Genomic DNA, 243793 nt, shown 5'->3' with positions numbered 1-243793 from the left:
AGAATCCCAAACAGTTCTTTCAATATGCTGCAAGTAAAAGAAAAACTGTACACGGCAGAATGATTTTAAGGAACGCCAATGGTAGGGAGGTCAATGAATCAGTCGATATAGTGGAATTGCTGAGTGAGCAATTTGCAAGAGTATATCATCCAAGTGGTGACATTGAAGGAACCATTAGTTTATGTGGGAATTGTGGTGCATGAAGTGGAGGTGAATAGTCTATTAAAGAACCTTAATGTGAATACATCTGTGGGATTGGATGGTATATCAGCACGGGTCTTACGTGAAGCGGCTAAAGAATTGTCAGTGCCCTTGACCTTATTGTTTAATCTGAGTCTCGGGTCTGGTTTAGTCCCGGAGGGGTGGAAAAAGGGGAAAATAGTTCCACTGCATAAAGGAGGATCCAAGACTACTGTTGCAAATTACTGACCAATCTGCATATCAGGAGTCCTTGTCAAGTCTTGGAGAAAGCAGTCAAGGGAAAAATACAGGAATGGATTGATGAAAATGAGATACTGTACGGGGGACAGCATGGTTTTGTAAAGGATAAATCATGCCTCAGTAACTTGCTCACGTTTTATAACACAGTGATGGCTGAACTGGATAAGGGTAATGGGTTTACAGTGATACTACTGGACCTAACTTTTGACAGGATATCACATGGAAGTCTAATCCGTAAACTGCAACATATGGGAATGGATATAGGGTTGGTGAGATGGATAGGTGGGTGGTTGATGGAGAGATACCAGAGAGTAGTTTACTCAGGAGTAGAGTCCAAAGACGGCCCGTAAGTAGTGGTGTGCCACAGGGTTCTAAGGATCTGAGAGGAACGGTTCATTTGTTCGCTGATGATGCTAAGTTCGGTAGGGCAATAGTGAATGCAGACGATGTCAAAATTTTGCAGGATGGTTTGGATAGATTGGAGGTATGGGCTAAGGAGAATGGATGTCAATTTAATGTGGCAAATTGTAAGATTGTGCATTTTGGGGTGAAAAGATTAGCAGTAGTATATCACATTGGTGGAACTGTACTCCAGAAGATTGATGAGGCCAGGGATTTGGGAGTATTGGTGAATAGGGAGTTGAAGTTTAGGGGGGGCACATCATAAAAGTGGCTACATCAGCTCATCAAATCACTTGGTTGCTGAAAAATACTTTAACAAACAGACACAAACAGGTTATTGTTCCTCTGTATCGAGCCTTGATAAGAACTCATCTTGATTACTGTGCCCAGATATGGTTACCCAGGTTTCTTCTTAATGGGGAGGAGGTTGAGAGGATCCAGAGGCGAGTGACTAAGATGATAGCAGGTCTATGGAATGAACCTTATGAAAACAGGTTGAAGATTTGTGAGTTGCAGAAATTAGTTGATAGGCGGAAACGGGGAAATATGATTGAGATATTCAAATTGCTGAAGGATTTCTATAGGATTAATTCAGAGGATATTTTTGAGAATAGGACTGGTGTTGGGAGGACTAGGGAGCATACATGGAAGCTGGGCAAGAGTCTTGTTAGTAAGGGTGTTAGAGCTGGGTTTTTACTTTTAGAGTGGTGAATGAGTGGAATAAACTGCCGGAGTCTGTTGTGAGTGCTATGACAGTGAATGAGCAAGGCAAAGTATGATAGATACTGATGAATGTGGAATAGTTGTGATGGACATGATGTTTAGTGCCTCCCTCGATGCGTCTAAGGACCCCTTGGAGTCGCCTAATAATAATAATAATAATTATTATTATTATTATTAAAAATTAAATTTTTCAAATTCATATGTTCTCTTGTTATATGGCACCAAATCTTATCAGAAATTAATGTCATAAGTAATTTGATGCAAAAACCGAACGTAATTATGTCTACAATAATGAAAATGTTGATAGACCTAAAAAAGTATTCAAAGGATTGTAGATTGCAAATAGAGTGGATTGTGATCGAATTTTTCCTTGTATGCCAATAGTCAGACCTCGGGAAACAAAACGATTACTCTCGTATGAAAGTGAAGATGAAGTTATTGCAGGGGCATCTGGTGTACTAGAGGAGGAAGACTGTTTGCTTTTCTCCGACCGTCTGTTCTTTGGGTGTTGAGTACATCCCTTATAATTGGCTGGGTGAAGGCCATTGCAGTTGGCACATTTAGCTGGGGTGGTTTTCGGTTTGGTGCAGGTGTTGGCAGGATAGTTCATCCCCACATAAGGCATCAGAACTCTGCCCGGCACAGTTTCTGAGCATGGTCAAATTTCTGGCATCTGTGGCACTGTCCTGTTGCAACCCTTTTCCTAAGAGGTTCAGAACTAATCCACAGATCGATGTCAAGTCATAGATGTTTTGTAGGCCTGATGGATTTCGACCAAGACCAGAGGCATCAGGGTCTTGTCAGCTCTGATCATTCTGCTGACCTTGATGGGGTGGTAGGTCTTGATAGCAGAGATCAGCAGCGATTTCATCTAGTAATATGTCCTCAGAAACACCTCGAAGAATCACCTTCAGGTTTTTTTCCGAGATGAGAGAGAAGTTGTGATATTGTGCACTGTTTGAGTCTAACTCTCTGGTCAATCTTCTGTAGTCCATTACTGTGGAGCAGGGCTGGATATTTATACCATCATCCACATTTTTGGCTGTTTTGTATGATATTTGCAAGTCGAACATGGTGGACCTTATGGACATCCATCTGCGCTTTTTCCACAATCCGTGATGGGGCTATCTTCATCCATTCCGTTGTCCATGGGTGGCTCTGTGGTTGTTGTCTTGTGCGCACGCACTTCTTCAAAGTCTGGGGAGGGGGGGGGGAATTACCAAATCCAGCTTCTCCTCCATCTGGGTAGTGTTTTCGCCCTCCTCAACTTTTCCTGACAAGGAGTAAAAATTAACTATACCCGGCCATTCGTGTTCGAATTTTCTTACTATCTTTTTGAGAATGCTTAACGCCCGCCATTTGTTGAGCGATTCGATATAGTTGTCATCTTCCTCATGGTGATGATAGCACTACTACTTATTTAAACTAACAATGCCGATTCTAACGACGGTATGTAATGGAAGCAAAAATTGGGCTTACCTGAAAACCCACGATAGAACCCAGTAAATCTTAGAGTATAATCGATCTTCAGTCGACTACTCAAATTCATCAAAAATCACAGTCTTCAATCCTAAAAACTCAATCAAAATCCTACAATTACTTTGCTATCTCAATCTAATCGACTACAATCTAATTCAGATAACATAACATATCATTTCTAGCTAGATGGGTGAAGCAAAAATTGTTTTTCATATTCCCCTTTGTCTGTAATGAAAGAAATTTGAATGGAGTGTTTGTGAGCTATATGGTCGCCCATTGAGGGCAATAAAATTAGTTGTGTTCAGCTGAACTTAAGATAGACTTTGGTCTTTTATATTTGTTGATTTCTGCTTCATTATATTCCGAGGCTTCCTTGATTAACAGGTTAGGATGAGTGTTATGATGATTTTGTCTTGGTAAAGAACTTCTCAGCTAGATTTAGGAGAAGGGAAGAGATATAAGGGATATTAACTTCTCTATGGATCTGGGTGTTTCTTATAAACCATGGGGTATCCAGAATCATCCTCAGGCACTTCTTCTGTAATCTCTGAAGTTTCAGAATGCTAGTATTCGCGGTGGGGCTCCATGCAGGGGATGCGTAAGTGATAACCGATCGAATATCCATCTTGTAAATTGTTCATTTTGTTGCGTGTCCAGTTTACTTTGTCTGTTGATCATAAGGTAGAGCTGTGCTAAGACTTTGGACGTCTTCGAGGTAATATAACTTATATGTTTGCTGAATAAGAGTTTACTATCAAGAATCACTCCAAGATATTTAACTTCAGTCTGCCATGGAATCTTTACTCCCAATAAATAAATGTCCTCCATGCTATGGATTTTCTTTCTAGTAAACAGTATGGCAGCGCTTTTCTGGGGATTAACTTGGATCCTCCCGTCTGCCATCCACTTTTCTAAAATGTGTATGCTGGTTTGAAGTCTTCTAGTTGCCAGTTGTGGGCTCAGAGATCTTGCCATCAGTGCAGTATCATCTGCATATAATGCAGTGAATGTTGTACTTGGGTTCCGAGAAATGTCCGCTATGTAGATTGAGAACAGGAGAGGGGCCAGAAGAGATCCCTGAGGTACTCCTGCCGAAATCCTGCGTCTGGTCGAAACCGTTTCGCCGACCCTGACCTGCATATATCTGTCTTTTAGGTAAGAGTGGATTATTATTATAATTATGGCTATTTTGCCTGTTTCAGTTTAGGAGTGACCCTGTTTAAATGTCATTGGCTATTTGTGTTGCGGCTACAACCAGAAAAAGGTATGTGTAAATTTCTCTTCCTTATGCTACATATACTTTTTGGTAAATTTACATCTACAATGCCCTAAGAATCCGTGAGTAAATAGCCAATGACATTTAAACAGGGGCACTCCTAAACTGAAGCAGGCAAAATAGCCGTAATTATAATAGTTTATTAAGAGGAGTAACATGGGAGTTTTCCCAGAAATAATATACAAGAGTGTATTATTTTTATTAACTTGATTGTCAAGTTAAATTTTATCAGTTTGTAGAGCAGGCCTTGATGCCATACTTTGTGAATTGCCTTCTCTGCGTCGATGAAGATGGTAGCTGTATTCAGTTTCTAGTTATAACCTTTAGTAATGATTTCTACCAGCCGGTGTACTTGTTCAGCTGTACTATGGGCCTTACTGAAGCCGAACTGTTCGTTAGGCGAAATTCTTAACTTATCTGTTTCTGCTTGGAATCATGAGAGGATCACTTTCTCTGTCTCCTTTCCGAGGCTGGACAATAGGCTTATGGGTCTGTAGCTTTCGAGAAGGTGAGGATGTTTTCCTGGCTTCTTCAATGGCATGATGGTGGCTGTTTTCCATGTAGTAGGGAAATGCTGGAATCTAAAGATGGCATTTGTAATGTTGACGAGATGTACTATGGCCTTTCTTGGGAGTAGTTTTACTATTCTGTTAGTTATGCCATCAAGTCCTGGAGATTTTTTACTGTTTAGATGGGAGATGATATTTATCATTTCTGCCGGATTTGTGGGAGTGATATGTTCGGAGTTAACCATGTTCTGTCTTAAGGTTGTCCTGACATGACGATGAATCTTGTACATAAGGTTGATATTTAGATTTGTATAAGATGAATTGCACTGAGATTCAAGGTTATCTTCTAGTACTTCAGCTTTCTCTTCATCTTTGTAAACTGTCCCTTTCTTGGTTTTTATAGGGGGTACGAGTTGATTTTTGGTGCGGATCGCTCTTAAGAATTTAGTCAATTCGGTTTCCCATTGATGGTTTCTGTGTTTTTGAAGAGCTTCTCGGACCTGCTTGTTTAGATTGTTCAATATTGTTTTGTCCTGTGGGACTCTGGTAGTGTGGTATCTCTTTCTGGCTCTATTTTTTGCTCTGATTAGCTCCATGATTTCTTCAGGGATACGGTTGGTTGGGTGAAAGACAGTGGATTGTCTGACTGATTCTATTGCTTTCTGAATTTGTAGAGTTAGGTTGTTTACTGCTGAGTCTATCTCTTCCTTTTTACTGATGTTGGGCACTGGACCAATATGATCTGGAAGAACCTTGGCTAACTTGTCCCATGGTATTAATGTGTACAGAGGAGAGAATTGATCAGATGAACCTAGATTAAGCACTATGGGACTATGGTCAGAAGATAATTCGTTGACTGATTCCAATTTGAATTGGTATCTTAAATTTTTAAAGATGATAATGTCCAGCATATTCGAGCCACCCGAAGGGTTGAAGTGGGTGTGCTAGGGGCCGGCCACAACAACAGAGTTGAGCATTGCATAGTTGAAAAGTGTGTGGCCTTTGGTGTTAGTTGAAGAGCTGTACCAAGCTGTGTGTTTTGATTTGAGGTCTCCTAGTATTATTATGGAGTCATTTGGACCAAGTATGTAGTCCAGATCTGTTGTCAGCAGAGGAATGCTTGGAGGGTTATAAGCAACATAGATCTTGAGACTCCCAGCATTGAAAGTATGTACCTCCACACCGGTCACCTCCAGGTTTACTGTTTGGCGCTTGTCTATTGTATTATGATTCAAATAACTCTTAATAAATATATGGCTGTGCCTCTTGTGCCAATTCTGTCGTTTCTGTTCATAGTGTATCCACGGATTTTTGGGTTATTAGCTGGTCTTAGGTGTGTTTCACCAATCAAGATGATATCAGCACTGAAGTGAGTTGAAAATTTTTGAAGTTCCAAAATCTTGTTCATCAATCCATTTGCATTCCATGCGATTATCTTAAGAGCTTTTGGTTTGAATTTTTTACTCATGACAGATGGGTGTTATAATGTTTTGAGTGCCTTGCAGGAATCTCTTTGTGGAAGTTGTTGAGGGGCATGTCTTGCTGAATTCTTGCAGCATAGTGGCAAGTGAGGCTGTTAAAACGGATGTTATTTTGGAGCTTTCTAGCTCGACAGATGTAGGAGGCATAGTTCTTGCAGCCCTTGGCATATGTTTTGGTCATGGTTGTTCCTTCTTGTGAGGTAGAAGGAAAGGTGTTTCGGACTGGAAGACGATCTGTTTGGTTGCTTAAAACGTTGTTACGTGGAGGAGCAAGATTGACTTTTGTTGATCCTCGATTTTTTGAATTGGAAAGGCATCCCTTGTAGTTAGTGGAGTGAGGTACTCTGCAGTTGGCACAGCATGCTGGAGTTGTGTGAGGTTTGGTGCTAGTGATGGTCTGGTGTCACTCGCCGCACTTCAAGCACCTGAAGGCTACCTTACATAATTTTTGGCATGTCCAAACCTTTGACATCTGTTACACTGACCTGCAGATGCTCTTTTCCTAAGAGGTCAGTTGAAATTTTGAGACCGCATGCTACAGTCAGTTTATAGATCGGCTTTTGTGTGTTGTTTATTTCCACCAGCACCAAAGGCATTGGTCTTTTATCTGATCTGAGCATTCTGCTAACTTTAACTGGGGACAGGCCCTGTCTGGAGACATCAGTGAACACATCTTAAGGAGTGATACCTTCAGTTATCCCATGTAGAACAAACTTCAGGTTCTTTTCGCTGGGTAAAGTGAAGGTGCGATATGGGACATTAACATTGTCCACAAAGCTGGTCATCTGTCTGTAATCCGAGACAGTAGTTGGTTGTATTTAAACTCCCTCATCTGAGTTTTTAGCCAGAAAACTGATGTTTGCTGGCAAAGATGTTTTGTTTTCTGAGGGCTGATGAGACAGGGATCCATTTTTCCTTATCCCTTAATATTACTGGTGGTATCTTTTCTTTATGACCATTCCCAGTTGTTTTGGGTTCTTCCACATTGGTGGAGATTTTCCTTCCTTTTTTGACCAAATGGAACTCTGTATCTGTTTCCAAGGTATGATAACTGCTGTCTTGGGATGTAGCATCTTCCATACTTGGGGTGTGTACTAAATCTGATTGCGTCAGAGTTATGGGCTCCTCACTCATATCAACCATATTTTCCTCTGTGACTGCTGGGGGGAGGATGTGTCAAAGAGCTTGACTTTTCCCCAATTATCACTCAGCAGCTTTCCTAGTCTGAGGAATTCCTTGTCTACTTCCTCGAATTTGGCCTCATTCAGAAGTTTGCCATGACAGTAATTTAGAAATGTGTTAAGACACAGATGGAGAAAGAGTAGAGATTGCTCAGGCGTTCTGGGCAGGTAAAGATAATCCTGTGGACTTTTGAGGGTCCACTATCAAATCCTGTAGACACACTAAGGTGTCTACCAGCAATAAGATGTCACAATATAAAATACAACAATGGCGATACTAGCGGCAGTAGGCCTAGCGTATCGCCCTTGTAAATTCAATTGACTTACCTGAATAAACCACTATGAGAATAATGTGCCTGTTTATGGCAGCAAGCATTAACTGCTATTACTAATGAATAAGCATAAATCTCTAAAAACATATCAGTCAAATTCACAATTCACCATTGATACCCTTAACGCAAAGTTCGTATACCGTATTTTCCGTATTCAAGCAGCAAAAAGATGTTCTCCTTATTATTAGAACACTTTTGAGTAATTTAACTATAGAAAGCATTTTTCACTTATTTATAAAGTAAATTATTATTATTATTATTATTATTATTATTATTATTATTATTATTATTATTATTATTGTTATTATTATTATTATTATTATTATTATTATTATTATTATTATTATTATTATTATTATTATTATTATTATTATTATTATTATTATTATTATTATTATTATTATTATTATTATTATTATTATTATTATTATTATTATTATTATTATTATTATTATTATTATTATTATTATTATTGCATTACATCTCCCAAGGTACTCTAATCCACTCCGATACACACACATCTGACCGTCTCACCTATCACACATAACTACTATCAACGCCATCTATCGCCCATCACGGATTGCACTCGTAATTAACGATTCGACGTATTTGTCTAAAAAGAAAAAATATTTGTCTAAAATTTTGCATTTTACTCCTACTTCATCCCCCCGCCCCATAGAACTGTAATTACCGAGCATTTCCAAAAATCTATTACACACTTGATGCTGTGCAACTTTAAACAAATGGCAAATTGAATGAGTAAATGTGTGGATCTCTAATTAATTAAATTTATCTTTCAGGTTATTTAAAAGAAAGTGCATTCTTTGCATACAAAAATGGCACCAAAATGCTGAGCTGAGATGAATATTTTTCATTTTAAAGTCAACTTGACTTAAAATTACAAAAAATAATTCATACGTTTTCAATTGAGGCAGAAATCACTTTAAAACGTTTGCCATTATTCTTCCCTTGTTCCGCGTACACACCAACTAGCCCTACAACAGTATTAATAAACACCATAGAGACAGTTAAAACCGGCAGTAGTCAACCAAAATAGTGAACTAAAACCGAAAATAGCAAACCGAAACTAAAACTATTGTGAACTGAAACAAAAACCAAACACTTGAATGAACTTCGGCTTATTCGGATTAATTTGTTTGTTACTGTATATTTTCCGCTATATTTACGAGCTTCTGATATTTTTGAATAATATATTAGATGACTCTTTGCAGTGGAATCACTTGCATTTTAGCATGTTATACTACTGATCGGAGGTAAAGATCTTGTGAGAATGACGTTACAATTTGTTTTATACAGAAAAATAAACAAAAAAAAAACAAACTAATACTTTGATTTCCAATAAAGGGGGGGGGGGGTAGAAAAGGACTTGTAGCTGTTAAAAGGGCATTTGAGGAATTGTTGATTCAGATTTGTATCCACTTTATAATGAATAGAAGCTTATTTTCAATGAGGTCGCTTCAAATTTTTTTCAGATTATTGAAGGAGAAAACGAAGTTTGCTGATAGTATTTTAAATTGTTTAGTTTTATGTGATGTTAAAGAAATGTACAGTGTAGTGAAAATCAGTAGCAAATTAATCAGTTGTAATTTTAAAATTCGTTATAAAGGCAGAATTAAACTTTCACTAGCACATTGAATTAATTCCACTTAAACATACTGACTTAAATATATTAAAAATAGCTATTTGAATTTTGTAATGAGAAGCTTTATTTACTGCAATTATATGCTTCCTTTCTTTAGATTTTAAAATTTTCTTTACTTTTTTTTTTTTTTTCAGACTCAAGAATTGTCATTGACTGAAGAAAATCAAGAAATAATGCAAATATTAAATTTATTATTTTTCGGATTTTTTCTTTTTTGTTGTATGCCAGATACCGCGCGCGTTTTAGCGATGATCGAAGAAATTCCTAGAGATCGAAATATCCAGTTGAAAACAACAGATCCTTTCTTGCACCAAACTTCCATGTCCGATTTAGTCATATATAAAAAGGTAATCCGGAGGTTGCATTTATATCGTTTTATTTTATAAATAATTTTCTTGTAGTTTGCTAACGCTGTGATTAATAAATAATCTGTTACGTTGTAATGAACTGTGTGCGTGAATTGAATTTAGTTGTTTGGTAAAGTAAGCGAGTTAGTTGTAGGATTTGAATACTCTGATACCCGAGGTATAGATATTAGCATAAATAATTTTAAAATTATATTTAATTTCTAATTTTATTGCATATACCAAAGCACATATTATTTATTTATTTCAGCTCTGTTTTGAGCAAGTTTGCAATGAATACAATAAAACAATAAAAATAATCAGGCGTAAGTGGAGAAAACTCACTGGTTTCAGACATCTGCGATATCACGTGACCCACGTACCTGTGTTGTTTGACTGTTATCACACAACACTCTACGGAAGTGGCGTTTTGGTTTTTACCTGTTATTGTTATGGTGGTGGTGTTGATTCAACTAATTTCACGCTTTCTAATTTGCATTGATCTCTTTGTATCCAGAAAAAATCCAGAATGTTTTTTCTTTTTTGTAAAAAATAGTGTTTTGCGGTTGCTTTTTTCTTTGCTTATATGACTTTACTTCTTAGTTTATATGACGTCGTTCCAGCTTTTGGATGTCACGTTAGTGACGTTTTATTACGTAATATCAGACAATATTCTCAGTTATCGGAGATTAGTGCGTTTCCTAGACATGTATCAATAATAATAATAATCATAAATATAAAGTAATCACAAAATATGCCTTTTCTTGAATCCAAAAGTACTTTTGTAGGTCCTTTTTAATAGAATACAGATTAGAGCAACAAATGCCAATAGTACTCAGGTAAACTCGATGATAACAGGACTTTTACTTTCTTATTTAAGCTTACTGATATCGATTTCATCATGAAGTAATAACTTCGAAAATGTAGAATCTTCAGTCCCATAAATGCGTAAGTACTTAATATGCATTTGTTTTCCCCAATGCTATTTGTGCTTTATTACAGCGTCGTTGTAATATTTATTCATGTCATTTAAATTAAACGGCTGCATAAGTTCAAATTTCTGTCACAGAAAATATATATGAGGGAATCCTGATATATTTTTTCATAATATATACTTAAATACCTTAATACATACTACAAACAATAAATAATACATACTACCAATCTCATTAAACTGAGATTGGTAGTATGTATTATTTCAGACACCATTTTTATGCAGTAAATTTAATAGCTTTAATGTTTTATAGCTTTTAACAGCTTACACTGAGTTGGGTAATATTTTATATTTTAGGACATTAATAAAATAAAGATGTTACATCTGTTATTTTAAAAGTAATTTTTATTAATAATCGCTATTGTATTATGTTCATAACTTCTTAAAAATGAAGAATATTCCAATTTGAAAATAATTGGACTGTGAAGTTTAATAGACATTTGAGATTATGTAAGTGATAAATGTTATTGCAAATTATTATATTATTTGAAATCCATAGTGCATTTATTTTATTTTAATAAAAAATTAGGTCTAAATATATTCATTTGCTAATACACTTTAGGCAAATAAGATATGTACTACTATAAATATTTGTGCAAATTACTGGATGAAACGAAAGGAATACAATGAAAATGTTCCTGAGATGGGGGAAGAGTTTTGAAAGTTTAAATAGGGCGAACTAGTAATATTTAATACGTGGCCCAAGATAAACTTGTTTTTTGGAAGGCAGCGACATGTTTGGAGTGTTCTCCATCTTTGCCACGAATTTCCCAGTATTGTACTACCTCACTCGGTTTCTAACAAATTATCTGACATTCATAATAAAAATAGTTTTGTGGTCCTTTTTGTGTACTTATTGAGCTGAATGTGTTAAGGGATGTGATGATATGAAATTTTTATGTATGCATTTATTTATTATATGTTTATTTATTAATTTTTTTTAAATACATATTTTGCTTTTTCTTATAGATGAAACTTGAACAACAGAAGTCTTTAAAATTGATTTGTACTTTCTGCAAATTCGGAGTGCTAAGTCTTCGCTTCGTTTTCAACAAAACGATTAATGAGACAAAATTAAATGAAGCATTATATATTTGGTGTAGGTTGCTGAACTTAGGATCAAATAATGTCTGTAGTGGAATGATACATTTATTTAAGGTAAAACGCACACAAAGTTAGTGCACAGTTTTTCTGAAATTTTTAAAATTACAGATAGCAAATATTATTGATCCAGAGCAGGGCCAGCCTTCTCTGTAAAGGGACCCGGGTGCAAGAAACCTTTTGGGGCCCTAAAATATTTTTTAAAGGTAAAAATTAAAGGATTCGAAATAAACGTATCGTAAAACCTCTTACTTGCAAATGATTTTGGCACAGGAAAAAAAAAAAACATTCGAAATATAACAGGTTAACATAACGTTTACTGAACACAAAACAAAAGTATTAAATAATTAAAATAAATAAATATTTAACACAAACAAAAGTAAGTTGGCTCACCAACTAGCGCACAAAAACTATTTACAATTAATTATTGTTTAAAGTAATAAAAAAATGAATTTAAGCACATAAAAAAAATAAATAGGTTTACTATTTAGGAGCCTAGTTTTACTAACACGTATATTGCTTAATATGTATTTAATTAAATATGCGATTTTTTTGCTATGTCATTAATCATTTCCGAAAAATTACAATTTTTGGCAATTTCCTTTTCGATGCTTAATATAGCAAGTGCATTTAAGCGTTCTTCGCACATACTTGACCGAAGATAATTCTTTATCAATTTTAATTTGCTAAAAGAACGCTCTGCACTTGCTATAGTAACTGGTAACGTAAAGAAAATTTTCAATACAGTTAGCACATTTGGAAATAGTTTATTATAACTATTATTTAATATATATTGCAATATGTCTTACATTTTTTTTAGTCCAAGATCAATTCTCGTAACAAATCAATTTCCTGAATTAAGTCTTCATTTACATCTTTACTATAATATTTTACAAAATCCCTTGAGCGGTTTTCTAGTTCATTTTTTTCTAATGTTTTTATATCAGTGATTAATTTAAAATAAGAAATAGCATTGGGTATATTTTTAAATCTCTCATCTATTTGTACAATAACAGTATCAATCGCAACGTTGAAAAAGTGACATCTAAATTCCTCTACCAGGTTTAGTAAAACTTCATCTGCAAGTTCCGAAAATAATCTTTTTCTTTTTCGAATTCTTTTTTCAGGGGAAGTCTTCGGAAATATTCAAGTTTCGTGCTATCATTTTTGCGTCGTCTAAAAATGTGTTAAATTTTGATCTTAAATTTTGGATTTCATTTTTAATTTTATTCACTAAATTAATAGTGATATTAATAGCCTCAAGCAAAACCATATGCTGCACTGGCAAACACTAAAAACTAGATGTGTGGGAGTCTGTCTCCCCAGTTCAAATGCAGAGCAACAATAAAAATCAACAGAAAGTGTTAAAATTCGTAAACGTATTAAAGCTAGGAAATATATAGTGAATATTGTTATGGCACTTTCAGATATTGAATTTTGTTGAAGAGAATTAGCATTTCAATTCAGAAATTGTCTGCTGACTTTTATCTTTGACTCGCTCGATCTTTTGTTAATACCGCACCAATCATACGCACATATCTTTACTGGCCTAGTACCATGGCTGTCTGTTCATTAGTCATTCGTGAAGGATTGTTCATTAAGTATCTCAAGTCTTGTAAATTACTGCTAATTTTTTCTTGAAATAATGGGAAAGCAGATGGTGCTATTTGGGTAGGATGCACACAAGAAAACTGCTCTCTAGGCAGGAAATAGCAATTGCAATATATAAGCGGGGATTTTACGAAAAAAACTGAAAACTTTAGTTTTTCAGTTTTTTTCGTAAAATTTTATTTATTAGATATAAATAAAATTTTATATAAAATTTTATATAAATTTATTTATATTAGATATAAATAAAATTTTATAAAAAAAATTTTCGTAAAATTTTTAACTTATTAGATATAAAAGGAAATTTGCTTTTATATCTAATAAGTTAAACATATTAATTGACAATAAATACTTCCAATCCATATTTTAATGACTTACGATTTAATAAAATACAAATACAAATACACTTTAGAAAACGGATACGTTCTTTACGAAACATGAAAAGATATATCAAATGATGGTAAAGGAGTCACGCTACGTAGGTCTGGATGCCTGACGAATAATGCAACAACTGCTGGACAAAACTTGTACATCAGTATATCGCGGAGATATATTGATGGCTTGGAAATAGGATGTTTGTTTCTAATTTTCTTATTACTTATTATTATGAAACAGTTGGTAGAGTTTAATTAATTATTGCATTTTTATTTGGTATAGCTGTACTTAATAAAATCGTATTATGTTAAGATATATGTCAGCGAAGATGTTTGAAATGTATTTTTTTATTTAATTATTTTTTAAGACGAGCCCTGGGTTGCGTGCCGGAAAAAGGTCATTGGCGTGCCACGTTTGGAAGGCATGTTAAGGGTTGTCCACTCCTGCTCTGGACTAACCATATATAAAGAATATAATAAATATTTTTTCAACGGTTTCGATAACGAGCCAAATGATATAAATGTGTAACAGATTAGGAAAAAACTAATGATGAATCAGGCATTTTAGGGTAAAAACGAAATCATGTTTGTTAATTTTTATACACTGCATTAAGCAAAAACCCTAATATAATAGAGAAACACAGAGATATTATTATTACCGGGGGCCCTAAAATCCTGTCGATGAAATCCCTTTAGTTATAAGCAAAATTAGAAGAAGAAAAAATAAATAAATAAATACGTTTCCGCAAATGTGTTTCCGACTGTGCCCACTCCATCGTGGGGCCCGGGTGTATTGCACCCATGCACCCCCCGAGATGGCCGGCCCTGATCCAGAGTTACGATTATACTTTATTTATATCTTTTGTTACCATTGAAAATGTTTTTGCGTTGTTCTCGCAAACGACAACGTGATTGGAATGCTGAAATTCTTACCTCTTATCTACGTATGCACCTGCTAAGAATCCTTATACAAATAAATCATGTGTACTTTTGTTTACGTTTGTTTCATGGCTCTTTTTTTTATTCTTGAAGCATTCGCCTAATACTTTTTTCTTCATGTTCAGAACATGCTACAAGACATATTAAAACGCTCACTTCTCTCGCCAGAGGAAATATGTGGGATTTTACTAGGAGATGAATGTTATGAAATTTCAAATCCTGTTGTGAATTGGACAGTGCCCTTACCTCCAATTCCCAAACCGCCTGTAGTGCCCATTGCTCCTCCAAAGGTAAGACATGATTGGTTTTATAAACTTCGCTTAAATACTTTTCTTTTCAATTTGCATTTTTTTTTTTTTTAAGAAATTAGCCGTCATTTAGCGTAGTGCTTCCCAAACTTTTGGATGTAAAGCCCCCCCCCCCTTTGGAAAAATTAAAATATTTCACGGCCCCCGTCGAAAAAAAAAAATTGTATTACAGACATACATTTATTACACATATTTATATTCAATACAGAACATACACAGCGAATATTGCAAAAATCAAATGCAAATATTACATTTTAGCATCTTTCATACACATTTGACATGGCACACTTAGTCTTAAAATATTTTAAATTTGTTTTCATTATTTCACGGTCACCCTCCCCTCAACATAACTAACGGCCCCCAGTTTGGGTAGCGCTAGTCTAGTGCATCGGTTCCCAACCGGTGGTACGCGTACCCGCCAGGAGTACGTGCTGGACCGTTCAGGAGTACACGAAAAATAATCAGTAATGGCTGAAAAACAAGTAAAGTAAACAAAATGCAAAACGTTAGTTATGGAACAATAAATGTTAAGTTTGAATCACCGCTAATGGAGGCGCTTCAAAACTAGCTCACATTAGCGAATGGTGATTGGTGAGGGCGTGGCTATGAACCCCTTCCCCAAACCACTCTTCTACCAATCATTACGTGCAGTTCATGCGTCATTTTTGTCACCCATTCTCCTTTCCAGAACAATTGCATGTTACTAAGAAATGACCTTCGCGATAACGAATCTTCTACTGACTTCCATTTGCGACGTTTCTAGAACTTCTCCAAAAATATAAATAGTCTGTAGCCAGACTGTTTCATCAGGTCAGTTATTGACTGAGTATAAGTAAGTGCGTTGTCTTTAATTGTGATTCTTTTCAAGTAGTTTTTATTATTTAATGTTTAACGTAGTTTCAGTTATTATTGTCAGTGATTTTTAAGCGTGTCAGTTATGGATCAGTGGTTGAAAACAGGAATGGTTAAGAAAAACCAATACTTGATGTGGATTATAACCCGTCGTCAAGTGTTTCTCAACACTCCGCAGCTAAGAGTATACCCACACCGGGAGATAGTACAAAGGCACGTGCCTCAAGTACTACACAAGAAAAGGAAATACTGTGGAGAGCATATTAAATGTGGGTTTTCATTTGCAGGGGATGATGATTGTCCTAACCCTGTGTGTTGTTGTGTGTGTGGAAGTATTATTCAACGGTTGCATGAAACCGTCTCTACTCATGCGACGTTTAGAAACTACTTTTAAAAACAAGGGGTACAATTATAGAAATGGGTTTAAAAGGGATACACACGTTGAAAAACGTTGGGAACCACTGGTCTAGTGCGTTCTCTTTGGCCTCCGCAGCTCAATCGGCTTCGACAATGTCCTATGGCTGGATAGACCTAGGTTCGGATTCCCTGTAGGATACGAACAACCTTTATCAGCACTTTGTCAATTGAAGGTGAGTTAGCCGATCTTATTCCTATCTGAAACTTGGGTTTTTCGTTTTTATCATAAAAACGCAAACTGGCCAGAAGAACACATGGAATGTACACACAGAAATGCACACTACACCATAAGAACGCACACAATTTACAGAGAGAAAAAAAAAAAAAAAAAGATACTGTTGTTGGTGATGAGTAGTAGATGGTGGTAGTCTCGTGCGTAGGTGAAAAATTAAGTGGTAGGAGACAGTGGCGCATCGGAATTTAATCTGGGGGGGGGGAGTTGAGTAGACGATCTGAGAATATACACTACGCATCGCATACGACCTATGACTGAGCATCAGCAGTGATCGCTAATTCATAAGTAGTATAGAAATAGAAGACACGACACAACATAAATTTAAAAAATGAATTTTAATTAGAAAAAGATTTGTGGAAAATTTCGAGTTTTTTTCCTTTTTCTTTGGGGGGGACCAGCAGGGCCGACGGAAGTGGGCATGCGGGCGCCGTCGCCAGGGAGCGGTTCATAAGTTAATTTTTAAGAAACAAAATTTTTATCATAAAAACAAAAAATTCTTAGAATGATCAACACTAAAATATATAAGGCCGGATACACCGAATAAAATTTATTAGGTTTGTTATTTTTTTTTTCTAATTAGTAATAAAATAAATTTGTAAATCCTTGCTTAAATTCGAACACTTCTGCCTTCCTTTTTTTAAAGTCGAATTACCACACGCTAATTTTTGGTTTTCGTTTTAGTCATGAAACTAGAGCAATAATAATAATAATTTAAAAAAAACGCCAATCGCTTCTTTTCCTCTGAGAAAAATTAGTAAGACTTTCACATCATCATCAGTCATCACTATTTATAAACAAATTCAAACCGTTTCAGATTATAAGTGCGAGATCAAAAATTGCATTATTGCATAAAAGAATTAAAGAGTACATTAAAATTTGCGTGATTTTAATTAAGTGAACTGCGGGTCGCGATCAATGTTTTTTTAAAAAAACGAAATGAAAATATCAGTGTATCTCATAGATTTTGTAGCTTTAACACATTCCGCCCGGGGGGAGTGTCATATCCCCTACATTTTCCTTCCAGAGAAAACTTACTTGACTGCATATTTTACATCTCTTCCGCTCAACGCAGAAGGGATGTAAAATAATATATATAATAAGTTATTATGCATTATGTTTTTCATTCTCCCCGATGTAGGAGCTGACCCTAGAGATAGTGCAATACCACGGCAACTCGGGGAAAAGGTGGAGAAAGCTACACGCATTACGCCGCTTTCCAAAAAATCGGTTTAATATCTTGGAGACAAATTAGGCTCCTGTCAAACATTAGCGGATATCAACATAAACAATTTTGGCTTCTCCACTGTTTAGTTAATATAAGGGTGTACTATTTGTTCTTGTCCGCTTAATATCTTATATGACTCGAGTTATTAAACTAAGGCGAGTTGCTTGTATCTTGCTCCACCTTTTCCGTGATTCGCCTAGTTTTTTACAACTTCAGTTCCCAAAGCGTCTCGCTTCTCGGACTGTATATTGTGTATGTGTGTCTGTGCTGGGTCAAGATGTAAAATGTGTTTATTGTGAGTCCAAGTCAAAAAAGTTTGAAAAACTCTGCTGTAGGACATCTGGAATACATATTACAAATGGTCTACAATTTACTTTTTTCCTTATGGAAAAAAAAACGATAGAAATACTCGTATTTTATTGCCCTAAGCTTTAGATTGATATACCGTAGCGCTTACTCTACGTAGAGATAGCAGAAATATTTTATACTAATCTTGAAATTTGAATAATGATTCAAAGCGCCTGATAACAGGATTATCACATCCTTAGTCATGAAGTGTGATAGCAAAATTAGCGCAGATTGCACCGAATACCTCATGTGATCCCTAAAGATAGTTTTGGTTTCGAAACCATTTACTGTTGCTAGCATATCATTTTGGTTTCTTTGCAGAAAGTGAGAGGAGGTTCGTTTTTGAATTAGAAACTTTTTTCGGTTTGTATATTTATTCGTTCTATTAAATATTAAATAAGTATTTCGAAGTGTAACATAGTTTTAGCCAATTTACCATATTGTGTTATAATTATATATAACTGTGAATATTATATTTTCTTATTTTATATATTGTATGCAAAAAAAAAAAAAAATGAACAGTAAATTCAACAAACGATTAGCCACTTTTCTTTGACGTACCGCTTCATGAGTCAAAGCAATATATAATGTATAGAGTACGTAAGCCTATTAGTAAAGAACTTATGTACAACCATAAGTGAGAAAATAATTGCAGACAACTGTAACATAAAAAAAAAGTGCATTTCGTAGTAGCATATTTTTAAGAAAAATTATTCATTATCACAACGGTGGAACCAAAACTTTTATAAATGTATTCGTGATAGAATTTTGTTATACCTATGCTACTAAGATAGTCCAAATGAAACATTTCCACAAATTTGAATAATGATTCAAAGTGACAAATTATTATTATTTCAAGTTGTTTTGCCAATAAAAAGAAAATTTTAACATATCTTTCATCAATCTGTCTTGAACCTATCTGGGACTTGAGTAAGAAAAAAATGACAATTAATGTACAGCATTGTACGCATTGACCAAATACAGGAGCATATTATAGAAGCATATACAGTTTTTGCTTGCAGAGTGGTATATGAGATGAATAGGTTGCCAGAGGTTACTCTGCATTGTGCCATAGTGCTGTTAGTGAATGAGATTAAAGAGAGGCATGATAGCCATTGTGAACTGTTACTGTGGGCAAGGCCATATTAATAGGCCCACAACTCTACAACGGGAGGAAGCCCCCCCCCCCCCTGAGGTTGTAGAGTCCAATTGTCCCATATAAGTATCTAAGCCAGGAACAAATAAAACTTATGAATTTACATTTATATATTTTAATCCAAAATGTTGGATTAAATTCTTTAATCCAACATTTTGACTGATAAACATTCAACATCAACTTGGTCTAAATTTGATCTAAATTTATTTGTAGGGATAAATATGTTACATGAAGCTACAGAGGCAGTACAAAATTTCAGAGACAAGTTTTCAAAAGTAAAAGAAACTACTAGCTTAGACTTTCAGACAAGAAAGTTCTTTGATGTGCTAAATGAAGATCAATTGGCTGACCCAGAAAGCTATTTTAATATTAATGTATTTATGCAAACATGCGTAGTAGATGTTCAGTAGTAGTGGAGACAGAGAGTTGTACAGTAGGTATCCTCTCGCGATGAGTCTTCGGACTCCTTGGAGGTGTCACGAATAATAATAATAATAATAATGAATGTTGCCATGTACCAATGTCTGTTGTTGAGGTGGGTAAAGAAAAGAAAAAAACAGACTCTTATTACCTATAGAAATTTTGTTGGCTCTCAATTTCCTCCTTGGCCAGAAATCAAACCTATATACTGTATATATATCCATATATACATAATTTTTTTAAGTGCACCCTACCCACAAAGGTTGTATGCCTAGAGTACATTAGTACTGTGTGTTTTGTCCCTTTACAGCAAGAGAGACCAAACATGCAACTTTTTTCAAGGCCCTTCAAGCTTTTCAGTAAACAGGGTTACTCTTCCCAAGTAGATGCTAAGTTTTTATGGTGTTAAGGAGACCACAGATATCATATGTTTGTGCCAGGAAAGGCCAGAAACCATTAGCCAGGAAGAGAAATTTGGATCAAATCTGATCAAAGGTTAGTGATGCACAATCTGTTTTATAAGAAATAAGACAGACTACATACTGACAGCATTTACAAAGTTGCCTTTACCCCATCGAAGAGTGACAAGGTAGTCGATGTTCAAGGGCTTACTTGCTTGAATAATCAAGATATTAAGTAAAAAAACTGTTAACACTTAATGAGAAAATAATATATTTATTAAAACACTAATATTTTGCTGGTTTTCTACCCAGCATCATCAGGGTGCAATGATAATTGCAATAAGTACACAGTAGTAAATTAAGTTAGTGTATACTTCACATAGGATCAAATGGCAAAAATCATCTATATTACATAGACGTCATTATAAGTCTGAGAGACTGTTCTTAGCATCAGCTGTGAAACACTCTCCCGAACTCAACAAGTATGGTTGCATTAATTTACCAAAGATCTTGGAGACTATAATTTTAAAACCTAATAGCCAGACTTCTAAATTAACTCTGTAGTTAGCCAATCCATAGAGGTGCCAAGTAAGGACATTAAGTGTCAGTTATAATTTAAATTGTTGCCACAGTTACTTAGTTTAATGCTGCTTGCCTATTGTAGTTATCATTGTGCTCTGATGATGCTGGGCAGAAAACCAGCAAAATATTAGTGTTTTAATAAATATTTTTTCCCTCTTGGTGTTGTTTATACCATTAAGCATTATTATGAGTAATGAATGACAGCTAAGCCTTTCTTTATGTATCATCATACTTCCTTATCACTTCTTGTCAATGTCCTTAATCATAGCAGCAGTATGCAGTGTGCTCTTTGCAGATCTTACAGTGTATCCTTTGGTAGTTTGATAACCCTTAGGTTGGTAATTCCTCTGTAGTACTATTGAAAAAGACCCAAGTTTGATCCTCATAGTGATGAGAGAAATCTTTATACATATGAGTTTTTTTTTTTAAACTAAAGTTGAGTTAGCCAATCACTTATGGGTAGGATATTTTTCCTGAGTTTTTCATCCTGCATACAAGTCAAAATCCCCCCTCCTCTGAATTACTAAAAACAAAACCACCCTTTAACAAATCCTTGCTGCCCTCTATAAACCATCATCATCACCTATTTCTGTACACATGTTCTTACCAATTTCTACAAAATTTTAACCAAAATTAGTCTGTTGCATGATCTTTTATGAAGTCACAATATTATTATTACGGGTATCTCTATGGAGTCATTATTATTATTATTATACGGGTATCTCTATGGAGTCAGTAGACTCATTGCGGGAGACCCAAACCAGCAAAACAATATCTGTCATATCTCTTCTTGAATTCATTTACAGATGAAGAACTCACAACTAAGTCAGGCAATGAATTCCACTCATTCACCACCCTCCAGGTAAAAAACCTTGTTCTCACACCCTTGTTAACCACACTCTTCTTTAATTTCCAGGGATGACCTCTTGTTCTTCCATCACTATCACACAGCTGAAACATTTCCCCTGCATCAATCCTATAAAAAACCTTCAGTAATTTAAATGTTTCTATCATATCCCCTCTTCTCCGCCTATCAACCACTTGTTTCTTCTTAGGAAGTTGCCAGATATTACTAAACAACTAGGAGCTCTGTCAATTCCTTCACACATTCTCTCAAAAGATGGGTGAATTCTACAAAATTTTAACCAAAATTAGTCTGTTGAATGATTTATGAAGTCAAAATAATACACACTTGTTTCTCCTTAGGAAATTGACCAGTTGCCAGATATTCACTAAACAACTAGGAAAGCAGCTCTGTCAGTTCCTTCACACATTATCTCAAAAGATGTGGTGAATTCTTATCCAGTTACCATTTTATTGACATTCAGAATATACATCAATATTGTTATTATTATTATGATGATGATTTTAACAACTCTATTGAATCCAAAGACTCATCAAAAAGGCACTTGGTATCACACAATTAATTCTGTCTACACTATTTTATCCTCCATCTGCAAACTATTCCATCTCTGAGAAAAAGTCCTGTTACTTCTGTATAAGATTGACTAAACCACTTTCAATTGAAAAAGTCCATCTGAAGATTGCTCTTGTCATGTTGAGAACTGAACTCTGCTCTTTCAGTTGAAGGACACATTGTTTGACCTATTATTATTATTGGTGTCAGTTACTGCACTGTGCAGGCACTAATCTCGAATTTGTATATAGTCTATAAATAAAGTGCTAAAACAGAACCTAATTAAATTAAAGATACCAAAAAATTTTATTCTTGGTTTAATCCTTTATCCAATTTTGCATGTGAAGTATATCTTTACAACTGGGCTGCTTGTGTATTATTATTATTATTATTGTTGTTCCGGGAAACTCCAAGGAGTCGACAGACTAATCGAGGGAGGCCCTAACATCATGTCTGGAACAACTATTCAACATTCACACAGTATCTATCATATCTTGCCTTGAACTCATTCACGGTCGTAGCACCCACAACAGACTCTGGAAGCTTATTCCACTCATTCACCACTCTCCAAGTAAAGAACCTAGCTCTAACACCCTTGTCAACCACGCTCTTGCCCAGCTTCCATGCATGGCCCCTAGTCCTCCCTCCTCCCACCACCAGTCATATTTTCAAAAATATCTTCTGGATCAATCTTATAAAAACCCTTCAGTAATTTGAATGTCTCAATCATATCACCCCTCCTTCGCCTATCGTCCAATTTCTGCAACCCACAAATCCTCAACCTATTCTCATAAGGTTCATTCCACAGTCCTGCTATCATCTTGGTCACTCGTCTTTGGACCCTCTCCCCTTCCTCCCCATCACGAAGAAACCCTGGTGCCCATAACTGGGCACAGAAGTCCAGATGGGGTCTTATCAAGGCTCGATACAGAGGAACAACAACTTGTTTGTCTCTGCATGTTAAAGTATTTTTCATAAGCCAAGTGATTTGGTGAGCTGTTTTAGTCACTTTTGCAATGTGCCCCCTAAACTTCAACTCCCTATCCACCAGCACTCCCAAATCCCTGGCCTCATCAATCTCCTGGAGTACGGTTCCACCAATGCGATATACCGCTGCTGTTCTTTTCACCCCAAAGTGCATAACCTTACACTTTACCACATTAAACTGACATCCATTTTTCCTAGCCCAGTCTTCCAAACTATCCAAATCATCCTGTAAAATTTTGACATCCTGTGCACTCACAATTGCTCTACACAACTTTGCATCATCAGCAAACAAGTGAACACTTCCTCTCAAATCCTTTCCAATATCATTGATGAACAAATTGAAAAGCAGTGGTCCAAGAACAGAGCCCTGCAGCACTCCACTAGTCACAAGATGTCTTTTTGACTCCACTCCTGAATAAACCACTCTCTGGTATCTCTCCTTCAACCACCCTCCTATCCATCTTACTAACCCTATATCTATCCCCATCTGCTCCAGTTTACTGATTAGGGTTCCATGTGGTATCCTGTCAAAGGCCTTGGCAAGGTCCAGTAGTATCACTGTAAACCCATTACCCTTATCCAGTTCAGCCGTCACTGTGTTATAAAACGTGAGCAAGTTACTGAGGCATGATCTACCCTTCACAAAACCATGTTGTCCCCCATAGAATATCCCATTTTCATCTATCCAATCCTGTATTCTTTTCTTCTTGACTAATTTCTCTAAGACCTTGACAATGATTCCTGATATGCTAATCGGTCGGTAATTTACAACAGCAGTCTTGGAACCACCTTTATGCAGTGGAACTATTTTCACCTCCTTACCCGCTCGGGACTAACCCGGACCCGAGACTCAAATTAAACAAAATGGTCGAGGGTACTGACAATTCTTTAGCTGCTTCTCGTACTACACGAGATGGTATACCATCCAATCCCACAGATGTATTGACATTGAGGTTATGCAATAGACTACTCACCTCCACTTCATTCACCACAATTCCCGTATAATCTACTGGTTTATTCGTTTCTGCAATGTCACCACCTGGATGATATATTCTTGCAAAGTGCTCACTCAGTAACTTAGCTATCTCAACTGATTCAGTTACCTCCCTACCATCGGCATTCTTTAAAATCATTCTGCCATTTACATTTTTCCTTTTACTTGCTACATATCTAAAAAACTGTTTAGGATTCTCTTTAGCCTGCATGGCCAATGTTCTTTCGTAATCCTTTTTTGCTTTTCTTACCACACTCGTCACTCTTCTGGCCTGCGCTTTATACCGTTCATGTGCCTGCCGGTCATCTTTCTCCTTAAATTCCCTCCATAGTTGTTTCTTTTTTTGCAGCTCAAGCTTAATGGTGTTATTCATCCATTTAACCCCTACTTGATTTATTATTCGGACTCTAGGTATACAGTCAGCCATTGCTTCATGCAAGCACTTCCTAACTACCTCCCATGCACTATCAACTTCTGGTCCTTGCAGTTGTACATGCCATGGCACTGAGCCAATCAAACTCCTAAGCTTGTCATACTTTCCCGCCCGATAATTCCACATATACCCTGTCTTAATTGAAAATTCTACACCTTTAGCCACCTCCCAAGTCAAGACCCTATGATCACTCTCACCGATTGGTGGCAATGTGGTCATATTTGTTACAGCCAAATCCTCAGATGTAATTACTAGGTCAAGCACTCTCTGACCCCTAGTATTTTCCATTACATGCTGTCGCAGATAGTTATCCCTTTAATAACCGCATAAAATCCAATTCCTTCCTCCCGTGTGTCCTCTCCTCACTCCAATCAATGTGACCATAGTTGAAATCTCCCATAATAATCACCCTCCTTCCACTCATTTCTTCTATTTGTTTGTGCATACTGTCACCACCATCTTTTCCATCACCTGGTCTATAGCAGCACCTAATTGTATATTTAGTTCTGCTAGCCACAATCTCACACCAAATGGCCTCAAATGTGCTCTTTTCTCTATCCTGCAATTCAACTTCTATTCTCCTTGGCTGTAGCTCATCAGCTATCATCAACAATACTCCTCACCCCATTTTATTCTCTCTGTCATTCCTGAACACACTATACCCATCACATTCAATCCCACCAGGTATATCATCTACAGTCAGCCATGTTTCACTAATACCAATAACCTGTGGTCTGGAAGTGCCAACCATGGCCAAAAACTCTTCCTTCTTGTTCCTAATACTCCTAGTATTAGTGTACATGAATTTAAGACCCCCATTAGTCCCAACCCTACCTTGATGCCTTATATTAACTATCCCACTCTGGTTTGTTGTCCTTATTTGCTCTAGCATATTATATTCATTCTTACATTCAACTGCCTCTAAGGACTGTATATCTACTCCCCCCCTTAACAAATCTAGTTTCCCTGAATTTGCACATCCACTACAATCAGCAACACTCTCTGAAGTCTTCTTACACCATAACCATTCAAATGCAGGCCATCCATCTTATATAGATCCTTTCACCCATCAAACTCACTCCACACATCCACAAATTCCACACCACTCGTCATACATAACCCACGCATAAAGTCATTCGCAATTATGGCCCTCCTTTTAAACATTTCACTGTCATACCGTGGCAAAAGACTAATCATTCTAACTCTCTCACTCTTTTCTTTTGCTACCTCAAACAATTCATTCAGGTCTTCTATCATTTCCATTTTATCTCCTTTCAAATCATTCGTACCTGCCACAACAATCATTTCTTTCACCCTTTCCTTTTGCTCTCTAATAGACTCAGTTACATCCTTTATGGTCGCACCAGGTTGGTACGATTTTGTCAAATCCTCTACTAACACACCTCGTGAGACTGGATGTAGTCGGTGTTCTCACTAAAGCCAAACCTCCAAAATCCAACTTATCCAAAAACGAATATACAGCCCTACAAGAATTAAAAAACAACAAAAAAATAGTAATCACCAAAGCTGATAAGGGAAGCGCCACTGTGGTACTCAATCAAAAAGACTACAAACGTAAGCTAAATTCCTTAATACGAGACCGTACTACTTACCTCCCCATTGAATATAATCCGACCAGCTCTCAGATTAGAACTATCCACAGACTCCTTAAGAAAGTCACTTCTTGGCCTGTGGAAGTCACCAACAAGCTTAAACCTTATAACTCTAGACCCCCCCGATTATATGGACTCCCAAAAATACATAAACAAAATGTGCCATTACGTCCCATAGTGGATGGCATTGATTCCCCCACATATAAATTAGCCAAACATTTAGCCAAAACGCTCACACACTACACTGGCAACACACCATCACACATAAAAAACTCGGCCCACTTTAAAGCCAGTATAGAAAACCTCACACTCCAACACACTGACATAATGGTCAGTTTTGACGTCTCCTCCCTATTCACTAATGTCCCACTCAAAGAAACCCTTGAGCTCATCCAAGCCAAGTTTCCTCCCGATATCTCAGCCCTATTTCAGTTCACAATGAACTCAGGCTATTTCGTTTGGCAAGGAAAGTTCTACAAACAGATAGAGGGGACAGCCATGGGTTCACCACTTTCCCCACCCTTGGCCAATTTCTTTATGGAGACATTTGAAGAAAAAGCCTTAAACTCCGCCCCACAAAAACCCACTATTTGGCTTCGTTATGTGGATGATGTGTTTGCTATTTGGCCACATGGCTCAGACTCACTCCACTCCTTCCTAACACACTTAAACAACCAACATCCCAGAGTCCAGTTCACCTTAGAAAAAGAGGAAAACAACACCCTCCCCTTCCTAGACACTTTAATCACCCGCCAGCTTGATGGATCTTTGGTTTTCTCTGTTTACAGAAAACCCACCCACACTGGCAGATACATTCACCAGCAATCCCACCCCCCCCCTCACAACAATATGGGGTGATAAAAACACTATATAACAGGGCAAAATTAATCTGCTCAGATGACAAGGCCCTGACTATGGAACTAAACCACATCCTCAACACTTTCTTAGCCAATGGCTATAACCCCAAAAAAATCCAAAAAATACTAAAACCTGAAAACCACAACCCCCCTCCCCCCCTCAACAATAAAGACTACACCAAGTCTATCACTATCCCCTACATCCAGGGCACCTCTGAAAAAATAACTAATATCCTCAAGAAATATGACCTTACTTCCTGTTACAGACCATATAAAAAGTTGGCATCCCTTATCCGCTCTACCAAAGACCAACCACTTCCCCTAGACCTACCTGGTGTATACCAGGTCCCTTGCAGCTGCAAATTGTCCTACTTTGGCCAAACAGGCAGAACAACAAATATCAGGATTTCAGAACACCAAGACTACATCCGGTTTCACCAGTACAGCCGCTCTGGGCTGGCAGACCATGCCTTAGATACCCACCATAAAATTCGTTGGAAGAAGACAAAAATAATCCATCGCAGCAAGTTTAAATACGAAAGATTATTCAAAGAATCTTCAGCAGCTCTAAAAAACGTTCCTAACCTCAACAAATTTGGGTGCATGAAACTGCCCCAAATTTGGGAGACTTTCATTATGAGAACTTCAGCCCAACGGCCAAGACTACCAAATTAGCCCGCAAGAGGGCACCATTAGGACTTTAGGAACAAAATTAGTGTCTTAATTTCTTCCTCATTTGCTTTGTTAGTTCCTGTAGTGCACATACCATATCTTTATGTTCCTGAAGATGACAATGTGACATTGTCGAAATATAGAAGTGATTCATTAAAGTTGTTAATTCCGTAAATTAATTACCAGTTAACACACCTCGTACTAACGAGTCTCCATACAGCACTCTATCCTTCATTTTGTTCATGTTCACATTCATACGCCTATTTTTCCTGTCATACCTTTTATTACTGGGTGGTTCATTCAGTCGACTTTTGTTCATGCACTCTAGCTGCTGTTTTGCCCTTTCTATCGCACCATTCAACAACGCGATCTCACTCAATGCATCTATCTCATCTTTTTTATTCTCTGAGAAACCATTAATACTATCATTCACACTTTCTACATTCACACTCTCATAAGTCTCATGTACAACCTTGCCGTTTCTTGTCATATCGCTATTTTCTTCATTCTGAGGTTTGACAAAATTATCACACTCATGATCCGAAATACACTTCAATTCCTCATTCTCCCTACATTTTCTACACACATTCAATCCTTTATTATCATCTATCCACACTCCGACCGCACTTCGCAAAGCGTACATTTCACAGCTAGTACACTGACTCATTTCTTTTATACTACCGTTCTTTGATAAAGATGGCGAACCATCATTACTGGCCGCCATTTTCCTTCGTACAGGTGCCATAATTATTGCAACGTGTTTTATCAAATAATAAGTTATAACACACCAAAAACACACAAATAGACGCACTAAAATATGCAAGGCAAACAAAACCACGCAATATTAAGTAATTTTATCAACGATAATTGAAAATAATACTTATCTTATCAGGAGCTTGCACGAACACTACACACTACGATATAACCTCGAACCCACGTTCTCGAACCCGTATAGAGGCTAATGGCTTCACATCAATTGCCTTAGTATCCCATAATGCAAAGCACGGCACCCCCCCCCCCCTTCAGATGTGTATAATACTATGCATAATACAGCATTATGCATATGAGATACTAAGGCAATTAATGTGAAGTCATTAGCCTCTATATACAAGTAGTCCAGTTGTGAAGATACTTTATGTGCAAACATTGTTTGCTTACACTTGGATAAAGGATTAAACCAAGAATAATTCTTGGCATCTTTAATTCATAATATAATAAAGTGAAAAAAAACTTTCAAGAACCTATTTAATGAACAAGACTGGACCATTTATGGACTCTTGAGCAGGTGTTCATGTTGTTTTTTTTTTATTAATATTATGCAATCTTGCTGACACTGCTGATCATTTTCTATTCAAACTCTTAAAACTTTAGCAACAATTTAAAGTTGCTAAAGCAGTGACCTTTGCTTCATTAATAATCATTTGAACAGATAATTATTATCCACTTTTTACATAGAAATAATTGCTAAATGAAGCTTTCCAAGCTCTCCAGGCTTTTTTTTTTTTTTACTGAATCATACATCTTTCTAATTAGAGTGTGTGTGATGAGTGTAATGTCACAGATGTGTGGTGATAATAATCTTTTAATACCAAATGTAATATCATTTAATAATATTATTAATACCATTTAATAGTTATGATTATGACGATGTGTTTTTTTTCTGACACAAAGTGACTGACTTTTTTTTTTCGTTTGCCTTATTTTAGCCAGGATCACCAGTGACACATGTTCTCCATCTTTCTGATATTCATCTTGATCCATTATATAAAGAAGGATGTGCTGCACGCTGCAATGAACCTCTCTGCTGTCGTGCTACAAATGGGCTAGCAACTAATGGATCTGATCGTGCTGGAAAATGGGGAAATTATCAAAATTGTGACATGCCACTTCGAACTATTGATAACATGCTGCAACACATAAACCAAACTCACAAGGTATGTATCTGTGTAAAAGTGTAAACAAAATCCTTTGTTTACACTTTTTTTTTTTTTTTTGTTACTCCCACCCATGAAAGGTTGCAAACATATGGTACATTTGGACCGCGTTATGCATCATTTGACCAAGTGCCAAATTGATGTTTTTAAGATTAGTTTGACATCTGATGTATAATGATGTACCCTACCTATAAAAAATTCGAGACTGGCAGGAGTCTGTATTTTCACAGTTTTCTTTCAAAGAGCTAAATATCAAATGGAATACATTCCTAAGAAAATTTTACAAAACACGATTTTTTTCTAAAAAACATCAATTTGGCACTTGATCAAGTGATGCATAACATGGTCCATTTGTACCACAGGTAGATTAAAGTATCATTTTGATATATTTTATATTCAATAATAAATTCAAAATTAGACTTTCAGATAGCACTCTCAGTGGCTACGTCATTGCAAAAAAGAAAAAAAGGTTCCTGTGTTTTTAACTTAGGCAATTTTGTATTTCCATCTTTAATGATCTATATAAAATATATAACGGGAAGGTGTGGGTGTGGTGTCAACAGTATGAAGCCATGACCCCCGTCATGCCAGGTCAGCTCTGTGATGGTTTGGGAAGCCTTCTCATGTGACAATTAGATCCCTTAGTGGGCCACAACCACCCAGGCATGGGTCAAGGATAGTCATCTTTGTTTAGGACCATCCAATGGCCCCAAGGTCCTTGGATTTCAATCTGATTGAATCTCTTTTGGATGCAGTAGAGCAAGACATCAGATCCCAGTATCCAGGATTAATGTCTAAGGCACAGTTGTGGATAGTGCTGCAACAGCTATGGCTGAAATTACCTCCAGCAACATCTGGCATCTGGTGGAGTCAATGCCTCACAGAGAGTGTACTCTCTCTGAGACATTGACTCCACCAGAGAGAGAGTACAAGCTGTTATTCATGCTCGAGGAGGAGGACCGATACTCTATTAGGTAGGTATCTCTAATGTTTTGTCCATTATGCCAGTTCAACATTGTGAAATGCCAATCAGTATATTTTAGTTTGAAGAGAGTGCAGAAAGCACATAATAGCAAAAGGATTTATTATTATTATTATTATTATTATTATTATTATTATTATTATTATTACATGACATCTCCAGGGGGGTCCAAAGACTCATCAAGGGAGGGAACCTACTCCACCAACTACAACGAACTGCAACTACTTTTGCATCTACAGCAACGCCATCTACCGCTGACCACCATCAGTAGTATTTTCACAGACAATCACAAACATCCATACCCACAGCTGGATTCGAACCCGCAGCCTTTTGGCTGGAGAGCAGATATGCTAACCATGCAGCCAACCAGACCAGCTCAGAAACTGTCGATCATCACACCTCAGGTTTTTAGTGATGTAGTTAGTGAGCTGAAGTTCAGATAACTCACTGCAAAAAGTGGTATAAATTATTCAGAGAACAGTAGCAATTCTGAGGACACTGATGTGCTAGAATCCAATATTTTGCCTTATTAAAGACCTTGATTTGGCTATCAGGACGTCTTGTGTCCATTTTGGAGAAGCAGGGAATGAGGAAACAATGGATAAGGTACAGAGAAGAGTAACTAAAGATAATATCAAGACTTTGCGCCATTGAGCATATGATTACAAATTCTGGGAATATAAGCTACAAACTTTGTTAGATAATCAGAAGTGTGGTCATATGATAGAGACATAAACTGATGGAAGGATTTTATTAACATTAGACCTTCATGCAGTCAAGCTCATCGCAAGAGATCAAAGAACCTGCACCATATCCTCTTGCTCACATCCTCTTACACAACTTCAGAGATGGCTAGTTGTCCTGCTCATGTCTCCCTCCATAGCATCCATAATGCAATGGGAAGAACAATGGTATGTTGCACCCTTTGATTGGAAAAGGCCTAAGTTCGATTCTTGTCATGGCAAGAGGAATCTTTATATGAGTGTTGTTCAGTTGAAGGTGAGTTAGCCAATCTCGTATCGAGGTAGCAGGTTTTTTCTCCTGGAAACTTGGGTTTTTCATTCTGCATAAAGACAAATCAGCCTTCAGGACACACACAAAAAATACTAGTGGTGATGGTAGTGGGCAGTAGATGGCATCGGTGTAGATGATGGAGACAGGTAGAAGTGGTGGAGATGGAGAGTTGTAGAGTAGGTGCCTTTCCTCAATGAGTCTTTGGACTCCTTGGAAGTGCCACGAAATAATAATAACTCCTTGCCAACTTATATGTCTTAGACATATCTTCTCCTGTCCACCCCCCCCCTCCTCTTTTTCACAAGGCTCTGCAAAGAGCATTTCCTCAATGTCTTCATACCCCACATTTTACAGACCAGAAACCACCTTACTCAGTCGTCTCTGAATCCTTTCTAATATATCCTATCTCCATGAAAACTAGGTGATCAAACTTATAATAATCCATATGCAGTTTTATCAAGGATTTATACAATAGAATCATTACTTTATTTCTACATGGAAAAGGTCCTCCTCATGATTGCCATAATCTTATGTGGTCTTTAAAATTTTAGCACATACTGTGACCCATTAATTCTGTTCTCTGTGGATCACCACTTCCATACCTCTCATTTCCTCCACCTTTTCAGAATTGCTCCATCACTTTGTACACTTCACATCCCATCCATGCCTACTGAATTTAAAAACCTTTTACTTTGGCATTGAACTGGCAGCTCTGCCCACTTATCCACTTGTGGATAAGGAGTGTAATAATCATGCCTAACACACTATATATTCGAGGTTATTATTATTATTATTCAGGCCTCCATGGAGTCAAAAGACTCATCGTGAGAAGTCCCTTCTAGAAACACCAGTCTATCAAGACTCATCGAGGGTGGTCCCTCCTAGGAAACACAAAGTTTATCATTCCACTCCTTAAATGCATTGACCGTTCTCGCCCTCACCACTCCATCAGGCAATGCATTCCATGGTTCAACCACCCTCCATACAAAGAAACCACCCCTCACCCTTTTTCTCACTGTTTCCTTTCATAACTTCCAGGGATGGCCCCTTGTCATGACTCCTTCCCACTGTTCAACTAATGAATGTTAATTCCGTTAAACCCTGTAACTACCTCTCAACAGTTTAAATGTTGAGAGGTGGTTACAGGGAATGATTGAGACTATGATAAAAGTCTCAATCATATCACCTCTCCTTCTTCTATCCACCAAACTCTGCAGTCCACACTCCCTCAGCCGATCCTCATAACTAACATTGTACAGTCCTGACACCATTTTTGTTATCCGCCTTTGTACCCTTTCCACAGTTAATTTATCCCCTTCAAATCCTGGGGACCAGATCTGAGAACAGTAGTCTAAATGTGGTCTGACAACGGAACGATAACCATTTTATCTCTGCAAGTCAGTGTCCTTCTCATTATTGCAGCAATCCTCTGTGTTACCTTCACTACCTTTTGCAATATGTCCCCTAAATTTCAGGTTTCTATCAATCATCAACCCCAGATCTTTTGTCTCCCCTACTTCCTCTAGTTTAACTCCTCCCATAGAGTATGCAGCGTTCCATTGATGTGTCCCAAACCTCAAGACCTTGCATTTTGCTGTATTAAACTGACATCCCCATTCATTTGCCCATCTGTCTAGCTTATTCAAATCCTCTTGCAGGGCTACACCACTATTACTAATAACCCTTCCCAGCTCATATCATCTGCAAACAACTGAATATCCCCTTGCAATCCACGGACAATGTCATTGATATAAAGGTTAAACAATATAGGTCCCATTACTGAGCCCTGTGGAAACCCACTTGTAAGCTTCTGCCTCTTTGATATTGCTCCACCATACACAACTCTCTGATACCTATTGGACAGCCAATCCTGAATCCAGTTGACCAATCTGACATCCAGACCCATGTGCTGCAACTTGAATATCAGCTTATCATGTGGCACCCTGTCAAATGCCTTTGCTAAGTCTAGGAAAATGGCAGTATATGCCTTTCCCTCATCATAGCACACCATTGAGGTGTGCTAGATGTGCATTGCACACTTGGGAAATTCATGAAGAAACAATTTTTGAGCAGTTATTAATTTTAAATAAATGGTTCTGTACTGTTACAAATATCAAGACATTCACAGTGTGACGATAAATCAGATAAGGTGAGTATTGCTGACAAAGCACGTGTTGGCTAGTCACATATGAAGTGAGAGAAATGGTCCATATGCAGAGTATGCAACAAGGGATTGCCATGCATGTTTAATAGCTAAATTCCAAGCAGCACATAGACAAGCATGTGTGTACTGAGTGAAATTTGAGTGAGAATTAAAGGTGTGTGTGCAGGCTTTCAGCAGCATGCATAGCATAATTCTATTACCAGCAGCCAAGGAGTCTTCTGTAAGTTAATTGTTTCTTGTGGTTTTCTGTTAGATAACTAAGTACTTTTTTTTAAAAAAATGACATTTATTTTATCCTTCTCAATAACAGGAAAAAGTGTTGAAGATATTATGAATACAAGGTCAAGTTAAAAATATACACATATTTATATGGTAAACCACACCCACCTTTTCCCAATATATAGGGCTTATAAAGACAAAAAAGTGAATATATAAGACATTTTTGTACTGCAAAATATGAAGTGAAATGGATTAAGCCTGTTCAATCAGTTTTCCTCTAAAAATGTTTTATTAAACAAAGAAAGAATAGATACATTAATTGACATGCAATATAAAGTTGATGTAAGCTGTCCTTTTAAGCAAGTAAAAAAGAAGAAAATTTTGACACACATTAAGATTATTATATAAATGTAATGATTTTTTAAAAAATGTTTCCTTTCCACAGCACAACACCCTTGTCAATATCCATCTTATGTCATTGCATAGTTCTCATTCTCCCTAACTTTGCATCTTTTGCAAACAGCTATGTATCTCTGATTAAACCAGTCCCAATATCATTAACATGCAAGTTAAACAATAATGGCCTGAAAACACATCCCTGTGACATACCACCAATGACTTTTCTCTTTCAGGATCAGCAAATTTGCTTAACTTGCTAATATATATATATATATATATATATATATATATATATATATATATATATATATATATATATATATATATATATATATATCACCTATCCAACTCACTAATCTAGTATCTAATACCATCCAAGTATCTAATCTAAGTATACCATCACACATACATTCATAACTTTGTTGCAATACATAATGAGATTGGTAAAACATAACCTTCCTTTGGCAAACATTTCTTCTTCTGCAGCTTCTCCCACTTAAGTGGGGTCACTGTTGATAATGAGTCTCCTCCACACCTTCCTGTCTTCGGCTGTCACCACATCCAAGTTCTTCATCCTCAAGTCCTCTTCTACCAGCTCCCTCCATCTCTTCTTTGGCCGCCCACGCTTCTGCCTTCCTTGCACATCCATCTGCATGACCCTTCTTCCCACATATTCGTCCTCCCTCCTCATCACATGACCAAACCATCTCAACCTTGCCTCCTGTATTTTCGCTCCTAAGTTCGTAACTTTCACTGTTCCCCTGACAGTCATTTCTCAGATGATCCTTTCTGGTCACACCGCACATCCACCTAAGCATTCTCATCTCTGCTACTTCCATCCTGCTGATGTTTTTTTTCCTCAGCGCCACAGTTTCTATAGCATACATCATAGCTGACCTCACTACTGTCCTATAGATTTTGCCTTTCAGATTGATCGTCACTCTCTTATCGCATAACACTCCAGCCATCTCCCTCCAGTTCCTCCAACCCGCTTGTATCCTGCATCCCACTTCCTTCTCAGCTCCTCCATCTTCTTCCACTGTTGAACCTAAGTATCTAAAGTCTCTCACCTTCCATGACATTTCCTTCCAGCTCCAGATCTGTCTCCTGTCCGCTGCCCACTGTGCAACACATATACTCTGTCTTACTTCTGCTCAGTCTCATACCTCTCTCTTCCAGTACTTTTCTCCATCTTTCCAGTTTAGTTCCTGCTTCTTCTCTTGAATCTGCACACAGCAAGATGTCATCTTCATACAACATTGTCCAAGGCGCATCTTCTCTCACCTCCTCTGTTACCACCTCCATCACAATATTAAACAGAAATGGACTTAATGCTGACCCTTGATGCAAGCCAACTGTTACTTGAAAACTTTGTCTGTCCCAGACAGGTCTGAACACTTTTCTTCACATTTCTGTACAGCAAGATGTCATCTGCATACAACATTGTCCAAGGCGCATCTTCTCTCACCTCCTCTGTTACCACCTCCATCACAATATTAAACAGAAATGGACTTAATGCTGACCCTTGATGCAAGCCAACTGTTACTTGAAAACTTTGTCTGTCCCAGACAGGTCTGAACACTTTTCTTCACATTTCTGTACATTTCCTGCAACAACCTGACATATTTCTCCAGCACCTTCTTCTCCCTTAGACACCTCCAGACTTCTTGCCTTGGCACTCTATCGTATGCTTTCTCCAGATCAATAAATGCCAGATGTAGCTCCCTTTGTTTCTCTCGATACTTTTCCATCATCTGCCGTAACCCAAAGATAGCATCTGTTGTTGATCTACTAGGCATGAAGCCAAATTGTTCCTTTGCAATCTCCACCTCCTTCCTCAATCTACCATCAAGAACCCTTTCTAGGATTTTCATTGTGTGGGACATCAACTTTATTCCTCTGTAATTTTTACAGTCTTGTGCATCCCCTTTACCCTTGTAGATGGGGACAAGAGTACTCTCCCTCCATTCCTCGGGTATATTTTCCTGTTGGCAAACTTTCATGAACAGGTCCCACAGCAGGTCAATTCCCTCTTCCTCCAGTGCCTTCCATGCCTCCACTGGAATTCTGTCGGGGTCCACCGATTTTTTCCATTCCTCATCCTCTTCATGGCCTCCGTCACTTCCACTCTACTGATGTTCTGCACCATCCCCTCAGAAGGCTGCCCATCTCCTCTGTGAGTCCTTGCATTTTCCTCATTCAAAAGTCTCTCAAAGTACATTTTCCATCTGTTTCTTATGTCCACATCCCTCCATAATACTCTTCCTTCAGCGTCTTTGATCTGCCTCACATGTAAGATGTCCTTTGCTGCTTTATTTCTACATTTTGCTAGTTGGTAAATTTTTCTCTGTCCTTCGTTTGTTTCTAATTGATCATACAGATCTTGATATGCCATGGCCTTCGCCTGTGCCACAACTCTCTTGGCTTCTTGCTTTCTCTCTCTGCACACCTCTCTGTCCTCTTCCACGCTTGACTCATACCACTCCTGCTTTGCCTTCCTCTTAGCTGTCACTGCCACTTGTACATTATTATTCCACCACCAACCCTCCTTCTGCTCTCTAATCTTTCCAGATGTCTCACCAAGCACCTTAATTGCACAGCTCAGGATTCCTTTTGAATTATGTTTTCACCAATCTTGTACACTTTCCAGTCCATCCGAAATCCTCTCTAACACCCTCTCCCTAAAACGATTCCTCACACTCTCCTCTTTTAAGCGAAACCACTTAATTGTCTTCATCCCATGGCATCCAGAGGTTCTTATCTTCGATCTTATTTTAAAGTCTGCGCACAGCAGTCGGTGTTGCTGTGCTACTTGATCTGTTGGAATTACTTTACAATTTGTCACAACCTTAAGATGTTCTCTTCTAGTCAAAAATGTAGTCAATTTGTGAACTGCTATTACCACTCCTAAATGTTATCAAATATTCTTCCCTCTTATAGAAAAACGAGTTCACAATTGCCAGATCAAACGCTACTGCAAAGTCCACAACCCTCTCTCCTTCCTGGTTCATCATTCCCACTCCGTGGCCACCATGCACCCTTTCACAGTCTCTATTCTGTCTTCCTATGTGTCCGTTCAAGTCTCCTCCGACAATCACCATCTCATTTTCTTCCAATTCCCTCATTTCTTTATCTAACACGTTCCAGAACTCATCTTTCTCCTCTGCTGTACAACCAACGTGCGGGGCATATACACATAATATGACCACCCGCTCTTCTCCAAGACCCAATTTCATTCACATGATCCTTTCATTCCTTCTACCCACTTCCAGTACTTCACCCTTCATTCTGCCACAGACCACAATTCCTACACCATTTCTTCCCTCGTTATTCGCTCCAGAGCAGAATAACTCTAGACACTCAGATTGCCAATAATTTGTAGCCTTGTTCTTCTGACCACCTTTTTGAAGCAGAACAGTTTTACACTCTTTCCACTCCTTTGAGACTTCCCATTACAATCAAACAGGTATATGCTGCTATCGACTCTGTGGAACATTTGTTTAAGACATGGTGATATACCTTTGAACTTTTGCTTATTGACATTATGTTTACTTTCTTCATATACCTTCTGGTCACTCCATCTGTCCATCCTCTCCAGTTCCTTCTACACCTGATTTCTCATGATATCACATTAATGAGGTGAAATATCCTAAGTAAATACTCATTGGATATCTGCACTATATCCTCTTGGTAGTAACCAATCTATCATTTTCATCAATTGATATCAACATACTATAACCATAATCATTTTATAGAATAAAAGCAGTTTCCATATTTCATTATATGGCAGGGAGTGGAGATGATAAGGTATTGTTCCTGTAAATTTTGAGTAAGGGTGTGAGAACTAGTTTTTTTTTTTTTTTTGATTGGTGAGCGAGTGAATGGATTTCCAGTAGGAGTAGGGAGTACTCTACTTAGTAATTTACTTACTTATTACAATAAAATGACAGCTGCATTGAATGAAGAAGATGGATTCACAGTAGTATACTTATATTTTACAAAGGCTTTTGATAGATTATGTTATGATAAGTTGATAGTCAAACTAGAGTGGTTGGGGGGTTGGATATTAGACTAGTGCATTGGATTGGAGATTGACTATCTGATAGATATTAGCAAGTTGTGTATGTGGAAGTAATATCCTGGAAGGGGAAAGTCACTAGTGGTATGCTTCAGGGATTTGTTTTAGGATTTGAAACAGTTTAAACCATTGCTGTTTAAACTGTTGTTTGTTAATGATAATGAAGGACTTGAATGGGGATATTCAGTTGTTTGCTGATGATGCAAAGTTGGGACAAACTAAAGGAATAGAGCAGATATTGTGGCCTTAGAAGATGACTTGAATAGGCTGATTGAATGGGCGGTACAGGAGTGAGAATGGAAGTTCAATGTTGTGAAATGTATTTTAAAATTTGGAAAACAAAGATGTTTGTTGATTTTATTCTTGTAGGGATATATTGTTGGAGGTGGAAGAAATAAGGGATCTTGGGGTGATGGTAGATGAGCATTTAAAATTTAAGAGGACACATGGTCAAAATTGTGAGGAGAACACGACGAATTCTGGCAATGATGCAGGTGACACTGACTTGTAGAAGTAAGGAGATTCTGGTTCCTTCCATTTTATAAGACTCTGATTAACCCATATGGACTACTGTGCAGAGATTTGGTCACTTGGTTTTCAAAGGATGAAGAGATGTTGGAGAGGATCCAGAGGCAACTGACTAAAATAGTTTCTGATCTCTGGAATGTTGAATATGAAGAAAAGTTGAGAAGATGCAATTTATAGTCTTGTTGATAGGAGAAAGAGGAGTGATAGAGATATATACAAGTTGGTAAGGCATTGTTATAGGATTAACATTGAAGAGATTTTTCATAAAATGGAAGGAGATCAAGGAAGAACATGAGGTCATCCCTGGAAACTGTATAAGAAGAGTGTGAGAAGCAGGTTTTTTGCATGGAGTGTTGTGAATGATTGAAATGCATTGCCTGAGAGAATGGTGTCAGCAGAGAATTTGAATGTGTTTAAGGCATGGTATGATGAGCTGTGTGTGTATGACAAAAGGGACTTCCTAGATGAGTCCTTAATTCCATGGGGTTTTAGCAGGGCTGTACTTATGCACAGGCAAATGAAACTCTACCTGGGCCCCCAAAAAATTAGTATCCCAGAAATTAGATTTAAAATTGAAGAATTAAAGTATAAATAATTAAAACTGAACATAAAAAATTATTCTTTTCTGTTAAATTTCCTATATCACTATAATATATATATATATGTATGTTAAAGATACAAAGAAATTTTATACTTGGTTTTAATCTTTATCCCAAGGAAGCAAAACAATGTCTTACGTGAAAGGCAAGTGATATGAAGTTATTAGCCTCTATATACAAGTAACTTAGACGTGAACATATTTCACGCGCAAAACATTGTTTTGCTTCCTTGTGATAAGGATTAAAATCAAGTATAAAATTTCTTGGTATCTTTAATGTATAATAAACCCAAGGTAAAAAACTTTCTATATATATAGCTCAGAAAAAGGTGATGTTGTTGCTTCAAGTCAATATCTAAATATATCATATTCCCTTTTTTTTAAAACAAGAATGCAAATACTATTGATTTTCATATATTTTTTGTGTCCGTGACACAAAAAATATATGAAATAAATGCTGTTAATTGTCTGTTCTTAAAAGGGCAAAAAATAATTTACGAAACTCTTTGTTTCAGGATAAAATGTAAAATTTATCACTATTATTTATTGAAAATGATGTTGTGAATAATTTGAATTATGATGATATTATTGATACATTTGCAAAAGAGAAGTCTAGGAAAAAACATTTATAGTGTCTTTACTTAGTGGTCTGCACAGTTAGCCTAGTGGCTTTGTGCTTCGCAACCATATGACTGTGGAAGGAGCGTCCCAGGTTCGATTCCCGTCAAAGATGTGAGGAATTTGTGGATCTTCCTCAGTCATAGCCAAGTTAGCTGGTCTTGGGTGCAGGCAGTAGAGTTTTTTCTGCCAGTTTATCTGCCGTTTTTCATCCCGCAAGCAGGCAAACCTGCCCCGTGAACATATGCTACTACAGCCAAAAATATATCCCCCCCCCCAGTGGCAGGCTAGGCAACAGGTCAGTTGGGAGTGGTACTAACAAGAAGTCGCTTCTAAGTAACATGCGGACCCTGCATAGGAAGCGGGAATAACTCATAGTGAAAGAACAAGTGTCTTTACTTAGCACGAGTTTAATATTTGTGTTTGATATGTATTGTTGTCTTTACTTAGGGTAAGTTTTTTAATAATGGGTTATGAGGGTTATTAGTAATAGTCAGTGGTGAGCTATAAAGGGCTCACGCAAGCCCTTTGTTAAATTTTTCTCAAATTTGCGAGCCCCTTGTTCTTCTTGTTTAATAATCTTGTAGAACTAGAAAATACCACCGTGGAATGTATACATGCTACTATAATTGCTACTTTAAATTCATATGGGTTTCTGATAATTATATAAAAAATCATTTCATTGTATTTTGTTCTGATGGAGCTAGTGCAACGTTAGGAAACAAATCAAGTGTTGCAATCAAACTTCTGCAAAAATTTCCCAACGTTGTGATTTGGCATTGCGCTCATCATTTACACTTGTTATTAAACGATTTGATAAAAAACATTAAAGAAATAAATCATTTTGAAATATTTATGGATAAATTATATGCTTTTTATCATCAATCACCAAAAAATCAACGAGAATTAAATACGATTGCAAGAGACCTTGGTATCGAAATTTTAAACATCAGCCGTGTGTTTAGACCATGATGGGCAGCTTGCAGTTTACGAACAGCTCGTGCTTTGGGGAGAAATTACCCAGCTTTATGCAAGCATTTTGCATCGAACAATAAATATAAGGGCTTTTTAAACCGACTTCTCAATTTGGAATTTTTAAAAGATCTAGCATTAATGATTGATATCCTACAGGAATTATCATATCTGTCAGAAGCTCTACAAAGTCGCAATGTAAGTATTATAAGGGCTAAGTTAGAACTAGAAACCCCCCCCCCTTTTTTTTTTTTTTTCTTGAAATTAACATAACACCACTGGTAATAGTGCAGTTGTGGTAGTCATGCAAGAAGATTTGAATAAGCTAGACAGATGGGGATGTTGGTTTAATGTAGCAAAATGTAAGGTCTTGAGGTTTGGAACACATCGATGGGACGCTGCATACTCTATTGGAGGAGATATACTGGAGGAAGTAAGGGAGACAAGAGATCTGGGGGGGGGGGTTGATGATTGATAGAAACCTTAAATTCAAGGGACATATTGCAAAGGTGGTGAAGGTAACACAAAGGATTGCTGCAATAATGAGAAGGACGCTGACCTGCAGAGATAAAAGAGTTATCATTCCATTGTATAAGACCCTGATTATACCACACTTAGACTATTGTTCTCAGATTTGGTCCCCAGGATTTCAAGGGGATAAATTAACTGTGGAAAGGGTACAGAGCCAGATGACAAAGACAGTTTCAGGACTGTACAATGTTAGTTATGAGGATCGGCTGAGGGAATGTGGACTGCGGAGTTTGGTGGATAGAGGTGATATGATTGAAACTTTTAAAACTGTTGAGAGGTGGTTACAGGGTTGATACTGGGGAGTTATTTCCCTTCGTTGAGCAGTGGGTTGGAGTGATGACAAGGGGCCATCCCTGAAAGTTACGAAAGGAAACTGTGAGCAAGAGGTTGAGGAGTGGTTTCTTTGCATGGAGGGTGGTTGAACCATGGAATGCATTGCCTGATAGAGTGGTAAGAATGAGAAGAGTCAATGAGTTTAGGGAGTGGTATGATAGACTTTGTTTCCTAGGAGGGACCTCCCACGTTGAGTCTTGATAGACTTGTGTTTCCTAGGAAGCACCTCCCGTGATGAGTCTTTTGACTCCTTGGAGACCTAAATAATAATAATAAAATGTAATAAAAGTTTTTTGTATATGTTGATTGTTTTTATTTGTCTTTATTCATTTTGTAAGGAGGGGGGGGACCCTGGAGCACTGTAGTGCATTGGGAAAAGTGTAAGCATGGACCTGGGTCTTAGGATAATAATTATAAATATGTAAGTGATGTGTGTGATATGTAGGTTGAATGGACCTTGCTCAATGAAGCAATGACTCCTTGGAGATATATGTATTGCAAAAAATTATTTTGTAATATTTTATGTTTAATGAAACATATTTTCCAAACATGATGGGAATTTAAATTTCTTAGCCACATCCATCAACATTTGTATAATAACAGATTAAGAGTTTAAGTCATAAATGGGTTGTTGTGTATGTTTTTTATTTGGATTAAATATAATTTTGTCATATATAACTTACATTTACTGTGCAGTTTGAGAGATAAATAAATATAATACCATACTGTTTATAATATTCTTAAGAGAAGGTTTTTTTTTTGCAAAGGAATTCTTGCTTTTTAAATCTTAAATGACCCTCTCATGATTCAATGATTCAATATATGATTTATCTTTTTCCTATTCTTTTTTTTAAGTTAGATTACATACTTCTAACTGGAGATATTCCTCCACATAACGTTTGGAGTTCAACTCAGCAAGAATACCTGTATGTGATAAATGAAATATTTGGCTTATTAGAGAAATATTTTCCTGGAATTCCAGTTTTTGCAAGTTTAGGTAATCATGATAGTGTTCCAGTTAACAGGTAAGGGCAGTAGACCTTTTACAAAAATAACTTTTTCCATCTCAAGAAAGATAAGTTCTGATTATTTTTGCTTTGTCTCAGATCCCAAAACAATGGAAATAAAATAAGATAGTATATCAATACATGAAGGTGATTTTTTAATTGGTGAATGAGTGAATGGAAAGGATTTCCAATAGATTTCATAAATCTGCAGTCTATATGTGTACTGTGGCTGGGTTCAGTGTTAGATAATATGGGAAACCCTTTGGAAATCAAACAGAGCATTTTTAAACCACTCATTCCTCTGAATATAAAAAGGGTGACAGTTTCGGTGGGCAATGAAAATCACTTATCACTAAAAGACATTCATAAATATCTACACTATCATGGTATTCAACTTCAAGGTGTTTCAAAAGGGAGTATATAACTTTGAATCACAACAGAAGGTAAATAGCTATAGATGAACAATTTTCATGACAGTGCAAATGTAGCATAACACTTGCTTAAAGTTTCAACACAGACAGTTAAAGTTCGATGTGGCTACCTCCAGTAATTTTACAGCTGTCCTATCTGTAATCAATTTCCTGCCACATGCAGCTGAGCATATCTAGCATAACTTCAGGATTGATGGCAATAATTCTGGAACACAGCTCATCCAAATTAGCTGGTAGTGGTAATACAAACACTCGATCTTTCTCAAAACTCCACAAGAATAAATTAATGGTGTAAGGTCAGGGGAATGCAGTGGCCATGCTACAGGCAGCCCCCCCCCCCACACACACACCAAATGTCTACCCCTCTCCATCTGACTGAAAAACAGGTGTCGAGGTATGACCTTACGTACCTTACTGTGTACCTTGTCTTGCTGGAAATGTAAACATCTGTTGTGGTATCATTGTCTTATTGTGGTATTAGGTACCCTTGTAGCATGTCCAGATACACACCACCAGTAACGGTAGACTTCAAAAAAAAAAAGAAGGTCCACATACACTTTCTTCTTGCTTATGGTGCAAAAAATGTTAGCCTTTGGGGTGCCATGAACATGTTCTATGCTGGTGTGTGGATTTTCAATTCCCCAAATTATACAGTTGTGAGTGTTTACTTGCCCACTCTTGTGAAAAGTGCACCCGTCACTGAAAATGATCATGTCCAAAAAAGTTATTTTGTTCTGTCCTGATAATTTCTGTACAGAAATCCTGGTGTATCTTTTTATCGTCTTTCTTCAAGTGTTGTAAGGGAGTAAAAACCTTAAATATAGATGCTGTCATAAAACACACCACACAGTCACATGTGGAATTCCAATTTGATGAGACGCCCATCTGGTTGATTTTCCAGGGCTTCTCTGGAAACTTTTCCGAACTTCTTCCACAGCAGCATGCGGCCTTCCCATTGACCTGTTTCCACAAAATTCTTGTGCCGCATGTAGATCATGCGCCTACTAGGAGGCTCTTTGTTCTATTGTATATGGAAATTCTTCTGAATTTGTGTTGCAGACTTTGTTTTCTCAAACCAAAACACACAACATGCTTGCTTTGCACTGTTGTGAATTGCCATTTTCAAATGGTGTGTCATATCACACCATCTAGTGTTGATAATAAAGTTATGTGACCAAAAATCGATGTGTTTCAGTATGTTATGACCCTTAGCTTTTGTGCATCTTCCGAGTTATTGTCTGTTCTCCTGCAAAGATGTATACACCTTGTACTATAGCTTGAAGAGCAGTGGTGCTATCCACTCAGCTAACTAGATTAGCCCTTAGTTAGTAGCCCATAATGGCTATTATAATACTTGTGATTAGCAAATTTGAACAAATATATGGTCTAATTTTTTATGAACTAAAAATTCATAAAAAATTAGACTTTTGCAATAGCATTCTATATAGAGATATCATTCATGTTCATATTGAAATGAGAGCCATTTTGTGATATTTTTAACCTATATATTTTTTGTAACAGATAGTTTTGTATCAATTTTATTGTTTAAATAAAACAAATACATCATAATTGGTTGATTTTGCTTTATTATTTTTTCAGCTGTGCCCAGGCTGTACAAGTTGCTTAGAAATGTCTAGTTGTTCAGAAACCACACAATTCGTTAAATCCAGATTTTGAGAAGTTAGAACAGGTTGAAAGTGAATTTAACTATACAAATGATGATGATACTCAATCTAATTTGACTGATCAGATTGGAATTCATTCTTTTAAAGATTATTGTTGTTGTTTTTTTAAGAAATTCAGATTTTTTTTATTATTTTATGCTAGAAATACAGTGAATTACATTACTTCCAACCATCTTAGGATTTGATCAAAGTTAAATGGTGAGAATATTCAGATGGTATGGTATGATGGTAAAGAAAAGAAAACTAAGTCTACAGCAGACAATCTTGGATTCATTTTGCTTTTCCTAACTAGTAAATGTTCTTGAGTAAGTGGAGTTTTCTTTTTTCACCCACATTTTCCTTTTCTGTCAGGAGAAAAGGTACCTGTCTCCCTAAACCTCTTTAAAATTGCATTAACAATATCCAAACCAACACCACACTCATTGACCTTTGAGTCATGGATGTGTGCTGAGAAAGAGTACATACTTTTGAACACTTTCTTGGAGATGTATCCATTTTATAGCTACACAAAATGAATAAAACACTATTAATAAACATTGTAGAGACAGTTAAAACATGCAGCACTCAACCAAAATATGAACTAAAACTAAAATAGTGAATTAAAACCAAAAATAGTAAACCAAAATTATTGTGAAAACAAAAACTTGACAAAAGTTCAGATTAATTTGTTTGCTACTTTATGTACCTCCTGCAATGAGACTTTTACTCCATTGAGGTCTGATGTTAATAATAATAATTATATTGTAAAGAATAAAAGAGTATTTCTTAACTGATGCTGATTCTAAAAATAGTCTCTCAGATCATTAGAAGTTTTTTCACTTGGTTAGACTATAAATTATATATTTAGTTTAATCCTTTATCCAAGTGTAAGCAAACAAAGTTTGTGCCTGAAGTATCTTCAGGTCTTGGGTAACTCCTGGTAAAGATGTATAAGTTCTCATAACTTGCCTTAGTATCGCCCATAATGCAAAGCACATCTCATTGTGGACATGTATAATGCTATGCATTAAAGAAAGGGCCACAACCCAGACCGGTTTCGACCTTTATTAAGATCTCATCAGTGGGAGCCAGACCCAGTGGTGGTGATACCAAGGTGGAAGTAATAGAGAAGTCATATTTACCTATACAAGTTGCCAAAAGGTGTCAGACTTTATTATTAAATTACTCTGGATTAGAGAAAGATGTTGGAAGTTTTTAATGGAATATATAATTTATAGTCTAACCAAGTGAAAAAACTTCCATCATCTTTCTCTAATCCAGAGTAATTTAATAATAAGGTGTGGCACCTTTTGGCAACTCGTATAGATAAATATGACTTCTCCATTACTTCCACCTTGGTATCACCACCACTAGGTCTGGCTCCCACTGATGAGACCTCAATAAAGGTCGAAAACTGGTCTGGGTAGTGGCCCTTCCTTTAATGCATAGCATTATACATGTCCACAATGAGATGTGCTTTGCATTATGGGAGATACTATGGCAGTGATGAGAACTTATACCACCTTTACCACGAGTTGCCCCAGTCCTGAAGATACTTCAGGTGAAACTTTGTTTGCTTACACTTGGATAAAGGATTAAACTAAAAATATATAATTTATAGTCTCTCAGACCTGTAGCAACTTCTATGCAACACTATTGTCCTCTTCCATTTACTTCTATGTGATTGGGTGTCCAGAATATGTCTGAATATCTCATCACACCAGTCCTGACTTCCATACTGATGACAGTGAATGTAGTTTTTATGCTCAAGGTTAGTCTACTGGTCTTTTCAAAGTAGGTCAAGTAGCAGACGCATAGAACCTAATTTTCATAATTACAGCGCTGTAATTCTACATAGACCCTTTTCTTAACTGAAAATTCGACACATTTAACCACCTCCCAGGTCAAGACCTATAATCAGTCTCCAGTTGGTGGGAGTGTGATCATAGACAAATTCTCTGATTGTTTGCTAGTTCTAGCACTTTCCATTCCCTGGTACCGTGCATCATATGCTGCTTAGGTAATTATTCCTTAGTAACTGTATAAACTGCATAAATTTCATTTCTTTTTGCCTTTTCTGGCAGGTCATTTCATTTATTCACTGCTCTCCAAGCACATAATCAAGTTTCTGCATCTCACATCCTAATCATACATTTAACCAACTTCCATGAATGACTCCTTGTTCACTACCATCCTGTCATGTATTGAAAAATTTCTTCTGCCTCCATCTTCTATAAACCTCTTTACTAATGTATATTTCTATAACATCCCCCCTCTCTTTTTTATCTGCAATTTAAATTTTGTAGCTAAGAAACTTTCAACCTGCTATAGTGAGCATTCCAAAGATCTTGGTCAACTACAGACGTCTAGGATTGCACTCCCTCATCATCAGGATTCCACTCCCTTATCATCCGTCATCATGAGTACTAGATTTTTTATTATTATTATTATTATTATCCAGGCCTCCATGGAGTCAAAAGACTCATCGTGGGAGGTCCCCCCCCCCCTAAGAAACACAAAGTCTATCATACCACTCCTTAAACTCATTGACCATTCTCACTCTCACCACTCCATCAGGCAATGCATTCCATGGTTCAGCACTCTGAAATTCCTGGTATAGTTCACCCACCGATTAGAGGTCCCTCGACACTTCTGCGCATGTCAGAAAAAGGAGAATCCATTCCGATTTTAGGGTAATCAAACTGTCTTCTGGGATGTGTTTGTTTATTATTACAGGTTGGAAAATTTAGCTTTTCTTTTATGAACATTGTAGTTTTTAAAGTGTAACTATTTTGCTTGTATAACAGTTGGAAAAATGTACGTAGAGTATTAACAAAATTAAAAAAAGGTATAGCATAAAACAAAAATTTAACTAAGTTTATTTTTAAGAAAGTTTTCTATAAAATAAAAATAATTATACAGAAAAACAGAAATTTTTTCAAATGAACTTATACAGTTGAGAGAACTGAGACACTTTAATGTTCTAAACCAATTAATTATTTATGACTTGTTGTGACTCTTTTAACAAACTCATGCAAAAAAAGGTTGGAAAAAAATACCATTATCAAATCCTTTTAATCTTCATAGTCATCTGAATCGGTGTCCAAATCGCCATCATTTTCACTTAAACTGATCACCAAAGGTTCGAATAATTCTTCGATAATTCCGTCTCTGTCCCAATACATATTTTCCAATGAGGTGACATGAAAGCAATAGTTTCCCCAGTTTTGAACTGTAGAACTGTAATACTTTCAATTGCCTGTTCTGAAAGCTTAAAAAGTTTCAACATGTCAATATCTCCAGTCGCGTTGCGATGGCTAATGAAACTTTTCACTTCTGTCCAAATATACTCAGCATTAATATTGCAATGATATGGTGGTAGCCTCAAAGCTAGAAATCCATGCTCTTTGAGCATCGTGTCGAATTTAAATAGTTTAGTGTGGTCGAGTTTCTTTTGACCAAATTAAGCAATTCAATTTTTTGCATATCTGAGGAATGAGAAATGTTATTTGCAGAGAACCAATCCATAAGAACTTGCTTCTTATTAGACCAATTTGGAACTTTGTTTAATCGAATAGAGTGATATGAAGCGTTATCAATTATAACAACAGCATTTTTAGGAAGGTTTGGAATCAGTTTTTCTTCTGCCCACTTTTCGAAGATCGTAGAATTCATTTGCCTATGGTAATTGGCTTTGTATAGTAAGTTTAAATTCGGTAAAAAAAATCATTTCTTCACCCGCACACAAAATTATTATGCGCGGCGAGGCATTTCCGGTTTGTAGCACTCCACATTCTTCTTTAGACTGCCAACATTTTCCATAAGTTAAATTACTATCAATCCAAGTTTCATCTAGATACAGAATCGGTCTTTTCTCTTTCCTGAAACGTCTTATTGCTCTCAAATACTGCGTTCTAGATAAAACAATGTCACTTCGCTCCATGATAAGTTTCCTTTTATTCTGGGACTTTTTAAAACAAAATCAGATTTCATAGTATTTTCTTTAAAGTTTCTCTTTTCCAAGGAAAATTAATTTTTTCTTTAAGTACAGGAATCAATTTCGGAACAGTTGGCACTCTTTTCTCGACCACGTAAAATTCGTGAATAGTTCTTATAACGTCTACATCAAAATCATTCAAAGCTACAGTTTCGATGGTTTTCTTTACTCTGGCACTTTTTTTTAGGAGATTTAAATTTTGGCTTACCTTCGCCTTTTGATTCCCTACGAATTCTTTTAACAGTCGACCCCGATACGCCCGCAATTGCACTTGCACGTTTTATGACTTGAGAAAGGGGAACAAGGAGACGATTCTTTTTCGCAGAATGTCAGAACATTATTCAATATTCTTTTGCAAGAGCTACTGAAACGTTTAACAACAGAACTTGTTGAACTTGTTACTGGATCCATCATACAAATTAATAATTAAAAAATAATGCAAAAAAGCGACAACAAAAATCAAGCTAGTACTAGTACAGCGACAGACAAGAAAGCACGTGATTTCGCATGTTAGCAACCAATTCGTACATCCTTCATTTCTTTCTCTCCTTCAGTATGAATCGACTATTCTTGGCAAAATGCCAAGGAGAGATCTACAAACAGTGGGCTAACTATATCTTCCATCACATGCTGCCTCAGGTAATTATTCTTTAGAAAGCCCAAGCAACTAAATCTGTGCACAGTGGTCCAGATGTAGTTCTATTATAAAAGGAATAATAACCTTTTTATTATTATAAAAACTGTTGAAAAGCACACTGTTATCAGTGTGCTTTTCAACATCCTTTGCTATAATATAACTATAGAAAACATTTAAATAAAAGAGACAAAGAAAGAAAAATGAAACAACAACAATAATTATTATTGTTATTGTTTCATTTTTATTATCCCCAGATCTCCATGGAGATGAAGACTCATTGTGGGAAAGCCCCCCCTTCATATACACAGCTCATTATACTGTGCTTTAAATGCATTTACATTCTCTTCAGACACCACTCTCAGGTGTGGTGTCTGCAGAGAATGTGAATGCATTTAAGGCACAGTATGATGAGCAAAGTATCATACACATATTCCAATCATTCACCATTCTTCATGCAGCTTCCAGGGATGACCTCTTGTTTTCCTCTCATCTCTATGAAAAACTTCTTACATTAATTTGCTAGGAACCCCTTTCCAACATATGCCTATATCATATCACCTCTTCTCCTCCTATCCACTAGACTCTGTAAATTGTATCTTCTCAACCTTTCTTCATACTCAACATCTCAGAGACCACAAACCACCTTACCCAATTGTTTCTGGACACTTTCCAATACCTTTTCATCCTGAAAACGAGGTGACTAAATCTGTGCATAGTATCTATATGTGGACTAATCAAGGCCTTATACAACAGAACTAGAATCTTCTTACACCTACAAGTCAGTGTCCTCCACATCATTTGTCAGAATTCATTGTGTTGGCCTCACAGTTTTAGAAATGTGTACTTTAAATTTTAGATCCCTATCCACTATCACACCCAGATCTCTTATTTCCCTCCACTTCCTCCAGTATCTTCCTCCACCAAGTGGGGAAGATACTGGAGGAAGTAGAGGGAAATAATACATCCCGTCTTTCTTCTCCAAATTTTAAAAGCTTACACTTTGTAATACTGAACTGCTACTCCTACTCTTATGCCCACTTACTCAGTCTATTTGAATTTACTTGTAAAGCTAGTACATCTGCTCTACTTCTCATAGTTCTTCCTGACTTGTTATTATATGCAAACAACTGAATTTGTCCATTCAAATCTTCCCCAGTATCATTAACATAGAGATTAAAAGGCAGTGACCCATTTTCCTCTTCTGGGATATTGCTCCCCCATATACAACTTGCTCTTGCTAATACCTATGAAAAAGCCAATCTCTAATCTGATGCACTAATCTAATATCCAACCCCATCGATTCTAGTTTAACTCTCAACTTAATGTATGGCAGTCTATTAAAAGCCATTGTAAACTTCAAGTACACTACTGTGTATCCATCTCCCTTGTTCAATGCACCTGCCGCTTTCTTGTAATAAGTAAAGAGATTACTAAAGTATGACCTCCCTTTAGCAAATCCATGCTGTCTATGAAAGAGAATACTACTGTTGTCAACCTAGTTCTGAATCTGATTCTCATTAACCCCTCCAACACTTTAGCCACAACATCTGACACACAAATTAGCCGTAAATTCTGTCACCTCTGCAGCAGTTATCATTTTACTGTTTTCTTCAATCATTGTCATCCTTCCATAAGTATTCTTTTTTCTTCTGGCTATGTATCAAAAGAACTCCCTAGGATTTTTCTTTGCTTCATTAGCTAATCACTATTCATGCTGCACCTTTGCTTCCCTTATCAACAGAGTCACTCCCCCTCTCTCCTTGCCAATTATTCATACTCCTCATATGAAGGCAATGTAAGAGGAGTAATTATGATCACTCCTCTTACATTGCCTTCATATTCTTCTGTAATTGCATGCTTAATATCTGCATTCTTCCATTTCACACCTACGTTATTTAACCTTCTGACTCTTGGAATACATTTAGACTTTGCTTCTACTAGGTAAGTCTTGAATATCACCTAAGCAGCATTTATCTTTTCACCTAACTCTTCATCCCATGCTACAGCTGTAAGCTATCTTTTGAGCTTTTCATAATCACTAACTTTATAGTTCCATACTTATATCCTTTCCTGACTTGTTGCCAGGAAAGCCAGAGGTAGACATTGACATTCTCTGATGAGATAATCAGATCCAATATCTCAGTCCTCATCTACCCTCCGTTACATACTGCTTGAGGTAGTTGTCCCTTAAAAACTTGAGAAATTCATTTTCTTTACTTCCAGATGCTATCTTATCATTCCATTGTATAATGCCATAAATAAAATCACCCATAATGATCACCCTTTTCCTATTTGCTTGGCTAATTTGCTTATACATTTAATGGTCACAATCCTCCACATTACCAGGTCAATAGCAACATCCAACTAAGTATTTCATTCTATTCACCTCTATCTCACACAATAATGACTCAAAACCACTGCCATTGTTTCCTCCATATGCACAACTTGTTTTCTGTCATCAAGAATACTCTCCGTCCTTTTTTTTTTTTTTTTTGTTACTGTTTCTGTTTTCACAAAAAAAGATTATACACCTCCATATCTATTCCTGTTAGGATGTCATCCTTGTTCAACCATGTCTCACTTATTCCAACAATTTTTGGGTGAATGAACTCAATTAATGCAACAATTTTGTTCCCCCTGTTTCTGATACTTCAAGCATCTATATACAAACATAACAGTTCATTTCTGGATCAATAAGTTTCACTGATACCACTTATTAGATGTGACTTCTCCATGCCTTCCTCACGCCATTCCTCTCTCTCTCTCTCTCTCTCTCTCTCTCTCTCTCTCTCTCTCTCTCTCTCTCTCTCATTACCCATCCCAGCACTCCTCTTCAAATCCAACTGTTCCTCCCACACACACACACATCTTAGGCCATTCTTCTACTTGTACTTTCACTACCTTTCTCACGCTGTGTTCCTCTGTCCACTGAGTCCCATTTTTGTCTTGCATACTTGTTCTCTCATTCTCTGCACCCATGCTACCCACTTCTTAATTCATAAACACCACATGAATCCCTCTTTCCTGACTCTTATGCTCTTCCACATTGCTTCTTACTTACCCAGATCCATTCTCTGCACTCATTATCTCCCTTTAAGCAGCGTCCTCTCTAAATGACTCACACCAAAAACCATTAAAATGCAATCCATGTCACTCTTATAAAATTCCATTTGTCCTTTAAACTCATCCCAAGCATTCACAAACTGCACTCCTTTCAGTTCACACATTTCTACTAACATATCATTTATGAGGCAGAGAGCAAGGATTATCTTTTATTATCACACTATCATCTTTTATTCTTCTTAACAAACTTCTGATATCTAGTCTTACATTCTCCTTGTTCCTAGTCATCATTTGTACCACTACTAACTTTTGCTCACTTATATCTCATATTCATTGCCTCAATCACTCTACTCTCAAGATACAATCTCTGTTTTGGATGATCAGTATAAGCAATAATAATGTTAATAATGTTACATTATTACTAAGCATTATTTAAGTTTTGTTATTTTGTTTGGTAATACTGTATAGTATAGTGCATTGCCTGATAGGGTAGTGAGAGCACGAACAGTGAATGAGTTTAAGAAATGGTATAATAGACTTTGTGTTGTTTAAGATGGGCCTCTCATGATGAGTCTCATGACTCCATGGAGGTCTTGAATAATAATAATAATATTTTTCATGTCTCCAATATAAAAATAACAAATTATTCATCGGATCTGTTAAATTTAAAACTTTGCTGTTATTATTTTTGGCATCACTGTACCTCTATAGAGTGAAGAAACCATCGCAGGAGGTTTGCTCCAGGTTCACAAAGTCAATTATACCACTAAAAAAACATTCACACTTTCAGTATACTCAATACCCCTAGCTCTCTCTCTCTCTCTCAGGCAATGCATTCCTCATGTTCAGTATCATGCACAAAATCTACTTTTCCCTTTCTCATCCCTTCTTGTCCTTGATCTTTCCCTTCATGCTTAGGAAAATTTTGAATGTGTTTGTTTCACAACTTTTATAATTATGCACAGCTAAATGTCAGTGATGCATAGCAGAATAATGGAAGCTCAGACATTGTGAATTTTGATCTGCATGACTTCATTAGTTGTCATGTATGATGTATTCATTAGTGAGATTTTTGTAGATGAAAAGTGAAAGTAATGACTGAGTATCATACATCAAAAGTATTTTGGAACCAAAAAAAGGAAACATTGGCAGGCATATGGATCATGTTAGTACTTTTGATATTTGTATTTTTGATATTTGTCATTTTTGTATGCTTCTTTGGTTGTGGTGCCTGAGGGTGTTGGTCTGTTCAGCGAAGCTGGTGGGCTGGTGGTGTCTTTTTGGATATATCTTGTCATCTTTTTGTCTTTCGGAAACAGTCATTAAAGCTTTTCCATATATATATATATATATATATATATATATATATATATATATTTTCATTTCTTAGTTTTCATTTTGTCTTAGTTTTAAATCACACAAGCTTGTTTGCTGTTAGCCCTGCTCACCATTTTACTGTTAATTGCACTCTGTTTTTCAACATCATTACTGCATGTTTTTATTATCAACAAAACTCTTTTCCTCGCTATCACTTCCACACACTTTCTGAACATTCACACAATCTTCCTTTCAGTTATGTTTCTAACTACCATTTCAGTTATGACTCCACCCACATTCATTCCTTTCTCTTATTCAGTCTCTCCACAGATATATCTGAGGCACCTTCACACACATAAATACATTTATGGCACCATACCATTTTTGAAAAATCCATGCCATTCACTTTACTTCTCTTCTGTGCTGACTTACACAACAATCTATTTTTCACCACCATATTGTATCAGAGTACTGTGGAATTTTGAATTTAACAATTCAAAAATATTGACAAGAAACAATGAAATAAAAATAATACTGCCTTAGAAATTCAATAATACACCACGTTCCACACTTAAATATCACATAGTAACACTCCATCTACAAATTAGACAATATTGCCAAACATTAAATATAAAATTTACTTATTTTTTTGCAGCTTACATGATAACTGATGTAAAGCACTCGCTACCTAGCAGCCGGTTTTTCATAATATGCAGGAATTAGAGGCAAATAATGATGACAGGAAGTTTGCCTAATCTCTGATCTTTGGGTGATGATGATGGAAAAATTAGTGAAAATGGTAGTAATGAAATTGTGGTGGAAGAAACTAAATTAGAGTTCATTTTAAGGCTAGAAATCTGGGAGGATGGAGCAGGAATTTAAAGTTTAGAAGATATATTGCAAAACATAGAAAAACAGCAGTCGGATGTTGAAAAAAATTGCTGAGGAATATGAAATAATCATGTTCTTTTTTTTTTTTTTTTTTATAAGACTATAGTATAACTACATCTGCATTACCGATGTGCACAGATTTAGTCACTTCGGTTTTGTGAATACAAAGTAATAGAAAAGATTCAGAGGGAAGATACCAGTATTATGACAGGACTATGGAATGTCCTTAAGAAGACAGATTGAAGGTTTGAGCTAAAAATTTTGTTGATTGAGAGAAAAATGGAAATAAGTCAGAAATATATAAGTTACTAAGGGAATTTTATAAGATAGATGCAGAAGCTGAGTGAGGATGCAGTCAGCAAGAATATGAGTACTGCACTACTAGATTTTTTTTTCTGGGGTGCAGTTGAAAAAAAGTGGAATGTGTTGATGGAGGAATTTGTGAATATATGGTAAATAAGTTCATGGAGAGATATGATAGGAACTGTTCATGAATAATAGCTAATGTGGGCTTCCTATGATGAGCCCTAGGAATCCATGGAGTTCGGCAAAACTATATTACAGTTGAGTAAAGGAAATATGGAGTAAAACAATTCAAAAATATTTTAAAGAAAACAACTAATAAATATATTGTAACACTTACCATCTGTAAGCATAAATATAACAGACTTCATTCCTTGTTGACCTAGTCTTTTCTGTGACAAAGGTATCATGTCTTCTCGCACCAGCCGGAGTGCAGATGATGTGGCTGTGCCACCAGCTAAAAAGAGATATTAATTTTATAAATACTGAAGTAATGAGGAAAACAGCATTATAGGCCTAAATTTTTTAAAAAGAGAGTAATAAATATCTTTTATTAATAATAATTTTATATTGCCTCATCTTTCGCTTACATATTTAGTTTATGGCCTGTCATGGCCAAGTAACTTGGCTTTGTAGAACTTAATATCATAATATCATAAAAGTACCTAATCTATTTATATATTATACTTTAATCTTTATATCAATGACATTGTCAGTGGGATAGTCAGTTGTTTGCAGATGATGTGAAGCTGGGAAGTGATCAGTAATAGTGCAGATGTGATAGCCCTGCAAGAGGATTTGAATAAGCTAGATAGATGGGCAAATGAATGGGGGGTTTCAGTTTAATGCAGCAAAATGTAAGGCTTTGAGGTTTGGGACACATCGATGGGACACTGCATACTCTATTAGAGGAGCTATACTGGCGGAAGTAGGGGAGACAAGAGATCTGGGGCTGATGATTGATAGAAACCTGAAATTTAGGGGACATATTGCAAAGGTGGTGAAGGTAACACAGAGGATTGCTGCAATAATGAGAAGGACACTGAACAGCAGAGATAAAAGAGTTATCATTCCATTGTATAAGACTCTGATCAGACTGCACTTAGACTACTGTTTACAGATTTGGTCCCCAGGATTTGAAGGGGATAAATTAACTGTGGAAAGGGTACAAAGGCAGATAATAAAGATGGTTTCAGGACTGTACAGACTGTACAATGTTAGTTATGAGGATCGGCTTATGGAATGTGGACTACAGAGTTTGGTGGATAGAAAGAGGAGAGGTGATATGATTGAGACTTTTAAGCTGTTGAGAGGTGGTTACAGGGTTGCCACTGGGAAGTTCTTTTGCTTGGTTGAACAGCGTGAAGGAGTGATGACAAGGGGCCATCCCTGGAAGTTATGAAAGGAAACTGTGAGCCACAGGGTGAGGAATGGTTTCTTTACTTGGAGGGTGGTTGAACCATAAAATGCATTGCCTGATAGATTGGTGAGAGCGAGAACGGTCAATGAGTTTAAGGAGTGGTATGATAGACTTCGTGTTTTCTAAGAGGAACCTCCCACGATGAGTCTTGATAGACTTTGTGTTTCCTAGGGAGGACCTCCCGTGATGAGTCTTTTGACTCCATGGAGGCCTGAATAATAATAATAATAATAATAATAATATACCCTGTCAAAATAAAAGCATTAGGGAGTAAGGAATCAGATGAACACAAATCCTATCAAATTAGAATAATGATCAGAAAAATCAAAATGGTAGGCAAGATAATCAAGGTGAGAAGAAGAAGAAGCAATAGTAGATGATTAGAATGTAAAGATAGAAATAATGAAAGAAATAGTACGCTTATGAGAATTCTTACACAAGACAAATCATGAATTTGAGGGACTGGATAAACATCTGGCAAGTAGTGCTGCAGAAAATAGAAAGAAAAAAAAGGTTTTAGGAAAGGGAAAAGATAGAGAGAGAGTCAGCATTGTATGAAGATTCCATGATCATGGTGTATTTAATGAGAATGCAACAAAATCATGGTTTGTTAGAGCAAAGATTAAAAATCTAGGAGGTGCTGTTAAAATAGAAAGAAAGAAAAAAAAAGAGAGAAAGCCAAAGAGTAGATAATTTTAGTCAGTACAAATAATTTGAAAGATGAGAAATATGAAATGAGAGAGGATATGAAAGTGTTACTTGAATAAGTGACAAGAAAAGTGAAAGAGAGTAATGATTGTAAATTTGTTGCCATGTTTAAATCCATTTAAATACAGGCCATCATTATGATGACCTGCATTTGAATTCTCACCCTTACTCATCTTTGAGGCAAACAAGTTTGAGAATGGAAATGATTAAAGAATGCAGTTCCCATAATGAGTCTTGTGACTCCATAGATGTCAGGAAAATAAAAATAAAAATAAAATGTAGATTTGGATCTCAAATCAGAATAAGAAAGATACCAAGGTACCTGTGGCCCTAAGGGTTCCATTTCATGTATATTAATGATAGAAACACCAAACCAAGTAAGGAGCTCCCCCTCCCCTCAAATGGATTATGAAAGTTGTTACAGAGATAGAATGTAAGGTACTGTATTTTCAGGTATGATAGAGAGAATAAATGGAAAAAACCCATTATGACTATTTTTGTAAAACCTTATAACAAAGGTAATAAAAAGGCTGTGGAATGCCAAATAGAACAGGCTGAGTGAGAAAATGTGATTCTCAGAGTTTAGCAAATAAAAGGAAAGGAGCAATATAATGGACACTTGAGGCACCTTTCAAAGAGAAGAACCAGAAGCCATTCATGAAAGTTGTACAGTCACATCCCACCATAGTAAATGCCACTGTTACACTCACTGTAACAAAGTGCTAAAAAAGATTCACCCAAAGCCTTCGTAGGTACAATGCTATATGTTAAAAGAAATTCACTTTAGTAAACTATCTAATATAACAAACTCTGCCTGTGGTTCCAACGAGTTTGATGAAAGTTGTCTCTATAAGGATGTAATGAGAAATAAAGAGTAAGTTTGTTGCCTGTAGGTTGGTAACTAAGATGAATAAGTTTCTAGAGTGGGTAGTGAATTCATGGATACTGAATAAATTTAGAGTGAGAACCTACTGCAGTAAACGATAGTTTTAATAACAATAATACTTTCTCTCTCTCTCTTATAGTTTTCCTTTTCCTGGGATTTCACAATCATATTCTGTTTCTTGGCTCTATGATGTAGTTGCAAATGGATGGTCTTTTTCTTTAAAGAGGTTTGTATTTATTATTATTATTTCTGTTAACAATTAGTATATTTTGTTATTTTTATTTTCACAAATTTTTGAAATATATGCATTTTTATATTTATATAGATCACCAGAATACATTTCTGTCCTTGTTGTCAGAGAGTCATATTTATGCATTATTTGTATCACACAAAAAAAAAAAATCTTCATTATTTTTATTTTTAAACTTTTTTCTCCTGTCTACTGTGTTATATTGTAGAGGCTATATTTACTCCATGAGTAAAATTAAAGAAAAAAAGGAATGGTTTAAATTTTAATTTGTGTATTTTTATGCACAGCAGAAGAGGTCTATTTAGCAATAAAATCGGGCAAGGCTGCTGGTGATGATGAAATTCGGTGTCCAAAATGCTAAAAGCCTTAAATCGAGACAGCGTTTTTTGGCTCACTCGAGTGTGTCAGGCTGCTTGAATATCTGGGCGAGCACCAAAGCAATGGTAGACAGGCATAATAATACCAGTCTTCAAGAAGGGAGACCAGAGAGATTGCAGCAACTATCGTGGCATCTCTCTGCTCAGCCTGCCTGGGAAAGTATATGCTAGGTGCTTGGAAAGAAGGTGCAGCAGCATAGTTGAGTCAAAAGTACAGGAAGAACAATGTGGCTTTCATCCTGGTAGAAGCACAACTGACCAAATCTTCACTTTAAGGCAAGTCTTTGAGAAATCTTGGGAATATGCCAAGAATGTCTACAGATGTTTTGTGGACTTGGAGAAGGCATATGACCGGGTTCCTTGGGATAAGCTTTGGCAAGTAGTAGAGGAGTATGGAGTGGATGGCCAACTATTAGCTGCCATCAAGTCCCTGTATGAATGCCTGGAGTTTTGTGTCAGGGTAAACAGCACAAAGTCTGAACCTTTCACAGTCTCTGTTGGCCTCTGCTAAGAGCGTGTTCTGTCACCCGTCCTTTTCATAATATTTATGGACTGGATTGATAGGCACAGCCAAGGCAGTGAGTGTGTCAGAATTGGAAGATGTAGCATTGGACATCTGCTTTTTGCAGATGACCTAGTTCTGCTTAGCTCTTCCACAGATGACCTCCAGCAGAAGCTCGAATGAAGATCAGTGTGGCCAAAACCGAAACATTTGTGGTCTCAAGACAACCATCCCAGTGCACTCTACATGTGAGTGGAGTCTCACTGAGGCAGGTGGAGAAGTTTAAATACCTTGGGTCCATATTCACGAGTGATGGAAAGTGGGACATAGAGCTAGATACTCGGATTGGCTCAGCAAGCGCAATATTGCGGAAGCTTGGTTGTTCAGTAGTATTGAAGCGGGAGTTAATCCAGAAGGCAAAGCTGGCTGTCTTCAATACAGTCTACGTCCCCCATCCTCACCTATGTCATGAGAGTTGGGTAATGACTGAAAGAATGCGGACACGAATCCAAGCGACTGAAATAAGGTTCCTTCAAGGGGGGGTTGCAGGGCTGACAAGACTCGACAGAGTCAGAAGCTCTGTAATTCGGGAAACCCTCAATATTCAACCATTGCTTCTCCGTGTTGAGAGATCACAGTTATGTTGGTACAGGCACCTGGTCAGAATGCCACAAGAAAGGCTTCCCCCAGCAGGCCCTCTTTGCCAAGCCAGAGGGTGGAAGGCCAAGGACTCACTGGATAGATTATATCCAAAACCTTGGGTGGACACGTTTGGGAGTCCCACCAGAACACCTGATCTTGGTGGCGGAGGATTGTGACCATTGGAAGTTCCTCTTGCAGCTGCTGCCCCCATAACCCAATCAGGAAAGGTGGGCCTTGAAGATGGATATATGTGTGTATGTATTTTTATGCACATTTAATAAAAAGTGTTATTGAAGTAGAAAAGTAGATGATAAAAGATCAAAAAAAATCATTGGCGTGAAATCATGAGTGTAGTATATGCATGGGGTAGCATAGAGGATGTACTTGTGGATAGATTGAATAAGAGAAATGAGAGAGTATGGTGCAGAAAGTGTGAATTTTACTGTACTGTGAGGTGTTAAATGAGTCAAGAACAAGGAGTGAATATTAGACAAGGCAGAAAGCAGTGAGGAATATAAGATTGAAAATGATATTAGCCAGAAAGTTGAGTAAGAGAATATGAGTGCTGAAGTATGATTGTAAGTATGGAAGAGACAGAAGGAGCACAAGCAAGTATAATCGTGGGAACAGAAGAGATCATGATTGCAGGAATGAAGAATGATTGATGAAGCAAGTGATTATGGAAATGAAAGCAAGCATGAATGACAAAACAAAATTAAGTGTAATTGCTGATACAAAAGAGAGCACAATTACTGGAATGCAAGACTTGAAGAAGGAGTGGTTTAAAAAATAAGATTAGATATTCAATAGATACAAGCAAAAGGGTTAGAAAGAATTTAAAAAAAGATTATTGTTATTATTTTACTGACCTCCATGGAGTCATAAGACTCATCATGGGAAGCCAGTGCTAGACAACACAAAGTTTATCCTACCATGCCTTGCTCTCATCTGCCATTTGCACTTTTACCACTCTCTCAGGCAATGCATTCCATGCTCCTTCCACTCTCCATGCAAAAACTTCCTTGTTCTTTCATTTTACCATATGAAAAATCTCCCTGGTATCAATCTGATAATAACCTTTCAACAACTTAAATGTTTCAATTATATCCACTCTTTGTCTTCTCTCCACCAAACTCTGTAGTCTGCATGCCCTCAGTCTATCCTCATAACTGTCATTGTATAGTCTGATATCATCCTCTTGAAATCCTGGGAAACATATCTGAGCACAGAAATCCAGAAGTAGTCTGACCAAGCTTTATACAATGGAACTGCCACCCTTCTATCTCTCATAGATAATGTCCTCCTCAATATTGCTGCAGTTCTCTTAGTTGTCTTAATAACTTTTGCAATATGTCCCCTTTGAACTTCAGATTTCTATCTACAATCACTCTAAAATCTCTTGTTGTCTCCAGTTCTTCTAGTATAACTCCATCAAGTGAATATCAAGCTTTTGTCTCTGTGTCCCAAATTTCAAAACCATGCATTTAGCTATATTAAACTGTTAGCCCCATTCATTTTCCTACCTTTTCAGCTTATTCAAATCCTCTTGAAGAGTCAAAACATCAGCACCATTACTAATAGCCTTCCCAAGCTTCACATCATCTGCAAACAATTCAGTATTTCCCTGTAGTCCAGTGACAATATAAATGACATAAAGATTGAACAGTAATGGTCCCAGAACTGAAACCAACTTTTGCTGGTTACCAATCCGTTAAACTGATATCCAAACTCATAAACAATCCAGTTGATGTTAAAGATACCAAGCAATTTTAAACCTGGTTTTACTCCATTTTTCCCAAGTAAGCAAACAGACAAAATGTCAAGTTTGCACCTGCAATATATGCAAGACTAGCTGATCCCACAGGTAGTGCAAGACCAAGGCAACTCGTGGTAGAAGTGGAGCAAGCTCTGATCACTATATAAATATTAAGATTAGTGATCAGAGCTTGCTCCACTTCTACCACGAGTTGCCTTGGTCTTACACTACCTGTGGGAGCAGCTAGTCTTGCATATATTGCAGGCGCAAACTTGACATTTTGTCTGTTTGCTTACTTGGGAAAAATGGAGTAAAACCAGGTTTAAAATTGCTTGGTATCTTTAACATAACTATACCCAAGTTAAAAATACTTTCTAAATCCAGTTGATATCAGCCACTGTCTCTAAAGCAGCTTATATTATTTTTTATCCAACATTAGAGGGTGCCAAAATAGGATGTTAGTTCTTTTCTTATGTCTATTATAATTTTGAATTGTTCCCACTAATAACTGATTGTGCTTATGTGCTGTGACAAATTGTTTGTATACTCTGAAGGTGCTGATTAGAAATCCAGTGAAATATTAGCAACTAATAAATAAATATTTCCTTGGTTCCTTTCATGTTGTGAATTAAACATTACATGAATAACTGCCAACAGTGAAGCTTGTCTACAAGTTTATCATTTTTTCTATTTTTCATTATTCTGAAAATCTTCTAGTCTTTTCTTTCAAAGAGAAAATCTATGTGCCCCATATTTCAAAACCTTACATTTAGCTATATTTTGCTCATAGTCCAAAGGATATCCACATCATCCTTAATGGTACTGCATTCTGTAATGTCACACGCTTAAAAGCGGATACTGCTCACTGCATTTTACCACACTGCTGACAGAGGTGGCATTGATAGAATCCTTTCCTTTAGTGTTACATGGAGATCAGCATTCATTTCAGACAAATTATGGAGACTACAACTGCATTAGAATTAATTAATTTAATTTCCTGACATTTCAACCTTCATATTAAGGTCATCTGAAGTATACACATATATATTACATTTCAAACAGTATGCCAAAGAGATTTTCTGCTGGTTATATTCTATTTATAACTGATGTTATAAAATAGAATATAGATTTGATGTAGTTTTTTTTTTCCACTAGAGATCAGGCCAGTAGAATAATGGTTGATCAAATCATTGTCTCTTTGGCATTGTGTTTGAAATGTAATATAGCTTGTCTCTGTATATATGTGTGTATACTCCAGATGATAACCTTAATATGAATGTCAAAACATTGGGAAATTAAAGTAATTGATTCTAACATGGTTGTAGTCTCCATAATTTGTCTGTATTAAGTGGTATTGATAGACTCCTTTCCTTTAGTGTTACACGGAGATCAGAATTCATTTCAGACAAATTATGGAGACTATAACTGTGTTAGAATTAATTAATTTAATTTCCTGACATTTCAACCTTCATATTAAGTTCATATTTGTTCATCATATTTCTTTTTTGTTCTTCATATTTGTTCATCTCAGCAAAGACAGGAGACTATTTGTAGGCATAACTTAAAACTGCCTAATAAAATTCACTAGCAGTCCAAACCGCATACCACACTTTGATAAGGGCTGCTCTACACTATCTCTTTTTTTCTCCGTAGTGGAGAAAAAGAGGTAGCAAATCTCTCATGAATAGCACTGTATGGAGATTCTATTATTAAAAGTATGGTCAATGAAATGATGGTAAGATCTGTTTTCCAGAAGGGTAAGATGAATAGGGTGATTGATGCTTTGGATACAAGAAGTAAGTGCGTGAGGAAGTTACTAGTAACTGTGAACACAAATGATTTAGTTGAGTACTAGGAGAATGTGAGGATGGATATAAGGAGACTATTGAGTGGAGTGCAAGACAACTGTGTAGTAGGAAAGGTAGTGTGTTGCTCAGGCATGACAACAGTGAGTTGAGATGGCAAGAAAAAATTATGTATGCTAGCAGAGCTGTGTATGGAGAAAATGGGGTGCAGTCTGTTGATGTGTGGAATGCATTTGAGAGATGAATCCAATTGTATGAGAGAGAGAGATGGATGGATTGCATTTAAATACATTTGGTATGAATCAACTGGAGAGACTGTTAGAAGATGAAAGTGTAATGAGTGATGTGCACAATGGATCACAGAAAGTCAGAGATAATGTGCAAGAGCTAAAAGGTGGAACAGGGGTTAATCCTGAAGGGTTTGTAAATGGAGAGGAGAAGAGAAAAGCAATGAGAATGTGTGAAAACAGGAATGCAAGATGGACAGTGAAAGAGGAGGATACTGTATAACAAGGTGGAACTGGGAACATTGTGTAATAAGAATGGATGATTAACATGGGAATGGGATGGGATTAGAAGGAGGAGGAATAGTTGAGGCTGTGGAGATATATGAGGTATCTAGCATTAAAAATAATGATCCTTCAATTAACCAACCCTTGCATGTTAACTGACTTCTGGTACAGTACAAGGTAATTGTACTTCAATTATCTGACATTCATTCAGGACAGCAAATTGCTTTCCTGATACAGTTACATAAACACAACTGTTATTGTAAGCTGCATAAACATTAATGCTAATTAATATGCCTCATGTGTTAAAAAAAAAAAAAAAAAAAATCAGAAATTACATCAGCCAGTCAGAATATTCCTATTTTTTACATCCAGCTATTAAACTCCCATAATTAGTCCTACCTTTTTAGTAGGACTTCCCCAAGAAAGACCATTCTAAGTTAGATTCTAGTCACCAACTAGAGGAATTTCAGCATTGCTTCAGCCATTTCTAAGTTAGTCACCCTCTGGCATGGGAAGTAGGATTTCTCTCCCCCAGAAACTCAGGTGTGTTATCCTGAGTTGGTACTACACAGCCCTTTGAGGAATATTGTTATTTTTATTATTACGTGACACCTCCAAGAAGTCCAAAGACTCATCGAGGGAGGGCACCCACTCCACAACTCTCCATCTCCACCACTCAGTCCACCAACTACAGGGAACCGTAATTACCATCATCATCATCATCCACACCAACACCATCTACTGTCCACCACCACCACCACCAATAGTATTTTCACAGACGATCACAAACGTCCATGCCCACAGTGGGATTCAAACCCGCAGCCTTTTAGCTGGAGAATAGATATGCTAACCAATCGGGCCTTAGACTAGTTATTTAATAGTATAATATTTAGACAAGATTGACAAACCTAAAATTAATAGAGTGAACATTCTACTCCAAACTTCTTAACGACAACCCAGGTACACAGATTGGTCTATATTTGTAGCCTCAGTCTTACCACCTTTGTGAAGTGGAGTAATTTTATTTTCCTTTGTAGACTTGTACTGTTGCAAGGTTCTTGTTAGCCAAATACACCAAAACTGCTGTTAAATACCTGGAATATTCACTTAAACACCTGGTGATATATCATGAAGCCTTGTTTGATTACTGACAAGTTTACTTGATTCCTCATATGCCTCTTGCTCACTCGCCATCAGTTGTTTCTTTCTCTCTCTCTCTTTCTCTCCCATTCCCTATACACTCAACTGCATCCTCTGCAACTGTTACCAGTCTACCATTTTCATCCATTAACATCATCTTACCATTCTTTCTTCTACTTGTCACATACTGAAAGAACTCTCTCTAGGAATTTTTCCTGGCCTGATTGGTTAATTCCTACTCATACTGCACTTAGACTGTCCTTACAACTCAGTGACCTTCATGGCCTGCCTTTTCTATTCTTCTTGCAGTTGATCATTACGATTCTTTAATTTGTGATGTCTCTACAAAGGCCTCTTAATTCAGAGTAATTTTCATTTAATATGGTCATATTGAATTAAATTACTCATAATGATTACCCCTCTTGTTAAGCCAGTTTGCCTATGCATTTATTTGTCTCCACATTCCCTCCTATAGCAATGTCTAAGTAAATATCACATCATGTCAACCCGCACCTCACACAATGCTGCCTCAAAAACCATGGCCTATTTCCATCTTGTATCTTCATCTTTTGTGGACATAATTCCCCTGCTGCAATCAACACTACTTCCATCTTTCTTCTGTATCCTTACAAAAAAACTTCATATCCGTCGATTTATATTTCCATCAAGATATCATTCTCATCCAACTATATGTCACTTTTTCCAACAATTTCATTGTCATTATTATTATTATTGTTATAATGATTCAGGCCTCCATGGCATTTTAAAACTCATAGTGGGAGGCACAACCTAGAAAATGCAGTCTATCATATCATTCCTTTGAACTCATTCACCATTCCTGCTTGCACCACTCTATCATGCAATGCAATGCATTCCATGATTCACCCATCCTCCATGCAACGAAATCACTCCTTACCCTCTTCATATCCGTCGATTTATATTTCCATCAAGATATCATTCTCATCCAACTATATGTCACTTTTTCCAACAATTTCATTGTCATTATTATTATTATTGTTATAATGATTCAGGCCTCCATGGCATTTTAAAACTCATAGCAGGAGGCACAACCTAGAAAATGCAGTCTATCATATCATTCCTTTGAACTCATTCACCATTCCTGCTTGCACCACTCTATCATGCAATGCAGTGCATTCCATGATTCACCCACCCTCCATGCAAAGAAATCACTCCTTACCCTCTTGCTTGCAACTTCCAGGGATGGCCTTTGTCTTTTCTCCTTCCTCCTGTTCTGCCAGACGAAAGAACTCCCCCAGTGTCAACCATGTAACTACCTCTCAATAGTTTTAAAAGTCTCAATCATATCACCTCTCCTATTATCTACCAAACTCTGTAGTACACATTCCCTCTGCCTATCTTCATTATAGTCCTGATATCATCATTGTTATCTGCCTCTGCACTCTTTCCACAGTTCATTTATCCCCCTTCAAATCTTGGGGACCAAATTTGAGCACATTAGTCCAGATGTGTTCTGATGAGGACCTTTATACAAGGGAATGACAGCTCTTTTATCCCTGCAGGTCCTTTGCAATATGTTCCTTGAATTTCAGTTTCTATCAGTCATCATCCCCCCCCCCCAGATCCCTTGCCTTCCCCACTTCCTCCAACAGAGTGTGCATCCTCTCATTGATATATCCCAAACTTCAAGACTTTACATTTAGCTAAATTAAACTGATCCCCGTTCATTTATCTATCTGTCCAGTTTATTCAAATTCTCTTACAGAGCTACCACATCTGCACTATTATAATAACCCTTCCCAATCCACTTCATCTCCCTTATTTCCCTGACATACATAATTTAAACACAGCAATTCACATTTCCATCTATAACCAGTCCTAAGCCACCTCTTCGTTGCAATTTCTCCTTACTTTCCCATTCCTGCTCACCTTTATTACCACTTACCCATCTCCTTAAACTCAACCTCCCTCCCCTTACATCTCAGCCCATTCCATTCCAATATACACACATAGTTTGCTACTGCTTTCAACATCCATCCCCTTATTCTGTATCTGCCTGAACCTTCCCCACTTCCCTGTCCATCTTGCTTTCCTGTTCTCTCATGCTACTATTCTTTCAATTCACAAGCATTTCAGGTTTACCTGTCCTGATATTTTACACCTCTGTCACCTCCTTTGATCCTTGTTCACATCACTCATTACACTTCCTTCTAGCAAGAATCTCTCCAGATGACTCACCAAATTCATTTAAATGCAATCCATGCTTGTTCAGTGCAATCCTTCCCTTGAGTACATCCACATTAGCATTTTGCATCACATTTTCCTTGATACAGCTCTGCTAACATAACATTCATGATTTTTACTTGCCATCTTACCTGTCATTGTCATATCTTGGCAGCATGTTGACAGCCTCTTATCATGATGTTATCATTATGGTATCGTTTGGTTTTTTTTAAACATACATTGTTATCATTGTTTTGTTGATATAGTATTTCTCTTAATTTCTATATAAGTAACACTTCTGTTCCATTATTGCTTCTTATGTTGATGATGTCTATCTTCAATTCTGTTCAGATGAGCTACTTAACATCATACATAATTTTGATATTTTCATGAATCCATGTGAAGATAGGAGAACTTAAAGTTTCACAAATCAAAAGATATTCATTCTTTCTAGTCTCTTGCTAGATCCATTATTGATGCATGTTCCATTTGATAATTTGAGATATTTTGATTATGTATAAAAATTACTCCTCCACCATTGTTTGAAAATAGCAGAGTAATAAATATAAGCTATTTTATATATTGTTGATTCTGATTCCATACATGCCCATTTTGAATGGGCATGTATGGAATCAGAATCTTTCAAAAGAGAACTCCAGCTTCTCTTTTGAAACAACAACAAAAAAAATTACAAAACAAGTAGTTATGCAGATAATATTTCTATACAGCAGATATGATTACTATATAATGATTTTGCTTTTCTTTTGCAGAAAACCATACTTCTCTGTTAAAGTTAATTCTGGATTCCGCATTATCTCACTTAACATGAATGATTGCAATAGCTTGAACTGGTAATCAACTTTGATGTGTACATATTTTATTACTTGTACTATCATTCACCAAAACTTTTGTAACAAACAGTATTATGTTATCTATATGAAAAATGGAAGTTCATGTAATAAATAGAACAGCATATTACTATTAGAAATAACTTGAGCAATCTTAATATTTTGTGTTTTGGAAATTTTGTAGTTTGTGATAAAGTGACAATTTCATTGGATAAGTGAATCTCATATACTGTGATATTTATGGACTTTGCAAAGGTATATATTAGATTACTGCATGGTACATGATGTAGAAGCTGATTGTGATGAAATAAGATAATAGATTGTTAGTCAGATAGGATATTGGCTATCTGAATGATATCAACAATTTATTTATAGGAGAAGAGGGAAAACAGTGTCTCAGAAAAGGAAGGTAATGAGCAGCATGTTGCAAGGCTCTGTTTTTAGGTCCCTTATGATTTAATTTATTCTTTTAGTAATGTTTCTTGTGGATTGACAGGAATTAAGTTGTTTGCTGATGATGCAGAGTTGGAGAGTTATAAAGAGTAATGCTGACATCAAGTCCCTTCAGAAAGATTTACATAAACTTTTAGCATTGATAGATCTATGGGATTGCCATTTTAATATGAATAAGTGCAAAATTGCACACCTTGCAGCAGAAGTTTAAGGCTGTGCACTGTGGAAGCATAACTATTACACTGATACAGTGCATAGTCTTTTATTTCTGTTACAAAGTATAAGATGATAGGTTGAAGGTTTATGGGTTTAAAGTTTAGTTGATAGGTGGAAAAGAGAGAATATGATAGAAACTTTAAGATGTTAAAGAGGTTTTATAAAATTGATGCAAAGGAAATTTTTCAACATGTGACAAATAGTCTGAGAACTAGGGCCATCTGTAGAAGAAATTATGTAAGAGTGTGGTTAGAAAGGGTGTGCAGACTAGATTTTTTTCATGGAAAGTAAGTGGAATGGAGTGCCAGAATGAGTTTTGAGTTTCCTGACAGTGAATAAATTTAAGGTATGTAGGTTTTGTGTGTGAAATAGGTTAGGTCTCATATGAAAGAATAAATAATGGAAATTCAAATACGATACTTTACATGGTGTGAATAATGGTTATCTTTTCATGCACAGGCACAGGAATGCTAGGTTATAAACTATACACTATTAGGATTGAATATATATATATATATATATATATATATTCAGTATCACCATTTCTATATACCACAAAACTAATTTCTTTTCCATATTCACCAAACATCAGCACATTATCCTTCACAAAAATATGAAATCTTTGTTTAAAAGCATCTCTTCAGCAAGAAATCTCTGCTATCAAGCAGTGCCCCTCTTTCAATGGTTTACAACTTGAGAATTATCAACAAAATCACCAACCATTTTCTCCTAATTCTTTGAGAAAAGATGACCCTGTAAAGGATTGCCATTCCACATTTTAAAGGGACCTCCAAGCATGATTCTCAGGTTATTAAGAAATTTCAACTGGCAGTCATATACGTACATTTCAACCAAATCAGTCTACTTTTACCCTCTTGAAAAGACAAATATCAAAGTAACTGCAACTTATCCTGCTTTGGAACTGGTTGTTCCTTTACAAAATGTTATTTGTGAACATCAGTCTTATATCAACCTGAATAAAGATCATAAATCAGCCCTTACAGAATATGATATTAATAACACTAGCTACAAGATTTTTTGAAATGATGTTAAGTTGTTAAGTAGAAGCATCTGCTTCTACTTAACATATTCTTAAGATATTCTTCTACTTGAATATCTTCTTAAAGAAAGTGCCCAAGTCCCCCCTTCATTGTCTCAACCTCATACTCAGTGATGGATCCATGCCCAGAATCTGGGAAATTACTTTAACAATTACAGTTACCTCTGTTTGGAGCTGGATGTAAATGAGTGTTGAGAGCAGCCCTTTTTCTTTCAGTTTTGAAAAAAAAAGTGGTGGAATGTTAGTAGCCAGTTCAGCAGAACATTATCCATGAAAAGACTTGTAAAAATCATAAGGAAAATGAACACCTATGAGTGAGAAAGAGAGAGAGCATCGGTTAACTAGATTGTCCCCTCTTTTGAATAGCATTCAAGAAATCTTATAGAAGATTTGGCGTCACCCTCCTGTGAGCAATATTCCATGGTTGGGAAGAGTTGATATTTATGTAATGTTAGCAGTTGTATAAATGAGAAGTAATGCCTTGAGTAGAAAAATACTTTTTTTTTTTTTTTTTTTTTTTTTTTTTTTTTTTGCAGCTGCAGAAGCTATGTCTGAGATATATTAATATTATTATTATTATTACCCAAGACCCCATTGAATCAAAAATTCATCTGGGATGTCCTTTATCATACACACAGCTAACCATACTGCACTTTAAACACACTCAAATTCTCTGCAGACACCACATTCTCAGGCAAGGCATTCCAATCATTCACAACTCTGTATGAAAAAAACCTGCCTCTCACTCCCCTGCTCACACCCTCTTTATACAATTTCCACGGATGACTTCTGATTCTCCCCTGATCTCCCACTATTTTCTGTAGAACGTCTCCAGCATTGATCCTATAACAACCCCTTAATAACTTGTAGGTCTCTATCATATCTCCTCCCTTCCTCCTGTCCACCAGACTCTGCAAGTTACATCTTCTCAATCTTTCCTGATACTCGACATTCTATAGGTTAGAAACCACCTTAATCAGTCGCCTATGGACCCTTTCAAACATCTCTTCATCCTTCTGAAAACCAGTTAACCAAATCTAGGCACAATAGTCCATGTGGCCTAATCAAAGCCCTATACAATGAAATAAGAATCTTCCTATTTCTACAAGTCATTGTTCTCTGCATCATTTCCAGAAGATTTTGTGCTGTCTTCACAATTTTGGCTGTGTCCCCTAAATTTCAGATCCTTATCCACTATCACCCCCAGATCTCATATTTCCTCCACCTCCGACAATATATCCTCACCAAGAATAAATTCTGCATCCCATTTTTGTTTTCCAAATTTTAAAACCTTACATTTTGCAACATTGAACACACACATTCCCGTGCCCAATCACTCAATTTATTCAAGTCTTCTTGTAAGGCCACAACATTTCTACTCTTCATGGTTCGTTCGCAACTTTGCATCATCTGCAAACAACTGAATATCTCCTTCCAAATCTTTGCCAATAACATTAATATACAAGTTAAACAGTAATGGCCCTAAAACTGACCCCTGAGGCACACCACTAGTGACTTACCTTTTCCTGGATATTGCTCCCCCATATACAACTTGTTGATACCTATCAGATAGCCAATCTCCAATCCAATGCATCAATGTAATATCCAACCCCATCCACTCTAGTTTGACTATCAACTTATCATGTGGTAATCTATCAAAAGCCTTTGCAAAATCTAGGTACATTACTGTGTAGCCTTCTCCTCTGTCCAAGGAAGTAGTCACCTTATTGTAATAAGTAAGTAGATTACTAAAACATGACCTTCCTTTAGCAAATCCATGATGTCCATCAAAGATAATACTATTGTTGTCAACCCAATTTCTGGATTCTAGTTCTCACAAGCTTCTCCAAACTTAACTACAGCACCTGACACACAGATAGGCCTATAGTTTGATGCTTGAGTTCTATCGCCTCCCTTATGAAGCGGCACAGTCCTTTGACTTCTTAGGAACTTGACCCAGTGCAAGACTCGTATTACAAAAATATGTCAAGGCCGGCATCAACTCCCTGGCACATTCCTTCAGAATACACGGTGATATATTATCAAGTCCCACAGCCTTATTAACATCTAGTTTGCTCAACTCCCCCATACACTTCTTGCTCACTTATATACATCTCTCCTCCCCATCATCAACTGCTCTCAATCTCTCCATGAAGTCACATTCGCAAGATTGAAAGACCTTTATGAACTGCTCATTATGTATCTCCACCACATCTTCCGCAACTGCTGTCTTTATCTTTATACCATTTGCTTCAATCAATGTCATCCTTCCATAATCATTCTTCCTTTTGCTCACTACCTATCGAAAGAACTCCTTAGGATTCTTTTTGGCTTCATTAGCTAACTGCTGTTCATACCTCACTTTTGCTACACTTAAAAACCAAGTCACCTGCCTTGCCTCTCTCTAATCATCATAGAATTGTTTATTACCACTTCTCTTATACCTATTTCCATAATGCCCTCTTTCTCTGTATCGCATGCTTAATCATTTTATTCATACATTTTATACCTACCTTATTTAAAGTTGTCGTCCCTTGGAATATATTTAGACATTGCATCTACTAGATAGTTTTTGAAAATCTCCCAAGCTGCATTGATCTCTTTTCCAGCTAACTCCTCATTCCATGCTACACCTGCAAGCTGTCTCCTGAGCTCTTCATAATCACTCCCCTTGTAGTTCCACATATGCCCTTTTCTCATAAAAGTCCTCACACTGCTGGCAACTACCCAGGTAATCACCTCATGGTCACTCTCACCAATTGGTGGGTGATTGGACACGTCCTTTATAATTACATCCTCAGATGAGATGATGAAATCCAAGATCCTCAATCCTCGAATACCATCTGTTACTGTCTGAGGTGGTTATCCCTCAACATAGTCACTACCATCCACATTACCAGGTCTATAACAACATCCAACCAAATATTTCATTCTATTCACTTCTATCTCACACCATACTGCCTCAAAACCACTGGCACTATTTCCCTCTTGCATCTCTATTTTGTATGAACATAACTCTCTCTCTATCATCAATAGCACTCCCCCTCCCTTTTTACCACTTCTCTGCTCATGAAACACATCATACCCGTCCATCTCTATTCCTGTCATGATGTCATCCTCATCTAATCATGTCTCATTTATTGCAACAATTTTTGGGTGAACAGATTCAATTAATGCAACCATTTCATCTGCCTTGTGTCTTACACTTTTAACATTTGTATAAAAACACAACAGCTCATTCCTGGATCTACAGCCAGTTTCACTAATACCACTCATTCGATGTGATCTCTCCATGCTCGACTGGGGCCATTTCCCTTTCTGCTTATTCATTTTAGAACCCTCTTCAATTCCAACTGCTTCCTCTTGATCCCAGGTCATCCCATTCCTTTCCTGTCTACACATGCATTCACATCCTCTTGGTGCATCTGCCTTTCTTACGCTGTGTATCCGTCCACCCTGAGCCTTCCCTTTCCCCTCTTCATCTTGCACACCCATTCTCTCATTTTCTATATTCATGCCATGCACTTCCTCATTCATTACCACCTCTTCAATCTCTCTTGCTCTTTCATATCACTTCCCACTTGATCAGATTTATTCTCTGTACTCACTTCTCTACCTTCCAGCAGCAGTCCCTCCAAGCGACTCACACCATAACCACTCAGATGCAGTCCATCACTCCCATACAGTTCACTTCGTCCTTCAAACTCATTCCACACATTAACAAACTGTAATCCTTTCTCCTCACACATTTTAGCTAACATATCATTCAAATCCGTACTCTCTGCCTCATCTCACCACAGTCATACCTAGGCAACATGCTTACTACCCTTCCTATCACACTATTCTCTTTTATCCCTCTAAGTAGCCTCCTGATATTATTATTATTATTATTCAGATCTCCATGGAGTCAAAAGACTCATTATGGGAGGTCCTTCCTAAGAACATAAAGTCTGTCAAGACTCAGGGGGAGGTCCCCCCCCTAAGAAACACAAAGTCTATCATACCACTCCTTAAACTCATTGACTGTTCTCGCTCTCACCACTCCATCAGGCAATGCATTCCATGGTTCAACCACCCTCCACGCAAAGAAACCACTCCTCACCCTCTTGCTCACAGTTTCCTTTCGTAACTTCCAGGGATGGCTTCTTGTCTTCACTCCTTCCCACTGTTCAACCAAGCGAAAGAACTCCCCAGTGTCAACCCTGTAACCACCTGTCAACAGTTTAAAAGTCTCAATCATATCACCTCTCCTTCTTCTATCCATCAAACTCTGCAGTCCACATTCCCTCAGCTGATCCTCATAACTACAGTCCTGAAACCATCTTTGTCATCCGTCTTTGTATCCTTTCCACAGTTAATTTATCCCCTTCAAATCCTGGGGACCAAATCTGAGAACAATAGTCCAAGTGTGGTCTGATCAGAGACTTATACAATGAATGATAACCCTCTTATCCCTGCAGGTCAGTGTCCTTCTCATAATTGCAGCAATCCTCTGTGTTACCTTCACCACCTTTGCAATATGTCTCCTAAACTTCAGGTTTCTATCAATCATCAACCCCAGATCTCTTGTCTCCCCTACTTCCTCCCAGTATAACTCCATAGAGTATACAGCATCCCATCGATGTTTCCCAAACCTCAAGACCTTACATTTTGCTGCATTAAACTGACACCCCCATTCATTTGCCCATCTATCTAGTTTATTCAAATCCTCTTGCAGGGCTACCACATCTGCACTATTACTAATAATCCTTCCCAGCTTCGTATCATCCGCAAACAACTGAATATCCCCTTGTAATCCACTGGCAATCTCATTGATATAAAGGTTAAACAATATAGCTCCTAGTACTGATCCCTGTGGGACCCCACTTGTAACCCACTGCCTCCTTGAAACTGCTCCACCATACACAACTCTCTGATACCTATCAGACAGCCAATCTGACATCCAGACCCATGTGCTGCAACTTAAATATCAGCTTATTATGTGGCACCCTGTCAAATGCCTTTGCTAAGTCTAAGAAAATTGCAGTATATGCCTTTCCCTCATCCAATGTTCTTGTAACTTTATTATAAAAGGCTTACATATTGCTAAAACAAGAGCACCCTTTCACAAATCCATGTTGACTCTCACAGATAACATTACCCCTCATCTGCCCAATGCTGTATACGGTCTCTCACTACTTTCTCCAAGATCTTAACAACTACTGATGACACACAAACTGGTCTATAATTAGACACTTCAAGTCTGCTACCACCCTTATGCAATGGCACTATCTTACCTACCTTCCATTCCCTGGGGACCTTTGCCGCAGCCAGGTTAAAGGCACTGTCAGTTCCCTAGCACATTCTCTCAAAACTCGTGGTGAAATACCATCCAGTCCCAAAGCTTTACTGACATCCAGAGTACTCAGTATCTGAAACAGACTCTCCTCCTGTACCTCTAAACCTTGAACCAGCCCTATCCCTCTAGCATTAAAACTGACATCTCCAGGATGAAATACTCCAATAAAGTGTTCATTGAACAATTCCGTTATGTCCTCTGCATCAGTCACTCTATTCCCATTTTTATCCCTCTATCATTCTTCCACAGTCATTTCTTCTCCTACTGGCCACATAGCTAAAAAATTCCCTAGGATTTTCTTTGGATCTTAGGGCCAATCTCCTCTCATATTCCAGTTTTGCTTTCCTTACCACACTAGTCACTCTTCTGGCCTGTGTCTTATATTCTTCATGCATCTTCTCTTCACCTGTCTTCTTATATCTCTTCCATAGCCTCTTTTTCGCATGCAATTCCTGTTTAATTTTGTTTGTCATCCACTTTACTCCAAATTGAAACTCCTTCAATTTGGAGTAAAGTCCTCTTCTTCACTCGTGGTATACAACTTACCATTGCTGCTAACAAATATTCTTTCACAATTTCCCACGCACTAATGATATCCCAGCCTTCCAATTCCTTCCTCCATGAAACTTCCCGAAGTTGATGTCTAAGACTATTATAATCACCTGCATTATAATTCCACATAAGTTCCCATCTCTTTGATACTCCTGCATGTCTATTCGTTTTCCAAGTCAAAACCATATGGTCTCTCTCTCTCTCCAACTGGTGGGAGAGATGTCAACTCAGTTATTATCAACTCTTCTGATGCTATAACCAAATTCAAAACTCTTGAACCTGTTGTTCCCTCTGTTACATGTTGCCTAAGACATTTGTCCCTCAAGAATTCTAAAAATTCCATTCCCCTATTGCTACATGCATCTTCCTCTCTCCAATTTATACTACTGTAGTTAAAATCTCCCATAACAATCAATCTTCTTGCACTTGCTGTCTTAGCTGTCTTAAACATCTCCTGTTCCCCATCCTCTGTGCTCTTGGGTCTGTAGCAACACCCCACTAAATATCCTGTCTTGCCTACCTCTACCTCACACCATACGCTCTCAAAATCATTTGTCTCACTACCTTCCAAAGCCTCCACTCTTAGAGGACATAGGTCATCACTTATCATAAGCAGTACCCCACCACCACGCTTTCCCCTCCTATCCTGACAAAAAATGCTATACCCAGTGACTTCTATTTCTGTTATTATACCTCCTTCTGTCAACCACGTCTCAGTGATCCCAATAATTTTTGGCCAGGCTGATGCTATCTGCGCCACCAATTCCTCTCCCTTATTACAGATATTCCTGGCATTTATATCCATTCTGACATCCTCTTTGTTCTCTGTCAAGACATTCATACCTATTAAAACCATCAACTCCTTTGCTCGCTCTCTCCACATATCCAATACCTCAATCACTCTACTCATTTTACTGCCTGGAAAACGTACGTTGTGCATCCGCTCATCCAGCACACCTTTAATAATGGAGTCACCATACAATGACATTCACTCATCTTTTGTCACCTCTATTATACCAACATGATTTGTTTTAATCATTTTCAATCTCCCATACATTTCCCAAATTTTCTTAACTTCATTCTGCATCCATTTCATCTCTTGCCTCATCCTACTCAACTCAACTTTTGAATCTCACTTCACACTCTCGACCACTGCTTCACACTTTCACTCTCATTCATCCTAGAGTTTCGGTGCTTGCGTCCAACTTTTGCTGTCATTCACTCTTTCAATTTTTCCAGCTTTTGAACCTTGCATCACATTGTTTCCTGTTTCATTCATTCTTTCAGTTTTTCCAGCTTTCAAACCTTGCTTCACACTATTTCCGGTTTCATTCGTTCTCTCAGTTTTGTTGCCTTCCACCATATTTGCATCACTTTTGTCCTGTTTACTATCCATTAAGGTTTTCAAATCATTCAATGATTTTTTAACAATTTTTCGCTGTCCTTTCCTTTCGAACGAGCACTCATTCTCCTCGTGACATTCTCACTATATTATATTATATATTTCAATTTGAAATCCAGATGATTGCATTATTAGTTTAATTAATTCATATAAGTTAATTCTGTATTGGTTTTTATTTGAATGATTCTTTAATTAGGTGGATGCTTATTAATCCAGATGAACAAGCAATTCAATTGAAGTGGCTTGTTAATGAACTACAGAAAGCAGAATTGAAAGGAGAAAAGGTAATTATTCAAAAAGTTATTAAGAATAATAATTTAATATTCAGTTTCTTTCCTCATTTGATACTAATATCTGACCTTCATGTTCAATTTTCTTTGAAGTTAAATAGCAGTTTGAATCACTAGAAGTGGTTATCATCCATCAATGATAAAACATGCTGTGCAATGAACTCTTTCTTAATCAGTTCTCCAGCTTTACTACTTATCTGGGGATTCAATAAATTTATTTTATTATTATTATTTTAACCATTTGTTATTCAGAGATTGATAAGTTTAGGAACTTGGAATTCTTGTTGAACCAGAGTCAGTTAAGCAAAGTCTCTGGCAACATATATCAGTGGATGCTGTTCATCATTTGTTCAGCTGTCTTTTTATTTTATGACCCAATAAAAAATCATTTTCAGCCTTTATGTTTAATGTCATTTAAATTTAGTATTAATATTATTGTAGGCTTATTTGGTCTCAAGACTTACTGTGGGAGGTCCTTAGATTTTACAAACTGCAGTAAATCATTTGGTGCTTCAAACACAGCCATCATCAGTGTACTCATCATCCATCTTGGAAATGCCTTTTGCTTTTTCACATCTCTCTCTCTCTCTCTCTCTCTCTCTATATATATATATATATATATATATATATATATTTCACATCTCTCTCTCTCTCTCTCTATAATGTATATTATATATATATATAATGTACATTAAAACCCCATTTTTACGTTCCCACAATTTACGTTTTCCTGCCATTTACATCATTTTCTGTTGGTCCCCTCTTAAGGCCTATTCTTACGATATATTGTTTTCCCACCATTAACAACTTGATGTGTACATTATTTCCTGTGCTTTGCGGTTTTTTCTCGGGTGGCAACACTGATTTTCAAATCGATTTCTGCAGAAATCTGCACATTTCTGTTCCCAGATGCCATTGCTTCTGGCTGTAGTTTCGTTTTCGTCATCAGGTGACTTGCATGCTTGCAGCAGTGATGAGCGATACTGTGATTTTTCAATCACAGTATGAATTGATACATTGAAGTTTTCATATCAGTAATTTTAAACTGTCAGTAACTCGTGGCACCCGTAACGTGTTGTGATGTGATTTCACATTCACAGCGCTGTATTGAAATTGTGAACAAGGATCATACATAAATTTTGAAATCACATTCACACTTTTACCAAGTAACAGTTGTTACTCGTGAATATTAGATATCAGTGGATAAACCACAGTTCATGAAATATCGCTTCACTAGCTTGCAGTGTTGGTGTTCTTAGTTGCAATGCAGAAGCACGTGATATATTTCAGAATTTCTGCTATGTAATTTAGCTTGTGATAATTGCTTTCAAGTTGCAGTGGTGGATGATCCATGTTAGTAACATGGAGAAAAAAGACAGAAAATGTATTTCGGTAGAAGAAAAGATGGCAATTCTGTGATGTGTAAATTGGCATGCCGGAACACGTGTGCAATTAGCAAAAGATCTTGGACTCTCCGTGTCCACTTTGAACACGATAGTAAAAAACAGATGAAGCATTAAACTCAATGCAAAGAAATCTGGTGCTACGTCAAAAAAACAAAAATATATCCAGACATCGACATACGATGAATTGGATAAACTTTTGGCAGAGTGGTTTGTTTCTATGAGAGCGTTGAGTATTCCAGTCAATGGTACTATACTCCAAGTGAAAGCCCTTGAATTTGCTGTGAGATTGGGGATTAATGGTTTTACTGCGTCAAATGGATGGGTTGATCGTTTCAAGACTCATCACAATATTGTGTATAATCAAGTGTGTGGAAAAAGTAATAGTGTTGCAGGGAGACTGTAAACCAGAAGAAACATGAACTAAAGACTATTATTCAGGACTATGAACCAAAAAATATTTTTAATGTCGATGAAACTGGGCCCTTTTATAACATTCTGTCAAGTAAAACATCGTGTTTTAAAGGAGAGAAGTGTCATGGTGGAAACTCAGCAAACAGAGGATAACTGTTTTGCTCATGGTCAATGCTGATGGATCAGAAAAATTACTTCCACTGGTAATTGGTAAATTTAAAAAGCCAAGGTGTTTTAAGAATGTGAAAAATCTGCCTACTAAGTATGACGCCAACAGCACAGTATCTTCACATCCACCATGCATGCTGTGGTTGCTAAAATGGGGGTAAATCACAGCAAAATACTACTACTACTACTGCTAGACAAAAGTCCTGCACATCCTGAAGATCTGCAGCTCAGAAACATTAGATTAGTGTTCTTTTCCCCCTAATTTTGTACAAGTGAGCTTCAGCCATTAGATCTGGGCATCATCCATGCATTTAAATGGAAATATAGAAAAATGCTTGTTGTAAAAGCTGTGTTTATGCATGATAATGGTATGGACCTAAAACAAATGACCATATCAATCTTTGATGCCATGCATTATGTGGCAAAAGTATGGTTGCATGTTACTCCTGAAACCATACCCAACTGTTTCTGGAAGGCAGGAGTTACGTTTTGTGGAAGAGGCGGAACAACTACAGGAGGAAGAAGAAGAAGATATGTCAGAGCCCAACAACTGGTATGTGATGGATGAATCTTCCTCATTTCAAGACTATGTTGATGTTGATGTTGGTGTGATTACATCATATGGTACCAAGTGTAGAAGACATCTTTTAAAAACCACCTTGTTGAAGAAAAAAAGAGAAAGAAGTGGTTGAAGAAGACTGTGATCAAGAACCTACTGTCCCTACTAGTAAAGATGTAATAGAAGCTATCTCTGTTTTGAAGTGGTATATTGCAAGTGCATCAGGAGACAATGGGGCATTTAATGCCTTATACACTGTGGAGAGGCAGGTGGAACTTATAAAGAGTGCAGAAAAAGCAAAAAATCAACAATTAAAGATTTTTTTTTAAATAGATAAATGTAAGTAATTGTAAATTCATTTATTTCCAGTTATTAAATTTTGTAATCTAGTATGTAGAGTCACATACTAGCAGTAAGTCATCTTTTAGCCTTTTTTTAATGTTTTTTACATTTCCTACTGTTTACACTTTTTTTCCATCAGTCCCCTGGAAAGTGTAAAAAAGGGGTTTTACTGTATATACTTTCCCTCACTCAGTCATTCACAAGATCCTTATACAACTTCCAGGGACAACCTCATTAGACTACTCTTTGTACAATTAAGCAGCACAAATATATTCTCTATATTTATCTGATAGCATCCTCCTGCCAGCTTATAAAATTTAAGCTCTGCAAGTCACATCTAGTTTCTCCTCATATCCAACATTCTATGATCCTTGAGCCAGTATTAGTCATGAACTTTGGAGTTTCTCCAGCATTTCCTTTCTCCAAGATATCCAGATAACAAGATCTGTGCACAGTAATCTTGATGTTTGCTTGATTAATGTCCTTTCCCTACATATCAGTATTTTTCACAATGGTAGCATTTCTTAGTGTGACTTTTATATTGAGTTTCTCGGAGTTCAACTCTATCTAGCATTAGTTCCAGATTCCTTCTTTAAACCCCTTAATAAGCCTTGACATGTTTAGATAACAATAATTACATGGATGCAAAGTGCCCATTGAAACTGAAATAACATTTGGATGCTATTTAAATACCATGGATAGAAGCACAAATTAAGTGATATATTTCAATCTATATTATTATTATTATTATTATTATTAACATCAGACCTCCATGAAGTCAGAGAGTCATCGTGGGAGGTACACACTAGTGCACACAATTCTCATCAAACCGTGTTTTAAACTGATTCAATGTGTCTACATTCACAACACACTCAGGCAATGCATTCCACTCACAAACCATTCTCCAAGCAAAGAACCTGCCCCTCACTCCTCTGTTCACGCCCTCCTTATACAGTTTCCAGTGATGGCCTCTTGTTCTACCCCCCTCCTCTCGCATTCTGTGAAAAATCTCTTCCATGTCAACTTGATAACAGCCCCCAACTAGCTTATATGTCTCAATCATGTCTCTTCCTCTATTTACGAGGCTCTGCAACTTCCATTCTCTCAATCTGTCCTCGTACTGCACATTCCAAAGACCACTGATAACCTTTGTGAATCTTCTCTGGACCCTTTTCAACATACCTCGTCATGAGTGGCCGCTAGTGACAATAGAAACAGGTGGGGCCAGGGGCCAAAAACAACTTAATTTTTTTATATTTATGTAGTGGGTTCTACATATTGATTTATAGTTATTATTTCTATTACAATAATGTTTAGTCAGAATCCACTGATGCATTGAGCTATTAATTTTTTTTAATTGTTAGGACGTAACATATAGGGGCTCAATATATTAATAACATGAAAAATCGAAATATTTGCAGTTACAGGCATGGCTCAATGGACTAGAGCAAAAAAAAAAAAAAATCTCAATGGACTAGAGCAGTGAATCCGAAATCCAAAAACGCCGGTTCGACTCCAGCTGGCCACCCTGCAAAATGTTTTCATTTTTCAAGTGTTAAAACAAAAAAGTTATTATTTCTATTATTTATTTTATAAATCAATGTCAAAATTTCCAAGATTCCGAGAAATAACAAGAAACATTTTTCCAATAAACTATCGATTTTGTTCATAGTTAAAATGTATTGTTTATGGACGTAATAAAAATTTAAACTTTAAACTAATTATAACAAAAAACGACAACAATAATTAAACAGACTAAAAACAATAAAAACAGATCAACAACGAGAATAAATAATAAGACAATGAAAGAATTGCCCACTATTTACGTACAAACGCAGTGACTGGGCCAGACTAAACTGGCCCCAAGAGAAGCGTTGCGCCCAGTAAACAAGCACGAACGCTAGTGCACGTGCTTCACAATCAAAGAATTGCAGGATATGTACGTACGTGAAAATACAGTGACTGGCCCCAATATAAGCGTTGTGCCTGGTAAACAAACACGATCGTTAGTGCACTTGACTCATACATGCCCTGTGTTCTACATGTATAAAATAGGGCCAGCCGTGGCTGGCCCCCAGAGACCGTACTGTCGCATTATACAATATTGTCACAGAATACTACAGTAATTTTTTTATTAAACAATAAAACATGTTGAAAATAGATCAAAAAATAATAATTAAAAGAAACATATTTTTTAAAACTATAATTATTGGGCTATTTATACAAATATAGGTGGGGCCCGGCCCCTATAGACGAGCCACCCCTGCTTGTCACCATGAAACCCCATCGGCCAAATCTGTGCACAATAATCCATATGAGGCCTGTTCAAGGCATCATAACCTCCATATTTCTGCATGTTAAGGTCCTCTGCATCACTACCATTATCCAATATGATGTCTTCACAACTTGTACAATGTATATGGCCATTTGGGTAGTTAAACTACCTTGTGTAATAAAATAGCTGTGCTCTTTGGCTGGAAAAGGGCAGGTTGTAGGGCAGTTACAGGAATTTGTAGTTTCAGAAAAAACCATGCAACATTGATTCTTTGGCTGGAAAGACTTGGATTTAAATCCTGTGTAGGAAGTAAAGAACTTTTATAGAGGCTTTTTAACCTCTTTACTGGCTATGACATGTTTTCATGTCCAACAAAATATAGATGTGAAGCATACATATTTTGAAGAAACATAGATAGGAAGTGCAAGCCATCAATTATCTCCATTATCAGGTGCGATAGTCTTCCACAACCAGGAAAACATTTAGCACTGGATTAACTCACATTCATAGTTGCATCAGAGTTAGTGGTACTAAGCAACACAACATGCATAGTTCTATACAACATATGCAATGTAGCTATAATTTTAAATAGAGATATTAGATAAACTAAATGTACAATATATTTTTATATTTCTAATCTTTTAATCATATAATTAGAGTTTATTTTAGAAAAAAAATGACCAGGGTATGGAAAAATAGTTATAATCATTTACTTCATATAACTCTTTCTTTAAGGTTACACAGTGATCAGCATTCATATTTCCAAATTTAGGGACACAAAACACACGTGTTGAAATGATTATTTTATTTATTATTAATAAAATAACAATTTGACGTTTCGACCCCTGTATTGAGGTCATCATCAGAAGGATACATGTGTATAGGGAACCAAGCTACATGCTCTTGCACTCTGTACCGGTAAATTAAATCTACACTGTTAATTAATCTTTTCTTAGCTTGACTCCTAGCGATAATTAAATAAAATAAAATAAAAGTTGGGAAAAAAAATAAAAAATATATATAAAAAAAATTATAATTAATAAATAAAATAAATAAAAAACTACAATAAACTCTGCTAAAGGCCTCATGTACTAAGATTCTTCTGGATTTGTCCAGTTCAGATTGTTATACTATGATTTTCTTCAGAACTTGTACAGTTCAAGTTGCTATGGAATGTTAAGGGGGGGGGAACACTTCATCAAGTCTTCTTGTATTGGGATTTTTCTTTGGCTTGTTCTGGTTGCTATAAAGGTTGCAGATGGGTCCTCCACATTCTTGGAATGGTTAGGCCATCATTTTTGTTCAGATTTGGGTTATGTTTGAGCATTTCACATGCTTCTTTGAATTTCCTCTCGAACCAGGTTTTGGTGTGGTATAGGGACTGTGTATTTTTCCAATCAATTCTGTGGTATGTTTGGAGTGTGTGGTCAGAAAGGCTGGTTTTTCCAAAATGGAGGTATTTAATGTGTCGTTTGTGTTCATCCTTCCTAATTGGGATGGTTCGCCCCTGTTTCCCGTATGTATGGTAGGTTACATGTGCATTGTATTTTGTATACCCCTGGGTAGGCTAGGTGTGGAAGAACTGAGTAGGTGTCTTAATTTTGTTGGGGGTTTAAAGGTGGTTTTGAGGTTGTATTTGTATAGTGTTCTATCTATTTTTTTTGGAAATGCCTCTAACATAAGGTATGGCAATAGCATTTTTGAAATCTTTTTTGTTTTTACTGGTATCTCTGTGGAGAATCTTGTGAATAGTTTTTTTACTGTATCCATTTTTTATAAATGTATAGTTGATGATCTTGTATTCCTGGTTTAGAGCTTGTTCATTTGAACAGATAGTTTGAGCTCTGTGTTTAAGGGTGCTTATGACACCTAGTTTTTGTGTTGGGTGGTGATAAGAATTTTTGTGTATATACTGGCCTATGTGTGTAGATTTGCGGTAGACTGAGAAGGAGAGATGGCCTGAGGGAAGACGTGTGACGAGTGTATCTAGGAACGAAAGAGAGTTGTTTTTTCACCTATTTCAATGGTGAATTAGATACGTTTCGCTAAGTGGAATGTATTTAGTGCTTCGTGGCTGTGGGACCAAATGGCGAAAATATCGTCGACATATCTGAGCCAAATTTTGGGCTTTAGGCATGCTGACTCTAGAGCTAGTTGCTCAAAGTCTTCCATATAAAAGTTAGCAATTGGGGGGGTGAGCCCATGCACTCTGTGTGTAGATTTATGGCTGTACCCTCTTTTTGAAGGTAAAAATTGTTTTGCCACACAAAATATCCGGAGCAGAGTACGTGGGCAAATAGGACCATGATGTCGTGTGGAAATATGTTCTGTAGGAGTAAGATAGTATCATTGATCGGGACATTGGTGAAAAGGGAAGTTATGTCAAAGCTGACTAATAAATCTTGGTCATTGAGTGTAATGTTTTTAATTTTGTTTATGAAATGTTGTGTATTTTTTATGTAGGAAGGGGACTGACCTACCACTTCCTTGAGTGTGGCCACTAATTTTTTGGCTAAGTGATAATTTGGGCTGTCGATTCCTTCAACAATCGGACGTAGTGGTGTGTCTGTTTTGTGTGTTTTTGGCAGGCCATAAATTCTGGGCACGTGGGCATAATGAGTAATACCTCATTATGCCCACGATTAACAATACCAATACCAATCATGTGAACACAGAATTAACAATACCAATCATGTGAACACACATGGCTACAGTCATAAATATGCTTACGCCAAGGAAGGCAACAGGAAACCACCTTGCTCATAATCATCTCCCCTGGATTCAGCTGCAACCCTCCTATAAGAGGAGGCCACAAGATAGGATAGGATCAAGACTTTAATGATTATTTTGTTAGATTTTAGAACATTATTCTGTTAGTGTTCCTGCTATTTCATAGCATGGATGGTGATTTATCTCTATACAAACATTTTGTTCTATCTAATTTTTTCACAACAATGATAGTCAGATTGAAATCAAAATTGAAAAATTGTAATACACATCTTGACTACAAAATTTCATTAAATATCATCTGCTCAGATCATAATTGTTAATATCACTTTAAAATTCTTTGTCAAAATTTTTGAAGTAAAGTGAGGCAATGTAATCTAAACTGAGCAATGCAAACAACTTCTTGTATGTTTCCCAAATCCTGAAGTTTATTGAATTACACTAATGTAGACAATTATTGCAATATATAATTTTGACATGTAGCCCTGAAAATAGTAGAACTGACAACTGGAATAGTTTGACAAAGTTTTGTAAGGGTTTCAATTGTGATATTCATTGTATGTGATATAATAATAATACGACATAATAATATTATATAATAATAATAATAATGAACTATGTGAGGAGAAAGGAGTGGGGTTTGTAAATGTGTGGGATGTACTTGAGGGAAAGATGGATTTTTATAAAAGATAGTTGGTAAGATGTAAAATGAAAGATCAGGAGAGAGATGAGCTGGTGAGACTGAAGTGGTTGTAAATGGGAATAGTAGTAGTAGTGTGAGAGATGATGAGATGATGATCCAAGAAGAAGAATGCAAGATAGAGGGAAACACGATATAAGAAGAATGGATGTTGAAAGCATTAACAAAGGTGTGTGTATGACGATGGTTAGCATAAGGAATGGGATGTAAGGAGAGGGATAGTTAAGTCTAAGAGTAAGTAGCGTAAGTGGCGATAAAGCCAATTGGACAATGACAGGTGTGGGGAAATCATAACTAACAAGTGTCATAGGTAGGACTGGTTATAGACCTAAAAGTGAATTACTGTATTTATTTACAAATACCATGAGCATCAGAAATAAGGGAGGTGAAATGGTTTCAGTGACTGAGTTTTTTTACCCAAAAATTGTTGGAATAAGTGAAACATTGTTTTATAAGGATGATATCCTGACAGAAATAGAATGGGAGGAATACAGAGGACAAGAGAGGGAAAGGAAGCTGCTGATGATAGCAGGGGAATTATATCTGTACAAAGTGGAGATGCAAAAGAGAATAGAGGTAAGTTTGAAACAGTTTGCTTTGAGGTGGAGGTGATAAGAAGAGATATTTAGTGGGATGTTGCTAGGCACGGAATATGGAGGGTAGTGAAGAAGAAATGTATAAGCAACTTGGGTAAGTGAACAAGGGAAAGGTAATAAATGACAAAAGGGAAATAAATTACATGATAACCACAGTAATTAACTTTAATGAAATGAAAGTACTGATATTTCATAGTGAAGATGACAGTACATCAGTGTGTAGAAACAAGCAAATCAAAGGCAGTAATACAAAGTACATATAGCAGTCAGTGGTTTGCCAATTAAAAAAACTGTTGCTGCATGCTAGAAATTAATATTAATAAATAATATTATTAAAAACTATTTTTGATGGTTACATAAGATAAGAATCTCCCAAACCTTTGGGAGAGAGAGACAATCGTTCCGCTTCAGATTTGGCCAATGTAAAAGGGCTTTGCAACTTTCTTTGAAAAGGCATTATGTAATCTAACATACTTAAATATAATACTAATAATTTTTAGTATATTACTAATATACTAAAAATGTAATCTAACATACTTTGGGCAAACAGGCCATACTGTGTTTAGTGTCAATGCTATGTTGTGCCAGACCAGACTTTTGAGGTTTCATGTATTCAATATAATATTGATGTTCATTAATTCTTTTTTCCACAGAATGGCCTGTTTTCCCAAACTATGTTAGATTACATTCACACAGTATCTGGTAAAAGCCAGCTAATGATAGAGGTGCCAGTTTATCCTTTGTAGATGGTAACAGATGAGAAATTCTACTGATCAGAAAATATGTAAAAGGGAGAGGAATTGGTGGCGCAGATAGCATCAGCCTGGCCAAAAATTATTGCGATCACTGAGACGTGGTTGACAGAAGGGGATATAAAAACAGGAATAGAAGTCGCTGGGTATAGCATTTTTCGCCAGGATAGGAGGGGAAAGCGTGGTGGTGGGGTGCTGCTTATGATAAGTGATGACCTATGTCCTCTAAGAGTGGAGAATTTGGAAGGTAGTGAGACAAATTATTTTGAGAGCGTATGGTGTGAGGTAGAGGTAGGCAAGACAGGATATTTAGTGGGGTGTTGCTACAGACCCAGGAGCACAGAGGATGGGGACCAGGAGATGTTTAGACAGCTAAGTTTGGCAAGTGCAAGAAGAATGATTGTTATGGGAGATTTTAACTTCAGTAGTATAAATTGGAGAGAGGAAGATGCATGTAACAATAGGGGAATGGAATTTCTAGAATTCTTGAGGGACAAATGTCTTAGGCAACATGTAACAGAGGGAACAAGAGGTTCAAAAATTTTGGATTTGGTTATAGCATCAGAAGAGTTGATAATAACTGAGTTGACGTCTCTCCCACCAGTTGGAGAGAGTGACCATATGGTTTTGACTTGGAAAATGAATAGACATGCAGGAGTATCAAAGAGACGGGAACTTATGTGGAATTATAAGGCAGGTGATTATAATAGTCTTAGACGTCAACTTCGGGAAGTTTCATGGAGGGAGGAATTGGAAGGCTGGGATATCACCAGTGCGTGGGAAATTGTGAAAGAATATTTGTTATCAGCAATGGTAAGTTGTATACCACGAGTGAAGAAGAGGGCGCAATTTGGAGTAAAGTGGATGACAAACAATATTAAACAGAAATTGCATGCGAAAAAGAGGCTATGGAAGAGATATAAGGAGACAGGTGAAGAGATGCATGAGGAATATAAGACACAGGCCAGAAGAGTGACTCGTGTGGTAAGGAAAGCGAAACTGGAATATGAGAGGAGATTGGCCCTAAGATCCAAAGAAAATCCTAGGGAATTTTTTAGCTATGTGGCCAGTAGGAGGAGAAATGACTGTGGAAGAATGATATTGTGGGATAAAAATGGGAATAGAGTGACTGATGCAGAGGACATGGTGGAATTGTTCAATGAACACTTTATTGGAGTATTTCATCCTAGAGGAGTCAGTTTTAATGCTAGAGGGATAGGACTGGTACGAGGTCTGGAGGTACAGGAAGAGAGTGTGTTTCAGATACTGAGTACTCTGGATGTCAGTAAAGCTGTTGGACTGGATGGTATTTCGCCACGAGTTTTGAGAGAATGTGCTAGGGAATTGACAATACCTTTAACGTGGCTTTTCAATGAAAGTCTGGCTTTGGCAAAGGTGCCCAGGGAATGGAAGGAAGGTAAGATAGTGCCATTGCATAAGGGTGGTAACAGACTGGAAGTGTCTAATTATAGGCCAGTCTGTGTGTCATCAGTAGTTGTTAAGATCTTGGAGAAAGTAGTGAGGGACCGTGTACAGCATTGGGCAGATGAGGGTAATGTTATCTGTGAGAATCAACATGGATTTGTGAAAGGACGCTCTTGTTTTAGCAATATGCTAGCCTTTTATAATAAAGTTACAAGAGCATTAGATGAGGGAAAGGCATATACTGCAATTTTCTTAGACTTGGCGAAGGCATTTGACAGGGTGCCACATGATAAGCTGATATTTAAGTTGCAGCACATGGGTCTGGATGTCAGATTGGTCAACTGGATTCAGGATTGGCTGTCTGATAGGTATCAGAGAGTTGTGTATGGTGGAGCAGTTTCCAGGAGGCAGAGGGTTACAAGTGGGGTCCCACAGGGCTCAGTACTAGGACCTATATTGTTTAACCTTTATATCAATGACATAGCCAGTGGATTGCAGGGGGATATTCAGTTGTTTGCGGATGATGCGAAGCTTGGAAGGATTATTAGTAATAGTGCAGATGTGGTAGCCCTGCAAGAGGATTTAAATAAGCTAGATAGATGGGCAAATGAATGGGGGTGTCAGTTTAATGCAGCAAAATGTAAGGTCTTGAGGTTTGGGAAACATCGATGGGATGCTGCATACTCTATGGGAGGAGTTATACTGGAGGAAGTAGGGGAGACAAGAGATCTGGGGTTGATGATTGATAGAAACCTGAAGTTTAGGGGACATATTGCAAAGGTGGTGAAGGTAACACAGAGGATTGCTGCTATTATGAGAAGGACACTGACCTGCAGAGATAAGAATGTTATCATTCCGTTGTATAAGTCTCTGATCAGACCACACTTGGACTATTGTTCTCAGATTTGGTCCCCAGGATTTGAAGGGGATAAATTAACTGTGGAAAGGATACAAAGACGGATGACAAAGATGGTTTCAGGACTGTACAAGGATAGTTATGAGGATCGGCTGAGAGAATGTGGACTGCAGAGTTGGTGGATAGAAGAAGGAGAGGTGATATGATTGAGACTTTTAAACTGTTGAGAGGTGGTTACAGGGTTGACACTGGGGAGTTCTTTCGCTTGGTTGATCAGCGGGAAGGAGTGATGACAAGAGGCCATCCCTGGAAGTTACGAAAGGAAACTGTGAGCAAGAGGGTAAGGAGTGGTTTCTTTGTGTGGAGGGTGGTTGAGCCGTGGAATGCATTGCCTGATGGAGTGGTGGGAGCGAGAACGGTCAGTGGGTTTAAGGAGTGGTATGATAAACTTTGTGTTTCTCAGGGGGGGACTTCCCCTCGATGAGTCTTGACAGACTTTATGTCTTAGAAAGGACCTCCCTCGATGAGTCTTTTGACTCCTTGGAGGCCTGAATAATAATAATAATAATAATAATAATAATAATAATAATGTGGGAATGAGATGAATTCAACCAATTGGTTCCGAGATTTTTAAAAAAAAAATTTTTATTATTTATTTATTTTTTTTTTTTTTTATTTTTTTTTATGTTGGGCCCATAAATGAGAGTTTGGCTGGTCAACCTATAGTACTTTAGTACCGTATATGGGTAGTGGGATGGGAAAGGAAGAACTTGTTAACATTCGATTTGAAAGCCTGTATATTGTATTCCTTGGAAAATACCTCAGGGGAAAGACTGTTCCACACTACAGCAGTAGCAGGGATGAAGGAGGAAAAGAAACTTGTTCTGTGGGTTTCAAGGTATACTGTGAAGGGATGTTGGGGGGGTGGCTGTACGTGTTCCAATGGATTTAGTACAGGGTGGGGGAATTATTGATGTTGTTTCAGATGAGCATTTTCCATGAAAATATTTGTAGAATATACAAATTGCAGAGACGTCTATGTGAAAGTGGGGGGAGTGAGTCAGTAAGAGATGGATCATTTATCAGTCTAATTGCTCTCCTCTGTATTTAGTCAAGCATTTTGAGGGAGCTTTTAGGAGCCCCACTCCAAATGTGAGAACATTATTCGATAGCTGGGCAGATTTGTGATTTGTATAAGGTTAACAGCTGTTTTGCGATGCCAGAAATTATAAGAGATTGGAACCCTGTGGTCTGTTGAGGAATCCTGAGGTGTTGGAACATAGGAGTTGATTATCTGCTGGATTTGATTAGGGTTGTACCCATTAAATTCCATTAATGTTTTGATAGTGAGAAGTGTTGTAAGTCTGAGGAAGAAGAGCACACCTTATGTGCTCTATTAATTAAAGACTTGATAATACCAATTTTCTTTGAGAGGTGTGATGAGCAGACATTTGATGAATGTATCTGCCAGTAAAGATAGGTTTTCGATAAACACTGGTTGATAAATTACCGGAGGCTGTGCACATAAGAATGTCCAAGAAGGTAAACTCCCAGCCTTTTCTTTTTCCATGGTGAACTGAATGTGTGGGGGTGAAGGCTATTAATCTGTTGTAGGAAAGTGGTAAGTTCATTTTCAGAATGAGGCCAAATAGCAAAGACATCATGAACATAATGAAATATCTGTACCTTTATTTCATTAAAGTTAATTACTGTGGTTATCATGTAATTTATTGTTCAAGGGAAAGGTCATTATTATGGATAATTTAAATATAGTAATATAGACTGGAATGAAAAAGATAGCATTTGGGTATAAGGAAAATGAATTTCTTGAGAGACAACTATCTTAGGCAGAATGTAAGGGAGGACATGTGAGGATTGGCAGTCTTAGATTTAATCATTTCATTGGAAGATGTGATTGTGAGTAGGGTATTGCATTTTCCTCCAGCTGGTAATATATGTGTGTGGAATTACAACACTATGATTATGAGATGCTCAGGAAACAACTTGTAGCTATAGCATGAAATGACAAGATGGCAAGTTAAATGAGGAGATAAATGCTGCTTGGGCACTGACCAAGAGATATTTAACAACATCAATGTGTGTATTCTAAATGTCAAAAAGGCTGAATAAAATAGATGTCATATGGATGAATGAAAGGATTAAGCATGGAATCAGAAAGAAGGTATTGTGAAGGCAGTACAAGATGAATAATGGTAATAATCAGTTGCATGAAGAGTATAAAGAGCAGGCCAGAAAGATAACCTCAGTTGGTAAGGACAGCAAACTGTACTATGAGCATAAATTAACAAATTAGCCAAGAAAAATCCTAGAAAGCCAGCCTGGTTGGCTGAGTGGTTAGTGTATCTGCTCTCCAGCCAAAAAGGCTGTGGGTTCGAATCCCACCATGGGCATGGATGTTTGTGATTGTCTGTTAAAAGACTAGTGGTGGTGGTCAGCGGTAGATGGCGTTGGTGTAGATGATGAAGGTAGTTGCAGTTGGTGGAGTAGTGGAGACAAAAAGTTGCCCTCCCTCGATGAGTCTTTGGACTCCCTGGAGGTGTTACATAATAATAATAAAAGTATTTCTGATATGTGGCATGTAGAAGGAAGAAATGGTAAGATGATATTAATGGATGAAGATGGTAGATTGGTAAGTTCTGCAGAGGATATAGTTGAGCTATTCAGCAAACAATTCATTGGGATGCTTCATTAGTGTGAAATCATGAGAAGCAAATTTAGAGGAAATGGGAGAGGATGACTTATTTATAACTGAGCAGGAGATATATCAGAAATTAAGTAAGCGTGATGTTAATAAAGCAGTAAGACTTAATGACATATCACCACATCTTAAGGAAATGTTCCAGGAAGGTGGCAGTTGCATATTTGTTTTATAAGAGTCTTGTCACAGCACATATTCCAAAGCAGTGGAAAAATAAAATTGTTCAACTTTACAAAGCTGGTGATAAGACTGTGGGAATAAATTATAAGCTAATCTGGAGCTGTGTTTAAATTATCAGAGAGGATAACGAGAACTAATATACAGAAATGGGTTGCTAATAGCAATATTCTCTGTCATTGTCAGCATGGGTTTGTTAAAGGAAAACCATTTTTTACAAATTTGCTTATGTACTATAACAAGGTGACAAATGTTAATACTTATGCAGTAGTATGCTTAGATTTTACAAAGGCTTTTGATAGATTGCCACATGACAAACTGGTGTCTAAATTGAAATGGATGGGACTGGATAGCTGACTGGCTATCAAATAATATATCAACATATTGCATACAGGTATGTGGTATCCCAAAAGAGAAAGTCACTAGAGGTGTGCTGCAGAAGTCTGTTTTGGGGACATTGTTATTCAGTTTGTATTGGGAGAGGAAATATGCAACTGTTTGTAGATGATGCAAAACTGGGGAGAACATTTTTTTTTTAATATGAGTCTTGCACTGGATCAAGTTCCTAAGGAGTGGAAGGAGGACAAGATTGTGCCACTTCATAAAGGAGGTGATGGAACTCAAGCATCAAACTATAGGTCTATCTGTGTATCAGGTGTTGTAGTTAAGTAGTTGGAGAAGCTTGTGAGAACTAGGATCCAGAATTGGGTTGACAACAATGGTATTATCTTTGATGGACAGCATGGATTTGCTAAAGGGAGGTCATGTTTAAGTAATCTACGTACTTATTACAATAAGGTGACCGCTTCCTTGGACAGAGGAGAAGGCTACACAGTAATGTACCTAGATTTCGCAAAGGCTTTCGATAGATTACCACATGATAAGTTGATAGTCAAACTAGAGCGGACGGGGTTGGATATTACATTGATGCATCGGATTGGAGACTGGCTATCTGATAGGTATCAACAAGTTGTATATGGGGGAGCAATATCCAGGAAAAGGAAAGTCACTAGTGGTGTGCCTCAGGGGGTCAGTTTTAGGGCCATTACTGTTTAATTAACTTGTATATTAATGTTATTGGCAAAGATTTGGAAGGAGATATTCAGTTGTTTGCAGATGATGCAAAGTCGGGACGAACCATGAAGAGTAGAGATGCTGTGGCCTTACAAGAAGATTTGAATAAATTGGGTGATTGGGCACGGAAATGGGGATGCGAGTTCAATGTTGCAAAATGTAAGGTTTTAAAATTTGGAAAACAAAGATGGGATGCAGAATTTATGCTTGGTGAGGATATATTGTCAGAGGTGGAGGAAATAAGAGATCTGGAGGTGATGGTGGATAAGGATCTGAAATTTAGGAGACATATAGCCAAAATTGTGAAGAGAACACAAAGGCTTCTGGGAATGATGCAGAGGACATTGACTTGTAGAAGTAGGGAGATTCTTGTTCCATTATATAGCACTTTGATTAGACCACACATGGACTATTGTGCCCAGATTTGGTCACCTTTGTCCTTCAGAAGGACGAAGAGATAGAAAGGGTATAGAGGCGACTGACTAAGGTAGTTTCTAACCTCTGGAATGTTGAGTATGAGAAAAGATTGAGAAGATGCAACTTGCAGAGTCTGGTGGACAGGAGGAAGAGAGTAGATATGATAGAGACCTACAAGTTATTAAGGGGTTGTTATAGAATCAATGCTGGATAAGTTCTACAGTAAATATGGGAGAACCAGAGGTCATCCCTGGAAACTATAAAGAGGGTGTGAGTAGGGGAGTGAGAAGCAGGGTTTTTTTTTCATGCAGAGATGTGAATGATTGGAATACCTTGCCTGAGAGTGCGGTGTCAGCAGAGAATTTGAGTGTGTTTAAAGCATGGTATGATTAGCTGTGTGTACGATAAAAGGACCTCCCAGATGTCTTTGCCTCCATGGGGGTCTTGAGTAATAATTATTATTATTATTATTTGACACCTCCAGAGAGTCCAAAGGCCCACTGAGGGAGGGCACTACAACTGTCTCCACCACTCTTTCACTAATTATTCACCATCTGATCACAACTGCCTCAACGCCATCTACCGCTTGACTACCACCACCACTAGTTTTTCCCTAGACAATCACAAACATCCATGCCCACGGCAGGATTTGAACCCGCAGCCTTTTGGCTAGAGAGTGGATAAGCTAACCACTCAGCCAACCAGGCTTGCTTAATAATAATAATAAAATAATAATAATAATAATGAGTCAAGTTGATGGTGTGGCCTTATCAGGTTAATGCAGAAGAAATTTTTCATAGAATGGGAGTAGAGGTAGAGCAACAGGCCTTCCTGGAAACTGTATAAGGAGGGTGTAAGCAAAGGAATAAATAGCCGGTTCTCTTTTCATGGAGAGCAGTTGGTGAGTGGAATGCGTTGCCTTTGAGTGTGGTGACATGGACACATCGAATAAGTTGAAAGCACAATTTGATGAGCTTTGCGTATGTATTGTGTACCTCCCACAATTAGTCTTTTGACTCCATGAAGGTCTGGCATTTATAATAAAAATAATAGTAATAATAATAATAATAAAATAACAATACAGGAGAAGGAAACAAAAAAAACAACTACATAAAACAATAAACGTAAAGTAGAGATAACTTGGTTTTATTGGTTGTAAAAATAAGTATCATACATGTAAAGATTTTTGAATCACGTTTATCTGTGGTTATATTTAGATGAATAGCTCTTGGAGGACTGCTTCTCACAGGCTGCAAGTAGTCCATGGACCACAAGTGAGGAAACACTGCCCTAAAGTAAAACAGGACTGGGATGACTTGCTTTGAATTAAGCAAACTAAACTGAGGCTATGAAGCCAATGTATTATGCTGCTAATTGCAAGAGTATTTTTAACCAGCTTGCCTGTTCTGGAAAATGAAAAACCAAATTTTCTTGGAGAAGAAATCCTTCCAACTCTGTATGAGATCAGCTGACTCACCTTCTAATGAAATACACAAAAGGTGTCTCAATATTTCGATGGTCATGAAAAAATACATTGAGTGTGTATTTCTGCTTAATATTTATTTTGCTATGTGAAATCTTGTTGGATTGGTGCTTGACTCCCACGTACATGTGTTGCAAATTAAAGTATCCTTATTCAGAGCAATCTGTAGGGAACCAGTGCATGAAATACCCCCAAATGTTTAAAATTAGTTTTTAAAAAAATGTTCAATAGGGGAAATATGACACTGTGAGCAAGAAAAAATAGTGAATTTTGCATATTCTATGAACTCTAAGGCAGCATAAATGAAGGAGTGAGCCTTACTTTACAGTCAGGATTGTTTCAAATGTTAAGCTGTTTTATCATCCTGCAACTGCAGCAAAGAGGATGTCCAAACACACCAGTATTGATACAAGATGGAGCATCTCCCCACATAGGACATGAAGTTCAACAATTATTGTTTCAACATTTCTATCATGTTCGTTTCTTTTTGATTTTGACTTTGGGGCTACCTCAGAAGCATGGTGTATCGAAGTAAAGTTCATCACCTGGTAGATTTGAAAGACAAAATTGCACATCATATGTGAAATCTTTCAACAAATCAGTTGCATTCTACTGTAGACAGTGATGTATGATAGTACTATTAGCTATTGGTCTGCACAAAAGCCAACACATTGAATGCCACCTCCAAAGATCCCCTTGCAGCATGTCAGCACTTTATGATATGTTTTTTGTATTGCATTATTTTATTATTATTATTATTAACATCTGACCTCCATGGAGTCAGAGACTCATCGTGGGAGGTATGCACTATTGCACACAGTGCTCATCCAACTGTGCCTTAAACTGATTCAATGTGTCTATATTCAAATATGCTCAGGCAATGCATTCCACTCACCAACCACTCTTTGTGCAAAGAATCTGCTTCTAACTCCTCTGCTCACGCCCTCCTTACACAGTTTCCAGCAATAGTTTCTTGTTCTGCCTCCTCTCTCCAAAAAATGTGGAAGCTTCACAATTTTGCATGCCATCCTTGCATAGGATAAACATCATTGAATAACTTTGTTTGTTATTGACTCTGAATCATTTCACAATCGCATACTATCCGGATCACATTAATCTAATTTTCTCCTGTTCACCGAAGAAAATTCTTGAAATAGTTTTGAAAAATATTCAAAAATAACCAATAATATTGGTTAATTTTTAATTTTTTTTTGTTTTGTTTTCTGTCAAAATCTCTTCCCATGATCTGGTTAGGGTATCCACCAAGTTTGATGATATTTTATTAATTAGTTCATTCTGCAGATTGCTCTAAATAGGGATACTTTAATTTGAAACATCCTGTACATAACTTGTTGATAATAGGTGGCATGAAATTGCACTCATTTCAAGTGAAAAGATAATAAAAATTAATAAATTCCTATGCCTCAGTTTTTGTTATTATTATTATTATTATTATTATTACACACCTCCAGGGAGTCCAAAGACTCATCGAGGAAGGACACCTGCTCTACAACTCTGTCTCTGCCACTCATTCCACCAACTGACTGCAACTACACCACCACCACCAACCACCATCACTAGCATTTCCAAAGACAATCATAAACATTCATGCCCACGGTGGGATTTGAATCTGCAGACTTTTCGCTGGAGAGCAGATACGCTAACCACTCGGTCAGCCAGTCTGGCTAACATAGTCAAGCAGATTTGATTATTTTAATGTGTTCCAAAAAAAATAAAAATCACAGTAAGCTACATCATGTTAAGCAGATATCCACTGTACCTGATTTTATTCTGACAGATTTATATTTATATTACTATTAATATTTCACTATTAACAGTCTATTTTTTTTTTTTTTAATTTAAAACAGGTCCATATCATTGGACACATACCACCAGGATCAAATGACTGCCTTAAAGTATGGAGCTACAATTATTACAGAATTATAAATAGGTAAAACAAAGTTCTTAAACAATATATATAGTACAAATAATCGGTTATGACATATATGAATTACTTAATAAATAGGTATAGCGAAATAACTTATTATTATCATTGCAAACTTCAGTAGAGTTAAAAACTCACTGAAGAGATTCTGCTCATCAATAATTTATCTATTATATTGAACCTTAAACTCAATTATATTATTGGCATTCACAACACATGCTGGTAGTACATTCCACTGTTTCACTGCACTTATAAATCTATTCCTGATTGTCTTTTCACCACAACTTTAGACATCTTTCAGGGATAGCCTCCCATTCCATTCTGTGTATAATTTCTTTCATATTAATCTCATAAATTGCAACAAAACTGCAATTTACACTTGCTCAATCTCTCCCAATAACCAACATTTCAGGAGCCTGATATTGTCTTAGTCTCTCATTTCTGAAATGTCTACAAAGTTACTACATTGCAACAGAAATCAAGTGACCAAATTTGTATGTCAGTGTGTTCCTTATTGCAGCAGCAATGCATAGTGTAGTCTTTGCAATACTTGCAATGTGTGTTGTGAACTTAAGACATCAGTTGACCATTATTCCATGTCCGAGTCCTGAAGCACATTTTCACCAGTACACACACACACACATATATGTAGTCAACTCTCACTATAGAAAACTCTTAGAGACTACAGAAATTTGTTCAGTTGGATAGTTTGGCTGACTAATCAGAATCATCCAACAGTGAGTCTCTGACTTCATGGAAGTTGGATGTTAATAATAATAATACTAGTTTGCTGTAATGTAATTCTTTTAGCATGACATTGTAACTGAGGATTTGGCTGGGATTTTTCATAGTTCGTTACAGTGAAAGAGTTTTTTTTAACAGCGTTTGTTATATTAAGAGCAGTCTGTAGTACACAGCCCTAATCCTTGCACTTCAAAATACAATGCAATTATTGACCTTAAAATTGCAACCTGATTGATTCGTTCAATCTGAAAATCGATTTAAATTCCCCTGAATTCCTCCTTGGCATCACTCCGTACAGCTCTTCCCAGTTTTTGCATCAATAACAAACACCTGAATATCCCCTATCATGAAATATAATTAACAGATAAGTTAAACAGTATAGTCCCTGGTTACCTTCATTTTCTGGGGGCATTGTTTCCCCATACACAATTTGTTTCAGATAATCAGTCTCCTTTCCATCTGATCAATTTATTTTCATTCCTTTTGCTACCACTAATATACTAACCTGCCATGTGATAATTTATCAAATGCCCTTGTGAAGTCTAAGAATATCACTATGCATGAGTCTCTCTTATCCAAAACATTTATTTTGTGTATCATAAAATGCAAGTAAATTGATAAAACAAGATCTATATTTTACAAACATCTCATTTTTTCATCTTTTAACATGTTAGGCTTAGTAGTGCATCACTGTCCATTTACAGACTATCTAAAAATAAAATTAAAAAAAACAGAAAATGCTCAGCCAAATCCAATTGGGTTTGGCTGACCAATCAGAACTGGAAATATACAGACTAGTCTATAACTGGAAATATCTATCCTAACTTGTTTTGCCTTCTTTCTGCACAAATTTCCAAAGGCGAATTTATTGAGCTGCTACATGATAACTTTCTTAAGCAGCATGTGAACAAAGCAACTCAAACAAATAGTGTTAGATTTGATCACAGCATCAGAAGGTGGCTTATTAAGAATTTGACAATTTTGCAAAAGTATGGCATGATCACTGTTACCAGTTGATAACAGTGATCATGCAGTACTGACCTAGGAAGTAGCAAGCAATGTGGATGTTTCAATCAGGACAGGTTATATGCTGAGCTAAAAATCTTGAAATTATGAAAAACTCAGGAGAATACTATCTGTGGTTCTATGGTATCAGTTGTTGATTGAGAAGGATATCAGCAGTGCTTGGGAACTTTGAAAAGATGCTTAAATGATGCAGTATCTGAATGTGTCACTAGGGTTCAAAGAACAAATACAGTGAGAGTGAAATGGATGTGCAATCTCATTAAACAAGAGATCCATAACATCTCTTGTTTAATGAGAGAGGAAGAAAATGATGTGGAAGGAATATCGTAACAATAAGAGTGAGATGAGTCATGAAATGTATAAAGCTCAGGCCAGGAAAGTTACAAGTATTGTACAGAAAGATAAGTTGGACTAGGAAAAGAAATAAGCTGCACAAGCTAAAGCCAACTCAAAAGAATTTTATTGTTATTCTGCAAATAAAAGAATGACTGTGGAAAAATAATAAATTTATAGAATGCAGACGGTACTCTAGTATCAGAAGCAGATGAGGTAGTTCAAATAGAGTGCTCACATCACCAAGATCTACCAACCTTGCATTATGTAACATAGTGCACAGTGCTACTACTATGCTGGATGAAGTGATAGAGATACACAAGAAAGAGGTTTTGGAGCTGCTACATAACCTGGATAAGAATTCAATAAAATTGAAACAGATGGGATATCAGCACATGCTAAAGGATTGTTCAGCCAAACTAGCTAAGCCCTTGACATGTTTGTATAATTTAACTCAGGAAAAATCCCACAGGAATGGAAAAAATGCATGATAATCCCATTGCAAAAGGATAGTGCAAAGAATGACATGTCTAACTATTGACCTATCTGTATCTCTGGAGTAACTGTAAAGATTTTAGAAAAGTTAGTAAGAACTCACATATGGAAATGAATGGACAAACAAAATATACTTTTCAAGGACCTGCATAAGTTTGTTAATGGAAGGTTGTGTTCTGAGCAATTTGCTCATATTTTATAATAATGTCACAGCTGAGTTGGATAAAGGGAATGAATGCACTATGATACTGTTGGGCTTTGCTAAGCTGTTTGATAGGATACTATGTGAAAGACTGATGCATAAATTAGAGAATATGGGATTGGAATATAAATGATTGGCTTAGATAAGTGGATGGCTGATGGACAGGTATTGGAAAGTGATATATGTGAGATGTGAATCTGCCAGATTTAAGGTGACCAATGGTGTGCTCCAACACTGCTCCAAAGACCCAGGGATTGGTCCTTGGAGCAGTGTTGTTTAATCGATACATTAATGATATTGGAAAGGAGCTGACAGGAGATCTTCAGTTGTTTGTTGATGGTACAAAGATAGGCAGAGCAACTAGAATTCAAATTATCCTGTAAATACAGCATTTACAGAATAATTTAAATAGACTGGAGGTATGGACAAATGATAATGGCAATGAATTCGATATTATAAGCATAAAATTATGTACTTTGGTGTGATGCAATATCCAACAGCATATTATATTGGTGTGATTATGCTTGGAGTAACTGATGAGGCTAGAGATCTTAGAGTTATGGTGGATAGAAAGTTGGAGTTCAAAGGTCGCATAACAAAAATAGCAAATACAATGCAGAGGATAATTGTAATGTTGAAACAAACATTGACAAAATCATTTTGCATCACAAAAAACAAAAAAAGTCTTGATGCAAATGCACCGACTGCTGTCCGTAGATTTGGTCTCCTGGATTCCAATGGGATAAAGAAGCTGTGAAAAGGCTACAAAGATGTTATCAGGATTATGGAATGTAGATTATGAGGATAGTTTGAGTATGTGTAATGTGCACACTGGTAGATGGACAGAAAAAAGAGGAGTGATAAGATAGAGATCTATAAAACAAATGGGCATCTATGGAAACAAAGTTGATGTGCATTTAAGAAAGGGGTAAGAGGTAGATTTTTCTCTCATAGAGCTGTGAGTGAGCATAACAGCTTGCCTGTTGATGTAGTAAGTGCATCTAATATGAGTTTAAGACAAGGCATGACAGCTGGTGTGGGTGAGGTATGGCCTCTCTTGATGAGTCCTTGACTCCCTACAGGCCTAATACTAGAGATCTAATAATAATAAAAGAATGATCAAGGGAATTGGTAGTTCCTCTGACAAAGCTGTTTGATTTCAGCCTCATTCTGAGAAAGTAGTAGGGGAATAGAAAGAGAGCAAAATTAGTTCTGTTGCATAATGGAGGTTCCAGGACAGAGGTAGCAAATTACAGACCAGTCAGCATTTTTGGAGTTGTGGTTAAGATAGAGAAGTTGATAAAACATAGAATTAGGAGGAGCAAGGTTTTGTAAAAGGTAGGTTATGCCATACTTTGCTCAGCTTTTATAATAAAGCGACAATTGAGTTATATAAAGATGGCTACATAGTAATACTGCTCGACTTTTGCTGGGGTTTTCAGAAGGATACTGCATGCGACCCTGTTACATAAATTGGAACAAATGGGATATTGGATATGAAGCTGGTGATATTGGAAAGAGAGTGGCTTATGGATAGAATCAAAGAATAATATATGGGGGAATTGAATTCAGAAGAAGATTGGGGACCAGTGGCATACAACTGGGCTGGCTCTTTACTTAGGTCACTGCTATTTAATTTGTACATCAGTGATAGTTTTGTATTGTTTGCCAAGAATGCAAAGAATTGGGTAGAGTGATAATAATAAAGATGATATGGAGGTCCTGCAGGATAGCTTAAATAGGCTGCCACTTTAATGTGACAAAGTGTAAGGTGTCATGCAATTTGGGAAGAGGAGATTACAAGATGCATACTGCATCAACACATTTGCACCAGGCTGTGTCTGCACGTGTAGAAATCACTGGCAGGAACTAGCTTTATTATATGCATGCTGCTTCCACTTCAAGCAGTCATATATTTTCAAAAAGATTATATGCTATGATAGCTGCAACTTTTTTGGTAGAATTTTATTTGCAAAATTAATATTTGTGAAATGTCTTAAAGATGTTGAAAATCTCAAATGCAATTCAAGCTGCTTTCAAATTATAATATATACATACATACATGCATATGCATAGCTATTTATAATGCATAACTGCATTATAAATAGCTATGCATTTATAATGCAGTTATGAAAATTTGAAACAGGATGTTAAGACAAATGTGTTAGTTCTACAATAGATCTATTTTGCTTGCATGTCTGTGGGGGGGGGGGACGGTTGTGAGCACAAATGATTTAATTGATGAAAAAAGGAATGTTGATAGACTTTGAAGAAGTTGTTGTGGAAGGTTAAGGATAATAGTGTTGTTAGAAAAGTCATTAGCATGTTTCCCAGATATGACACTAGCGAGTGGAGAAGGAGAGTAGAGATCATGAATATCAAGACGGCTGAATTGTGTGAGGCAAAGGGAATTTGGGTTGCAAATTTAGAGGAAAGTTGGAATGATTTAAAGTTGATGGGTTGCATTTTAATGGGTTTGATGTTGGGCAATTAAAAAGGCTATTGTTTACTAAGAAGGTATAGAATTAAGAAGTTAATGTAGTTGATAAACAAAGGATACTTGGGAAAAATAGAACAGCTAAATGGGTTGTGCAACAGAAGGAAGATGGATATGAAGTTGAAGATGTAGTTGTGCAGGACAAGGTGATGCAATGCATAAAGCTAAGGATGAGACAGGTATGAATGCAGGATTAGAGAAATGGGAGTGGTCAAAACCAAAGTGAGAGGTGTAGTATAAAGGCTAGAGTAGAATGTTGGTGCTGGTAGAATGGCCTCAAAGACACAGGGATTGTTATGTTTGTACACAAATGTAAGGAGTATTCGAAATAAGAGAGCTGAGTTTGTTGCATGGTATGAAGGTCAGCATTAAAAAGAAAAAGACAATGAAAATAGGCAGAAACATTAAAAATATCAACTGCATTGTGAATGGAGAACCTATAGAACAAGTAAAACATTTCAGCTACTTAGGCACGATTTTTAGTGAAGATGGTAAATTAAATATGGAAATAGACAACAGAATCAACAAAGCTGGTATGGTAGGAAATCAATTGAATAAATTTATATGGAATAAGAGAGAAATTAGTCGGAACACTAAATTAGCTGTATACAAGACAGTGTTCAAACCAGTTTTAACTTATGGATCTGAGAGCTGGGTCAGAAGTAAAACACTTGACCAAAGACTAGAGACTGCAGATATGAGAGTCCTGAGAAAGATTAGAGGTGTGAACAGATGGCATTAATGGCAATATCATATTAAAAATGTGGATATTAGGAAAGAACTTGATATTGTCAGCATCCAGGAATACATTAGCAGAGATAATCTCAGGTGGTATGGTCACTTAAATAGAATGGGAGAGAAAAGATTAGCAAAACAAGTGTTCTCTGCCAGGTTGGCAGGAAAAAGATCCAGAGGAAGACCAAGATATAGGTGGATTGATACAGTAAAAAGTGCCTTAGAAGACAGAAATATAAGATCCAATAATGTTGGAGTCTTGAATGGTAACAGACTGATTTGGAGAAAAATGGAGATAGGAAGTTAGTAATGACGTAATTTTTCATGTAGTACTATCATATCCTGTACCCCTTGAGGGTATATATCAGGAATTTGATGATGATGATAATGAGTTTGTTGCATTGATTGAGTCAGTATGCCCAAAGATAATTGGTGTGATGTCAGGAAAAGAAATGGAAGGATATACAATTTTCTGGAAGGATAGGAAGGTGAAAAGAGGAGGGAGAGTGCTGTTAATGATTGCAGAGGGATTGTGTTCACAAAATGTAGAAGTTGATAATACATGTGCAGGTTTTGAATCTGTGTGGTGTGAAGTTGAAATTAACAGGCCAGTATATCTGATAGGATGCTGTTATATGCCAGGGAATGTAGAAAATACTGGATTGTGAAATGTTTAGACAAATTGATGCATATAAAAAGAAGGTGATCCTGATGGAAGACGTTAATTACAGGAATATAGAACGGAAGAAGGAGATAGTGTCTGGAAATAAGGAGGGTTGCGTGTGTTCAATTTCTGAGGAATAATATCTTAAGGCTAAAGGTTGCAGTATTTTGAATTTGGTGATAACTTCACAAGATGTAATTGTTAATAAGATATTAATACTGCCACAAGTTGGTGAGAGTGATTATGAGATACTTGTTTGGGAAGTAGGGAAACAAGAAAAGGTTACTGCTAAAATGAGATATATTTGGAATTATAAGGTGAATGATTATAGAAAGCTCTTTAGTCAACTAGCATCACTATGTTGGGTATATGAGCTGTGCAGAAAAGATTTTGACAGTGCATGGAAATTCATAAAGCAGTATCTCATAAAAGCAATGTATAACTGCATTCGAAGGATTAAGCAAATAAATAGAATAGGAGTGAAATGGATGAATGGTGAAATCAAGCAAATTGTGTTGGAAAAGAAAATGCAGGCTAGGAAGGTGATGAGCATGGTAAAGAAAGAAAACGTGCAGTAGGAGAGAGGATTTAGCTAGTCAGGCCAAGGTTAATTCCAGGGAATTCTTCTACTATGTGGCAAGCAAGAGGGAGAATAATTATGGCATATTGATGCTGGTGGATAGTCATGTCAGCAGAGTGAATAAATAGTAGAATGCTTGAATGAGCACTTAGCATATATCATATTGGTGTAAATGATGCTGTGCAATATGTAAAAGAGAGGCAAGTATTCGGAGAATTAGAAATGAAATAATCAGAGGTATCTGATGTTGATTAGGTTAATAAGGCTGTGGAAGTGGATGATATATCACATGTATTTTTAAGGAATGTGCAGAACAGTTAGCTATGTCCTCGACCTGGTTATTTAATGAAATGGAATGTAGAATATTGGATTGTGAAATGTTTAGCCAAATTGGTTGGGCATATAAAAAGAAGGTGATCCTTCTTGTTATATGTTGGTGCTGAAGGTGATCCCAAGGAGTGGAAAGAAGGTAAAATAGTACCACTTCATAAGCATGGTTCTATGACATAAGTCTCCAATTATAGAGTAGTCTGTATAAGTGAAGTTGTAGTTAGGGTGTTGGAGAGATTGGTTAAGAATAGAATACAAGATTGGGGTTGATGAACATAGTATTCTTTATGATGTCAGCATGGATTTGTAAATTGTAGGTCTTGTTTTAGTAGTTTACTTGCATCATTTTATGATAAGGTATTGAGTGTGTTAGATAAAGGAGAATCATATACAGTCATATTCTTGAATTTTTCAAAAGTGTTTTATAGACTGCCACATGTTAAGTTGGTGTACCAGTTGCAGAGGATGGGAATAGATAGTATATTGGTAAGATGGAATGTGGTTGTAGTTTTAATATTAATAAGTGCAAGGTGTTGCATTTTGGAGTGCAGAAATATAAGGCTGTGTACGATGTTGATGGTGCTGCAGGAAGTGGATGAGATTCAAGATTTGGGAATGATGGTTGACAGCAGACTGAAGTTTAGAAGGCATATTGCAACTGTTACAAAGACTGCACATCGTAATGTCATTATATAAATGACTGGTCAGACCACACTTTGACTGTTGTGCTCAGATTTGGTCGCCTGGTTTTCAATGTGATGTGAAACATTGGAGAGGGTCCAGAGAGATGACCGAGACACTATCAGGACTCTAGAATGTTGGCTATGGAGAGAGAGAGATTGAAGAATTGTTGATTGCAGAGTTTGGCACATAGGAAATAAAGAGGTGATATGATAGAGACATTTAAGTTAGTTAGGGGATTTTATCAGATTAATCCTTAGCAGATTGTAAAAATAGTAGAAGGCAAGAAGGAAGAAGAATCGGAGCCCTTCCTTGGAAGTTATGCAAGAATGTGGTAAAGAGGGGTGTGAGGAGTAGATTTTTTTACATGGAGAATTGTCAGTGATGGAATGCATTATTGGAGTATGTTGTTAATGCAAGGAGTGATAAGGACTTTAAGATTGAGTATGATCAGCATGTTGTCAGTTAAATGAACCTCCCACAATGAGTCTACCAACTTCATGGATGGTGTAATAATAATAATAATTATGGATGGTGTAATAATTAGTGTAATTAATATATAACAATTAATTACACTAATTGTTACTAAATATAGTACATAGATTCTAAATGTATCTATACTGTATTTTCTGATACATTAAAATTGTTTTTCTTGCTTCTACTGTATAATGTTTGTTGAGGATAGAATGTTTTTCATGCTATAAGACCAATTTCATTTGAATTTTCTAAAAGAAAAGTCTATTCCCAAAGAAAACTGAATCCCTCTATATATTATAAGAAGTGGACCCATCTGTTGTTTGCTAACAAGATACTGGAATGCGAGATATCTATTGTTGATAAGACAGAAGACAAAAAAGAAAAATGTTATCTAATGAACTTAGGAGGATTCACTAAAGGATGGATAATTCCGATGAGGACTGGAAATTATTTATATATACATTACCATGTAAAAAGTGTATACTGGTTATACATTTTTTATATTATACAGTTAATAAAAGAAAATCCTTGTACAACCAAGCAAAATATAAATAAAACATAGAAGTAAATACACATGATAAAGACAATCAATTGTACAAGCTGATCTGTTATTCCATCAACCTACATGCATTACTGCCATACCTAGATGAATTACCTATCAACATTATTAGTTCATTGGATTAATCTCCTCCCTGTATTTATTTTCAAAGCTACGAAATGTATACAGCTGCTGTTTATTATTGGTTAGTTATTTATACTTCTCAAACAAATCTCTTTCATTCTCCTCATAAGTTAATTATGCCATCATTATGTCTAGAGTTTATAGAATCACATGTTATTCTCTTAACCCAGCAATTTATAGGGCACATATATAATATTACAAATGTTAATTATTAATAATGAAATGTATTTCTTTTCACATCTGTCCTTTTTTAGCTTTCTATTCCCCATTCTCACATGGCTGATTAATGATGGTTCACATATTAACACCTTTCAGACGAAGGTAATGTTATCTGTGAGAATCAACATGAATTTGTTAAGGGGCACTCTTGCTTTAGTAATATGATTGCCTTTTATAATAAAGTGACAAGAGCAGTTGATGAGGAAAAGGCATATACTGCCATTTTTTTGGATTTTGCAAAGGCATTTGAAGGGTGCCACATGATAAGCTGATATTTAAGTTGCAGTACATGGGTTTAAATGTCGGGTAAGTCAACTGGATTCAGGATTGATTGTCTGATAGGTATCAGAGAGTTCTGTATGGTGGGGCAATATCAAGGAAGCAGAGATGATTACAAGTGGGGTTCCACAGGGCTCAGTACTGGGACCTGTATTGCTCAACCTTTATACTAATGACATTGTCAATGGATTGCAAGGGAATATTCAGTTGTTTGCAGATTATGTGAATCTGGGAAGGGTTATTAGTAATAGTACAGATGTGGCAGCCCTGCAAGAGGATTTGAATAATAGACGTGCAAATGAATGGAGGTGTCAGTTTAATGCAGCAAAATGTAAAGTCTTAAAGTTTGGTTTGGGATACATCGATGGGTGGCTGCATACTTGATTGGAGGAGCTATACTGGAGGAAGTAGGGGAGACAAGAGATCTGGGGGGGGGGGGTATGATTGATAGAAAACTGAAATTCAGGGAGTATATTGCAAAGGTGGTGAAGGTAACACAAAGGATTGCTGCAATACTGAGAAGGATGCTGACCCATAGAGATAAAAGAGTTATCATTCCGTTGTATAAGACCCTGATCAGACCACACTTGGACTATTCTTCTCAAGTCCCCAGGATTTTAAGGGGATAAATTAACTGTGGAAAAGGTAAAGAGGCAGATAACAAAGATGGTTTCAGGACTGTACAATGTCAGTTATGAGGACCGACTGAGGGAATGTGGACTGCAGAGATTGGTGGATAGAAGAAGGAGAAGTGATATGATCAAGACTTTTAAACTGTTGAGAGGCAGTTACAGGGTAGACATTGGGGAGTTCTTTCACTTGGTGGAATGGCGGGAAGGAGCAATGACAAGGAGCCATCCCTGGAAGTTATGAAAGGAAGCTGTGGGCAAGAGGGTGAGGAGTGGTTTCTTTGCGTGGAGAGTGGTTGAACCGTGGAATGCATTGCCTGAGAGAGTGGTGAGAGCAAGAACAGTCAATAAGTTCAAGGGGGTGGTATGATAGACTTTGTGTTTCCTAAGAAGTACCTCCCACAATGAGTCTCTTGACTCCATGGAGGCCTGAATAATAATAATAATAAATATACCAACCAAATTAACTTTTTTTAAAATTATTGTTTTCTAATATATTCTAAAACAAACCTATTAGTTTTTTTTTCCATTCCCCTCCCCTCTATGCAGATTTGGTGATATGTAGTACATCTGCTGATATGCAAGCAAAAATTGATGCAAGACATCGTGTTTTTTCTCACTCTGCCAGATGGTTAGGGCAATGGTGAGACTTCTGATCATTCCAATATGAAACTGGAATACATAAAATGGATGTGGCTGTGGATTTTGAACGTGATCATGGAGAGGGAATCGAAGTTTAGAATGCATATTGCAAAGGTAGTTATAACAGCTCATCAAATTGCTGGAATGTTGAAAAACACATGCACACAGGCTTTGATATGGCCATTTGGACTATGGCATACACATATAGACTGAAGTTATGGTTTTACAGACTTCTTCTAGGAAGGTGATAAAGAGTTGAGGTGAGAGAGGGCATCCTTGCATTACACCTTTCTCGACTGTGAAATTCTCGGTTTTAATGTTGTTTGTTTTAACAAAAGCTTTGGTGTCTCCATAATAATTTGTAATAAATGTTAAAATATCAGAATCCATTTTTACGTTTTTTAGGATAGTAATCAATTTGTTTCTATTAACTGAATCAATGGCTTGCTTAAAATCTATAAAATAACAGTATATGGGCAGGTTGTATTCCCAATATTTTTCTGCTATATTATTAATGGTGAAGATATAGTCTATAGTGGATCTATGTAGCCTGAATCCTGCTTGGTTTTTCTCTATGATTTTTCTGTAAGCACCTCTTTTGTATAATTTGAATGAATAGTTTATAATTATGACTTAAGAGTGTTATGGGTCTATAATTTTCACATATTCTTTTGTCTCCTTTTTTGTGAATTGGTATAATAATTCCTATTTTCCAGTCAGTTGGAATTACTCCAGTATAAAGAATTTGATTAAATAAATTCATTAAGAAATTAATGGCTTCCTTGCCACCATATTTCCATAGTTGTATAGATATTTCATCTTTACCTGTAGCTTTTGAAAGTTTCATTTGGTTTATTGCATTTATAATTTCTGCTGAGGTTATGGGTGGTGCTTTTTCATATATCATCTTTTCTGTTATACTTTCCTCCTCCTGTTCTTTTTGAAATAATGTTTGATAGTAGTCTTTCCAAATTATTTTAATATTTTGTATTGACCCAGTTTCTAGATTGTTTTTATCTTTCATTGTTAATGGTTTATCTTTATAGATCTTAGTTAATTCTTTGATAATTTTGTATACCGTTTTATTATCATTTCTTTTATTAGCTTCTTTGCACAGTTTTGCTTTTTCCTCCAACCAGTTATTTTTGGCAGATATGCACATTTTATCAATTTTGTTTTTAAGATTCTTATAATGTTGTTTATTTTCTTCTGTATTTTTTATATTTATTATATGCTTCGTTGCTCTTTTTTCTTCTAAAGTATTTAGAATTTCAGGGGTTGTCCATTCATGATTTGGTCTTGATGTTGTATCGAGTATATTTCTTGCAGTACTTGTAACAATTTTTTTACCTTGATTCCATGTATTTTCTATATTGTCATAGGATAATCTTCTAAACTCATTTCCTATTAGTGTCTGATAATTATCTTGCATAGATTTCTCTTTCAGTTTTGAACAGGTCCACTTTGTTGATAGGAGCTCATGATTTACGATACTTGAATTTTAGTTTAATTTTTGCTGCTAGTAGTTCATGGTCAGTGTCGAAGTCTGGAATTTTTAAAGTTCTAACATTTTGCACTGATGATTTCCAATTGCGTTCTGATGAACCAGGTGTAAAAATCAATGGTACAACATTAATCACATAAAATAAGCGGATGATATCATTATTTTAGCAGATTCTAAACCACAGCTAGAAAAAACTATTAATATTTTAAATGATGCTTGTAAACCTTATGGTATGAAAATAAATTTTCATAAAACAAAAATAATGAAGATAGGTAGAGAAGAAGAAAATATTTCTATAAATCTTGAAAATCACCTGCTGGAACAAGTTAATAAATATTATTATTATTATTAATATTATTTCAGGCGACTCCAGGGAGTCATCGAGGGAGGCCCTAAACATCATGTCCACACAACTATACGACATTCTCACAGTATCTATCATACCTTGCCTTGAACTCACTCACTGCCATAGCACCCACAACAGACTCTGGCAGCTTATTCCACTCATTTACCACTCTAAAAGTAAAGAACCCAGCTCTAACACCCCTGCTAACCACACTCTTGCCCAGCTTCCATAGGTGTCCCCTAGTTCTCCCACCACCAGTCCTGATCTCAAAAATATCCTGAATTAATCCTATAGAATCCCTTTAGCAATTTGAATGTCTCAATCATATCTCCCCTTTTCCGCCTATCAACTAGTTTCTGCAACCCACAAATCTTCAACCTGTTCTCATATGGTTCATTCCATAGACCTGCTATCATCTTAGTCACTCGCCTCTGGATCCTCTCCACCTCCTCCCCGATCAAGAAGGAACCGAGGGCGACCAAATCTGGGCACAGTAGTCGAGATGAGGTCTTATCAAGGCTCGGTACAGAGGTACAATAACTTGCTTGTCTCTGCTCGTCAAGATATTTTTCAACAACCAAGTGAGTTGATGAGCTGATTTAGCTACTTTTGCAATGTGCCCCCTAAACTTCATCTCCCTATCCACCAACCAAGCCAAGATAAATATGCTTATCTTGGCAGTCTTATATCTAGTAACCTCAACAATATGGAAACAGTAAAACACAGGCTAAACCTAGGTTGGACCAATATGAATAAACTAAACAAAATATGGAAAAATAAAAAAATCCCAATGAGTCTAAAATTAAAATTATATAAAACAATTATTATCCCAACGGCTACTTATGCTTCAGAAGCCTGGAGATTAATTCAACAACCAATCAAGAAATTTCAAGCATTTGAAATGAAATGCCTCAGAAAAATTAATAACATCCACTGGATGCAACACAAGACTAATGATCAAATCAGAACAGATTTAAACTTCCCAGATGATATAATAGACACAATCATTAAGCATCAACTGAGATGGTTTGGTCATATTCAGAGAATGGCCCCTCATAGACTCCCATATTTAGCTCTGAATGGATATATAGGAAGAAAAAGACCTAGAGGCAGACCAAGAAGTACTTGGATAAAGTTACTGAAAGAACATTCACATCTACCCAGCTATAGAGTCATGATTGAGATGGCTAAAGATCACGATAAGTGGAGAACCTTTCTTCTTAGTCGACTCAACCCGTTACCAATCGGATGAGATGAGATGATGATGATAGACTGAAGGTCTATGGATTACATAGGCTAGTTGGCAGACGAAAAAAAGAGGTGTGATAGAAACATATAAGTTATTGTAGGGGTTTTATAGTATTGACACTTAAGACTTTTTTGTTTTCCAATACATCAAGAAAGGCAAGAACAAAGGGTCACCCCTGGACATTGTGAAAGAGTGTGGTTAACAAGGGTATTAGGACGACTTTTTTTTTTTGTTTTTGTTTAGATGGTGGTGAATGGGTGGAATAGATTATTAGAGGTGGTTGTGAATCTGTTGGAAGTCTCTAGGAAGTCTTTGACTACTTCCTACAGAAAGACCAAGAAAATAATAATAATATATTATTATTGTTGTTGTTGTTGTTATTATTATTACGTGAGACCTCCAAGAAGTCAAAAGCCTCATTGAGGGAGGGCACCCACTACAAATCTCTGTCTCCACCACTTAATCCACCAACTACAGCAAACTGCCACTACCATCATCATCATCTACACCATATGAATGTTTTGTAGACTTCGTCTCTTAGATAGTGCCACTGCATCTCATGCTGAGGTCTTAAGCTATTGATCACTTGCCAAACTTTTTAGAAATTTCATATTGCAACCATTACTTTGCCTATTTGGTGTAAAACAGAGGGTGTGAGCAGGGACATAAGAAGTAGGTTCTTTGTATGGAGAGTGGTTGGTCAATGGAATGGTTTGCCTGACATTGTGGTGAATGCAGATACATTGAATGAGTTTAAAGCACAGTTTGGTGGGCTTTTTGTGTAATGGTGTGTGCTTCTTGCAATGAGTCTTTTGACTCCATGGAGGTCTGGTGTTAATAATAATAATAAAATATGTATATTTTATCCTTCTTTCAAATAAATTTTGATACCAAGATGAGTCCTTCTTTTAATGTTCTTTCTTCTATAATATCATTGCATCAAAACAGATTGCATCACCAAGAATTATCTCTAGACAGTAATTATCTCATAACTACAGTATAAAAAATGTCAAAAGAATAACAGAAAGTATATCATTTATTTTTCCATAGATATGAACATACTATTACAGCCCAGTTTTATGGACACACACATATGGATGAATTTGAAATATTCTACGATGAATCTACTTTGTCAAGACCAGTCAGTATAGCCTATGTGGGACCTAGTGTGACTACATATGAGAGTGGTGATCCAGCATATAGAATATATATTGTGGACGGCAATTACAGAGGTAGCTCTAGGGTAAATACAGATTTCTGAATAATATACTACTTTTCTGTTAATTGCATTTTATTTTGGCCTAATAATTGTACTATTTCTTTTGATATATTTACTTTACCACTGTCATTATTCATCATAATCATTCTTTCTATCAACCCATGTAATGAGAAAAAACATCTTAGGCTTTTTTGTGGTTAGCTTGGTGGTTTCTTCATATATTTCTAATTTCTCTTATCTTACTATATTTGTCAAATCTTTTAGTATGCACTTAATACTTTTTATTATTATTATTATTATTATTATTTCCCAAGACCTCATGGAGCCAAAGACTCATCTGGGAGGTCCTTTTATCACACACACACATCTCATCATACCATGTCTTAAACACACTCAAACTCCTTGCAGACACCACACTCTCGGGCAAGGCATTCCAATCATTCACAACTCTGCACGTAAAAAACCTGCTTCTCACTCCCCTACTCACACCCTCTTTATACAGTTTCCAGGGATGACCTTTGGTTCTCCCCTGATCTCCCACTATTCTCTGTAGAACTTCTCCACCATTGATCTTATAACAACCCCTTACCAACTTATAGGTCTCTATCATATCTCCCCTCTTCCTTCTCTCCACCAGACTCTGCAAATTACATCTTCTCAATCTTTCCTCATACTCAACATTCCAGAGGTCAGAAACTACCTTAGTCAGTCGCCTTTGGACCCTTTCCAACATCTCTTCATCCTTCTGAAAATCCAGTGACCAAATCTGGGCACAATAGTCCATGTGTGGCCTAATCAAAGCCCTATACAATGAAACAAGAATCTTCCTATTTCTACAAGTCATTGTTCTCTGCATCATTTCCAGAAGATTTTGTGCTGTCTTCACAATTTTGGCTGTGTCCCCTAAATTTCAGATCCTTATCCACTATCACCCCCAGATCTCATATTTCCTCCACCTCCGACAATATATCCTCACCAAGCATAAATTCTGCATCCCATCTTTGTTTTCCAAATTTTAAAACCTTACATTTTGCAACATTGAACTCGCATCCCCATTTCCGTGCCCAATCACCCAATTTATTCAAGTCTTCTTGCAAGGCCACAACATCTTCACTACTCTTTATGGTTCGTCCCAACTTTGCATCATCTGCAAACAACTGAATATCTCCATCCAAATCTTCTCCAATATCATTAATATACAAGTTAAATAGTAATGGCCCTAAATCAGACCCCTGAGGCACTCCACTAGTGACTTTCCTTTTCCTGGATATCGCACCCCCCCATACACAACTTGTTGATACCTATCAGATAGCCAGTCTCCAATCCAATGCACTAATCACAATATCCAACCCCATCCTCTCTAGTTTGACTGTCAACTTATCATGGGGTACTCTATCAAAAGCCTTTGCGAAATCCAAGTATATTACTGTGTATCCTTCTCCTCTGTCCAAGGAAGCAGTCACTTTATTGTAATAAGTAAGTAGATTACTAAAACACGACCTCCCTTTAGCAAATACATGCTGTCCATCAAAGATTATACCATTGTTGTCAATCCAACTCTGGATCCTAGTTCTCACAAGCTTCTCCAACAACTTAACCACAACACCTGACACAGAGATAGGCCTATAGTTTGATGCTTGAGTTCGATCCCCTCCTTTATGAAGTGGCACAATCTTGGCCTCCTTCCACTCTTTAGGAACTTGACCAAGTGCACGACTTGTATTAAAAAAATATGTCAAGGCAGGTGTCAACTCTCTGGCACATTCCTTCAGAATACGCGGTGATATATTATCAAGTCCCACAGCCTTATTAACATCTAGTTTACTCAACTCCCAACACCTCTTGCTCACTTACAGTCAGTCTCTCCTCCCCATCATCAACTGCTCTCATTCTCTCCATGAAGTCACATTCACAAGATTGAAAGATCTTTATGAACTGCTCATTAAGTATCTCCATCACACATTCTGCAACAGCTGTCTTTATACCATTTCCTCCAATCAATGCCATCCTTCCATAATCATTCTTTCTTTTGCTGGCTACATATCGAAAGAACTCCCTAGGATTCTTTTTGACTTCATTAGCTAACTGCTGTTCATACCTCTCTTTAGCTACTCTCACCCAAGTCACTCTCCTTGCCTGGTCTTTGTAGACCTCATGAAATTGGTTACTTCCACTTCTCTTATGCTGCCTCCACAATGCCCTTTTTCTCTGTATCGCATGCTTAATCTCTTTATTCATCCATCTCACACCTACCTTATTTAACCTTCTCACCCTTGGAATACATTTAGACATTGCATCTACTAAATAGTTTTGAAAACTCCCAAGCTGCATTGATCTCTTTTCCAGCTAACTCCTCATTCCATGCTACATCCGAAAGCTGTCATAATCACCCCCCTTGTAGTTCCACATATACCCTTTTTTCACAGGGGTCCTTGCACTGCTGGCAACCACCCAGGTAATCACCTCATGGTCACTTTCACCAATTGGTGGATGATTTGACACCTCATTTATAATTACATCCTCTGATGAGATGACCAAATCCAAGACCCTTAATCCTCATGTGCCCTCTGTTACATACTGTCTGAGGTAGTAATCCCTCAAAAATTCAAGACACTCATTTTCTTTACTTCCAGTTGCTATCCCTTCATTCCAGTGTATATTGCCATAATTAAAATCACCCATAATGATTACCCTTTTCTTATTTGCTTGGCTTATTTGACTATACATTTCACTATCACCAACCATCCACATTACCAGGTCTATAACAACATCCCACCAAGTATTTGATTCTATTCACCTCTATCTCACACCATACTGCCTCAAAACCATTGGCCCTATTTCTCTCTTGCATCTCTACTTTGTATGGACATAACTCTTTTTCTATCATCAATAGCACTCCCTCTCCCTTTTTACCCCTTCTATCCTCACGAAACATATCATATCCTTCCATCTCTATTCCTGTCAGGATGTCGTCCTCATCTAACCATGTCTCACTTATTCCAACAATCTTTGGGTGAACAGACGCAATTAGTGCAACCATTTCATCCGCCTTGTTTCTTATACTTCTAGCATTGGTATACAAACATGACAGCTCATTTCTGGAGCTAGTTCCACTGATACCACTCACTCGATGTGATCTCTCCATGCTGGACTGGGGCCATTTCCCTTTCTGCTTCTTCATTTTAGAACCCTTTTCAGTTTCATCTGTTTCCTCTTGATCTCTGATCATCCCTTTTCTTTCCTGCCTACACATGCTCTCACCTTCTCTTGGAGCATCCACCTTTCTCACGCTGTGTACCACCCTGAGCTTCCACATTTCCCTGCTCTTCTTGCACACCCATTCTCTCATTTTCTATACTCATACCACTCACTTCCCCATTCATTTCCACTTCTTCAATCTCTCCTGTCTTACTCTCCTGCTCTTCCACACCACTCCCCTCTCGATCTGATTCATTCTCTCTATTCACTTCTCTACCTTCCAGCAGCAGTCTCTCCAAGCGACTCACACCATAAACCACTCAAATGCAGTCCATCGCTCCCATACAGCTCACTTCGTCCCTCAAACTCATTCCACACATTAACAAACTGTACTCCCTCACACATTTCAGCCAGAATATCATTCATAATCCTTGCTCTCTGCCTCATTTCACCACAATCATACCTAGGCAACACATTGACTACCCTTCCTGTCACACTATTCTCTTTTATCTTTCCAAGCAGCATCCTGACATTCATTCTGAGATGCTCTTTGCTCTCTCTCAAATCATTTGTACCAATTAATACAATTAACTCTTTTGCTTGCTCCCGCCTCATATCCAATGCCTCAATCACTCTACTCATTTTACCGCCTGGAAAACTTACCTTGTGCATTTTATCCTCTAGCACACCTTTAATAATGGAGTCACCATACAATGCCACTCGCTCATCTTTCATGCCATCATGATTTATTTTAATAGTTTTGACCTGAATTCTCTTAATTTCATTTCTTGCCTCATCCAATCCAATTCACTTTCCGAATCTCGCGACAGATTATCTCTATCATTAAATCTTTCTAACTCTCGACCCCCTCTTCTCACTTTCCCTCTCATTCATCCTTCTTTGTTTCCGTACTTTCGGTCCAACATATGTCCAACTTTCGCTATCATTCTTCTCACTTTTACTCTCATTCATCTTTGTTTGTTTCAGTACTTTCAGTCCAACTTTCGCCATCATTCATTCTTTTTTCGCTATCATTTATTCTTTTGATTTTTTTCACTTGCAATTTCTGCGTCACGCCATTTCTACTTTCATTCGTTCTCTCAATTTCGTTTCTTTCCGCCACTCTTGCCTCACTTTCGTCCCTTTTAACATCTGTTACGGCTTAAAAATCGCTCTTTTTCTTTTTTCCTGATTTTTTAACATTTTTTTCGCCTCTCTTACTCACCATCCTTCTCTTTCAAACGTGCACTCACAACACAATCGTTACTAACACTTTCTATCATCAATTTCATATTTGCATTCATCAGTTCAGGTCACACTTCGCACACAACTTTCTTCCTTCTATGCTAAACATCCACAAATCATTTATGTAATCGAAGGAATACATATAACAGACCTCACACTTAATGAAACGACTGAAATCTAAATTAAAATCATGGAATGACAATGCCGCCGCCATTTTTTTTCCCTATTGTTTTCCATATATAATTAATTATTCCTAGAATAACTTATCTGAATCAGGAGCTCTTCTTAGGTACGTCCACAGCACTTGGCTCACTAGCGCCCTCTCTACTGTCTCCCTTGTACCTATGGCATAACAAATGAATTTCTTGCTTACTTTTCTGTTTATCTGTTTCACCATTTCACTGCTATCCTATTTATCTTTTGTACATTTTGGAGCACAGTTGGACAATGCCAATTTGAAATGTTCTCAAATTACAAAAGAAACAGTAGAAGTTATGCATAAACAGTGTGGAGGTGGGTGACTGTAAATGTAAGAATGAATGTGATCAGTAATATGATTGTATGGTGGGTGATAAGGGATGATTCCAAAATGGTGGGATCAGAAATTACTTATGATTTAGGTACAAAGCAAAGACATACGAGGGTGGTCTGAAAAGTTCTCGGCCTAACAATGAAAAATGAATTTATAATTTCAAAATTATTTTTATTTTTCAACATAATCTCCCTTAAGACTAATACATTTATTCCAGCGATGCTCCAGCACCATTATCCCATCCCAGTAATGGTTCTCACTAAGATCTGCAAAATACCTCTCTACAGCTGCAATCACCTCTTGATTAGAACAAAAATGCTGACCAATGAGGAAGAGATAGAAGTCAGAGGAGAGCCAAATCTGGGAAATAGGGTGGATGTTCCAACAATTCATAGTGCAGATCCATTAATTTTCCCACTGCCAAAACACCTTTGTGGGCAGGTGTATTGTCCTGATGAAAGATGATTTTTTTCTTCTACAAAACCAGGTCTTTTCTCACGAACTTTTTCATCTAGTTTGGTTAAAAGATCGGAATAATCCCCAGTTATTGTTTTACCCTTTTCAAGATAATTAATAAACAAAATGCCTTTAGCATCCCAAAACACCGATGCCATGACCTTTCCTGCTGATGGAACTGACTTTGTCTTCTTTGGCACCAACTGGCTTCTGTCCACTATTTGGATTCTGGTGTGTAATGGTGAATCCAAGTCTCATCCATAATAAGAGAATTTTAATGAGAGATTTTCATGCGAGTGCATTTTTGATCTGCTATGAGCAAGCGCTGCACCCGTCTTGCACAAAGCATTTTCATTTGCAATTCTTCATGCAAAATATATTCTACACGTACTTTTGAAATGCCTATAGTCTCAGCAATCTTCTCAGCAAGCGCTGCACCCGTCTTGCACAAAGCATTTTCATTTGCAATTCTTCATGCAAAATATATCCTACACGTACTTTTGAAATGCCTATAGTCTCAGCAATTTCATGCACTTTGACTTGCCGGTCATCCAATACCATATTGTGCACTTGATCAATGATTTCTGGTGTTGTTATACTTTTTGGACGTCCTTCACGTGGATCATCTTCAAGGCTGGTACGGCCACATTTAAACTCGGCAGCCCATTTCTTAATTGTCGAAAATGAAGGAGAAGAGTGCTCGTAAACTTTTATGAACTTCGAATGAATTTCTTTTGCCGTTAAACCTTTTTTTTTACAAAGAATTTTATAACGCATGATACTCAATTTTATCCATTTCAAGGGATAAAGACAACATTTCTGCTTCAGACAGCTCTATAAAAAAAAACTACTTGATAGAATGACTTGCAATTTCACATGGATGATATGCTTATCATCCATGAGACAGATGTACCAACTTAGAAAAAAAAAAATTGTGCCAATAGTGTTGCCATCTATGGTCAAGGCCGAGAACATTTCAGATCACTCTCATAGCTACCATGCCATCCAGGAGGCTCTGTGACAACTGTAAATGGAGTGAAGAATTTGTGATTATGCCATTGTGAATATAGGTAAGATGAACATTGCATCACAGGTGATTATTCCTATTCTGATCTCTTAATTATCATGTTAACAAGGAATTCATGGATACCTATAAACCTGGGAGTTATTTATTATGCTTGTTCAATAAAGCCAGAAGTAGAAATCAAATAAGAAACTTATAATATTAGTTGGTGCAACTTTTTTTTTTTTATGTGACTTCCATTCACAAAAGGTTGTAAGCTTGTATTACCTTATCTCACTCATGGTACATTAGTATTATGAGAGGCAGTTAGAAACAGTATCATTTCAAAAATGTGAAATTCAAAAAGGAAAATACAAGGGACGTCCAGAAAGTAAGTTCCGATGGGCTGTCAGAGAAACAAATATATAATTACAAAAAAAAAACTTTATTGGAAATTAAAGTAGACATCTTTCACTACTTTTCTACATAATTTCCACCATTGTTCAGGGTACCAAGAGTTGTATACCTTCATCATAGAAGGTTTGCCTGTGACGCAAACCACATACTGACTGCTTCTTTGACCTCATCGGCATCTTGAAACTGCCGGCCACCAAGGAAAGATTTCAGATATTTGAACAGGTGAAAGTCATTTGGCACGAGGTCAGGACTATATGGGGGATGATGGAATTGTTCCCAGTCAAAGGTGGCAATAAGTTGTTGTATTATGCCAGCTGTGTGTGGGCAGGCGTTATCATGAATCAAAACAACGTCCTTGGTAAGCATGCCACGTTGTTTATTCTGGATCGCATGACGCAGTTTCTTAAGGGTTTGGCAGTACATGCTTGCGTTGATTGTGGAGCCTTGACCCAAGCAGCAAAATTCCTTGTCTGTCCCAAAACACAGTGCACATAATTTTCCGAGTGCAAACTGTTGTCTTCAGTTTCGTCTTGAAATTGAACTTCTCTTCATCTGAATGCACCAAATTGTCAGTCACTAAAGATGATCGCCCGCTCTGTTTATCATCGTGCACACCTGTTCTTGCTTCATTAAAAAGTCTTACCCATCTTTGTATCATTGAATCACTCATTGCGTGTTCTCCATAAACCTCAATAATTTGCCGATGAATTTCACCTGCTTTAACGTTCCTCGCATTCAAGAAACGGATAACTGACCTAATTTGACATGCGGCGGGAGATTCGATTTTCCTAGACATTATAAATACACACCAAGAAGGGTACGCACTGCGAGAATGTCTGAAAATGCCACCAATGCCTTGCTAACGAATAAACAAACTCAGCACGCATGCACGCCATTGTGATCACAGCGCTGCAGTGAAAATATTTAAAAACAGAACTTTCTGTTTTTAAATATTTGATACTTTCTGGACGTAAGTATCAAATCAAAAATCAAAAATCCCTCATATCAAAAAGTATCAAAAAAAACAATGTCAGACAAGTTTATAGTATTTCAGATGCTGTTTCAAAATAGTATTTATATTTTCAATGGATAAATGATATATTAAAATGTTTGGAAAGGAATTTAAAGAGAACAATGACAAGCAGGACTGGCAATCGGTACAAAGTACAGGTGTGAGTGTGTGTGTGTTGTTTTTTCTTCATTACATGACATTCCGAATAGATTCAGTCATCTTTCTCACTGGCATTCCTGACTCTTATGGCTTTTAATCTCTCTCTCTCTCTCTCCTTTCTCTCCCTCCTCCTTCTCACCTCTCTATCCCTTGCTTCCACACTCTCTTGTTTTTCTGCAATTTCCTCTCTTCCACTGTTTCTCCCATTCTCTTGCCTTCCTCTCTGATGCTGTTCTCTTATACCTACTTCTGTTCCTCTCACACTCACCAACCTCTTTATCCTCCCAAGATCTTCATTCACTATCCTCAAAGCAGTCTTCATTTCTTCTATCTTCTTTTTCAGCAGTTCTATTTTTCTTTCGACACATTCTGCTTTTAATTCACACACTGAAATTAATTAAAAGCAGAATGTGTCGAAAGAAAAATAGAACTGCTGAAAAAGAAGATAGAAGAAATGAAGACTGCTTTGAGGATAGTGAATGAAGATCTTGGGAGGATAAAGAGGTTGGTGAGTGTGAGAGGAACAGAAGTAGGTGTAAGAGAACAGCATCAGAGAGGAAGGCAAGAGAATGGGAGAAACAGTGGAAGAGAGGAAATTGCAGAAAAACAAGAGAGTGTGGAAGCAAGGGATAGAGAGGTGAGAAGGAGGAGGGAGAGAGAGAGAGAGATTAAAAGCCATAAGAGTCAGGAATGCCAGTGAGAAAGATGACTGAATCTATTCGGAATATCATGTAATGAAGATTCGATGATTTGGGGTGTGTAGAGTATCAAAGAAGTGCTTGCCTAGTGGAACGACAGAGAGTGTAGCAGTGGCAGTGAAGAGAGGGGTGTAAGTGTGGTGGAGATGAAATAACAGTTGGGACAAATGACCTGAGAGGTAGCGTGAGTCATGTAGCACGAGATTTGAGATTAATGTTAGACATAGTGCAGTAGAAATGTGTTTGAGGAAAGATAATAAGTGTGTTCTCTTGGTATGATAAGGCGAAGTAGAGGAGAAGAGCAGTGACGACGAATGAGATGATAGCAAGAATGTGCAGGAAAAGAGATCTGGAATATGTGGATACATGGAGTACATTTGAGGATAGAAGGGAACTTTATGCAAGAGATGGATTGCATTTGAATGCAGAAGGGCATGGGCATTTGGAGAGATTGTTATTTTCTGGGCAAGTGAGTATGTCAAGACAGGGAAACTAGAATTGCACAGGTGGAATGTTGCAGAGATGGCCTTGTGTGGGGATAGTGGCATGAGAAATAAGGGGGGTGCATTATATTACAGAGCCAGGTGGATTATGAGGGGAGTTATAATGGCTACAAGAAGGCTGGCAGTACACTGTTTTTTCTGTATACAAATGCTAAGAGCATTAAGAATAAAAGGAATGAGTTTGTGGCATTAATTGACTCAGTCTCTCAAAAGGTTGTTGGTATCAGTGAAACTTGGTTAACTGAGAAGGATGTTCTAACAGGGATAGAAATTGAACAGTATAGTTCAGCAGGATAGGGAAGGTAAATGTGATGGTGGAGTGTTATTCATGATAAGAGATGAATTGTGTGCTCTCAGTTGGAGAATCTCAATGTAAATAACACTAATGGCTTTGAGAATATATGGTGTGAAATGGATATTTATAAAGACAAGATATTTAGTGGCATGTTGCTACAGACTAGGGAATATGGATGTTAATGAGCAGGACATGTTTAGGCAAATTAGTTTGGCAAGTGCAAAGTGGGGAAATCATTATGGGGGGGGGATACTTTAACTGTAGTGATATAAACTGGGCAGAGGAGACAGCATTCAGTAATAAGGGAATTGAATTTTTGGATTTCATGAGGGACAACTGTCTTAGACAGCATGTAGTGGAGGGAACGTGAAGATTGGGAGTTCTGGATTCGGTCATGGCATCAGAGGATCTAATTGTGCCTGAGATGGCATATTTACTCCCATTGATGAGAGTAACCATCTATTACTGACTTGGAGGAATAGGCATAGGGAGGTATCAAAACAGAAGGAAGTTATGTATAATTATAAGGGAGGTGACTATCATAGACTTAGAAACCAGCTTGCAATGGATGAAAGAATGTAAAGAAAGAGGGGTTGTTAGCTTGGGAGATACTTAAGAAAAAATTATTGACAGCAGTGACAGATTGTATACCTTGTGCGAAGAAGAAGAAGATAAAGCAATTTGGAGTCAAATGGATGAAAAAGGAGTAAAGGGGGGGGCGAATTCCAGAAGAAAAAGAGATTATGGAAGGCATATAAATGGAAAAGTGGAGAGCAGTTGCATGAGGAATATAAGGCTCAGGCTAGGAAAATGACCAGTATTGTAAGGAGAGAAAAATATGAGAGGAGATTAGCACTGCAATCCAAAGAGAATCCCAAGGAGTTTTTTTTGCTATGTGGTGAGTAGGAGGAAAAATTATAATGTATGGATTATCTTGCAGGATGGAGATTGGAATCAGTGGTGACCAAAGCAGATGACATAGTTGAGCTATTTAATGATCATGTTATTAGCCTGTTCCATCCTGGTACTACAGGTTTTATTCCTAGATGGTGAAGTGTTAGAAATGTATGAAGAGGATGTATTTCGAATACTGAGTACACTAAATGTCAATAAGGCAGGGAGACTAGATGGTATTTCACCACATGTTTAAAGTGAAAGTGCTATGAAACTGACTGTGCTGTTAACTTGGCTGTTTAATAAGTCTTGTAATGGGTCAGGTTCCTAGAGAGTGGAAAGAGGGTAAGATAGTCATCATCGCCATTGGCTCATCAGGCACTATGTGGGCCCTGGCCTAAATCAGAAGCTTCTGCCAGCCTTCCTTATTCAATGCAAACTCCTCTAATTTTTGACTCCTAAAACCTTAATATCTTTCATCACTCCATTTTACCATCTTAATTTAGGTCTTCCAATTTTTTTTTTTCCTTCCAGTTTAGCATTAAACATCTTAGCTATTCTATTATTATCCATGTGCATAATGTGTCCAGCCCAACTTAATCTATTTATTTTTATGCACTTAATAATATCTGGCTCATTAAATAATCTGTATATAATAAATTTCAAATAATCTGTATAGTTTATGGTTATATCTTTTCCTCCACATACCATTCTCTTGTACTGCTCCAAAAATATATCTGAGAACTCTTCTTTCAAACAAACCTAGCAATCTTTCATCTCTCATTGATAATACCCAGTTTTCAGATGCATAAGTTACCACTGGTCTTACAAGTACTTTGTACATCATTATCTTTGTTTTTCTTGAGATCTTTAGGTGTTTCCTAAGTCCACAGAAGCATCTATTTGCAGAAAGAATATGTCTCTGACTCAGTACTGATATGATTTTTACAATTAACTTCTGATCCCAACTATATAAAACTATGTACAATTTCAAATTTATAGGAACCAATTTCAATTTGAGAAGGATTATTATCACCAATATTTCTATTACTGGCATATACTTTGTTTTTTCATGGTTAATCTGCAAATTCATCTTTTTTGCTGCCTTTTCTAAACTGATAAAAGTTTCTTCCATTGCTTTTTGTGTCCTTTCTATAATATCAATATCATCTGATTATGCCATAATTTGTACTGATTTGTAGAAAATAATTCCTCTTGTATTAATGCCAGCATCTCTGAAAACCTTTTCAAGTGTTATGTTAAACAGTAAGCAAGCTAAACTATCCCTTGTCGAACACCATTTTTTATATATATTTGATCAGACAACATGTCCTGAATTTCGATCTGACAACAAGTATTTCTCATTGTAGCTTTGACTAAAGCAATAAGTTTTTGTGGAATCTGTAGTTCCTTCATTGCAATAAATAAGTTAGATCTATCTATGCTATCATATGTGGCTCTAAAATCTATGAAAAGGTGGTGTGTTTCAATTCCAAATTCATTACTTTTTTCAAGTAATTGGCGTATATTAAAAATCTGATCTTTTGTAGATTTTCCTTGATGGAATCCACACTGATAGTCACCAATAACATTCTCTACATAGGATAAAGTCTCTTAAATAGAATGTTAGAGAAAATTTTATAAGTTGTACATAGTAATTTAATTCCTCTATAGTTAGAACATATCATTACATCATCACCTTTCTTGGGGCATATGATGCTCAGATTCCATTCATCTGGAACTGTTTCATTAATCCAGATTTTGTTGATAAGTTGGCACAGCTGCTTAAAGTATTCTGTACCTGCACTTTTAATTAATTCTGCCTGTATCCTAACCGTTGCTGGGATTTTATTGTTCTTAAATTTTTTAATAGCTGCCTCCACTTCTGCATCTGTTGGTAGTGGTTCAACTGCTTCTAGATCTTGGCTTTCTTCCATATCATCTAATTGACCAGATATATTTGAATTCAATAGTTCATCGAAATGCTCTGCCCATCTTCCTAGTATCATTTTATTCCCACTCAAAATTATATCCTCCTTATCCCTACATAATGTTCTAGGCTGAAAATCTTTCCAACTCCTATTTAACTTTTGATAGAAAGATCTGCTTTTATTCATACTTCTGAGATATTCCAATTCCTTAAGTTCATCCTCAGAGTATTTCTTCTTTCTATTCTTATGAACTCTTTTTTCTTCTTTTCTAACCAAACGATATTTCTCCAGTGTGGTTCCTTTGCTGCATTTGTTTATATGCCTCATTTTTTTAATAAGTCCATTCACATTCTTCATCAAACCAGTGGTTATACTTAACCCTACTGACTTTTCCTAATACTATGTCTGCTGTTGTCACTATGACATCCCTAAGAACATCCCAGGCTTCATTAACACTCTCATCATATTTGTCTTTAACTTCTAATTCCTTCAATCTTTCCTTATTAAACTTTCTTGCATGGGACCCATATATCTTCCTTACATTAGAGATTCTGCTTCTAATCTTTGATATAATCAAATAGTGATCAGAAATTTGATTATTTGCTCCTCTGTAGGTTCTAACATCTATCAAATCGGATAGGTGTCTTCATTAGGAGACTACTTCCATGTCATTTTATGAATATCTTTATGATTAAACATTGTACATAACCATATTTCTTGAAGAAGCAAAGTTCATCAGTTGATAAGGCATATAAATGGAGGGCAGTTGCATGAGGAATATAAGGCTCAGGCTAGGAAAGTGACTAGTATTATAAGGAGAGAAAAATATGAGAGGAGACTGGCACTGCAATCCAAGGAGAATTCCAAGGATTTTTTTTTTTTTTTTTTTTTGCTATTTGCGAGTAGGAGGAAAAATGATAGTGAATGGATTATCTTGCAGGATGGAGATTGGAATCAGTGGTGACCAAAGCAGATGACATAGTTGAGCTATTTAATGACCACTTTATTAGAGTGTTCCATCCTGGTGCTACAGGCTTTATTCCTAGATGGTGAAGTGTTAGAAATGAATGAAGAGGAATTTTAAATACTGAGTACACTAAATAGAGAGCACAGAGGGTGGGGGGCAGGAGATGTTTAGGCAGTTGAGCTTGGCAAGTGCAAGAAGAATGATTGTTATGGGTGATTTTAACTACAGCAGTATAAGCTGGGAAGAGGAAAATGCATGTAGTAATAAGGATATGGAATTTCTAGAATTCTTGAGGGACAAATGTCTTAGGCAACATGTAATAGAGGGAACAAGAGTTTTGGATTTGGTCATAGCATCAGAAGAGCTGATAATAAGTGAAATGACATCTCTCCCACCAGTTGGAGAGTGTAACTATGTGGTTTTGACTTGGAAGATTAATAGACATGGAGGTGTATCAAAAAAAAGGGAACGTATGTGGAATTATAAGGCAGGTGATTATAATAGTTTTAGGTATCAACTAGGAGCAGTTCCATGGAGGGCAGAATTGGAAGGTCAGGATATCATTAGTGCTTGGGAATTTGTGAAGGAATATTTGTTAGCAGCAATAGTAAACTGTATTCCACGAGTGAAGAAACAGACACAATTTGGTGTAAAGTGGATGACAAACAATATCAAAAACAGGAACTGTAGTTGAAAAAGAGATTATGGAAGAGATATAAGGAGAGGGGTAGAGGGCAGATACACGAAGAATATAAGACGCAGGCCAGGAGAGTGACCAGTATGGTGAGGAAGGCAAAACTGGAATATGAGAAGAGATTGGCACTAAGATCCAAAGAAAATCCTAGGGAATTTTTTAGCTATGTGGCCAGTAGGAGGAGAAATGATTGTGGAAGAATGACATTGTGGAATAAAAATGGGAGAAGAGTGACTGATGCAGAGGACATAGTGGAGTTGTTCAATGAGCACTTTTTTGGAGTATTTCATCCTGGAGAAGGATAGAGCAGGTTCAGGGTTTAGAGGTGCAAGAGGAGAATGCGTTTCAAATACTGAGTACTCTGTATACCGATAAAGCTCTGGGACTGGATGGTATTTCACCACAGGTTTTGAGAGACCTAAAAATGAACTGCTGTGTTTGTTTATAAATGCCAGAAGTATCAGAAATAAGGGGAATGAAACGATTTCAGTGATTGAGTTTATTCACCCCAAATCATTGTAATAAGTGAAACATGTTTGAATGAAGATGATATCATAATGGGAATAGAAATGAAAGAATACAGTATTTTTTGCAAGGATAGAAAAGGAAAGAAGGGAGGGGGAGTGCTGTTGATGATAGCAGGGGAATTATATCCACATAAGGTAGACGTGAAAGGAGAAAATAGTGGAAATGGTTATGAGGCAGTGTGGTGTAATGTGGAGGTTGAGAGGAAGACATATTCAGTTGGATGTTGCTATAGGTCTGGAAATGTGAAGGGTGGTGATGAAGAAATGTATTTATACATATCTTCATCATTCAATTAGTGAACAAAGGAAGGGTAATTATTATGGGTTATTTCAATTATGGCAGATGAAGAATGAAGAGATAGAATTTCAGATAAGGAAAATGAATTTCTCAAATTCTCGAGAGGTAACTATCTCAAACAGCATGTAAAGGAGGAGCATGCGAGGATCGAGAGTTTCAGATCTGACCATTTCATCAGAGAATGTAATTGTGAGTGAGTTTCACACTTTCCTTCAGTTGGTGAGAGTAATCATGAAATGATCACCTGGGTTCTGGCTAGTCATATGCAGACTCTTATGATGAAAGGATATATGTGGAATCATAAGGCTGGTGGTTATGACAAACTTGGAGAGAACTTGGATCTGTAACATGGAATGAGGAGTTGAGTGGTAAGGAAATAAATGGTGCATAGGAACTGACAAAGAAATACATAACAGCATCAGTGTGTGAATATATTCCGAAGGCCAAAAGGCTGAATAAGGTAGGTGTATAATGAATGAATGTGGAGCTTAAGCATTAAATCTGGGGGGGAAAAAAATTCATCTTGCACTTTGGAGGAAGTACAAGATGAATAATGTTCAGTCACATAAAGAGTATAAAGAACAAGCCAGGAGAGTGACTCAGTTAGTAAGGAAAACAAAAACAGATATGAGCAGAAATTGGCAAATCAGGCAAAGAAAAATCCCATAAAGATTTTAGATATGTGGCAAGTAGAAGAAAGAATGATTATGATAAGACGATGTTAATGGATGAAAGTAATAGAATGGTAACTTCTGCAGAAGACAATGTTGAGGTATTATTCAGTAATCAATTTATAAGCATGTTTCATCCTGATCGGGGTGGAATCATGAGGAACTTAAACATAGAGGACACAGGAGAGGATGGCTTAATTGTGAGTGAGCAGGAGGTATTTGAGGTAAAGAAATAAACTTGATGACAATAAGCCGGTAGGATTTGATAATATATCACCATGCATCTAAAGGGAATGTTCCAGGGAATTGGCCGTAGTATTAGCATGCCTGTTTAATAAAAGTCTTGCAACAGCACAGGTTCCAAAGGAGGGTAAAATTGTTCCACTGCATAAAGGTGGTAATAAAGCTGTTGCTTCAAATTATAGGCCAAGCTGTATATCTGGAGTTGTGGTGAAGGTACTTCACCACATATAGCTTGCCCTTTTATGCATAGGAATATAGCCTGCTTAAGGGGAGATCATGTTTCACTAACTTACTTATGTACTATAACAAAGTGACAAATACCTTGGACAGGGAAGATGCATATACAGTGGTGTACTCAGATTTTGCTTTTGATAGATTGTCACATGACGAGCTGGTCAATAAATTAAAACAGATGCGATTGGCTAACAGACTTCTTAGTTGGATCAGTGGCTGGCTGTCAGATAGGTATCGGAAAGTTGTATATGGGGGGTGCAGTATCAAAAGAGAAAGGTCACTAGTCGTGTGCCACAGGGATCAGTTTTGGGGCCATTGTTGTTCAATTTGTATGTTAATGATATTGGGATGGGTTTAACTAGTGATATGCAGCTGTTTTCAGATGATGTAAAACTGGGGAAAGCATTGCAGAGTCAAGTGGATGTTATGACCTTACAAGAGGGCTTGAACAGATTGCATGAATGGCCAGGTAACTGGAACTGTTAGTTCAATTTTGCAAGGTGTAAGTTTTTGAGATTTGGTATACACTTAGTGGGAAAACATTAAAGGAAGTAGAGGAGATGAGAGATCTAGGAGTGATGATGGACAAGGATCTGAAATTAAGGGGCCACTTTGCATAAGTTGTGAAGACGTCACATCGGATAATGGCAATGATGCAGAGGACCCTGACATGCAGAAATAGAGTGGTTATGATGTCATTGTATAAGGCCTTGATCAGGCCTCATATGGATTATTGTGCATAGATTTGGTCACTGGGTTTTCATGGTGACAAGGATATGTTGGAAAGGGTCCAGAGAACATTCACAAAAGTAGTCAGGGCTCTTTGAAATATGGAGGAGGGGGAAAGGATATGATTGGGACATATAAACTAGTCCGGGGTGTTATCAGGTTGACATGGAAGAGATTTTTCATAGAATGGAAGAGCGGTGTAGAACAAGAGCCCATCGCTGGAAACTGTATGAGGGTGTGAGCAGAGGAGTGAGGCAAATGCATTGCCTGAGTGTGTTGTGAATGTAGACACATTGAATCAGTTTAAGGCAGGGTTGGATGAACATTGTGTGCAATAGTGCGCAACTGAGTAAAGGTTATCGCCCATGATGAGTCTCTGACTCCGTGGAACTCAGATGTTAATAATAATAATAATAATAATGCTCTCACTTTTTTAGAAACTTTGATTTCTTAACATAAATGTTGCTTTGTTCCTGACTGGCAAAAAATGGGTATGCTGCAATGCTGTAATTTTTATTATTAAGTTAGTGTTTTATTGAAATAAAATTACCAAAATAGTTGAAGACTGGTTGGAAGGTCATTAGCCACATCCAATGAAATTATATGCATAGGGATATAGCTTGCCCTCTATTATTCTAGATGATCCAGATGATTTAACATCTATGTTCATTTTGGAAAGATAATTTGAGATTTATTAGTGATGATTTATTATTATCAAATAATTTTTATACTTGTTCATTTAAGTTTCAGTAAATCTCACTTTATAAGTTAATTATAAATTCTGATAAAAAAAATAGTATTTTCTAAATAGATAATATTCATTTTGGCTAAATAATTAACTGTTACATGATAAATATAATAATACTTGATTGCACTGTCGAAATTTTTTTCACTTGGGTTATAATATAAATTAAAGATGCCAAGAAATTATATTCTTGTATCATGCTTTGTCCAAGTGTTTGCACGTGAATTCACTTCATGACTGGGCTGCTTGTATGTAGAGGTTATTGACTTCACATCAATTGCCTTAGTATCCCATAAAGCAATGTACATATCCTTAGAGACATGTGTACATGGAAATACTACTTCTGCGTATTCACTTCTAGGTCTGGCTCTTCTAGGTAAGGATATGTGTGTTGCATTATGGGATACTAAGGCAATTGATGTAAAGGCATTAGCCTCTGTATACAAGTAGCCCAGTCGCGAAGTGACTTCATATGCAAACACTTGGATGAAACCAAGAATATAATTTCTTGGCATCTTTCATTTACTTGACTGCTCTGCTTTTTTTCTTCCTAGGTTGTTCTGGATCATGAAACTTATTATATGAACTTAACAGAAGCCAATCTTACAGATAGACCTGTATGGAGGCTATTGTACAAAGCTAGACAAGCATTCAACATGACTTCTCTTCTGCCAGTCGATTGGAATAATCTTTTAATGTCCTTTCTAAATGATGACAAATTATTTCAACAATTTTACAAGTATGTATAATAATAATAATAATATAATAATAATCATAAATAAGGGGTGCTTAAGGGTCAAAGCTGTATAACTGAGATGAGACCTTCACATAGCCTTTAAAAGAATGCAGAGAACTGACCAGGGCTACTGACCTAATGTCCAATCCTCACCTTCTCGTGGTGCACCCTGTTAGGTATCTACCTGGATACTGAACGAATGAGGATGGGCTGGCAATATGGGATTTAGTTGTATTGTATTCTTATTACCAAATTGTATTCTTATTGGCTTAAACCAAAATACAAAATGATGGTACAACATGACAGAAGACATTAGTAAAACTTAGATCAGGTGTAGGCAGCATACGAAGTACGTAGAAACATTTTTTAGTTTGCATGGCACTAAATTTTGTAACCCATTTCTTGTACATAAAAAAAACTATTTCTAAATCATTAAGAGAAATCACTTTGAATTGGTATATAAAAAAAAAAAAATAATTAAAATAGAAAAAAAACTTATCGCAAAAGAAAATAAATAAATAATAGAGTTATGCCTAGTGCCAAAAATTATGTCATTGTAAAATCTCCAAGTAGAGTAAAATCAAAGGAGCCTTGAAGTTCAAAGAAACCTACCTTATTTACTATCTGTACCACATAGTAAATAAGGTAGATTTCCTTGATCCTTGTGGTACACCACTAGTTATTACCTTAAATCTTCCAGACTCGCATCCCCCGAATGGCGTATCCATTCCCCTTGTCTAGTTCAATGGTAACATTATTATAGAATGTGAGCAAGTTGCTAAAACATGACCTTTCCTTAGTAAACCCATGCTGTTCATTGCAAAGTAGAGATTCACTATCAACCCATTTCTTAATGCAAGCCCTAACCAATTTTTCCAAAATCCTCACCATCATTATGTATACAGTAATCCCTCAACTAGTGAGCCCCTGATTAGTGCATTATTTTTTTTTCAATACCCAAATTCGATTAGTGTGCCTATATACATCTTAAAAATAAATGTTACAGATTTTAAAAATTTTCTATCTATACATTTTTATGGCTAACTACTTTAAAAAAATCACTCACTAGAATGAAATAATTTAGTTACCTATTTAAAACATTTTACAAAGTTATTTTTAATGGCCTACTACGCTACTTCCATGTACACTATGTTCCAAAATTTACCGCCAATATTTATGTTGTCTGCTATAGTACTCTCACAGATTCGAGACCTTTCGACACTTCTGCGCATGTCACAAAAAGGAGAATCCATTCCGATAATAGGGTAATCAATCCGTCTTCTGGGATGAGTTGTTTATTATTACACGTCGGAAAATTAACTTCTCTTTTATGATCATTGTAGTTTTTAAAGTGGTAACTATTTTGCTTTGATAACAGTTGGGAAATTTTATCTATAAAGCACGTGATTTCGCGTGTTGGCGACCGATTCATACGTCCTTCATTTCTTTCTCCCCTTCAGCATGAATCGACTATTCTTGGCACCAAGACAAGTGAAGCTGTACAAAAGTGTGGGCGTACTATAATTACATAGCACCTTGATGGTCATATCTCCTGCCTCCTTTTGCAATGTTATATGAATGTGGTTTCCTTACTTTTTTTTATTTTAAAGTATTTTCCCAAGCTTTAATCATGAGTAAAATAATTAGTGAGCAAAAAAGTGGATATGTGAAAAAGATTAGGTGAAGAGAGAAGCAGTAAAATTTGCAGAAGAGTAGAAGAGGTAACAGGGCCATACCATTGGTTGTATGAAAAAAGGAAACAAAATGCCTGCCAAACTACATTAGCTCAATTCTTTGTTAAGAAGTAGAATAATAAAAGTTATATTCTGAATATGTTTTATTGTCTTTCAGCTTCATGGTTTTCCTTTAACTAGGCCCTGAGACATACCTTAATTCTTTTATAAAAAACTTAAGGTTCAAAAAAGAAATTTGAGGAATGAATTATACTGTTTCCCATAGGTTATTATGTAATATATATATTCGATTAATGCGCCTGTTTTAAAGAACCCATTAGGCACACTAATCGAGGGATTGCTGTATATTCTTAATTTCATTCTGATTGTATAGTTTAGTATTATATATATTATATTATACTTGAAATATTTTTGGATATTTTAATATACATTTTATGTACAAGCATGTTTCAAAAAGTGAAGTAACAAGCGCACTTATAAACTTTATCTGCATAGATGTACTTATGACACATTTTGGTACTCACTTTTAAGCTACATAGTTGACAAAGATGTTTATTATTATTATTATGTGACACCCCACGATGAGTCCAAGGACTTATCGTGGGAGGACAATCTACACTACTTTGCTAAATACATCTTACCCTCTCCACTACTACTTAGTGGAGAAGGTAAGATGTATTTAGATTAATTTTCCTACTAAGATTAATTCTCCTACTACAACACTACTACCATCAACATCACCACCAACAGTAATTTTTGTCTGTAAACTGCGTGTGTTCTAAAGACCTAAAGATTATACATTTCAGCATGCACAGAGAAAACTGGTGACAAGCATGCTTGTTTCCTGCATAGATGAACTTCTGACATATATGTAAATTTTGGTGCACATAACTTTTCTATATAGTTGGCAGAGATGTTTATACATTTCAGCATAGAGAAAATTGGTGACAAGTGTCTTTAACTGCTGATAGAACAGTGTGCTGCACATCACTATCAACTGCAAATTGCTTGCCAGCCAGATGCCCTTAACTGATCCAAAGAGATGGAAATCAGTTAGGGAAAAGACTAGGACTGTGCAATAAAGAATCCATGTGAAAAGTTTTGTGAACATTCATGAGCTGATTTGTCTCCCTTTGAATATTTGCCCTTCCATTAGCAAAACATTCCACCAAATCTAAACCTGTTTTGTGACATGACATTTGCTCTTTGACACTTCTACTAAATGGCAATGAATTTCTGGCTGTCATTTCCCTGCAGAAGTAGCACTCTGCACACTTCCACATTTGACCATGTTTTCCATTATCCGGCCATCTTATAATTGATGGGGTGCAGCCATATAGTTTTCATGTAATGCCTTTTCATTAGTATGTGAGAAAGCATATGATGCAAATGCTCTGTTTACCTGTTCAGAATTCATCTCACTCTCTATGAATGACACATTTCATATGCACTATCATGTTACATTTAAAAAAAAAAAATGCTGTTTGTATTTCAGTTTTATCCAGTATAATTTTGAATTAGTAACATACCAATAACAGATTATCAAGTGTTTATTTTTTTTCCAGCTATTACAAGAGATTTGGCAATTACTTGTCAGAATCATGCACTGGAATCTGCAAAATCAAGATTATCTGTCAGCTCCAGAGTGGACGTTCCTTTGATTCTACTTTATGTGATCAAATTTATAAGCATTTCAAACATGAGTATATGCAGGATTGGTTTTACAATTCTGGTAGTAAATAGGAATCTTTCAATTTTAATTATTATATTCCTGTTTTCAGTTTGGGATTAATAGTATGTAGCTTTTAAAGATACTGTTTTGCAATGTATGCATAAGCATTAATTAATTTAAATATTTATGGACAGGACTGGGTCACTCATAATAGAGTAGATGATTACCTATGACACCAGCATCATAATATTACAATTTTATTTTTTTATTCAAGTAAATGCAAGTAGAAGGTAAATCTAATTTTCAAAAAATAAAATAAAACTGCAGTTTTTTTTTTTTTTTTTTTTTGTAATATAAACAAGATTTTTGTAAGTTTCAAAAATCCTTATATTTGAAGTTATATTTTGTTATTTAATCACATTATTTGCCCCATATTATTCTAAGATGATAAAAGTCTCTTTATTAAAAATTAATATTTTTAAAATTATTGTTTCTATCATTTTTTATGGTTTAAAAACAAGATAAGAGAACTTTAGATAAGAGATTTGGTTTTTTACGTCAGTATACAGCCAAGTAATGGCCATCCTAGTTAACTAAGTGGATAGCATACCTGCTCTCCAACCAGTTGGTTGTGGGTTTGAATCCTACCACAGGCCTGAATGTTTGTAAATGTCTTTAGTTGGGAGATGAATTTCATCACACAGTGTGAGACCACTCCCCAACTTATTGGAGGCCTGATTATACAACTTATACATCAAACATTATTCAGTAAATTACATACTCTCAGTCTTCATAGTAATAATAATGGTATAAACAACATCAAGAGGGGGGGAAAAATACACTTATTAAATTCACTAATATTTTGCTAGTTTTCTACTCAGTGTCATCAGAGCACAGTGATAACTGTGACAGGCACATAGCATTAAACTAAATAATTGTAAAAACAGTTTAAATTGTAAGTGACATCTAATATCCTTACATGGCAACCTCTGTGAGTTGGATAACTGCAAAGTTAACTTAGAGAAGATCTTTGGTAAATTAATGCAACCATAATTGTTCAGGTTGGGAGAGTGCTTCATAGCTGATGCTGATTCTAAGAATAGTCTCTCAGACCTGTAATGACTTCTATGTAATATAGATGTTTTTCTCCATCTTGATCCTATGTGAAATATCCAGAGTATTCAATTCTATATAGATGATCATCTGTATGGCAAGTCAGAGCTGGCAGACCATGCTCTATATACTCATTCACATAGGTGCAGATGGAGAAAAACATCTATATTACATAGAAGTCATTACAGGTCTGAGAGGCTATTCTTAGAATCAGCATCAGCTATGATGCACTCTCCTGACCTCAATAAGTATGGTTGCATTAATTTACCAAAGATCTGGGAGATTGTCATTTTAAGACCTATTAGCTAGACTTCTCTAAATTAACTTCATAGTTATCCGACCCAGAGGGTGCCATGTAAGGACATTAGATGTCAGTTACAATTTTAATTGTTTCTAAAATGATTTAGTTTAGTGCTGTGTGCCTGTCACAGTTATCATCGCACTCTGATGATGCTGGGTAGAAAATTAGCAAAACATTAGTGAGTTTAGTAAATGTATTTTTTCTCTCTTGATGTTGTTTATACCATTAAGCATTATTATGAATAATGAATGGCATCTAATTTGTCTTTTTATATATCTGTCTGTCTTCACAATCAAAGTTCTAGTGGCTTGAAAAAGTTTCATATTTGGTCTCTAAGAGCAGGGGTTTCTAGATTATGTAAGAAAAATAAATAACAGACATTAAAAATAAATAAATAAGCTTTAGCCCACTCACAAGTACCAATGTCCTATAGGTTTTACAATCTTTCATGGGTGGGAACCACATAAAAAAATTATAAATTATGAGTGCTTCTGATCCCATTTTGTTATTAATTTTTACCATACTTCACTTCCATAAACAAAATGAAAAAGGGAGTAACTTTGTAAATTATACTTGCCAAAAAATTATATTCTTGTTTAATCCTTTATCCAAGTGTAAGCAAACAAAGTTTGTGCAAAGATATTTCACGTATCAACTTTAGATAAAGAATTAAAGAAAATTATAATTTCTTGGCAAGTATACTTTGTAATCAAGTGAAAAAACTACATCTCTGATCCAGAGTATTTTAGTAATAAGGTGATACACTTTTTACTGCTTCTATATGAAAAATATATGACTTCTACATTAATTCCATCTTGATATTGTCCTCTATTTTCTGGCTTCCACTGATGATAATTTTATAATGTTTGGAAGCTATATTCTAACTGACATCTAATGTCCTTACATGGCACCCTCTATAGTGGGCTTTTGTCTACTAGTGTTTCATTAATCTATCTAGATTAATAAATATGATGACAGATTGTGGACTGCAGAGTTTGGTGGATAGAAGAAGGAGAGGTGATATGATTCAGACTTTTAAACTGTTGAGACGTGGTTACAAGGTTGACACTGGGGAGTTCTTTCGCTTGGTTGAACAGTGGGAAGGAGTCGTGACAAGGGGCCATCCCTGGAAGTTACAAAAGGAAACTGTGAGAAAGAGGGTGAGAAGTGGTTTCTTTGCATGGAGGGTGGTTGAACCATGGAATGCATTGCCTGATAGAGTGGTGAGAGCGAGAACTGTCAATGAGTTTAAGGAGTGGTATGATAGACTTTGTATTTCCTAGGAGGGACCTCCCTTGATGAGTCTTTTGACTCCATGGAAACCTGAATAATAATAAAAAGATGCTTAGTAATTTTTCTGGATTTTTCAAAATAATTTGATAGAATATCACATGACAAGCAATTCTTGAAATTGCTGGAGTGGATAGTTTTGGTTCAACTACATGGATTGTTGTCCAAAATATGCCTTGTTTGTTGGGAAGGAGCATTAGCTCAAATCAAGTTTCTCTGGGTTTGAGACAATGCTACACTGCTACACTGCTTGTCACTCTTCTCAAAGGAATAAGATAACAACCACTGAACCACAAGGTTCTATTCTGGGATCATGTTGTTACCAGAAAAATTATCTACTGATGAAATTAGTTCTTTTTTTTTTCCCCTCTATGAATATAGGTTCCTTCTTATCTGCAGTATTCTATAATATACACTATCATGAAAAACACTACTTAAACACAAAAACACAACTTTCTGTCTTGAAACAAATGAAATGTTCTGTCTTCAATCTCATCTACTGACTGAAGCACACTCAGGTTGTAGAAAATAACAGTAGACCAAACAAACTACTAGAGCTATTTACTTTTTTTAAAAACTGTAGTATTGTTTATCCTTTTAAAATATTAGAGGACCTCTTCTAACTATTTATATTTATCTTCTGGTGATCATTCACCACTTGAAAGAAACTCTTTCAGATAAATCTATTGGTCTCTGATTCCATTTCTTTAACTTTCTACTCTTCCCCTCTCTAAACAAAACCTCATTCCAGTTGATGAAACATCTCTGTAACAATGAAACAAAAACAACTTCACAGCTGTTGCTACAAGTTACACTGTCTCATGAATGTCTGCACTTGCATGCCGTCATGTCAAACTACCAGTTTAAACTATAATGGAGTTCTGTTTGTATGGGTAGGATGAACATTTGTAAAATAAATTTTTAGGTAAGAGGAAAAAATATTCTACTATATACTTTTCAGCCTATATTTAAGAAAAATAGGCTGAAAAATATAATTTTTCAGCCATTATAATTTCTTGATTGATGTTGGTCAAAAATAAGTGCTATTCTTAAACTTGAAAACTGTCAACTCAATATTATCTCAATTGCCATTAAGAAATATTGCCTAAGTTTAGCAGTACTTGGTTACAAACTGTTTTAATAGCTTCAAAATTTATAAAAAATGATTTATTAACATAATTTTTATTCTCTTCATGGAGATGAAGACAAAAAAAAAGAATCTAATTATAATGATAAATTAAATTTCACAACAGACTATTAAAAGAAACCACATTACTGTAAATGGGGAGGGGGGCAGTGGTGAGCTATAAGGGGCTCGCGGAGGCCCCTTATAGCTCACAGGGGCCCTTTTGTTAAACTTTGTTAAATTTTTCTCAAATTTGCGAGCCCCTTGTTCTTCTTGTTTACTTTTTTTATTTTTTTCAAAAAAAACGGTAACCTAACAAAAATTAGTCTATTCGGCAGTGTATAGATTATTTGGAATTTATTTATTGTTTCTACTCCTCTATAATGAATGTGCCCAAGTTTGAAAATAAAATAAGCACATATGCTATCTTTACCCTTCTCCCTTCTGGTAGCCAGTCGCATGGTAAAACCAGTAGCAAATCAAATGTTTTATAAAAGATTTCTTTCTTATTGTATTTTGATAGTTAAAAAATGTTTTTCTTATGTAAGATAAATTAACACAGTTGATTGTGTGCAAATAATTCATGTTTATATCATGAAATATTTGTTTAAAAATGATAGGCCTTTAAAGGTAGATTGTCCTATCATACTTTTTGATTGGATGTTGAAAGTTTTATTATTAATTTATTATTTTTTTATTTATTTTTATTATTTATTATTATTTATTATTTATTATTATTAAATTTATTATTTTTGATTGGAATTTGTACACAAGCTATATTAATAAAACTTTGTGTGAAATACGGCTTTTTTTTTTTCTTTTTTTTTTTTTGCTCAACGATGCAAGCGAGCCCTTTGTTAAAATTTCTATAGCTCTCCACTGGAGGGAGGGATTAATACGTTTAATTATATTCCAATCTCTTTCCAAATTTATTATTATAGATTGCTTGATACATAAATTACCTAATTTATTCAAGCATAAAATGTGGTATAACTGAATGAAATTGTGGAGTATATCATCAGATACTCCACAGTTTCTTTAACATAAAGTTAGATAGGGCTAAAAGGGCCTCGTGTACTCCATACGGGAATTAAAGGCATTAGCAGAATTTTTTTTTTTTTTTTTTAAGTTCAAATTAGAGCAGATTCTCTCTCTTTGGTTTGGCTATGTAACAAGTCTTTCTTGTTAAAATTGAATCTGGCTGTAGTTTATTTTTCTATTATTAGTAGTGGTAGTATTCAGGACTTGCATTGAGCCACATGACTATGTTGAATAACTGGATGAAAGGCAGAAAATATATTTAATGTCAAATGCTTTCTCTTATTCACTGTTGAAGTGATATACAAGATGTGACAGGGCTCTAAAATTAGACCTACTAAATATTAATAACTTAAGTATTAATTATTAAACTGCAACTGGTTGGCTGAGTGGTTAGTGTATCCATTCTCCAACCAAACAGGTGTGAGTACAAATCCCACTGTGACCATTGATGCTTGTAATTGTCATTAGGTGGGAGATGAATTTCACTATCCTGGTGTAAGACTACTGCCTCCCTCTTCCCTTATTGGAGACCTGAAGTGGCTTAAAAAAGAGTTTTATGTTTAGTCTATATATAAAATTAATAAAAATAGAAAAAAATTCCTTAGCCCACCCACAATACTAATGTATTATAAGTTTATAACCTTTCATGGGCAGGAATTAAAAACTTACTCACTGGTCAAAGTTATCAAAAAAAATTTACTGAAAAAAGAATGCCTGAAGAATATGAAATTATGTTTGTTGCATTGACATCAGCTTGTTCTGAGTTATTGACATCTAGTATAATCTAAATTTACGAGCACCTGTCATTTTTGGAGGTAATGCCTATAATACTTTGTGTGTGTATGTGTGTCTGTGTATGCATACATGTGTTTCATGCCATAGTTGTATCACTTGTAGTCATCATGATACTGCTGATTTTTTGTCTTTATGACAGAAATCCTCATCATAAGAATGTAGCAATCCAATATCCAGTTTTTTTGTGTCTATCTTAGTTATAATCATATTTATTTAATTTGAAATTTTTTGGTATTCTTTCAACATTATGTCATAACTTTGATGTATAGAATTTTTCAGTGGATGTGAAAACGGATGTGATCTACTGGGAATATGTTTAATAAATTGTTTATAAATATATTAATTTCAGCAAAAATGCTGAAAATCATTTGAAACATACACACATGCACAACACACACAATACAAAGTCTCAAATCCAGAATCCTTGGAACATTGAAAGTTCTGGACAATATATTTTTAAAAAAATAAAAACAAGTAGTGAAAAGTGAATTATAGAAATTTGAAAGAACCAAATTAACAATCTGTTGTACTTTCCTTTTTTGGCAAAATGTCAAAAATGATGAATAAACACACAGAAAAGCCAATTAATTTCCTGTAATTGAGCAATTTGATTTGGGATTTCTAGATTTGAGATTTTGTACCATATATATATATGTGCAATATATGTATATTAACCTGTATCTGCATCATATCATTAGGAAATGAGTGCAGAAGCCAGAATATATGTGCAATATATGTATATTAACCTGTATCTGCATCATATCATTAGGAAATGAGTGCAGAAGCCAGAATATTCATGTATTCTGGTATAATGTATAATATATAATAATATAATATTAATATTTACTTAATGATTTCTCCATTATTTGTTACGGTATTCAAGAGTGATTATTTATTATTTAATTGCATTGAAATATTGTGCAAGCATCAGATAACTATTCTCCATCTTCCAGATATTGTAAATATCTTAAAAGCACTCATAACTCTTAAGCGTGTTTTGTTTCATAGTAATTATTGAAAGATAACATACAAATCATGGGTATCTAGTATCCTATAATGTGTATTGATGTTTTTATCATACTAGTCACTGACTTATAAACAAGCTATAACCCACCACTACCATCCCTCTTAAATCAAGCATCCATAAGTTCTTTTGATTTTTAACATTTATATTATTTATTAAATACTCAATTATTTAATTAACAGCAGTTGAGTGCCATAAGATTACAAATAGTCTATTTATAATCTATAAAGTATGTAGTTTATATCTTAAAAAGATAAATACATGCTTTGTAAGTAGTATTAAATACCAAAAGTAATGGTGACATATTGTTTTAAAAAAAATGTTTCTAAATTTTATAACAAAATGTCTTTATCAATGTTTGTTTAGTGAATATTACTTCTTTTGCTTTCTACCTAAATGTAAGGTTATATGTTTTTAGTAATGTTGCCTCACTGCATTATTTGTAAACAGTTATACATTCAACTGTAGAATTTTTTTGTGCATATCAATACAACATTTACAATATCTTTTCAGAAAAAAAAAATGTATCTGGGCATCCCTGTGAAGAGAAAAGACTCATTGCAGGAGGCTCACACCAACACTAATTCATCATTAAATTTTATTGTCGCAAAGTATACAATTTTTAAAAACTAAAACATTGAACATAATATGATAAAAATAACAAAACAAGTCCCAACATTTGGTTACTATTTTAAGGTACTTTGTATTACTGTAATAATTTATTCATTGCTTTAATATTCATACTTTGTCTGAAATAATACTGTGGAGAAAAAATGGAACCTGATGATTTCAAATATGTTGTAAAAAAATAATGAAAGTCAATAAAAAAAAATCATTAACACACTGAACTAAATTCATTTTACTCTAATGATATATGAAGCATTCAGCACAATAATAACCCAACAAAATTAGAAATACCAAATTAGAAGCTACAAAATATTCTCTAAATGCATAACCTACCCATGAAATATGAAAGAAAGAAATCATAACCTAGCTGTTTCTTGCTATAAAGAAATAAAAGTTGGCTACTGAATCAATACATGACAATTGTCTTAACCTTTATGCTTCATTTTATCAAAAAGCAAGGTTTGAATCTATTGGACAACTGTTCCTCTTGTGCTGAGATAAACAGGACCAGTTTTGTGTCAGATTCCAGCACAATGTCTTGATACACAGAGGATTTGACCCCTTTCTTGCAGAAATGCAACTTTGATAACTCCCCCCCAATATGTCACCCCCACCACCATCACTGATGCAATGTGATGATCTCTCTGAATCCTGGATGCTAAGGCATGTGGTGTGCAACAGTCCATGACATATAGCTGATCTTTTGGCAGTTAAGTGACTCGTCAATGAAAATCTCATCTGTGAAGAAGATATCTCTGTGTGTGTTGTTTGCTTACTGCCAGAGAAGTGCCTTTGATTTTATTACCTTCTACCACATTAAGTTGTTAGGAAGTGTCCAGTAAAATTAATTCTGCTACCTTAAAATGCATGGATTACTCATAATAATATAAAAAAATATATAAAAATAATATCCCACTCAGTGGTGATCAAAGGCTAATTTACTACAGAACTTATAAAAAAAACTTAGATCCACACTCTTATACAGAAAATTAAACATCACTCTCAATACTGATTTAATTTTTCAGTTTCAGTAAATAAGACAATATAGTGTGATACTTAAGGGTTTGCAAAGGCATTTGATAGATTTCCACATAACAAGGTAAGTAATCATTACATTTGGGGTTAAATACCTAGACTAGTGAGTTGGATAAGTGATTGGTTAAAGTTGTGTATTGGGGGGAAGGGACAGAGGTGACTTTCCTCTTTAGTATAGTATCCCTAAAGAGGAAAGTCACTAGTGGTATGCTTAAGGGATCTGTTTTAGAGCCATTACATTATTAACTTGTACTTAATGACACCAGGACAAGTTTAACTGGAGATGTGCAAATGTTTGCAGATCATGCCAAGTTAGGAAGTACAATGAGGAGTCAAGCAGATGTGGCCCTACAATAAGGTAGGGCCATATCTGATTGGGTAGCTCCACTCATAGTGCAGCTACCAAATCAGTGTTGCAAAGTATAAGATTTTGAAATTTAACAAGCAAGGATGGGATTATATAAATAGTTTATAAAAAGACAATAAGATTATATATAAATAATAAATGGCTCTATAGTATAAGGCCTTAATTAGACTTCACACGGATTATTGTGTGCAGGTTTTCATAGAAATGAGGATATATATATATATATATATATATTGGAAAGAGTCCAGAAAACATTGACTAAAGTTGTACAGGCTATAGAATGTGGGGTATGAGGGAGCACAATTTGCACAACCTCAAGAATAGGAGGAGGAGGAGGGATATGATGGAGACATAATGGATTGTTACCAGAATAATGAAGAAGAGATTCTTCCTGTAATGGAAGGGAGATAAGGATAGAACAAGAGGCAATACCTAGATAGAAACTGTATTAGGAGGGTATGAGCAAGTCTGCCTGAGAGTGTAGTGAATGTGGAAACATTGAATAAATTGTGAAAGGTACAGTTTGATGAATCCTGTGTAACAGTAGAGATGGTCAGAAATTAGTCTTTTGACACCATGGAGGTCTGGAGTGATAATAATAATAGTCTGGATAAAATGTCTTCAGTTTTTAATTTTGTCTGTAAAATGTTTCGTGTTCTAAAGAACACTTATTCTAGTGAACACAGAAGAGAAAAAAGATCTACCAGTTCAAGTAGCAATCTATTTTGTAAATATAGAATGATATCATTCTACTTATACAAAATAAATTCTCAGCCAACATTATAGCTCTCTTCCTTTTGAATTATTTTACAAAACAACTTGTTCCTGAAATTGTACTACAAACTCAAATTCTCTTATAGTTTTGATGCTTTTTCACAACTAGTTGAAATTTCTTGTCTTAATTAATCCAGTTTTTTCCCATGTTGAGTATCAGGGAATTGTGACAATAAAAATATAGAATATTATCTAATTCAGAATATTTCTCTTGCTTTATTCTGCTTCAGTGTTATTGAGGCAATTATTATTATTATTGTTATTATTATATGGCTCATCGTGGGAGGCTACTCTGCACCATATACTAATTTACCCTGCAGATGTATTTTTATATGTTAATTCCATTAATTATTTTCCAGCCAGAGCAGGTGGTAATTCCCCTTCTGTTGAAAAATCCTTATAATGATTCCTTGTGTCTTAGACAGGATTTGAACTTGGATCTTTCCAACCAGAGAACATTGTTTTTACTGAATCAGTTGTTAGGACTCTGTATGAGATTATTATTATTATTCAGGCCTCCATGGAGTCAAAAGACTCATTGTGGGAGGCCCCTCCTAGGAAACACAAAGTCTATCATACCACTCCTTAAACTCATTGACCGTTCTTGCTCTAACCACTATCAGGCAATACGTTCCATGGTTCAACCACCCTCCATGCAAAGAAACCACTCCTCACTCTCTTGCTCACAGCTTTCCTTTCATAACTTCCAGGGATGGCTCCTTGTCATCACTCCTTCCCACTGTTCAACCAAACGAAAGAACTTCCCAGTGTCAATCCTGTAACCATCTCTCAACAGTTTAAAAGTCTCAATCATATCACCTCTCCTTCTATCTACCAAACTCTGCAGTCCACATTCCCTCAGCCAAACCTCATAACTAACATTGTACAGTCCTGAAACCATCTTTGTTATCCGCCTCTGTATCCTTTCCACAGTTAATTTATCCCCTTCAACTCCTGGGGACCAAATCGGAGAACAATAGTCTAAGTGTGGTCTGATCAGGGTCTTATACAACGGAATGATAACTCTTTTATCTCTGCAGGTCAGTGTCTTTCTCAGTATTGCAGCAATCCTCTGTGTTACCTTCACCACCTTTGCCATATGTCCCCTGAATTTCAGGTCTCTATCAATCATGAACCCCCAGATCTCTTTCTCCCCTACTTCCTCCAGTACAACTCCTCCAATAGAGTATGAAGCGTCCCATTCGATGTGTCCCAAACCTCGAGACCTTACATTTTCTGCATTAAACCGACACTCCCTTTCATTTGCCCATCTGTCTAGCTTATTCAAATCCTCTTGCAGGGCTATCACATCTGCACTATTACTAATAACCCTTCCCAGCTTCACATCATTTGCAAGATGATATAAGACACGAGACAACAGCCTATTACATGAGGTGTATTAATACCATAGCTTACTTTTAACACATCACCTAACAGATTACTATGTGTTAGGTCATGTCTGTTGTACGGTACAAAAAAAAACAGTACTGAACTTCGACGTTCAGTAAATGTATGAGATATGAGTGACTGCAGGTGCATTAATAGAAGAGCAAGTACAGAGTTTATGTCATTGCATTTAGCTATAGCAATTTTGTTGAAGTTTGAAGAAAAAACGTTTATTGTTGAGCATTATTTTCGCTTCATACAGAGTTGGAAGAGAAAATGGTCCAAGCCTTCATATGTCATATGACATGTTTGTGAACAGTTTGTTCATCATTTCTGTAAGCATGCCCCAAGCAATAGTGTCGTCATTACCTTAATCAAAAGGTTCCAATGTACTGGGAGTATTCTGCCACAATGCAAAGGGCATTCGGGGAGATCACGAATCATTAACACAAATGAGAGTCACGGGCATGTGCTGGAGTAAGTGTTACAGTCTCCGAAATACAGTCAACACCGAAGTAGTAAAACTTGGAATTGAGGCGGTAACTACAGAGAATCCTTAAGGAGTTGGATGCCTTTTCATATGTCATTTAAGTGGGTTAGTGTTTAATAGTAATTACACTGCACAGCAGGAATACTGTGCACGCATGCTGGCCAATGTCTATGAAGATGCGTCCTTCCTCCATAATGTCTGGAGGAAGGACGAATGATGCACATTTCCATCTAAGAGGCCAGGATTTGCATAGGATATGTATCAAAAAATGTTCCATTTCATGCACAGGTATTCCAACAGAATGGAGTAACCTGTCACACATCACGTGGTTCTAGACATTATTTATCAGAACATTTCCCCAGGAGGCTCATTTGAAGGTTCACAGAATTCCCATACCCTTCACGTTCTTTCTCCTGATCTGGCATCACTTGATGCCTTCATTTGGGATATGTTGAAGAATGGGTATTCCACCCTGACCTGCCTTCAAACCTTGATGAACTAAGGGATAAAATTATTTTTATTATTTTATTTTATTATTATCCATGGAGTCTAAAGACTCATCATGGGAGGTCATTTTTAGGAAATACAAAGTCTATCATACCACTCCTTGAACCCATTAACCGTCCCCACTCCAACCACTCTTTCAGGTAATGCATTCCAAGGTTCAACCACCCTCCATGCAAAGAAACCACTCCTCACCCTCTTGCGCACAGCCTCCTTTCGTAACTTCCAGGGATGGCCCCTTGTCATCGCTCCTTCCCGCCATTCCACCAAGTGAAAGAACTCTCCAATGTCTGCCCTGTAACTGCCTCTCAACAGTTTAAAAGTCTCGATCATATCACCTCTCCTTCTTCTATCCACCAAACTCTGCAGTCCACATTCCCTCAGTCGATCATCATAACTCATATTGTACAGTCCTGTTATTATTACATGATATATCTAGCAGATGCCCCATTCCTTGTTCTCCAAGATGATAGAGAACCCTCGCATGTGCTACAAAACTGTAATCTACCATCATTGATGTTTTATTCAATCAAGATTTCACTGATAGTTGTGGATGTACATATCAGGTGTAAACATATATTTCTTTGTTAATATACCGTTTACTTCATAACATATATCATATATCACTGTAGTTATTCATTACTGGTTTTTTTTTTTTTTTTTTGGTTTTTTTTTTGCATCTTAGTATATAGTATATATACTGTACACAATGTTGCCAGACATACTGAACCTGAGAAATATAGACAAAAATCAAAATATTACTATGAGGTGTAGCCCACGTTTGGCCTGTATAACAGCATTTAGTTCATTGTAAACTTTCCATATATTTCTAACATACTCCATAAGAAATTAGCCTTCATTCTACACATGGAGTCCTTTGAACAAAGCATGAGATTGAACATTGCAAAAATATCATGTGATTAGCAGAACAAAAAAAAAAAGAGAGAAACAAGAAGTGCGATGTAAGAAACAGGACGGTATGATGAAGTGAGAGGAGGGTAAGACAAAAAAAAATTTAAGGTGATTCTGTGATAGGAGGAGTACTTAATGAAAGTGTGAATAAATCTTGTTTATCTGGTGCAAAAAAAAAAAAAAATCAGTAACATTTGTGAAGTTGTTTGGATACAAAGAGATAAGGTGAAAGAATTGATTGTTTTGGTGGGCACTAATAACTTATTTGAAAGGTGAAAAACATGAAAGAGTTATCAGAAAAAGAAACAAAAAAGAAGAGCGAGAGAGAGAAAAGATAATAAGTATGACAGAGACAAGTTGAGGAGGAGAAGGAGGGTAATAATTATAAATGAGCTAATGTGTAGGTTATGCAGACCTACAGACTGAATGTGATGGACAAAAGAACCTATATATAATGCTGACAGATTGTATTTAAATAGATTTGGAGTTGGGCATTTTGAGAAAGCATCATTCACTAACTGAAGAAGTGCAAAGTCCAAGAAACTAGAGCTATTATGTGAATGTGCACATGTGCAGTCACCCATAACACAAGTTAGTGTGAGAATGACAAAAAAAAATGCAGAAGCTAGTCTCTCAAGTGAAAAAAATTGAATGAGATAGTCAGTTCAAGGTATAAAGGTAGTTGTTTACTATGCTACACAGATTACATAATGAAGGAAAATAGAATTAAAACTGATATCAAAATTGGAGACATTCAACTTAGGTGGCTAAGAGACTGCTGTGTTTGTCAAGATCATTATGAAGAGATAAGTTTAAATTTTAATCTTGTGTATATAGCAATAATTAGCAATAGTCAATAGCAATAATTAGTTATTTAAATATTGTTGTATGATAGCTGTGATCAGCAGGCACAGTGTTCGATGTAGTTAAAGTTCTGTATTTATTAAATTTCTTTATGTTTTTTGTATGCAGCTTTGAGCATGGGTAAAATGGTGGTGAAACATAGGACAGCATGAAAGACAAATGCAAGTGACATGGATTTTTCAAAAATGGTGAGATGCCGTGAATGCAGTATGTGTGCTTGGGGAAGAGATATTGGAGATATTTATCAGAGAATTAATAGGAGAGATGAGAGAGTTTGGGTGTGTAAGAAGTGTAGCATACTTATTATGAAATATCACTGAATATGAACGGTAGTGAGCAAAAGATCGTGGATGTAGCTACGGGAGAGGAGACAGTATGGCCGAATGCTTGAATGGTAATCGTAAGACAGTGTACATAGATGGCAGTGAGTGGTAAGAGAACAGGCATAGCTGGCAGAAAGTTAGCAGCAGTGAGTGGTAGGACACGTGCAAGGTAGTGAAAATGCGATTTGAGTAAATGACACTGAGAAAGTAATTGAATTGATGAAAGCAGAGCTGGTAAAGATAAGACAAGAGATTAAACATATGAGGAACGAATTGTGGAGAATTATGGATTTGCATGGGAATGTGAGGGAGAACGGGTTGAAAGATTTGAAAGAAATATCGAATGATTTGAGAGTAGCAATGTATAGAGATTTGATAATAAAAGATGTGCACAAGGTCTGTTTTCCGGGAGGTAGAATGAGCAGGGCGATTGAAGCATTGGATAAGAGGAATATGCAGGCAAAAGAGTTGGTAGTGATAGTTGGCACGAATGATTTGACTGGTAACAAGAAGAATGTAAGGAGGGATGTCATGAGGCTGTTAAGGAAAGTGAAAGGTAACAGTGTAATAGGTGAGGTAGTCAGCATGTTGCTCAGGTATGATAATCATGAGTTGAGAAGGTGAGTGAAGATAATGAATGGTATGCTAACAGAGTTATGTGAGGATAAGGAGTTCATTTTGTGAATGTGTGAGAAGAATTTGAGGGACAGATAGAGCTGAATAAAAGAGATGGGCTACAGCAGAATGGATCTGGTATGAGTCAGTAGGAGAAACTGTTGCTACAAGAGAAAATGACTGAAGTGAATGTAAGACCTGAGGAAGCAAGAGGTGTGGAAGAGCAGAAGAGTAAGGTAGGCAAGTTTGTGAATGTAGAGGTGAGTGGTGCGAGTGAAGAGAATAAGAGAGAAGGAACACAGAGTGGACAGAGAAATGTGGAGATCAGGGTGGACAAGGAGACACTACATGAGAAGTGTAGATGAGGGTTTCAAGAGTAGATGTGTGAGGGCACAAGAAAGGATCAAGATAGTCAAAGATGTGGAGATGACATTTAGGTCCAGAGAAGGGGTAATATCAGTGATGACAGATAGGAATGGACGGGGGGGGGGGGGGATGTGGAGGAGTCAAATCCAAGAAGTGGGGTCCATGGGACTTGTTAGAAACAGAAATGAGCTAGTGTGTATGTTTACAAATGCTAGAAGTATCTGAAACAAGAGGAATGAAATTATAGCACTGATAGAGTTTGTTCGACCAAAAAGTGTTGGTATAAGTGAGACACGGTTGAATGAGAATAACATTCTGACAGGAATAGAGATGGAGGAATACGTAGTCTTTCGTGAAAACAGACAAGTGCAAAACTGGAGGAGTGCTATATTATTGATGATGATGGCAAAGGAGTTTTGTTCCTCTAGGGTGGAGATGCAAGGAGTAAATACTGACAGTGCTTTAGAAGCAGTATGGTGTGAAGTGGAGTTGTTGTTGTTGTTGATCAGTGATCATGGGAGAATGACAAACACTTTTATAAATATAAAATATAGTAGAGGTATTTATTGAGCAGGTCATTAAAGTATTCCATCCTTGTGACTGTAACATAATGCAGAACTTGAGAGCAGTAGGGATGGGGGAGAAGCCAAAGATGGTGAGTGAGTGAGTAAACTTGATGTCAACAAGGCCATGGGGAAATGATCCAGGGAGTGAACAACAGCTTTAAGTTACATTTTTAACATGAGTCTTAGATTAGTCCAAGTTCCAAAGGAGTGGAAAGATGGCAAAATTGTTCCGCTTCATAAAGGCTCCGCTTTCAATCAACACATCATGTTGGAACACATGGGGATTGGATTGGAGATTGGCTGTCTGATAGGTATCAGCAGGTTGTGTATGGGGGAAGTGATATACCAAAAGAGGAAGGTCACTAGTGATCTGCCCCAGGGATCTGTTTTGGGACCAGTGTTATTTAATTTGTATGTAAATGACAATGGGAAAGGGCTTAAATGTCTGTCTGAATAGGCAAGTGTGTGTGTGGGAATGTCAGTTTAATGTAACAAAGTGTAAGGTTTTAAAATTTGGGAAGCAAAGATAGGATGCAGAATATAGGATTGGTGGAGATATTTTAGAGGAGGTGGAGGAGATAAAAGAATTGGGGTGATGGTGGATAGGGACTTGAAATTTCATGGACAATTTGCTAATATTATGAGGACAACACAGCAGATTATGGGAATGATTCAGAGAACACTGATGTGTAGAAGTAAGGATGTTTTGATTCTATTATACAAGGACTAGATCAGGCCACATATAAATTACTGTGCACAGATTTGGTTGCCTGGTTTTCAAAAAAGATGATGAGATGTTGGAGAGGGTTCAGAGACAGTTGACTAAGTTGGTTTCTGGTTCTCTGGAATATAGAATATGAGGACAGATTGAGAGAGCCTAGTGGATAAAAGAGGGAGACATGATCAAGATGTATAAGTTGGTAAGGGATAATTACCAAATTAACATGGATGAGATTTTTTATAAACTATCTGAAGACATGAAGAAAATGAGGGGTGCAGGTCAAGTAATTATCATCAGAGCTTCATCTACAGAGACATAGACTGGAAGGAACAAAGATCACATGGTGGGAAGTAAACGAAATCTTTTCACCTATTGAGCCACAATTACTTGAAACGGCATCTGATGGAAGGACTTGGGGGTTTGAGAGTGCTGGATCTGGTCAGAGGATCAGAAACTCTATCCATTACCAAGGTAGCCACATTGCCTTTCAAGTGGGTGATATTCACCTGGTAGGTTGCTAAATGTGAAATTTTCATTTAAGGAGTATATATGAAACTGTAGGATAGGTGATTGTGACAAGTTTATCAGACAGTTTGAAGCAGTGCTATGGCATAAGAATCTGCAAGGAAGTGAAAAGATATCAGTAATGCATGGGAAATGAGTATTCATAAGTATCAAAGAATGCACTCTCCGACAGTATACCCAAGGTTAGCAAGTTAAATCAGGTAGGAGTTGGATGAGTAGCATCATTAAATAGGAGCTGCAAAAAATTAAAATGTTGCAGAGGATATACAAGAAGAAAATGATCAACAAGCAGTACACAGGCAATCAGGGTGACCAGGATGATAAGGAAGGAAAATCAGATTTTGAGAAGAAATTAGCTGAGCTAGCCAAGGGAAATCCATCCCTATGTGGCAAGTAAAAGATAAAATGACTGTGGAAGGATAACTTTTGACAAGTGCTGATGGTAGCAAAGTGACAGAAGCAGACAATATAGTTCCATTACTGAGTAACCACTTCACAAAGGTCTATCATCCAGATGAAGATACTTCTGTGACAGGAAATAATATGGGAACATGACTGATGAATTAGAAGTATCTTAAGACATTACAGAATCACAATGCAAATATGGCCATGGGATTATATGGGATATCAGCTTACATAGTAGGAGAATGCACAAAGTGTCATGGAGCAGAATGAAGATAAAAAAGTTCCATTGCATTAAGAGGCTCCAAGATTAAGGTAGCAAATTAGAGACTAGTCAGTATCTTGGGAGTAGTAATAAAAGTACTAGAAAAGTTGGTCAAAATGGGTGGATAAATATGATTTTCTATTCTGTTGGGGGGGGGGGGGAGGTGCATGACATTGTGAAAAGTAGGCATGTTTTAGTAACTTAGTCACGTTTTATAATAGAGTAATCATGGAGTTGGATAAAGGAAATGACCAAAATAATTTTGCTGGATTATTTTAATGCACAGAACACTGTTACACAAACTGGAGAAAATGGGATGGATGTGAAGTTGATAACATGGAGATAAGGTGAATGATGGACAATAACCAGAGTGTATATGGAGAAGCAGAATCCAGGAGAAAGCAGGCAACTAGCAGTGTATCAACAGGCTTTGTGCTTGGACCACTGCTGTTTAATTTGTACATACATGATATAGGAAATGATTTGAAGAGAAAGATTCAGTTGGTTGCTGATGATGCAGAACTGGATAATGTAATAGTTAATAAAGGGGACGTAGAGAGCTTGCAGGATAGTTTAAACAGGCAGCTGGCAGCATGGGCAAAAAATAATGGATGCCTGTTTAATGTGAAGTGTCAAGGTATTAATTTTGGGATGAGAAGATTATAAGCTGTGTAAAACCAAATTCCTTAAAACTGATGGAGCTATGAACAGGATAGCAGGTTATATACTTGGTCAGTGAAAAACATACTCACAAACAGAGATAAGGAAGTTATCATTTTATAAGACTTTGATAAGACTAGATTTGGATAACTATTCACAGGTTTGGAGGCTACAGAAATTGATTAACAGGCAGAAAAGAAGGAATGTGATAGGAACATTTTAAGTTGCTAAAAGTGTTTATAGGACTGATGCAGAGGAAATTTTTCAGACCTGAGTAGGCAGAACAAGGGGAAATTGAGTAAAAGTATGATTAACAAGGATGTGATGACTAGATTTTTCACTTGGAGAAGTATAGGACAGATTGTATAGGGAATTTGAAATAGAAGGTGATCGCCATTTAGTTTTGAGCAGGATAAAAACAAAATGGATAAAAATGGTGTAAAAGACAATGGGGTAGAAGACATATGGTCTTCAGTGAAGAATTATGTAAGTACAGAAAGTGCAACATCATCCATAATGTATAAGTGTCATGCTCAATATAGTATTGATACAAATCAATGACCCAATTCCATCCCATGGTAAGCATTTCCACATCATGGCACTTCCACCACCACCATGCTTCACATTTGGAACAATGTAGTCCAATTTGTAGGCATTCTTCAGGCTGCCACAAGATCAACTGTCCCATCTGGTAAAAACACAACTTCAGTGCAATTCACTGCTCCAAGTATACCCGGTTACAGTAATCCATTCCACACAGTTAACGGATATGATATACTGGATTTCTAGTCAAAACTGCTTTCAACCAACTCAGCTCAGTCCAATTTTTATCATTTCAGCATCACTGCAACTGTCACTGAGATTGAGCACATTACATTCAAGTTTGTTAAGCTCCACTTCCATGCCATTTTAGTTCCATTTTATTGATATATATTCTTTATATAAATAGCTTTCTAGAAAGGTATCTATATCTGTATTATTTGCATAGCCTTTTGCATGTTCTTTACACTGTATGTACTTACATCAAGTCAGGTGGTTTCAATACATTTGGAACACCTGTACATGCATACACACTCCTGAAGATGATCTCAATATGGAAATTTGGACATTGAGGAAAAATTAAAGTATTTAGTTTATGAAAGAGTCATGTGTCTCTTATGTTTCTATGAGTTTTCATGTTGAAGTATGCTGGGTCTTTCTCTTCTAATAATCCACAGAATTTGATAAGGTATATTAGAGCAGCATACTATTATAGAACTGGATCCAGGGATGTCGCCAGAATAGATCATGCCCTGAAACAAACAATTAAATATCTCCCCTGATGGATTATAAGACAAATATATAAGAAAACCTCCAATTGTTATTTTGTTTTTATTACATTAATGCAAAACGATTACATAACAATATTAATTAAATGTTTGTTCTATGGGGATATCGCACAATAAAACTGTTTATAAGCTCATCTAATTTAAATTATAAGCTATGTCTGCCTCTATCGATATAATTGCTAGACCAACCAATCTTTCTTGGGTCATTGCTGTTCACAAATAATTTTTAATGAGTTTAAGCTTGGAAAAACTTCTTCCGCACTTGCTACACTAACAGGAAGCTGACAGGAACTGTTAGCATAGCGACGGTCCTACCGCAATATGGCTGAACGAGCGCCCTTACTAAACCGAGGCGTGAGGCAGGCTGCCTCTATGCTATACCCTGTCGACGGTACTGACTGGATGCTACAATATTAAATAACAATGAAATAAATTACTTATAAAATTTTACTTATCTTTACTTCATAATAATTACAATCAGCAAAAGAACAATATGCAAAACATCTGGATATTATATATTTACATATGAATATTACTGATTTGTCTTCTGAAAATAAATTCATTTTTAAATGTTTATGATGTCAAACAAATTTCAACATACTTTGTTCTGAGAGGTTTCTATCAGCAGGATGGTAATTTTAAGTACAAGAATGCCCCACAACACTTTTTTTGCAATAAAGTATGCAAAATGAAATTAGCTTCGTTGGTAGACAAATATGAAAATGTAAGTTTTGGATTTTGTGTTTTTCTTCTATGCACTGCTATTTCATATCCAAAAAGCTATGATGCCCTATTAGAAAATGAAGGTGCATTCCTTTGTAAACGAACAATTTGTGTTCTAGCCACTTCAAGTTCTGAAATGAAAACAATACAGGCATTTGATCTGAAATGAAAACAATACAGGCATTTGATATCCATAATACTACAAGGAAAGCAATATGTACATATTGACTTTAAAACTTTCCCATTCTATTTCCCAAGTAAAATATTATTAAATACGTATAAAGTTTTTGATGACCCAGTACCTGTATTATTATTAGATACTTACTCATTGATTTATATTATTTAGTTTTTATACTAATAAAATTTTAATTAATCATTCTTGTAAGTAATAATTTATTTTCTCAAGTTTACTATCTTCAATGGGAAAATTGTTAGTCTACTCTGTTGCTAACAGACTATAGGTAGGATCAAATCTCTCTGTTATTTAAATGTCTCCAAAAAGTCTTTTGATAACAAAAAACTTGTTTAGTTTCCAGGTTCAGGTTCAAGAGTTTAACAAACTCTTGATCCACCTTACAGTATTAATATACTAGGTATCATACTTCACAGGCAGGATTATCATTAAAAAAGATTTTAAATATTAAAAATAAATAGGGGGATGGTAAATCCCTTTATGTTTTAATAGTCGGGTACGAAACTCTGATCGAAATCCATAGAGTTTCATGCCGAAAAAAAAAACGGATTTATTTTACATAAAGGGATGTATTGCTGGTAAAATAGTCTTTCGGCTTATTGAATTACTAATTAAAAATAAATGTTTTTTTTAATCATATCCCTCTTCCTCCACTTCTTATATTGAATTACTAATTAAAAATAAATGTTTTTTTTAATCATATCCCTCTTCCTCCACTTCTTATATACAAGGTTTGCCAAGGGCACTTCCTTAATCTGTCCTCATAAACCACATTCTGCAAAGTGGAACTTTTTGCTGAACCCTTTCCAGTATATCTACATCTGCATGAAAACCAGGTGACCAGATCTGTGCACAGTAATCCATTATGAGGCTGATCCATTATAAATCCTTGGAGTAATTACAGTAATCCATTATAAAGCTTGATTAAGGCTTTATACAATGGAATCATAACTTCCTTACTTCTGCATGTTAAAGTCCTCCTCATCCAATCTTATGAATTCACAACCACAACTTGAGCTGTGTGACATGACCCTTAAACTTCAGGTACCTGTTCTCCACCAGTCCCAGATCTCTCATCTCTTCCACCTGCTTTAAAATTTCCCATTATGTACATTAAAATTTTCAGTTATGTACTTTGCATTCCATCCTTGCCTATCAAATTTCAAAACCTTACGCTTTGCTTCCTTGATATGATAGCTCCACTCATACAACCTGTTCAGACCCTCCTGTAAGTCCACTTTCAGTTTGATTCCTCATCCAAACAACAGAAGGATCAAATTCCTCTGTTACTTCGATGTCTCCAAAAGTTTATGACTTTTGTCTGGTGTGGGACCATTACAAAAAACAAAACGTTTGGTTTCCAGAGTTTAACTAACCATTGATTTACCTACAGTAGTAACTAATAAGCTAGGTTATCAAGCTTTTGTGGGCATGTTAGCAATTAAAAAATATTTAAATAATAACAATGTTTCTGCATGCATATTTTAATTTATTAATTAAAATAATACAGGAAATTCATTTTTTATCAAAACATGCACATAAGCAATCTTTGCTATCACAAGATAGCCATTAAACAGAATAGTACTATTATTATTTGTTTTTTGGCTGGGTTAAAAAGTATATATTATATTTGACAAGAAATTAATATTATCATTATTATTAGCACCAGACTTCCATGATGAGTCTTTTGGCTTGTTGAGTTCAATGTTTCTGAACTCAACAACACATTCTCAGGCAATGCAACCCCTTATCCTGATCTCCATGAAAACTAGGTGACCAGATTTGTGCACAGTAATCCATATGAGGTCAGATAACGCTTTATACAATAGAAGCATATTCCCTTCTGCATGTCAAGGTCTTCCTCATCATCATTCATTCAATGTTATGAATTCACAACTTGAGTAGTGTGACCTATAAACTTCAGGTCCCAGTCCAACACTGCTCCCAGATTGTTCATCTCTTCTAACTGCTTCAAAATTTTCCCCACCAATTTTATACTTTGCATTTTATCCTTGCCTATCAACTGTTCAGATCCTCCTGTTTGGAGGATCTGAAAGGCCACATTCAGTTTGACTCCTCATTAATTTTGTATCATGTACAAATAGCTGGATATCTCCTGTTAAACTCATCCCAATATCATTAATGTATAAGTTAAATAATAATCGCTCCAAAACAGACTCCTCCAACACTACTAAACTACTGGTGACTTTCTTCTTTTGAGATACTGCATCCCCATATTCAACTTGCTTATCAACTATTAACATACTCAACAGCTAATCAACTATCCAACCCTATTCAAGTTTGGTTATCAATTTGTCATGTGGAAGTCCTTTCAAAGTCAAAGTCCTTTACAAAGTAATAAGTATAACTAATGCTGTATATGCATTCCACTTGTCTAATGCATTCATCACTTTTTTTGCAGTATATAAGTAAATTGGTATTGTATACATAAGTATATAGGTAAATATAGTTAATAGTAAATATATGCTTATATAAATATACGTGAATATACTTAAATAGTAGTATATAAGTATACAGATAAATATATTTGAATATATTTGAAGTAGATTTGAATAAATATATTTGAAGTAGAAGACATAAATATGATAAGCAGAAACCTAACGGAAGTAATAATCTCAGCAGCCAATGAATTCAAAAGCAACAAAAAGACCATAAACTTTCAGAGGAAACCTTACAACTACTAAAAAAGAGATGATATATGAAACAAGACAAAAACTTAATTTCTAAAATAGAATATGCAGAACTATGCAAAACAATAAGGAAAAAGATGAGAAATGAAATAAGATCTTATAACACTAAAAAAATAAAAGAAGCAATTTAAAACAATAAAAATATGAAAATACTAAAAAAAACATTTATCAGTTGGCAAAAGTCAAATAACTGCAATAAAAGATAAGAATGGAACTATAATAAGGAACCAAGAACAAATCCTAAGCATACTAGAAGAATTTTATAAAGAAGTCTATAGTGATCCTTCAATGGATAAATCAAATATAAATAACTCTTCTCCATTGCATATAGAATTCATGTCACCATTCACTTCAGATGAAATAAAACAAGCATTAAAACAAATGAAAAATGTCCTGGTGAAGACCTAATTCACAGGGGTATCTTCCCCTTTTCTAGGCATAGATTTACTAAGTGAATTACTAAATCTATGCCTAGAAAAGGGGAAGATACCAGAAAACTGGGAAAATGCTACTCTGATACTGTTATTTAAAAAAGGGGAAAGAAGAAGTAAAGAACTATAGACCAATTAATATTCTCTCCAATCTGTACAAAATTCTCACAAAAGTATTAACAAATTTGAGTCTAGAAGAGGTAACCCCTCTTCTAGACTCAAATGAACCAGTAGGACAAGCAAGATTCCATAAAGGCTTTAACACAATTGATCATATCATATTCATGGTAAAATAAATAACAGAAAAAGCAGAAAACCAATTGCCTCTCTGTTTAGCCTTTATTTGATTATGAAAAAGCATTTGATTCCCTCAAAACTACTCCTCCAGGAAACATACTACTTTTGTAGTATGTTTCCTGGAGGAGGTCCATATATTCTCCATGAATAATCAAAGCACTCCAAAATCAATGAGATCCATATATTCCTGGAGAATATATGGACCTTCTCCAGGAAACATACTACACTGCAACAGCAACAATCCTACTTCACACAAGTAGCAATAAAATATCAATTGAAAAAGGCATCCGACAAGGAGACTCTTTATCACCCAAAATCTTTACAGCAGTCCTTCAAGAAATATTTAATAATATAAACTGGACAAACCTTGGTATAAAAATTAATAACAGAAACTTAACACACCTAAGATATGCAAATGATATCATAATTTCTGCAAACACTCCAGAAGACCTTAATATAATGATAGAAGACCTATATCATGAAAGCAGAAAAGTCAGTCTAAAAATAAACAGAGAAAAAACTAAATTCATGTTTAATCATTTTGTAATACCAAAAAACATAATAGAAAACAATTTCTTGGAAAGAGTCTCTTCATATACATACTTAGGTCATCTCATTGATCTAAACTGGGGACTCCAAAAGGAAATAAATAGGAGAGTTCAACTTGCCTGGGGGTGCATTCAAAAAATTGAAAAGCATTTTTCAAAACAATGAAATCCCACTCTGTTTAAAAAGGAAGACATTTAACCAGTGTATACTTCCAGTCATCACATATGGTTGTGAAACTTGGTCGCTAACAAAAGCACTGTCAAACTAACAACAACTGAAAGAAAATAGACATCTATCCAGAAGAGAAGATGAGCGATGGACCACCATGCTAATGAACTGGATTCCAAAAGAATGGAAACGAGGCCAAGGACATCCTAAAAGAAGGTGAAGTGATGAACTGTCAAATTTTGTTGGGAAAAATTGGTCAACTATTGCCAAGAACAGAGAAAGGTGGAAAGAACTGGAGGAGGCCTTCGCCCAGCAGTGGACAGAAAATGGCTGAAAAGAAGAAGTAAATTGGTAAAACATGACCTCTAACAAATCCATGTTGACTATCACAGAGAAAACTGCTATTCACCAATTCTGAATCCTACCCCTCACCAACCTCCTTAATACCTTAACCAAAATTCAGACAGACAGATTGGGATATAATATGTAGCCTCGGTCTTTCTTCTTCTTTGTCCTGTTGCAAGACTGCTGTTAAACAAGTATGCCAAGGTGATATCATCAAGTCCTATTGCATTACTAACATCAAGTTTCCTCACTAGCTGTTAATCCTCTCCCATTTCCTCTACACTCAAGTTTCTCATAATATCACATTTATGAGGATGAAACACTCTGATGAATTGCTAACTGAATACTTTGACTGCATCCTCTGCAACAGTTCCCAATCTAACAATTTTCATCATGTTGCTATAATCATTCTTTCTTCTACTTACCACATACTGAAAAAGAAATCAGCTTTTCTCTCTCTCTCTCTCTATATATATATATATATATACCATCATCATTATCTTCAACAGATCTCTTCCATTCACTGCTGGACAAATTCCTCTCCATGCTTCTTTCATTTTGTCCAATCTTGTGCACCTCTCCACCATAAATGTCCATAATATTGTGTTATCTCATCATCCCACCTAACTGCTGGTAAACCCGGTTTCCAAGAACTGTTTTCCTGGTAACCAGTTCTTGGTATCCATTCTGTTGTTCTCTTTGTCCATCTGTTGTCAGACATTTTCATCACATCCCACCCAGCACCATTTGTTGCCTTTTATTACTAATGCAATGTTTATTACCTTTGTTTGCTTCCTTATCCAATTATTAATCTTTTTATCTAACTGTGTTATATGCAAAATGGCTTTTTCCATCTTTCATTGTCTTTTTTTCTTTTTTTTTTTTTCTCCAGTTGATTTTTTTAGTACTCTGAGTTTCAGTATCACAGACAATTATTGGGATTACAACTGCTTTTAAATTGCTTTTAAATATATCTCTATAATGGTTAAAAAATTTCCATCCTACTATTATTCTAGCTAAAATTTTATTATCAAGTTTATGATTGTTTGTAATGATCTGTCTAGGATCATTACAAAACAATCATAAATCTTAAGTTCATACAAATATCATTTGTATGAACTTACTATTTCACTATACATTATTTATGATATGTATATATATATATATATATATAAAAAGATAAGCAGAAATTTGAAACGTTTTCATGTCATGTTTTTTTGTCTCTTCATTGTTTTGAAACGTCCAACAAGGTGTTTGCCTTCATGAGACAAACACATTGTTGTCTCATGTCTCGAGTCATCAGAATTGAAGAACCGGCTTACCAGCCCAGAACTCATGGGGGCTGGGCACCATAGGGCAGAGCCCCCCTAGTGTGTATATATATATATATATATATATATATATATATATACAGGGTGTTCGGGATAAATTTGACATATTTATAATTAATTATATTTTTCCGTAAGTTACATGTATTAACACACACTTCTCTTCATTTAAAAGTTTGGACCCTTCTTCATTCATATACAAGATGTCAGAAAGGATGGATAGCTGGAACCCACCTGAATCATGGAAGAGAATAACTTGTATCATGATGATTCGTGCCCGCCATCAAAATAAGGATATTACGACTGCTGCCCAATGCTCCCTGAATACAGTAAAAACAATCAGGCATGAACTAGAGACTTACAATGGTGACTACGAGGATGTAGCAAGAAGAAAGATCCCTAGCAGACGATCTGATTGCGTTCGTACAGCAGAATTCCTCGCAAATCTGCAGGAACAGGTGTTGAAGAACCCTGGCATTGGAATTCGGGCTTTGTTCGTGGAGTTGCTAACTGTAGTCAAGCCCTGGATAACAAGGGTAGCCAATGGTAGGCCGTATGTATGGCAGCAGGATTCGGCCCCTTGCCACACCTCTGGGAAAAGTCAAAAATGGTTGTCTGAAAATTTCTACGACTTCACCAGTCCAAATGTTTGGCCTCCAAACTCCCCAGACCTTAACCCCATGGATTATTTTGTATGGGGCGCAGTTGAAAAAGACACCAATCGCACTTCCAGTAATACAAAAGCCCAGTTAATGGATAAAATTAAAACAGTTTTTGCGGCCCTTCCCAGGGAGACTGTAGCATCAGCTTGTTCGAGGTTCCGAAGCAGAATTGAAGCTGTGATCGATGCTAATGGTGGTTATTTTGAGTAAATCTTATTGATAGTATTGTAATTAACTCTGCCTGTAATGTTTTTTTGTCAATTCATTAAATTTAATAGATACAAAGAAGATTTTCTTTTTCCTTACGAAACTGTCAAATTTATCCCGAACACCCTGTATATATATATATATGTGTGTGTGTGTGTGTGTGTTTTTAATCCAATTATTATTATACATAATATATATATATATATATACCCACACTGGGGGGGAGGGGCTCTTCCCCTGGAAGCTACGCCGTCCCCCGGAGTTCCGGGCTGGTTGGTAAGCCGGTTCTCCATTGTTTTGAAACGTCCAACAAATTGTTGTCTCATGAAGGCAAACAAATTGTTGTCTCATGAAGGCAAACACATTGTTGGACGTGAATAAAATTCGGCTGATAAGCCGAATTTTTTTCAGCTTATCAGCTTAATGGGCTTAAAACAATGAAGAGACATAAAAACGTTTCAAATTTCGGCTTATCTTTTTATACACACACACACACACACACACAAATATACAAATAATATAATCATGAAAATATTCAATGCCTTAACTTTTGTTTTCTTATATATAGGTAAAATAAGAATGAAAACAAGATTATAATGGAATAGTTTGAATGCAGGGAGATTAGAAGAGGGGCTGATGTGACAGGAGATATATGAGGAATTAAATTAACTTGATTCTTTTCTTTATTGTTACAAGGTGATTAGCAGTGATTATCACAAAATCATAGAGACAGCTACCATGTCACAGTAATAACTTTAATTTAAAATGAAATAATCACCACTTGACATTTCAACCTACATATTAAGGTCATCATCAGAAGTATACATATATAATTTCTTATTATTATACCAGACCATACTTATAACACAAGAACCTTGATGAACTGAAAAAAAAAAACAGGTCCCATTTTTAAATTCTATGACTTATTTTAATCCTAGTTACAGAATTCTGTTGACCAGCATAGTTGAAGTATTAGTAGTTAATACACAATTATCTTACCTTTGTCTTTCTTTTTTAATTCCTCCCTTAATTTTTTCACTTCTTCACTGGAATCACTTTCGAACCCTTTCTAAAATGCGAAATTATAATATCTAAATGCATAGTAATAAAAAAATTAATTTAAAATATATTTTAATTTAATATATGTATATAGCATGATATAGTTTTATTATTATCAGATCTCCATGAAATCAAAGAACTAATCATGGGAGCTCCTTCTGTCAAACACACAGCTCATCCAACTGTGCCTTAAACTCATTCTCTGTTTTCACAATCACTGTACTCTTAGGCAATGAATTTCATGACTTAACTACACTGAGTTAGTTTTGCATTAGGAACACTAACCTAATAATGCATAGGTCCACCTCTCTGTGCAATCATGGCTTACAAATGCCTGGCAACAGATTGCACAAGTTGTCGAACATCCTCCATGCGTTACTCGATCGTGTGCTGAAGCAATTCCATCAGTGGAGGAGGATCAGCAGTTCTCACATCCCATTCTAGCATATCCCACACATGTCCAATTGGGTTATGGTCAGGAAAGTTTTTTTTGGGGGGGGGGGGCAAATTCACCGTTGTGTTCTTCCAACCATTCAGTAGTTGTATGAGCCCGGTGGCAAGGTCCTGCTGAAAGATGCCACTGTGGTAGGGGTAGACCTCCAGCAGTTATGGATGGAGGCGGTTGGCTAACAGGTCCCTGTAGCGTGCACCATTCCATGTTTGTGGGATGATAACAAATGGACCCGGGGCATGTCAGGAATAAGCTCTCCATAACATCACCTCCACTGGCCTGTTGAATCCCAAGTGTGCAACCAGGGGATAGGGCTTCACGCTGTTCACACCAAATGCAAACCTGGCCATCGGGTTGGTGGCAGGAAATGGGACTCACCACTCCTGATAACCTTCTTCTGTTGAGGGTCCATTGCTGAAGTTCCTTGGCCCACATGAGGTGTTGTTTGCAATGCCTGGCCGCCATCATGGGTACTCTTGTTGGTCTCCAGCTGTGAAACCCCAGGTGAAGCAAGGTACGATGCATGGTGCATGTGGAAATGGGTCGAACTTCCCTGCTGTTCTACTGGTGGGTGAACTGTGTGACTGTTGCATGTTGTTGCTGAGATACCAGTCGTGACACCTGTTGCTCACCTCTAGGATCAACCACGAGTGGCTGACTGATGTGAGCCCTTCTTCAGGATGTCTGTTCATGTTTAATCCAGTCCTGGTACACTCTTCATACAGTAGTATGGGAGCAACCAACAAGTAAGACTGTTTCCGAAATACTGGCACCTTCCCTCTAGGCTCCAACTATCTGCCAGCAGTCAAATTGGCTTAAACATTATGTCACCATGTTTCCCCATTTCTGCAAACATTTACTGATTACATACAAAGGATAGGTGTGCCCATTTATAGTAGCCACACATGACGTTGATATCATGTGGTACTTGGTTATCACACCGAATATGTAAATCAGGGGAGATGTTCCTAATGCAAAGCTAACTCAGTGTACTTTCCATATGCAAAAAATCTGCTCTTCTCACCCCCCCCTGTTTACACCTCCTTACACAGTTTTTAAGGACAGCAGTTGTTACATTCCCAATTCTACAAAATATTTCTACATTAATCTGGTAACAACCCTTCCACAACTTATACATCTCTGTTCTATCCTATCCTATCCACCTATAAGATTCTTCAAATTGCATTTATTCAATTTTTCTTCATATCCAACATCTAGAGACCAGAAATTAGTTATGGCTTACTAGTTAATATATCCTCATCTCTTGAAAAACCAGATAACCAAACGCGCACATCAACTATATGTGGCCTGATTAAGGACTTATACAAGAGAACCATAACTTCCTTGTTTCTACATAATACTGTCCTCCTCATCACTGCCATAATCAATCATGATGTCCTCACAGTTTAAAGGTGAAATCTTTAAATATTACATTTTCCAAAGCCACTGTCCTTATCAAACCACTTCCTGGAGTCACATTCAAACATTCAGTATGTGTATGTATACAAGGTATGTGTGTATTATACACAGACTTTTGGAATTCCTCTTTCACTGTATAGAACTTTGTCAAGATGATCTATAAAATCACATCAGCAAATATGAGCTCATATCTATTTTTCCTGTTTCATGCTTTTATCTTTAATCTAAACTGACAAATTACCTTTTAGGTGTATACTGTATTTATGGTAACTACTAACACGTATTAAGTAATAATTATTATATGGGCACCTACATGGAGTCCTAAGACTCATCGTGGGTGACTGACACAATCTGTGAAACCTTTCCTTGAATCCATTAACTGACTATGGCAATTCATTCTATTCATTCACAACTCTCCTAGTGAAAAATCTAGTCCTCATGCCCTTACCAACCACACTTTTATTCAACTTCCAAAAATGACCTCTTGTTTTGTCTCCTGTAGCCAAGCACTGAAACACTTCCCCTGTGTCAGTTCTATAAAACCCTTAAGTAACTTAAATGTTTCTATAATATCCTCTTTTTTTTGCCTATTAACCAACTTCTGCAGCCCACAAACCCTCAATCTATCCTCATAGGGAACATTCCACAGACCACTCACTATTTTGGTTGCTCACTTCTAAATCCACTCCGCCACTTCCTTATTCCTAAGAAATACATGCAAACCTGAGCACAGTATTCCAGATGTGGACATATCAAGGGTCTTATAAAGAGAAATAAGATTTCCTTATCTCTACTTGTTAGCATGCTCTTCAGCAGCCAAGTAATCTTATGAGCTACCTTAGCAACATGTTCCCTAAACCCCAACTCTCTGTCTACCACCACCCTTAAATTTCATCTTTTACTCTAAACAGCTTTTACTCTATTTATCCCAAAATGCATAACTTTACATTTCTCCACATTAAATTGATGAACATTATCTTTTGCCCATACTGACAGCCTATTTAAATCATCTTGCAAGCTTTCCACATTGCCATGATTTCACTATTAACCACCTTACCGGCCATTATGGATCAAATACGTATCCATCATATATTTCAATGTAATATCAACGGTATTACAATTTTAATATGCACTTCGCATCCATGGTAACTTGAACGTATATATACGTCCTGGCCAATAGCATGGTTAATTACTCTACGTAATTTTGCATCATCAGCAAACAATTGAATATTTTCTTTCAGGTTATTTCCTATATCGTTTATGTACAAATTAAACGACAGTGCTCCTAGCACTGAACCTTGCAGCATATAACTAGTCACCATCTTTCACCTCTGTAGACCACTTTTTGATATCCATCCAGCAGTCACTCTCTTATCTACATAACCAATGTCATATCCACTCCCATTTGTTCTAATCTGCATAACAGAGTCCCATATTCGGTCAAATATCTTTGCAAATTAGAACATCATGTAGACATTTCCTTTATCCAACTCAACTGTCACTCTGTTATAAAAAGTTAGTAAATTACTAAGTCATAACTGACCATTCCCAAAGCCATGTTGTCCCTCATATAGTATCATATTCTTATCCACCCATTCTTGAATTCTCTTTTTGACCAATTTTCCCAGTGCTTTTACCACCACTGCTTAGATGCTGATCAATCTATAATTGCTACTGCAGTCTTAGACACAATGTATCTAAGACTACAGTAGCAATAAAATCTTACTGTTCTCTCTTACTTTCATCTACTGTCTACCATTAACCAACATTTATTCCTTGTTTATTATTTTCATTTATAAACACATCACAGTCTACTAATAAATCATTTTGTGCATTTCCTACACACCTACATTTCTTATTCATCCTCTCAATATACATTCTCTATATCCCTCCCCAAAATTCTGGGATACATCTCTCTGTACCCCACAACTCACTACTGACATCCAACCAAACTCAAAAAACTCCATATCACTTAATCCATATCACTTAATTATTTATCAACCTTTCACAACCGTTTGCTCCTACTGCCACTTTTCTGTGTTGACATAGACAGAGAATAGGGTTTTTAAATGACAATTTCTATAATTCAGATACCACTCTCACAACCAAAGGCCCTGTTCACACTAAAACAATTATTCACAACATGCCTATTATATTTCACCTTAAACTCATTCACTAACAGTGCACTCATAATCCCTTCGAGATACTCATTCCTTGTTCAGCACTCTCCAAACAAAAAAATCTGGTAACAAGAAAGTGAGCCATTCCTCTCGTTCTTACTAATCATACTCTTAATCAAGTTCGAGGGATGATTCCCCCACCACACATACACACACATATACGTACATTATCATTTCTTCTCCTGTCATATAAAGAAAAATTTCTTCTGAATCTTTTTAATAAAACCCTTTTATTAACATATGTTTCTATCAATCCCCCCCCCCTCTCTTCTGCTTCTTAACTTATTGGTTAGAAGAAGAGGTAGAAATAACAAAATCTCAATCTGTCCTCATAGGAAGCATTCCAGAACCCCAACACTTTTTTTTTTTTAATATCTGGTCCACACACAAGGCCACAAGACCTATAGCAAAACTAGTGCTATGTGTAGGCAACAGGAATAGAAGACAGAAGGAAGACTCTGTACATTTTGCTCAAACAGCTGAGGGTTGTAATCTTTGGGGAAGGCAGAGGCTGTTCCAAAAGACAGAAGTAGATGGAATAAAAGAGGAGACAGTGAAGTTGATTCGGTGAGTTTTAAGATGGACTATAAAAGGGTGTTGGTTAGCAGTGGCTCTTGTTTTAATGATTTTGGAGTAGAGTGGAGGAATAATAGTGGCCAATTCAGCCGAACACTGTCCAAGAAAGTACCTGTAGAAAAGATACAACAGAAACTGAACATCTATGATGAAGTGGGTCTGTGAGAGAGAGAAATCATTAATTAGCCAGATTGTCCTCTTCTGGATAGAATCGAGCAATCTTAGAGAGGATTATGGTGCACCACCCCAAATATGGGAGCAATATTCCATGGCTGGGCAGATTTGGGCTTTGTATAGAGTTAGCAGCTGTGAAAGTGTGAAGTAGTGTCTTGTGGGAAAAAGTACACCAAGTTATTTGGTGGCTGCGGAAGCTATAGTTGAAATATGGTTGTGCCAGGAAAGATCACAGGTGCAAGTCAATCCAAGAAGAGAAATCTGATTGTGTTTGGATATCTCAGTATTACTGAAGGTAAGGGGGGGGGGGGGGGTGAGCTCTTCTTGTGAGAGATCAGACAGGACTGAGTTTTGGTGGCATTGAAGTTTACAAGGTTGTCCTTGCCTCTAGCTAGGAGATCTGAGTTCAGGTCCCTCATCATGGTATATCTTGAGGATTCTAATACTTGAGCACTGCTGAATGAAAAGGAGAAATGGAGTGTATTTTCATCAGCAAAGCTATGGATAGGATTGGAAGTCTCTGAGAGCAGGTCGTTTATAATCAAGACGAAGAGAGTGGGTGAAAGAACAGACTCCTTGGGTACTTCTGCAGTGGGAGAAATCTGAGGAGAGTAAGCCATCCACCATGACATGTAGTAAGTGACCAGTGAAAAAGTTGGCGATCCAGTTGTAGAATGGAGAAGGCAGACCATAGGATGGCAGTTTTGGTGAGTAGGCTCTTGATCCCAAGGGCCTACTCACCAAACTCTTGATACCAAGACTGCCAGGTGAATAAATCTGAGTACACTAGTCCATATGCAGTTGTTATTATTACACTTATGATTTAGGCATCAATGGAGTCAAGGGGAAGCCTCTACTGTGGGAGACCCATCCTAAAATACGAAATCTATCATACCACTCCTTGAACTCCTCGACCATTCATGCTTTCACCACTCTATCAGGCAATGCATTCCACGGTTCAACCACCCTCCATGTAAAGAAACCACTCCTCATCCTCTTCTCACAGCTTCCTTTCATAACTTCCAGGGATGGTCCCTTATCCTCGCTCCTTTCCTCTGTTCCACCAAGTGAAAGAACTCCCCAGTGTCAACCCTGTAACCACCTCTCAACACATTAAAAGTCTCAATCAGATCACCTCTCCTATCTATCAAACTCTGCAGTCCACATTCCCTCAGCCTGTGTTCAGCCCCCTCCAAATCCTGGGGACCAAATTTCAGAACAATAGTCTAAGTGTCTGATCAGGGTCTTATATAATGGAACGATAACTCTTTTATCTCTGCAGGTCAGCGTCCTTCTCAGTATTGCAGCATCCTCTGAGTTACCTTCACCACCTTTGCAATATGTTCCCTGAATTTCAGGTTTCTATCAATCATCAACCCCCAGATCTCTTGTCTCCCCTACTTCCTCCAGTATAATCCCTCCCATAGAGTATGCAGCAACCCATCGATATTTCCCAAACCTCAAAACCTTACGTTTTGCTGCATTAAACTGACACCCCCATTCATATACCCATCTGTCCAATTTATTCAAATCCTCTTGCAGGGCAACCACATCTGCACTATTACTTATAACCCTTCCCAGCTTCACATCATCTGCAAACAACTGAGTATCCTCCTGCAATCCATTGACAATGTCATTGATATAAAGGTTAAATAATACAGGTCCCAGTACCGAGTCCTGTGGGATGCCACTTGTAATCTTCTGCCTCCTTGATATTGTCCCCCATACACAACTGTCTGATACTTATCAAATAGCCAATCCTGAATCCAGTTCATTAACATGACATCTAAACCCAGGTGCTGCAACTTAAATATCAGCTTATTATGTGGTATCCTGTCAACAATCTTTCCAGATGCCTACCTTCCTCATTCAAATACAAGTGGTCTCTCATGTACAGTTCCTTCCAGTCTTCAAATGCACTCTCAACATCCATGTACTCCAAGCCTCTCTTTTGACACATTCTGGCTATCATACCATCCATCATTAATGCTCTTCTCCTCAGCTCTTCATTATCATACCTGGGCAACACACACACACACACACACACACACACTATCTTCCCTCTCTGAGTCTTCTTCCATACAACTTGAAGCATGAACCTCAGCTCTGTTGCCACCTGATTCACACTACTTTTCAAGTCATTCGTGTCCACCATCACAATCATCTCATCCACCCTTTCACCCCCATTAATTATCATAGCCAAACTTTCTATCATTCTCCAGATAAACACTCCTCAGGCATTCTATCTTGCACCATGGATCACCAAATCACCATACATCACACCTCTTATCACTCTGTTCCTTTCTTTCTCACCTGCTCTTTTCTAACACTTTCTTTCTTTGTTCGCCTACTTACCTGCTGTCCTGGCATCTCTCTCTATCCATGGTTCCAGTGTTCCCTCAAATTTTTCTTATTCCCTCTTTTCTGCTGTTTCTATTCTCTCCTCTTCTATCATTCCCATTTCTCTCTCATTCCTACTCTGGTTCGCTTTGTATTCCATTTGCTTAATCTCTTCTTTCACGCTTCTCAACTCATTCCTGAGACATTCCACCTCGTCTTTCAGCACATTTAATCTCTCTCTCTCTCTCTACAAGCAACCCATTCTTGCATGCATGCATCCTCCCAACTAAGACCATCTCTGAAAACTTTACAATGATTCAAATTTTCCACACTCCCCACTTTTATTTTTTCATTTACATTCTGCTCGTTATCCTCACCCTCTATCACGCTACTCATCTCTCTAGGTCAGTATTCTCCCTCTGATGCAATGCTGCCGAGGTCTGTTATACTAATCTCCAGCTCACAAAGTTCTTCCCATTTCCTACATTTTCCGCATATATGGACTCCCCGATTTCTCACCTGCCACATATTCAACTGCTGGGATGAATACATGCCACAAGCACTGCATACAACAAAATCCCATAATATGTCATGCAAAATGTAGTGCTTAAATGGAGGAGGACTTGGTGACAAGCCATTAGCAGACTGAGCTGCACTGCCACCATCATTCAAATAGTGCACAAAGAACCAAGTACTAAGAACTACTACAACTATAATAAAAATTTTATGCTTTGAAGTAGAATTTTACCAAATGCAAATTACTTTACATTGTGTTATTTAAAGTTGAAAACTGTAATAAAAATAATGAATAAAACTGAACGCATCCAAATCTGACCTCACCCTCTCAGTAAGAATAAACCAGCAGCAAAACACAATATAAACAACAAAAAAAACTCCAATAGCAACACTATTGAAGTGTATCAAACTGAAAAAATGTAGTACAATTTACAATGAAGCCACATTATATGCTAACTAAAACCTTTTTTTAGCACAGCTCAAATCTACCATTGTTCTATCAAAGCTTTATAAAGATTTCTTTCTCTCTAAGAAATAACTTTTTATCCCCACTTGTTAGCATTTTTACAATATAAAAGTAACCCTTTCTGCTATTTTGTCCACTTTTACAATATATCCATGAACTTCATCTCCCTGTATAATATTACCCCAAACTGATCAACTTCTGGCATTGCAATCCCATCAATTAATACACACCTGTAATATTTTCAGTAAAAAAGCATGTAACTTTACAATTTTGGTTGCAAAACTCTGCAACCAAACTGGTAACCTTTGATTCTGTTCTATCATATACTACTCTTTGATATATGTCCATCAGCCCTCCTCTAATCCATGTCACCAACTTCAAATTGATCCCCATTTACTCCAATTTATGTTTATCAGACTTCCATGTGGTACTTGTCAAATGCCTTTAAAAATCCATCAGAATAGCCATCTTTATCCAAAACATAGCTATGACTTTATGTAAAAAGGTAAGGCAACAGTTGTCCTTAACCTACTTTTCCAATATTTTTACCACAATGCTGAGATGGTAATCAGTCTATAATTTGCTACCTCTGTCTTGGAGCTGCTTTTATGTAATGAAACTATAACTTATTTCTACTCTTATGACCATATCAGAGCTGAAACTTAAAGAACCTGGTCAGAGGCACCATTAATTCTCTTGCACCTTCTCGTATTATATGGGCCAATATTCCATCCAGTCCATTTCACAATGAGATTCTGTAACAACATAAGCACCTCCAGTTCATCTATCCACTTCTGTTCTCACCATCTGTCATTCCAACTGCATGATAATGCCACTACAAAGTGATTGCTAAGTAATTCAGCTATTCCTTCTGCTTCAGTTACTTTTCAACCATTAGCATTTATTAAAGTGATACTAACATAAATCATTCTTTCTTTTGCTCACCCCAAAACCTCATTGATTCACTTTAGCCTGCTCAGCTGATTTCTTATCATAAAGAATTTTTCCTTTCTCTACCATGCTGGTTACGCTTCTTATCAGCCCTGTACTGCTTATTATTATTATTAATACCCAAGACCCCATGGAGTCAAAGACTCATCAGGAAGTTCTTTTTATCATACACACAGCTCATTATACCATGCTTTAAATGCACTCAAATTCTCTGCAGACACCACACTCTCAGACAAGGCATTCCAATCCTTCACAATTCTGCATGAAAAAAATCTGCTTCTCACTCCCCTATTCACACCCTCTTTATTTCCAGGAATGACCTCTGGTTCTCCCCTGATCTCCCACTATTCTCTGTAGAACTTCTCCGCCATTGATCTTATAACAACCCCTTACCAACTTGTAGGTCTCTATCATATCTCCCCTCTTCCTTCTCTCCACCAGACTCTGCAAATTACATGTTCTCAATCTTTCCTCATACTCTTCTGTAGAACCTCTCCAGCATTGATCCTATACAGGGCCGGAGATACCATTTAGGCAAACTAGGCAACAACCGCCTAGGGTGCAAGCAATGAAGGGGTGCAAAACTTCAAGCTATGCTTTATTCATACTTTACTAAAATATCAAAATTAAATAGCGATATATGATTTAGGTATCGATTCTTTTTCCTTATCCCTCACACATCACACTATTTTACTATTTAACTCTTGATTCATTTTTGTTCCTTACCTAGATTTGAACTTACTGCTATTTAAAATTCAGTTAAGATAAATATTTTAAAACGTTAACATTTTAAAATATTAAATTTCGGTATTTTATAACTTTTTTTGTAAATGAATTATAACAGAGAAATTTCAAATTAATTAAAAAAGAAAATAAATAAACCCCTATTAATTTACTTACTAATTTAACCTGAAAGAATTTTATCTTGTTTAATGTCAATTAGAAACATTTTAGTTTATGAAATAAGGGGCAAACTTGTAAATTTTGCCTGGGCCACAAAATAACCTGGCACCAACAGTGATCCTATAACAACCCCTTTAATAACTTGTACGTTTCTATCATATCTCCCCTCTTCCTCCTGTCCACCAGACTCTGCAAGTTGCATTTTCTCGATCTTTCCTCATACTCGCCATTCTAGGAGGTAAGAAACTACCTTAGTCAGTTGCCTCTATACCCTTTCCAAATCTCTTCGTCTTTCTGAAAAACCAGGTGACCAAATCTGGGCACAATAGTCCATGTGTGGCCTAATCAAAGCCTTATACAATGGAACAAGAATCTCCTTACTTCTACAAGTCAGTGTGCTTCGCATCATTCCCAGAAGCCTTTGTGTTGTCTTCACAATTTTGGCTATGTGTCCCCTAAATTCCAGATCCTTATCCACTATCATCCCCAGATCTCTTATTTCCTCCACCTCTGACAATATATCCTCACCAAGCATAAATTCTGCATCCCATCTTTGTTTTCCAAATTTTAAAACCTTACATTTTGCAACATTGAACTCGCATCCCCATTTCTGTGCCAAATCACTCAATTTATTCAAGTCTTCTTGTAAGGCCATAACATCTTCTCTACTCTTCATGGTTCGTCCCAACTTAGCATCATCTGCAAACAACTGAATATCTCCATCAAAATCTTCGCTAATATCATTAATATACAAGTTAAACAGTAATGACCCTAAAACAGACCCCTGAGGCACACTCCTAGTGACTTTCCTTTTCCTGAATATCGCCCCCCCCAAAAAAAAAAACACAACTTGTTCATACCTATCAGATAGCCACTCTCCAATCCAATGCACCAATCTAATATCCAACCCCCATCCTCTCTAGTTTGACTATCAACTTATCATGCAGTAATCTATCAAAAGCTTTTGCAATATCTAAGTATATTACTATGTATCCTTCTCCTCTGTCCAAGGAAGCAGTCACCTTATTGTAATAAGTAAATAGATTATTAAAACATAACCTCCCTTTAGCAAATCCATGCTGTCCATCAAAGATAATACCATTGTATTATCTTTGATAATACAACCCAATTCTGGATCTTAGTTCTCACAAGCTTTTCCAACAATTTAACTACAATACCTGACATTGATAGGCCTGTAGTTTGATGCTTGAGTTCTATCACCTCCTTTATAAAGTGGCACAATCTTGCCCTCCTTCCACTCCTTAGGAACTTGACCCAGTGCAAGACTCTTATTAAAAAAAATATGTCAAGGCCGGCGTCAATTCCCTGGCACATTCCTTCAGAATACGTGGTGATATATTATCAAGTCCCACGGCCTTATTTGCATCTAGTTTGCTCAACTCCTCATACACGTTTTGCTCACTTACAGTCAGTCTCTCCTCCCCATCATCAACTGCTCTCAATCTGTGTTTGTTAATTATCTTTTTCTTTATATGATATGGTGCTTAGCAACAAAGGTGCTGAATCATTTATTTCAAATTGATCTGAGATCATTTCTGTTACAAAATAAGCATAGTTTATATTGCATCACTTATATTCAATTTGCACTATAATTTAGTACATTACTCATGATTATTAAAAATATGACAATATGAAAAACTTTCACATTGTCCTATCCTTAGAAAGGAAATAATGAATTTTTATTGCTGATAGAGAAATGCTGAAGCTTAAGCCATTAATAAAATTAAAATTAACATATTTAATTCTTACCTCACTGATAGAATCTTTTGAGTGAATACGAGATTCTAATGATTTACACTTATTTCTCAAGGTAGCTTCATTAGTAAGTAAATTGAGTAGACGATGAATGACTCTAAAAAACAAACAAAATTAAAATATAATAATCTGATCCTTTAAATATTAATCTGTGATAAGGTAAAAAAGTGTGTGTGTGTGTGTGTGTGAGTGAGTGAGTGAGCGAGCAGAAAGGGAAATGGCCTCAGTCAAGCACGGAGAGATCACATCGCATGAGTGGTATCAGTGGAACTAGCTGTAGATCTGGGAATGAGCTGTTGTGTTTATATACAAATGCTAGAAGTGTAAGAAACAAGGCAGAGGAAATGGTTGCATTAATTGAGTCTGTTCAACCAAGAATTGTTGGAATAAGTGAGACATGGTTAGATGAGGATGTCATCCTGGCAGGAATAAAGATATGATGTGTTTCATGAGGATAGAAGAGTTAAAAGGGAGGGGAAGTGCTACTGATCATAGATAAAGAGTTATATCCATACATAGAGATGCAAGAGGGAAATAGTGCCAGTAGTTTTGAGGCAGTATGGTGTGAGATAGAAGTGAATGGAATGAAATACTTGGTTGGATGTTGTTACAGACCAGGAAATGTGGATGGTAGTGATAAGAAAAGAGTGATCATTATGGGCGATTTTAATTATGGCAATATAGACTGGAATGGTGAGATAGCAACTGGAAGTAAAGAAAATTAGTTTCTTGAGTTTTTGAGGAATAACTACCTCAGACAGTATGTAACAGAGAGCACGCGAGGATTAAGGGTCTTGGATTTGGTCATCTCATCAGAGGATGTAATTATAAATAGGTGTCAAATCATCCACCAATTGGTGAGAGTGACCATGAGGTGATTACCTGGGTGGTTGCCAGCAGTGTGAGGACCTCTGTGAGTACAAAGGAAGGGGGGGGGGTGATTATGAAGAGCTCAGGAGACAGCTTGCGGGTGTAGCATGGAATGAGGAGTTAGCTTGAAAAGAAATCAATGCAGCTTGGGGGATATTCAAAAACTATCTAGTAGATGCAATGTCTAAGTGTATTCCAAGGGTGAGAAGAAGGTTAAATAAGGTAGGTGTGAGATGGATGAATAAAGAGATTAAGCATGCGAAACAAAGAAAGTGGGCTTTGTGGAGACAGCATAAGAGAAGTGGATATAACCAATTCCATGAGGTCTACAAGGAGGGTGGCTTGGTTGGTGAGGATACCTAAAGAGAGGTATGAATAGCAGTTAGCTAATGAAGCCAGAAAGAATCCTAAGGAATTATTTCGATATGTAGTCAGCAAAAGAATGAATGATTATGGAAGGATGCCACTGATTGGAGAAAATAGTATAAAGACAGCTGTTGCAGAAGGTGTGGTGGAGATACTTATTCATAAATAAGTATCTCCATAAAAGCAGTTCATAAAGGTCTTTCAATCTTGTGAATGTGACATCATGGAGAGATTGAGAGCAACTGATGATGGGGAAGAGAGACTGACAGACTGTAAGTGAGCAAGAGGTGTATAGAGAGTTGAACAAACTAGATGTAAATAAGGTACTTGATGCACCATGATATATTTTTTTAATACGAGTCTTGCACTTGATCAAGTTCCTAAGGACTGGAAGGAGGGCAAGATTGTGCCACTTCATAAAGGATATAATAGAATTCAAGCATCAAACTATAGGCCTATCTGTGTGTCAGGTGTTGTAGTTAAGTTGTTGGGGGAAGCTTGCGAGAACTAGGATCCGGAATTGGGTTGAAAACAATGGTTTTATCTTTGATGGACAGCATGGATTTGCTAAAGCGAGGTCATGTTTCAGTAATCTACTTACTTATTGCAATAAGGTGACTGCTTCCATGGACAGAGGAGAAGGATACACAGTAATATACTTAGATTTTGCAAAGGCTTTTGATAGATTACTGCATGATAAGTTGATAGTCAAACTAGAGAGGATGGGGTTGGATATTAGATTGGTGCATTGGATTGGAGAGTGGCTATCTGATAGGTATGAACAAGTTGTGTTTGGGGGAGAATATTCAGGAAAAGGAAAGTCACTAGTAATGTGCCCCTCAGGGGTCTGTTTTAGGGCCATTACTGTTTAACTTTTATATTAATGATATTAGTGACGATTATGATGGAGATATTCAGTTGTTTGCAGATGATGTAAAGTTAGGATGAACCATGAAGAGTAGTGAAGATGATGTTGTGGCCTTACAAGAAGACTTGAATAAATCGAGTGATTGGGGATGCGAGTTCAATGTTGCAAAATGTAAGGTTTTAAAATTTGGGAGACAAAAATGGGATGCAGAATTTATTCTTGATGAGGATATATTGTCGGAGTTGGAGGAAATAGGAGATCTGGGTGATAGTGGATAAGGATCTGAAATTTAGAGGACACATAGCCAAAATTGTCAAGACAACACAAAGGCTTCTGGGAATGATGTGAAGCACACTGACTTAGAAGTAGGGAGATTCTTGTTCCATTGTATAAGGCTTTGATTAGGCCACACATGGACTACTGTGCCCAGATTTGGTCACCTGGTTTTTCAGAAGGACGAAGAGATGTTGGAAAGGGTATAGAGGCAACTGACTAAGGTAGTTTCTAACCTACTGGAATGTTGAGTATGAGAAAAGATCGAGAAGATGCAACTTTCGTTGCATCTTTTCGTTTTTGACTCCTGGTGATTCTATGAACATACGCTCTCCATTCAGATTTGTCCCTAGCCATATCTTTCAGAATTTCCAAGCACATTACAATTGCTTCTTCAACTCCATCCACCCATCTAATTCTTGGTCTTCTTCTCCTGCTTCCATCAACATTAGCAAGCACAATCTTCTCCTGTTGTTTGCTTGCATAATATGTCCAAAGTATGACGATATTTGCTTGATGATCATAGCTTCAACGGAGCAATCTGGCTTTATTCTGTCTATCACTGATTTACTTCGCAGTCCATGGTATTCTTATTATGCGTATCAAAACCCATAATTCAGATGTATTTATCTTCCTTTTTTCACTCTTTCTCGGAGTTCGACTTTCACGATTCTGATTTTTGTTGCAAGGCTAATATCTTTAAAGATCTTGTTTAAATTTACCATTGCTTTCTTTCCGAGTAATAATCTTCTAACTTCTTCAGTACCATACCCATCTTTATCAATTCGGGATCCTAGGAACACAAAATTGTTAACTGCTTCCATTTTCTCCCCATCTCCTTCAAAATCATTTGAAGGAGATGGGGAGAAAATGTTAAGTTCACATGTTGCCATAACTTTTGTCTTTTTGAGGTTACGTTTAAGGCCATTGAACTTTCTTCTTTAACATTCATAAGTTCCTCCAAATCTTCTTTGCTTACTGCTAGCAATGTGGTATCATCTACATACCTAAATTATTAATATTTCTTCCACCAATTTTAATTCCAACTGAAGACTCCTCTAGCCATGCCATTATTAAAATGTATTCGCAGTACAAGTTAAACAGACATGGAGATAAAATACATCCTTGTCGCACCCCTTTTACCTATTGTGAAATATTCGGTTTCTCCAAGATCTGTTCAGACAGTAGCTTCTTGTTCATAATAAAGATTCCTTACAAGGATAATGAAATGCTCTGGTACTCCCATTGTTCTTAACACATTCCACAGTTTCACATGATCTACAGAGCCAAAAGCTTTACTATAGTCAAGGAAACAAAGTAGACATTCTTTTGATATTCTTGTGCTCTTTCTATTATCCATCTCACATTGGCAATCTGATCTCATTCCTCTGTCGTTTTGAAATCCTGCTTGTTCATCTGGTATTTCTCTTTTCATGAATGGTTCCAGTCTTTTCTGAATGATCTTAAGTATGATTTTACTTGCATGAGAAATCAGTGCTATAGTTCTGTAATTTTTGTACTCTCTTGCAACACCTTTCTTCAATAAAGGTATATAAACTGATTTTTTCCATTCCCTAGGCCATGTAGTTTTGATCCAAATTAGCTGACATAGAGCAGTTAAAATTTTAACTGCCTCTTCTCCCAGTGCTTTGAGCATCTTAATAGGTATTCCATCTTCTCCTGGTGCTTTGTTACTGGATAGCTGTTGTGGTGCTCACCTCACTTCACTCTCCAGTGGTACTGACCTCCTGCGTATAATCCTGCTCTTCAAATTCCTCAGTAATTTTTAAGTCCTCTCTGTAAAGGGCTTCTGTGTACTCTTTCCATCTTTCTTTCATGCCTGCATCTTCTGTAAGACATCCTTCATGTTTACTTTTCAATACTGTCACCCTGGCGCTGAACTTCCATGTCAGTTCCCTGATCTTTTTGAAAATATCTCTTGTTTATCCTTTCTTATTTTGGTCTTCTATTTGTTGGCATTCCTGGTTAAAGTATTTTTCCTTGTCTCTTCTGGCTTGTCATTGAAACTCTGCATTCAAATGCCGTACTTCCTGCAAATTTCCTGTGGCCTTCATTTTCCTCCTTTCCTGAGCAGTTTTGATGGCATCTTCTGACAGTCATTTGGACTTCTTCTTACAGACTGTTGGAATATTCTTCTTTGTTTCTGTTTTAATTTTGTGTTGAATCTGTTCTGTGTACTAATATTGTATTCAACCAGAATGTTTCCAAGATTATATCTGATCGACATTTGTGTTATTTTCAGTTTCCATAATTTCACATGTATCTAGCCATTAATAATTTATGGTCTGTTCCACAGTCTGCACCTGGAAAAGTCTTGGCAGACTGAATTGCAATTCTCCATCTTCTTTGTCCAAGTATATAGTCAATTTGATTTTTGTATTGTCCATCAGGTGATATCCACGTGTATAATCTCTATTTGTGCTGTTCAACAAACAAAGAATTCTCTGCACAAAACTCAACTAGTCTCTTTCCCTGCAGTGTTACAAATACCTACTTAAACCAAAACAACCTGTTATTCCTTGTTCCTCAGCTTCTCTCACTATTGCATTCCAATCTCCAATAAGTAGCCATAAATCTCGCTTTGGATCTATCACTTCTTGTAACTTTCCGTAAAATTCTTCTATGTCTTCTTCTTCTGGTGCCTCTGTAGTGGGTGCATAAACCTGTATGATGGTCATATTCATTGGATGTCCACTGACTCTTAGCGAAATTATTCTGTCACTCACTGGATGATAGCCTAATACACACCTAGCCATCTTTTTTTCCGAGTCATAAAAATAGAGTAAGATACTCCATTTTTACGACTCGTCTCATGTCCTGAGTAATACACCATATAGTCTCCTGATTGAAAATGGCCCATTCCTGTCCATTAAGTTCACTTATTCCCAATATATCTAGCTTCTTATGCTTCATTTCCATCTTTATTATTTCCAGCTTACCTTAGTTCATAATTCTAACATTCCAAGTTCCAATGTGGATTCTTGTGAAACAGGGAGCCTCCCTTTTCCAACCAGAAACTTCTGCGACCAAGTTTCCTTCCAGGTTTGACCTGGACACATCATAACTAGTTCTACTTGTGGAAGCCCTCTGTTCTTCCCCAGTTGCATGTTTGCCCTCACCCCCTCCCTTGGGGGGGGGGGGGTGTCTTACCATCCAGCACCATATCGTACTTTCTCATTTTTGGCATGCCCATTCTTTTATATTTGTACATGCTCATGTACATTCCTCAAGGTACAGAGGTGGTTTGCCATTGCCTTCCTCTGGAATATTTTTTTGACTTTCCAGGTCTAGATCCACACTGTTCTGTGAAAATGGGGGCACCTCTGGAAGGATGTGACTCTTCACCACACAGTACAGTCATGGTAAACTAGAGGCTAAGTCTCTGTACTATAGATGTATTGCACATATCTTTACCCTGGAACAATTCCCAGTAAGGAAATTATCCCTTACCTCCAAATATATATATATATATATATATATATATATATTAATTACTGGAAACAAAATGAAAGCAGTACTCAGTACATACACACACACACTCTTAGCGAAATACTATTGTGTTTACTCTGACATTACTTGTTTATTTTCAACAATGACTTCTAAGGCCAGCCACTCTAGGCCTAAATCCTTGACAAGCATGATGATGATGAATATTCTATCAAATGTCTTTGTAAAGTCAGAATGCCATATAGACAACATATGGAAATCTATTGTATAAACTGGAAGAAAGAAACAAAGTTGAGTACAATAAAGGAAATGGCTACATGATGAGTAGAGAAAGTAATTAAATTATTAAAGTAAAATCTTCTTCTTCTAGCTTTACAACTCTATGAGTTTTAGCTTGCAAATTACGGTAAAATCTACTCTTTATAAATCCATCCTTCTGCTACACAGATTACCACATTTATAATAAAGTAACAGTTGAGTTGGATAAAGAAAATGGCTACTCAGTGATATTTCTAGACTTTGCAAAAGCATTTGACAGGATTCTACATGGAACTCTCTTACATAAATTGGAGCAAATGAGTAAGCTGGTGATTTGAATTAGAGGATGGCCGATGGGCAAATATCAAAGAGTGGGTTATGAGGAACTAAGTCCAGGAAAAGACAAAAGACTAGTGTACCACAGGGATCAATACTTGGTCCTCTGCTGTTTAATTTGTACATCAATGATATGGGGGGAATATTTTGTTTGCTGATGATGCAAAGCTTATAAGACTGACAATCAATGAGGATTACATAGAGATCATGCAGGATGACTTAAAGAGGCTGGTAAATGGCTGCCAGTTTAATGTGGCCAAGTGTAATATGATGCATTTTGAGAAGAAAAGAAAGAAAATATCATAAGCTTTGCACTATATTGATGAAACTGAAGAGGAAATTTATGAGGCTAGGGGATTTGGGAATGATTGTGGACAAGGAATTAAAGTTTAGAAAGCATATTGCAAAAGGTGGCCAAAACAGCAGATCAGATTACATGGTGAAAGAACACACTACAAGCAGGGATAGGAAGGTTATTATTTCCCTTTATAAAACCTTAATAAAGCCACATCTGGACTACTGTATACAGATCTAGTCACCTAGATTCTGTGGGGATGAAAGAAGTGGGGTGGATCCAGAGGAGTTACGAAGAATGTGGAATGTGGAATTCTGTGAAATGCTCCTTATTAGAATAGAATTGAAAGTCAGTATGCTTCAAAAACTAGCTGACAAGCAAAAAAAAAAGGGACATGATAAAAGCATATAAGTGATTAAATAGGACTGACCTGAAGACTTCTTTTTCATATTTGGCAGGAAGAGAAAGAACAGGGAGTCATGACGTCTGGAAATTGTATCAGAATGTGGTTAAGAAGGTTTTAGGAATAGTCTTTTTTTAGAGGGTCATGAATGGATGAAATGGGTTTCCAGAGGTGGTTGTCAGCAATTCATCAATGAATCAGTTCAAGGAGAGGTATGAATGACAATGTATGAGTAATGGTTAATGTGTGAATAATTGGTTTCCTGCAATGAGTCTTGTGACTCCATGGAGAGACCTGCATAATGATAATAATAACAATATTGCTATTTACCTATTCCCAAATTATGTCCTTAATCAATGTTTTCAGTATTTTAATTGCTGATCCTGAGATTCTGTGAAGCCTATTATTTGCTACCTCTGTTTTGGAGTTATTTTGTCCTTTTTCCACTCTCTTGAGACCCCACCAGAACTGAGACTTAAACAGCCTGGTCAGAGGCAATGCCGGTTCTCATAACAAACAAAGTGATATCTCATCTGTTCCCACAGCAGTATTCACATTGAGATTTTATAATATTCTAAGCACTTCCAATTCATCTTCTTCTATTCTGACATGAGACTCTCATATCTATCAGTATAATATCTCCAAATGGATGGTGCACGCTTGCAAAGTGAGTTTAACTTGTTAATTCAACTATTCCTTCTGCTTCTGCCACTTCCATCCCATCGGCATGCATTAACATTATCTACCATAATTATTCTTCAACTCTAGGATTTCATTTAGCCTGGTCAGCTAATTTCTGCTAATGATTGAATTTGGTCTTCTTTAACATGGTGATCAGCAAAGTGAACCAGCATGTTAAAGAAGACCAAATCCAATCATTAGCAGAATTAGCTGACCAGGCTAAATTAAATCCTAGAGTTGAAGAATAATTACAGCAGGATAACATTAATGCACGCCGACAGTATGGAAGTGGCAGAAGCAGAAGGAATAGTTGAATAGGAAAAGCAGAAGGAATATTATCAAGTTAAGCTCACTTTGCAAGTGTGCACCATCCAGGTGGAGATATTATACTGATAGATATGAGAGTCTCATGTCAGCTCCTGCTTAATACTGCTGCTCATCCATTTAATTTCCATCTGATCTATCCTCTTGACCCTAGATATGCAGTATGATACTATTTTCCTGAAACATCCCACTTTCATGCACTGCTAACATTTTTCCCTTGCAGCTTCTTATGCCAATGTATAAGATTGATTACACTATATTACAATGATCTGTGAATCAAAATATCTGTAGTAATCTTAATTAAATATTTTTCAACTATGTATGTTATCATTGCATTATCCAAAATGAATAACACACAGTTCTTTCTCTCAGAAAACACAACAATGATCTTCCTTTTAAAGTTTTGCTACTTTTGGATAATGCACTGATAACACATTCACTCTAGCATAAATATAATTTTTTTGCCTCCAAGTACCACTTCAACTCTTCAGTCAATAGATCAAGACATTTCTCCTTATTATGTCTAGATATTATATTATCTTCACTAAAGATTTGAAAAAAAAATCATAAAGGCAGTTATTGCAAAAGACAATACAATGGTACAAGAGTTTTGACAAACTGCTATTGTGAATTTATAAAAACTACAAAAGATACCTGTAATGAAGTTGCAAATAAAAGGAGCTAAAGGAAGTTTGAAAGAATTTCTGTCCACACTTAATTTAAGATTTTGAAGACTAATTACTTTTGAATTTTCTTTGAAAAAGGTAACAATGACTGTGATTGAAATAATACAGATACAGATGGAAATGAATTGCTGAACATTCATGAAAAAGAATCTACCATTGAAGAACTTAACAAAATGGCAGAGCAAGGAACCATCAAAGAAGGAGAAACTGAAGAACCTAATCTACATTCCTTTGCATTACAAAGACTGAGATTTTTGAGAAAATTGGCTCCAGTCTAAAAAATTTGGAAACTGATTATCCAAATTCTGAATGGAACATGAAGGTCTTAGCCATGGTCAAGAATGCCCTGTCATGATAAACCGAAATTTATCAAGAAAAGAAAATCAGACTTCTTAGTTCAAAATAGACTGTTATGTTTTTATTTTAAGAAGCTGTACACAGTAAGGTCTGTAGCATTTTCACTTTCACATTTGCATAAATAAATAAATATCTTTATCATTTTATTATTTTAGCTCGATATTTTCATTTGGTGGGCATTTGTGATATTAGACAGTTCAAACTTTTATTTCCAGGAACTTAACTTCAGTTCATAAAAACAATGAACAGGAAAATTAGGGTTTGATTTATAATAGCTCACTTAATCATGGTTTTCCAGAAACTAATTAGATTGTCAAAGCAAGGATTTATGGTATGTAGTCTGCATGTAACACTACTAATGTAAAATAAGGAAAGTACTGCATTTTATGTGGTTCACAAATTCTAATACTTACATGAAAAGCTTTAGTGTAGTGAAGAGATTGCCACGAAAATTAGCAAAACCAACCTGTATATCCTCACTGACTTGCAACACATGAAGTTCCAAACCTACAAAAAAATAAATAAAAATTCCTACTGCAGTTGTAAAGAGCAGTCTCATTAAAATCATGAGAGTCTGAAAGTTTTCTTCAGATTCTCACGATTCTCCATTATGAACATCATTGCCATCCTGTAAGTTGACCATAATGTTCATCAATGAGAATAAATTGAGAAAGAAAAATTCCTTTTTTCTGTCCTTTTTTAATGATTTAATTAAAACCTAAACTCATATTGTAAAATATGAGTTTAGGTTTCACTCATATAGTGAAATTAAGCAAGTAGAATTGGGAAAGAAGTTGCCATGGAGGAGGAATAATATATCAGGTAATGACCAGATGCAGATGCATGAGGAGTGTAAAGCACCATCTAGAAAATTACAACCATAATCAGAAAAGAAAAAAGCACAATATGAAAAGTGACTGCATCAAGACAAACGAAAATTGATATGGGAAGGTGATACTGGTGAATATAATGGTGACAAAATGATCCTTTCAGAGGAGACGGTGGAATTATTATTATTTTTTTATTTTTTTTTTATTTTTTACAGGATGTGTATTTCATACTGGTAGTGATGCTCTCCAAATGGTAGAAACTTTTGAACAGGCCAGATGTTAATAAGGTTGCAGGGATTTGGAAAATTTATTGTATTTTTAGGAATGTGCAAAAGAACTTACCATACCTCTTACTTGCTTGTTTAATGAGAATCTTGCAACAGAAAGAGTCCCAGAAGAAAGAAGGAAGAGAAAATTGTGCCACTTCACAAAAGTATTGAGAGAGAAAAATGTTTTTCAATTATAGACCAGTTTGTTCATCTACAGCAGGGGTTGGCAACTGGCGGCCCAAACATACACTTTTGGTGGCCCATAAAAGGTTGACCATACTTACATGGCATGTGGCCCGTATATTGAATTATTTAAATAATACATTTTATAATATGAATAACAAATTTAAAAATCATAATAATTTTATGGGGTGCTTAAGGGTCAAAGCTGTATAACTGAGAGGAGACCTCCACAGAACCTTTAAAGGAATGCGGAGAACTGACCAGAGCTTCTGATCTAATGTCCAATCCTCACCTTCTCGTGGTGAACCCTGTTGGGTATCTACTTGGATACTGAACGAACAAGGATGGGCTGGCAATTTGGGATGTAGTCGACCAAATTGTATTCTTATTGGTTAAACCAAAATAAAAAATGATGGTACAACATGACAAAATTTCATGCCAGCTGGGGCGTCGCCCGGTTAAACAAGGTCCCCGTTGTCTTAGCCAGGGAACCAGGTCAAACATCGAAAAGTCAGCTACTGGAACAAATCTGAAAACACACCCCAACTCAACATCACCAGAGTTAAAGATCAGTACTATCAACATAAGAAGCCTGAATTGACAAAGAAATGGAGCTAGCTGAGGAATTAGATAAGTACCAGATCGACATAATAGTGGTGACTGAAACAAAAAAGACAAAAACTGGTGAGATCTTTCTGAGCAATAAATACAAAATGTTATATTCAGGCAATGACAATCAAGGAAAAAAAGAGTAGCCATAGTATTCAACACAAAATACAAGGCTAATCTTCTTGAATGGCAGTCAGTCTCAAGTAGAGTAATGTGGGCAAATATGAGAATGGTGAACTGGACAATGAGACTTATTTGTGACTACGGTCCCACAGAAAGTTCTACTAAGGTAGAAGTGGAGGAATTTTTTGAAGCTTTAGAAAAAGCAACTGACACAATGAAAAAGGAAAAGTTGGTCCTTGTTAGGGATCTAAATAGCAGAGTAGGAAATGATTGTCAGACATACAAAAATATTTTGGGAAAATTTGGAGAAAAGAGCAAAGCTAATAATAATGGCAAATATCTGTTGGATTTCCGCTCAGGACACGGACTGGTTATTACTAACACCATTATCCAACATAAAAATGTGCACAAATTCACATGGAGAGAAGAGGCAAGGAATAAGAAAAGTCTCATTGACTATATTATTGTTGATAGTGATGTTTTCTCCCTGGTGCAGGACACCAGAGTGTTCAGAGGATTTGAAATTGGAAGTGATCACTATTTAGTCTTGAGCAGGATAAAATTGAATATCATATTGAAAAGAATAACATGTAATAAATTTTAAAGCGAATAAAAGTTGAGCAGATCTCAGATGTGAACTGTAGACTAAAATACACAAAGATTATTGAAGAAAAAATGAAAGAGTTTGAGAACAGGAATCAAGCCTTGGAGATTCAGTGGCAAGCCTTGAAGAAAGCCCTGATTGATTCAGCTAGAGAGGCATGTGGTGAAGTTGTCTGCAAGGATAGAAAAATTAGAACTCCATGGTGGACACAGGAAGTTAAAGAAGCAATGAAGGAAAATAAGAAAGCATATCAAAAGTTATAATAAGTTTAGTTTAATCCTTTATCCAAGTGTGAGCAAACAAAGTTTGCACCTGAAAGTATCTTCAGGACTGGGCAGTGCAGCACCAGGCAACTCATTGCAAAGGTGGAAAAAGCTCTCATTACTCCTATCTCAGTATCTCCCATAATGCAAAGCACATCTCCTTGCGGATATGTGTAATGCTATGCATTAAGGCAAAGGCCACTACCCATACCGGTTTCGACCTTTATTGAGGTCTCGTCAGTGGGAGATAGGCCCAGTAGGGAGATACTGAGATGGGAGTAATGAGCTTTCTCCACCTTTGCAATGAGTTTCCTGGTGTTGCACTACCTTTCCCCAGTCCTGAAGATACTTTCAGGCGCAAACTTTGTTTGCTCACACTTGGATAAAGGATTAAACTAAACTTATTATAGTCTAACCAAGTGAAAAATAAACTCCCAACATATCAAAAGTTCCTGGCAAATAAGCAGCTTGTGCTCTTAGAGAATACAGAGACAAATGCAAGAATGCTAAACACTGTGTAAAACTAGCTAAACAAAAGTCATGGGAAGACTTTGGCAAGAATATAGAAAATAAATATCAAGAAGGTGACAAAATATTCTGGAGGTTATTGAAGAAGCTTAGGAATGGAGGATAGAGTCCTGTAAAAGGAGTTAGAGATGATAAAGGTGACATGAAAATGGGAGAAAAAGATATCCTTGAATTATGGAGTAATTACTTTGAAAAACTGCTAAATGAAACAAGCAGTGATGACAGCACAGTGGTAAAAAAACACTGACCAGGCATGCAGTCAGGAATATATATCCATTCTTGAAGTAGAAAAAGCCATCAAAAGCTTGAAATGTGGAAAGGCAGCAGGAGTAGATGATATTCGACCAGAAATGCTGAAGTATGGTGGTATAAGAGTCTTACAGTGGCTGCACTGCATAGTTCAGAAAGCCTGGACAGAGGGACGAATTCCTGATGATTGGAGTAGAGCTCTCATAGTACCCATATACAGAGCCGGCGCTAGGGTCTTTGCCGCCCGCATGCAATGTCTATCTAAGCGCCCCTGTAACGATCCGTGCGTGTGTGGTTCTTTTACGATAATAAAAATTTAAATTATTTGAAATTTCTTAATTAAATTTTGACAGAACAGCCACACGTTAGCTCGCTGAATGTAACGAATCGGGCGTGTTGACTAGGCCGGATAATCGTTAAAAACATGTATATTCAAAAAAATCTCAAAAGTTAAAGCAAATTTTGATACAGCCACTTCACTTTAATCATTGAATATATAATGATACAGAGATTTTAGCCTTCTCACCAAACCGCTAACAAAATTAAAAATAATTTTAATTAAATTTAAAATTTATTTGAACTAAAGTTTAAAAAATTCTTGCATTTTACAAGTTACTAAATTCTTAGTAACTTATAAAAATTATTAAAAAATTTTTACAAGTGGAACTATCTTTTAGGAAAATAAAAGAAACTCAAGATAGATGAGAAAATAAGAAAAGAATTCAGAAATAATTAGAACATTTAATATAAGTATTCAAAAAAAACATCTTTACAGAATAACAGAAAATAAATTAAATTACATAAATATACTTGAAATTTTTTTAAATTAAAATTTTAGGGTTTTTGATTTCATATTCATAAAATTAGAAATAATGGTCTTAACGTCTAATTCCACACATATATCATTTTCAATAGCTATTAACACCAAACTAACAAGCCTTTTTTTTTGTGACATACTTGTTCTTAAGTAGGTTTTAATCAATTTCAACCTGGTAAAGCAACGTTCACCGCACGCTACACTAACAGGTAAGGTTAATAGTATTCTTTAAGCAATTGAAAAGTTAGAGAAAGATAAATTATTGGATACAATAAAATTAAGAATATCGAAAGGGTTTTGAATATTTAAATTATCATTCCGAAAAATATCCCAGAAAGCACATAACTCGTAATATAGTTCTATTGCATTTACGCCTTTATTGTAGCCGTCCTTCAAGAGAATCTCTAAATCGTCACAAGTTTTTTTGTAAATATTCGTTATTAATTTGTAGTAATCTATACAACAAATTGAAATTATCATAATATGTTTTTAGTTGTTCAAAACGTTCTATTAACGAACACATTGCGATGTCTAGAGGTGTATAAAACACATTCACTCTAAATTTATCTTCTGGCGATTGTGGCGTTTCGTCATGACGCTCATAGTCAAATTGTTCTGTCTTCTTTCGTCGTCAGACTTCCGTACCAGTTTTAAATTCTTGTTCTCCGTCCACCTCTTCACTCAGTTCTTCTGCCGTTTTAGAACTTCTTTAAAATTTCTATCTGATCGATACTCTTGTAAGAATATTTTTAAGTTTTCGATAAATTCTAAAGCAAGTGTAATGTTCATATTTTTGTCTTGAAGCATTTTACTCACATGGTTTATTCTCTTAGGTAAATCATGCCAGTTATAAGAGAGCAAATAAATTTGTAGTCCTTTATTTTAGCACATAATGTTTATGCTTTATGTGGGTGTTTCTTTATTAAAATTTTCATTATTAAAAATTTCAAAAAGTGCATCATAAATTTCTCCTAACTGATATCGTAGAGGGCGGATTGCATTAATTTTACTTTCCCATTGCATTTTTGATGGCTGTTTCAATGTTAAAATTTTACGAACTTGAAAAGGATTGCTTAATGTTTGTAAGAGAATGAAAAGAAATTGTATATTTCTTGAATAATTGCAGAGAAACTAATTGTATCTGCATATACTTCGGATGTATTGTTAATGATTAAATTTAGAGAATGAGCAGCACATGGCACGTAAAAAGCTCGAGGATTTTTGTTCAAAAGGAAATTTTGGAGCCCATATTTTTTTCCCTTTCATATTTGCCGCATTGTCATACCCTTGACCTCACATGTCTTCAATGGGGATGTTCCATTTTTCCAGTTGTTCCATTACTGTTGCACATATACCACGTCCTGTGGAATCTGATATATCTGCAAAACCTAAAAAGTTTTCCCTGATCTTGACAATTCCATTGTCACAGGAAACAAAGCGAATAATAATTGTCACTTGTTCTGTTTTACTTGCATCAGGTGTGCAGTCTAAAATTATGGAATATTTAGATTGTCGAATTGATAATAAAATTGTATCCCCGATTGCATTTCTTAAAGTTTCCAATATTTCATTTTGTCCGTCTTTATTCAAATAGTGTACTCTATTATTTCGATGTAGGGCCCTTTAAACATGATTTTTCCATAATGGGATCAAACTTCGCAAACAGTTCAACTAATTTTAAAAAATTGCTGTTATTCCTTTCATATAATTTATCAGATGATCCGCAAAAAGCTAAATTGGCTACCAAGGAATTTTATAATTTCAATCAAGCGTTCTAAAACACTCGTCCAATGTTTCTTTTCCATTTCATACATGCTTTGAGTCTGGCAATCAATAGTAGTTTTGTTTTTTAAATTTTTATCAAGTTTCCTTCCATTTCAAGAAATTTTTCATGTGAGTTAAACTAGTCTCATGTTTATGCAAAGTTGTACTTGCATTTCTCCAATCGTTATAACCTTCTACAAAACTACTTGATTTAGTAGGCGCAAAAAAGTTTACAACAAAAGCAAAAAACAGAATTTAAAGTTTCGGAATAAATGAGCCATGTTCTAGGCACGAGCTCCCCGTATTCCATTTTTCTATTATAATACATGTCGCCAAATTTACGACCATATCTATTTCTGGGATATATTATATTTTTCTTTTGACTGCGTGGTTAGCCTAGTGGCTTTGCGCTTTGCAACCGTATACCTAGGGAAGGAGTGTCCCAGGTTCGATTCCCGTTGTAGACGTGAGGAATTTGAGGATCTTCCTCAGGCATAGCCAAGTTAGCCGGTCTTGGGCGCGGTCAGTAGGGTTTTTTCTGCCAGTTTATCTGGCGTTTTTCATCCTGCAAACAGGCAAACCGGCCCCGTGAACATACGTCTCTACAGTCAAAAATATATTCCCTCCCCAGCGGCAGACCAGGCGACGGGTCGGTTGGGAGTAGTACTAACAAGAAGTCTCACGCGGACCCTGCATAGGAAGTGGGAATAACACGTAGAAGAAGATTATATTTTTCTTTTGAACAGACCCCATTTCAATTAAAATCAATATTTCAAATTTTCATCAATATTTCCCCATTAACCTGATCTTCTAAATTTACAGAGAGTAGCAATGTGTTAATTCCGTGGTTAACTACAACTAAATCTTCTAACCGTTTTTCACTTAAATCATGCATCTTGTTATCTTGTTCATAATTGCAATAGTACTTTGATGCAAACTGGATGATGTGCACGGTTCTTCAACTCTGATTTCTGATATATCGAGTTGGTTACAATCTGCATCAAAATATTATGATATTTTAATAAATTTATTAAGAGCCCCCAGTTTGTTTCTTAACATCTGCTTCTTTCGCAGCGTGTCGCTTACGATTTTGTGCACCAGATAACTTTTTTTAAATTTTTGATTCCATTTCTATTTTATACCCACAAGAAATTATTACACAACACGACACAGAGACGAAATAATAGTCCGCACTGTGCTACGGTCAGTAGCCTGCTGAGATGCGTACCATATGACTGATTAACTAGTGACAAATGTTTTGTATGAAAATTCGTTTCTGCACATAAAAACTGTTTACCATTTCACTTTAGATAGACTGCAGTAGACACAACATTCTCTACGCAAGCATTTAGAATGCTCTCGCTGCAAAATTGTAAACAGCCAGCTGATCAAAGAGGCGGCAATATACAATTTTTCGTAATTTTTATTCGGTGTATCTGGCCTTATTCATTTTAATATTGATCATTCTAAAAATTTTTTGTTTTTATGATAAAAATTTTTTTTCATAAAAATGAACTTATGAACGGTGCCCCGGCGGCGGTGCCCGCATGTTCTGCATGCCCATATATAAAAAGGGAAATAAAACTGAATGTGAGAATTACAGAGGTATTTCCCTACTGAGTGTTACTGGCAAGATCTATGCAAGTATACTTGAGAAATGGTTGAGAAGAATTGTGAAAGAAAAGCTTGGTGAAGAACAAGCGGGATTCAGGCCAAATAGAGGCTGTCAGGATCAGATCTTCACTTTACGACAAATAGTCGAGAAATCATGGGAATATAACAAAGATCTGTATTTAACTTTTGTCAATTTGGAAAGGCATATGACAAGGTGCCAAGAGAGAAGCTATTCAATATGCTACAGTTATATGGTGTCAATGCGGCAATATATCAAGCAATACTTAGTCTTTATTTGAATTGTAAGTCAGCAGCTAGAATTGAAGGAAGTACAGTAATATGGCTTAATGTTAAATCTGGTGTGAGACAAGAATGTACATTATCCCCTCTGTTATTCATTATCTATATGTATCACATTATGAAGAAAAGTGGTATTAAACATGATATCAAAATTGGAGATGTTAATGTCAGCTCTTTGTTTTATACGGATGATGTTATACTTCTAAATAAATCCACTACAAATCTGCAAGATTCTCTGACTAAATTGAATAACTGTTGTAATAGATATGGTATGAAGGTCAGCAATAAAAAGACAAATACAATGAAAATAGGCAGAATCACTGAAAATGTCAAGTGTGTTGTGAATGGAGAACCTATGGAACAAGTAAAACATTTCAGCTACTTAGGCACGATTTTTTGTCAAGATGGTAAATTAAATATAGAAATAGACAATAAAATCAGCAAAGCTGGTATGGTCGGAAGTCAATTGAAAAATTCATATAGAATAAGAGAAATTAGTCGGAACACTAAATTAGCTGTATACAAGACAGTGTTCAAACCAGTTTTAACTTATGGATCTGAGAGCTGGGTCAGAAGTAAAACACTTGACCAAAGACTAGAGACTGCAGATATGAAAATCCTGAGAAAGATTAAAGGCGTGAACAGATGGCAACAATGGCAATATCATATTAAAAACGAGGATATTAGAGAAGAACTTGGCATTGTCAGCATTCAGGAATGCGTTAGCAGAGCTAATCTCAGGTGGTATGGTCACTTAAACAGAAAGGGTGAGGAAAGATTAGCAAAACAAGTGTTCTCTGCCAGATTGGCAGCAAAACGACCCAGATGAAGACCAAGATATAGGTGAATTGATACGGTACAAAGTGCCTTAGACGATAGAAATATAAGATCTGATAATGTTGGAGTCTTGACAAGTAACAAACTGATTTGGAGGAAAATTGTAGATAGGAAGTTAGTAATGATGTAATTTTTTTCATGTAGTACTATCATATCCTGTACACCCCTTGAGGGTACATGGCAGGAATTTGATGATGATGATGATGAAATAATTTTATACTTCTTGATATCACCTGTGCAACTTGGAAATACAAACAAAAGAAAACTTTTGTTTGTATTATTGAAGATTTACAAACTGAAGTTTCACCAAGATTTGTTGATTTTCATAAAAATAGCATCGAAATACGATTATTTTTGAACACTTTTAATGTCAACATTGATGACATATCAAACCAACTACAGATGTAAGTTTTGGAATTACAGCACAATGAAACATTAAAGAACGCATTTTCGTTAGAAAATATCCAAAAATTTTATCGATGCTTACCAAAAAAAATTGAAGTATTAATCAGTTTCGCAAAGAAGATGATAGTCTCATTTGGAAGCACATACATTTGTGAATAAGCATTTTCTGCCATGAGTTTTAGAAAAAATAAATTTTCTTCTCGACCTGACTGATGAACTTTGCATGTTTCGATTCGAATTTGCACCTCAGGTTGTAAAGTGGATATAGATAATTTGGAAAAACAATCACAAGTCGCATTAAGCAGCCATATTGTGATGGATAAACTATATTACTTTGTTTTTATGTGATAATTTTTCATTGAGTTTCGTTTTCATGCTTGTTTCATATCTTGTACTTTAAATATTTCTGTGTTTTTTAAAATTTATATAATAAAAATTGAAAACTTAAGTATTTTTTCACTCACTGTTTTCTCTTAATTAAACGCTTGCGGCCCAATTATTAAAAATAAAAGTTGAATGTGGCCCGTGAGTCTGAAAAGGTTGCCGATCCCTGATCTACAGTTTTGGATAAGGTGATGGAATGAAAATGGTTATGATGTAAATACAGGATTGTGATAACAGACTCCTTTGTAGGATTCTCTATGAGGAATATGAGGGTGGTCTGAAAAGTTCTCGGCCTAACAATGAAAAAATGAATTTATAATTTCAAAATTATTTTTATTTTTCAACATAATCTCCCTTAAGACTAATACATTTATTCCAGCGATGCTCCAGTGCAATTATCCCATTCCTGCAGTGGTTCTCAGTAAGATCTGCAAAATATCCCTCTACAGCTGCAATCAATTGCAGCTGTAGAGGGATATATTGATTTCAAGAAAAATGCTGAGCAGTGAGGAAGAGTTTTAGTTTTGGGAAGAGATAGAAGTCAGAGGGAGCCAAATCTGGGTAAAAAGGTGGATGTTCCAACAATTCATAGTGCAAATCCCTTAATTTTCCCATTGCCAAAAGGGAAAATTAAGGGATAATTTATCCCTTAATTTTCAGGAATATCAGGACAATGTACCTCCCTTTGTGGGGAGGTACGTTGTCCTGATGAAAGATGATTTTTTTTTTCCCTTCTGCAAACCGGGTCTTTTCTCACAAATTTTTTCATCTAATCTGGTTAAAAGATCGGAGCAATATTCCCCGGTTATTGTTTTACCCTTTTCAAGATAATTAATAAAAAAATGCCTTTAGAATCCGAAAACACCGATGCCATGCCCTTTCCTGTTGATGGAACCGATTTTGTCTTCTTTGGCGCTGAACAACTGGCTTCTGGCCACTGTTTTGACTGCTGTCTGGATTCTGGCATGTAATGGTGAATCCAAGTCTCATCATAGTAATAAACCAATGCACAAAATCAGTTTTATTCTTGTTAAAATGCTCCAAGCACTATTCAGAGATTTTCATGTGAGTGCATTTTTCATCTGCTGTGAGCAAGTGGCACCCATCTTGCACAAAGCTTTTCATTTGCAATTCTTCATGCAAAATACATCCTACACATTCTTTTGAAATGCCTATAGTCTCAGCAATTTCATGCACTTTGACTTGCCGGTCATCCAATATTATATCGTGCACTTCATCAATGATTAATGGCACTTTTTGGATCCTTCAAGTGGGTCTTCTTCAAGGCTGGTACAGCCACATTTAAACTCAGCAGCCCATGTCTTAATTGTCAAAAACGAAGGAGAAGAGTGCCCATAAACTTTTATGAACTTCAAATGAATTTGTTTTGCCATTAAACCTTCTTTTACAAAGAATTTTATAACCGCACGATACTCAATTTTATCCATTTCAAGGGATACAGACAACACTTTTGCTTCAAACAGCTGTATAAAACAAACTACTTGATAGAATGACTTGCAATTTCACATGGATGCTTATGACAGATGTACCAACTTAGAAAAGAAAAATCGTGCCGAGTGTTACCATCTATGGCCGAGGCCGAGAACTTTTCAGACCACCCATATATATGCATTTGTAAAGTTTTGTATTTTATGGAAACATTGAAAAATACACCGAATAAGGAAGACTCATGTGATATTTTTGGACTTCATGAAAGCAGATGAAGACATCTGAGAGGTTGCTGAATCACAATTTGGTAAAAGTTAAGGGAAATGGGATGGATAATAGATCGGTGTAATGGGTTGGAAAGACAGATTGTCTGAACAATACCAGAAAGTATATGGAGGGTTGAGGCTCCATAAAAGGATGATAATCAGTGTCATTCTACAAAGTTCTGTTCCTAGAGTAATCATTGTTTCAGTTTATTTGTTAATGTATTTCATGCAGGTTGACAGGAAATATTCAATTGTTTGCTAATGATACAAAAGATGGGAGAAATTAGGAGTGATGCTAATGTCAGATCCCTTGAATTTAATAGACTTGTACAAGCTTGAAAAGATGAGCGAGGTTGCAACTGAATGTTGAACAGGGCAAGGTTTTTCAGTTTCGAGGATGCAGAACTATGCTCCAGGAGGTGGATTTAGGATCTAGGGGTGATAATAAACAGAGACCCGAAGTTCAAAGGGCACACAAGAGTTGTGAAGAGGACACCATGCATTCTGACTATAATAACACACTGACAAGTAGACATAAGGATGTAGATCTACCACTGTAGAAAGCTTTGATCAGATCAAGCCCACACTATCATGTTCCAATTTGGTTATCTGGTTTTTATTGTGGTAAGGAAACTCTGGAAACAGTCCAAAAGCAAATAATATGAGTTTAGCAGGAGTCACAAAAGCAAAGGCCATCTGAAGCTATTTGGTGTGAGATACACCCTCTGTCCAAAAAAGAAACCGAACTTTTGATAGAAAATAAAACACAAGGGATTTTTTTAAGCGAATTATAAATCAAATCATTTATTTCAATCAATATACTCTCCCTCAGCTTTGATACAGCATTTGACATGGTCAATTAATTCGTTAAATGAGTTTTTTTATATCGGTTTTTGGGATACTGTTGAGGGTCGTGGTTACTGCCGTTGGAACGTTTTCAATGGTATTGTATCGCTTTCCTTTCACCATCAAATGAAGTCATGGGAAGAGAAAGAAGTCACAGGGTGCTAAATCACATGAATACAGTGAGTGATCCAACACACAAAATTGATTTTTGCTCAAAAACTGTCTTACAATGTTTGAACAATGAGATGGTGCATTATCGTGCAAAAGTGATCAGCTGCTTGCATCATGATATTCATGCTGTACGCATGTCATGCTTGTAAGTATGCTATTCATGCTGTATGAATTCTCGCTATCAATCGCTTCAAAACTTTAAGATAAAACTTACTGTTGACTGTTTGGCCAGGCGGAATCATAGAATCCAGGCCATGCTAGGCCTAAATCCTTGATATGCATGATGATGATGAAGAAATCAGATTGTCTTTACTTTTGACTTCTCCAAGCGACTTTTTTTTGGATGCCCCTCTTCTGGTGGTCTCCACTCAGCACTCTGTTTCGGGTACACACTCAAAACACCACATTTCGTCACCAGTAACTATCGTTTCAAGGAAGTTTGAGTCCTTACGAGCGGTTTTAATGAGGTCCTTGCAGTGCTCAATTCGATGCATTTTGTGGTCATCGGTCAACTTGTGTGGAACAAATCGCGAATTCAATTTACGAAGGCCCAAACTCTCCATCAAAATGTTGTGCACAGTTGATTTTGGAATCCCCAATTCATCTTCAATCATTCTCACGGACGATTTGGGTTTTTTTTTAATGAAACACGCACTTTTTGAATGTTAACTTCGCTCAGTCCAGTTTTTGGACGGCCCGGCTTTTCGTTGTCCTCAAGCGTCTCACGACCACTTTGAAATCGCTTAAACCACTCATAGAATTGAGTATGGGATAAGCATTCATCACTGTATGCTTTCTGAAGCATTTGATGCGTTTCGGTAAAACGTTTACCAAGTTTAACACAAAAGTCAATCGCAGCTCTCTATTTGAAACTCATTTTCCGAACATTCGAAATCGCTTAAACCACTCATAGAATTGAGTATGGGATAAGCATTCATCACTGTATGCTTTCTGAAGCATTTGATGCGTTTCGGTAAAACGTTTACCAAGTTTAACACAAAAGTCAATCGCAGCTCTCTATTTGAAACTCATTTTCCGAACATTCGTCAAAACACACTGTCACTCTTGGCACTATAACTCCGCTTCTAATGAAAATGTCACAAACAGTTGACACAAGACTAATGAAGGTTGCCGCTTTCAACAACAAAAAGATACAACAGGTGGCACCACTAGTTTCTTCTATTTTTGAAAAGTTCGGTTTCTTTTTGGACAGAGGGTGTAGATAAGACAAAATATAGTAAATTCCAGTTAGGGTTAGCTGCTTTATTGGGAGAAGTCAAGAATTACAAAAACAAAATGAGAATACAAAAAGAATTTTCTTTGTTTATTTGGGACACAATGCCATTTAATTAGACCAAATAGTAACCTCTACCACATAGAGTGTTAGAAAAATTACGTAATCTTGCTTCAAAAATTTAGTGCTAATGAAACAGGTCCATTTTATCATGCCACATTGGATGGCTACCTGTGTTATAAAATTCTCCACTGTTTGGATCAATGACAGCAATACAGTGTCATGCTGTTTAAATATCTTGGGAACTAGTAAACAAAATCTGTTAGTTATTGAAAAAAGAGTCAGGCCTTAATGCTTTAAAGGAATTAAAATAGAAAGTTTAACAGTTCAGTATAATGCAAACAAAAATGTGTGGGTGATACCTGAATTTTTTTAGAATTGGCTAATGATTTGGGACATGGAATTACAATGGAAATTTATTTTACTGATTCCTGACAATCACTTAGGAGTTCAGTTCAAAAGCTAATCTTTTACAGGAAATGCAGTTTATGGCCAATAGCTGGTAAGGAATAAACAAAAATACCATTCGAAACTGTTTTCTCACTGTGGTTTTAAGCATGAATCATAGATATGACAGATACGGCAGATAGTTAAAATTATATCTCATTAGACGTGAACCACATCTGAAACTATGAAGAGTTTGCATCCATTGATAACAGTCTTCAAATACTAGAATAAAAATAAAGATTTTGAGGAGGAAATTGCAAAAAAACAGAGAACATTAGAAGAATATGAAAGTGATGAGGATGACACTCCTGAGCTTGAATGAGTCCTATCCAGGATGCTAGACAATTTATTACTGGATTGTGACTATTTCATGCAGGAAGACAGTGCTATATATGCACTAAATACGTGTGCTGATTTCATTTGTAGTCAATCAAAAAAAAAAAAAAAAGCTACGCTTGATCAATTCCAACAACACCGTTAATACTAATGAATTTATTTTTATGGCAAATATTTTACTTTAATTAAAGTAAAATATCTGTCATAAAAATATTTGCCACCCAATAAATGAAAAACTTGTCTAAACTTGTATTCTGTCTTATGTGCATATGCTTTTAAAATCTTGATGTGCAATTTCATTAACTGCAGCAGCTGCTTATTTGGAATAAATTATGCTATTCCAGATGTATCTCAATTAAACAGAATCCACGGTATATATACTCTGTTGCTCTATAGGCCAGAGGATGGCATTGATGGTATGTATTGGCAAATATGCTCAATGATGGTGAGTAATTATGGAACATCAACTATGGGGACACAGAATAAAAGGAGGAAATACACAGGAACAGAAGAGAATGGAATTCATGCAGAATAATTATCTGAGACATGTGATGGCATGTATCAGAGATTTGAGAGTATTGAATCTAATGATTGTATCAGAGAATTTATCTATAATTCTCTATGTGGAATGCATTGCCAGAGGTGGTTGTGAGTGCTTCATCTGTGAATGAGTTTAAGGAGAAGTATGATAGGTATTGTGTGAATAATGGTCAAGACTACACGATCACTCTACCCACTAAATAGGTAGAGTGATCATGTAGTCTTGACCACACACACACTAACAAGCAGAAATAAGGTTATTATACCTCTATAAGACTCAATATACAATTCCCATCTGGATTCTGCATAGAGATATGCCCTATATATTTCTTGGTGATGAGGAAGATGTAGACAGGATCCAGAGGTGAGTGACCACGATGGTGGCAGGTCTGTGGAATACTCCTTATGAGGATAGATTGAAGTGTTTGTGAACAGAATTGATTGACAAGAAGAAAAGGAAAGATATGATACAGATACATAAGTTACTAAAAGGGATGGAATTTGTACAGAGGAATTTTTCAGCATTGTAGGAGAAAAACTAGCACCAAAAATAAACATTCTTGGCTGACTGCTGAGATAAACCATACACTTATCTGAGAAAAATGTTCATGAGCAGAAACATGTTTACAAAGTATCTTGCATGCAGCTTCAAGTATACATTTCTCTATTATTATGTTAATTAACATTTCAGACTTAAATGCTTCTGAGTCAAAGTAATGTTTTCATAATTTTGTGCAATGTTGAATGAATATTCCCTAATTTTAATGAATGCATCTTCATTGTTTTACTTGTAATCTTGAACAAGCTGCTTTAACAATGGCTCTGTGATCAAAACATAAAACATTCTAACATTCCCTGTTAAGAAAGTTTTGCACGAAGAGCTTATATCTCTTAAAAATTGCACCCTTACAGCTTTATAATTTTTCCCTTTTTTCCTTTCTTGTAATTATTACTATTATTATTATAAACACCAGACCTCCATGGAGTCTAAAGACTCATTGTGGGAGGTACACTGTTACACACAAAGCCCATCCCATCAAACTGTACTTTAAACTCATTCAATGCATCTGTATTCACCACAAGGTCAGGCAAAGCATTCCACTAACCAACTAGGCTGACCAACCACTCTCCATACAAAGAACCTACTCTTTATACAACTTCCAGGTATGTCACATTGTTCTATCCCACCCCTTTCCCCATTGCATGAAAAATTTCTTCCAAATTAACCTGGTATAAACTTTTACCAACTTAAATGTCCCAATCACATCCCATCTCTTCCTCCTGTTCAAAAGCCTTTGCAAACTGCATTCCCTCAATCAGTCCTCAAAGACCAGTTATGACCTTAGTCAGTCTCAACCCTTTCCAAAATATGCTTATAGGTATCAACAAGTTGTGTATGGGGGAGCAATATGCAGGAAAACGAAAGTCACTAGTGGAGTGCCTCAGGGGTCTGTTGTAGGGCCATTACTGTTTAACTTTTATATTAATGATATTGGTGAAAATTTGGATGGAGATATTCAGTTGTTTGCAGATGATACAAAGTTGGGATGAATCATGAAGAGTAGAGAAGATGTTGTAGCCTTACAAGAAGACTTGAATAAATTGAGTGATTGGGCAAGCAAATGGGGATGTGAGTTCAATGTTGCAAAATGTAAGGTTTTAAAATTTGGAAAACAAAGATGGGATGCATAATTTATGCATGGTGAGGATATATTGTCAGAGGTGGAGGAAATAAGAGATCTGGAGATGATAGTGGATAAGGATCTGGAATTTAGGGGACACATAGCCAAAATTGTGAAGACAACACAAAGGCTTCTGGGAATGATGCAGAGGACACTGACTTGTAGAAGTAGAGAGATTCTTGTTCCACTGTATAAGGCTTTAATTAGGCCACACATGGACTATTGTGCCCAAATTTGGTCATCTGGTTTTTAGGACAAAAAGATGTTGGAGAGGGTCCAAAGGCGACTGACTAAGATAGTTTCTAACCACCTGGAATGTCGAGTATGAGGAAAGATTGAGAAGATGCAACTTGCAGAGTCTGGTGGACAGGAGGAAGAGGGGAGATATGATAGAGACCTACAAGTTATTAAAGAGGTTGTTATATGATCAATGCTAGAGAGGTTCTACAGAAAATAGTGAGAGATCGGGGGAGAACCAGATGTCATCCCTGGAAACTGTATAAAGAGGGTGTGAGAAGCAGGTTTTTTTTTTTTTTTTTTTTTTTTGTGCAGAGTTGTAAATGATTGGAATGCCTTGCCTGAGAGTGTGGTGCTGCTAGGAGTTTGAGTGTGTTTGATGAGCTGTGTGTGTGTGTGTGTGAGAGATAAAAGGACCTCCTAGATGAGTCTTTGATTCCATGAGGTCTTGGAGTAATAATAATAATATATGCTTATCACCATGAAAACCAGGTTACAAAAGTCTCTGTACAATAATCCATACAAGGCCTGATCAAGGCTTTATACAATGGAACCAGAACCTCTTTATTTCTACAAGTTATGGTAATCTGCATGATTGCCATGATTTGACGTGATGTCTTTACAACTTGTACAATGTGACTTCTGAACGTCAGATCCTTGTCCACCACCCTCAAGGTCTCTTATCTCCTCAGCTTCCTCTAGAACTTCTCTGACAAGTGTATATTTTGAATCCAAGGATGCAAAAGATGCAAAGTAACCAATCACCAGCAATAAAGTTTTCTGCTATATGATCTGCCATATCCATCACATTACCTTCCTAAAAAAATAATAATAATTATTATTATTATTATGTGACACCTCTAGGGAGTCCAGGGAGGGAGAGTGTGTAGCAACAGCATCAAACAATTGAACCCCTTCCAACTACTAACTGCGCTCAAACTTGCTTAACTTTTTGTGTGAGCCATTAGTAGCAGAAGCTCTACCAATCAACCAGCTTTTGCTGGCTAATAATAATAATAAATAAACATATATATACTCAAAAGGAATTATGTTCCCTCCCAATATATGTACTTACCTACAAGGTTGATTACAATGAAAATGATAAAAGCTGTTAAGTATAGACTAAATGTTAAATGACTTGTTATTCCCCAGTCCCGAAACCAACGAAATATATCACCAAGCCTACAAAAATAGAAAACAAAGCATATATATATAATTAAATAATTAACTGATAACAAAAGTTCTGTTTATAGATCCTCCCTTCCAAATCACAACTGTGTGCCATAACAAATTGCATCACCTAATAGTGCTTGATTATGCTGTGGTGCCATATGGAGCATCCATAAATTATTAGAGGTATGATGAATAAGCATATGCACAAAGAGGAAAGATGAGAAAAAGTGACTGAGGCTTTGGGTATAAGGAGTAAATTAACAAGAGAGTTTGTGGTGATTGTAGGAACAACTTATATAGTTAAACAAAAGGAGAATATAAGGATAGATATTTGAAACTTATTGAGGAGCCCCCTCCATATGGTACACTGTTCGTGGTGGAGGGGACATCTCCCAGTGATGGTACTAGCCCTTTTCATTCTTCCTCTTTTTCTTTGCTTTTCTTCTTGTATTCTTGGTTCTACTTCTCCTGAGTCTTTTTCACTATCCTTTTTCCAGACCACCATGGTGGTCTGGAAAAAGGATAGTGAAAGGATAGATCCTGGTAGTCTTGCACTACTTTGGCCCCTGCTTCAGCAAGACCGGTGATCCTGGATGGCCCAGCCAAGATCAACTTTGCCTTCAAGGATCAACGGTGTTACAGTAAGTCTCTCACCCCATGGTCTGGGGGTCAGGATCCCAGGCTTACTGTAGTGCCGGTACAGCATCCAGGGTAGCCCTGGCATTCCACTCCTGAATACAGTCATTGCTTGCCAGGCAGTGGGCTGTTACTCTGTCACTCTCGTGACATGAGGTTAATACTTGATCATGTTTCTCTGGGGACTCTTAAGAATGGGTTTAGCAACAGAAAAAAGTGTACACTTTTTTTCACTTGTGTACACTTCTGTTGAAAACGTGCTCCTCACCCAGACCCTGAATTAAGAATGGGATGCACTGTTATTCCAGTAGCTACAGGAGCCAAGTTTTTGGGACTCATCTTTGACAGAAAACTTACATTTCTAGCACATATTCATCAACTAAAAGAAAAGTGCAAGAGAGCTTTGAACCTCCTTCACACTATCTTCTACTACGTGGGATGCTGACTGAGCTTCATTGTTCCATTTTTACCGTTCACTTATACGTTCAAAGCTGGATTATGGGTCTCAAGTCTATGGTTCTGCAAGACAGAGTGACCTGCGATGGTTGGATTCCATCCATCACCAAGGTATACAAATAGCTATGCCTTTCGCACATCACCCACTCAAAGTCTTTATGTTGAAGCAAATGAACCAGCTCTATCACTTTGACAGAAACAGTTGTCTCTTCATCATGCCCTAAAGATAAAGTCTCTTCCAAATCATCCTACATGGACTAGTCTCTTTTCTCTGCATTGAGAAGCTCAATATCACACACTTCAAACTGCCATACGTCCTTTTGGTATGCATGTTAAAGAGACTGTGCAAGATGTGGGTATAAATATTGACAACATTGCCTACATTAATCATAAGCATCCCTCCATGGCAGGTTTGCATGCCATCCTGCAACCTCTCACTTTGTCAGCTACAGAAATCCATTACATATCTTGTTTAATGCACATAGAGCAGCACACTCTGAATTCTTGCCTATCTATACTGATGGTTCAAGAACTAATACCTCTGTTGGCTGTGCTGCTGTGTTTCCTGACATTACTATCTCCAACCAGATCCCACCTGATTGTAGTAATTATACAGACTCACTGAGCTCTTTACAGGCTATCTCCTCTCCTATTTATAATCTACATCCAGTATTTTATGAGGTGTTACACCTGTTTCACAAAATGAAAATCCTTAATTTTGATGTTCGGTTGTGTGGGATTTCCCAGCGTGGCAAAAATATGAGCTACTAAATCAGCTCATATTTTTGCCACGCTGTTTGATAGTACCATATACAGACTACAAACAGATTATAAGATCAAAGCTAATTGTTCAATGGCAGTCATCATGGCAGGAAGCATTAACAGACAAATTACGACATTAAACCTGAAATTAAACATTGACATTCTAGTCAATGTACAAAGAGAAGAGAGGAAGTTGTTCTTGCTAGGCTCCACATAGGTCACAGTTATCTTACACATTCTTATTTACTGAGGGCTGATGACCCTCCCATGTGTGAAAAATTCAATACACATCTCACTATTTGTCATATTCTGGTAGAGTGCCAGTGCTCTGCATGAGAGATGTATGAAATTTTTGCCTATCTGGCCAGGACATATACACTCAGGCAGATGTGACAGGGACAACTACACCAACGCCATCTACCGCCGACCACCACCACTAGTATTTCCACAGACAATCACAAACATCCATGCCCACGGTAGGATTTGAACCTGCAGCCTTTTGGCTGGAGAGAGCGGATACGTAAACCACTCGGCCAGCTAGGCTGGCCTTTTTTTACATACATATTGTATAATAATTCAATAATTCCTCTTTGCCTCTTTATGTATTATTGTAATCATATCTATATGTAGATACTTCATTCTTGACTTGGTTTTGTACATGCATTTTGTTTATTAACTTGTATTATTATCTATTTATGTACTGCCATAAATGCTGCAGTAATTTTGTTCATATGTAGATACTGCATTGTTTAACTTTTGTGCATACATATTATTTACTAGTTTATTTTTTGACTAATTATGTATTGCTGTAGGACACCTTGTATATATATGTAACCTTCTTGTAATTTTGTCTATATGTAGATACTACATTGCTAAATTTAATTTCTATGCAAGCATATTGTATAATAATTCTTGTTTGCCTATTTATGTACTGCTGTAAAAATATTTGTTATAATTTTATCTATATGTATATACTGCGAGCCTCTGTAGCTCAGTCGGTATAGATGAAGCCCTTTGGTCAGAAAGACCTGGGTTTGATTCCCGTCGATGATGTGAGGAACCTTTATCTGGTCTCTTTTTTGACTAAAGGTGAGTTAGCTGGTCTCATACAGAAGTAGAGGGTTTTTTTCATCTCTCAGAACAAGCAAAACCGGCCAAATGAATACACACGGATTACAGTCATGAATACTTAACAATTTGTGGAAGAAATAGGGTCCTCACCACATGTCATTACACCCGTAGTTAACCATGAGTCACATCGTGGTAGTCAACCTCCTAGATTAGAGATGGCACATAAATGGGATATATACTGCATCCCTTGGCTTGGTGTCTTGTACATGCATTTTGTTTATTAACTTGTATTGATGACAATTTCTGTACTACTGTGACCTTTAACCCTGTGTGTGTTGCTGTGCCCCCTGCAGCAATTCTGTTTATATGTAGATGCTGCTTTGTGGAACTTAATTTTTGTACAGGCATATTGTTTACAATTTTGTTTAACTGCCTATGCACAGTTGTAACCTTGGTATGGTACAGTATGACCTTTATAGATTTTGTGCCAAATAAACTATAAACCAACCAACTTATTGAGAAGAGTGAAAGCGATATCTTTGAAAAATAACAGTAGTGCTACCCAGGTGTGACAACAATAAGTTAAGAGAGCAAGCAAAGATTATGAATACTACATAAATAAAACTGTGTGAGAACACATGGAACTGTATAAAAGCACTGGTTATATATGAATGCATTTAGCTCTTGCTGGAAAGGAGAGTAATGAGAGAGTTAAAGATGAATGAAAGATCTTAGGAAAAATATAAGACTAAAGAAGTGCTTGTGAATGGATAGGGAGAAGAGAATAATGCGGACCTAGTGGGAAGAGTGAGAGAATAGTATAAAGGGTGGATAAGAGTCCTAGGAGCATGGTGAGGTGGACAGAGAAACACAATGTAAAGAGAATAGATGCTGTAAGCAATACTGATATCTTTAAGGATAGTCAAATTAAAGGGATGGCCAGGAATACAAGGGGAATCACTCAGGAGTGCCTGTTAGGAAAATTATAGGATAGGTAGTAATAAAAAGAAGGGACAGTTAAGTGGAAAAAGTCACGTGTGAGAGGTGGTCAGGTAGGATGGGTTATTAGACCTGAAAATGAGTTACTGTGTTTGTTTATGAAAGCCAAAAGTATCAGAAATGAGACACAAAATTGGTGTATGGATTGAGTTGATCATGTCATCGTGTTATCCTGGATTTGATCATGTTGTCACCTGTTTGACTTAAAATTGGTGGTATACATGGAACATGGTTGGATGAGGATAATATATTTCAACTGGAATACAAATGGTGGGGTATGGTGTTTTTTTTTAAGGATATGAAGAACAAGAATAAAAGAAATATCAATAGTAGTTTTGAACTATTATGGTGTGAGGTGGAGCTTTATAGAAGATATTATTATTATAATTATTTACAGCATCTCCATGGGGTCTCTGAACTCCATGAATTCTTTGTGCAATTTTCATGGGGTCTCTGGACTCCATGAAAATTGCCAGAATTCTATCATACCTCTTCTTGAATCCATTCACCATCCAGGAACTCACAAAGAATTCTGGCAATCCATTCCACTCACTCACTCACCACTCTCCATGCAAAAAATCTGGTCTGCACACCCCCTACTAACCACACTCATACACAACTTCCATGGATGATCCGTAGTTCTCTATTTGTCATATATTGAAAATATTCACTTTCATCAATCTTATAAAATCTCTTTAATATCTTAAAAGTTTCTATCATGTCCTCCTTTTCTGCCTATTAACTAAACTTTGTAACCCACAAACCTTCAACCAATCCTCGTATTCCACAGACCTGCCACCATCTTGGTCACTCTGAATCTTTCGGCCACCTCCTGGTCCCCAAGAAACCCAGGTGACCAAATCTGTGTGGAGTAGTCAAGATATGGCTGAATCATAGCCTTATAAAGAGGGATAATAACTTCCTTATCTTTATTTTTAGTGTGTTTTTTCAACATCCAAGTAATTTTTTATTTTACCAACTTTTGCGATATGTCATCTGAACTTTAACTCTTTGTTCCCCATTATCCCTAAGTCCATAGCCTCATCAATTTCCTGTAAAAATACCATCAATATCACCATATGCAACGTTTTCAACCTGAAGTGCATAACCTTATATTTTGCAACATTAAATTGACAATCATTATCCTTTGCATACAGATCATAAAGAGTAGTTCAAAAATAAGAGGTACTAATGTTTAGTCATAATCTTTTTTTATTAGTAACTTTCTGTTACTAATAAAATCAACATGCTTATGTTATATATGCTATGATTAATGAGATTTTGGTCTTCTTTCCTGAATTTAATGTCTGAGAGATTGGTTTTCTATTGTCTGGGTTGAAAAATTAGAATATTTTCCTTTATTTATCTCAGGAATATTTTCCTGAGATAGTTGTCTCTCAAGAACTCAAGATATTTTCCTTATTCCCAAATGCTATCTCTTCATTCCAATCTCTACCACCATAATTAAAATCACCCTTCCTTTGTTCACTAACTCAAGTTGTTTATAGATTTCTTCGTCACATTGTGTGGAATATATGTATATAGTGTCTCTTAATAAATCATAATTCAGCTGTATGGTGATGAGGCATAACAGGATAATGACAGTCAAGACATCCTATCCTAATCCCATGGCTTCCTCTCAATCAAGACATCACTGTTTGGAAAGTTCAACATGCTTGGCTTTGTGAGGCATAACAGTGTGTACGTGGTGTATCCACGTACACACTGTTATATACACTGTTTTCCCACCAAGTGTATACTTTGCATCCCATCATTGCTTACCAAATCTCAAACCTTACACTTTGCAACAATGAACTGACAGTTCCACTAAGCAGCCTATTATTCAAGTCCTCCTGTAAGGCCATAACATCTGCTTGACTCTGCATTGTTCCCTGTAATTTTATCATCTGCAAACAGTTGCATATCGCTAATATTATTAATATACAAAGTGAACGATATTGGCTCCAATACAAATCCCTGTGGCACACCACTAGTGACTTTTTTCTTTCAGGATACTGCACCTCTATGCAACTTTCTGATATATATCTGACAGCCAGTTACTGATCCAACTCTAGTGTTATCCAATCCATCCATTTCAATTTATTTAACAGCCTGTCATGTGGCAGTCTATCAAAAGCTTTTGCAAAATTTAAGTATACCACTGTATATGCATCTCCCTTGTCCATTACATCTGTAACCTAGTTAGAGTAAATAAGTTAGTAAAACATGATCTCCCTTTAACAAACCCATATGAAAGAGTTAGTGGAAGAAGTGAAAAAGAAGTTTCTCTGTACCCTTTCTAACATATCCTCATCACCATGAAAACCTGGCAACCAAATCTGTGCACAATAATCCATATGAGGACTGATCAAGGCCTTATACAACAGCATCATAGCCTCTTTACTTCTGCATCATTGTCATAATCTGATGTGACATCTTTACAACTTGTGCAATATGGTCCCTGAATTTCAGGGCCTTGTCCACTACCACTCCCACATCTCCTCTACTTGCTTTAAAATTTTCCTGCCAAGTATATATATATTGCATCCCATCGTTTCTTACCAAATTTCAAACCTTATACTTTGCAACATTGAATTGACAGTTCCGGTTACCTGCCCATTCATGCAATCTATTCAAGTCCTCCTGTAAGGCCAAAAATTGCTCTCTCTCCAATTTTGCATCATCTGCAAACAGCTGCATATCACCAGTTAAACCCATCCCAATGTCATTAATATAGAAATTGAACAATAATGATCCCAAAACTGACTGCTGCAGCACTCCACTAGTGACCTTAAGATACTCACCCCAATATACAACTTTCTGATACCTATCTGACAGCCAGTGACTGTTATCTAATCCCATCTGTTTGTTTATTTAACAGCTTGCTGTGTTGCAGCCTACCAAAAGCTTTTGCAAAATCCAACTGTAACACTGCCTATGCATCTCCCTGGTCCAAGAGATTTGTCACCTTGTTATAGTACATAAGTTAGTAAAACAAGATCTCCCTTTAACATACCCATGCTGATAACCACAAGAATACTGCTGTTATCAACCCATTTCTGTATCCTACTTCTCACCAAGCTCTCCAATACCTTCACCACAGATCAAGATATACAGATTGGTCTATAATTTGAAGCTCACCACCTTTATGCAGTTGAACAATTTTGCCCTCCTTCCACTCCCTTGGAACCTGTGCTGTTGTAAGACTCTTATTAAAAAAAGCATGCCAATGCTATTGCCAATTCCCTGAAACATTCCCTTAAGATGTGTGGTGATATGTCATCAAATCCTATCACCTTACTGACATCGAGGTTATTTATTTCCTCAAATACCTCCTGCTCACTCACAATTAAGCCATCCTCTCCTATATCCTGTACACTTAAATTTCTCATGATTTCACCCTGATGAGGCTGAAAGATCCTTATATGTATATATATCACTGAATACTGTCAATTCCCAAGCAGCATTTATTTCCTTATCGCTCAACTCCTCATTCCATGCTATAACTCCAAGCTGTCTCCTAAGCTTGTCATAATCACCGGCCTTGCACTTCTACATATATCCTTTCCTCACAGAAGTCTGCATATGACTAGCCACAACCCAGTTGATCACTTTCACCAACTGGAGGAAAGTGCAAATCCCGACTCACAATTACATCTATAAATTAAAGATGCCAAGAAATTATATTCTCGGTTTCATCTTTTATCCAAGTGTAAGTAAACAAAGTTTGCACATGAAATAACTTCACGACTGGGCTTTGTATATAGAGGCTAATGACTTCACGTCAATTGCCTTAGTATTATTAGAGACGTTATTAGCCGCTACATACAAGTAGCTCCCCTTTGTTTCCTTACACAGTTGGATAAAGGATGAAACCAAGAATATAATTTATTGGCATCTTTATTTTATGGTATAACCAAGTAAAAAAAAGCTTTCAACATCACAATTGCATCCACTGATGAAATCATCAGATCCAAAACTCTTGATCCTCACATTCCCTCCTTTACATGCTGCCTGAGATAGTTGTCTCTCAAGAACTCAAGATATTTTCCTTATCCCCAAATGCTATCTCTTCATTCCAATCTACACCACCATAATTAAAATCACCCTTCCTTTGTTCACTAACTCAAGTTGTTTATACATTTCTTCATCACAACCCTTCACATTCCATAGTCTATAGCAACATCCAACTAAATATGTCTTCCTGTCAATCTTCACCTCAAAACATACTGCCTCAAAACCATTGTCACTATTTCCCTCTTTCATATTTACATAATTCCAAAATAATAATTTTATGTTAATCAACATAATTCCCCTGCTATTATCATCAGTGCTCCCCCATCCCTTTTTGTCCTTTCTATCCTTGCAAAAAAATACTGTACCCTTCCATTTCTATTCCCATTACAATATCATCTTCATTCATCCATGTTTCACTTATTCCAATGATTTGGGGCAAATAAACTTAATCAGTGAAACCATTTCATCTCTCTTATTTGTAGTACTTCTGGCATTTGTAAATAAACAAAGCAGTTCACTTTGAGGTCTATAACCAGTCCTACCCAAGCCACTTGGTGGTTGTGATTTCTGCATCACACCTGTCCTTGTCCAATCCCCTTTATCACTGCTTACCACATATATCCACTCAGTCTCAACTCCCCCACTCACATCCTGATGTATTCCATTTTTATGCTGATCATCTCCATACATAAATTCACTACCACTTCCAACATCCATTTTCCCTGTCTCCTGATATGCCACGTCTCTCTGTCCATCCAGGCTTCTCCCCATTTCCCTGTTCCTCTTGCATTCCCATTCTCTCTTCATCTCTCACTTGGCAGTGTTTGGCAATGGAAACATTGCCAAACACTTCTGTCTCTTCAATACCACTCTAATGATCTTTCACTTCATCTCTTATTTCTGATCTCCTGCACTTCCATCTAACAACAGTTTCTCCAGTTCACTCACTCCAAAGCCATTCAAATGCAATCCATCAAATCTATATAATTCCATTCTTCTCTCAAATACATGCCATACATCCACAAACTGCACTCCCTTCTCCTCACACACACATGGCTCCACTAGCATACCATTCATGATTCTGGCTCTCTGTCTGAACTCATCATTGTCATACCTCTGCAAAACACTGACAACCTTTTCCATTATACTATTGTCTTTCGCTCTCTGCAATAACCTCCTCATATTCACCCTTACATTCTCCTTATGTCCCATTAAATCATTTGTTCTCACAACCACAACTTCTCTTGCTCGTTTCCTCCTTGTGTCTAAAGCATGAATTATCTTGCTCATTCTCCCTCCTGGATAGCACACCTCATGAACTCTCATTAACCAATCCTCTAACAATGGAATCTCCATACTGTTATTCTTTTGCACACTTTCATTTGTTTCCACTAAATGTCTAATATCACTCTGGACATTCCTCATTTCATTTTTCATTTTGAATAACTGTTTCATCAAATCTTGCATTCCAACAATTTCACTCTCTATCACTCCCATAGTCTCACCACCCCCCTCGTTCTACCACACGTTACTTCTGTTTCCTCATTTATACTTCCTTTGGCACCCTTATCACTTACTTTCATTTCTACATTCTTGCATTAACTATTTCACTTCCTAAGTCTTAATAGCTTTTGTTCCATTTCTTTCATTTATGCCATCTTTCATTCCTTCAGTCCGCTCATTCATTAACTCATAGTTTAACAAAATATTGCACTTCCTACAAATCCATACTTTCTCTCATCTCATGTTCAGTCTCTCCACAAACACATCTCTCACATTTCACATCGCATTTTATCTCAGAGTTTGAAAAGGTCTAAAAACTGGAAGATTGGATGTCACATAACTCAGTGTAGTTGCTTTCAAACATATATCTTATTGCAATAATTACATTATGCATGGATCCTAAGGAAATATTGATCACCCTTACTTATGTGTTGGGATCCATGGAAGGATTAAAAGAGTCACCACCAATTCCTCCATGAAAATTACTATGCCCATCATCCCATTTAATATTGTCATGGTTAACAGGACACCTGAAAAGAAAGAGGGGGGGGAAAATTATATGATTTAGTGTTTGTGACAAGGCTGGTAAATACACTGCACACATACACATGCCAAATTTTTCAGAAGTAGAATTTAATGGCATACTAAAAATGTTAATTTATTTAGATTATTAATATTTTTCTTATAAATATATATATTAATTACTATTATTATTAATTACAGAATTATGCAAGCATATTTGAGAAGAGGATGACAAAAATTGCAGAAATGCTATCATTAATACTATATGGAAGTGAAAGTTGGATAACAAAACAGAAAGATAAGTAAAGATTAATAGCAGCTGAAATAAAATTGATGAATAAAACAGCATAGAATATACTCTATTTGATCATAAAAGAAATGAAGAAATAAGAAATGAATTAACCCAAAAACCAGAAATAAAGAAATATAAACACAAATGGATGAAGTATGTTAACCACCAAGGCAGCCTTGACATGCTTACATGTCATTAATTACATGGAGACATCATGGATGTGAAGTGTCCATTGAAGTTAATATAGCATTGAATACCATTGAAATAATATAGATACAAAGCTTATATTTTTGATATAGTTTATCCATGTGGCCAGAAAAAGAGGACCAGGTTATCCAGCAAAGAGATGACATTGGCTTCTAAGGACAATAAGCCATAATAGGTCTGAATCCTTGAATCAGAAAAAGAAGATTATTATTATTATTATACTTCCAAGGAGCAAAGGACTCATCTTCATAACAAACATAATGCCTATTGTAATATTATATACCCAAAAAAAATAAATAAATTCTCACACAGGTTCTGATAATGCAGTTTACTGGTTTATAATTACCTGTATAGCTGGCTAAAATTCAATAAAATATACTTAGGCTGAGAATGTTTCAACAATATTTCAGCTTATGGAAATTACATGAAACATTTCCATTTACATATAATAAAAATAATACACTATCATACAGTAATACGATAATTGCACCGATAATACAATATCGGTGCATAATTTCCTGATCTTCAACAATCATATCATGGAGTAGGAACAATGTATGTTACATGAAACAATGCAGGAGCATTTCTCTCTGGAACAGCATATCTACATATTGAATCTCAAATATTTAGGGTTCAATATGTAGATAAGCTAATGACTGAGTGAGATTGGTTATGATGAGTTTATTAACTCAGTGGAGGTTTGTTAATAATAAAAAATATTATTTAATAATACCTCTGGGTTTGTATAAGGTTACTGCTCTAAGTCAATTTTATAACTAAAAATATTGCCCAATAAAAAAATATTTTCAGTGACAAAACTGAGAATATCTTAATTTTAATTGTGTTATGTTGTGGTGTGGTTTGATAAAGACATTTAAGTTAGTGAGGGAATTTTATCAGATTAATACAGAGGGATTATAAAAAGAGTAGAAGTGAGAGCAGAAGAACCAGAAACCATCCCTGGAAGTTGTGCAAGAGTGCGGTGAAGGTGTGAGGGGTAGATTTTTTACTTGGAGAATTGTGGTGAATGGAACACATTAGCAGAATATGTTGTGAATACAATAAATATTAAGGATTTTGAGGTTCAGCATGAATAAATATATTGTCAGTTGAGTGAATCTCCCATGATGAGCCTGCTGATTCCATAGAGGGCATAATAAATAGAGAGCTGGAAGAAGCGAGAGCAAAGAGTGAAAAAGTGAAAATCGTTAGTATTTTACCTTGCTACGATAAAAATGAATTAAAAAGAAGGGCTATGATGGCAAACAATTCGATGCGCAAGTTATGTAGAAGGAATGGATGCGAGTTTGAGGGAAGATTGGATTTGTATAAGAGGTATGGCCTACACCTGAATGCACTTGGTATCAGGAGTCTGGAAAAACTAATAATTGGTATGAGACCTAACACAGAAAGTCAGGGAAACCAAATTATAAAGGGAGGAATGATGTGAATGCGAGTGTAAGAGCGACAATGGTATATAACTGTGTTAATGATGGGAATGGGCTTTGTCATGGAAATGTTGATGAGGCGAGAATGATTTCGGGTTTGTGTTTGTACGGTTCAGATCCATCATATGTGTACAAAGATGTCTACATGTGTAAGACATTAGAGAAGAATAGAGATCCGCAAGTTGTCCAACTGTGTCAGGCAGACTGCAAACAAGAGTATACAAAAGAACATGCAAGTGGATTATTATGTCTGTACACAAATGCTGGGAGTATCAGAAACAAAGGGATAGAGTTTGTTGCCTTAGTCAATATATTGCGACCTCAGATTGTAGGAATTAGTGAGACCTGGCTATCAGAATCAGACCTACTAACTGGTATCAAGTGTCATGGGTACAGTATTTTTAGGAAGGATAGAGTGGATAGAAGAGGAGGGGGCATGCTGCTAATGATATTGGATGACTTAAATCCAGTTAGAGTTGAGACTTATGAATGTAGTAATACTACTAACAAAATTTCATGTGGTAATGAGTTTGAAGCCATCTGGTGTGAGTGCAACGGTGGCTCGTACATAAGCACTGCGATACTGCAGCACCCCCAAGGAAAAAATTAAATTTTGTCTGTATTTATAAATAATAACAATGTTTACAACATTATATAAATGCAATACAACATGTTAAAGGTTACAGCTTATGTTTTGACATTGATTGAATAGTTAATAATTGGAATTGTTCGATTAATGCTTTAGATTACAAAACAAATGCACTGCGATCTAACGCCGATATCCGTTTGCGCTTGTCATTGCACATTACATCATTAGATACACTCTTGCTTGGGCAGTGTATCATATGCTTGCAGCGTTATTTCTGTGAGATATAAAACATTTATTACTGGTGCGTGTTCGTGGTGAACTATTTTTTGTAAATCTTATTTTATTTTGTTAAAATAACATATAATTATTTATTTATTATAGATAAAAGGATGAATTATGATGAGCGTCACTGTTGAAAATATGAAAAGAATTATATTTTTTCAATTATCGTTACACGAAACAAATGCACTGCTCTAACACCGATATTTGTTTGCACTTGTCATTGTTATTGATACGAAACTTTTATTATTGGTGTTTGTTCGTGGTGAGGATGAAATATTTTTAATAAAGCAATTTTTTAATATGTAAATTTATTTATTAATAAATTCATTACTGATTAAGAAAAAACATTTTATTTTTGTATATGCAGCATCAACCGCCACTGGTGAGGTGGAATATAACAAGACAAATTACATAGTAGGTATTGTTAACCTGGTGGATCGGTAGATGGCGATGAAGAAATGCATCACCAAATAGAAAAGGTGAGCGTGAAAAGAGTAATCATAATGGGAGATTTTAATTATCCAAATATTGATTGGGTAGCAGTAGAATGCCATGAGAAAAATGGGAATGCATTTATTGAGCTGTTGCGGGACAACTTGCTCAAGCAGCATGTGACAGAAGGAACTTGAGGTCAAAGAGTGTTAGATTTGATTATAGTGTCAGAGGGCGTTTCAGTTAAAGACTTAACTATTCTGCCTGCAGTTGGTGACAGTGATCATGCGGTACTCAGTTGGGAAGTGACTAAGTTTATGAATGTTCCATTCAGAAAAGATTACATGCTGAACTACAAAGCAGGAAATTATAACCAACTGAGTTCAGTGGAATGGGATCTGTTGCTGGATGGAAAGAATATTGACAGTGCATGGGAAACATTTAAACAATACTTAAATGATGCGATATCAGAATATGTTCCGAGAGTTCAAAGAATAAATAGAGTAGGAGTCAAATGGATGCGTAATCTTCTTAAGCAAGAGATTCATAAGAAAAGGACGATGTGGAAGGAATACCTTTGCATAAAGATGGCATCCGTTATGAATGTTATAAGCAGCAGGCTAGAATAGTCACAAATGTTGTAAAGAAAGCAAAGTCTGATTATGAAAAGAAACTGGCTCTGTGTGCTACAGACAACCCACAAAATTCTATTGATATGATGCATGTAAAAGAAAGAATGAATATGGAAGAATAACTCTTCTAAATCCAGATGGCATGAGGGTTACAGATGCAGAAGAGGTTGTTCAGTTAAAAGTTATCAATCTGGAGAACACAACATTGAGCTCACTGTTACCTCTTCAGCAGATAAAGAAACGCAGGTGTACGAGGCCGAGGTATTAGAGCTGTTGCACAAACTAAATAAGAATTCAGCAATAGGAACTGATGGAATATTAGCATGTGTGCTAAAAGTGTGTTCAGCCTATCAACTTCCACACTCTGTGAATGTTGCATATCCAGAAAATTGTACATCTTTCCATTTCTATTCCTGACATCGCACCATCCTCAGACAACCAATTTTTACTTATAGCAATTATCTTCGGGCATACTGACTCGGTCGATGCAACAAACTCAGCTCTCTTATTTCAAATGCTCCTTACATTTGCATAAACATAACAATCCCCGTGTCTCTGAGACCATACTATGAGCACCAACATTCGTTATACCCCCTCTCTCTCGCTCTCTCTCTAAATACCACTCCTGTTTCCCTGATCCTGACTCTAATTGCCATTCATATCTGTCTCATCCTCACCTTTATGCATTCCATCACCTTGTCCTGCTTCAACCACATCTTCATCCTTGTATCCAATTTCCTCCTGTCGTACAACCCGTTTAGTTGTGCTATCCTGCTTCACAAGTACCCATTGATCATTAAAGCATTTAATAATTAAAGCATTAATTAAACTAATTAAGGTATTAACTGATTAAAAAACATTTGATATAATCAGGGGTGTAGTCCTAAAAGAAATAGTGCCAGGGCTCTACCTTGGAAACAAAAATCCAGAGCACGAAGTGTGGCATTATTATTATTATTGTGACGGCTATATGGCAGAGAGATTGCCTTGTTTTCTGAAACGAAAATGACAAGAGCAGCAAGCTGTATTTTTTGACCGAAAGCTGGAAATGCATATCTCATTATTATAATTTATTATAATGAATTTAAAAATTTTGATAGTTTTAAAAAAGTACCAGGGCATCGCCCTGCCATGCCCTGGCCCGACTACACCCCTGGATATAATACAGTTAAAATATATAATAACTAAAGTAAAAATAAATATACCAAAATAAATGGCAAACTCATTAATGTTCATAATCATCATCAACACAGCTTTCTTCAGTCTATCCACTGCTGAATGACTGCCTCTCCACATTTAGCTGATCTTGTGCATCTGTACTCCATAAATGTCCATGCCTCTTTATCTTATCATCCCATCTTACTTCAGCCTACCAGGTCTTCAACGTCCAGTTCTTGGTGTCCATTCTGTTGTCAGATATTCTCATTGCATGTCCTGTCCAGTACTATTTATTGAGGTTTATTATTGTTGTTATAATATCCATTACCTTTGTTTCCTTATCTAATTATTAGTCTTTTTATCTCATCTTGTTGTTCCCAGAATGGCTCTTTCTATTTTGCTGTATTTTTCACATTCTCCAACTGTCTCATACAGTAGTAATAACACTTAAGTTTCACTTCCATATGTCATTGCAGAGCACACACACACTGGTTGTAAATCTTTCATTTTAAACAGTGTGGTAAATTTCCTTTAAACATATTGCCATACTGGTTAAAAACTTTCTATTTTTTGTTATTCTAGCTGATATTTCCTTATCAATTTATAAATACTTGTAATGATATGTCCTTAATATTTTTATGAACTCATTATTTTAATCTGTTTTTGATTTATTTCGATTTTTTTCTTTCTAGAGTGTTTCCACTATACATTATTTCGCTTTGTTTATATTTACTTGTAGACCTATCTCTACACTTACTTCCTTTAATTATAAAATCATGTGTTCTAATTCTTTTGGTGATGTTGCCGTTAGTATAACATTAGTATTATTGTAGGATTGTTGCTAATAGTTCGTTCAAAAGGGACTGTCCATATCCCAATCCCTCTTTGAAAAATATTTCTATTTTTCTTTATTTTTTATCCGTGTTTATTACTTCTGGTCCTTTTTAATATAATTATATATATTCTGGCTCTATTTTTATATATATTTTTTCTTTGATACTGAAAATAATGGTGCGTCTTACAATTCGATGGCATCTTAGAATCGAAGAAATATGATATTATTATCATTATTATTACCTATTCCGTAGAATTTCGAATGCATACACGGTAAAGTGTGGGTCTATGCGCGAGCGTAAATGAGAAAAAAATTAGGATAGGATTATTATTACCTAAGTTTGAAGACTTATTGCGAGAAATCAATCTACGATACAACACTAAAAGATCCGACGTCTATATACATACATACACAGTCCACCGTCTGCACTATATCTACATGGCACTGTATTTCTCTGTAAATTACGTGTTGAAAGTTTTTCACTTGGTTATACTATATATTAAAGATGCCAACAAATTATATTCTTGGTTTAATTTTTTATCCAAGTGTTTACTTACACTTGGATAAAGGATTAAACCATGAATATAATTTCTTGGCATCTTTAATATATGTAAATTACGTGTTCTGCCGATTTACGTGCTTTGCCGAATAAAAATCCCAGTTAAAAAAAAAAAAAAAACTGCTACTTCGGTATAGAATTTATAGATTAACTAACTCACCTTTCAATTGAAAAGCTCCATATGAAGATCCCTCTCACCAAGTGTGCGCATATACTTATCGCATGGAACTAGACAAGACGACTGGTTTAGTCGCACCTTACTTTAGTGAGAATGAAATAATCAAAGAAGTATAAAAAATGGGAAAATGCAGAATACAAATTGAAAATGAAAAATTAAAATTGACTGAATACGCAAATGATAAGGTTCAGTTACAAAAAATATTAATTACTTTAATAATGCAGCATATAAAAATATGAAGATATCAATAAAAAAAATACCTCAAGTTGCAAAGAGAACCTACAAGATCTAAATACATCAAAGAGAATTTAACTGAACAAGTTAACAGAATAATATATTTAGGATCAGTCGTGATCAGAGGCAACTCGTAATAAAGGTGGAGCAAGTGCCTAGCACTTCACTGCCGAAGGAGCCCATATCAGATGTTACGCTGAGAACAGTTTTGATCACTTTGATATAAAGCCGCCAGGGGCGTCTCGTGCATAGGCACTACGGAACTCCAGCACCCCCAATTTTTCTCGATATATAAATATATTTATTAATTTATTTATATTTGCTTGTAATATTTAATTTTATCATTAACAATCCTATAAAATTTTCTTATTTTGTATAATAAAAAAATAATAATAATAATCCATCTTGTAGCACTTAGGAGGGCGAAGGACGCTAGCAGCACTGTGTTTACCACAGTGCTGCTAACGCGCAAGCATATGCACCTCATAGTGAGATGCGAGCTATTAGCGTAATGCTGCACTGTCCGTCGCGCAGTTCCACTGTTGTGTATATGCAATTTGCACCAGTAGTAGAGTTCGTAGTGTTCGTCGTGTTTACTCCGTCTCTTTAAATATTTGGACATTACAATTAAAGGATTTAATTGTAATGTTCAAAAAATGGATTTTATTTTTAAGTAATTTTGAATTATACTAAAAACTGTATAATTTTATCGATAATAAACAATATTTTTTCATGAAACAAAACAAGAAGAATATATTTTATTTTTAAGTAATTTTCAATTATACCTAGCTGTATAATTTTATCGATAATAAACAATACTTTTTCATGTTTATTTATTTTTTTTAATTTTTACCATAATTTTGATATTTTATCCCACATCACGCGTATACACTGTACTTAGTGTGTATATGTATATTTCGAAAGTTGCAGCAATTCCACGATTTCAAGCCACCACTTAAGGCCGAGATACAAAAAGCGTAGTATCTGTTCTTATCAACTTAACAACTGATACTAAACTGTTCCAGTTAGTGTATATACATGTGTATGTCTGTAACTTTATTAACATTTAAATACAACATAGAAAAAAATTCAAACAATACAAAATCAGAAATTAAGAAATATTTTATTTAATGCGAGGAGTGTGCTTTCCATAAGACATAGAAAATTCAATTTTATACACAGGAATAAACAGCTCACTACAAAGACCGGAATGAAAATATATCTCTGTATAGAGATATTCCCTCCCCACCACCACCAAAGAGGCCATATTGCAAGTACGCGAAAAACATACAGTACGGAGACAATTATAGTCGTGTACTAACACGTTTACAGCCTTCTGATGGGATGGAATTCACATTATTTTTTAAAATAAAAAATTACATAAGATGAGGCAGAATTTGCAAAAACAAGTCGGATATCTGTATGTCTTAACAATGCCATCTAAAAAATAAAAGAGAGAGAGAGAGAGAGAGAACATATTAAAGAAACAAAAATAATAAGTAAAACCAAAAATCAATCCCTTACACTTAGGTACGTTTCCCCACCCCACCACACACACACATTTTCTGCCTTTCCAGTTTTACTCGAATCCTCGCACAGAAACCACGACATCGCCACCAACTAATAACTCCCCTCACCCCTATTTTACATCTGCAAATGAATATTTGCTTGCAACGATAATATCATTGATACTGCTCTCCATACAAAATGCTTTATCGTATCAAATAGCCAATTTTTAATCCGATCCTCTAGTACGACGTTACAAATTAAATATCAGCTTGTCATGTGACAACCAATCAAACTTGTAAAATTCAAGTGATCAGGAAAAGTACCGGATATGCATTTCCTTCATTAACTAACTACTCTTGTTACTTTATTTTCTTTCCAATATTTAATTTTTTCTTCTTATTTTTATAAGAGATTCTGCTTTCAGAGACATATTTCTCCAATGCCAATTATTTCAATTTTCATTCAGTTTTCTTTTGTTCAACTTCTGTTATCACTGACTGTTGTTGCTGCCTTTTTTTTAATGCTATTATATTTTTTTTACATTTATTCTTGTATTTATGAATATTCTTTCCCCTCCTTCATATTCTTTAAGGCACCAAGATCACGTCTTAGAATTATTCATATTAACGCTACTAGCCATAAAACTTGGAATTAAGTCTTTCCAAAACTGTACTAATCCATATGAAAAAAAAAAAAAAATGCATCATAACTATTGTACGAATTATTTTTAAAAAAATCTTGTATGATTGTACAATCAAATTAATGATCTATAGGTTCTTTCTTACGAATCTCGCTTCATTGGAAATATGAAATCTCTGGTATAAAATAATGATGAATGCTAATAATTTCAGTTTGAATATCTATCTTTCATCTTTTCTTTATTCTCAATAATATATATATATATATTTTTTTTTTTTTTTTTTTTTACAGCCCAATGTTTCACGTCCATCAATATTCGCCTTGGTTCTACTGAATTTCCCATTGTTCAATATATATATATATATATATATATATATATATGTATATGTGTGTGTGTGTGTGTGTGTAGAAAGTTTTTTTACCTTGGACAAACTTGACTTACTTATTAAAACCTAGCTATAAAATTGCTTGGTATCTTTTATATGTATATAATGAAAAATCACGATCGGGTATTCCAACTGAAGGTGAGTTAGCTGGTCTCATGCGTAGTGAAAGGATTCCCCCTCCCGGAAACTCAGGATTTTCATCCTGTAAACCGGCTACATGAACACATGCAATTAATATTCATAATACACTGAGCTGTTAGGCCTAGTTTCATTGATCCTAATTTTATATGAAGCGGTGGCAAGAGAACTTAATTTGGTTCCATTGAACCTTTACGGAGAATAATTTGGAATCAGAAATGACGATTTCTCTCCTTAACCATTTTTTTAATCCAATGATGCCAACGGCTCTGTTGTGCCATGCATGAAAAAAACATGACATGTTTAAGAAGAATACTGTCCGACCACAGAGCCGTCGTTGGCAGATTACCAAAAAGGGTCAATTCATGTTGAAGGGGAGAAAGGAATAAGGCGATGTACGAATTCGTCACCAACACGCGAAATCACGTGCTTTATACATAACATTTTCCGACTGCTGTACAAGCAAAATAGTTACTACTTTAAAAACTAGAATTTTCATAAAAGAAAAGCTAATTTTCCGACGTATAATAATAACCACTCATCCCACGAAACGCATTGATTACCCTGTTATCGGAATGGATTCGCCTTCTGCCATACGCGGAAGTGTCGAGGGGTGTCGCATCTGTGGTCAGACAGTACAGACAATTTTTAAATTTCCACAAAATAACCATTGGCATTCTTAATATGTCACTTTATCAACAAAGATTAAAGATTTTGGTATTTTTTAAGTGAACAGAATGGACGATGTAGACGGAAGTGAAAATGTTACCATGTTGGTGAAGGGGCACATTTCAAGCAGCTTCTTTTAGAAGAGTCAATGAAATAACTTCATATACATCCTCACCTAAAGAAGTCCAGTAGTATCGCTGCAGTGCAATAGCGTAAAGTAAGATACAAATCCGAAAAGTATGATATAAATTCATTCTCATGATTTTTGTGCTCTTTGCATCCTTTGAGAGACCTAAATCTCTCGCCAAATTATTTATTTAGCTTGAACTGCTGTAGTTCGCTCTCAATTTCAGGCTGACACCGTTTGTATTGACTTCGCTTTCCAAATTGGATAAAGCAATTGCATTAAGCTATTAATATGGTGAAAATATAGATAACTTAGTTATTAAGAACTGACCTTATTGGCAGACGAAAGTTTTTATCAGGAAATGTCATCTCTATTCCTAGCGTTATAGCATTCCTCATCGGTTAGGCAAAAATAGCAGTTTTATCTACGGGTTTTTTTTGTTTCACGCCACACTACTGTAATAGCAAACGAGATTTATTATTACCTTGAGATCTTTTCTTATTTGTTTAACATACTTGTGGCAAACTTTGCGTACTATCCAGGTTTTCCTTGATATTCAAGCTTCTGCCGAAAAGTAACCATAGCACAATATGTTTAATCACTTGTATACTCACGCCACCTATACTCACGTAAACCTAAAATATCTATTGCAAATATGCCCGATAGATACAACAAAATAAAATAAATAAATAAAATGTAATTTTAAGGATTTCATTCAAATATATACCCTACGATATTAGTGAAGAAAATCTAAGTAAAAAAGGGATAAACAGTTCACACTTCATATGTTATGTAAGCTAATAAAACCCAAAAAGTACGAGGGTCGTCGTCAGTAATTCATCATGTGTTCATAGACTATATGTAGCAATAAAAAGAAGAAGAAGCACAAAACTGTTGCATTTTATCAGAAAAAAATAATAATCTAAATAATATAAATTAAGTGGTTATTATTATTATTATTATTATTATTATTATTCCTGACACCTCCAAGGAGTCCGAAGACTCTTCGAGGGAGGACACCTACAACTGTCTCAACCACTACACCGAACCTCTACTACGAATCAACGCCATCTACCGCCCACCTCCACCACCACCACCACAACTGGTATTCTATGTCTGTAAATTGCATGTGTTCTGAAAGGCCAATTTGTCTGTATGCGTGATGAAAAACCCGAGTTTCTGGGACAAAAAACCCTGAATAAATACTAAATCCAACATTATTTCAAAGCCGAAATTTCAAATTTCAAAGTCATTATTTCGGCTTTGAAATAATGTTGGATTTAATATCCACTTAATTTATATAATTTGCATCGCCGAAGTGAAGCCTTAGACTCTTTATTTTTAGTAAATAATCTAAATAAAATTATTACTTTTGTACAAAAATACTTCAGGCAATAAAAATAAGTTGAGAAAATAATAATAAGCAGAATAATAATTTTGCTTGACCACTGAGCTTCGAATATCTTTAATATTGAGATTCGGGGGACTTAATTTCTAATTCAAACACGTGTTGTTTTGTCCTGTCCTCTTTCTTCCACCAAAATGACATTTGTATTGCCAGCTCCGAATAGAATATTAATAGCAAGATTTTTACAAAATACCTTCCTGGTAATATTTCGTTTCTCCTCAAAGAACTTATAATGTAGTTGTCAACAGTTTCCGAATTTGGTAAACACTGTTTAAGAAGCATAATTTACAGTTGGGTGCTGCTATAGACCAAGTGATTGAATAGATGATGGAAACAGTATGCATAGGCAAATAGACTCAGTGGATGACAGCTAATTATTATGGGGGATTTCAACTATGGTAACATTGATTGGAGGGAGGAGAGGACAAATGGGAGGAAGGAAATGATTTTATGCAGTTACTAAGGGATAACTACCTGAGACAGCATGTAATGGAATATATTAGGGTTTCGAGAGTGCTTGATCTAGTAATTGCATCTGAGAAATTGACTATTATGAATATTTCCATATTGCCATCAATTGGTGAGAGTGATCATACGGTCTTTACCTGGAAAGTGGCTAAATGTGTGGAATTTTCAGATAAGACAGGTACATGTGGAATTACATACTGGTAAGTATGACGAGCTTAGGAGATTGCTTGGATTAGTGCCATGCCATGTTAAACTGCAAGGGCTGGGTGTTGATAGCGCATGGGAAGTGGTTAAGGAGAGATTGAGGGAGGTAATGGCTGACTGCATACATAGAGTCCGGAGAGTAAATCAAGTGGGAGTTAAATGGATGAATAACACCATTAAGCTTGACCTGCAAAAAAAGAAACAATTGTGGATGAAATTTAAGGAGAAAGGTGACTTGCAGGCACACGAATAGTACAAAACACAGACCAGAAGGTAACTAGTGTGGTAAGAAAAACAAAAGCAGATTATGAAAGTAAATTAGCAATGCAAGCTAAAGTGAATCCCAAACAGTTCTTTCGATATGCTGCAAGTAAAAGAAAAATATTTTTCTTTTATTTGCATTTTTCTTTTCTTTTACTTAAATCAAACATTCGTGGCATGCTGTAAAACGTCCTATGAACTGCTACGACATTATTTTAGTTTAATAGTTTTCATTCCTGTACTAGAAACATATTATTATATCAAATCATGATGGGTATCTAAAATACAATCAGTACTTTTAAATTACGGATGCTTTATTAGATAAAGCCACTCTTAATTCAACCATGGGTATGTTGTCAGGTGTCGACTTCTCTTTGACAAAATAAATTTTCAAATTTAATAGCAAGATTACTAGAACTATTTGGAAATTTAAATTTCTTTTACTGCAGTGATGTGATTAAGCCTCCCTACAATTTATCGATGCTTTGAAACCTCTTTTTGCTTTCTTTTTTTTTCTTCTTCTTCTTTTTTTTTATAGGTCCCTCGCAGCTTAATTGAGCTGACCTCAGCATTCAAACGCGTGGTTCAGTGAACGGCAAAATTTGATATCAGACATAATTTTTGCCTGTGAATGATTTTCGCTTCACTATTTCTTTGCCATATACTTCCAACAAGAAATGCTGAAAAGTGTCCCTTGCCGATTATAGATTTTCTATCTTGTTACTGACGAAAGTCTAAAACAGACTCGGAACAGCTGTTGATTGGTGAAACACAATCATATACTGTACTTATAACGAAAGTCAATATACGAATCCTTTTGGCTATCGCGTTTTTGTACTAAAAATAAACAAACTCTTACCATACTGTCGCAAAAATGCTTTGGATATTTTAAAAAGTTTATTTTGGTAGTTTTAACTGGTTTGTAACAAAATATGAATTTATATTCGTTTTCTTTTTATTCTAAATTTAGTAAGAAGGAAGATAGTTTGAACAGTACAAAAGAAAAAAAAATGTCATCAAAAATCGGGATTTGAGTACTAGATGATTTATTGCAATAGCATCCTTCGTTTACAAACCCAAATACAGCAATCTCTCGATTAATGCGCCCCCGATTAGTGCGTTTTCGATTAGTGCGTCATTTGTTTTCGATACCCAAATTCGATTAGTGCGCCTATATATATCTTAAAAATAAATGTTACAGAATTTAAAAATTTTCGATCTATACATTTTTTTATGGCTATTTTAAAAAATCACTCACCAGGATGAAATAATTTAGTTACCGATTTGAAATATTTTACAAAGTTATTTTATGATGGCATACTACATTATTTCCATGTACACTATGTTCCAAATTTACCGCCAAAATTTATGTCTGCTGTACATAGCATTTTACTGATCATATATCGTGCAATTGTTTTCCTTACTTTTTTATTTTAAATTATTTTCCTAACCTTTAATCATGAGTAAAAGAATTAGTGAGTAAAAAATAGAAGTGTGAAAATGATTCGAAAAGTAATCTGATTGGAAGAAAAACTTGAAATAATAAAGAAAATGAACAAGGCGAGTCCAGAGCAAAGAACAAAAATGGGTGAATCAACTGCTGAATACAAAGAGAAAGGTAAGGCTGCTTCAAGTTCATCATGCATGCACTGACAATCAAAGTATTATAACGATTAAATTAGACACTTCTTTCTACATGGATCGAAGATTGTAACCAAAAACGGATCCCGCTAAGCACTGACCTTATTAAATCAAAAGCATTAAGTCGCTTTGCAACCTTAAAAGAAAGGGCTATCAATGATGGAAAAGAAGAAGAATTCCACGTTAATGCTGGGTGATTTGAGCGTTTCAAAAAGAGAAATAGCCTACATAATGTTCTGATCACAGGCGAAGCTGCAATTGCATATAAGGAGATATACAGAGATTTTGAAGAAAATTGTGTAAGAAGGGAATTATTGTGATCAACAAATATTTAATGTCGATGAAAACGGCTTTTTTTTTATTTTTGGAAGCGAATGCCTTTCAAGACTTTTCTAACCAAATCAGAGAAATCTCGGCCTGGTTAGAAAGTCGCAAAGTCGAATGAAATTACTGCTAGCAATATGCGCGCCGTTTAGAAGCACATTCTTCCACATTGTGCAAATGATTTTAGAGGCTTTTCAAATGAATCTAAGTTAATTAAATCTCATTCTGAGAAGTTGAGTGATTCCGACCTGCTAAATTTAGATTCACAGCGGGAAGATCCTGAAAAATATGAAGAAAATTTAATCACTGACAAGCCCAAAGAGGTTTCACAGAAACAAATTGAAAATAGTTTTCGTACAATCGAAGTTTTTAAGCAGCAATGCTTAGAGACCGACCCTGGCGAAGAGAGAATAAAATTTGCAGAAGAGGCAATAGGGCCATACCGTCAGTTGTATGAAAAAAAGAAACAGAATTCCGCCAAACGACGTTAGCTCAATTCTCTGTTAAGAAGCAGAATAATAAATTTATATTCTGAATATGTTTTATTGACTTTCAACTTCATGGTTTTCCTTTAACTAGGCCCTGAGACATATCCTAATTCGTTTATAAAAAAAACTTAAGGGTCAAAAAAGAAATCTGAAGAACGAATTATACATTTTCCCATAGGTTACTATATTCGATTAGTTCGTTTTCGATTAATGCGCCTGTTTTAAAGAACGCATTAATCGAGGAATTGCTGTATCTTCTTTGAAAACATGATTTCAGAATTTATGTTTTCACGTATATTTCGATAGCGTAGTAATAAATATCGCATTACTTGCCATAGATATCCCGTCAGTGATTCACGGAAATGAAATATAAAATATAATTTGAGCTTCGTTTTAGTGTTATTGTTTTGGTTGTTTTGCTGTCTTGAAATAAAACTCCATTGAGTTAAAATAAATCACTAACAATTCACTGAAATCACGAAATTTGCCCACTATGCCAATTGTTTCAATTACCTTTTTTTTTACTTATTTGGTGAAGATTAACCGAGAATGTTAAGAATAACAGAGAATATTATTTTAAGAAATCAACTGTTGCAAATGCATTTAAGAAATGCCATATTAATCATTTTGAAAAGTTTGAAATGTTTCAAATAGAGTTGAAATAAGTCTGCAAATATGATTCGACATATTTGAAATATGTTGACTACATAAACAGCTGCGTCAACAACACGATCATTCCTGCTGGTCATGAAGCAAGTGGTTTGCGTCACTTAGTGTTGGTATTGTAAGAGTATTCCATGGAATTGTAGGAAATCATAAGCTACCACATTGCAATCTTCTAATCAAAGATATATCGTACTGAAGACCCATCGATGAGATCTGAACAATTTCCCTAAAACGAAAGTGTTTACTTTCTTTTTAATTGTTATTTCAATGTAATTAGAAATCATTTAGAATTATATATTAATTAATTTACTCATTTAAGTGTGCATAATAATGTAAACACTTAAGTTATGATTTACGCTTTTAAAAATATGCTATTAATAAAAAAAAAACAAGATATTTTTTAAATAACTTCGAATATGTAATCCAATCATTTCAAAACGATTTATTTTTCTTTTATATAGTGCTTTTAGATTTATCTTACAGTATTCAAAAGTAATAATAATATCACTCTACTGTAAAAATCAATATAATAATATTGATTTTTACAGTAGAGTGATATTATTATTTTTAATTTATGTTTGCATTACAAGTTTCCAGGAGTCGCTAGCAGCTATGCATTGCTGAAATCTATTTATTATAAATCCAAATAAACTAAAAATAATTCACCGCCTGATAGTCTGTAACGGTGATTTTTGTTTGTTTGCATTAGTTTGTTCGTACTGCTTTTCAAAGTCATTAATATAGAAATTATCCTACAGATCACCATAACAAAATTTTGTTAATATTAACGAAGTCAAAGTAAACTATACCTGAAAGTTGCTATCTTATTTTAGGAATTGAGTATAAATAATTAATTACGATGTAAATAAACTGACGTTTTATGTCAAGTGGTTCTTTCAACCATGATTCCCTATGGAGGCGCTAGTGTAATAGTAAACAATAACAACAACAACAATAATATCAAGATCACGAGATAAAATTAAAATAACAAAATTTAATATTTATTTATATATTATGTATTTAAATTTATCAATTCAAATAACCGATACATTAATTCAAAAATAATAATGAATGATTCTCCAATAGCTTAATCGCTAACTGTGCTAATTTACTTTTTAATTATGAAAATCCCCTTAAAGTACCTGAACACTCCGCATTTTGAGAGTCCTGTTTTTGAATATTTGAAATTATTTAAGTTTGCATACCGTTTATTGTTACTTGGATCCAGAATTCACACCAACTCCAAATGAGATTAAACGAAAAGGTCACTGGCCAACTAATCAACGTAAAAAACCCCATAACAACACCACCACCACATCCTTTTTCAATCAAAATTTTCAGACTGGTATTATGGGAGACAATTCAGGGAGGGTAACGCTAGCTTATATGAAAGTCCAAAAAGTAGCAGATAAGATAAATAAGTGATTTGTATCTTTACACAACTCCTTTTGCCCTTTGATTTGCGCATGCGCTCTCTCTGTCCTGATAGCTCAAAGTTGAATTCTATATTTAGTAATCGTAAATAAATTAAACTCTGCTTACCTGATAGAGGTCATACTGATAATTCATATAGCGGACGTAGTTTCAAAAAATTGATCCCTATTAGCGCAATCCATTATGGATTGTTTCATGTCATTTGATCTTCTCCGATACGTACAATTAATATCATGTATTAGTGAGGGAGAAATAATTTATTCTTCTTTATCTGGATAATGTATCGTAAACATCATCAGTGTAGGTTAGACTTAAGTTTACTTTTAAAATTTATTTGGATTTTAAGGGCCTTAGCATCTCAATTTTTCAGCGTGTAACTAGTCATACAAAATTTACAAGAGAGTTGTAATAAATCCATTTTATATAAAAGTATCGGTGATATTGATATTATATACAGGATCAACTTGTTGGGAAAATCGCCACTTCAGAGCGTCGTCTGTACAAACAAACCCTGATCTCGCTAATCCATGATCTTTATAAGCCTCTTGATGCGATATACTATCTCACCTAACACAGCACATGATGTACTTCGATTCTGATTATATATGTAAAGAAAGAAATACTACATTATTATTATTATTATTATTATTATTATTATTATTATTATTATTATTATTATTATTATTTTGGGAACAAATCTTATTATTATTACTATCATCTTTTGCGAACAAAGAGACAATATCGACTTTATATACACTGCAATACTGCAATGTCAGAACAAAATACTGACAGCAAAACATAGTTGTCATATCTGTTTTAGCTATGACAACTATGTTTTGCATATGTATAGTCAAATAATGTTTTAGCAAAGCTGCATAGTGACTATGCAGCTTTGCTAAAACATTATTTCGTTGCCAACTACAGGACATTCAGAAATACATACCGTATAACAAGACCTCAGACAACTAATTATATCATATATAAATACAATAATCACTTCGGAAAGGCTACACGAAACTTCTACATCCCAGACATGATAAACAAATTATCTTTTGCATACAGGAACCTTACAAACTACAATAGCCTGAAAAGAGCCGTAAGGACATACTATGAACAAGAAACACGCACCCAAAATACCATACAAACTTAATGAAATACAATATATTAGTTCAGGCTTCCAGTTCAGCGATTATTTTGATAACTGAGTCATATAATTCGTCGAAAGTCGTACACGTACATCTATATCTTCTTATAGATCTAGTCATAGTATTATCAATGGTTGTTCAGTAACAAACATGGAATCTAAGAGCAAAATACTATAAATAATGTTCACGTGAACAACCAGATGGCGCCACAATCCAAATTCAAACTTAGATGTTGCCTACAATTAGAATGTTTGTAATAGTATCCATTATTATATTCAGAACATGATCAGTTGTGATTTTTGGTTTTGGTTTTTACCAATCTCATCCGCAAAAGGTTGATAACCTATAGCACATTTATTAGCGTAGGTACAGTGAGAATTAAACATTCAGAGAACCTCGTTGCAGAGATCAAACATGGAACTTTTTTTTAAACCACTTCAGGCCTCCAATTAGCAGGGTGGTGGTGATTTCACACCGTACATCGAAATTCCTCTCCCACCTAAAAACAACCCCAAACATCTATGCCAGCAATGGAATTTGAACCCAGTACCAGTTGGAAGCACTATTTACTCAGACAACCCAGCAGGCAGATGCTAAGATTACCCATTTAAACAAATAAATAAATAATAAGGTTAACTAACGCATTACAGCCATTCTTTGCCTTTAATATGGGGTCAAATTTAAGTATAATTTATCCATTTGAAGCCTTATTCATTCAAAGAACTGCCTAGTTGCTATTGCGACAATAAAGCTGTTCTCTTTTTCTTGTTATTCAATTGGTTTAACCTACTGTGCAGTTGTAAATTCTTATTTAGTCATAACTCATTGCATAACTCTCTATCTGTTCCGCTGTCTGTTGATTACTTGACAGGTGGCGCTCGCTCTGTCTGTATTTGCCTTGTTTCTACTCTAACATGCAGGTGACATGCTATGTCATACTGTGAATCTGTAGTCTAGATCTTATCGTATTCCGAACCGCCGCCACCCTCTATTGTTTCTCCGAATGGCTCGTTTAAAGGTTCTGTAAAAAGACTCAAACGTTTTTCCTTCACCTGGCCACTGTCTGCCAAATCGATGAAACAGGCTGTAAAATGGCACATTCTTATATCACTCGAGTGATTTTCTTTATCAGTAAAAAGTGCTAAAGAATTCGGGAATGTCCGAAGAGCTAAAGGTCACAGGCGTCAAGATAAGGGGTGAAAGTGGGAGATGGTTGCATGACGTAATTCCACTGGACAGGGGTGTATTTAATGGCTTTGAAGTTGTTTGTCCTATGTAAGAAAGAAATGCAAAGATCTAACAGTTCTCTTAATGTCAGAGACTTGGTATTTGTTTCTGAGTAAAAATAATAGTGTCTCGGTATATTTTTGTTTTCTGACAATAGCAGAATAAGGATTTATCTCAACTGTCACACCGATTCCGTGAGTTGTTCACGAAATAAAGCTCGGAAAATAAGTGAGACATATACAATGACGATATCAGTTGAATAGTCACTGTGCAGCTCGAATATTGCTTTTGTATTCATCCATTTGATACCTTCATCTATTTTGAAGATTTAATTCTCCATATCTAGGCTTATCACAGATTCCGTTTTGACTGAGACATAACCGTTTTCGAGATTGGCGTTAGTTTGTTTGTCCTGGCAACAACCGGTATATCAGTTTTGTAACTTTCAATTGTTAATACTTGTCCGTTGCATATCTCTAAAAATGATTTTGAAAGATTAAAAATATTCATCATTACCCACACTAAGGAGTATTTTTTATGAACAAATCTGATTTGTATCCATTTGCGTAGTACGATCGCTTTTTTATAGGGAGTTAATGTCCCTCGATCATGACAAGATGCAATATTGCCATATTACTGCAGACCGAAAATATAACACCACTGCTTTATATAAAATTTCATTCCAAAAAAAAAAAAAAAAAGCTGAGTCTTTTCAACAAAATCCAGTACCTTATTGCTTATCTTAAAGAAGTTGTATTTCCATAAATTTCCATAACTATTGTAATAATTCATGTTTAAGTTTCTCGAACAAAATCTACACATGACTGGAATGAATTTATTTTATATAATAAATAATTTAATAAAGCGAAGTCACATAATATTTATATAGAAAATTATTTATTTTCATTCCCTTTCCACGTAGTTTTTGTTCCAGAATCTTCAACATGAATTGTTGCTCGCCTTTTTGGTGCATTTTTAATAATTTTTTTGAATTATTTGAGATTTGTAAATACAGTAATGAGCCCTAGTTATATAGATCATTAGACTAATTGAAAATCGCAATTTCACTTTAGAGTTTACTTACTACCAAGGCATCATCATTTTGTTCGTATTGGATCTAATCTCAATACTACCAGGATACGGAAAGAAATCCATTGCATAGAAATAAACCACAAAAAAGTCTTCGACATAGAATTAACATAAATATAAAGATATGAAGTGTATACAATCACTCCTGCAGTGTCTGAAAATTTTGTCATGTGAGTTGAAGATCAGTTTAGTGTCTTTCATATGCGCAAAAATTAATATGCCAATTTAGCATGAATGAAATTATTGTAATAGAAGCTGTTGTTATAAAGAAAAGAAACCAAACAACATAAAAATTATATAGTTTCGCAAACTATAAGTCTTTTTTTTTTTATCAACAGTCCTCTAAAGATTGAAAGAATTGCAAATATATATATATATATTATATATATATTTACTTAGAGGATTTTGAAACCAAGGCTATCTCTCCTTTATTTTAACACCTAAAGTTTGGAAACGCTATGTAGATGATGTCTTTATTATTTGCAGTCATGGACATGATTCCCTTATGGTTTTCCTCGAACATCTCAATAGCCGACATCAAAGTATTAAGTTTACTGCCGAGCTTGAAACGGATAATTCCTTGCCTTTTCTTGATGTCAAACTGACTCGCTCTTCTGGTAAACTCAAAATATCGTTATATAGAAAGCCCACACATACCAACAGATATCTGCATAGTCAGTCCCGTTCACTTCCCTCCTCATAAACTTAGAATAATTTCCACCTTGGGACATAAAGCCCGTTCTCTTCTGGATGACCCAAATGAACTTCTTACCGAAATAAACCATCTGAAAACTTCTTTCGAAGTTAATGGATATTCCAAGAGAATCATTGAAAAATTCCCTCTTAATCCTCCTAGACATCACTCAGAAGAAACAAATAGATCCAAAGGCAATATATCTACTCCTTACATTTATGTGAAACTGTACTTGTTTCACATAAATTAGCAAAAGTTCTAAGAAAATACAATATCAGAACCTTATTCACTCCACTTCCAAAGATCCGTTTCTTAATAAGCCACCCAAAACCTTGTCGTCATCAACTCAAATACCCTGGTGCATATAAAATATTGTGTTACCTAAATTAAGGGGATATTAAATCCCACATAGTTTTAAAAGCGAATAAGAAACTCAAAGATTGGAATCAGAGAGTTTCATGCCGAATATAGTAATTGAGTTTCATATTCGGTTTTAAAACTATGTGGGATTTAATATCCCCTTAATTTAAGTAATGTTTTCATTGCCGAAATGAAGCTTATTAGCTCTTTATACTTAAGTAAAATATTGTGTGATATTCCTTATTTTGGGCAGACAGACAAATCTGTCGAATTGCGTATGGAAGAACACATGAGGGACATTACTTACAAGAAACAACGAGCCAGTGCATTATCAAGTCATATCCTTTTCTCGGCTAATCCTAATGATGAAACCCAAAGTAAGAAAAAGAGAGAGAGACGAGAACGAGGAAAGAAACCGAAAAGACTGCTTACACAATGATACTGCACCAACTTCTAAGACAACCAACTTTTAAATCTTCCTAAAAGCAAATGATGCTTCTTATTATATGTAAATACCTTAATAGCTGTTGGAATAGAGGAAGAATATTTGCTATGGGTGTTGAGAAGCTGACAATACTACCTATTGAACGGATAATAAACATAACATGTTCTGTCGGGTTTTACAAACATCGAAAACAAAACTTACCTATAAAAAGTTATTTCTTATGATAAGATACAATAAGTTAATTTTATATTTATATTTACAGATATAAATGAATTTCATCACTCGGTGTGAGACCACCAAGTGTCGTCTCTGTTAATAAACAGACCATATTTCATAAAAAAGTTCTGTGTTTGGTCTCTCTAGAAGAGGACTCTTGGATTATGTAATCCTTAGTCTGACTAGAGTACTGATGCACTATAAGTCTGCAGATCTACTACAGATTTGCTACCTTTCGTGAGTGGAACCATCGTGAAAAATTCAATTGAATTTTTCACGATGAAGAATATTTTTCACAAGATTTCACATTTCAGACAATTGCAACTTTAGCAGAGTATAGACACAACTTACTTGGCTGTATATAGTTTTATTTATTCCAAGAAACACGTGTGAAATTCATTAAAATTTAAACGATAATGGTTCATAGGTTCAGCTGTGACGCAAAAACATCTTTTCCATAAAATTTTTCCGAGAGTTGGTGGTAATCAACCTAAGGTAGTTCACTTATTTGGATCTCATGAATTGAATATTGTTGATACGTCGAGTTACGAAAAATCAGCTTAAACATCACTGCCATAACTCAAGAAATTTTATTATTATATTTTAAAACTGTTCACATTTGAAACTTGCTCTCTGTCAAAAAATAACAACTCTTTTGGTATTAATCTTTATGTACTGATATATTGTATACTTACATTTGTTTTAAAATATTCACTCAAGAATCTGAAAGGGCAAATAACTACAGAGATGGAAGTTTGATTTGCTGGTTGATAAGTCGAACTTCTCTTATAAAACTACCGGGGATACAGATCCCATGATAAGACAACTTTGTTTCCACATTCCCAAAACCATAACGATGGTACAGTTAATTTGTATACGATGCGATCATAAGAGTATGCAAAATTCTCATAAAAAAAAATAATAATAATTATTTGATGATTCAGTTAAAGTGTTGATCTACTGAAATACGAGAACAATGGTAAGGAATTACCATTCGTTAACTAGTATGCAGGTTCCGTGTATTGGCAAAATTCATTAGAGACTAGTAAGAAATAAATACCACTGTTTTGTCGTTGTTTGTTTTGTTCCATCTCCGGTCCGGTGTCCTATTCAACAGATTATTTAGAATTAATTAATGTAGTTTTTTGTTTCTTCTCGTCTGACTGAATTCTAATGGAAGTATCTTACATAAACAGCTGTCATGCACCGTTATTCAGGCTTGATGTGATAATTTCACGCCTCGACGTCTCCATGCCGACTTTAATACGAACATAAAAGACTGCTGATTTTAATACTCTTACATACAGAAGCATAGTAATTAGTGATTCTTACAGTTGCAATCATTCTTACTTAACTAGCACCACCTTCAATCCAGGTGATTTCAAATGGGACATATACGTTGTCCCATTTGGCAGATGGTCCATCGTCTCGCAAACGTATGTGTATTCTAGAGTTCATAAATATCAATTATCCCCTTATAAACTAGCAATCGAATTGAAAAAAATGTTGAACCAAAATCGGAGGAATAAATGTAGCAAACAACAACAATAATAGATCAGTTGAATATCAAAGAACATTGTACCATGGATAAGTGCATTATAAACATTAAAAACTACTATTGAATGATAATGATGCAAAACATGTCTCAAAAAACATGTTTGTAAATAAAATATATTAATAATATATTTATTTTTCAACGAATTTCTCGTTTCCATGGAGTATTTATCCGATTCTGTAGAATCACACTCAGTAATGCAATTAACAAGTCTCAGTTTACTGAGACTTGTTTATTGCATTACACTTCTACCGATAAAAAGATATTTCTACTGATAAAAAAGACCTTTAGGTTCTGCGATGAAATTTGAAATTGCCATCAAGTGTCAAATAAAATGGCATATAAAGATATCCAGTGATATTAGAAAGTATCGGAACTAGCTATAATAATAATTAAAATTAACTGATAAAATAATAAAAGAATAACAAAATTAAAAAAGTATCGTGGAACTTGTTGCTGAATTTTAATTTGATAAATTGCCAAGTTGTTTCATTTGCGAATAATCTCGATATAATATAATAATAAATATAATAATAATAATATAATAATAAATAATCTCGATAGCAGATTAAAATCTGACCTCGTGTTGCAGTTTTGTAACAAGAGGTTACAAAAATTTATTTTTCTTCTCGTCTTATTAATAAGTATTTTGTTAAAGCAAATAAGAGTGCTATTTCAAGGGTATTGCTGTCATAAGTAAAATAATCTATATTTATACCGAGCGAAATGGAATCCGAATATATTAACAATCTGTTACGGACTGATTAGGTATGATTAAGTATCTAACAGTTATAAACGAAAATCAATTATTAATACTTTAATGCATTGAAGAACAATGAAATGACATATTATTTACTTCGACTATCCAACATTTATATAATTAAATTCAATTATAATTTAAAAGATTTGATCCTATCTGTGTATAATATAATATAATAATTTCATTTATTTCCCTGCCTCGCTAAGATAAATGTGACATTATACTTCCATGTTTCCATGACAACAATAGGTTCTTCTTATGTGTACCAGGTGGCAGAGTATATCATGTTTGTAGTAAATAATTGATATTACAAAACAGACGATATATTAGCCGGTTACGCATGGCAAATTATTCGGCTTATTATATATAATTCACTTTAGTGTAAACTAATTGAAGCAATTAACCGACCGTTAATTAAAGCTCTTCGGTTATTTTTGTTTTAATGAGTTATTTAGGATGAACAGTGAAATTCGTATAAATTGACGGAGTTTTTTAACTCATGATTCATTAAAAACATAAACAATGCTTGTAAAGGTGTAAGCCTCCATAGTTCAGTGAATAGCTAAGATGATTTTTGATTTGAAAAGGGTCGAAATCTAGGATGAAAAAATTAAGGTGAGTCAGATGGTTTCGTACGGAGATCGAACACTCTCCCTACACATACTCTCTCGCAAAAAAACGGCCAGATATTGATAGGCATACACAAGAAAGATTATGTAGGCAAAAAAAAAAAAAAAACAGTCATATCATCAACCAAATTACATTTAGAATAAACAAAATTACTTAGCAATAAGCAATATATCTAATACGTAAAGGAATGTGAATAATACTAAAAATCTGCTTCTTATTTAAAAGAAAAAGTGTCTAAAAAATGTTGTGTCTAAAATTATGCCAGAAGTGTGTAATTCTGATTTTGTCAAAAACATACCAACTGATTGCTCCGAATTTCTTGTATCTGGGAAACGTATAATAGATTTAATATTCGAGATTAAATCTAATGAACCTCAGTGTCTTTTATGACCCTATTCAACTTCGCTTTACAAACCGCTACAGTCAGACGGTTGCAACGAAGTCCTTTGGTAGGAAAGACCTGAGTTTGAATCCTGTCTAGGATGTGAAGAACCATTATCAGAGCTATCAACAAGAGGGTTTCCCTTACCGGAAACTTTGGCATTTCGTCTCGTAACTAGCAACATGGCTAGAAGAATGCACGCAATAAAACAAACCGCATTATTCTAAAATTGTGGTTACAAAAGCCAGTCGGGTTAGGTCGTGGAGCCTCAAGGGCCTGAAATACCATTATTGCAATCATTTGCATAAGTTTAAACTAGTCAGGCAAATTGGTTTGCGTAAAAAAAAAGCAACAAATTAATAATAATAATAAATTATTGTGTTTAGAACTCCTTGAATGCATTGTCACCAATCATTAATAAACTACTTTTGGTACAGCAAAGTGCTAAGTGGTGTACCAGCCTAGTGGTGTACCAACTTACCAGTTCTGGGTATGAACACCGCTAGCTCGGTTTTACAGTGAATTTTTACGTACCAGGTAATGACGTACCAGCACTGAAATCGAATTGTAGATGGTTAAATGTTTCCGGCTTGCCTTATTTCGGGGTTAGAGTTTTTATTATTGTTATTATTATTATTGTTTTAATGAAGTGTGGTTTGTTTGCCATAGCAACTAAGAGTACTGGGCCAATGTATTGAGTGTTAATTATATATGTAATAAGCCAGTTTGTATCTTTTGCGGGATAAAAAAAAAAAAAGTTTTCGGGTGGAAACCTCCCCCCCCCCCCGTACGAGATCGGCTAACATCTTAAGCTAAAAAAAAGAAGGAAAAAAAAAGAAAGAAAGAAAAAGTCCTTATAAAGATTCTTCGCATTTTTCAGAAGAGATTTGTAACCAATGGAATAAAAAAATGGTATACTGACTTCCAGAGAATTGTGTTTTATTTATAACATCATGTTTAAAAAATTCAAATAAACAATAGAAAATCATTAAATTTTAAATTTGTATTTAAAAATGTTTTGAAACAAAATGGGTAAAATATAAATTGTTTATTGCAATTGGTTTGTTTGCCATAGCAACTAAGAGTACTGGGCTAGTGTACTGAGTGTTAATTATATATGTAATAAGCCAGTAAGAATGCAGAAGTATTTTCCAACTACGGTTTTATAAAAATACATAAATAAATAACTCAAATGTACACCGCGCGATTACTATTACAGCTGCGCATGTCTTTAGATACAAAGACCAACACTGTGATGTATTTATGAGCATTATCTTGATAACTGGAGCACAGGGCAACATTCTTTTACTCGAGGAGGGAAAATTTGAAAATAGGGTATTGGTTGTTGTTGTTGTCATGTGGGGTTCCCCTCGATATTCCTCATCTGTCCCCTTTGAACTGATTGAGGTTGTGCCCTCCAATGAGGGATTTCTAAGTATGTATTTTTGACTGTAGATTTGTGCGTGTGTGTTCACAGGCCGGTTTGCCTGTTCTGAGTGACCAAAAACCCGAGTTTCCGTGAGAAAAAACCCTCTGCCTCCGTGTGACCGGCTAACTCACCTTTAGTCGAAAAAGACCGGATAAAGACCTTTTGTCGATTCCTCACGTCACGGACAGGGTTCGACAAAAGGGATTCGTCTATACAGGCTGAGCTACAGTCGGTATAGACGAAGAAGCAATTGCTCTATCCTTGTGGCTCCTTAAATATATTTTTAAAATATCACGCCCCCTCAAAACAACAGAAGGAAATTGAAGGTGTAGCATATTAAACAAAGTTAGAAACTCACGAATCAGAGAAAATTATTAAAAACAGACAATAAATGAATGGACACGAAAATGAAAAGAAAATCTTATAGAAAGAACGCAGATGGATAAAGAAAATAAAGAACTGGATACTAAAGAAAAAGAAAAAACAGAAGAAGACCAAGGAGTAGATGATCTTGAAAACAACAGCATTACAATCACTATACCATAATCTTCATATGACACCAAAGAAAATACTAGTTATTCCACAGTTAATATAGGGAACGATGTGAAAGGGGGGGGGGGGGTATAGACAGAAGAATCCCACAAGAGAGGTATTTGGGTGACTGATAAAGAATCAATTGATGAAGAACCTTTTGGCAACATATGAAAGAGCTCAAATTCTATTGTCGCGATCAGTATACCAGCAGGGGGCAGCACTGTCTTCCAAGCAAGGATATGCCGAACCAGTTAATAGTGTGCTAGAAGTAATTGGGAAAATGTGCGACAGTTATTCCTTGAGTAACGAGGTCAGCACGCGCAAGTGAACCCTCCTTGTTCACATTCCTACGTAGCTTGCAGACTGTAACAAGGCGAACGACGTGTGCGGTACAGGTCACCGGGTCATCGCAAACCGTCGGTGTGTTTCTGTAACAGGCCACGGCCACCCCCAAAGTCACCGTGGTCGCTATTAAACGGTGTGATATGTATTCCTGTCGTAGCGTCCCCTGTCGCCGCGCGACAGGGTCTTATCGTTTCCCCCTACCTTACCACGGACGGGCTACACACCAATGACACCACGTTCCGCAGGTATCAGCGCTGGCGTGTCGTACGGGGATAAGAGACGGCGTCAGGCCAGGAACGTGAGCTGTCGTGTGGCGTAATTTGAGATGAGCTATTGGAAAGTGTGGGTCCTTCCGGACTGTTGCGAGCTTTCATAGACAAGTACACGATTTACGACACTTTGGCTGTGGTTAGAGCAAGCTCGTTAGTGGATAAGCTAGATTGGTCGTTAAGCGCATGCGCGTGTGAGCATCTACGTGACTCTGGACTCCAATGTGGTAATTTTTATTAACCTATCAATAGATGAAATTTACAGGTGTGACGTCACACCTGGAGTTGCTTCATGCGTTACTCATAGCAACGGCTTGAGCCTTTGAATTGCTGCCAATGATTAAATATCATATTCCTTTTTTTAACTGTTTTTGTAAAGTAGTTTGTACCATAGATGTGCTATCAACAATAAAAATGTCCTTATAAGGACTGGCTTAAAGGGGCAAAGCAAGAATGCTTTTCATCTTCCCCGTTATCTGTAGAGGACAGTGTAGGGATAAGGTGTTATTGAGCTATTAAAGCTCTGATCATGGCAGGAGGGTACCAGCAATAGCCAAGCCTCAGTTAGAATTTCATTGGCTACAGCATTGCCATCCATTACCCTCCAAGGGTATTAATCACCGCATCTCACAGTCGATTCAATCCTCTTCCTCCTCAATAAAAATGTTCATAAAAGAACTGGGCGGTGGACTGAGTCCTTGACTCTTTAACCCGTCATTTGAATGAAAGAAAAGCTGTGTGGATGGGGTGTTATTGAGCTAAAAGTTCTAGTCATGGCTAGGTAACGGCAATAGTTAAAACTTCATTGGCTACAGCATTGCCATTTGTTACCCTGGAAGTCCCAAAAAGGACTTTTTCAATAATAGTTCTCTCTTCACCCGCAATACCTCAATAAAAACAAGGTTTAAGAATTAGACTGAATTAAAATCCAATTTATTGAGGAGAAAAAACGGTGCCAATTTAAATACTATAGTATAAAGCGAAAAATACTTAATTTGGCAGAAATGAGATACAAGACATAAATGATATTATAGATCCATTCATATTTCATAACAAATAAACGTTTCGACATTTACCAGCGGTCTTATATGTCACATTAATCTGTAAAGCATTTTTTTTTTTACTGATTACACGTGCGCCCACTACACATCGCCCTCTCGAGGGGGTTTCCAAGCCATCTCATTTCTTTAACAAGCTAGACAGTCCCTATTAAAATAAATAAACAGTTCCGATCATTATTTTCATTCTTGGATTTCTGACTTCAACCACACGAAAGCTGTCTTAAGGGGTGTGTTGACAAACGGGGGCTGTTAAGAAATAAATGCACTTCTTCCTGCACCACGTGGGAGGTCCGAAATCTTTGGGCGGTGGTGGCACGTAGCACCAACCAATACGACAATACATACAACAAACGTTCTTGTGTGAGGGTTGGTGACCACAAATCAGGTGAGAGGGACCCACCTCGCTTGTTAGCTTCGACAGGTCGCACGTACCTGAGGATAGGGTGGGGCCGAGTGGTAATCGGTGTCGTCTACCCCAAGGAGTGGATAGCTTTTTCAACATGTAAATCGGTCGCTATCATCATATTAGAACGATTTCTCCGTTAGTTGAGTTCCCTAAATGGTTTGTGTGAATAATGTTGTGTTTAGTGGGAGGCTAAAGTGGAAAATTTGTAACTCAAAAATTGGATACATCCGTAAATTTAAATTTATTTAAAATAGAAAGTTGCAAACTGTCTCAATAGAGAAATAAAAGATATAATATATTAACACTAATGGTAATTTAAACCATGTATTTTTCTAAGACTCGTGTGATATTACGAGAGTTCTGGTATAAACACCACATAATTAGGGATACATGGCTCATCGGACCCACTACTGTATATTACAATCGTTGACATGACTCCTGTTAACTTCTATTTAAAACAAACTCTCCCGAAGTATAAAAAAGTACTAGAAACTAGTACTTTTTTAAACTAGAGAAGTATACAGTGCTAATAATTTTTTTTTTCATCTCAAAAGTATGTGGTCTTAATACCGTAACACCTCCCAAGAATTTTTTTTTTCTAATTTAATTAATAAAATATTTTTTGTTGTTTGTATTGTACAAACAAGAGATGATCTTCTTAGCACAAAAAACGACTTGCGATGGAGTTTATAAACTCTGAGAGAAACGAATCATGTTCAAAAGATTATCTAAGAATTGCCAATAAAACCGATGAATCTGTTAATTTCAGGGGGAAAAAAAAAAAAACTATCCATCTCCATCTAAAATCTTTCTAACTAGGAAGCATGTGTCATTTAGAATATGTCGTAGAAGTGTGACGTTACTCATGAGATCCACGTGCCGGTTAAAACAAGGTGCGAAATTTTGTTTAGTAGCTATGTAATAATCATCTATGAGTCATTATTCTACAGAAATGATAGTGTTTTGTCAGTTCAGCATTATTTCGCAATAGTAAGTTAGCTGTCATTCTTTTTAATAGACGATCAGTGTAGCATGGGAAATTCTCTTTCGATGCTTAAAAATAACAATGGAAAAAATTAATCGGTCTTATGAATTAAATAGAATGCAGTAAATGTATTTTTTAAGCTGGATTGGGTGGTAAAAGCAGAATCCTTTTTTTTTTTTCGGAATTTTTTTTTTTTTCCATTTAACTAAATATACGGATTTGCCTACTCAAGATTAAGGAATGATCAAGTTGGTTTCAATAACTGCAGTGCTAAGACTTATTTTATTTGCGTCTATGATTGGACACGACACATGCGTATATACGCCCTCTGTCCAAAAAGAAACCGAACTTTTCGAAGAATAGAAGAAACTAGTGGCGCCACCTGTTGTGTCTTTTTGTTGTCGAAAGCGGCAACTTTCATTAGTGCTGTGTCAACTGTTTATGACATTTGTTTCATTAGAAGCCGAGTTACCGTGCCAAGAGTGACAGTGTGTTTTGATGAACGGTTGGTCGTCACGATATTCATGCCGTACACGACGAATTCTCGCTATCAATCGCTTCAAAACTTCGAGATAAAACTCATCATTCACCGTTTGGCCAGGCGGAACGAATTCTTTATGGATAATGCCCTTGGAATCGTAGAAACAAATCAGCATTGTGTTTACTTTTCACTTCTCCAAGCGACTTTTTCTCGGATGGCCCTCTTTGGTGGTCTCCACTCAGCACTCTGTTTCGAGCTCATACTCATACACCACGTTTCGTCACCAGTAACGATCGTTTCAAGGAAATTTGAGTCCTTAGGAGTGGTTTTATTGAGGTCCTTTCAGTGTTCAATTCGATACATTTTTGGGTCGTCGGTCGAAGGCCCAAACTTTCGGTCAAAATGTTGTGCACAGTTGATTTTGGAATCCCCAAT

The 243793-nt window shown here is 36.1% G+C and overlaps 2 protein-coding genes across 5 annotated transcripts; one reads left to right on the top strand and one right to left on the bottom strand.

Moving 5' to 3' along the window:
- Nucleotides 1–14975: 14975 nt before the first annotated feature.
- On the top strand, nucleotides 14976–135792 carry LOC150098807 (sphingomyelin phosphodiesterase-like). The gene is made up of 10 exons (XM_090405756.1): nucleotides 14976–15137; nucleotides 29471–29698; nucleotides 42990–43159; nucleotides 58598–58684; nucleotides 68415–68495; nucleotides 77710–77797; nucleotides 97759–97841; nucleotides 113200–113392; nucleotides 131374–131558; nucleotides 134815–135792. Exons 1-10 carry the CDS (start codon nucleotides 14976–14978, stop codon nucleotides 134990–134992), a joined length of 1455 nt encoding a protein of 484 aa, XP_090261882.1. The 3' UTR covers nucleotides 134993–135792.
- An 18584-nt stretch (nucleotides 135793–154376) lies between these two features.
- On the bottom strand, nucleotides 154377–229287 carry LOC150098806 (uncharacterized). Of its 4 annotated transcripts, none has more exons than XR_016549476.1 (8): nucleotides 229117–229287; nucleotides 212040–212145; nucleotides 202074–202180; nucleotides 184365–184458; nucleotides 174761–174863; nucleotides 162955–163024; nucleotides 154943–155195; nucleotides 154377–154746 (listed from the first exon to the last, which is right to left on the bottom strand). XR_016549476.1 is itself a non-coding variant. In XM_090404833.1 (8 exons), the coding sequence occupies exons 3-8, from the start codon at nucleotides 212129–212131 to the stop codon at nucleotides 155122–155124; spliced, it is 540 nt and encodes a 179-aa protein (XP_090260959.1). In that variant the 5' UTR covers nucleotides 212132–212145; nucleotides 218732–218831; nucleotides 229117–229202; the 3' UTR covers nucleotides 154771–155121. The 4 variants fall into 4 exon arrangements, 3 of the variants coding, with proteins under 3 accessions (XP_090260959.1, XP_090260957.1, XP_090260958.1); XM_090404833.1 differs by lacking the exon at nucleotides 154377–154746 and adding an exon at nucleotides 218732–218831 and having other exon boundaries at nucleotides 154771–155195; nucleotides 229117–229202; XM_090404831.1 differs by lacking the exon at nucleotides 154377–154746 and having other exon boundaries at nucleotides 154771–155195.
- Between the last annotated feature and the right edge of the window lie 14506 nt (nucleotides 229288–243793).

Source organism: Typopeltis vanoorti, chromosome 15, assembly GCF_054136105.1.
Source record: "Typopeltis vanoorti isolate ZY-2024b chromosome 15, IOZ_Tvanoo_1.0, whole genome shotgun sequence".
NCBI lineage: Eukaryota > Metazoa > Arthropoda > Arachnida > Uropygi > Thelyphonidae > Typopeltis > Typopeltis vanoorti.
The sequence above is the reverse complement of the archived record's forward strand: the minus strand, read 5'-3'. Positions and strand labels throughout refer to the sequence as shown.

Coding starts and splice junctions, on each gene's coding strand:
- LOC150098806 (XM_090404831.1), bottom strand. CDS start 229,210: ATGGGGTTTTTTACGTTGATTAGTTGGCCAGTGACCTTTTCGTTTAAT. Junction 212,146..229,116: donor GATCCAAGTAACAATAAACG/GTATGCAAACTT, acceptor CTTTCTTTTCAG/GTGTCCTGTTAACCATGACA. Junction 184,459..202,073: donor CATTGTAATCAACCTTGTAG/GTAAGTACATAT, acceptor ATTTTTTTGTAG/GTTTGGAACTTCATGTGTTG.
- LOC150098807 (XM_090405756.1), top strand. CDS start 14,976: ATGCTACAAGACATATTAAAACGCTCACTTCTCTCGCCAGAGGAAATA. Junction 43,160..58,597: donor GATAGTGTTCCAGTTAACAG/GTAAGGGCAGTA, acceptor TCTCTCTTATAG/TTTTCCTTTTCCTGGGATTT. Junction 97,842..113,199: donor TATTACAGAATTATAAATAG/GTAAAACAAAGT, acceptor ATTTTTCCATAG/ATATGAACATACTATTACAG.